At 44.5% G+C, this 288,358-nt stretch overlaps 1 protein-coding gene across 2 annotated transcripts; it reads right to left on the reverse strand.

The window, feature by feature from the left end:
* Positions 1–44,891: 44,891 nt before the first annotated feature.
* PIP4K2A (phosphatidylinositol-5-phosphate 4-kinase type 2 alpha) lies at positions 44,892–217,106 on the reverse strand. Of its 2 annotated transcripts, XM_056114724.1 has the most exons (10): positions 216,740–217,103; positions 108,035–108,132; positions 106,379–106,475; positions 86,730–86,882; positions 76,341–76,487; positions 71,336–71,374; positions 55,046–55,159; positions 50,005–50,248; positions 48,072–48,175; positions 44,892–45,100 (listed from the first exon to the last, which is right to left on the reverse strand). In XM_056114724.1, exons 1-10 carry the CDS (start codon positions 216,881–216,883, stop codon positions 45,020–45,022), a joined length of 1,221 nt encoding a protein of 406 aa, XP_055970699.1. In that variant the 5' UTR covers positions 216,884–217,103; the 3' UTR covers positions 44,892–45,019. The 2 variants fall into 2 exon arrangements, with proteins under 2 accessions (XP_055970699.1, XP_055970700.1); XM_056114725.1 differs by lacking the exon at positions 86,730–86,882 and having other exon boundaries at positions 216,740–217,106.
* Positions 217,107–288,358: the final 71,252 nt, after the last annotated feature.

The following is a 288,358-nucleotide window of genomic DNA, read 5'->3' on the forward strand; positions in this document are numbered from 1 at the left end:
TCTGTTTTCTGTTTTTTTTTTCTGAGGTTTTGTTGTGGGGGTGGGGGTGGGAGGAAGCTGTGGCAATTATTACTAAGAGATAGGACTCTTTTCCATCAAGCTCTTGAATTCCAGGGAAACTTCTCCCTAACAAATCCTTGGTTTGTATTTCTAAGAAATGAAGAAGACCTTGTATTATTCTTTTGAAGTCCTTGGGTGGAGAATATTTACAATGTGAGATTGCTGATCTGATTGTCATACTAAAGCAGCCAGAAGTGACTGTGAGAGTAGTAGTCTTGTTTAGTTCTTTATTGCATGATTCTCAGAGGCGAACCAGTAATTATTTTAGGGGGCTCTCATTCTATCTCTCTCAAGTTCCTGAGCTTCTGTGACTTCCCATTGCTCTTGCTCTTACTCCTTTCCCTCACCTGGGCTTCTTGCTATGCGGGCCACATTTCCTAATAACCAAAATCTGCTCAGGGTGATCCTGTCTTCCCGGTGGAAGCTCACAGGGAGAAATGAGCTTTATTTCTCCTAGCTAGGGCGCTGCAGTCACTAACTGAAGACGTGGTCAATCAATTTATAATTAACATACCATTCAGCCACCTGACAAGCATTAAACAGTCTGAAAACCAATGGCAGGAATGTGGGAGTGGGAGTGGGAAAACAAAACAAAACTTTCAGGACTGTAACCAGTTTTAGCATCTCTACCTGAAGTAATTTAGAAAAATAAAAAAAAAAGTGCAACAAAACAGAAGAAGCCTCATAAAAAAAAACCCAGCCTGTTCCAAACCGCAGATATATTCAAATCCACTCCAGCACAGACTTTCTGTCACTTTAAAATGTTTTGCATCTTTGATGCCAAGTAGGATTGTTGGGGGCTTCTTGTAGTCGGTGCCAAGTGTTGGAAAAACATAAAAGAACAACAACAACAACAACGACGAAAAACCTTCTCCACGTTGACTTAGTCAAAATAAATGTTTTCTGACTCCTGCAAAGAAGAAGTCCTGGTTGGTTGAGCAGATGAAATCCCAGGTAAGTTGCTTTTCAGGTTAGACTGTGTAGGCCATTTTCAAGTTTTTAATTATTATGTAATAATAGCATGCATGAGGAGGTATTGAATTCAGTTGGCTGAAAGGAGACTTCAGTGTTTCAGGTTACACAATAGATGATAAAGCCCAAGGATGAGTGTGTTGTGTTCAGATGCTCAGGAAAATGCCAGAAACGAGTTGCTGAAAATGTGAAATTACTGAATGTTTTTAAAAAGAAAATCACAATCTGGTGAGATAGTATAGTAGGTAAGGTGCTTACTTTGGGTATGGCCACGCCCAATTCAATCCTGACTATGTATATGAACATCACCAGGGGTCACTCCTGAGCACAGAACCAGGAATAATCCCTGAACACTGCCAGGTGAACACCTTCCCTTCTCAGTTTTTTTCCACCCTCACCCCCCCCCCCCACCCATATATACTTCAATTCCAGCTGGTTATGGAAGTTTTTGAAAGAAGAAAAATCAGGGAGGAAGAAAAGGGGGAAGGAGGAAAGAATGGAAGGAGGGATAAGGAGAGAGAGAAGGGAAGGAGAGAGCTAGATTTCAGGAGGGAGCGAGGGAGAAGGAGAGAGGCAGGAAGGAAAAGGAAAGAAAAGCAATATCTTAGAGCTTTGAATTTCCCATCGTAGTCCCAGTCATTCTCAGATTTGGTCTTGTTTCACTCCTATCCTCAGGAATCCATTGAAGTGGGGAACTGAATGTTCAGACGTTAGATGACATCCCCAGGATGATTCAGCAGATGGTTTGAGGGCTGGACAGCCCCGAGGGCCCCGCAGTCCTGTGGAACTAACCCTCACACGGCTTGCTTCGGACGCCTCGGCCCTAAGGCGGCTCGGCCCAACACCATCTGGAACGATTTAGAGAGAATCTCTGAAGGCAGGGCCATGGACTTAATGATGCCCAGAGACCCCTGGCCACTTGATGGTTTTCTTGTGCTTCTAAAAAATAAAAACACACAGTGGGCCTCTTTGGGAAGAGTCCCTCGTACAGGAAGTTGGGCCTGGACTCCGTTTCTCATCATTGATCAGCAGCACATGTTGGGAAAGGACATGAAAGGAGAAAAACAGATGTTGGCCGATATTCTGTCTTCCCGAGTGTGGGGCTGCCTGGCCAGCAGCCCTCACCTGGACTGGAGGGATGTCAGAGGGGATCCTCTAGAAACAGCGAGTGCCCAGAATTTAGGGGGCCTCCTTGAGAGCCTGACCAGAGTCTTCTCATCCACCCCTGATTTCTGGGCTCAAAATTGTCAAAGCCACACCCCTCCAACCCTTGTGGCAGGATATCAGTGGGCGCAGGCTCCATGGGATGGGTTTTTCTCTCATGCTTCGAGCCTCTCCTGAAGCCAGCCTGCTGGCCTTTTGACTCCACCATCTAATGTGGGGAAGAGTTGCCGTAGCAACAAGGTTTCTGCTTCAGGTTGACACAAATGCCTGCTTGCCTGGTTTGCAAATAAAAGCTGGACATTCCGTCCCCATCAGAGCACTTCCCTGTCCGTGCAGACAGTTCCTTCAAAGGCTGACGTTACGATTTTTATTTTTTAGAACTGTCTGGTATGGGTTCCGACATACGGGGAAGAAAGAGTTGTCTCACAAAGCTGTGGGTGCATGTGCCGGCAGCTCCAACAATGAACAACATATGGCCAATCTGGTTCCATTTCCTCACCTCCTCCTCTATCCTCCACCCACTGGGATATTTTTAAACCAGTCCCAATCAGATCATGTCATCCACACATACTTTCTGTCTGAACCTCTGAAAGATAGGGGCTTGAGTTTAACATGATTCTCACATGAGTAACAAAAATAAAGGAAGATGTCAGAATACATAGTCTGCCTTGAGCCCCAATTATTCAAACTGCCTCCATTCCCCTTCTGTTAATATCTGACTTCATACACTTTGTGTTTGACTTGAAATATCATCACATTGTGAGGCAAGCAAGGTTTCAAGCGGTTTACATGAATTATTCCATCTTCACTATAATCCCTTGAGGTAAATACTAATACGATGCCATTTTGTACATGAGGAAAATGAGGTGAGTGGCTTGGTCAATACCAAATGTCTAGAATATGTAGATAAGCAAAGGCATTGTTTCTAGTTCTTAATCAAAACTATTATTACCATTAAAATGGCTTATATTGAGCTTATAATTTGTAGCTTCTTAAGCAATGAACTTGCCTTTCATAGCCTTCACATTCCCTTATCTATTCCTAATACTTGAAGTATTAATGCTTTAAAATCTTTGCTACATTAAAACTTTATTGAGCAGAAACAGATTACTCTAGGAAGCATGCTAGGTGACTTAAGACATCCCATCTTAACCCCGTGGTATATTTTTAGCTGTTACATATATTTTTAGCTGTTACATATATTTTTAGCTATTACATTTACAATAAGACATAACAATGCAGTTGATAAGATTCTTGGAAATTGAACTGAAGCAAAATGATGGATGTTACGATCAATTTAACCCTAGGCTGATGGTTTAAAATAAGAGGGGATTTCCTGTAGTGTATTTCTGGTCACAAACTTCTGGATAAAGACCACAAACACTCCTAACAGTTATCGTTTTATTAAGCCTTACCTGTGCATTCCAGTTCAGGGATTTGGTGGTCAGTCTCTCTCAGGATGCAGGCGAGAGGATCTCAACCCCAGAGAGGAAACCCTTTCATTTCCAGACCACACAGGTTGTGGGTAGATGAAAATCCTCATGGATGTGGGGAGAACAAGTAAACCCCACAAGAACAGCAGCCCTGAAAGAGAACTGATTTTATTTTTCCTTTGTAAATGTTCTTACAAACTGACATTGATCAAAATGTTGAGGATCTATTGACTTCCACTAAATTCTGAGCAATACCTTTTGCTGCAAACTTTAGGATGGTTCTCTCCCTTAACAGCTGTGCCAGAAAGTACCATGCTGTTTGATTTTACCCACAATGGGCTCTGGGATGAGGCCTGGGAGCTTTGGGGGGAATTACCCATGCCTCTTCAAAATGTTGTTACATTTCATTGTGATTACCTCCTCACCAGACTTTCCTTAGAGGCCCCTTGATGCAGGAGCCAATTTGCCAAAAGTGGTTTGTCTCTCTCTCTCTCTCTGTTCTGTTTCTGTATCTGATGCTGAAACTGTACTATAGTACATGCTCTATAAAATAAGAGGTTTTATCATATGTGATTCTCTGAGGTGTTTTTTTCTTCAAATCAAGGAAATAATGATGTGTCTAGCAGTGAATGAACATGCAGAGTAGATAACACAGTCACATAATTTGGAGGTAATATTTTTAAGTTTCTTGGGGAAAAAGATGATTTTGTCTGATTTTTGCCTACTCACATTAACATGGTCTGTCTACAGCTTTCCAGTTCCTGAATCAAGTATTATCTTCCTAGTTTATCTTGAGAAAATGTCCAGTATGTTTCTTGAACTATGATATTTATTATTTTAATATTAAGACTAAATTCAGTCATTATTACCAATACTTCTTTGTGATAGACATATACACTCAACAGTGAAAAGCTGTAATTCAAGTCAATGTGAAAAGAATGTTTAAGAATTCCCTTGTCAGAGTGCCCTGCCACAGAGGCAGGGTGGGATGGGGGGATGAGGGGGGTGGGAGGGATACTGGGATCAGTGGTGGTGGAGAATGGGCACTGGTGGAGGGATGGGTACTCGATCATTGTACGATGGAAACCCAAGCACGAAAATTTGTAAGTCTACATCTGTACCTCATGGTGTTTCACTAATAAAAGAAAAAAAACTCCCTTGTCATCCCAAATAACTTTTTTTACCCTTGCTAGTATAAAGATAGTTCAGACTTTCTGAGATGGCTGTGACTTTCATTATTTGTCCTGTTATTCTCATGAATCATTATCAGTGCCAGGCTTGGTTTAGGAAATTTAATCACTGTATTTAGTGGGCTAATAACACTATTAAACTTTTACATTTGCTTGACATGTATCCTTCTGGAACAGGCTTGTACTTCAGTTCACATAATAGAAAATACTGAAAGTATCTCAGATAATGCCTGCTAGGATTATATTGAAAATTATTTTTTTAAATGTGTAACTGTGGAAGCTGGAGAACTAGCTTAATGGGCTGAGTGCAAGCATGCTCTGCATGAGGAAGGCCTGGGTTTGAACCTGCTCCCTCATTTCCAGGTCCCGTCAGTATCTCCAGGAATTACTCTTACGCATAGCACAGTAGCACTGCAGCACTCTAGCATTGTCCTCCCGTTGTTCATCAGTTTGCTCGAGCGGGCACAAGTAACGGTCTCCATTGTGAGACTTGTTGTTACTGTTTTTGGCGTATCGATTACGCCACAGGGAGCTTGCCAGGTTCTGCCGTGCAGGCGGGATACTCTTGGTAGCTTGCTGGGCTCTCTTGAAAGAGACGGAGGAATCGAACTTGGGTAGGCCACGTGCAAGGCAAATGCCCTACCTGCTTAAGCACAGAAACAGGAGAAAACCTCAGCACCGCTGGATGTGTCTCCCTCCCCTCAAACCAACAACAGAGCTGTGGGAGTTAGTCTTTGTCTTGAGCATTTGATTTCCATTTCCCCAGGGCCCTCAGCGCACCACTAGATGTAGCCCCACGGATAATTATTTTAAAATACAACTATTAGCTATATAGTTAAACCTGAAAGGTAGAAATAAGCCCAAGCAAGTGCTGTGTCCAGGAATTCTTGGAATTTGCTCTACTCTAGGCTCAAGACACAGGAAAACAATTTAATATTAAACATTTATGTCACAAGTCACTTATTTTCTACATTTTCTCTGAGTCTAAAAATGATATTTTGGAGACTGAACAGTGTGTGTTGGTGTTGCTAATAATGAAGGGATCTAAAATTCCAGTCCAGTTACTGGCTTCTTGGCCATGTTGAGGAGTTGCTGGGTTTGGTGTGGCTCACTTTAACCTGCCAAAAGCCGGATAATAAACAGATCTTCCCACGGGCTGGTTGTAAAAGATGGCGAAACATCCCTGTATAAGAACAGGCACGTGTGCGTGTTGTGATCCAACAGCCAACAAATAATTGTTCTTTACTCTGCTGCCTGAAAAAAGCCATGACGGTCACTCCAAGTTCTTCGATCTTCCCTGCCCAACTCCTTACCCTTCTTCATTCATCCCAGAGTTTTTTTCATCACAAGAAAAATATCAGGGCAAATGACAAATATGTCTGCCGAGTGTCTGGGGAACGTTTGGAATTGCAGAAGCCACAGAGCAGGCTCGTACAGGCCCTGCGGGCCGGACTGGTGCCAGAAAACTTGAGAACAAAAGGCAATACAGCTCTTGTACCCCTGTACCCTGACAGCAATCCCCTGATGGAAAGGCTCTGGCTCTCTGAGCAGTGACAGCGCCTTCCTGCCAGCCACCGCCTCTCCTGGCCTCTGTCCCCTGATCTCCGGGATGCCGAGCTGGCTGGGTGCTGGGCAAATGTCATCACTGCCAAGTGCAAACTTGCTGAGTTAAATATGACTGCTTACGAGAAACATTTCAAATGCTGCTTCCTTTTGAAGCAAAGCTTGGCATGCCTGTTTTGTGCTCCGAGAAGCCGCATTTGACACTTGTGTTTAACCAAAGCAGATGGCCAAGGATTGGTTTCCCTTTCTGGTTGGCATGTTATCCTTCAGGCCTCTTTCAAAACACTTGGGAGCACTGAGGGAAAGGTCAACTACACCTCAAATCATTGATATTTTTATCTGAAAGAGAAAGATGTTGCAACTGCCGTTGTCATTGAGAAGCACAGGGCAAATTCACTTAAGCAAGGAAGCTTGAAACTTTGTTTTGTTGTTGTTGTTGTTGTTTACTTGTTTTGGGGGCTACACTCAGTGGTGCCAAGAAGCTACCCTTGGATTCAAGAGAACCATGTGGAATCAGGGATTGAACCCAGCTTCCTGCATTCAAAGGATGGGCTAAGCCTTGAGCCATCTCTCTGGCCCTCTATGTGTTTTTATTGATGCAAAATTACAGGCCAGGGCATTTGATGACCTTGATATGGATAGGTCAGGTATTATTTCTAGCATTGCTTAAATACAATCATAACTCAGCAGAAAATCCTCATCTGATTTCTTAGAAGAACAAGACTTTAACTCACAAGATACCGACTTACTCTGAACAAAATGTTGCCCTAACAGTAACCCTTTCCTGTCATGAATTGCATGGATGCAGCTCGTGGATTTCTGAGAGATGAAAATTCAGAGCTTCTTGGTGGCCAGGTATACACAGGCAGCCTGAACACCATTACCATGCCACAAAATGAATATATTGAATTATATTGTAAGCACTATGGATATCATTTGGATTACTGTGAGAAAAAGAGAAAGAAGGTCTAGAGACTCATGAGCATTTAAGGTAAGCAGAAAGGGGGGCTGGCCTGAAACCTAAGCTCTACCATGAATGGTGTCATGCTGAGAAAATACAAATGAAAAAGACTAAGATGCACAAAAAGAGAAACAGCAAAAAAAGCTGCCGGGGAGGAGGAGGAAAAGACTCCACAAGGAGCAGTACCTGTGTATCTGATGTACAGAGCAAAACAATCCTCAGCTAAAGTACTTTCCAGTATGACCAAACACAAGTGAAAAGAGGAAACAGGAAAATGGGAATTTCCTCTGCCCAAAGTTCATGCCTAGTAAGAAACAGAAGTATTAAAAAGTTATTTGAACAAGAAAGAGAAAGAAGAAAGCATGGAAGATACTGGTTATAAAGTTTACTTTGATAGAGATGATTATACAAAAACCACCTAAAGACTCATTAGACCAATGACTTTATGTTTCAAAAAAGCCCATGAAACACATCCTGAACCGAAAGTCACATTTTGTCTGACAATACATAGAGCTTCATCTTCACTCTCTACAACTTTGGGTGTTATCACCAAAGGTACTGTCACCAATGGTGACATGAACTTGAGCAACTTGGGCTTGTCACATAGGAAGGCAAGATTATTTGGGAAAATATATCCCTAGATATCCCAAATCCTGAAAATGATGGATGCATAAATGAAGTCTTACTGGACTGACAGACGTTTCATATAAGTAGCTCCTTATAATTATGAACTACACTGATCAGGAGAACACCCTTGACTGCCAAGTAACCTAATACATCTGCAGTTTTCAAGAAAGGTGTATATTGTATTGCACAAACATTAAAATGGTCCTGTTTTGCAAAAAAAAAAAAAAAGAGTGGCCTAAGCCAGTTAAGTAGTTTATCAGCAATAGCTAAATGTACAGTAACATATTGTACATATATACATCACACTGTCATACTGTCCTCTCGTTGCTCATCAATTTGCTTGAGTGGGCCCAGTAACGTCTCCATTGTGAGATTTGTTGTTACTGTGTTTGGCATATCGATTAAATCACGGGTAGCTTGCCAGGCTTTGCCCTGCAGGCAGAATACAGTAGCTTGCTGGGCTCTCGGAGAGGGGCAGAGGAATCGAACCCGGCCAGGCCGGCAGTGTGCAAGGCACACACCCTACCACTGTGCTATCGCTCTAGCCCACATTTATGTATCACAGAGTATAGTACAGAATAATATAGTGTAGTATTATTGTAGTTAAATTGAAACTTACTGTGTTATAGGCATAATGCTAAGGATAGTATATGAATTACCTGATGGACTCTTCATAAAAAGGAGAAATATGAACATGGTACATGAATTTTTTCAGGAGAAAATCAGGTCCTGGAAGTATGAGCTTACCCAAGGTTATGCAACTTGCAGGTGGTAAAGCCTGGCAGATTCAAATTTCCCAGTTTCATGCTCAAGCCATGCTTTTATCAGCCACACCATCAGGCTCTCCCTCAACACCCATGTGTCGGGCCATTTGATTCAACAGAGCAATTTCTTTGTCCACAAAGTACTTTCTACTTGGGTCAGGGGCTGCTCAGGCTAAGTAAGCAAGAGAGTAGGCAGGAGTAAAATTTATTACAATCATTTTCATAATGATAAAAAGTCCTTGAGAAATTTTGTAAGACTTAAATATTTTAGACCAACTGACCACAGTATTAGACCATAGTTCTGCAATACGTTGAGGACCAAAATATTGTTCAATGTATTTCTCAAGTAACTTTCTAAAGAGTATATTATGCACTTTGTCCACTGAGTTTTACAATTGATTAAAATAATTAAGCCCCCTTTTTTTTCTAGAAATAATCCTGAGCTAAAAGGACTAAGATAATAGGAATGATCATACTAGACACCCTAAAAAACTTTGCTTTAGACTTTCTTCATGTTTTCAAGCCAGGGGTCTTTCCCTCACCCCCAGGTTCCTGGGATTACATCTTCAACACAGAAACTTCCTGTAGGAGATTGGCTCATACATTTCTCATGAAATTCTTGGCTTTCTTTGGAAAATATTTTCTACCTTCTCCATATGAAAATCACAACTGCTGCCAGTGCCTGTGATTAGCGTGTCTTTTGTTCCATGCCTTTGGGTATACCATCCTTAAATGTATGACTATGGGGCAGGTGCCATCCCCACCCTGCCTTCACCTACATTCATCCACACTTTTAGAACTTTGACTCCAGCTTTAGGAATTGGACCTCTTCACTTACATGTTTCCTGGATGGGATGCCTCAGGCTCTTGAATCTCAGGGCAAATAAGACTTTGCAGTTGATCCTGAGTTCCGTGTTCTGGGGGAAGCTTATGTTAGGGTCTCTCTGTGAATTTTACTTACCTGGGACTCTGGGTGTATTTGTCAGGAGTTGCACTTTCTTTTAGTTTGTAACTCTTTTGTGACAGTGCAATAAGAACATGGGTATGTGGGGGGAATTCGATAGGATTCAACAGACAGGCCAAATAGGGCGCAAATCTGAGGAGTTGAGATTTTCAGTCTCTATCACATAATACTGCATCTGATGTTTCCATTCTATATAATCTACCTTCTGTCTATAGAAGATATTTAAGAACCAATAACGATAAAAATGTGTCCTATAATAAACTCTGTAAACTCTGTACTGTTGCTTCAGAGGATTATGCAAAGAATTATCTCTCTTCATCCTCACCACAATTTTATAAAATTGGTCTTATCCCATTTTTATAGTTGAAAGCCACAGTTATGAGTCCTGCCTAAGGTACCCTGCAAGAGGATAGTGGTGGCACTGAATTTGGAAGCAGGTATTTAGTCCTGAGGCCACATTTGTCCTTCACCACTGTCTAGCCAGCGTACACGGGCATCTCCGTGAGGAGCTCTCAGCCCATGCCCCCATGAGAAGCAACAGCTGCGGCCCGGGATTGCCAGGCACACAGCAAAACAGCGAGATTTGTTTTTGACATCCTGATCATCACACTTCGCTCACCCAAGTACAGGCACATAATTTAAAATATTACACAGGCCAAGTTGCTTCCCATCACTTCTTTCCTTAGTATGCCTTTGATACTTCATGAAAAAGGCACGACTTCACACACGCACAAAACTCATATTCTCATCCTCCAGCTCATTCTGGAAGAGAGTAAGTCATATTATTTGGTGTATGGAGAAACTGACATTTCTTTTTTGATGGAACATATATTTATACTAAATTACACAGTTTTTAAAAAAGCTTCTTTTTCCTGCTGAAGGAATGAAAACCATCTGCTTCCTGCTCCCCACCCCTTTTGGACAGTCCTTTGCCCTGGTCAGCTTGGTTTTTGCTTGTGGTCTGGGAAAGAAAATGGGCCCAGATTGGGTTGGCACAAAAATGGCCTGACTCTAAAGCTATGTGAGCCAAATAATTTCTTCTGGAAGGCAGTTCCTGCAGTTACCACAGAAGTATCCTCTGATTTATTTGTCCAGCTTCAGTGAAACATGGTTTGAAAGTCTAACAGTAAGGAGAAATACAGCCCTTAATTGTTCTCTCCCTCCCCGCTGTCCACTACCCTGTTACCAACCATAAAATCCATTTAGAAGTGAAGGGAAAATTCACTTTATTAAATGATAACTTTAGTCACTTTATTATTATTATTTTTTGCTTATTTGGGGGCCACATCAGGCAGTGTTCAGGGCTTACTCCTGGCTTTTCACTCAGGGATCACTCCTGGCAGGGTCAGGGGATCATATGGTGGAGGAATAGAACCCGAGTTGGCCATGTGCAAGGCAAGTGCCCTATCTGCTGTACTCTCTCTCTCTCTCTCTCTCTAGCCCTCAAAATAAAAATTTGACTGAAACCTAAGCACAAAAGTTTGTAAGTCTACAACTGTACCCCATGATGGTTCACTAATAAAAATTAAATTTAAAAGTACAAATTTGAATTTGTAGGATTCAAATTTGAGGTTACAGTATAATGTATAAGGGACTATGCTTCTTTAATCTTCATTCTTGAATGTCACTTGTTTGAGAATGTCATTTAAGAATACATATTTGAAAATTCAAAAGCATGGCTTTTGGGGGTTATATTTTAAGGACTTAAGGAAATGTGGAATTCTTTTTACAATTGGAAAAATCAGTGATGTGTGACAGATTGCCAAAAATGACCTTAAACTGAAATCTCTGAAAATAATTGCATGAATAAGTATATTAATTATGGGCTTAATGTGAAGAAAATATAAAGAAACTTTAAAAATTTACTGTCACCTTCATAAGGTACCCAGAATGACATGAATTTGCTTGGTTTCTTAAGGGCCATACTTCTCTCCCTAAAGAAAATATGCTAGAATAGAGAGCAATCACTAACTTAAATTGTACTCCAAAAAAGAAATAAACTCCATAACTTTAGGTTAACAGCTCTTCTTTGGAACTGAAAAATTTAAATATTAAGTTGGAAATAAAATGTAGAGAGAAATTTAGGATATTATACATACAACATATACTAAAATATATCCTTAACATTTGTTATACCTTTAAAAGGAGACAATGTTTTCTTTGCCAATGTGCTTTATTTTAGCTAAGTCACTTGTTAAAACTCATACTGCTATAACTTGATAACTTGGTAATTTCACTGTATGTACATTATATCTCAATTTTAAAAGATTCTCAAAACTTTAAAGGTCAGCAGAAAAACTTGGAAAGTGTGAAAAATTGTCAGTTTTCCTAAAGAGAATGTAAAAACTAAAGTGTGGATACCCAGCATGAGATAGAACATAAAAGAAAAAAGTTTCAAAATGAATTTTAATGACATAGAGTTTGGTGAATAGTAATGTATCCGTTGTGCTTGATTAGTTGTGAGTATGAGCCCACAAAGAGGTTAATAACGGGGAAGTGGGACCAGTACAGAAAAACCCTACAACTTTCCTTTAAGTTTAAAACTACTTAAAGAATTAAAAACTCGTTATTCAAGAAAGCATAAATTTGAATATGGGAATCCATGATCTATTTGAAGCAATTAGGATAAAGCAGCCACGAAGAGCAAGTACTCTGCATTTTACTAACTATGAGTAGATGAGTAAGTAGAATAGTAACTCTCGGAATTACTCTTCCAGGATCAAACCCTGAAGATTGTCACCATCCCCACTTTTTTTTTAAGCTAGGCTAATGTTACAAAGGCTTTCCACATGCAAGTACCCGTGGACTGAACAAACGGTAGCGTTCTTATTCCCCAAGGAGCATATTTCTCACTGGAAATCGGTTCACTCGACCGTCCTAGTCCTGCTTATTTGCTCACCTGGGATTTTGCACAGCTTCTTTACCTGGGTAAAGACAAAGTTTCATTTCCTGCTTGCCGGGGATGCTTTCTTCTCGGTTGGCGTATACAGAAGTGTGTAAAGAAAACTCATAATACCACCTAGGTCTCCGTTAAACGAATCTTTTAAGCTACAACCCACGGCCACGTCTTTAAATGCCGGTGACCCGTTCCGACGCGCAGGGCCTCTTCCTGCCCAGGAACGGGAGTGGGAGCCGCGCACCCCGCGCACAGCTGGGCAGCCCCGTCCTGGCTAGGCACAGCGACCGCTCTGCGGCTCGCTGGCAGGACGCGGTGGCGGGATCCTTCCCGAGTTCCGCGACGGACTGTTCCGGCGAGTTCCAGACCCCAAGGGAGACAGGAAAACAGACGAGCGAGATCGGGAGGAGGAGAGAAGCCGGCAGCCGCCGCGGCACCCCCGCGCGCAGCCTGGACGCCCCGAACGGCCATGGGAACCCGCGTCTATGACGCGACAATCAAACTCCGAGCGGGGCGGGGGTTGAAACGCTCTTTGCAAACGCTCGCCAAGCGCAGCTGGGAGCCGGACCCGCTCCCCTCCCGGGGGCCGCTCCCCTGGCCGCGGTGCAGAGAGGCGCAGGGAGATGCAGCGCCCGGGGCAGATGGCACACGCTTTGGAGAAAGTTGGGAACTGCCTTGGATGTCGCTGTACACCAGCCCTCAAGTCAGAGCCGCGGGCATCCAGCCCCCACCCCGCCCCACTTTCCCTCCGGCTCTTAGACGGAGCGCAGGGCTCCCGCAGCCGCTACCGGATGCCAGAAACTCCTTGCGGGGAGGCGAGGTTGCCCTGATCCATGAGGACAGATTAGGGAGGGTGCTGAACGCGGCCTGGCCGGTGGCCGGGTGCACCCACCGCGTCTCCCCAGGGTCGCAGCCCGCCAGGACCCGCTGTCACCCGACGCGAACTCAAGAAGCATGGGAGCCCCGTTTCCCTCCCAGTCCTTGTTCCCCGCGACTGGCGAGGAAGCTGGTCCTAAAAAACTCGTGCCACGGGAGGGAAGGTCTGATAAGAGCCGGGTAGGTCGAACAAGTAAACCGAGAGGCCTCCCCTGAGCTCCCTCTATAGCGACGCATCTAAAAACCAAGCCCCATTCCCACCCGCAGGAGCCCTGACACCCAAGTCAAGGAGAGTTTGAGGTCAGTGGCTGGAGTTTTCGTGGGTGCACGTTCTTACGTTGTATCTACCCTCAACCCATCCCCCACCAACTGGGAAAACTGCTCAGATTCAGTTCGCTTTCTCTTCTCTCCAGGGACGCCTGCACCCCAGAACCCCAGTGTCCTCTGCTGCCCTATCCCCACGTGTCCCCGCCTCTGTTCGTCCCGCCCACCACAAGCCGCAGCAGCCTGCGTTTCTGCAAACAGGCGCAGCCCTTGCCCCTTCCCAGGGGTTTCCCCAAGCCCGGGTGCTGGTCTTGGCCCAGCGGAGTCCCGCCGGCGTTCCAGGGACGAGGTGCCGAGCTTCCGAGTTTCTTGGCTCCCAGTGCTCCCGCCAACGACGCCTCAGGCTCCCTGAGGCCACGTGTGCCTGGTGCTCCTGGTGCGGAAGTCCTCCCTGGGCTCGTGTAGCCTGGTGAGGAGCCCGACTTTCTGCTCAGGACCGCACCCGGCAGTTAGGGTTTCCAGGCCACGTCGTGGGGCATTTCAGTTTAAAATGCCTTCCCAGGGCCAGGCTTACATTGGAAGAGGAGCTCTGTGTTCTTCCAGTGATCAGACCGTTTCTTTGGCCTTAATTGTCTTCTGAAAGGGCCCTGGAAGGCCTGTTTGGGCAGTCGTTCCTGCTCAAACCTGCTGCTTTGTTTTCTTTTTTTCTGACTTGAGAAGAGTTTCCTGAAAACTAAGTAGGCTCAACGCTCTGTTTGTAAATTAGGGATGTGGGGGGGGGGGGGGGTCCATGGCAAGGGTGGAAGGCCACTCAACCCTGTGATTCTGCTCCTATCCCCTCCCTCTCGTGGCATCACTGGGGGGTGGGGGGTGGCAGTAAGGGGGAGGGAGGTGGCAGCAGCAGGCAGAACCAGGGGGTTCTTTATTCTCATCCTTGTACCCAGCAGGTGTTGAGAAATGTGAAAAGATCCGCAGCCATATGAAGACAAAAGTGGGCAGTGCCTGAGCTGCCCTGCTTAGAATTGGGCCCAAAGCCTCCCTCCAATTTCTTTGTATATCTGGGAGGTTGGAGGTGGGGGAGGTGAGCAGCCCTCCCCGCCCCCCCCAGGGGTGCCTGTCCCTTAGAGTACTGGAAGGCATCTGGAAATGTGCTCCTGGGAAGGTTTCTGGAAACTCATCCTTTTTGTTTGTTTGGTTTGGGGGCCACTCCTGGCAGTACTCAAGACTTTCTCCGAGTTCTGTGTTCAGGGATCACTCCTGGCATTGCTCCAGGGACCTAGTGTATGTAGTGCAAGGGACTGAACCCAGGTTGGCCATGTGCAAGGCATGCACCCTACCCACTCTACTATCTTTTCTGCCTTCGAAATTTTTCCCATTCCAAGAAGGGTTATACACAACTAGAGACAGGCATAAAGAAATAATTCTTTGCAAGCTGGAGAGATAGTACAGTGGGGAAGGCATCAGCCTGACCCAAGTTCCATCCCTAGAACTACAGATGGTCTTTTGAGCTTTGTTAGGAGTGATACCTGAGCACAGAGGCAGAAGTGACCCCTGAATACAGAGCCAGAAATTAGCTCTGAGTATCACAGGGTGTGGCTCCAAAACAAGACAAAACAAAACAAAACAAAAAAAAAAAAAGAAAGAAAAGAAAAAAATGGTTCTTTGTGCCCCGTTAGATGTCCACATGCATCCTTACGGATCTGGCCTGTCTGTGTTATGAGTTAAGCCTTTCAGCTCAATAAAGATCAGTCATACACTAACTTGCTTCTTTGAAACCCTGGCACACGATTCTGTGTCTTCTCCTAGCAGTAAAAGTTGATAAAGTTTTTTTTTGCGTTCCTCTAGCTCAGCCTCCCCCCTCCATGTGTCCCGAAAGATGCAAGAGCAGAGCAGGGTCCAGAAAGCCACTGGGCTGTCACCAGCCAGGGAAGTCTGGTCTCCGACAAGAGCCGGGTGGAGAGATGGTTCCAGCACATCTGGAGCTATAGCTTGTCCATGTTTGCAGGACCTCACAGCTGGCAACATTCTTGCTAACTTTTCACAACTCCTTGTCTGCACTGCAGATGAGGACACTGAAGTCTTAGAAGGCCTAAGGGATGAGGCTAAAAGGACCTGGGGGGGGGGGCGGGGGAATGAGGGTCGTGTAAATCTGTCCTTGGTCTCTTGCTTCCTCCCGCCCCTTTGAAGTTAGTGGGAGAAGCCGATGGTGTTGTTCCCCGGGAATTCATTTGGTCCCTCTGCTCAGTTTGGCTGTTGGTGGGCACGAAACATCTCTAGGAGGGACAAGGAGCTGTCTAGCAAGGGACTGAGGACTGTCCAGACATCCAGGCCAAGGATACAGTTGGCATCTGGCTTTTCTTAGGCCAATATATCTCCCTTCCTGTTCAAGGGAGATCTGGGGCTTCACAAACAGAGCAGTGGCTAGAGGCCCCCCTCAGCTCTCCCTGCCTCTCCTCTACCCTCCTGTCTGTCCCTGCTCGCAGGTTCAGGCATCTGGCTTTGATTAGCCACACAGATCAGGAACTGTGACAGGTTTCTTTGTTGTTGTTGGTTTATCTTCAGAAACTTTAGGGTGTGACAGTTATTAGCATCAGATAGCACCTATGTCAGAGCTGACACCCTCCTCATTTGATAGAACATGGACACTCAACACCCCACCCACTTCCTGATGAGGAAACCCAGCTTGGATCTCTACCTCTCATCTACTTCCATCTCCAGAAGAGACTGAGGCACTGAAGTCTGAAAGCACTTTTCTCTCTCACACACACTTGAATTTTTAGATTTTCGCCTTAGTGGTGTTCAGGAGCAGGAAACAGTGGAATGAGGTAGGAAGGTGGAACAATCAGAGGAGAAAAAAATGGCATTTGGAGATAGGTTGGGGGGTGGGTAGGATGGGGGTGGGGTAAATAAGCCAACTGGAGGTTCTGAAGGGTTTTGTGGAATAATATATAAATGTAAATTAGCAGGGTGCCCTGTTGGTGTGAGAGTTGGATTCACACACAGCTGTGTACCTGTCCATGTCAGGCACTTGACGTGTACTGGTTCATCTTGGGGACAACTCTTCAGGTGTAGTGATTCTGACCACACCCATTTACAGATGGCAAAGGAGACCTTGTGGTGCCTGTTATAGTGCTGCTCAGCAGAGTCAGGGGATCTAAGTTTTTTTGGTTTGTTCACTCAGTTAGCACGTGCCTTAGACCAAACAGGTGACGCTGCTCTCACCATTACCCATTCTGGAGGCTTCATCAGGAAAGGCAGTTCCCTGTTTAGTAAGAACACATGGCAGATTGATTTAGTTTTTCCTCCTCTTTTCTTCTCCTTTCTCTCCTCTTTCCAGCTCCTTCCCTTTCCACCTCCCTATCAGCACACACATGCACACACACACACACACACACGCACGCACAAGAGCTAGCATTCCTTTCTTTCTTTTTTTTGTTTTTTGATGGGGGCCAAGGGGTCACACCAGACAGTGCTCCAGGCTTACTCCTGGCTCTGTGCTCAGGGATCACTCCTGATGGGCTTGGAGGACTGTATGGGGTGATGGAAATTGAGTCAACCACGTGCAAGGCCAATGCCCTTCCCTCTGTGCTATCACCCAGCCCTAGAGCTGAGATTTCTGTGGTCACACCTCAAGAAGTTGGTAAGTAGCTAAAAATGGATATGCAACAGTTCAGAGGTCTGGCGTGCACAAGGCCTTGAGTTCAGTCTGGCACTGCATGCTTCCCCTGAGCACCTCAGTGTGGCCCTGGTAATTTCCAGCACTGCTACATCTGAGCAGCAACGCCACTGAACTGTATCTGACCTGGTAACCAAGTATCACTGGGCAGAGCATCTGTCCCTGTCTCCCTGATCACTGCTTGGGAGCCTCCCACCTCAATTGGAATGAATGAATTTCCATCTGGTCCCCTGGGAACCTATGTCCCACACAGCTTGGACTGGGGTGAAGCCACCAGTCTGTGTCTTAGATCACTAATAGTAGTGGCCGCCACAAATATCATCTTCCCCTGCCTGTTCACTCATGCCTCCCTCTCCTTGGAGACGTTTTCTCTCCGTATTCTAGGGCCTTTGTGGGTTGGAAGGTGGGCTGCCTTGTTCAAGAGATTGAAGCCTCCTTCAGCCTGCTCCGAAGGAGTATTTGCTGTGTCAGCCCTCCCCCTCCTCAACTAGGATGATGTAATGTGTAGACCCAGGTACTACAGGGGGCCAATGACCAGCCACTGACCAACAAGGGTCGCATTCCGTTATACCCTAAACCGTGATCATCCCAACCTTCCAAATAAGAGGCTGGAAGGCAGCCTGTTGCATGGCATGGAGCTAGGGGCCTCTCTGGTCCCTTTTGCTCTCAGATGCATCTAGAAATTAGATGAAAATTAATTAAGAGATGGAACCCAGGATGTCAGAGTACTTCCTCCTCCCCAAGAAAGCAGTTGTGTTAAAGGAATTCCAGGCATCATTTTTATCCCCCTCCTTTTTCTCTAGCAAGACAGGAGATGGGGCATCTTCATGTGTGTAGAAGAGTCAATCAGTCTCCACTGCTGTTCATTTTAATTAACCCTTGTAACCCACCTCCCTTTTGGGACCGTGGAGGGGTGCTGGGGGGAGGAGGGGAAGGGAAGGAAGGTATTGCCTTGTGAAAGAGGTGCCCATTTGCTTGGTAATCAAGATAAGAACATTTTATGCTACATTTAAAAAAATCAAAACTAACCACAAAGATTCATGATGAACAAATACAAACTGGAATAAAAACACAGTTTCAGGCATTTTCTTTTGCCTCTTGCTAGCAAGTAGCTCTTGTTGGCATTACTGGCTTATGCAAGTTTTTCTTAAATAGAGGAATGAGAAAGGCAACAGTTATCTGAAATCAGTGAAATATCAGGGAAATTACACGTGAACCCAATAAAACCTAAAGCAAAACAATTCATTGAAAATAAGAGCACAGTGACTCCTTTAATATATAAATCACTTTCATTAATGCCAATTAAAAACATTCAGGGAACTGTTTCACTCTCAAGTTGTTATCTTGTTTTTAGTAGCTATTAAAAACCTTCTATAGTTTAAGGCATTTTTAGATGTGTGAATTTCCTCTAGTTCTCCATATTTTCAGTAACAAATATGGAGTATAGTTCTCCATATTTTCTGTTTTTACAGTGCTGCTTTAGTTGTCAGTGCATTTTCTCCATATTATTTCATTTATTCTAACATCAAAGGAGTTAGGATATGTTATTCTTTCTTGGAAAATGAGTAGGTGGGATTGAGAAAGAAAAAGAAAGGTAGTTTTCTGAATGGCAGGCAATGAGCTTGGTGCTTTTCTAGGTGTTTTCTTATTCCAAATAACCCCAAGTGGTGGATATAATCATCTCCTTTTTATAGCTCAAGGAACTGAAATAGAGGAGGTTGGTTAATTACTGTCAGACAACTTATTTTCTAAAAAATATTGTATCAGACTGAGGAGAAGTTTCAAAGGACGTTAGTGCTTGTGGAAGCCCTGGGTTCAACCTCAAGCACTTCAAGATCTCCTGAGCCATGCCAACGTGTGGCTAGTTCCAGTGCTTTTGAATGTTAGTAAATAAAAGGAAGGAGAGGAGACTAATTAGACCAAGGATCTATATTCTAGCTTTAAAAATGTTTTTTGTTTCATATTTGGTCAAAGTAATTCCAAGGTTTTGGAATACCCTATATGTATCTATGCCAGAATGAATCAACTTCTAAAGTGCTAGCTTAGTGTAGTTCGTTTTTTTAGTGAAGTGGAATAACATCAAAATGATATATAAGCAATTTTAATCCCCTCATTGTGCTAAACATATTTTTTGGGGGGGAGGCCATACTTGGTGGTACTCAGGGTTTATTCCAGGCTCTACACATAGGATTTACTCCATTTGGCGAGACATATGGGATGTTTGGGATCTCACCAAGGGCCACAGGCTGTGCTATCTCTCCAGCCCTGACAATTATTTTTATTTTTAAATAGCATATTCACATAGGTTTAATAAGTATATAATTCTATATTTTAATTCATACATTATTATTTACAGATCACTTGATTCCTATGGACTATGCAAAGTAAATTTGCAAACAGTAAATTTGCAAATCAGTCTTACTGATTTAGCTAAATATACGGAAACAGGCCTCTGAATATTAAAAAAAATGTAAGTTGTTTAGATTCATTTTTAAAATTTGTTATTTTTTTACATGTGTGGTCTTTTATTGAAAATGATAATGTAGCCTCCCACTTAACAAATACCTGCCTGGAATTGTGGTAGGTACTTTAAAATCTCTTTGCTATCCTATCAGATTTACAGAAGTCTTTTGGAGCTGGGCTTTATTCATCCGTTACAGACTTTGACTTGGTTGATGTTGCCTGACAGGAGAGTGATGGATATGCAGCAGGGTCTGAGCTGGGATTCATGGCAGGAGAGGCTGCCCAGCCCTCAGTGCCCACAGCTGTGCCCCTCCCTTTAGTTCTTTATTTATCAATTTCCAGAGAAGAATTTTTTTTCTTTCTGGGTCACACCCAGCGATGCTCAGGAGTTACTCCTGGTTCTGCACTCAAGAATCACTCCTGGTGGTGCTCGGGGTACCATATAGGATGCCGGAGATTGAACCTGGGTCTGCCGCGTGCAAGACAAATGCCCTACCTGCTGTACTATCACTCTGGCAAGAAAAACATTCTTATGGCTCCATCCTTCCACTATGCTTTCTAAAAGAGTTGCAGTGTAGATTCCTTCTCACAAGGGAGAGATATTTTACCTTCCCCTTGGTGGCATTAGTGTAATGTTTAAAAAAGATGCTGCTCTTCTGGAGAGATAAGACAGTAAGGCGTTTGCCTTGCATGCAGCTGACGCAGGTTCAATCCCTGGCACCACACCTGGTCCCCTGAGAAACACCATGAGTGATTCCTGCGAAGTGCTTATCACCCTCCACTCCATCTCTATATCACCTCTGGCCTAACAGTTTAAAGCAATGAATAGGAAGGGTGCTTCATTTGGGTCAACAGAAATAACCAGAAAAAATAGGTAATGGTGCTTACTCAGACTCTGCCTGCTCCTCTTGCTGTACTTTCCAAAATGGAGAAGAAAAATTTTCTGTGATTTTCCTAGTACTGGGGACTGACTATGCCTGATTGTTCTCCCCTAATTATAAAGGTTTTGTGAGTTGGAAATACCATATACATCACAGTTGTTTTTGCCAAATTGAAAGTGTAATACCTGATGGCATGCCTTAATGTATATTTTTTAGCACATACATTATACACAGACCACGCATGCATCCACACATATACACACATCACACACATACATATATCCACACTTTGTACACATATTGTACATGCATCCACACTTACCCAAACACTACACACATGCATATACATTCCCACATTTACACATAAAATTTGACATGTCACAGACATCTCACACATTGAATCTTTTAAAACTCATTCATGTTCTATTGCTGTTGCTGTGGTTTTGGGATCAAACCAGGGTCACACACATGTGTGGCATGTGCTTTGCCACATGAGACACATCCCTGGTCCCTAGTTCTGCTTTTTAAAATATCTTCAGGGGTGGCTCCTAAGGTACAGGAATGATGCACCCCTCATGGACAGAAGGCACATAATTAAAGATGTTACGCTCCCTCAATGGGTTCCCACCCAGCCCACACCGTGCTCCCTGTTTAGTCAATATCACTCTTATGTTGCCCACCCATCTCTAGGCCATCAAGACAAACCATGGAACTCTATCCTGGCCCGGCACCTCCACTGAATCAGTGCTTGCTTCTCAAGTCAAACAGTCCCTCATTTTGTGACTCGATTTTGACGGGGAAGAGAGGGGCCCCCGCACCTGTCAGAGCTCAGGGCCTATTCCTAGCTCCTTGCTCAGCAATCCCTCCTGAGTGCAAGGCAAGCACCTTAACCCCTGTAGTATTTCTCTGGCCCCAACAATTCCTCCCTTTCCACTTTTTTATTAGGAGAAGGTGTTTTCAACCAGCTTGAACTTTCTTTGCTGTGAATACACAGAGAACAATTCTGAGTGTTATAAAAAGAGGTCAGGAGCCCAGAGAGATAGAATGGGGTCAAGGCGCTTACCTTGCACATGGATTGCTCTGGTTTGATCCCTGAACACTGCCAGTAGTGATCCCTGAGTGCAGAGACAGAAATAAGCACTGACACCACTGGAGGTGGCTCAAAAGAAAAAAAAATCAGAAAAAGAAAGACAAGTTGTGCAGAGGGACACCTTAGCTTGTGAAGTGGCCGCCGGCCTGGCGCTGAAGGTCTACTGGCCATGTTAGCCTCTGCATGGCTTCCTCTCTGGAAAGGCAGCCGGAAACAGAGGTCTCTCATTTCTCTTGGTGACCAGAGCTCTGTTACACACTCTTGGAACATCTGAGGAGCTTGCTGGGAACTTTGGAAACAAAGTTCAAAAAAGATAAGTGAGATGGAACAGGTTAAAATTTATTTCCAACTGATGCTAGAGAGTTACTCAAAGCACAGTAGCTTCAGAATACAAGATATTCTTGAATCCTGAGACTAATTTGACCCATGTGGAATCCAAAATACCAATGAATCAGTCCTGAGTCAAGTTCGCTGCCAATGTTCTCTCTTTCCCTCCCTCTTTCTCTGTGTTTCTTGAAAAACCTTTGTAAACAGCTCAGAATTTCCATGTACACGCAGTTTTCAAAGCTCTGTTTTGAGAAGAATTGAAAAGGGTAAAATCTCAAATAATAATGGTGGGTCTGGTGTCAAAATATTGAATGTGATCAAAGTAGAGAGAGAGAGTAATGTGGAAATCATCTGCCCCACAGGTAAGGGGAGGGTGTGGGATGAGGGTATACTGGTGTTGTTGGGGATGGAGAATGGGTACTGGTGAAGGTACGGGTGTTTCATTGTATGACCGAGACTTAGACCCGAAAGCTTTGTAACTGCTCTCACGGTGATTCAATAAATACAATTATAAAAAATGAAAAAAAGAAACCAGCTTCGTCTGCTGGGTGGCACATCTTCCTTTCTGGTTCTGGGGCCACATCTGGTGGTGGCACTCTGGGGTTTCTCCTGGCTCAGTGCTTTGGGATTACTCTTGCTGGTGCTCAGGGGATCTTGTGGTGCTAGGGGTTAAACCTGGGGCTCCTGCATGCAGAGCATGTGCTTGGCCTGATGAGCTCTCCAGCCCTGCTGGACAAAGCCAATTGCTTTTGCACAAATGTATTACATTAAAAAATATTCATTGGTGGTTGGAGCAATAGTACAGCAGGGAGGCCATTTGCCTTGCACGCAGCCGACCTGGGTTCAATGCCCGGCATCCCATATAGTCCCCTGAGCACCTCCAGGAGTAACTCCTGAATGCAAAGCCAGGGGAACCACTAAGCATTGTTGGGTGTCACCCCTCACCCCCCAAAAAAAGAAAATATAAATAAATAAAAATATTCACTGATCTTTTGTTTTGTTTGTTGTCATTCTGATTTTAGCTTTTGAGCCTCACCTAGTGAGCTCAGGACTCCTGCTGGCGCTCAAGGGACCATGTGGGGCACCAGGGATTGAACCTATGTCTGATGCATGCATGGCAAGAGTTGCTTACCTACTCTACTATCTCCTTGCACCCACATCCATTTTCCCTTTCCGCATTTTTAAAAACTCAGACCCAGTAAAATCTGGTTAGAGGGAAAAGGGAGTTAACTGCAAATACCTCAAAATGAGAATTTCATAGCCATTGGGCGCAAATGCAAAGGATGGTGGTGCTGTCTCCATGTTGGTGCCCACATTCGCCGGGGGGAACTCCCTCCCAGCAGTGCTTGGGAAGTTTGGAGGTCCCTCAGTGCCGGGGACTCATCTTCTCCAAGGTTCCAGAGTTAAAAGGTTCATTTCCCCCCGCCCCCCCCCCCCCCCAGGTTTCCTTCAAAACGATCAAGTTCAAGTGTCACTAGAATAGAAGGCGAAATGTCATCTTGACTTAATAGTAGCTTTTAAATGAAGTGGAAGGACCCTTGTTTAATTAATTCAGTCCTTCCATCAGTAAACATTTATTACATGCCTGTCGCATGCCCCGCTGGTCCAAACAGCTGCCTGTCACTCTGAACTGGAGAGCCCAAGGCATCAGACATGTCAGCGCACCTCATGCGCGCGTGAGCAGCCCCAGCATCAGTGCTGTGCAGGACGCCCGATAGCCGCTTCGCAAATCTTCCACACAACTATCCGGGAGGGAGGTTTCAGGAGCAGAGCCTCCCTTGGCTCCTCTCCCACTGGGGACAAGGGGGCTGGGGGAGGGGTTGGACCTTCTGGGCTCTGGCTTTAATTCACATGGTCCCCTGACACACACCCCTTCAAGCACAGAATAGAGATGGGAGGCCTGGCCCGGTGGAAATCATGGACAGCGCCAACAGAAGCCACTTCTGGCCCTTACTGTCCCTCTCCTGATAGATCATGTTATCATGCCCTGATGCTGGTCACAGCCCGCCCTCCTCCCCCCTCCCCCCCACTCTTTACAAAGCGATTCTTCATTTAAAACAGAGTAATCGGGCCAGAGAAACAGTACCGTAGTACTTAAGGTTCTTGCCTTGCACGCAGCTGACCTGGGTTCAATGGCCAGCACTGCATTTGGTCCCCCAGGAATGATTCCTGAACATTCCTGGCCAGCAGAGGCAGGAGTAAGCCCTGAGCATGGCCGGCTGTGGCCCCCAAACCGCAAAACTAAATAAGTGAAATAGAATAAATGATTTCGAAGACAGGTTTTTTTTTGTGGCAATAAATAAATGTATTTGTTAGGCCTCTGTACCTTTCACCCCACTCGGCTCCTGAATTTCCTCTTCTTGCCCAGGACAGAACCACTCCGTTATACTTCTTTGTCTCCTCTCTGGGGACTTACATGTGGCATGTTCCCCCTCCCCGAAATATTTGCTAACTGTCGGGACACCACTTAGTGCTTTTGAGCAATCACAGAGGTGAAAAGGGCTGAATAGTTTCATGATGTGCTAAGTTCCCTGAGAACAGCCAGGCCTTGGCAGGCAGAAAGGCCAACACAAAATCACTGTCACTTTGCTAATCCCCCCAAGAGGCCCGCCTGATAGAATTGAAGTCCATGGCTCATAAAGGCCAGATAAATGTTTTCTATGGAAAATAAATGAGCAAACTCACTGTCAAATTCCAAATGGCGAAGAAGCATGGAAAGTCACAGTTTAACTTCCTTAACAAACCTGTCACTGACAGCAGGTGACAGAGCCTGTCGGAGAAGCCATGTGTTGCTTTGGAAACAGATTGCTCTCTGATGCTCAGCATTGACTCTGGGGTCATCCCTTCAGAGCGAAAGAAGAGAGGGATCACAAACTATTTGACTATTTTTTACTTTAGAAAAGATTGCCTTCGAAGGCAAGGGTATACTGAAGCTATGTAGATTCCATCCTGTGTATGCAATTTGTCATGGGGGGGGGGGGATTAAGGACAGTAGCATCTATTGGAGAAACCTACCCAAGTCACATCCCTGCATTCCATTTAGGATTTTGCTCACAGCAGACACGTCACAAGTAAGCTAAGGTAGACTTAGCTCACTTCTTTATCATAAAGACTCCCTTGGTCTAGCCTGGTTGCTCAGTATATCACTATGTAGCAACCATAGTCAAGGGGAAGTCATAGTTGTGACACTAAAAATAGACCGAACTTTTCTGAGAGGTGGAGACAGCAATGATGAGGTAAGGAAAACACCATGATTATTAAATGAAGAGCTGAGTTGTGGAATAAACATTTACTGGGCACTTGCTGTGTGTCAGGTGCAGGCAGGTGCTAGAGAAGCAACAAAAAGTCCCCACAGCTGCCTCTTCCACAGAAGGTGGTCTGGAAGTGAACACAATCCAAGAAGAGTTCTGCGAACTCACTTCCGGAGAGCCAGCTTCATCATCCTCAGTTCACGGAGCCTAACACAGATCATGCGCAAATAGGCTATTGATTCCCCTTTCTAAAAAAATGCTGAAGAAATGGCTCCTGGTGTATCTGAGTAGCCCATGTACTAAGATTCATTTTGTTTTCGTGCTTAAAGGAAGCATCAGGTTATTGTGGTTCATGGGTGGAAATGAAGGGGCAAAATTCTCCTCTAGAGATAAAGCCTGATCATACAAAAGCAAGTGTGACATTAGGGTATGTATAGAGAATAAAAAAGAGCAAGAGAATAAACAATAGCTGGCAACAACAGGCCCTGATAGTTGGCCCCTGGTACTGAGTTTGTGCAGAGGGGCAGGGAGAAGGGTCAATAGGAAACTTAGAGACAGAGATGGAGGAATAATGAGGGAGCATGGGGGTGGGTTTGTGGTATAGCAATGTTCTGTTCCTGAAACAATCTTAATACTATTGTGAATCATGGTACATATATATATGTATATGTATATATGTACATATATATGTATATATGTATATGTATATATATGTACATATATATATATATCTGTCCTCCCATTGTTCATCAATTTACTCGAGTGGGCACCAATAACATCTCCATTGTGAGACTTGTTGTTACTGTTTTTGGCATATCAAAAACATCATGGGGAGCTTGCCAGGCTTTGCATGATGGGCAAAATACTTGGTAGCTTGCCAGGCTCTCTGAGAGGGGCAGAGGAATTGAACTCAGGTCAGCTGCATGCAAGACAAATGCCCTACCTGCTATGCTATTGCCCCGGCCCAATATATACATATATATACATATATATGTACATAAATTTACATTTGGGCTTTTAATGGTTATATATACAGATGTTGATTTATAATAATGCACACCTGAAACTTACATAATGTTATCATGCAATACGACTTCAATAAAGAATAGGAAGCTGCAGAAAGCACACAGAAAGAAATGCATTAGAGAAATGTCTGCAAGACAGAGGCTCTCAACTCAGATTCTTGCCTTGGCTGTGTGACACTGAATGATTTGAATCAAGGATTTACTCCAGGGAAAAAGTGGCATACTGCTACTGCCTCTCAGCACCAGGAGATCCTGAAGTACTTTGAGGCCATAGGCCTAGCTGTAAGGAAGCAAATCTAGATGCAAACAGGAGAGAGAAGACATCAGATCCTGAATTTTCTCTCACTAACACAACTCCAAGTCACAAGCATCCCACAGAAGGAGCTGGCATTCTTTGCCTGGGATCTTCAGGCCCATCTCATGCAAGATACTTCAGATGGTCACCCTAGGGCAGGAGGTTGTCCTAAAAATGTGTGGCCACATATTGCTCCTCATAAACAAGGAAGACATGAATTATGACGGCAGTTCACTCTCCTGGGTTACAGGGCCTTGAAGAGGGGACAGCAGGTAAGGAAGTTGTGGGACTGTGACTTTCAGATGATCATGACTGCCACTTTGCTTCTGCTTTCTTAATCTAAAGAAATTTCTCCCCAAATACCTCCCAGAGCCATGTGGGAAGGGAATTCTGGGCAACAATTTCATCTTCACTCAGTAGACACGAAGCAAAGCAGATGGGAAAGTTCTATTGCTCTGCAGATGCTGAGCAAGCTCTTTTCCTGTCTTCTCTGGTTTCCTGTCCCTTGTCCCTCAGTCCCATCCCACCCTGACCCTCACACCATCAAAGATCTTGGTGGAGCATGGGCTTTATATTGGACATAAAATTGTAATTTGGGGCATATATAGTGCCCAACACTGACTATAGTCTAATGAGTAGAAGATATGAGTTACATGAATTAAATAAACTTATCTAGACATGTACAGCTATAGTGAGTCCATCAAGAAAGGGTACATGGAACTTGAGAATTTTGAAAAGAAGGATTTATACAATATAATAAAACTCAAAGTTAAGGCATTACTTTTCTAGAACACCTAGATTTATCCAGAAGCACTGATGATACTGTGGGTCCTCCCTGATCATCACTAAGATACAACCATCATAGTGAATATGAAGGAGTGCAAGAACTATATCCAGATCTGGTGAGATTTCTTGGACATGTGTCGTGGGAAGAGTGAGTTATAGGGAATTCCAGTTAATATGCTGAAAGAAAACTGAGAAGAGAAAGTTCTGGAAAAAAATGGAAAGTTCAAGTGACAGATGCCCAAACTACTTACCCAATATCCCAAAAAGACATTCCATGAGTTGGATTATTTTCAACTGTAAAACCTGATACAACTAAGATTACTATACCAATGTAGTACTTCATTTGTTAAATGGGCCACTTAAATAAACTCTAGCTTTTGAAAACAATGAGTTGCTTTTACAAGATAGCCTACATATCATGACTTAATGCAAAGTGCACGAGGACAGAACTTAGTCTTTGTGTACCTTGCGGGACCTGGCCCATTTAAAAATTATTTGGGACTCCCCACAAAAAAAACATTCTCTGTAAGTTAAATGATAGCTAAAAAATAAAGGAAACTTTTTTGATAGCAAACAAATAGCAGATATTGGAGAACATAAGATGCTGAAAGAAGGAACTGGAGAAATAGTAGAGTAAGGAGCTTGCCTTACACATGACCAGCCCTGGCTTTATTCTTGGCATCCCCTATGGTTCCCTGAGCACTTCCAGGAGTGATCCCTGAGTACAGAACCAGGACTAAGCACTGAGAATCACAGGGTATGCCCCCAAACCAAAAGCAAAGCAAAATAAAATTATCATGCTTTTTCCCCTGGATAATTAAGATATCAGTGTCATATGAACCTAGGGACTGCTTCCTTCCCACTCACCTTGTGTTCCTCCTCCAGTCCCATAGCTAGATGCAATCATTCCAGCTCTCACTTTTGTGGGTGTCAGAACATCTTTTGAATATGCACACCTCATCTTGTCACACCCCTGCTAAGGCCACTTTCCAGATTCCCTGCATATTTCAGATAGAGTCCATCTCCTTAGCAGTATGTATGAAACCCCTCTGTGTGAGGGAATCTGCTTTATGAAGGTATAATTTATAGAAAATAAAATTCACTGATAGTGTAGTTCAATGAGCTTTGACAAATGTACTATCTATAGAATCATTTAGGATGGAGAACACTTTTCTCATCTTTTATTCCAACTGTCCTCCTTGTTGTCAGTCACTGGAAACTATCTGTTTTGTGTCAATAGGTTTGCCTTTTTAGAAGGATTTCACATACAAGGAATCTTCGAGTATGAAGCCCCTTAGATTTATCTTCTTTTGGTGGAGAGTGGAGTGTTTGGTGACACCCTGTGATGCTGACTCAGGGTTTACTCTTGGCTCTGTGCTCAGGGGTCACTGTTGGCAGTACTTGGGAGGACAACTGCAGTGCTGGGGTTTAAATGGGGGTCAGCTGCATGCAAGGCAAGAATTTTACCCCATATTATCTCTTTCACCCCATTTCTCACTTGTAATTCTTTCTGTATTTATCTATGAAGCTGTATATATCAGATTTTTTTTTTGCTTTTTGGGTCACACCCAGCAATACACAAGGGTTACTACTGGCTCTGCACTTAGGAATCACCCCTGGCGGTGCTCAGGCTACCATATGGGATGCTGGGAATCGAACCCGGGTCGGCCTGCATGCAAGGCAAACGCCCTACCCATCATGCCATTGCTCCAGCCTCAGATGCTGTTCTTTTTGATGTCTGCTTCATTTTCCATTGGGTGGACAGTCCACTTTACCTACTCACCACTGAGTTACTTTCAGTTCTCTAAAATAGAATAAATAAAGTAAAGCTGCTAGGAATATTTGTGTGTATATCTGTGTGTAGGTATTTTAATTGTTCAGAGATAAATTCCCAGGAGTGTAATCATCATTAACTGTGCATGCACATGCATATGTGAATGCGTGCGTGCGTGAGTGCATGCGTGTGTGTGTGTGTGTGTGTGTGTGTGTGTGTGTGTGTGTTGGGAGGTAGTTGGAGGATTGAACCCAAGGTTTTATTTCTTTTTTTCTGGTGGGGTGGGAGTGGGGGAGGAATACCTGACTTGCTCAAGGATCACTCTTGGCAGGGTTGGGGATTAAACCTGGGTTGGCTGCATGCAAGGCAAGCTCCCTGCCCTCTGTACTATGGTGTTAGCCAGAGTCAGGCAATGTTTAACTGTTAAGTTAAACTTTTCTGTGTTCTGTAGAGTGGCTGTGCCAGATGATGCCCCAGCAGCAACCTTGGAGCCTTGTGACTACTTTGCTTCGTCATCAGCGCTGGCTCTTCATCATTTCCATTTCAGTCATTCCAGTAGATTACACCAGGAGCTTCAGCCCACTCACTGAGGGTGGGGATGGGGGTAGGGGTTCATGCCCCACCACCTGGGCTCAGGCTGTCTCCTTTCACAACACCTCAGTGACCTGCTTTCCTGTCAAGGCCCCTCTCTTGAGATGACCTAACCCGGTCCTTTCTCTGGCACCCACAGTCTTCAGTATAAGTCCATACTCACTGTGTTTTTCTTCTGCTTTCCTCTCTCAACTCAAAGTTGAGTGGGAGAAGAGCTGGAAGAAAAAGTTCCCATCTCTGTGCTCAAATTGTGTACCCCGTAGTAAAGAATCCCTTCTTTATCTCTGGTTTCAGTTACTTGCAGCTGGTCTCTAATCTGAATATTGCGCACAATAAGACATCCTGGGAGGCTGGAGAGAGAGTATAAGGGTTAAGGTGGTTGCCTTGCATCCTGCCCACCTCTTTAGAATCCCTGACAACTGTATATGGTCTTTTGAGGGCCACCAGGAATAAACCTGGAATACTTCTGGGTGTGGCCTAAAAACTAGGAAGGAAAAAGAAATTCATCACATTTTCTCTTCAGGGAGAGAAATTCCAGCTTTCTGCAAGACAGCTAATAAGGCAGCCAACCCCGGACATGAAATGCAAACTTTGCCTCCTGTGCCCATCACAGAAACCTGCTCATTTTGCGCTTCAAACATCCAACACTTGCCAGTACTTTAGCTTGGTCCTGAGGCACAGTGACAGGAAGTCCCTGGATCTGGGGTGGAACATTCAGGCTCTTCCTTGGGGAACAGGTATAAATGGACAGAGCAGCACAAGGCAAGGTCTTTTTTTTAAAATAATTTTTGGGACCCACCCAACGATGCTCAGGGGTTACTCCTGGCTCTGCACTCAGGAATTATTCCTGATGGTGCTCAGGGGACCATATGGGAGCTGGGGATTGAACCCAGGTCGGCTGTTTGCAAGGCAAACACCCTACCCCCTGTGCTATTGTTCCAGTTCCATCCACAAGGTCTCAACAGTGACAGAGTTTTCAGAACTGACTGATGGACAGGACATACCCTGGTGTTCCTGAAGGTGTCCCTGGTCGGACTTTGGGCATAGAGGAGGGTCCTGGAGCAGAGTGGCAGTGCCCGCGCTCACAGCAGGCCTTGACCAACTCGGGGAGACTCAAGAATGCCGTGGAAGGGTTGTACTTTGCTATACAGGCCGGGAACTTGAGGGAACGTGAGGGCAGGCAGGCTTGTCTGTTTATGGTTTTATCTGTGGGAGTTTCTCTCAAGCACTACTCAAGTGGACAGGGGGCCCTCGTGGCAACTCTCGGGCAACTGAGCCGCAATCTGGGTTCAGTGTGAGGCCTTGTGGAAGCTGTGCTGCTAGAACAGAGTGTATTGGGGGTTCCCCGACCACCCCAGTGGTGCCTGGGGGGCTCCACAGCTGCATCAATAAATCTTGAGGCTGGCCATGTGGTGCTGAGGTTTGAACTGTGGACAGCCATGTGAGAGGTATATGCATCACCCCCTGTTAGATACAGTTCAGTAAAAGCATAGAGTGTGCTTTTTGTCTTCGGTCTAGTTTTATTCAAACACACGAATCCATCAGACTAGGATAGGCATGAAGGCAGCATGATACTCGGGTTCCTGGGAGTCCTGGACCCCTGGAGGTGACTGTCCTCCTCACTCTTGGAACCGTGTTCCAACACTGTTCCCTGTGCCTATGTGAGTATTGGTATTGGTATTGGTATTGGTATTTCAGAGGGTGCACTGCACCACATTTTTTTTTTTGCTTTTTGGGTCACACCTGGTGATGCACAGGGGTTACTCCTGGCTCTGAACTCAGGAATTGCCCCTGGTGGTGCTCAGGGGACCATATGGGATTCTGGGAATCGAACCCAGGTCGGCTGCGTGCAAGGCAAATGCCCTACCTGCTGTGCTATTGCTCCAGCCCCTGTGCCACATTTTTTACCTGTCCCCAAAGGGCAGTGGCTTCCTCTCCGAATGCTGGAACCCACTGACTGACCATCTTCAGTACTCACAGCAGAGTGCTCCCCTCCAGACAATGTGACCTGCAGCACATGTTCCCACAGCTACCCCCCAGCCCCCTGCCCCCTCACAGTGACATGAGAAGTGCTGCAGAGTTAGCAATCCGGGTCCTATTGTGGTTCGCTTGTTTTGCTGGTCATGGCCGCTGCCTGTGTTGATAAACTATGGAAGCAAATGCAAAACACTCTTAAATTGCAAATGGAGAGGATGCCCATGGGTGGTTGAGTCTCCTGAGGGGATGAATCAGTCATCTGGGGAGCCGCAGAAGGCCTGTGTTTCTCAGCAAGGACATCTCTCCTGCTCGGCTTCCTTCTCTTCTGTTTGTGTTCCAAATCCAACAGCCAGTTAGTTCCCCTGCCCTCCTCCTTAAAAGTGGCTACTGACTTCTGCTCTTATGCAGTTCCCGCTTGCTTACATCCCTTCTTCACTCACGGGCAGTCAAGGTGCTGAGCACTGGGTCAGAGGGAAAGATCATTACCTGCCATCCTGTTCTGCTCCCTCAGCTCCTGGGTGGAGTGCAGGGAAAGAACAAAAACATTCCTGCTTTGTGGTTGGATCAACTGAGAAGAAACAACGGGGCTCGGTCTCGTTCAGTGAATTCTCAAGCTCACAAAGGAGCTTCACGTGTGGAAATTTCTTCACTAATTGTGAGAGGCAGGATAGGAAAAGTGTGAGTCACAGGGTAAAGTCATTAGCCATCACTTGCTTGCGAAACTGTTTCTCTCCAGGAGTGGAAGAAGTTCCTGATGGTGCAGTGAGGGCCTTTAAGGGACATGCTCCCTCTGGGGAGTTGGTGAGCCTGAAATAGCAACAACTTCATCCCTCAGGAAAAAAAGGGCTTAGCACTCAGAGGTGCCAGGTGAGCTGGGGGGAGGAGGGGAGGGGCACTGTGTGCTTGTGTGTGTGTGTGTGTGTGTGTGTGTGTGTGTGTGTAGGGAGGGGGTGATCCTTCACAATGTGCAGCCCTACAGAGACATCTGTGAAGGTGTGGGCAAGAACATTTCCACACATGGTCCCTAATTTCAATGACTGGATTAATCCATAGCACTTCCCTTAGGTTCCTCTCAAGGCTGGACAGGAAGGGTACGAAGTAAGAATCTAAAAGCAGGGCTGGAGAGATAGAGAGGTTGGTGGAGACCTTGGCTTTGCATGCAGCAGATCTTATTCCAACCCCACACCGCACTGCTGGGGGCTCAGAGCTAGCTGAGCACCTTGTTGGCATGGCCCCACTCTTCCTACCCTCCCTCAGAGAATTTAAGATTTAATTACTTAGGGTTTTTTTTTCTTTTTGGGTCACACCCGGTGATGCTCAGGGGTTACTCCTGGCTCTGCACTCAGGAATTACTCCTGGTAGTGCCCAAGGGACCATATGGGATGCTGGGAATAGAACACGGGTCGGCCGCGTGCAAGGCAAACACCCTACCCACAGTGCTATCACTCCAGCCCCTAATTACTTAGATATTTGTGAATGCAAACGTATTCAGTATGGGGGAGGGGGAGGCTGGCAGTGGGGGCAGATGGAATACCAGTTTGTACCAGGGCATTTGGGTGGCTCAACTGTCACTGGGTAGTTAAGAAAGAGCTGTTTAAATGTTGGCAGCTTGAGAGACCTTTTTGCAAACTTCTTTTGCAAGGTTGATTTTCACATCAGTCTTAGGCAAGCATAACGTGTAAAATATCACTCAGGGCCATTACAGTACGTTAAGGTTTTATTTGCTTTTGCCAGTGGGATTTCTCTCTCCACTGGTATCTTCTGTGCTTGCCAAAATCATGCACAAAACATTCAGGGGAAAAGTTTCCAGCCTCCAGAGCCAATCCAGCTCTCCCTGCAGTGAGGTGGCACACAGGGGCTGGAGGTGGCAGGAAGGAGATGAGGGACAGCAGGCAGAGGGAGGGGACAGCAGCCTGCAGCCTGCCCCGGCCCAGGCCCCAGGCAGACACGTCAATACATCACGCTTAAAGCTGTGAGGGTAGGCTGGTAGGGGCTTTCAACGACATTTTAGCTTCTCAAGTGTCAGGAGTTGCTTTCAGCCAAGTGGGATAAAAGGCTTGATAAAACCCAGCCTGAGCTAAGCCTGAGATTCACAATAATGAAAACATCCATTTGCACTTTTTACACAAATCTGTGCCCACATAGTCATTCTGGCCACCCTCACCTTCTAAAAGGAGAACTTAGAGAGAGGCATTAGAAATTGCTATCCACAGTGGTGCAATCTCTCTCTCTCTCTCTCTCTCTCTCTCTCTCTCTCTCTCTCTCACACACACACACACACACACACACACACACACTTCTCTCGTATATAGATTAGCACAAACCGGTGTTGAACTCATAATCCTGTTTTTATACTGTGCCTGGCTACATATTCAGGACCCAACTGAGATAAGAGCTAGTACAGCAGGGAGGGTGCTGGCCTTGTGTTCTGCTGATCCTGGCATGATCCCGTACACCCCATATGGTCCCCTGAACATCATCAGGAATGATCCCTGAGCACAGAGCCAGGAGTAAGTTCTGAGCATTGCCAGGTGGGGCCTCAAAACAAAGAATTCTGAATTCCCCTGGTGATGTCACTGCTTGGGGTGTCTTTGTTTAGCCCTAGCAGAGTTCCCAGGGTTGGGAGTGATCTATACATATGTGTCCTTCCCCATTGCTGACTGGGACTGTTTTGGATGAGCTTGAGATTAGCCTCAGTTCCTGGGTTAATCTAATCTACAGGCCATGAGAAGGGTAGCAGGTTTTCCAGGCCAGACTGAAACCTCTGTTTTATGCATAGTCTGGCTTGGGGCACACCTTCCAGAAGTGTGAGGTGCCTGTAGTACAAGTTTCATGGGTTTCCCATGAGGATGCCATGGGTGGAGCACATGCTTTGCAGGCGGGAGGCCTGGCTTTGACCCCAGAACCACATAGTCCCCTGAGCACTGCCAGGAGCACCCCCTGAGCACTGAATGGGGAGTAGTCCATGAGTACTAAAGAGTGATTGGGGGGTACTCTTCCATCTCTCACCAAAAGTTTCTTCTCAAAGCCAAAAGGGAGCTGAAATCAGATCACGAACTATCAGATCCCCTCCCAGGTCCTTGGCAGATTAGCTGAAGGCCCAGGGACATGGGTTGATTCAGGCCAGGCTTAGAGACAGGCAGGAGGGTTAAAAACCATCCTGAAGCGGAGTTGAAAGAGTCAGAGTTTAAAATATTTCCCACACCTGCCAAGTACAGAAAGGACAGGGGAAGGCTATGCTCTTGGCCATGGGCTCTGGCCTCCCCCACCCCGCACCTCCCTCTGTGCCAGCACCTGGAGGTTGAGCACTTTCATGGGGGTGGGATGTGGGTTTAGCTGCAACCTAATCTCTTTTTTCCACACTTATCGTGGGCTATTTATTTGCCCTGTGATAACACTTTACATTTTTTAAATGCCTTAAAATAACTTGACCAGTTTGTCCATGTCAGCCTGGATTAAGAATTTAGGGGAAAAGACACACACACACACACACACACACACGCGCGCGCGCGTGCACACACATGCAAATGTATGTGCATGCAAATACGCAGAGAGAGACAGACAGACAGATGGATGGAGGGGGAGAGGGGGAGAGAGGAAGGGAGGAAAGGACGTGGGGGGGGAGAGAGAGAGAGAGAGAGAGAGAGAGAGAGAGAGAGAGAGAGAGAGAGAGAGAGAGAGAGAGCTGCATGTGTCAACAAGTATCTGCCCTCACAACAGGGCAGGCTAAGGTGAAGGTTGTTGCATTTTTTAGCAAGAAAAATTTCAGGGAGGGGGGGGGAAGTAATGTTTAAATTCACAGGGAGCTGCTAGTAGAAGGAGGAGATCCCTGACACTTTTAAACCCCCACCCCACCTCCCCCCAAAAAAGAAAAAGAAAAAGTATAGCACTAAGGAGACAGCTGAGGTCAGGCTGTACTTACTCAAGGCCCCAGATTTCAAACCCTGCTCCTAAGTGGCTCCTTCCACCCTCCAGCAGTTCTGGGGGTGGCTCTGGTGGCCCCAGGTCACAAGGCCAAACTAGAGCAGTCAGCTGGGCCCATCTGGTTGGATGAATATCATCAGGAGTGCCCCAAGACCCCTCGAGCACTGCTTGGGAGCCCCCCCCCCCAAAAAAAAAGTATAGACCAGACTTGGAACAGAGTGAAATGTATACACTTTGTTTTACATCCACTGTTTTAATCTTCTACTGAAGTGTCTGTCCCAAGAACTTGATATCACCTTGTTTACATGCTGTTCTGTATGTAATGGTGGAAAGAGACATTTGGTTGGGTTTCCCAAGCTTTGGGTTAAAGGAATGGTATTTAAGTCATTACATGACTTACTAGAGTTAATTCCCACTATGGAACGTGACCTCTTGTCATGCTATTAGTAAGTCATTCCATTATGTCAGATTTCATGCTGAATCAAGGCTCTCCCCCACCCCTAACTAGAGGGATTATGAAGGGGATGACGGGTTCTCTGGGAAGCTGATTTTTGCACAAGGGCTTGAGGGGGCTGTGGAGGGTGAAGCTTGAGCAGCCTCACTCAGGAGAAGGTGACTTGCAGCAAGCGGGGCAGGGAAAGCCAGGGGGTAAAAACATGGAACCCCATGTAGCAGGTGAATGAGGCGAAGTGTGCCTGTTCTGAGCATGAAATCAGAACAGAAATACGGCTTTGTGAAGGAGGACATAAATGAAGGCTGTTTCATGAGGACCTCAAACATCTCTCCGAAGAAGGCATTCCTTTGTGGCCACAAGGCAGTTGCAGGCCTTCACGGAGAATATGAGAGGTCTTGGGAGAGGGTGGAGGGCCATGCCATCATTTCCCAAATGACTGGACACAAAGGTGTGTGGAAGATGGCCAGGGAGGTGTCAGCTGAATAGAGGAATCGCACCCACCACAGAGGGCCCTGCACCCTACGTAGGCAGGTGCCAACTCAGACTGGTCATTTGGAGCCAGAGCAATAGTACTGAGAGGAAGGTGCCTGCCTTTTAAGAGGTAGACACTGGTCTGGTCCCCAGCACTGCATATGGTCTCCTAAGTCCTACAAGGTGTGACCCCTGAGCACAGAGCCAGGAGTCAGCCCCGAGCGGGGTCAGGTGTGGCTCAACCTTTCCACCTCTGCTACAACAAAATAAAGAAAAAGTAGGTTGTTTGCATGAAGACCGATCAAACAGAGTCAATGCTGCTCCTTGGAGAAACCCCGGGCAAGCTAAAGGCGTGCAGGGTGGGGGTGGGGGTGCAGGAGGGGGGTGTAAGGCTTCTGATAAAGCTGCTGCTTAATATGTCCCAAATGAACTACTGCATTTCAAGAAAGGATTCAGAGTTCTTGCTCGTTATACTGAGTAATGTGTGCATTTGGTGACTTCTAAAGCCCCTTAGGCTGCCTTGGTCATTGTCTAGTCCTCCAAAAGCTTCTGCAGCTCCTGCTGGTGGATGAGGCATTCCTACAGCTGGTGTGGAGCATCAGATCCAATGCACATGCTTCAGAGGCCCTCGCTCTCCACACTCGAGTTCCTGACCCCAGAAAAACTGGTTCTTGACAAATAGAAATTTGTTTGACTTTTATTTTTGTTCTTTAGATCATGAAGCATACGCCTATCTAGCTTGAAAAGTTGAGACTCCCTCCCTGGTGTTCACCTTGGTAGATGCGTCTGACCTTGTGGCTGACATTGGAGTTTGTGGCCTTGAATTTCTGTTGGTGACCTTCAGCTATGTCTTCAATTGAATAGTGTCACTCAATTTTTTCCAGTGTTTCTCCCACCCCTCCCTGTTTGGCGGGGGGGGGGGGGGTCACTCCCAGCGGTGCTCAGAGGCCATTCCTGGCTCAGTGCTCAGGAGTGACCCCCTGTGATGCTCAAGGGACAACATTGGGTGCTAGGGATTTGAGCTGGAGTAAGAGGAATACAAAGCCAATGCCTTAACCCCTTAATCTCTCTCGGGCCCTTCTAATGTCTTTTTGAAAATGTCTTCTTTGCCCTTTTGCATATTTTTAAGGAGGTTTTAATTGGCTTTTTAGATGTAGCAAAACACCTACAGATCAATGAGCTACAACACAGAGAGCACACCATTGGCTCATTAGCAGGGCTCCTCTGGATTTTATATTCCAATCAAGCTTTCTGCTTTTTCCTGAATCATATCATAGATACTTTGAAGAATAACTTGACAGAGGGGCTGCACAGAGGGAAAAATCAGGGTGGAAGCCATTAACCAGGGAGGAAGCTCTGAGGAGCAGTGAACATGTATTTTCCTGACAGGGACGCAAGTCTAGTGAGGGGAAGAACAATATGTAACATGTTGTCACAACACCTTCTGATCAAATTCTAATCCCCACAGAAATGCCATCGAAGCTCCATGACACCAGGCCCTACAAAGCTGGGTGTTGATGGTGGAACGTGTCACTGGAGGTGACAGTCTGTCACATCATCTGGCTGGGAGAAAATTCTGGCTGGGAGGTGTGGGAAAGAGATCTCAATCAGTCCGAGAGCTGTAATTTCCTCTTCTTTTCCCCAGAGCTTGGACCCAGGGAGGTCAGCCTAGTGCTCTTGTCCACACAGGTCTGCTTCCTGGCCCTTCTCAGCACTGCTCTACTGCTTCCTCTGACTTGGGGATGCATCTGATTGGATCTTCAAATTAATTCCTAGCCCCAATGACCTGGAGCCAGATGTTATAGCAGAACTGGCTGACGAGGGCTCAGACAACCTTGGAATGTCCAAGGAAAGAGGTTTGAAGGAAAAGGGGGAAGGCACAGGCAGGCTAACGTGATAATCTGGTTACTCACAAGCAGGAATGAAAATCATGGATGGAGACCAAAGAAGGATGTCTGTTCGTTCTAACCACACAGCATCTGTGATGCTGCACTCAGCTTTTCCCTGAGATGGCTGTGTGGAAACGGATTGCTTTTGCTCTTAATAAGTTAGGATTAGTTTATGGATACTCCAAGAGCTCAGGGATCAGGCACACTTACTGTGAACTGTCATAAAACATAGGCATGGCTATTGTCTCACTCAGGCCACCAAGTGAGCCCACGGCATTAATCCCTTTTTTGGACATGTAAAAAATGCAGCTCCCAGCCTGCCTTAGGGGTTCACATATAGCCTGGGGCTCTACCTCTCCAAGTCTGAAGGACTTTCAAGCCCCTGCTCCTCTCCTAATGCAGCAGGAGAGAAAAGCACGAGGCTTTCTGCTGAGAGGTGCAGTAAGCTTACAAGCCAACACTGAACTCTGTTGTTGGTGCGCTGGTGGTGACCACTTCCTGTAGGACAGCGCAGTTCCAATTGTGCCAGCCCATAGGTCTTCCCTAGTCCACTGGCTTTGACATCACGAGGCTCACACATGCTTCGCCCACAGAAGGTGCTCCAGACAATCTGAGTGTGTAAGATGCAAATTCTGAGTAATCTAGTCCTAATATGCCTCCCCCAAACTTTATCCCTCCCATTGTTTCTTGACAGCATTTTCTAGTCTCCCTGGAACAGCTTTCTGAGAGCCACATAACCCCTCACGCCCCCCCACCCCCTCATCAGGAAGGCTGCTCCCAGCACCCATGCTCCTGACATCTGATTCACACCTTTCAATTGTATCTACTCTCATGGGGGTTTTGCCTGGCGAATTACAAATGAAGAAAAATAAGTGAGGAAAGAAAAATGAAAGAAGAGAAGAGGCAGAGGAAAGATTTTTTTTTTTAATACCAGGAAGGCTGAATAGATGTTCACACAGAGAACCAAGGGGCAGGGAAGTCTCCATGGGGACCATCCCTGCTCCCTTGGTATCCCGCACAGCCAATCGACTGGTGACACCTATTTGGAAATGAGACTGTGTACCTCTGGCATCCTCTGTAAACATGAGGCCTGCTGAGCCCGCTGAGTGCTATTTCGGCTGCTTCTAGCAGTGATTCCTAGTCACACAGCACAGCCACAATAGACAAGGGGGATGCCTCTGTGCTTGGGTGTAAGGTGAACGGTGCCGTGTCTGAGGGCTCTCTCCATCCCAGCATCAGAGAGAGTTACCCTGATGAGGCGACAGAAGCCTGCGGAGCTGGTAGCTTGGAGCAGGGGGCACTGGAAAGCATCTGGAAAGCAGGCAGGAAATGAGGAGGCATCTTGGAGAAGCAGTTTCCAGGGAACGCTCAGCTAGCCAAGGAAGGGTGGGCACTTGGAGATGAGGCAGTGGAGAGAGCCCAAGGGAATCCTTGGAGCTAGATCCCCAGCCCATCCCAGCACACATGATGATGCACAGGGGTTACTCCTGGCTCTGCACTCAAGAATTACTCCTGATGATGCTCAGGGGACCATATGGGATGCTAGGGATTGAACTCCAGTTGGCCGCATGCAAGGCAAACACCCTACCTGCCATTCTATGGCTCTGGCCCCACATTTCCCTTTTCATTGCTTACTCTTTTACTGTATCAACAGGTATCTGGTGTCTTCACTACTTAGCAGTACAAAATCTTGTATTCTACTCTCCTCTCCCTTCCTGTTCCATTCAAAGGTGGTATGTTGCTACCATTTCAGAAGATAGAATGTCTCTATATCAATATTCCTATGCTCATAACCCCATTTTTAAATAAGCCTTAACTGAAATAAACAGAGGAAATGGTGACCATCCACCTTATCACCCAAGTTTTTCCCAAGCATCTCTTACTGGACAAAGCTGTCCTTGGGTGCAAGAGTAGGTGAGTTTTTCCACTAAGGAGCCTATGAGTTGATCTGCTAGGTCTGTCCTAGCTGTTGCCCAGTGCTATGCCAACACAGCCATACACGGGACCCAAGGAATGCGTGTTTGTTTGTGGAGATGATTTTTTCCCCTGTTAATCTGACTGCATCACAGGCTGTGAAGATTGCTTCTTTAAAGTAAAATCATTTGTTGAGGTTTGGCAGGTGGCCTTCCAGGATCTTTTCCTCCTGGTATTCATGCCTTTGTTTAATCCCCTCAAGTTTAGGCTGGAATAGGGACTCACTTCGAACACACAGAATATGGTAGGAGGGAGGAGATAATCATTCCCCAGACTCTGGCTCAGATATTTATCTCCATGTTCTTTCTAGTTGTGTCTATGAGGCATTTCGGGATGATAAAACACTGGAATGGGGAGGGAGGTGTTCAGGAAAACCCTCAGCTATGCAGATGCGCAGCATTTGATCTACAAGGATTCAATTAGAACAGAAAAAGGAAAGAATTGGCTCCTCCCTGCCAGGTCTCCTGAGCTGGGAGCCAGGACATGGATATTCTCTGCCCTGTGTGCTCTTGGTTCTCAGGCCTTCAGATTGGAACAGAATGAACCCCGCAGCTTTCCTGGGTCTCCAGCTTGCAGGTGATGGTCCATTATGGGGCTCCCCAGCTTCTGTAGCTGTGGAAGCCAACTCCAAGTCTCTTCCTAAATATCAATCTTACTGCTCTGCTTCTCCAGACAAAACTAATGCACATGCTTTAACAGATTCCCTGGACAAGGCACCTATAATAGTTGCCAAAATCTTGCACACACAGGACTACTTTTTGATAGCCTTGGTACCTGGCTGAATAATAATTTCTGAGTCAGACTTTCTTAGCTTTACAGAGAATGCTGTTGACTGGTTGCCACGGAATAATTTCTTATCTTTTTGCCTGGAGGCCCTGAAGATTTCTTCTTTAAAGTAAAATCATTTGATGAGGCTTGGCAGGCGTCCTTCCAGGAACTTTTCCTCCTGGTATTCATGCCTTGGCTTAATCCCCTTCATTCAAGTGTAGGCTGGAATAGGGACTCGCTTCTAACACACAGAATATGGTAGGACAGAGGAGATAATCACTTTCCAGATTAGGCTGCCACAAGACTCTGGCTTCCATCTTCCTCACCCTCTTCTCCTTCTTGCACGCGCCATGGAATTCAGTTGTCACACAGTGAGCTGCACTCTGGAGATGCCTACTTGGCAGGGACCTGAGACTGTTGTCAGCCAACAAGGACCAGAGCCTGCCAGCACCCATGTGAGTACCTTCCTCATGCACCTTCCAGGTGAGAGCCATGTCTGGGCAGAGGCACCCTGTGAGCTGCACTGCACTTCTGTTATTTTAAGCTGTTCAACTTGGGGATAATTTGTTACCTCCAGTTGAGAACAAATATACTAGGTTACCACTAGTTGATCGTCAACAGATCCATCTGGTTTGAGTGGTCTAATTGTTCCTTTTTCTAAAAAACTGTGATTAAAAATATACCTGACAAAATTTATCACCTATGGATTGAAGAGAGTACAGCGATTAAGGTGCTTGCCTTGTATGTGGCTGTTTCGGTTGGATCCCAGGCACTGCACTGGGTTCCCTGAGTCCTGCCAGGATTGATCCCTGAACACAGATCCAGGAACGTCCGGAACACCCCCAGGCCCAACACCCAAAGCCAAGATGTTACTGCCTTTAGCCCTCCTTAAGCACATGGTACTGTAGCATTAAGTACTTTCGCACTTGTGCGGTTTCCAAAACTCTTCATCTGACAAAACCCAAAGTCTCCACAAAATAATTGCTATATCCCAGCAGTCACAGCCTCCTAGTCACTGTTTTAATTGATTCGAAGACACACTGTCGATTATTTCAAATAAGCAGAACCATAAAGTATTTGTCTTTTGGTGAGAGCTTATTTCATTTAGTATCATGTAGGCAGGTGTAGTCTGGGGGTGTTTGCTCTGGACTGAGGAAACTATGGCATCTATAGTGTAAACCACTGTCTCTATATGCCTCCCGACCTCCCCACCCCCAGCTGGGTCAACCAAGACTTAAGCCTACTAAGACAGACTAACTTTTGAGGTTGTATTTACTAATGAAATAGGTTGGAGGCACTCTTTAGTATAAAGATTGCATTTTACTTTCACGTTGTCAAGACTCAACCACAGATGCTCAAGCACAAAGGATGGGAACTATGTCAGCAAGAGAGAAAGCAAGGGAAAGAGAGAAAGGACCACAGAGCTCTGCCCAGTGAGTCATCAAAGTGCTTTATTTTGTAAAGCCCGGCTCTTGACTGGAGTGTCTTGTTAGCACAAGGAGATACAAGGCAAACTTCCTCCCTCTGTCCACATGGTTTCTTGACAGAAATGGATGACAGAAACTGTCACAGACAAAAAAGAAAGCATTCTGTAAACTTCTAGAAGCATACAAAGATTGGCCACAGGTTACTCAAATCGTGTCCATGTAACGCGCCTGCTCTTTACCTCAGGGACTTCCTTCTGCTATCTGGGGTGGAAGAAACCACAGAATCACTTCAGAGTACTGCCTGGGACTCCATGCCCGAAGGAATGGCGGGGAAGACACAAGTAAGTCTCGAGGGTGGGGACAGTCACCTCCCAGGCAGGGGTGCGGATAATGAAATGGGACATCAGGAGAGGCAGGTACCAGAGCCTTGCTGCTGGCTTCCAGAGGCAGAGGTGGTACTTCTGTGGGTTTCTGGAACCCGGCAGACATGGGCTATGCAACCCCCAGTACCCGCCTCTATCCCGGTGAGTCAGGCTTGAGCAGCCCTGAAGAGAAGGTATGGGAGGGGCAGCAGGGCAGGAACCCATCTTGTGGTTCCGTCATTCCTGAAGGGCAGGGTTTTGGTTGTTCTTTTTGTTTTTTCCTCTTCTGAAACTGCCTACAAAAATCATCTCCGGTTTTAAACGAAGAATTTCAAAGGCACAGCTTTAGCACAGTGTATGAGTGAATCGCCTAGTCTAAGCAAGTCTAATATCTGAGCTTGACGCCTTTTGGAAAATGCCAGAAAAGTTGGTGAATACTTGATGGATACAGGAAACTTAAAACTTGATTAAAACACAAACAGCACAGTTGAGGGCAATGAACTTACACAATCAGATTTGGGTTAAACATTAAAAAAATAAAACCAGGTTGATAAATGGACACCTGGAGTGAAACAAAACCACCCTTTCCACTGACCATAGAAGACGGCTTGCCCAGTCCGCTGACTAAAGCATTCACCCCAAAACATGACCCGCGGGGCACATTTCAAAGTAAGACGAACATTATTTCACCTACTCTGTAAAATGACTTTACATGTAAACGTCAAAAAATTACATGCTGTACATTAAATTTTTAGATTCAAAAATATCCCTGTTTTCCTAATAATGTAAACAGTAAAATTGGGGGTTTTCCATTCAAGGGATGACAAATGCCACCGTGTCAACAATGGTCCAACATAAACATCAGATAATTCAGAGCCGCCATCGCCAACAGGAGAATGGGGAGGTGGACAGATTTGCTCACCCTCCGTCCAGGGGGAGATGTCCATAGCATTGCCCAAAACTATGCACTTTCCAGGTCAGCTTTATTTTCGACTTTTAGCAGTAACTCCTATATTGCAACATAAGGAACAATGACAAAGAAGCTGGGGGCCAGAAAAGAGAAGGAAGCGCTTTTCCTGGATGTATTCTCTGAGGTGAAAAGGTAGTGTCAGCGAGGGCAGCAGCGTCTGGCCGGAGGAGGGACACCAGGTCCCTGATGTCTGCAGTCCTGGCTCAGGGCGGGCTCAGAGAGAGGACCTGTGCCAGGGGGAGATGGCAGCTGCCCTCTGGCCAGGGCTGGGGGCTATGGACGTAACTAGTAAGGAATATCAGCACGGGTGGCCTGGGGCGACATCTGCAGGACGTTGTTTTCCTTGGGATCACCATCGTTATTATTATCTTCATTATTATTATCTTCATTATTATTATGAATACTGTCTCACATCTTTCTATCCCCACCCCCCCAATAAACCGATCCACAGTTTATTGTGTGAAGCCAACAGGGTTGGCCTGACATGCATGGCCTTCTCCCCCGCCCCCCACCCCCGCAGATCTCATTCACTCATTCATTCCCTTTCATTCATTCACTCGGCCATGGCTGGAGTTACAGCGTCGCTGCCCACCCCCCACCCCCTCCCACCCCGCACTCTGAAGCTGCTCGAGTCTCATCAGTTAATTAATTCATGGTTAGGATCGAACTCGCCGCAGGCCTGCACGCCCGCCTGCCCGCCCGCAGTCAGAAAGAGCTAGAACGCTGCTGCTGGGAATGCTGTTATGCGAGTAGCCGCCCCCCCCCCCCCGCCCCGCCCCCCCGCCAGTCCTCTTGGCCTGAAGATGTAAACGAGGAGGTGTGCTTCGCGGAGTTTGGTTTCTGTCTCTTCTTACACCGAAGCCACCTCTGTCCTTCCCAAGCCCACATCTGTCCATGGCCCGGCAGAAGGTTACGTCAAGATGTGGCCGATAAAGTCCAAAAAGCGCTTGGAATACTGTTCGGGGTTCACGGTGGAGATCTCCGCACCAGCCTGTGCAGTGTGAGAGCAGAGGGAATACAGGTATCGTTACTGTCAATGGAGGCCACACAGAGCAAAGAGCAGCAGGCCCGTGTGGCCTTCTGGCCTGTGACACACAAACCCGGGCCAGGAAGTAGTGCTGAGTAACCAATGATGGCAGCACCTGGATGGCGCATCCACTCCGGCTGCTGTCGCACTAGCCATGTGGGCTGTGGTTAGAAGTCACGAGGACATTTCTCCTTAGGGATTTATCTTTTGTGGGGGGAGGATCCCCAAGTGGTACCAGCAATTATCACCAACCAGGATGGCAACTCAATGCATGCATCCATGACTGTGGTGCTGATCAGGCCCCTCGGTGCCAGGGATTGGCGAGGACCCCCTGGCAGTGCTTGAGGGGCCTCCAGGGCTGCACCCAGTGATGCCTGAGGGACTGTGTGGAGCCAGGGACTGAACCTGGGTTGGGTGTGTGCTTACTGGCAGGTACCCTACTTGCTGTATGATCTCCTGGATGCCTCAAGGATGGACCTTGGACATAGTTTGACATTACTGGCACCATATTTGGTTAATAGGAAACTTGGGGACAGGGACATGGGGGAACAGTCTCAGCTGCCCCAGACATCATAACACGGAGGAATGCATTTTACCCAGGGGAACAAGAGCTGGCTCCTGAGCAAGGGGTTTCGGGGAGTCACTCCCACTTCCTAGGAATCTGCAGGAGCAGGGGGTTGGAGTCAGGGGTGCTGGCGGGAAGGCTGGGAGCTGGTAGGCAGGCCCAGGTGGTTCCGGCTGAGCTGCGAGGCGGAATGCCAGAGCTGCGCCAAGGTACCCAGTGTTACTTACAGCCACTGAGGACGGCCTGGTTTGGGCTGCTCAGATCCCCTTGCAGGCTGAGCAGATCCCAGCAGCAACTAAGCACAAAGACTCCTTTGCTAAGAGTAATACCTGGCAAACCTCACATGACTTTAGGCCATGCAGTGTACTCTGCCCTACTTTAGGTCATGCAGTGTACTCTGCCCAACTCTAGGCCATGCTGTGTACTCTGCCCAACTATAGGCACTGCAGTGTACTCTGCCCTACTTTAGGCCATGCACTGTACTCTGCTCGACTTTAGGCCATGCAGTGTACTCTGCCTGACTTTAGGCCATGCAGTGTACTCTGCCGGACTTTAGGCCATGCAGTGTACTCTGTTGCATCACTGAGCTGCTATCTACAGGGGTGACTGAACCAGATGTTTGCTATGGTACTCTTTGTTCTGAATCTTACAGCAGGAAGAGGGGCCATGGGAACCAAGGCCAGGCAAGGCCCCAGGGTTCAGCCTACACACTTCATGTACCCCCACTCACCCCAACTCTGCTCCCCACCTCTTCCCACCAGCTCTGCCAGTTGAAGGACGTGTTGCTCCCAGGTGGTTTCTCAGGGCCACATCTGGGAGATGTGGACTAGGATTCAAGCTTGGCTCTGTCTCTGCATTCTCCAGTGACTTCAACCAGGCTGTGCCTCATAAAGGCCAGGAATTGTGGAGAGCGCTCTCAGCCTCCAGCACTGCCCAGAAAAGGGTGTGGTATGACCTGATGCGCATATTTCACCAGGATGCTGTGGTGAAAGATCCTCCCTCAAACTCTCCACTCTGGGTGATGCAGAATTTCTAAGGTGCTCCCCAAACTTGGTGAGTGAGGGCTTGGTCTGTGCTCTGCAAGCAGTAGAAATCTACAAAGAGTTGCCGATATTGTCACTGAAATATTTCTATGGCAAATGGGATATGGTTCGAGGCTGATTCCACTGCTGGAAAGACAAGCCTATTTGGTTCAGAAATAAATAGAAATTTTTTTTTTGAACGTGGGTGGGGGACAGGCCATACCCAGCAGTATTAAGGGACTCTTCTTGGCCCTGTACTCAGGAGTGACCCTTGGCGGTGCTTGGGGAGGTGGAGTGGGGGTTGGGGGGGTGGATGTGGTGATGAAAATGGAAGCAGTGACAGTTCCATGAGAGGCAACTGCCTTAACCCCCGTATTATCTCTCTGGCCCCAGAGAAAAAGTCATTAATAGAGTTTTATGCTTCAGTTCACTAAACTCTGCTGGAGAAGCAACTGTCCTTTGTGTGAATGAGCTGGAATGGTGCCCAACAAGACCCATAAGATGGATGCCATGAAGTGGGCTGTTAAGTGTAATTGGTGGGGAAAAGGGGACAGGGCTAACACAGAGTGAGCCCTGCTCCCCACCCCCAACCCTTCCACACCCCTAGGCAAGAAGCTATCGCCACCACCTTCAAGTGTTGGAACCCTGGAAAGCTGCTCTAAGCTCTCCTTCCTTCAATCCATCAGCTGGGACCCATTATTGTGGCTTATGTGGAGGGTGCTGCCTCAGGGATTCCACAATGGGCTGGCCAATTCTGGGTGTGCCCAATGAAGGTGAGAAACTCAACATGATTCAACTTTGATCTAGGGGCCAGAGCGATAGCACAGTGGGATGGGCATTTGCCTTGCACATGACTGACATGGGTTCGACCCCTGGCAGCCCATATGTTTCTCAAGCACCACCAGGAGTAATTCCTGAGTACAGAGCCAGGGGTAACTAACCCCTGAGCATCGCCAGGTGTGACCCCAAAAGCAAAAATACCCCAAAAAATCTCTGATCTGGCCCTCAAGAGTCCTGTAATAGGAAAAAGTACCAGTCACAGTTAGAAAAGAAATATAATCCTGTGTATTTTGGAAGTGTCTGCAGTGCCGGGTCCCAGCGCTCTGGTTCTGAGCATTTTGGAAGATGCTTATCTTTGAAACATTTTCCAACAACAAAAAAGAATTTGCCAAATATCCAACTGATGCCTGCATACTCCCAGGGGAAGTTTAAGTGACTTGCCAAAAGTTCACGGAGCCCGCCTGGAGTCCCACAGAGAATGAGGCCCTCGTGCAAAAGGGTAGAACTGGGCTGGGCCAGGGAGGACCAAGGAGGGAGCAGGGAGGGACCCCACTGGCCAGGCACTTACCCCGTGTTTAACAGTCTTTGCAGCATGCGCAGCTTTCTTTTTTGCATCATAATGAGTCAGGATGTCGATAATTGCCATAAAGTACACCTCCTTCCTGGGCGAGTCTGCAAAGGATAAGAGATGAGTGTGGCTCAAAGGACAGACAACCCTGGAGGGACAGTGTGCTCAGGCTGAGGAGGCCAGGTAGGGGGACGAAAGCCCTGTCATGTGGCAAAAGCAAAGGACATTTTCTCAAAGTCACCCATGCTTATGTTTATGACACTGATGGCTCAGCCCCCCCTTTTTTTTAATCTCTTTGATTGGAGGAAGGACCTCCCAATTAGTTCTTAAGGGTCCTGGGGACCACTCTCGAGTATCACCAGCCAAGCAGACCACCAGAGCAGAGGTCCAGTACTGCTGGGGGCTGGGGCAGCAGGCATGCAGTGCCAGGGTCAACTCACGCAAGGCGTGTATCCCAACTCCACTCTTTGAGCCCAATTTTCTCTCCATTAAAAAAGTCTTAGAAAGGAAAGAACCCAGGGTGTCAACTGCAGAGGTTCAATAATGACATTTCTTATTTTGTGGGTTCATCTGTACTTTCCTTCACAATATGTTTTGCTCTGATAGACAAATGTGCAGTTTAAGAAATACTCTTGGAGCTAGTGTGATAGTACAGAGGATAGGGCATTTGCATGCTGGTGTCCCTGGTTCCATCCCTGGGATTCCAAATGGTCCCCTGTGCACTGCCAGGAGTGATTCCCTTGTGCAGAGCCAGGAGTAACCCCTGACCACCACTGCTCAAACAAATAAAAAATACTCTATATTGGGGCCAGAGCGATAGAACAGTGGGTAGGTTGCTTGCCTTGCATGCAGCCAATCCGGGTTCAATCTCCTGAGCCCTCCAGGAGTGATGCCTGAGTACAGAGCCTGGAATAAGTTCTGAATACTGCTGGATGTTGTTCCCCAAGCCCCAAATAAGTGAACAATAAGCCAAAATACTCTATTATGCTTTGTAATCCCTATTTATTTCATCACTATGTAGAACTGTTCATGATTCTAAATAATTAGAATCTCTCTTCTAAATAATTCCACAACTATGATGATTCAGTAAAGAGCAATAAGAAAGTATATTTGGTCACATCTCATCTCATATTTTGTGTGTTAAGTAAACAACCTGGCAAAATATGAAATTAACTTGGCAGATGGGCCACAGGATTTAAAAAATCATTGATAAATCACTATTTCCTCACTATGAAAACAACAGGTCTGCTTTCATAGTATCTTGATATCCACATATGTTATGTTTGAATATAAAATAAGTAGGTAGGTACAGTAGAATGTGACCGTCTACTGTGCTATCCAGCTGTCCAGATCCTGGTCACTAGCTCCTAGCCCCAAAGAGTGACAAAATAAGACTTGGAATGGAGCAGACAGGCATGTACTTAGTCCTAGGGGTCTGTAACATTTTACTTTTGGGGTCACACTGGCAATGCTCAGGGCTTACTCCTGGCTCTGTGCTAAGGGGCTAACCTGGTAGTGCAATGAGGCCCATAGGTATGCTCAGGAATAAATCAGAGTCAAGGTTAGAGGGCTGAGGTAACCTTTAACCTCTGCACTCTTTTTCTGTCCCCAAAGATCTGTCACATTTTAGTCACCATAAAAGATTGCTAGGGGGTAAAAATTGCTTTAAAGCATTTCTTATATACATTAATGTTATTTCTCTGTCTCCACAAATGCTGCATGTAGAGAAATTTCCCTTGGTATCACAAAACTCAAGGGCCACATTCCTTTACATTTCTGATGCTTTAACATATTCCGGGACCCCACAGTGAACTTCTTGGGACTCTGGAGGACTGAAGCATGCTTGACCGTGTGCTCTGAAGTGGAACGGGGGTGAGAGTGGCAGCTACAAACCCCCTCCCGGGAAGAAAGGGCACTTCAGGGCTCAGCTTACTTTCATGGCATTTAATTCCATACACATCGATGTTGGGATCAAACTCTCCAGGAGCCAAGGGAGGGGAGCTGTTGAGCGTATTTCCGGGACTGTCGGGAGGGGTCCCCACGGGGTGTGTGCTGTCGCTCTCTCCCTCCTCGTCCCCCTCATTCTCCTCGCACTCCACCTCCTCCTGTTCTGCTCGCTCCACGTCATGGATTCCCACCAGCAGGCTGTAGTCCATGAGCTTCAGCTGGGCAAGAAACTGCAGATCAACAGACACCTCAGTTAGGCCTTCCGCTGTCCCCACTGCATGAAAGAAAATGCTTCTGGACAACAATGCACACAGTAGGGGCTGGGCGCAGATGGGGGTCAGAGAGAGAGAGAGAAAACAGTGCCTTGCACACAGCTCATTCTAGTTTGACCCCCAGCACCACATATGGTCCCTGAACTTGCCAGGAATGATCCCGGAGCAGCCAACATTGGACAGTGGGTGAGGCCTAAGTGCAGCTTCTAGAGGGGTCCCACCCAGGAGGGGGTACAGAACAGAGACCCCGAGCGCTGCTCACCCAATGGCTGAGCCCTACCCGGTCCAGCCTGGCAGAGACTTGAGGATGAGAGGCTGTGACTGGACCCTCCCGTGCTGTTTCCCAAATAGCCCGCTAAGGGTTCTGGGGGTCCATCAGCTTCCAAGAGGACACTGGCCTGTGGGGCAGCACCGGGTGATTGGCCGATCCGTGGGGTATGCGGTTCCCCTGGGAACCTGGTGGTCCTCGTGCCTAATTTCACATTTGCATGCATCTAGGGGCTGAAGTTCTGAGAGGCTCCTGTGTTCCCGCTTCTGAGCTTGGCCTCCCCCAGCAAGTCCTTTTCATTCCTGGGCCTGTTTGGGGGTCTCTAAGGGGGTTCAGTGCTGGCCTTGTGCAGCACCTCCAGTTTTTTTTTTGAGGGGGATGGGTTTGGGTCATACCAGGCAGTTCTGGGAGGGGGCCTGCTCCCAGCTTGGCATGGGGGGACCACGCAGTGCCCGGGGTCAGACCAGAGTTGGCACATGCAAGCAAATTTTGAGTCATCATGTGTGACTTGAAATCAGAGCATGTGTCTGAGGACTTGGTGCCACTCGGGCCCTGCCGTGCTTATGAACACCTGGTCACCCTGCTGGGCTCAGGGTCCTCCAGGGCTGCACCCAGCAGTGTCGGAAATTGAACTCATTGAATCACAGCCCTACTTCCTGGCCTCTGTAACCTCGGATTCAGTGAATAGCTTTTTCCTAGCTTGCTTAGCTCTCTGAACAGGCAGCTCTATGGGACTGCATTGCATTTTTTTTTTTTCTGAGCCCGACCATGGGTAGGAGCTGGCAGGGGTGGTGGTGGTAGGGGGGCCTGGGCTGGTGGGAACTGGAGGCCCCAGGGAATGTGCTGGGGCCAGAGTTCGCCTCCTGGCCCTGGAGGAAGCCCCCACATCTCCTGCAGGCTCAGGAGAAAGAGATGCCTCTGTGGGCCTTGGGAAATTGAGCTCATTTTCAGCCAGCACCTTGAGACCCTCAGTTCACATGGTCTGGCCTTTGTGTTCAGAATGATTTCCTCAGTTCTGTGAGAAACTGCTGTAGTCCACCCCATGAGGAGGGTCACCAAGGTCTCTGGGCACACGGGTGTGGACAGGTTGGGCCTTAAGCCTGGAGTCGGGGCAGGGGGGGGCAGCTGGGGCATGGGGATCTGTTTAGGTCTGTCTATGATGGTGGCCGGCCCTTTCTTGACGTCAGTAATACCATCTGCATTTTAATCGACAGATAATATTCTGTTTAGAGTCCTGTGTCAGGGTCCATTTACAGAAAAAAGGAGAAGAGGGAAAATTGTGACCTGAAGAACTCTGAAGAGGGCTAGGCAGATGGGAGGGGTAAACCCACAGCACCTGCCCAGTCGGGTTGGAGGGGGCAGAGGAGGGCGAACAAGCAGGTCAAATGGCCAAAGTGATTTTCCCTCTCCATAAAGAACTGATACTGGAGAAAAGTCTCACATATTGAGTTATAGACAAAGTGATCTGAATGGAAGGTCCCTGCCATGGCAGGCGAATAGGTTAGAAGGGCAATGGAAGGGGAAACGCAGCTAGCCTCTCCAGTGACTACTCTTCCCTTTTGCCCCTAAAAATTAGATGATTTATTCAGATATATTTAACTCCTCTTTTACTTTGGGCATAATACAAAACATAAAATAAATTTTTAAAAAGCCTCAAATTAAAAAAAGAAACAGAACTATATTCAAACAAGCCCGTCAACTAAATTAGAAAAGTATGGACTGATGAAAACATTAAACTCGATTAAATTCTAGCCTCATTATCAAGATCAGATGTCAAGCTACTTCACCATAATTACCTGCTTAGAAACTTAATGATGCTTCTGCATGAATTTAAAAACTAAAGGCACTTTTATCAACCACTGAGAATATTTCTTAATGAAAGAACACTTTATGCCCTGTCTCTATTTCAACAAAACAGCTTTGGCCATGCGTGGGATTAAACTATCCTAATCCTCTAATCATGGGCATTATTAGAGACAACAAAAGGGATAAGAGGATCCTTATGTAATTCAACTGTAAATTTGAACTGCTTCAGTTACATTATTTTTGGAGTCTAAATATCAGAGTGATATATGACTAGCAGAAAAAAAAAGATGAAAACATTTTTTCTGGTAGATCACAGATAACCCTAAGGGTTATTTGCCATAACTGCTAAAACAATATTATTCAGGATCAAAGATTTCCTGATTAATGAATAAAAATTCAAAAGAGACAATGTCTACTTATGCTACTGAGTTACCAGATCAAGTTGACTCCAAAGGAAATGCTTAACTCATATGTATTTTAATAAGGGTGACTGACAACGGAGGAGAAACAAACGCTTCATTAATGAAAGACTAAAGACAAAATGTTAAATGATAAAAGCAAAGACTTATCCACTTAAAAAAAAAGTCAGATTTGTGTCCATCACAAATAACCACCATTTAGGTTCTGAGCCAAGAAAGCAGGATAAAGTAATTGGTGAAAAGGACCAAAAGGCACAAACTTCCCGTGAGAAGTCAGTCATAGGGATTGAATGCGCAGCATGGTGACCATAGCTAATAAAACTATATTGCATATTTAAAAGTTGCGAGGAGATGAGATCTTAAATTTTTATGACAGAAAAAAAAATTTAATGATGAGTATTAACTAGACTAACTGTGGTGAACATTTCATAATCCATGCAACACATAATAAATATAGAATCAAATGAAACTCATGTCTAAATTTTAAAAAGATAAAAAAAATATCTGGGAGTAGCATGGGTCATACCAAGTGAGTTCATGACTATTCCAGGCTCTGTGCCCCAGAGTGACCCCTGGCGGTGCTTTGGGGAACCACATACTATGCTGGGATCAAACTGGGGTTAGTTGCATGTAAGGCACGTTGTTTTGCCTCCTGAACTCTCTCTCCAGACCCCCCCCCCCCGATAAATTTCTTTTTCTTAAAGTCATTTATGAGCTAAAAATAATTATAAACTCACTTGACCCAAGAGTCTCATAATGAAAGTGCCATAAGAATGTCACAAAGGAAATAAGCTTAAAGCTTCAGCCCTTGTGGGGAATACAATCGAAAGCATGACAGTGGTTCTCTGGCTAAAATAAAATTAGTTGTATTTAATGTCATGTAAAAGAGTATCATCCACCAGAACCTCTCCGTAGCAGATCTGTGGGGGGCCACCGGGAATAGCATTGCAAAAGAGGGAAATAAAAGTACACAAAAACAAAACTAACATTGAAGAAAAACTTGGGAACTGCAAATCTGAATTCTTTTTGTACTGTCCTATAATATAGACTTTCACAATAGAATGTTTGGGCCAGAGTGAGAGAAGAAAGAGGTGAAGCGCTTGCCTTGACGCGACTAGAACCATGAGCCTGGTTTGAATCCCTGACTCCAAGAGAAGCCCCTGAGCACTGCTGGGTGTGGCTACCCCCAACTGCCCCCCACCCCAAAGATGAAAATGTTTATTTTCTCAATTTATTTCTCTGAGAACAAAATGGCACCAGAAACAGTAACACCATTCTAATAATCAAAAGGGCAGCATATGGTATATTTGTTATTCGTAAGGCCCTTAAAAATAGAACCCCTTCGATTCTCGGCAGAAAGCCCAGTACTCACAAGCAGTTTCTCTCTGCCCAGCCCCTGCCCTGGGCCCTCACGCTAGCCTCTGTGCTTGCCACCAGGCTTGAGCCGTCCCAGGGGCTCTGCCCACAGTGATGCTCCATTTACTGGTTGAAAGAAAGCAAATAGATTCAAAGTGCTGGGTAACTGAATGAGGATTTAACACCAGATCAAAATTAAAAGGCAGAAAACCCCAAATGAATAGCTGTCTTCTACCTGTATTTGAGCTGCCCGGTTGTTTGACCGACTATTTGGTTCATTCTCTACCCCCCTGACACTGGTTGCTGTGGGCAGTGAGTTTGCATGAAAGTGCTTAGCCACACACAGACAGCAGGTGCTTGCCTAAAGCAGAGGTTCTGGAACTTCCCTTAAATCACCTGCAGAGCACCTAAAATTCCGAACATCTTCTAATATTCCTACTAATGACATGGTAAAGGGCCAGGCCACGAGCAGGGCCATGTGAGCCATCTGTGACGGGTGGTAATTCCAGTGTGCAATCAATCCACTCCAAGCAGCGCTGACAGAGCAGACAGTGGCTGACCTGGTGCTTTTCTTTGTCAGCGCAGGCTACGAGACACAGCTGTTTATAGGGCATATGCTTCTGATAATGCAGCCCAGGTTTCTACAACCTTTTTATACCTGCAAATGGCACCTGTTCTGTGCACCAGCCCATGGCCTGGCAGTTAATCCTTACTGTGGCAGACTGATGTTTTTCAACCTTTCTGTATCTGTGGACCAGGGGTTTGAAGACCACAGGAGCAGAGAGTATCTTTTCGCCTTGGTTGCAGCTTTAGGTAGATGCTTCAAAAAGCTCATCAGAACCAGCAGTGTCGACCCACTTATCCAATACGGCCTTCCTTTATTATTTATTTATTTATTTTTCTTACCTCCACGTCCTTTTTCAGTTTTTCCAAGAACACCTTTTTGTTGTTGTCGTCAATATAGATCTTTTGGCCCTCGTTAATGAAATCATTATCCTTTAAAGTTGGCAGTTCTTTGGCCTACAGCACATAAAAAAAATCAAGACTTTAATTTAAAAAAATTAGACAATCAAACAAAAATACCCATGTGCATATTCCAATCCTGGTATTGAAGTTTTCTATGCCTGGAAACTGGGTTGCCATCCATTTACTACAGGGGTCTTACCCTAGGCAGTAAAGTGTGAGACAGTTTTGGTACCGCCAGGGGGCACCAGTGAGCCATGGTCACTGGCAGTGTTCCCAACAGGAATGGCGGGTTAGAGGGATCATCAGGCTTTGTAATTCACTTCCTGATTTTCTTGGGATTGACCCTGACTGTGTTCTTAGATTCACTTTCTTCCAAGTAAATGGAAGAAATGCCTTCTAAGTATAGATTCTTTCTTCTTGGCAATCTTTATCAGTTTTCTTGATGGTACAATCCATATATAATTTGTGAGTCAGGGAGGAGATCTCAGCAGGGGTGAGCATTCTGTCCTTCTTGGCCTTCCTAGACACCACACCACCAGGAAAATTATTCTGTTCTGACTTGGAAAACGCCATCTTTTAACATAAAACTTGTTAAGTGGAGAAGTCCTACCCTTCAAATGAGCAACAGGATGGTTGGCTGACAGAAAAACTGCTCAACTGCAAAAGGGCAATGACATTCCCACACAGGGCTGAGAAACCTCTATCAGTTCAGGTTGTGGTTTTTAGGATAGTAAAAGCGTATCATTTGGAAATGGTGTGGCTTGTTCTTTGTACTTTGTACAACCTGGATTCTAGGAGAATTCTAGACCTATCAAAGCCTCCTGGCTTCCTTTCAGCTAAGCAGCTAAACATAGCTTATTTCTTCTAGTTGAAAGGATTCAACAGAATATATCACCTTTGTTAGTCAACTAATGGATGCCTGAGTGTTTCCTTTACCCTAAGTGTGAAGCAAACAAACGAAGAAACAAAAACAAAAATCGCCCAATGAAAGAACATCAGGACCAGGATTTGCATACGTTCCTTTCTTGTTCTCACACTGCCTCCCACCCCTCTTAGAATAAAAGAAAATTCACAGGGTCTATCATTGGACCAACTTTTCAAATGCCTGAATGGAAACTGTCTTATCCTATCTTATAACGTCTTCACATGCACGTAAATGACTCACACCTACATGCACACACATATGTGCACATCTATAATGCAGCAGATTCCAAATTAGTAGCAAAACGACTTTTAACTCTGAGAAAAGAACATGTGAAGGTCTGTTATTTTGAGACAGAACCATTGCCACAGCCATTACCCTGACAATGCAGGTAGAGCATAGTTCAGAAATCCAAAGATGGAATCAAATAAGCAGTAACTGAAGGACTGTCAGACACAGTATAGGAAAAAATGATCAGGTAACACTAAAAGAGTTAAAGTGCACATCTAAAAAAGTTTTTGACTCAACCAGATGAAGCTAGTCGGGAAAAAATCATGGCTGCAGGAGTATGTAGATGTAGGAACAAATCGCCCCATTAGGTGTATGAATAAGTCATCCCAATTCCTGGTAGAGCTTTTCTACTTGCAAAGAATCTTGTGTTGAACCATAAAATCTTCAAAAAATATAAATATAAATGCAATACCATTCTTCACAAAAATTAAGGGAGGATCTGGAAGATGCATCGCCTACATTTGACATCAGTAGGAGTCAAATAATCACTGGATGAGAAGAGAGCACAGTAATACTGAATATTTGAGCCAATCACTATCTGGGTTCTATTAGCCCAGAAAATGCAATGAAGTCTCTTGGAGAGGGAAAGGGAAGCACCTGAACACCTTGAAGCTTCGCAAACTCACTTAGAAGGCAGAGAGGGGAAGCCAACAACAGAAAATAAATCTGTTGGAGAAAGGGCATGAAGATGGAAAAGAATTGTAAGCCTCCAAGTAGACAATTTGGGAGTTTATAGTTGTCTGCAGAAGGGTGAAGACTGTGATACCCTTCCTCACCCTACTACGAGTCTCACCCGCTTCTGGAAGGCCAGCAGGGAGAGGCATTTCTTGTTTCCATTCGAGAGAATGTGAAGGCCAGGAGAGCAGGTGGGAAGTGACACATCAGACATGTGTTTGAAATTCAGTCACAATAATGAAGATGGTGGTTATTTTTGGGTCATCCCATCAAAAAGGCCTCACGGGGCAGCAGAGTTGGCCTTATAAAACTTCAAACACCCTGTTGTCCCTCGCTGAACTCCCTTGTGAATTTCACAGGCGCTCGGCAGGTATTTTGTTTGGAATAAGTTCAAAAATGGACCAGTTTGGTTAAAAAAAGTTCAATAAGGGCTCATTGAAAGGATCAAGAGATAAACGTGGAGCCTTTGTAGGGTGGCTTGGGAGGAACTGTCACTGCCCACCAACAGCCCACTGGCTGTGGGAAGCACAGGGTGTGGGGGACAGGGATCTGAGGCTCAGGTCCTGAGTGTCCTCTTATTTGCTTGGGACCTGGGGCTGGTTCCTGGAGTGGTCCCCAGCCTCGGTCCTTATGTGCTTATGTGGGGGATCCCCTGGACCTCAAGGCACTGTGCTAATCATCTATGTGCATCTATTTCTTTGGGGGAGGGAGGATGTCTGATGTCAGTGATCAAACCAGGGTCTCTTGTGAGTGAGGCAGGTGCTCTAATCACTAGGTCACACTGGCACTTTGATTCCACATCGCCTCAATGGCAGTTGTGGTATTATTATTTTTAATAATAATTTAAAACTGTCTTTTAAATTATTATTAAAAATATCTATTTGTCACTGTGCTTTGCAATTTTACAATACTGTAAATGGTAGGGTTTCCTGCATACAACATTCTAACACCCCTCACAGTATATCCATTTTCCTCCACCATTGTCCCCAGAAGTTCCTCCCAGCCCCCCATAACCTTCCCCTCAACCCCCTTCCCCTGCCACAAGTCTTTCAACCATGGTGGGTTCCATTCTAGATCAGTTCTTGGATTTCATTACTTTTGGTAATTTGTTATTCCCTTACTATGCTTCTTTTTATCCCATATATGGGAGAGACTGTTCTGAATCCATCCCTGTTTCTGGTGACATTGCTTAGCCTGATTCCCTCTAGGTCTATCCATGCAGTGGCAAATTGCAAGATTTTGTCTTTTCTTAAAACAAGTAGCATTCCACTGTGTATATGCATCACAGTTTCTTTACCCAGTCATCTGTTCTTGGACATTTAGGTTGTTTGTAGATTTTGGCTATTGTGAATTGTGCTGCAATGGACACAGGAATGCAAAAGTCTTTTCGGAGTACAGTTTTTGTGCCTTTAGGGAAAATTCCCAGGAGTAATGGATTGCTGGGTTATATGGAAGTCAAACTCTTAGTTTTTTGAGAAGTGTCCATATTATTTTCCAGAAGGGTTGAACTGGTATTTACTGATTTTGGCATATCCGATACGCCATGGATAGCTTGCCAGCCTCTACCGTGTGGGCGGGATACTCTCGGTAGCTTGCCAGGCTCTCCGAAAGGGATAGAGGCTTTTAGGGTGGCTTCTAATTGCCCTTGCAGGTGTTCCCATGGTTCAAACCATATTTGAACCCCATCAAATATGGTGCAGTAATCTTGGAAGATGGGTTTTAAATATCTTATGATGTGTCACATGGCTGCAAAGGAAAGCGGCCTGGAGTGTGGTGGCAGCTGGGTTGTGGAGGTGGTGGAGGTAGTGGAGGTCTGCCGATGAGGTATTTATCTGGTACCAGTAGGATGGGGCTTCTGGGTGTAATCCCTGAGTCGCCAGAGATTGGTGGAAGCAGGCAGAGGATCTCTGTTGATCCATGTCAAGAAAGAGTTCGGCAGGGTGATACCATTTCACTGAAACTCTTCAGTGACACCCTCGAGAACATCATGTGATGACTGGAATGGGAATGAATGGGAGTGAAGATAGATGGTGGGCATCTACACCACTTCCACTTTGCTTGATGACATCATTCTAGTAACACCAAACATTAGCCAAGCAGCACAAATGCTGGCTGACTTTGACAGTGATTGTGGAAAGGTCAGACTACAGCTAAATCTCACGAAGACAATGTTTATGAGAAACTGTCTCGTTCCTGATGTTCCATTCGCTCTCAATGGAATGAACATGTCTGAATGCAACAGTTACGTATACCTAGGTCGAGAAGTCAACATGACAAATGACTTGGCACCTGAGTTGCTCAGGAGGAAGAGAGTGGCTTGGAACGCCTTCAAGAGCATCGAAGAAATAGCTAAGAGGACAAAGAACCTCCAGCTCCAGGCACATCTCTTTGATTCCATTGTTATTCCTGCATTAACATATGCCTCAGAGACCTGGGCCCTATGAAAATAGGATGAGAACGCTATTCGGATCTCCCAAAGAGGAGCTATACTTGGAGTATCATTCTTGACTCAATTGAGAAAGAATCTGGAGTTACGACCTCTGTCGATGATGAAGATCAGGGATGCTGTTTAGTTTGCCAAGCTGTCGAAAATCAGATGGGCTGGGCACATAATGAGATTTGGAGATGACTGCTGGACTAGAGAATTACCTACTGGATTCCATGGGATGTCAAAAGATCACGTGGCCGACCACCTACGAGATGGTCAGACTTCTTCATCAAGACCATGAATGATCGGTTTGAGGCTCTTCGTGTTTCTGGAGCCAGCAAATGCATTGGGCTACACTGTCCCGCATCAGGGATGAACGGAGACATTATTGGTACCTGCTCGAGCTAACCGATGAGTAACGGGATGTTAAGTGATCAAGTGAAAGGTTGTACCAAATGACATTCCTACCAGCAGTGGACGAGGGTCTCTTTTTTCCACACCCACACCAACACTGGTTGTTCTTGTGAGCCAGTCTCTCTGGGCACCTTCATTACTATCCACATCTTACAGGCAAGGAGTCTGAGATCAGAGACGTTGTGCTATGTAAGAAAGTTTTCCCAGTCTGGAAGCGGCATGGGTAAGCCCGTTCCGATGCTGGGCTAAGAAGCAGGCAATCTCCCTCTTGACATCTGCTCAGGTTGCTCCTGATAATCTATCCCAGGCCTGTGTGACACACTCACACACAGAATTGCCGGTGCTACCCTCATCAGCGTCTCCCATCGTTGCTTCTTTCAATGTGAATATTCAACATGTTGCATGATATTGAAACTGGCATTTATTATAGGTTGAGCAATTTCTTCAAAGGGAAACAAAAGAATTATAATGAACTAGCTCTAACAAAGCTTCCCCCTCCAGAAAACTTCATTCCTGGGCTTAATTATTCCCCCATTCTATCCTTCTGATAGTGGACAATGCTTATATTAAAACCATACTGTTGTAGTTTATTATGATTATTTTGTCTCTGAACCACACCAGGGCAGATGGCTGGCTGGCCAGTGCTGGGCTCTAAATCAGCAGGGACCTCAGCAGGCTGAGCATACACTGTGGTCCATGGGGCTCTTTCATTTTAAAGGGAGAACTATTAAGCTAGGAAAGAATTGTAAGCAGCCAACGATTTCCCCCCTTTTCTTTGAAAGCCTGGATGATGGGCACCGAGGAGAGAGCTTGAGTCCCGGGGTCAGGTTCTTTAATAACCGGTGACTTTAATCCCTTTTCCGGTCTCACGTAGATACAGCCAGAGAGCAGAGGAAACCACCCGGTTGAAGACTTCAGTGCCCCAAGGCTGAACTGTGGATTCTTGGGGCTGGCTGCCAGCCAGCAGTCAGCAACGTTTTTCAAGTGGTAGTAGGTTAAGTGTTTATTTGCTGGGAATTGAGAGCCCCTGGCCAGTGCACTGTGGAACAGTGACAGGGAATTGTAGTACAGCACTGGGTAGGTGCTGTGTTGCCAAGGATGCAGCCTGGGACAACAGGATCTTCTTCACCACCTATTTGAGAAGGTCCGTGTGTGAATTATACAACAGAGAATGGCAGTTCTTCAAAAAAAAAGGATGAACTACTTCCTAATTTCCTTCTTGTTTCCTTCCACCTTCCAGACTTTTTTTTTAAATAAAGGAAATAGGTTCTCTACTTGGGATATAACTGACAGATCATGTTTGAGATTTCCTTTGTTTTCAGTTTTTCTCCAGGGCCACAAGTGTTGACTCTATTTAGTGTCCTTACATCACACAAGCCTAGCAGATGGAACTCGAGATTATTTCATCCCATCTCTGTGGCAGACATTCGGACATGGAATAAGGTACATTAGATGCTCTGCGCACTCCACACTGGACTGTCAAATCTTGTTAGAAAATTCTCTTCAGTCACAGCAAAACCCTCCCTACCAGGAAAACCCACTGGGGACACCTTTCTCATTGAAAGCCAAATGAGAATAAAGCACTGCTATGAGAATAAAAATGGGGGGAAAGTGAATCCTTGGAGTAATAAATTATCTACATTATATTTAGTAGCATGGAATAAAAATGAATATGTAAAAAATATATGGCCAAAGACAGAAATTTATTGGCTCCTGCCTTACCATAATTTCCCATGAATAAGTGTTTTTAAAGCCATTATGCAATAAAAGTGAGTCATTTAAGCAAGTGCCATTTTGCTGCTCTAAAGCAAAAGTTCACAAACTGTGATCTTTGTAGACAGAACCATGCAATCAAAATACTCCAAGCAATGAACTCCTTGGGAGCATTTAACTTACTCTGAGTTGTAAAAACAATTATTTTTCATATATATATATATTTGTTATAGGGTGAGATGTTTTTCTTTTTTTTTTTCTTTTTGGGTCACACCCGGCAATGCTCAGGGGTGACTTCTAGCTCATGCACTCAGGAATTACTCCTGGTGGTGCTCAGGAGACCATATGGGATGCTGGGAATCAAACCCGGGTTGGCCGTGTGCAAGGCAAATGCCCTACCCGCCATGCTATCACTCCAGCCCTGATCCTTTTAAAGAACAGTATTATAGGTTGTTCCTCATCAGGTCTAAATTCTTCAATAGTAAAGAAACACTATAACAGTACTGGTCACAGTAAAAAATGGTTTATGTGTAGTTAAGTCAACACAAATGAACCTGGAGCCAAAGTGGTCAAGATGTACCAGTGACTATGGACTTTTTATAGAATATAAAAATTTTAAACTATTAAAAGACTTCAAGTTTCTAAGAAAGGCCCCCAGAAAAACAAATGTCTAGCAAAAGGTTTGTTTCACATGGAAGTTAAATCTTTGTGTATGTGTATATTTGCATATATATTTATATACCCTATTTGCATATATATTGCATACATATATTTTTAGTTATATTTATATTTTTAGTTATATTTATATTACTGAGATTTAGTTATATTTATATTACTGAGATCTCCAAGCCTGCTAGGTTCGGGACTGGGCCTCCTCCACCCAGTTCCCCCACCTTCCAGTAGCTAGACAGTTACACCCACCAACTGTTGTGTAACCCCATCAATGGCCAGGATTCAGAGACTCTAAAACTAAGCTCCTGGAAGCGCATGGCCGCATTTGTGGCTGCACAACCTCTTACTCTCTAGTTCTCACTCTCAAAGAACCCAGCAGGCTACTGAGAGTATCATACCCGCCTATATGCTTGACTAGGAACACCTGTAAAGGTGATTAGAGGCTGCCCCAAAAGCTTCCATCCCTCTCAGAGAGCCCAGCAAGCTACCGAGAGCATCCCGCCCACATGGCAGAGCCTGACAAGCTAACTGTCATGTACTCAATATGTCAAAAACAGTAACAATGAATGGTCCTCATTCTTCTGACCCTGAAGGAGCCCCCAATATGTCATTGAGCTACACTAGCATGTGACAGGGACGAATGGAGATGTTACTGGGTCTGCTCGAGTGAATTGGTGAATAATGGGGGGATAGTGACATTTATATTTTTACTTATTTCATTAGTTTCTGTGATCTGATGTAGGTGTTAGTAATATCAGGTATTTTAAAAACAGTAAGGCCAGAAAATTTATTTTAGAAAGACCTAAAGTATATCTGAGATAACTAAAACACACCTTTTTTGGGGGGTGGGTCACACCTGGCAGTGCTTAGGGCTTACTCCTGGCTCTGTGCTCAGGGATCACTCTTTGTGAGGCCCAAGGGACCATTAAGGAGTGGTAGGGATCAAACCAGAGTGCCCTACCCACTATACTAGCTCTCTAGCTTGCTAACTCAAAATAAAAAAATCACAAATTATTTATAGTCAGGATAGAACTGAAAATGCTGGAACAGGGCCTGGCACGCACGGGGCCCTGGGTTGAATCCCCAGCATCATGTGTTCTGCCAAGTGTAGCCACAAGCAGGGCCTCCCCTTAAAATCTTCTTCTAAAATCCAACAAACCACAGATATTTAATATCTGTATTTATAGTCAAAAACATAGCTCTGAATACACAGAACTCAAATGACTATAATATGGGCTTTATCATCATTTTACAATTATACTCAATTGGACAAAGTTTATATTGCACCAAAAAAAACTATTGCCATTAACAATAGGAAAATTAAAAATAGATGTATTTGAAGCACATGGAGCCAAAATCTATATACCACAGAGCCAAGTTCTTATTTTAGTCTGGCTGGAAACCCCAACAGGAAGATGGAATGAAGTCCTGTCACACTTGAGTGTTTAATGCAAACAGGATTTTGGCACCAGAAGGTTTCAATGCAAAGGATAATACAGAGCGTAGCACTCTGTGATTAAAGGACTTGTATTTCAGAAAGAAATAAATTTTTGGTCGATGTGCTCATTGGCAACCCATTTAAAAAAAAAAGTCTAATTGTAAGTCTTGATTCAGTGAGGACTGCCTGATGTCCCTTTGAAGAGCCGTACTGGGACACTCTGAACGAATGCACAGCATTACAAACGATGGACTAATCATTGTCTCATGTGAGACTGCTCAGGGTCACAATTGCCTTGTTAGTTCAAGCTCACCTAAATGAGAAGAAACTTGCAGAAAAACGATCCCAACCCACCTTTAATTGGGCTTGCCAAAAGCTTCGTAAAATCAGTCTAATGGGGCTGAAAATTGACTGCAGAAATCTTTCAGGAGAGAAACTGAGGTCAACCTTAGACTAAGGTGGGGCAAATATGATTTGATCAAACAGCATTATCTGGGTGCTACCAAGGAGGGGGCCATAAGAAATATTTAAGAGATTTCTGATCGAATCAGTTTTTTGTTTTTTGTTTTTTTTGGACACACCTGGCAGTGCTCAGGACTCTGCACTCAGGAATTACTCCTGGTGGTGCTCGAAGGACCACATTGCATGCTGGAGATCAAACCCAGGTCAGCCGTGTGCAAAGACAAGCACCCTAACCTGCTGGAATATAGCTTCAGCACCCCTGATCACATCAGTTGTGCTCTTCAATGCATTCAAGTCATATAAGAGATCCACGAGGAGGCAAATGATGGCAGAGGGATCGAGTTCAGATAGAAGAGGTGCTGATCACAGGTGTCTGCTCACAGAAGAAACATTTCTGGGGAGAGAGGTGGCGGTTTGGGGCCACACCTGGTGTTGCTCAGGGATTACTCCTGGCTCTGTGCTTAGGGATCACCCCTGGTGGGCCTACGGGGACCATTCAGGCCCTTTCAGAAAGTATTCCTCAAAGCAAGCGGCCCATTCAGAAAGTATTCCTCAAAGCAAGCGGCTTACCCACTGTGTTCTCTCTCTCTGGCCCTTCATATGGATAACCTTAGCAGCCCAGCAGGCCTGTGTGTTCAACTTCAGGGCTTGGGATATGACCTCACAGGTCCTTGCTAACTTATCTGTGTCCCAGACCCCCTGAAAATGTGCACATTTGTGGTCAGCACCAGTATGTGGACATTTCAGAATTCTTTTTTTTTCTTCTTGGGTCACACCCGGCGATGCACAGGGCTTTCTCCTGGCTCTGCACTTAGGAATTACTCCTGGGAGTGTTTGGGGGACCATATGGGATGCTGGGAGTTGAACCTGGTTCAGCTGTGTGCAAGGCAAACACCCTCCCCGCTGTACTATAGCTCTAGCCCTGACATTTCACAATTTTTACTTTGAACTTGTTCCTATCTATGTACAAGTGGATGGGAAGCAGCAGCGAGACAGCGGAGAGCCGGAAAGGCTTTGTTTCCAATGAGTCCCGGCTGCGGGTGGATGCTTTCCCCTAGATTCTCAGGCTAACCCTTCTGAAGTAACACGTCCTTTTCTTCTAATGTTGTCGGGCTCCAAAGACACAATGACCCTCTAGCCTCAGGGATAACGTCCATGGTGACAGAAAGGCCAGCATGCAGCTGCGCTGCAGAGAAGGCAAAGCCAGCAGGTTTGTGGCCCCCTGACGGGAGTGTCCAGAACACGGTCTACGAAATGTCAGAGTGGGAGACCCAAGCAAGCTCACCCCTACACAGCCCTGTTGAAGGCTAACTCAGCCAACACCATCATTTTTATCATCTTAATGAAATACACCTGCAGCAACTTGGCTTACATTCAGGACACATACTGCAATTTGGAAAGTTTCTTTTCCCCCATCCCGTCTCTTTCCGACACCAGGAGATTAAGAATTGTCAGCTTAAAACATCTGACAGGCACTGCTCCATATGTCTGGCCAGTGACATAAAAACTCATCTGGGCCAGAGAGAAAGTGCGGTTGGTAGGGGCTTGCCTTGCATGGGGCCAACCTGGGTTCAATCCCCAGCATCCCAATGGTGCCCTGAACCCACACCAGGAGTAATTCCTAGTGCAGAGCCAGGAGTAAGCCCTGAGAGGGAATGTATCCTGATGGAATGAACTGGCGGAGAGGGTGGGGAGCAGCAGTCTTGGATAAATTTAGGAAGTACATTCTATTTGCTTCAAGAAGGAAGACTTCCACACGGCACTGTTTGTTTTTTTTTCTCCTGAAAAGGGGGAAGTTCATCAAATTCGTCTGGAAACCTCTGATCTCAGGCACCTCCACCACCACAGGCCAGACTGGTGGAGGATTTGCATAGGGCAGCTGGGAAATGCTCACACAAATCTACAGCAGGGATAACTCCTCTCCACACGTGACACTAGCCAGCCAGGACACATGAAATTCACTTTCAAAATGCCCATCATCTCCCCAGGGCCTGGCATGTGGCGCAGTGGCTTGAACACATGCTTTTCTGGGTTTAACATCATACCTCGCACACATATGCCATGAGAGCTCCAAGCGCCCTAGGTGTAGTCCCAACAACAGCAGCAAATGCAACATCCCTGCCCCCAACTCTACCTTCCCAATACCCGCTCCCCTCCCAGGTACTGGACAGGGACACCCGCCCCCCACCCCCACTCGCAGGCACTGGAAACGGACACCCTCCTCCTCCTGGGTTACAGGACAGGGACAACTACCCCTCTTGGAGATAATGGACACGGACACCTGCTCCCTCCTGGGTTACTGAACACAGACACCGGCCCCCTCCTGGGTACTGGACAGGGACACCCGCCCCCATCCCAGGTATTGGACAGATACCCGCCCCCTCCTAGATTATAGGACAGGGACAACCACCCCTTGCAGGTACTAGACACGGACACCTTCCCCTCCTGGGTTACTGGACACGGACACCCGCCCCCTCCCAAGTTCCAGGATAGGGACCCAGAACCCAGAATCCAGAATAGCCTCTCTCCCGAACAGCAAGCAAGCACCTGACCCCACCATTGAGCAGGAGGAGCAAGGACCCAAGTTAGCACTGAAACAGAGAGAAAAGCGAACACTTCAATTTTATAAATAAGGACAGACTTGTCCCCAGATCTCAACTCTCACTGACGGCAGGCGGGCGGCTGGCAACTGGCTTCCCTAACACCACGGTCTGGCTCCCGCTCTCCACAAGCCCTCCCGTCTGAAGCATCTCCAGGCCAAGAGGCAGAGGCTACTGGAGTTGCCTTTAATTCCAGGTTTGAGAAACAGGCACCAAGAAATGGTCCCCAGCATTCGGGACCTGAGACAAGTGGCCCTAACAAAGGCCGGCAGGGGTAGGAGTCACTTCTGTCTTGGGATGAAGAATTTTATAAAAGTCGGTGAAAGCATGAGTAGGTTTAGGGCCTGAAACCTTGACACTCTCCCTTTCACGCCTCTGTGCTGACAGTGGCAAAGGAAGCGCTTATTATTAACTTTGAGCCGAGGAAGAAAGATTCCCAGGACACACCGCTGTGCTTTTGTACCTTTGGCTCCGGTCCTGCCATCTGTGTTACCTTGTCTCCAACTGCAGCCCCAATAACTAGTGGAGAGGTAGCAATTAATTATAATTTGTTACAATTTAAAGATCACAAAAGAAATGCTGCAAACTGGTTTAGGAAAGCATTTTTCCGATGTGAATGGATGATGAATTCTCCCCAACCCTTAGTGCCTGTAATAGGTAAAATGTCAGAGATGGTGACAGTCACTTAATTGCTTGTGCAATTCACAATGCCCACGAATCGACAAGGCGGCTTTTTGTAGCCCATTATCCAAGTGTCAACAATGATCATCGCCAATATAGTTATACAAATGCCAATTGCAGGGCAGCTGTTTTCTTTCAAATGGGTTCTAGGGAGAAGGGTTATATGTTAAAAGGAATCTTCTGATTGTGACCCTGTGACTCCATTAAACAGGCTTGGCTTTTACCTAATAAAATCAGACATGAGTTTTGAGGAGCACACGGCAGAATCTACAAAACAAAATGCATATTTGTGTCAATCCCCAGGATCCTCTCTCTCAGGAACACGGGCTTTTGAAAGAGTCAGGTCAAATCCCTCAGAAATCAAGTGAGTCCAGTTATGTTTTCTTTTACTTCCCAGCGTCCCCGCTGAGGAGCTGGCTTGCTGGCAGCATGCTAAGACTGTCATTTGTAAAAAGCAGCCCGCTTGGCTATAATTACTAATTTGATGTCTCACTGGAATTGCAGCGCAGCTGTGAAAAGATCGACCACCAGGGAGATACGCATTTCTCTGTCTCATTTACAGGAGGTGAAACTGCTGGAGCCGTGAATGGAAGATGTCCTTCCATTAAAAAGGAAAGAATTAAAGAATAAAACAAGTCAAAGCCGCTGTCAGAATTTGACAACAGCGTTTTTTTTTTTTAAATTTAAAGCACTACTCTGTTCTTGAGGGGGGGGATTAAAGACATCTGTACATGCGTGTTCTGATACTTGTTGCCATGAAAGTGATTCCATTATTGTTAGAATATAACTTCTTTATTTCCTTCAGTTCCATCTTCATTATTATGCTAATGCAAATCACACTAATTATGTGTCAAGCTGAAATCTCAGGGATGGGACTTGTCTGCGCCTATAACAGCAAATATTTGAAATGACAGTTTTAAAACTTGTCATCAACAAGTTAAAAGTACGGAAAATTAAAACAGTTATAATGACTCAAATGAAAGGAAAATGAAGAATTCCAGTGACTAATTAAGCCACATCAATGGAAAGTCTTCTGTGAAAATTGTTCTCTGCACCGTGACAATCATTTAGTAGAGAATATGGTTCCACATGATAGCACTGAAAATAATGCTCTTCCAATACATTTGGTTTCTTTCCCAAAGACTAAAATAGACAATAGTTTTGACCTTCTCCAAATTATCTCTAACCAGAGCTAGGAACGACTGTCTTGCTAACAAGCATGATTTTATTTTGGAAGACAAAGAGTTGCATGCTTCTTGGGAGTGAAATATATAATTTGAAAATTGGGAGAAAAGAAAAACTGACATTTTTTAGATACTAATGTCCCAATGCCATGGCCATGTAAGCTCATCTACCGGCTTTGTTCCAGAGACTCAAAAATAAACCTTGAAAGAGATCAACTAGCTGCAAGAATTTCTGAGATATCTGTTTCCAGCTGAGACCCCCAGGGTGATCTTGGAACGGGGGATGGGCCAGCTTCCACCCTACCAAAGCCCTGGCAGCCACACCCATACCCCAAAGCCACTGCCACACCTCTTACAGGACAGCCCAGTTAAATCTTCAACATCTCCACTCTACAACCTGGACATCCCAGTAAGAGCACACCACACTGGATGGGATGTAATGCAGGAGCATTCTAACAAAATTCCTAACAAAAACATTAACACAGAAGGCTTAATTTGCAACAACAGCTCAGTAAATCCTCAGACAAGGACTTAATTTTCTTCTATGGAAACATATTTTGATCATTTTATTAGCCATTTAGTGGCAACAAGCAATATAAAATAAATTATTGTGGGCCTAGCTTGAGGGGTGGGAAAATGAAGACAATGGTGGAGGGAAGGTGACAGTGAGGGTGGGGTTGGTATTGGAATATTGAATGCCTGTAACAAGTAATTATGAACAACTTTGTAAACCACAGTGTTTAAATAAAGTGGGAAACAAACCAAAACAAACTCTGTTTTTTTTAAGAGTGCAGCTCCATGAATACCTCTTATTTATTTGTTTTGAGAGTTTAGTGAATGCTACTTGAGTTGTAGCCAGATTATAAACAAACAGCTCTATCAGAAACATAATACCCTATTGCCAAGTCAGGCACTAATTACTGATTTTAATTATGTTCGCATTCCATATCTTCAAAATATTCCCCATCACCCAGTTCCAGTGTGAGTGCTTGTAATCCAGAATCCTTCAGAGCTGCTCCTTTCTGAAGAAGCAGAACTAAAGACTAAGCCCGCAAGAGGCCGAGAGCACAGGATTCTGCTTGGGAATCTGCAGTTTTCCCACGAATATAGTGTGAGAGACAATCACATAGACCAGTGGCTTTGGACCTCTGGACCCTGGCTGTATGCTGCACTCAGAAAAACACCTAAGCTCTTCAAGTGGAGGAAACAGGTTGTTTTGCAAAGAGTATAAAAGAAGAGAATTCCACAACTTTCAAATTTTGATGACAAGATTCAGAATGAACTGCTTTGGTACCACGTAATTCAGAAAAAAAAATGGTTTCACTGTGGTGAATGAGTCCAATCTTCCTGACTTGGGGGAGGGGAGAGAGAGAGAGAGAGAGAGAGAAAGAGAGAGAGAGAGAGAGAGCTAGTTTCTAAGCATGGAACCTTCAAACTGGCTATTAAGGGAGCTTGTGCTGAGGAAGTCCCAATAGGACACACATCCTAACGTGGCTACAAGGATCACAGAACCATATTCATGCAGAAATTTGAGGTATCCACATATAAGGGTTATACACATAACAGATGACACTATCAATTTGGACAAACATCGAGACTGATTTGAACCCGACTCCAATCAAGGTAAGTTTTGTCTCTGCCCCTTGTGGTGCAATACTCTGTGGATCTGGAGCCTCTGGATCTTAGAGGGGAGTCCAGGAGAGGTGGGGAAAGCAGAATGGTTTCTCAGGGCCCCTCACACCTCCTGGAAGAGGCTTGGAGAAACAGCTGTCATGTAGAAGGACATCTCAGCTGAACCCCCAATCCATGAGAGGGAGTTTCTAGGAAACAGCTTTTTAATCTCATCTCTTTTTCACAGACACCACACTATGGGGAATAAGGGCATTGGGTATGGTGGACAGTGGTCCTGTGGCCATGGCACTGGGTTTCTAGAAAGTGAGTGGTGTACTCCAGTGCCTCTGAGGAGACAGTGCAGTGACAGGGATGGCTAGAGCTGAAGGTTCCTCCGTACATGCTTTGGTTTTATAGCCAAGGCAACAGTAGGCAGGGGTACTGTGAGTCTGTCTTTCCTGGTGTGAGTGAGAGTGGACCTTGCCCTTGGTGACTGAACCTGAAGAGACAAATGGGTGCAACGGCTTCAGGGGACTTGAGAAGCAAAGGAGAACCCAGCAACCAACATGGAACAGGCTCTGATCCACATGTCCTGGCTTCCGGTTCGGAGACTGCAAGGTCTGTGAAACTCTGAATAATCCAGAGAGTCCTACAGGGGGCCTAGCCCAGTACTGAGAAGCCTCTGCATGAGAAATGGTTAGAGCAACACCAAAATCATTTATGCTTAGAGCTGGTAACCTGGGGAGGCTTGTAAGGAAGTTGGAAGCGTAAAGAACATTTGCCAGGGACCCATGAGGTTCACAGAGGGTTGGAGCGAGTACAGCGGGTAAGACACTTGCACAGGAATGACACTTGCACAGGTTTGATCTCCGGCATCCCATATGCTCTCCGCACAGAGAGCTCTTACTGCAGAGCCAAGAGTAAGCACTGCTGGGTGTGGCCCTCAAGACAAATAAAAACCCACAAACCAAATACACACTGACTTATAACAATGCATATCTGCCATTATAACCAATGTGAGATTGCAGTGTGACTCCATAAAAAATAATTAAAGAATGAGGGGTTTTCCTTTTTCTTGAAGGCACTGTTTGTTTCTGGCCCAGGGTCCCAGTGGATAAGACACAGGGCAAAGCACTTACCTTTTCTTTGTCACTCGCCTCTCTTGCCACCGTGGAACCCTGAAACACAAAGGCACAGTAAGAATCTTGTGGGTGCAACACGCGAGCACTTCTGCTTGAGTACAAGGCTTTGACGCCTGGTCCTGGGGGAAGGTAGAATCTCAACAGCGACTCTTTGTTCGTCTGCAGGATTTTCTGACCACCATCCAGAGTCCCTTCCCTTCTGTGTCCCTGAGCTCCCTGGTTCTCATTCCCCTCCTGCAAGTCAGGAAAACTGCCCATGGCTAGTGACTTAGTAAATGCATGGGCCGACTGTTTTCTGCTTCTTGCCCATGGCCATTGGGCCTGAAGGCCTCCCCCGCCCAACGCCTGGGGAACGTAGCCCGTCCTCACTCTCTGCTTGCCTTTCTGGAATTGCAGGTGAGCAGAGTTTCCTTGAGAACAGAATACACTTGTCCTGTTTCCTTTGGGTGCTCCTGACACACCTTTATGAGCAGTGCTCTTACCTTCTCCATGAGCCAGGCCAAGCACAGAGGTATAAAATGGAAGCAAATCTGCTCTTGGCCTCGGCTACTTCTCTTGTGTGCTGGTTCTCAAGACCTCAGGGCTCACTGGAAGTGCCCATCATACCCAGAGTCTTTTGTGGGCTTTTGAGGTGAGTTTAAGCAGCAACATTTTCCTTGATTAATGATAGATTTTTTAAAAACAGGCTTTTTAAAAAACAACAGCAACAACAACAATAACTTTGTTTTGGAGCTACACCTGATGGTACCCTAAGCTTACTCCTGGTTCAGGGATCACCTACGGCTGGGCTCAGAGGACCAAATGGTGTGCTAGGGATCAAACCCGGGTTGGCCACTGCTGCAGTAACCTTGGTGGTCCCAAGCCTCCTGAGCACCATTGGAAGTCTCCCCCCACATATGTCCAGGATGAAGCAATAAAATTAATTTAATTCAATCTTGACCCTAAATTGTAAATCTTTTCAATATGGCAAATATTCAATATTGAATGTGGGAAACATGTATAAAGCTCTTTCTGTTTTTATTTTTGCTTATTTATTTATTTTTATGGGGGTGGGTACATACTCAGCTGTTCTCAGGGTGTACTCCTATCTCTGCACCCAAGGATCATTCCTGACACTGCAGGGGGACCATATAGGGTGTTGGGGTTGGAACCAGGTTGTTTGGGTACAAGGCAAACACCTTACTCATTGTACTATAACTCAGGCTCTCGAGAATAATTTTTTCTTTTTGGGTCACATCCAGTGATGCACAGGGTTTACTCCTGGCTTTGCACTCAAGGAATACTCCTGGTGGTGCTTGGGGGACCATATGGGATGCTGGGAATTGAACCCGGGTCAGCTGTGTGCAAGGTAAATGCCCTACCCGCTGTACTATGGCTCCAGCCCCTCCCAAGAATAATTTCTTAACAGTTCTATTTATGATGCTTTCAGCTATGGGCTGAACTAGCCACTTATTTTTCCCATGAAAGTACATTTTTACTTAAAAGCATCACTGACAACCTATTCCAATCCTTGTCTGTGGAAGGTACTTGCTCCAGAGCAAAGTGGTTCTGTGCCAGGGGCTACAAGACTTCCCTGCTCAAGCAACTCAATATTTGCTGCGAAGAATAAAGTTTGGGTTTCAAGTACAAATTTAAAACACTTTTACCATGGCCCTGAGCTCAAGCATCCTCCCTTTACCAAAAGACTTCTCTGTTGAGGGTAGTGATATGAATATGACTTTGTGATACTGTAGGAAAAAAATGTATCAGTACTGGAGGAGCGGCTCATTCAGTGAACTCAAAGTTCTGAAGCGCCTCGACATGATGCATTCAAAGGAATGCTGGCAAACAGACCATAGTACATGAATAAGAAGCTGAAGAGTCCACCGACGATGTGAATTCAGATTCCACGTGGCCACGAAGCTCTCTGCAATTAATTACCGCCTGTCAGGTTTCAATGTAGCATCAAAAGAGAATGCCCACAATGTTCTGAAGAAGTAATTAGGATACCCTTTCTCTTTTATTCCAAATAACTAGGTAGTCAGATTTTCTTCCTATACTTCCATCAACTTATATTGCACAAGACCCAGAGCTGACTCAGTCATGACATGATCTTGCACTATCAGGTATTACAGAGATTTCCCTCCAAAAGTGGTAAAACAATGCCACTGGTCTCACTCTATGATTTCTTGTTTGTGAAAAGTTGTCCCCCTTTATTTCCCTAAAAATAGCTAACATGTCATCATATTGTTCCATAAAGTAAGCTAATACTTAAAAACTTCTCCCATTAACCTCAAATGAAAATATCAATAGAGATAATGTAAATAAGCAAAAACTTTTTTTTTTGGGGGGGTGGAGGTGGGATGGAGTTGGGTCGTATTCTCTTTTAATAATGTGAAGAAATACAAGATTTGAAAAAACAAATTCCTGGTGATTACCAGAACTTCGGCAATGAACACAGTGTGAAGCCATGTTTCTAAATATTATATAGTATTGGTTAAGTAACTAAAAAACTTTGGGGAACTACTGATTAAGACAAATGGTTGATCCAAAAACTGGTTTGTTGGGTCTGAAGTCACATTCATATTTGCCTCCCTTTAGAAGAGGATGCTGATTCCCCTCCCACCCCCCATTTACCTTCATACCAACAAGAATCTAGTTTCCACCAACTCACAGTCTCCCCAGCACTGTGGCTATGAACCTCTCTATCTGTCCATTCAATGGCAAGAGAAGAAAGAAAAAGAAAGCTCATAACTAATGTGCATTTTCCTAATTACTAATGAAAAAAAAAAGCTAAAGGTCATTCCCATTCCCTCTGCCATTGTCTTTGGCCCTTCTTCTCTAAGGGGCTGCAAAAATTTTCCTTAGTGAGAGGGAAGAATTCTTATCCATTCTGACTATTACTCACTGTATGTGCTGTGATTTATTTTCTACCAGCTAGTGAGCCACATTTTAAGTTTCCTTCTGATGTTCTTAATTTTAATAAAGGCAAGTGTATTCATCTTTAAACAAACAAACAAAAAGACCAATGGTTGGCACACTTTGCTGAAAAGGGTGCAGAGGTAAACACTGTGTGCTCTGGGGTCCATCAGAACTCCGTGGCAAGTACTCGCCTGCCGTTTTGGTGCAGAAGCAGTCCCACATGGTACAGAAATCACAGGCACGGTGCAGGGCAGGGCTCCAGAGAAAAATGCCAAGTGGAACCAGACAGGGAGCCAGGGCCTAGCCTGCAGACCCCTAACTTGGAACATTCTCCTCTATGTCAGGGATCCCAGAAATCAGATCACCTCCTCCACCCTCAGGGTTTCCAGTGGTTTCCTCTCTCTGCTCCTTCAATGTCTCTGAGATGGATCATCTCAGGGCCTTTATTCTGGCTGTTCTCTGGCAGGAATGTTCTTCTCTTGGCTAATTCCCTCACCTCCTTCAGGCATGCTCCTATGTCTTGTTTGTAGTGAAACCTTTCCTGGCACCTTATTTATTACAGTTTAGGTCACATGTTTACTACTGTTAATATTTATGGCTTTGTGACACATAGTACCATACCCCAGCCCTACCAACACATCCAAGCCTTCCCCCAACGTCCCCAGTTTCTAGCCCCTACTTCACCCTCCTCTGTCAGTTGTGTAATGTAAGGCCAAGGGCTTATCATCAATTGACACTGCCCATTCCCTTGTTTTGCTTCCTTATAAGCCACAGATGAGTGAGATCATCTGGTATTTGTCCTCTCTCTGACTTATTTCACTGAACACGATGTCCTCCAGTTCCATCCAATTAGCAGTGAACTGCATGATTTCTTAGTTTTTCATGGCTGTGTATTATTCCATTGTGACTATAGACCATAATTTCTCTATCCATTCACCCAGCACTGTTAGTTTTGGGTGAATCTTACCCTAGGTATTGTACAAGGCTGGAGCGATAGCACAGTGGGTAGGCATTGGCCTTGTACGCGGCTGACATAGCCGACCTGAGTTCCATTCCTCCACCCCTCTAGGAGAGCCTGGCAAGCTACTGAGAGTATCTCACCCATACGGCAAAGCCTGGCAAGCTACCTGCGACGTATTCGATATGCGAAACACATTAACAAGACTCACAATGTTACTGGGCCTGCTCAAGCAAATCAATGAACAACGGGAGGACAGTGGCAGGTAGTGACAGGTATTGTACAATCCTTGCCACAAATACAGGTGCACACATATCTTTTAGAATTAATGTTTTTGTGTTTGGGGCGGGGGGAGATGCCAAGAACTGGAACCACTGAGTTCTATGGAAACAGCATTCTTACTTCATGGAGAAATCTTCATGCTGCTCTCCACAGAGGTGGATCCAGACAGCACCCAATGTAAGTGAGGGCTCCTTTCTCATCACCTTCTTGCCACTGTTGGCTGTTTCCCATCTTCTTGATATGTGCCATTCCCACTGCCTCCTGCCCTACTTAAAACAGTGTCTCTTCCCTACCCCTCTACCCACAGTGTATAAGTGTATTATCACTTCTTGATAATGTAGTTACACATGGCTCAGCCATGGGTTCCGTCCAGAAAGGCACTGATGGCAACTTTCTCATCATGTCACAACAGTGTCCTCACACACTGAGATTGGGCAGCCTCTGGCACACCTAAGCTGGCTGACTCAGTCACTGGTGTGTGGGGACGAGGCCCATCATCACCAAAAATGTCTACATTGTGAGGACTGCACAGCAGGACTTATTTCTTTTTGTCATCTCCTATCTGTTTTGACCTCCTCCCCAAAGCTTATTTTTTTTTTGTTACTGCACTATTACCAGCACCCCAAAAAGTTCCTGGTGTGTAGCTGTTGTTCACCAAACACTTGTTGAGTAAATGACAGTCTTTCCGACAAAGCCCAAGGGTCTCTCGGTAACTACCAGCTCTCTGCCTGGTAACTTCAAAGGCTGGGCACCTCCACAACACTCAGCATCATCCATGCCAACATTTGCCCACTTGGATGAGAAAGCTTCATCACACTGAGTAAGCAATGTAAAGAGAAACAACCGACAAACAACTCTCACCTTTAGGTCGTACTTCCTATATACAGACAACCGGTGGCTGAACACGTTTCTTGTTACGATCACATATATTTCAACGCCGTCCACATTCAGTCGGTACATGCCCAAGAACTGGGGGAGAAGTGTGACTCCATGGCACTCCACTACGTACTGCAGGGGAGAGAAAGAAAAAGGAAAAACATCATCCAGTAACTGAAATAGACTCCTCTTGAGGCGACTCTTCCACTTGGACACAAAGTGAAAGCTTCCAGCTAGGAAGGCCTATTTGCAGACAAGGACAGCGCCTGCAGAAGGATATGGGATTCATGTCTGTCATGTAGACACAGATAAGAAAACTCAAACTTTGTTTCTAAAGGGGTTCAGTGACAGACAAGAGAACAGAAAAGTGGCTCTTTCCAAGATTGCTTTTAAAAGTTAATAGGGCCTGCCACCAAAGTCTTTCACCTTCCTGCCAGGAAGGGCCCCCGGTGATCTCACAACTTGGAAACTGAGACACTTGGCCATTAGGGTCTGCTTGGACAGAGTGAAGACCGAGATCAAAGAGGAGATTGTGGCCAGAGCTCAGTAATTGGGGTTGGCGGGGTCGGCTCAAGTCCTGGCATTATTTGTTTCTCATGGATTGCGAGAAGCTCTAGCTATGGCACGGCGAGTACGGGCCAAACCAGGACCAAGAGCCCACCTGCCCCACAGACCCCCGGAGATTCCTTGGGGCTGGAGAAGCACGAGAGGTCCCTATTGTGATGTGGGAGATTCCATTTCATCAAAGTTCTCTTTCTTGGAGCAGTAACGGTGGGTCCCATTCCTGTTGGGTAGAGACTGATGCTGGATTTCATCTGGTCCCTTGGGCAAGTCCCAGTTTGGATCCCATTTCAAAGGAGAGTTACCAAAACACAACTCAAGTTGACAAGTCTTTAATGACCGTCCTCTACAAGGCCACCAGGTGGAGACATCTCTCCTTGCAAGCAGACCTTATAAAACAGGGGGCTGGGGTCCTTCCAAAGTGTGTTAGGTTTTTCTTAATTGCCAATCGGGTTGGGGGTGGGGGTAGTTGATACTTTTGAAGAGCTCCTTTGGATATGTGTTCCAGCTCTAAGCTTCTGAGCACAAATAGTTTGGTTTCAAACGCAGAAAGACTGTGGGCACTGTGCTTATATATCAAATGATGCCCCAAAGATGGGAAGCCCAGTGGTAATGGCAATACTAGGGAAGACTGTGCTTGCTTGCTTCCTTTTATTAAAATACACTACTTGAAATTTTCTTTTTTTGTAAAGGAGTTTCATTTTAGAAAAAAGGTGGTTAGGTCTTTTAAAAAATTTTAGTAGTAAACACTCAAAACTGAATCTCATATGTATATCATATCTTTGTAGCAAAAATAAAAAAAAAACCCAAAACACCTCCCCCCGCCCCCCAAAAAAACAGAAAAAAAACCAAATTTTTTGGTAAAGACTAGATGAAGTGCATCAGTCTGCAAGTTTGATTTTTTCTATCCCAAATGTTGGCAAATTTAAAGAAGATTTGCCCACCCATCACACACACTTTTCTTACTAACCATTCCTGAGTAATACATTTTAACTTGGGATACTGACTTGTTATAGTTTTACCTTGACTTGCTCAATCACATGAGGACATTTTCTATCTCTCTAAAAACAAAACAAAACAAAACAAACAAACAAAAAAACCCAAACCACAAAACATTGGCTAACACAAAGTTGGCAGTAAATAGCCCTTGGCTGAAAAGAAAATCTTGTACTTTAAAGAAATCAAATGCTATGAGTGCTTGCCTTGAGAGAAAGGCAGCTGACTGAGAATAAAAACCATGGTGGCTCCAGAGTCCTTACTGTACAGTTGGCAACAAATGATGGAGATTTCCCAGCTGAAAGGATGGGCCGTGGCTCCTCCATTCACCAGCGTAGGAGTCTTGAGCATGTTTGATACATTTGCTTTTCGCCTGTGCTTCATTTGGCAGAAAACGAGCATCACGGTTCCTATCACTAAGGGTGTTCAGAGGATTACAGAGAGTAGGATATCAGAAACTCACTGATGAGGGCCTGGAGAGATACTACAGTGGGTAGAGTGTTTGCCTTGCATGTGGCTGACCTGGGTTTGATCCCTGACTTCCCATATGGTCCCCAGAGCCTGTCAGGAGTGATTCCTGGTGTAGAACCAGGAATAACCCCTGCACATCACCAAGTGTAGTCCACAATAAAACAAAACAAAACAAACAAACAAAGCAAAACAAAATACTATCACCCCTCCCCCCAAATGTCACTGATGAATGAGAAAATGGGGGGGGGGTTGTGGAAAGAGGGAGGGAGAGAGAGTGAGAGATAATATAGGGGTTAAGGCACTGGCCTTGCATGCAACTGACCCAGATTCAACCCCTGGCACTGTACCTGGTTCCCTAAGCCACACCAGGAGTGATGCTGAGCAAACACCCAGGAGTAAGCCCTGAGTACCTCTGGGTGTCTTCTCACACACAAAAAAAGCCCACAACAAACAAACAACCATCCCGGAACACACATGAGTACTATAACGCAATGAAACACTGACCCAGTGAAACTGGAATTTTAAAACCCCCAAATGCCACCCGCTCCAGATCTGTTTCCTTAGCTCTGGGGCACTCAGCAAGAATAATAGTATTATGGCTCCCTGATTTGTTGCTCTCCTCATGTAAAATGAAATGCCATTAGAAGATTCACAGCTGACTGCAGGGCTAGGCAGAGAGGAATGTAAGTGATGTACTGCAACAGATAAATATTTATATCTCCACAGGATAGTGTGAACCTGGGCTCTGGCTTTGGGAAATTGCTGTTATTATCATGTTTCACTCATTTTTTAAGAGGCTTGAAGTGACAATTTAATATAGCGGCAAATTAATGCTTCAATGTAGTCTTGTCTCATTTAATGCTTTTGAAAGGTTAAATTATCTGTAATCCTTATTGTGCCTCTATGTTTATAGATCACTTTAACAACATGCTTTACACAAAAGAGGAAAGGCAGGCCTCCAGTTAAGGATTTGTTTTAGAATGACCAACTATGTAAATAATCCAAATTTCCCTTGAAGGGAAGTTCCCTGATAATGGTCTGTGAAGTGTTCATTAACACAGATTTCCCCCCCCCCATCCCAGTCCAGAAGAATGAAAGGATGACTCCATTTAGGTGAAAATAAATATAAAACTTTTCCCGCTTTTCTTAAACTGAGAAAAATCAGGCTTCAAGGAACAAATATTTCTCTGGAGTGTTTACAAACATTTTAGTACTGAGATCACGCAGAATAGACACAAACACTGACACTCTATTTTATTTTATTTTTGCTTTTTAGGTCATACCAGGGGTTACTCCTGGCTCATATACTCAGAAATTACTACTGGTGGTACTTGGGGTACCATATGGGATGCTGGGAATTGAACCCATGTTGACCGCATGCAGGGCAAACGCCCTACCAGCTGTGCTATTGCTCTAGCCCCAACAATGGTATTCTTAATTGCTTTTGTTACACTAAAATAGTGTTACACTAAAATTCCGGAAGGAATAGGATGAACACAGACCAAAGGACCTGGCAAAATATACCTGATTACAAGTATAGGTGACGTTCACCAAGTGACAGCAGGAAGAGAGCATTGTGACTGGCCCAAACATAGCTGTATGTGGGACTCTGAGACGGGCACTCGCTTCCAGCCTGGCTGCCCAGACGTCATGTGGCTCATGGCCTCTGGTTGGTTGGCAGCGGTTTCTGTGTCAGCCTCCTAATGGCTTTGGCATGGGGGTTTCTGGGCAGAGTGTTCTAGAAAGCTGGCAGCGTGGCCAGGCTGTTGAACTCCACCTGCCTTTCCCCTCGGTCCTCCTCCCCGGATCTGCCCCCATAGTTCTGCTCCCTTATCACCTGGACTCCACACAGGGTCTGGGCAGACCCCCAAGTCTCATGAAAAACAGCAATAATGCCTAAAGAATTTCAGAGAGCAGGACTGTGGGAGATAAAATTTGTACGGTAGTTTTATTTATTTTTTTATATCTATTTTTTTCTTTTTCATTGTTTTTTGGGCCATACCCTAAGCCTCTGGTGCTCAGGGTTTATTTCTGGCTCTGTGCTCACAGATCATCCCAGTGGGACTCAGGGGACCATATGTGGTGCTGGGGTTCAAACCGGGGTTGGCTGCATACGAGGCAAGCGCCTTACCTGCTGTACTGTCTCTCGGACCCTTGGATGTTATGTTTAAAGAGGAAAAAAAATACATTTTTTTTAGAGGGCACCTAACAAGAAACTATCAGAAATGAACCTGGACTATTCTTAAGAATGGAATATCTCCAAGGACAAATAGAAGTACTGAGAAAAACATCGCTGGGCTGGCACAATGGTAGATGACGAAGATTTAAGAGGGAAGATGGGATGAAGAGCTGAGGAGGAATTTACCCAGAATTTAGCAAGTCACTGGGGATGGAAAACGAGAAAGTTAAGAGAGGTGGAGGCCAGAATAAGCACAGCTGATATATTAATCACACATATGCAGGGAGAAAGGAGAGGATAGGATAGAGGTGATGTTGAAAGAAAGAAAGAAAGAAAGAGAGAGAGAGAGAGAGAGAGAGAGAGAGAGAGAAAGAGAGAAAGGATGACAGAATTCCTAGAAGCTGTCAGAAAAACTTGTTATAGGCAGCATCTTGGCGCATGCACCTGGCAGTCCTTCTCATCCTGGGGAACACAGCTTTAAATGTCCCATGGGCAGGTGCTGACTCTGGATCTGCAAAGTGGAGCTCAGAGGGGCCGTATGAGCAGGCAGAAGGAAACGCCATCCAAGACAGATGCTCCCGGATACAGTGCGGGGCTGTGCAGGGTGGGCAGGTCCCTTTGCTGACCCCCAGTCCTAGGGCATTAGCTCGCATGACATAGAATTTGTTTGGTTTTGGTTTGGAGGGAGCACACCTGGAGGGACTCACGGATTACCCCCTAGCTCTGTGCCCCGGAGCATCTCTGGGGTGCCCGAGATCAAACTGCGGCCAGCAAGTTCCTTGACCCCTGCACTAGCTCTCCGGTCCCAGAACTTAGAATTTTAACTCACTTTTCACATTTCCATTGACCTCTCTGGTCGATACTGGGGTGGGGGGGGGGGGGGGACCAAAAACTGAAGCTAAAGATCTGACTTGGAATGTTTCTCCTGTTCTAGAAAGTAGGGGCCCAATTACCTGCTCTGCATACTGCCCCCGACTATCCCACCCCTCCCAAGCTGGCAAAGGCCCTGACTTGGGAAATCCCGCCCCCCCGCCCCCCCACAATACCCGGGAAGAATTCATCCAAACACCCAGCCATGTCTCCCTTCTCCAGAGATGGGCCTTTATATAGCAATTTTAACCTTCTAGAACATTGCCACAACTCCGGCTATATTTTGAAGAAAACAATAATGTAAGAAAAGGAAAGAGAGGAAAGGAAAAAATCAAAGGCCCTCGAGTAGCCCAAAGGGTCCATCAAATGTTCTCTGTGGAGATGTGCTCAACTGGCCAAGCCATCAGAACCAGGGCCGCCCCAGTCCCTTATCCCTGGGGCCACTGGAGAAGCAGAGCAAGCAGATGGTGGGAGAAGAAAGGCAAATCAGAGGGTTAGAGCAAGGAAAAGCAAATCAGAGAGAGAGAAAAGCAAATAGAGGCAAAGAGACAGGAAAGGCAAGCCAGAGGGTGAGAGCACAAAAGTCAGAGGGTGAGAGCAAGAAAAAGCAAATCTGACGGTGAGAGCAAGGAAAGGCAAATCAGATGGTGAGAGTAAGAAAAGGCAAATCAGCCCGTGAGAGCAAGGAAAGGCAAATGAGAGGGTGAGTGCAAAAAACAAATCAGACAGTGAGCACAAGGAAAAGAAGGAGAAACAGAAGTGATCACTACCTCGGAAACAGCAGATGGAACATTACCAAGAGTGCAACTAAAACAAGTCTGGGCCTACCTCCGAAAGATGCAAAGGCCTAACCCTAGGACCAGGGACAGGACACTTGCTTTGCATGTGGCCCACCCTGGTTTGGCCCCTGCACGGTCCCATCAACACCCAGGAATGACCCTGAGCACAGAGCCAGGTGCAGTCCCAGCACACAATTTTGTGTGACCCCACTCCCCAACCTCAAAGAAAAGATCTCCCAACCATCTCAGGGGCTTCTAAGAAAAGGGAAGGATGATGCGGCAGAGTTGACCTGTGCCTGATCGCAGGGGCTGGGGCCGAGCTGGCCACCAAGAAGACTCCGGACCCAGCAACCTGAAAGCAGCCTTGGAGGGAAAGTGAGAACATTCGGGTCCTGCCCACGAGGGTGGGGGCTTGGCTCCTGCCTCTGTGCCCTCGGCTGCAGGTGCTAACTGGAGAGTCTCTCTGGTGTGGTCTCAGGCGCCCCTTTATCTGAGGGTTCAGGGCCAAGTGCCAAGCCTGCCCCCTCACGGCCGGAAGCCACTGCAGTACCATCCCTACAGACACCATTTCCCCCTCCACGTATACATCCACAGATGTGGCCGGACCCATGCACAAGACCCAGGGCCAGATGAGTAACAGCGACAGACAGTCACATGTGACTGGGAGAGCAACCTGTGAAAGTGGCTCCTCTCGCTTTCTCAAAATGTCTCCTGTGCCTCATGCATTCTGTCTAACCATGCCTGGGGGTATGTGTGCACTGAGGATGCTCTTTCTGATGCCTCCAGACCCCACCCAAGGCTGAGTCTCATCTGGTGCACCCTGGAGGGTGTGGGTGAACCTACCACCCGCCCCAACAGAGCCCCGGCAGCTGAAAATCCCCGGCAGCTGAAAATCTCCAGAACCCAGCCGCCAGGCTCACGGCCGATCCCCACAGGGTGGAGATGAGCCTTATCCATGAGTGAATCTGTTGAAAAAAACTCAGGCATGCAGGTCTTGTGACCAAAAACTCCAGGCTTTCACAGAGTTGGGAATGAGCGACCTCCCTGCATCTCCCTGCTCTTTGGAGAGCCTGGCAGTCACCATCAGGTTAAAAAAAACTTAACTCTAGCTCTAACATTCTTATTTAAGATTATGGCCATGCAAAACCTCATTCTCTATACCACTGATGTACCTACCAGGAGTAGCAGAGCACACACCACATTGGATGGAGTATAAAGTAGAAGGCAACTGATCTCTATCAAATATATAGAGAGATATATAGATAAATATCGATATAAAATTTGATATTACACAAATATTTGTGTATATATGTGTATATATATATATATATATATAGAGAGAGAGAGAGAGAGAGAGAGAGAGCACAAGGCTCAACCTGTAACAACATGTTAGTAATCTCTTATACAAGGATTTAATGGCTCCAGGGTAAGATAATCTTCACACACTTTCTTCTAAGGAAACTTTCTTTTTTTCCTTTTTGGGTTAACACCCAGCAATGCACAGGGGTTACACCTGGCTCTGAACTCAGGAATTACTCCTGGTGGTGCTCATGGGACCATATGGGATGCTGGGAATAGAACCTGGGTTGGCCGTGTGCAACGCAAACACCCTGCTCCAGTCCCTAAGGAAACTTTTTTTGATCATTTTTAGCAGATTATTCATAACAAGCAATATAAAGAAAATTATTTAGGGCCTGCTACTGAGGCAAGCTTGGGTGGTGCTCAGAAAAATTCGAAATAAAGGTACTGGGAAGATGTTACAATGGTGGAATTGGTGTTGGAATACTGAATGTAATAAATTAATGTGAGCAACTTTATACAAATAAAATTTAAAAAACTAACACAAAAAGATTCTCTTTCAAGGTTGTGAGGTTTGGGTGCGGGTGCTGTGTGATGGCCCGCAGGGATGTTCTTGGGGCCAAGGGTCCTCTCCAGGGGAAGACTTCTACCCAAGCCTATCTCATCTCAGCACCAAGAACCGTCACATTCCTCCTTAACAGGTCCAGCCGCATTTTACCAAGGGGACACTTGGATGGCCACCCCAGGAGCCAGCCTGCTGGCCCCCAACCTGAGGTCAGGTTCACTCTCTGCAGTATGTTCTGTGTCTTGGCTCTCCCAGCTTCTTTACTCCTTACTCTATAACGTATTTCAAACTGAAAACCACCTAACATTCTTTCTGGAATTACAACAAGAGCAAATGTATAACTGAAGGAAGGGAGGAATGGATGAGTGAGTGAAAGACATGGCAGGGGGAGAGGTCTGGGTGGGGGGACTGCCGTTCAGAGAATCCCTAAGCATGCAGTTCATACCACGCAAGGGTCTGCATCTCCTGACTTTCGACACTGGATCCTTTACATTCGCATTTCTCAAACAGTCCCCTTGAGGGTACCCAGGCTATTCCAAGGGGTGGGGGCGCTCAGGTTAAAACTGCGAAAATGGGGGTGGGGAGGGCAGAGGAGACAAGGTCAGAAGGGGAGCATGGTCAGAAAAAGGTTGAGGAAAAAGTGCTTAACAAATAGTACAAATAATAAAGTTTCTCAATCATTAAGACCCTTCAAATTGTACTTAAAATCTTCTTTCTAAGAATAAAGACAAACAGATATGTTGGATAAATGAGACTTTTCTGACTAAAGACAAATCCAAGCAAATAAATGTTTTGGAGGAGAGAAGAAAGTAAATCTTGAGTGCCTGAAAACCTCCAGAGCTTGTCAATCGACTCCTTTGGCTCCCCAGTGTATTTGGGTAATACCAAGGCTCTGTCAAACCGCCTATCTGGTTACAGTAACTACCCCAGAGAACACATTTCAAACTGATTTCTGTAAAGTCAAAAAATCCTGAACTCAAAGTTGTCATCAAAATAGTTGATACCTGAGTCGTGTCATATTGTATTAGAGTGTTATCACAGTCACTTACCAGAAAAATGTTTTTATCAGTCACTGAGCATATTACTTTGCTTTGAATGTTCTGAGACAGTTTAAAGAAAGCATAAAAGAATGCCTAAGTATAAAATTAAGTTCCAGAGGGGAAAAATAAATGAAAGAGTTGACAGTTTAAAAGGTGAAGTGTTAAAAGCTGTAAGCGTTCAGAAGCCTTGTGTTTTAACATCATGGGACTCAGTCGACATTCTGCAATGCCCCTTACCACAGGCAAGAGCATAAGCACTGTGGGGGGTGTTTCAGAAGAAAAAAAAGTGATAAAAGATTTATTAGATGCTCAATGAATGCAGAAACTGACTAATGCTTTTAGGGAACAAATTAGGTGCAGCCCCAAGTTTCCAGAAGCAGGATGGAGCTCAAAGGTTGGGACAGCCCTCACTGCCAGCAACCTGAGATTGATCACATTTGCAAAGACGGGAAGACCAAGCCAATGCCAATAATCCATGGGGGCATAAAGCATGGCCAAAAAGGAAGGAAGCTGACTTGTCAACAGATGTCTCCACACTCACACATCTAAATGCATGGTGCATTCAAAGCTGTCCCTGGGAGAGGTCACACAAAATAATGTGACTGTGACTGTTCAAATGTCCTGAGGACCACCTGATTAATGCTGGGGTTGCAGAACTTTATTTTGAATGCATTATGATAGCTCATCTTTAGCTCTGGTGGGAATTTGCTCATTTAGATGAAAGGCCAAAATTGGAGGGGGAGGACAAATGAGAGAAGATTGGAGAGGGAAATGGGCAGGGTATGACAAGGATGGGGAGTGGGAAGAAGAGAGAAAGGGGAGAGAGAGAGGAGAGGGAGGGAAGGGAAGGAGAAGAGAAAAGGAGGGAGAGAAGGTAATACCCATCCCCACCATACAGTGAGCGCTTCATGCACGGCACACAGTGTGCTAGGTGTACATTCTCTCGTTTAATCAAGGGCTCCTGTAGTTAGGTGTTATTTTCTCCATCAAATGAAGCCATTGAGGCTTCAAAGCCTGGAAGCCACATGGTTCGCAGGTTTTGGGCAAGACTGAGATTAAAACATGGGTTCTTTCAACTTCACCAGAAGGGAGGCAACAGCCAGCTAAGACTGGGAGCAGGGAGCAGGTGCTCTGCACGCTGCAGTGAGGGGTGGAGATTCTGCACGGGGGAGAGAGACCTGTTCTCAAGGGTCATTCAATGCCAAGAGGAAGAAGGTGGGGATGGGAAATAGGCATACATCCATTCCACAGAATTTTCTTAGCACTGGAAGGGGAACAGATGGAAAGTGATCAAAAGAAAGCAGGGTAAGATTTGGAGGTGTGGGTGGATAAATACTCAGAGGTCAGCACCTAACTTTCATCATGGCTAAACACTGCTAACACTTAAGAGGAGTGGTTTATTATCAAGGAAACTGTGGTAGAGATGAATGTTTATTGTGTTATACAAATGACTAACGACTTTCATAGAATAAGCATTCCTAAGCGAGTCGGTAATGAAATGGTTTTTAGGTTCAATGTGTTTTCACCATTTTATAACCATCGTTGGCCTCAGTGATTAAAATTAGTTATGGATGTTAATCTTCTCGGCCGCATATAAAGATAAAGAAAATTTACCTGGTGGTACTTCTTCAGGATGTTGTGCATTTCGGCCACATCTTCACTAGTAATGGTCTTGATGATGTACCTTTTGTCGTAGGAAGTGTGGAATCGAGCCCCGCTCCGAGCCTGGGAGTCGTTGGGAAGGGGTGCGCTCCTGGTCAGGGAATTCTTCCCCGTGGGAAGGAGGGAAGAGAGCCAGTTAGCCATGTGGCTTTCTGCTTTCTGGATAATTTCTTTGCTTGTGGCTAGTTTTCAAAAGCATTTGTGCTTGGAAGGCACTAGTAAGCAAGATGGCAACATTTTATGCACAGCAGAACCCAATTAGACCATCTTTGAAAAGAAATGAAAATAGCTAGGGCCTGATGGATAATAGTTCCAGTGTCCTGAAAGTAGGTCAGTGCCTAGGACCATCATCAAAGCCACAAGCTGGGTGAGAGTGCAAGGATCACTCCGAGGGGCAGTCAGGTTCGGTTCTGGAAACGTTTTGCTGTCACTGAATGCTTCTCTAGATGACAGGGATTTTTCCAGGCATTATGCTCATCGTATAACCCCAATAATCCTCCTAATGATCCCCCCAAAGTGTTAGAATTCATTCTATCATTTTAGAGAAGATGAGGATTAAAGAGGTTGAATAATGGAGTGAAGCTCATACAGAAGGGAGGAGATAAATCTCCATTTCAAGTGTGATTACATAGAACCAAATTCTCAATTGATAAATTAATTCACTGAATACCATATTTTTACTGCAAAACACCTCAGATTTGATGGTGATTTCTATTTGTTTGCTTTGTTTTCTGCTTGGGGGCCTCACCCAGTGGTGACCAAGCCTTACTCCTGGCTCTAAACTCAGGGATCACTCCTGGAAGTGCAAAGGGGACTATAATGTGCTGGATATCAAACTTGGCTCAGCTGCAGACCACGCAAGTATCAGGCAAGAGGAGCCTGGACTATCGCTCCACTCTGATAATTTATTTTTTGGCAAAGAATTGAGGTGTGACTGTTAACTTGAGTTTTTTTAAAACGATGGAATTATTTAAAAATCAGGTGTGATGATGATGCAATAACAATTATGCAACAAAATATAGGAAACTCTGTTGCCCGTGTGTGCCTGGGGGAGAACCTCTGGTGGAAATCTTTGTAAATGCCCTCAGGCGAGTGGAAAAGCACAAGGACCCTCCCCAGCCCCAAGCTGCTTGAACTGGCAGCCGGCACTCGTCAGAGATGGGGTGTTCTCTGAAAGACAGCGGCTCACAGCACCCGCACACCCCACTTTGGTGCAATGGTACGAAAGTTACTCAAACAATGGATTCAGGAAGAACTCCCTTCCCTCAGTCACTCTGAAAGCAGGAAGGGGGTCCCCTTCTCCCAAAACAGGCACCTCACACACAGCATTGACCGGGTGTGGAGATGTGTGCAAACAAACTTGTCTCCGCCTCCCACATGCCCCCCACTCCCACCCCCACCTTCTTTGTCTGGTCAGTTCCGCACCAAGTTCTTCCCTAAGATTCATTTTCTGTCTAAAGGTGTGTCTTCCTTGGCAACTGCTTTGTACCTCATCTTTGGGGCTACCAAAGGGAGGAAAGAAAATGTTTCCTGTCTGTGAATTCAGCTGATCCCAGAGGGACCAGGAGAAGGGCCAAGAACCTGAAAGCAAAGGCGGGAATTGCCCCTAGTACCCAGCTGAGCTCACTTCTCAGGACCCCGACTCCTCCCTGCCTGGTCCCAGGGGGCTAAGGATGAAAAGGCGACCTTCCCTCCCCAAATGCCTCTCAAAACATGGGGACCAAAGGCCAAAGCAGTCCAGGAAGGGGACTTGTGGCTTTTACTGGGCAGGGGACATGCCTCTTTATAGATGGTCCAGCTAATGAAAGCTGCGAGGGGAGGGAGGTGCAATCACATTCAGGGTGTGATAGCTGGCGTGTGCTCATGACTGCACCCTCCTTCCCCAGGATGGCTCTTGGTCCAACTGCAGTGAACTACATCACTCCAAAGGGCCACATTTTGATTTGAATGTGGCAGACCCAAGTCACATGCAGAGCCAATGCTACCAATTAACTGACTTTGCTCTTCTTTAGCTCATTAGAAAACTCGAGAGGAGTAAATAAAAAAATCAATGTGACCACTCCACCCCCCTCAAAGCTTTAATGAGCCAGATTTGGCAGTGTTAAATTATTCTTAAGACAACTAAAATTTCTTAGGCCGAGAATGATGATGAAAATGATTTCCAGAATGAAATGGCCATATGAGCTGAATTCTCAATGACATTATTTTTTCTCCGCCCCGCCCCAATCCGTTATGTTACTTCCTCCTAAGAATGAAAAGGAAGAAAATCAATGTGAATGGCCACCTTTGGGGTTTGAAACTTGAGCACAGAAAAGCAATCACTGCTTTTTCCTAGCAGTCTTGTTTCCTTTAAACACTGATTTGTAAAAGGATATTTCAAATAAAACCAGAACAAGAGGAATCATAAGATTACCAATTATTTTCAGGCCTAAAAATCAAGGCAGGAACAATCAACTTTATGAGAGCCAGGTGGGACAAACTATATGTTAGGAATCTGCAGAAGAATTGGGGGCAGAGGGTGTACAGGATGAACTGCATTCCGCAAAGGACAGGATGACAGCGGCTGTCAGTTGCCTCAGGATGCTAGATGCAGAAGCAGACACAGGACATCCTACGACCCACCCAAAGGACACAATCCAACAGGAAGCTGTGCAATTAGTGCATCTCAAACTGGAATGGGCAACTGAATCACCCACGGACCATGTGACCACGCAGAGTCTGGCCCTATAGGTGCGGGGTTGGGGCCACCAAATTAAGAGGTTTCTCTGACCTCTGCGAGACCACAGGTCAGATACAGAAATCAAGAGCCTTGTGCAATTGAGGCTGTGGTATACGCTGCTTGGGACACAGCGTGTGCTTCCTGCAGGGACCCCATTATATTCTGTCCAACTCCAGTTTGGTTAAAACGGGACCCCTTTATGGTGAACAGAGATTCACTGCATCTGCTGCATTAATTCCCTTGAGAATTGTCAGATCATCCTTTGTTCAAGTGGAATCCCAGAATACATAGTCAATTCAATGAACTTCTTTAGCCAGATGCAACCTCCTTCCAAATTCTTTGTCCTTTTCTTCAGTTTTAAACAATGACGGAATTAATCATCAATTAGTATTAGGACATTGGTTATGTCTTAATTACAAATTCTAAACCAGATTCTAACTTTAAAATCAATTCTACTCAATTTATAATAATCACCCGGGTATTACCAACCCACCACATCTACTTTTAGGACATGTAACACATACACAGTTCCCCTCCCCTCCTTCCCGGGTGCAACTCGGGGATCACACTTGACAGTGCTTAGGGCTATTCTTGGTTCTACACTCAGGGGTCACCCATGGTTCCCCATGATCTGACTTGGGGAACCATATGCTGTCCTGGAATGGAACTAGGATCAGCTGCATATAAGGTAAGTACTTTACTTCCTCTGCTGTCTTTTTGGCCCCAGGAAAATAGTTTAAGTCTCTTAACTAAACTGTGAAGTAAGAATAGAACCTTGGTCAAAATTTAAGAAATACTTTTCAAAATCACTAAAATAGTATTAAAAACATTAATGGAAGGCCATTGCCAAGCAGAAAATGGAAGAACAAAATGTAATAACAAAATGTAACACAAAAATATATGATCCAGGGGCTGGAGCGATAGCACAGTGTGTTAGGCATTTGCCTTGCACTCAGCCGACCCAGGTTTGATTCCTGGCATCCCATATGGTCCCCTGAGCACTGCCAGGGGTAATTCCTGAGTGCAGAGACAGGAGTGAACCCTGTGCATTGCTGGGTATTACCCAAAAGGCAAAAAAAAATCCTTGGGATGACTGTAAGGTCTGGGGAAAACCCCCAACTCACTAGTTCATATTTAATTTCATGACATTCTTGGGAAAATATCCAGGGAGGTAGTTTCCCATTTCAGAATAATAGCTCAAGTTCCCAGGGAGTCCAGTTCTAGGCTGATACCCCTGCCTCAGGCTTCCTCTGCTGAACAAAGATAACACTAAGCTTTTGCTGTTGTTTTCCTGTCTCATTAATGGCTGTTTTGGGGTGCCTTGTGAAGTAAGGTTTGCTTGCATGTTTGTCTGCTGGCTGGGTGCTGGTCTGGTGTCTGGAAGGATGCTGGGGAGCTCTTCCATACTTGGATGCATTTCTTAGCTTCACAGAGGTACAGTTTCTGGGACTGTGAATGGGGGGTGCATGGGTGCAGAATAAGTAAGCCCAGGGAAACTAAGGAGTGGAGTGAGATCTTTGCCTCAGACTCTGGAGAGCTAACACAGCTCTACTCGAAGACACAGCATGTGCTCTGAGAGCTGCTAGCTGCAGGGAATCCAGATGTTGACTGGACATGTTTCCTGACAAAAACTCCAGTCAGAGGAGAATACAACTATCATGTCCAGGGATTGGGGGTGGGCTAGGGATGGCTCAGGAAAACGATTCTCAATCTTTCTCTATTTGCAGAGCAGTGAAAACATAATATTTCAAGGAACACTAAAACAGAAATAAAACCCACTTTTTAAAAGAAGGATATTTCTATGTCAAGATTTCTCATGGTACCCTACGTGATCCAGGAGTCCTATACATTCACTGGCAATAGCTATTTTGTGGATGGCAAGTCAGTGGGTGAAAACCACCCAAAGGACAAGTGGGTCACTAGGAAGGACGAGATGGCGGCTATTCTCAGACCAGCATGAAGCACACCGCAGGCGTCCCACAGGGACTGAGGGCAGCAGGAAGTACCGTGTTTGCCACACACTGAGAGAAGCGCTTGAGTAACCTGGAATGGTCCCATAACAGGCAGCACTGGTGCGACCTTGTGAGTACTGCTTGTAACAAAGTACATAAGGCTCTCCCACTCTGTGAATGCACATCCACGTAGACTCAAGTTGGAGCCTCCCTGGTAGAGCATATCTGGTCACTCAGCTTACAGAGAAGCCAGTGGAGCCTCTGAGAGGGGAGATGGCACATTCCACGAGGGACTTTAACCTCCGAGAGGGATGGAGGGTCTGTCTGGCCTCCCAGGCGCACTACCTGGAACACCCAGACTCCACTCCTGCAGACTCTCAGCCTCCTTGCTGGGGCTAACCATGGGGGGTATTTTGATGGGATCCATGACACACTTTCCAAAGGTGACAAACACCATCCACACACAGTCTGGAATGTAAGCCAGCTGGCACCCAAACCAAACCCATCTGCCTGCTTTTAACTGTCCCAAGTGTAACATGTAAAATCATCATCAAGAACAGCCTCAGTCCTAATGCAATCCAGAGATGTTATTTATGTGTTCTGTAACATGTGGACCTGTCTCTCCTGACTCATTTGGGAGTTTATTACATGGCTTCAGCTAAGGAGTGGTTGTCTTCTCGTGAGACGAAAGCAGAGACAGATGAGCGTAGGGCAGGTGAGAGCAGAGACAGATGAGTTGGAGGAGCGAGCTTTTAGGCAGGAAGGCCTCGTGCAGCTGAACCCTGGGCTTCTAGCAACAGAGTACTTTTTTTTTTTTTTAGTGAAACACCATGAGGTACAGCTGTAGACTTACACGTTTTTGTGCTTGGGTTTCAGTTACACAATGATCGAGTACCCATCCCTCCATCAGTGCCCATTCTCCACCACCAATGATCCCAGTATCCCTCCCTCCCCTTATCCCCCTATTCCCCCATTCCCCCCCCCCCCCACCTTTGTGGCAGGGCATTCTCTTTTGTTCTCTCTATCCTTTTGGGTGCTGTGGTTTGCAAAAGAGGCACTGAGTGGCAATCATGTTCGGTCTATAGTCTACTTTCAGCATGCATCTCTCATCCTGGGAGGATCCTCCCAACACCCTTTACTTGGTGCTCCCTTCTCTATCTGATCTGCCTTGTCCTCTAGCAAGTGCGGCTGGCCTCCAAGCCATGGAGTGAACCTCCTGGTACTTATCTCGGCTATTCTTGGGTGTTAGTCTCCTACTTTGTTACTTTATATTTCCCAGATGAATGCAATCTTTCTATGTCTGTCCCTCTCTTTCTGACTCATTTCACTTAGCATGATACTTTCCATGTAGTACCACTTGTATGTAAATTTCATGACTTCATCTTTTCTAATAGCTGCATAGTACACCATTGTGTTGATGTAACAAAGTTTCTTTAACCAGTCATCTGTTTCCGGGCACTTGGGTTTTTTTCCAGATTTTGGCTATTGTGAACAGTGCAGCAATGAAGTGCATATGTCATTTCGACTGTACTTTTTTGCCTCTCCAGGATATATTCCCATGAGTGGTATTGCTGGGTCAAATGGGAGCTCAATTTCTAATTTTTTGAGAATCATCCATACTGTTTTCCAAAAGGGCTGAATCAGTCGGCATTCCCACTAGCAGTGAAGGAGAGTCCCTTTCTCGCCACATCCACGCCAACACCAGTTGCTCTTGTTCTTCTGGATGTGGGCCAGTCTCTGTGGTGTGAGTTTTCTCATTGTTGTTTTGATCTGCATCTCCCTGATGATTAGTGATGTAGAGCATTTTCTCATGTGCCTTTTAGGGACATTTGGATTACTTCTTTGGGAAAGTTTCTGTTCATCACCCCATTTTTTTGATGGGGTTAGATGTTTCCTTCTTGTGCTTTGTATATCCTTGATATCAACCCCTTATCGGATGGGTATTAGGTGAATATGCTTTCCCATTCTGTAGATTGTCTTTGTATTTTGGTCACTGTATCTTTTGCAGTGCAGAAGCTTCTTAGTTTAAGATAGTCCCATTTGTTTATCTCTGTTTCCACTTGGTTAGTCAGTGGAGTGTCGTCTTTGAAGATACCATTAGCCTCAATATTGTGGAGGATTTTACCTGGTCTTCAATGTACCTTATGGATTTTGGTCTGAGGTTGAGATCTTTAATCCATTTTGATCTGACTTTTGTGCATAGTGTTAGGTCAAGGTCTGAGCCCACTTTTTTTGCATGTGGTTGTCCAGTTATGCCAGCACCATTTGTTGAAGAGGCTTTCCTTGCTCCAGTTCACATTTCTTGCTCCCTCATCAAAGATTAGATGTTCATACATTTGGTGTTGTGTGTAGGGATATTCCACCCTGTTCCATTGGTCTGTGGCCCTGCCTTTCTTCCAGTACCATGCTGTTTTAATTATTACTGCTTTGTAGTAGAGTTTGAGGTTGGGGAGGGTAATGTCTCCCCACGTCTTTTTCCTAATCAAAAGTCTTCCCAAAACCAAAAGCCCAGGGCCGGATGGATTCACTAGCAAATTCTTCCAAACATTTAAAGAAGACCTGTTGCCAGTTCTCCTCAAGCTTGACCAGAAAATTGTAAAAACAGGAACTCTCCCAAACAGCTTCTATGAGGCACATATATCCCTAATACCAAAAGCAAACAAAGACACCACCAACAAAGAAAACTATAGGCAATATCTCTGATGAACACGGATGCGAAGATCCTCAACAAAATACTAGCAAATAGAATCCAACAACTTATCAAAAAATCATAAGCCACGACCAAGTGAGATTCATCCCAAGGATGCAAGGATGGCTTAACATTCGGAAATCAATCAACATAATCCATCATATCAACAAAAGTAAAGATAAAAACCATATGGTCATATCAATAGATGCAGAGAAAGCTTTTGACAAGACCCAGCACCCATTTATGATGAAAACTCTCACCAAAATGGGTTTTGAAGAAACTTTCCTCAAGATAGTCAAAGCCATCTATGACAAACCCATGGCAAGCATTATCCTCAATGGGGAAAAACTAAGGGCCTTTCCTCTAAGATCAGGGACAAGACAAGGATGCCCACTATCACCACTTCTGTTCAATATAGTACTGGAAGTACTTGCAATAGTGACTAGGCAAGAAAAAGACATTAAAGGCATCCAGGTAGGAAAGGAAGAAATTAAGCTCTCACTATTTGCAGATGATATGATACTATATCTCGATAATTCTAAATCCTCTACCAAGAAACTCCTCTACCTAGAAACAATAGACTTGTACAGTAAAGTTGCAGGCTATAAAATTAATGCCCAAAAATCCATGGCCTTCCTATACGCAAATAATGAGAGAGAGGAAAGTGACAGGAAAAAAACAGTCCTGTTCACAATTGTGCCCCAGAAAATCAAATACCTCGAAATCAGCCTAACTAAAGAAGTAAAGGACCTCTACAATGAAAACTACAAAACGCTACTCCATGAAATAAAAGAGGACACAAGGAAATGGAAACATATCCCCTGCTCATGGGTAGGAAGAATTAACATTGTCAAAATAGCAATACTCCCCCAAAGCATTATACAGATTCAATGCGATCCCTATAAGGATACCCATGAAATTCTTCAAAGAAATTGTATCGAACACTCCTAAAATTCATAAGGAACGACAGAGTACTTTGTACAGAGAACTTTCTACAGAGTACAAAGCCAGGGCTGAAGAAGGCCTGGCTATTTGTGTCCCCTGAAATCCTGAGGAGGGCAGTGCTGCCAACCCAGAGACCTTGTCACACTCTGACCATGTGCTACAGTTCATTGAGTTTCTTTTAACCAATTCCTCAGTTTGGAGAACTGTTGGAAATCTTCATTTTCCTTCGCTCACTGACTTTTGTCTTTCGCAGCTAATTCCAAACGGCTTTTCCCTGACTGAAACTGTCTGGGTTTTTTTCTTGAGCATACATGCCAAAGCTGAGAGCTGGAGAGAGAGTAGAGGGTTAAGGTACTTATCTTTCCTAGGACTGACCCTGGTTCGAATCTCCAGCACCACAAACAGTCCCTTGAGCAGGCCAGGAGTCACCCTGAGCACAGAGTGCCTTTGAGCACCACCAGGTGTGGCCCCAATGTGCCCTCCCAAGAAAAACGAATAATGGCTTCAGGCTGGGGACCCTGCCAACTTCCAGCAGTATCTCCAAGAAACTGTCTTCCATAGAGGAAAGAGGGATAGTGAGAACTTTCCAGTGGAAGCAGGAACCTCAGGGCAAGGCAGCTTGAGAGGTGAGGGTGACTCATTCCTAAGAGGGATACAAAGTTTGGCAAAAGAGATTTCTGGAGTGTGGCTTTGGACACCTCAGGGCAGCAGCAGGAAGTGCGGGTCACCTCCATTTTTCATCCCAACTCCCACTAGGAAACGACTTATGTACTTCCCGTCTCATAGCCATGCCTGTCTGGGTCTCTCCTAAAAAACAGCAGGAGACACATTCCAGTGTATATGGCTGTTACCCTCACTCTCAGGAAAGTCCCCAAACACATACATCACTCTGAGGTCAGCCACTGGGCCAGCCAGTGACTGGGCCAGTTAAGAGACACGTGGACATGTCTATCGGTATGTGACAACCAGCACATGTTGCTTCTTTCGGGGGATCTTAGGTTCATGGAGGAGTTTGTTGGGGAGAAAATGTACAGTGTGATGTAAGACTTCAGCTTTAGGCTGAAGCTATCTAATTGCAGATAGGTAAGAACACCATCACAGAGCCCTTTACCAAAGTTGTGTGAGGGGAATGGGGAGGGGGGGCTGGGCCACACAGGTGAAGAAGTGCTCAGGGGCTACCCAGGCTTTGTGTGAAAAGAGCACCCTGGCGGTGCTCAGGAAATCATCTACGGTGCTGGGACTCAGACCTATATCGACCATATACCAGGCAAGCGTATTAACCCTGCAACTATCTCTCTGGTGCCCTGGAATTTCTTTATTCCAAACCATCTGGCAACCTGCTCCATAAATATATTTCTCACCAACTTCCATTCTGCAGAAGTCCATTACCCTGGGTCAAACCTCTCCAGGGTGAGTCAGCCTGCAACAGGAAATAAAGTTCGGGAGAGACAAGGCCCCAACTTCATGGCCTTCTTCCATCTCTAATTGCAAATTTATTGTCCTTCCCTTTAAGAAAAGGATTAATGGCCACCCTCCTTTCTCCCCACTCCTCTAAAGATTTGCCTTGAAGACTTTTATTTCCACAGTGGGAGGTTGAGGATTGGAGGGGGGGCACCTCCAGAAAGTAGGAGGGAAGGTGGAGAGAGAGAGAGTATAAAGGTCAATTTCATTAGCTCACGCTTACCAGCAATCTTCTCTACCGCTCATAAAAATGTCACACCACCATTACAGTCCCCTGGACACTTTGTAAATAGCCAAGCATTTTGCTCATTTAAATCTCTGTAGTGGTTCCTACAGCCCATGGATACACCTCTCCATGCCCTATTTTAGGATAAATTTGTAAATTCTATTGCTAGCACTCAGGTGGCCTATTTACTCAATCCTGCCATGCTCAACTGTGAAACCGCCACCCCTAATCCAAGGGTCACATCAGCACCTGAACAAGGGCCTCAGTGACAGTTGTCTACTGGGGTGGCTCAGATGCTTGGCAGGGTGTCAGAAAGCACAGGGTCCTGCTTCCCTGCTCATGCCACCAAGGAGAAACCGGAGCCCAACCAGGGTGGGGTGTCACTGAGTCACCGTGTCCTCAGACTGAAACCAGCCTCTAACACTCCCAGGAAAATGGTATTTCTTTCCCACTCAGGCTAGTTGCTTCATTGACTTATGTCCCAGAAGCCGTCCGCTGCCCTGCTGACAACTTGGGATGGTGAAGACATGCCTCAGGTCCCTCAGCCCCAGACCAGGCTGTGTTCCTGGTTCTCACCTGGCACATCTGGGAGAGCACAGATGGTCCTTTGACCCCATCAGAGTTAAAGACCAACAACGTTAGCTGGAACATCACCATCAAGGATTTATTAAGGGCCCACTGCGTTCAAAGCCCTCTGCCTGGCTTTCGGGGAATTTCAAAGATAGGCTCTGTGCTCTGATCCCAGCTGTGGAATGACTTTTCATTATGAAAAGGAGTAAGACATGAGGCAATTTAGCACTTATCAATAATAAAACAGCTCATCAGAGAAGAATCTAGAAACAGAAGGAAACGGCCAGAGGAGAAAGAAGTTGACTGCTTTCTAAGGAGCTTTACGGATCTTCTTTAAGGAATCTCACTTGGGTGGAGATGGAGGAGGTGGCTCAAGGTGATGATGGGGACCTTGCATGTGGGAGACCCTGGGTTCGAGCCCTGGCACTGTAAAAGCCTCAAGCTGGAATCTGACTGAGATGAAACATTCGGGGACTTGGAAACAAACATGGTGTCTGGCGACAAACAGTGGGGCCTGAGACAGGTGTCACTGACCACCGACTCTGGCATCACTGGTTCAATTCCCAAATGGGAGCAGGAGAAAAAGGCCAAGTATGATGATGCTGATGGGCTTTGAGGGAGTTTTCCTGAAGATATGTCAAGAGACAAGTCGGTGTGAGGGGCACACATATGGCAGTTAATCTGGGTGGCCAGCACATGTAGAGACACATTTTAAGAGCAGGCCAACCAAACCCATAATGAGCAGTTACACAGGAAACCAAGTACTTAGTTGGTTCCCGGAAAAACAAACACCTTTGTAACTGGCAGCACATGTACAACTGGCCACCACAATGTCCCCCCACTTGCCCACCTGGATTTGCCTTTCACATCCAATCTGACTCCCTCCCAATGCCCAATCCATGCCAGCCCATCACACAAGCCACCTGGAGATCACCTCTACCTTCAACAGGTTAAAGACTTACGTGCATTTCTTCTCTCCTCCATCCCAACCTTCCTGCCCAATCTCCAACACTTCCAGCTTCTGGGGCCACTGACGGAAGCTCCTGCCACCTGGTTCTCACCCTTGTCCTGTCAGGCACTCTCTGCTCTTCCCAGTCAGTGCCACGGGCACTCCTGTCTCTCTTTGACTCACTGAAATACAACATACCACCCTGATTTCTTGATCTTTGATGTCACTCTATACATAATCACCTCGATTAGATAAAAAAATGTTTTAAGAACACTTAGGCTCTGTGCTTTATAGACTGTTCATAGACTGTTTTAGGCAGGCCATGATGTTACCCCACACCCACCTTCAGGGCCAGTATGTGCTTCCGCCCTCCCCCTGTGTTCCCTCTTCTCCTTTCATCTATCTTAGCAAACTCGGTTCTGCAGTTCAACTCTTGGGGCCTGTTACCACTCGTTGTCTTCCATTCCCTTACTTTTCCTTTTGTACCCCACACTCAGGCAAAATCATTTGGTAGTTTTCCTTGACTTCTGGACTCACTTCACTCAGTTGTGATGCCCTCTAGTTCCAAATATGCATCAGTGAACATGAAATTTCAGCTTTTTGTGTAGCTGAGTGGTATTCATTGGGTCTCAGACCACATCTTCTCATGCATCTGTTCTTAGGCATTTGGGTTGTTTCCAATTTTGGCTTGTGGATAGTGCCAGAATGAACACCAGAGTGCAAACAAACAATTTTCAAACAAAAAATTTTGGGCTCTTCGGGGCAGAGGCCAAGAAATAGAATTGCTGAGTCATCTGGGTGTTTAGTTAAAACATTTTTTTTTAATTTTTATTTTTTGGGGGAGGGTCACACCCAGCAATCCTCAGGGGTTACTCCTGGCTCTGTATTTAGGAATCACTCCTGGCAGTGCTCTGGGGACCATATGGGATGCCGGGAATTGAACCTGGGTCATCTGTGTGCAAGGCAAACGCTCTACCTGCTGTACTATTGCTCCAGCCCCTCAGTTTAAAATTTTTTGAGAAACCTCCATACTGCTTTCCATAGAGGCAGAATCAGAAGATACTTGCACCAATGGTGAGTAAGGGTTTTCTTTTTTCTACATCCTACATCCCTGCTGGCACTAATTATTTCTACTCTTTTTGACGTACACATATCCTGGTGTGAGGTGATCACTCACTGCCCATTTTGTTTGCATTTCCCTAGTGATATGTGAAAAGCACTTTTTCATAGACTGGTACCCATTTGCGCATCTTCTCTGAGGAAGTGTCTATTCAGTTTTTCTTTCTATTTTCTCTTCACTTATCATAAGAAAAATCCAGAGTTTTAGCCCACCCCTTCCCTGTGATAAATATGCAAGGTTACTCTTGACTTGAGAAGTTGGATCGGGGTCTTCAGCTGGGTTCACCTTCTCTACTTCCCATCTTTCTCCCTCATCTATACAGGTTCAGATTGCCTCAGCTCTTTTGATGCCATGCTTTAGTCCAGATAGGGGACTTATTTATGCCCCGATGATGCCCCCATTTCTTCCCTCAACCTTTTAAGTGCCTGTCTAAGACTGGTGCAAAACTCTGAGCAGAAGTCATAGAGACAGGCTTCATTTCTGCTCTCAGTCAGATTAAAGTTTACAGGGGCAATTAGAGAGAGTGTGTGTGTGTGTGTGTGTGTGTGTGTGTGTGTGTGTGTGTGCGCGCGCGCGCGCATGTGTTAGTGATGTTCAGCTTCCCTGGTCTGCTGTTCAATGCAAGGGCCCAAAAGACAGTGCTGCTCAGTTCCTGCAGTGCAGGGATTATATGGGCTTCCCTGAGTACCCAGTGAAGCTCAGGAAACCATGTGCTTCCAGGATCATATTCAGCTGGCCACATGCACGGCATGTGCCTTAACCCCTGTACTGGCATTGAAAACAGAGAGGTAGACTCTCTTCCAGAGACAGGAGCAGAATAACTTTTCCTCTAACTTTAGTAAACCCCTAAGGTTTTACCAGTTTAGAATTTTATTTTTAAGTGTGAAACAAAGGCATCAAAAGTTGAAAACATTAACTTTTAAAATGGATTATTTTAAATTAGGATGCTCTGTTACAAACACAAAGAAGAAAGTACATACAGTGCAAATAATGAGGGATTCTAATTCAGGAGATGTAGCCGAGGACAAGGAAACCTGGTATTATCCTCCCGGGAACATGCAGCTCCGTTCCGTGATGTGCTCGTGGGGAGCAGCCACCACCCCACCTCAGTGGGGTCCCAGGGGACTTGGCCCTCCCACAGCTCAGACTGTCAATGATACTCCTCCAAATCACGACTGCTACAAGAGTTCTGACTCTCTGGGAGGGGAAGGCAGGTTTTCTTGAGAGTGTAAATATCTGGGTGTCTATATGCTTGTTGTTTTTAGTTTTGTTTTGGGGCCACACCCAGTGATGTTCTTCATGATTTACTCCTGACTCTGTGCTCAGCAACCACTCCTGATGGGCTTGGGGGACTTGATGGGGTGTGAGGGATTGAATCCCAGTCTGCTATATGCCAGACAAGCACTTTACCCCTGTACTACCTCTCTGGCCCCACTGTTTGGATATCTGAAAATCCCATTAGCATCTATACAGAATCAGGTATATAACAACAAAAGTACACTAACTCCTCAATCCAACCCTCCCAGTTCATGGGTCTCTGAAACCTCGATAGAACCAAGCTACTCATCTCTACTGTACTTCCCGCACTACACACAAACTCCCATGATCAACTTAGAAATTAGGTAAGATATTAACAGTAACCACTAATACAACAGATTAATAAGGCAATATATTGGACAGTGATGTGCAGAGTATCTTGGTGTGGAGACATGGATGAGGTGATGGTGGGGCAGCTGTAGTTCCTTCACCCTTTTTTCTCTCCTGTGAGATCTGGCACTCATGCTCCCTAGCACAAAGCCCAGCACCCAGTAGATGCAAATAAATTACACTGAGGCAATAACATGGCAAGAAATGACTGGGATGGGCTTGGGGCAGATGTGACTCAGGCCAGCGCTGTAGCCATTGGGGAGCCTGCACAGGGTCATTCATCTCAAAAGATGTCTTCTTGATACCCAAACAAGGGCCAGGAGAACTGGCTCATGGCAGGAAGTTTGCCCTAAGGGAGGGTGGGGTAGAGAGTGAGGTTAGGGCAGAGAAGGGGCCACTATGAAATGATAGTTGTAAATGATTACTCTAGACAAAAATTGGGTGCTGGGGGAAATAAAGTGATATGCAGGATACCCTTTCAGTAACAGTACTGCAAACCGCTGTGCCTAAAAGGGAAAAGGGTGGGGTAGAGGAGAGAGGAAAAGAGAGAGGAGAAAATTGTATGGCATAGAGGCAAGCTGGTAGGAAAACTGGGGATACTGGTGGTGGAGAAATGTACCTTTGTAAAGAAATGGATGTTTGAAGATTGTATAACTGAAACTCAATCATGAACAACTTTGTAACTGTGTATCACATGGTGTCTCAATGAAAAAAATTAGTAATAGTTTTAAAAAGCCTTCTTTCTTTGCCCCAACCCTGATTAGAAGCACACTATCCCATTCTGAGTATCTTAGAAACCCAGGGAGTCATTTTACTGAGCAATGATGAACTGGAGAAAGTTCTGGATCTGGAAGTGGAGAGAGAACACATGCACATCTACACACACTTGCATACGGGTTTGCCTGTGTATGACAGATGCTGCTGCTGTTAGATCTGAAGAATATTCTAGAATGGTCCCTTGACTACATCACTAATGGCAAGGAAAGGAATTTATTTGTTAAAAGACACTGATAAGAGCCAAACCAAGGAAAGGAGCACACGTTCGCGGGGTGCTCGGAGAAGCTGACATCCATTGAGAGGTCAGTGAGCTGGGGGCACACCTGTGTGACTTCTCTCATGGAGGTCATGGCGGTCCCCCCAGGTTTCTCTCTAGTGCCATGCAAGGCAGGCTGAAAGCCTGCATGCTGGGTTTCTTGGAGCTCATGATGGAGTTCCTTACAGCCCTGGAGACTGAAGGTGGCTTGTCCAACATGCAAATGCTTCGGAAAAGAAACCCATCAAGACACAGCAAGCAGTGGGAGCCTGGGACCCATTAGCAACCCAGGGTCCCCGAGAAATACCCACCCCCCAGCCACCGCCTAGCGTAAGGAAAAGCATAGGCAGAGGCTGCCTGTCCCTGCCATGGTGATGGAGAGCTAGGCACATGCCAGGAGCCAAGATTATGCTTCTCGGCCCTTGCTGCCAGGTTCACAGTTTATCCTTCAGTTGAAACTTGGGGGTTCCCCAGGCAAGGACCCAGAGCAGGGACCAACACAACACCCCTTACCACCCACAACAAGAAGCCAACAAAGTGGATCTTGACCCATATCCATGATCTTTTATTCATTTATTTTTATTGTTGGGGCCACACCTGGTGATCCTCAGGGCTTACCCCTGGATCTTTGTTCAGGGATCACTCCAGGCAGTGATGGGGTAGGAAGGAGGGGCCATGTGCATGAAGCACTTGGGGGTCGAGCTGGAGTCAGCCATGTACAAAGCAAGTGCCTTAATCCCTATATGATTCATGATCTGCTCTTCAGTTTCAATTCAGAGGTCTTGCCCTCGCGGCAAAAATTTTAAGGGGTGCAGGCTATGGAGAAAAGCACAGCACAGTAGAGGAAGCCAGTTTCGCTCTGGTTTATTAAAGTTACTGTGAACAGCCCCTTTACCCCCAGCCTTTTTTGAAAAATAGAAATACAGTTGCTGAAGAGAAAGCAGTCATTTAAATGCCAAAAGCACCAGGCTAGCTAAGGAAAGGAGTGGTGTGCAAATGATTAATTACACTCACACTGCTCTCTCCTAGTCTGATCGCTCACGCTAAGAGTTTAACAGACTTGCCAATTAGTTCCTTGTGAATCATCCTCCACTCGCTTAATGTGCCTTCAAAGTTTGTACTCAGCAATTTGCACTTACTTAAATATCAACTTACACAGCCTTCACTTTCAGTAGGGGGGAAAGGGGCTTGGGGAAGAAGCCCTCCTTAGGCCGCAGCAGTCCTGCAACAGAACTGGTCATTTTAGGAAATTTCGAAAATGACTGTTGCCTTCTGAAATGGAGAAGGCTGAGATTGCTGAGATCTCATTGAACAGCACTGACTCTGGGAAGAAACGTGAGGACTTCATGACAGTACTAAAAGTGGAGTGGGGGGCGGGCATCCCTAAAAGTCCTAGGAAATAACAGGGGACTGTTTGATTTATTTTTTAAACAAGGGACAGAAAGGAAGGAATCCACTTGAGTTCTACATGAGTTAGACAAAGGACACTTTCTTTTAGGGTGGTAAAGTTATCAACTGTTTAATAATGTACTGATGTCTAAATGTAATGTGAGTTTTTTGTTTGGGGGTCACACCTGGCTGTGTTCAGGGCTTGCTCCTGACTCTGCACTCAGGGAATACTCTGGTAGGACTCAAGGGACCACGAGGGGTGCCAGAGATTGAACACAGGTCAGCTCTTCGCAAGGGCAAACGTGCTACTCACTGTACTCTCTCTCTGATTCTCTGGTTCCCCAATTGATTTTTAGGGCTGTGGAGTGGCATGGGGAGATAGTACATGCCTCTCAGGTGTGAGGCCCTGGGTTCAAGTCCTGACACTGTCACTGTCCTTCCGTTGTTCATGGATTTTCTCAAGCGGGCCCAGTAACGTCTACATCATGAGACTTGTTGTTACTGTGTTTGGCATATTGAATACGTCACGGGTAGCTTGCCAGGCTCTGCCTGTACAGGCGAGATATTCTCGGTAGCTTGCCGGGCTCTCCGAGAGGGGCGGAGGAATAGAACTCGGGTCGGCCATGTTGGCTGTGTGCAAGGCAAACACCCTACCCGCTATGCTATCGCTCCAGCCCAAGTCCTGACACTGCAATAACAATTTTTAATTAATTTTTTTAAAAAATTAAATGCTGGAGCAATAGCACAGTGGGTAAGATGTTTGCCTTGCATGCAGCTGACCCGGGTTCAATTCCTCTGCCCCTCTCGGAGAGCCCGGCAAGCTACTGAGAGTATCTCACCCACACAGCAAAGCCTAGAAAGCTACCTGTGATGTATTTGATATGCCAAAAACAGTAACAACAAGTCTCACTATGGAGATGTTACCGGTGCCCGCTCGAGGAAATCGATGAACAATGGGAGGACAATGCTATAGTGCTTTTAATTAAACAAACAAACAAAACCACCTAAATTTCTTCCAGAAGTAAATGCTACATTTGTTAAGTTTGAATGAAATTCTTTCTCTCTTGACATGAAGCCCAGATACCTAACCACTGGCACCACTGAAGTTTACAGAGTAAACTTGAGTGCACACATCCTCTGTGACACCCCCCCCCCCCCCCTAAGTAACAACTCAGCACTTGGCAACCTCACCATGGTCCCTGCGGAGGGAAGGCCGACTGCACCCTGGCCAGTACTGTTTCTGGAGTCTTCTGCCTATCTGAGAAAGTGAGAAATTCTTAGAAACTTTCCGCAAGGTTAGGGTAATGGCTGGGAGGTCCGCAAATCTTTAGGGATCTGTCCTAATCTCTATTTGCACAGGGAACCTTGTTCTTTAAAGTAAACCACAGGCTGAAGGAACAGTTCAACGGACAGAGTGTTTGCAAAGTGTGCTTTGTATGCATGAGGGCCAGAATCCATCCCTGGTACCACATGGTCCTGCAAACACTGAAGCAACCCCGGAGAACAGCAGTGAGGGCGGGACTCTGCTAAGCACCATGACTCCAAAACAAAATAGAAAGTCTATCCTTTGGTGGGACAGAAAGAGAATACAGAGGTTAAGGCACTGCAGGTGGCTGACCCTGATGGAACCCCCGCACTCATGGTTTCTCCCAAACACAGGGCTAGAATACTTCCAGCTGTGGCCCCAAAACTAAAAAAGAAAACAGAGAGGCAACTGTGCCAAGATTTAATTTGCCAGGTCACCCAGTATAGCTAAATGGCACTTAATGCCCGATAAACAAGGATTTCCCATTTAGGGCAAATGAGAGGAAGTGCAGACCTGGAAGCATTTTAGAGTAAATAAGTTGGCCATAAAATGAATAGATGGGGTTGAAGATCAGAAAGGGACCCTTGCATTTCCTGACTAAGATTTCCACTGATTACTAAGAAGACAGTTCAAAGGATTGGAACATGTACTTCACAAGCAAGAACGCCAGGTTTGACCTCGAGTATCACATGGACCCCCCAAGCACCAAAGCAGAAATATTCACTAAGCATTACTGGCTTCCCTTCCCACTTCTGGGTTCTTTAAAAACTAGGTGCTTGGGGCTGGAGTGATAGCACAGCGGGTAGGGCATTTGCCTTGTATGCGGCCAATCCGGGTTTGATTCCCAGCATCCCATATGGTCTCCTGAGCACTGCCAGGAGTAATTCCTGAGTGCATGAGCCAGGAGTAACCCCTGTGCTTTGCCGGGTGAGGCGTCATATGACAGCTCCACCAGGCTTCAGAGCCAAAGCCAAGAGTCAGGACAATATGAGGGCACATTAGCCAGTGCCCCTGATAGTGATATGCACCATGAGCATCATCCCAGAATGGGGGCTCTAATGCAGATGTGAGAGCTGGGGTCTCCAGGCCACTTGCACTGCACTGACCCACATGTGGCGTTTGACTAAAATTCTGTGGGTATGAGTTGGGGGGGTTGGGTTGGGGGCTGGGTGCCAGACAGAGAAAAAGCAGCAAATCAGCAGGAGCACAAAATACATTTTTGAGATTCCTAAGTGACTCCACAAACACAGAGAGCATGAATTCGACACATGTATTTCCTAAGGCCCTGTGGTCAGCGGGAATTAGGAAAGCCGGCTGTGGGACACTTTCACCCAAAGAGGAGGGGGTGAGGCAGAACTGGGTGTCTCCTTCACAACACTATTTTCCCCACTGAATGCCTGGCTGAAATCACAGCACCAGGAGGTCCCAGTGAGAGATGACCAGAGAGAACCCGGCATGTCAGAAAGAATGTTGGGACATTCTCAGGACATGAAAGCCACTATTCAGTAATTCATGCGTGGTGACCCAAAAATATAAATCCCACTTTATGGAGCACATGGGACTCATGTGGGGCAAATATTATGAAAGCAACTCACCTGGAAATCTTGATCATCGATTCCAAATCTCTCCCGCAGGTTACGAAAAACCATTGGGCAGTATTCCTTAAACTTGAAATGGCTCGGCATGTTTTCTCTGAAACAGTCACAATGTGGAACAAAGATCAGACATACAGAGTGAAATCATCCTGAAGCAGAAAGCAACTACTAAAACACCTGCAGCCAAAGAGGAACCTGTATTCCAAGCCCCCCGTATGTTGCTTAGGACCCCGCAGGGCAGAGTTCTTTAACAGTCTGGGAACACCACCAGTTCACAGGTGTACAAAGGGTAAAAACCTTGGTTCTAACAGCCAGTTTATGGACCCCCATGCAACACAGATCTGATCTGCTGGCGTAAAAAGGTTGCAGAACATTGCACTAGAGGCCAACATACACACATAGAGCAGGGGCCAGGCAGATACCAGAAGATGCCTCTACCTAGGAACATTTGGTCCAAGGATCTTCTTATTCCTGACCATATATGGTAGCTGTTTGGCCAGTAAAACAGAGGTGGGAAGAGGCGAAGTGGAAGGTAATGGTGGAAGATGTAAAGAACTTAGAAAGTTCTGGAAGGGCAGCAGAGGGAGCCGCATGGCCATACATCCCGTGACTTGATGATGAAGGCTTACAGTCAAAGTTTCTCTCCCACTCCCTGAATGACCTATTTCTTTTTCTTATTTTTTAATTTTTTTTTATTTTTACAGAAATAGATGCAAAACTCACACAGAAACAATCTCCCCCCAAAGGTCAGCTTCTAATTAGGATCATAAGGTGAATTTTTGAGAGCATCGGCTCCTAGAACAATCAATGACTCTATCCCTGAGTTCTGTAATGGATCCTCTAGCAGAAAGGACCTCTTGCTCTTCTCACCCACTTAGAACCGTTTCCTCCCTTGTATTCCTGAAGAAACACAGATACCCATACACAAAAGTGCACACACACACACACACACACACACACACACATGCACACACGCCTACCTCAACTGTGGTACCTTGTCCACCAGATTCTAATTTGTATGATATATGTTCGTTTCCAACCACCTGCATGACAGTAAGCCCCCTGAGGACAGGCCCTGTCTCATACATTACTTTCTTTCTGGCTCTTTAAAACTACCTAGCACCAGGTTTGTCATAATGTTTCCCAGACAAAATAAATATGGAGAAATAGTCTCCAAGTGCAACATGGCATTCAATTGCTTTAATTAAAACAAACAAACAAACAAACAAAAAATCCTTTCAATTCTTTTTGTCCCTTTCTTGTTCTACAGGCTACTTCAAATGACCAAGGAGCAGTCATTTCTGTTCATGAACCAATGATTATCAGAGGTCTGGATGCCACAGCAGAGGTCCAGAGCTGCTTCCAAGCCCAGTCAATTTACAGCTTCAAACATTTAAATTGTAACAAGAATATCACTTTTAACATATAAGATATTCATCGAGAATAATATGCCATATGGCTAAGGGATATTACCCAGGAGAGCTGCTGCTGCTTTTCTGAAAATGACAGATGGTTATGTTTATCACAGGATTAACTTCATCAGCAAAACTTTACTCCTACCCATTGAAAAATAATGTGATTATAGATTCTCGCACACACAAAAATCATACTTCTGGCAGTCTCGCCAGTACTATAAAAGGTGGTGCTTGTACTTACTTGTTAAAGAGGTGATTGTCCACTTTTATCTTTGAATAGGCTTTGAAGTCATCTGGCATCAACATAACAGGGATCTGAACATGGCTCAGTTCATTGATCTGGAAAGACACGAAATAAACAGCACGGGTTACTCTGAGGTAGGTGAGAAGGGCTTAACTTGAGCACAACCTTAGGAAGAAAACTGGGAAGCCTCACAACTTCTTGGCCCATCTTTCTCTTTAACCTTAACTTAAAAAATGGTGACCTTTCAACCAGGCAGAGGTGTGTGATTGTAAGTGGTACAAGGTCTGAAAAGCTGCTGTCCTTAAACAGATGTCCTGCTTTTTCCTCATTCCCTGTTCAGATGGCAAACCTGTCCCCCCCTCTTCTGGCCCTTTCCACTTGCTCCACTGTGGTTGGGAGTGCAGGGGAGCAGGGGTGGGGCCCTCCAGGATGGCAGCAGGCAAGGGGAGAATTCAGGAGGTTAACACTCATGGCCCACTGGCTTCTCCAGCTGCTCCCCTGACTTCCCTCTTTTGGGTGCCACAGGTTCCCACATGCATCCTCAAAAAAGAAAATGCCGGGGCTGGAGTGAGAGCACAGTGGGCAGGGTGTTTGCCTTGCATGCGGCCGACCTGGATTTGATTCCCTGCATCCCATATGGTCCCCTGAGCACTGCCAGGAGTAATTCCTGAGTGTAGAGCCAGGAATAACTCCTGTGTGTCGCCAAGTATGACCTAAAAAGCAAAAAAAAAAAAAAAATGATGAAAATGTTATCTGAGAATGGGTGTTTTTCATATTGGCTGAATTCATGGATAGGACTGTTTCTTTACATGCCCGAAAACTCAGAAGCATTATTCTTCTTGTGTGGCCTTTATCTTTTATAGAGGAACCAAATTAATACATGTGGGGTGGGGCAGGAATTTTCCAAAAGAAAATGTCATCCGAGAATGGGTGTTTTTCAATTTTTCATATTGAAATTAGCCCGTGAGACCTTGGGCCCTCGGGTTAACACAACCATAACATTGAGTCTGTGGTCAAAAATCTAAGGGTTTGTTTTTATTGGCCATTGTCTCTTTTATTTCATTCATAAAGCACAGTTTTAAAATAGATATTCATGGAAAAAAGGAGAACTCTTCAAAATATTGTCCTTCCCCGAAAGTGAATTTAATTCACAATGGAGTGGTGGGGAGGATCATCACAGAAGACCGTAAGGAGGGATTTCTTCGAAGAAAGCCGCCAACTTCAACACGCTGTTGGGTCAAAGGAAAACGGAAGAACCGAACCAAAGGCATCCTATTAAACCAGGACCCCAGGTGGAGGTGGAGGGAGCTCTCAATCTGCTGGACATAAATACAAATTGTGTCTGGAGGGAAAAAATGAAGAACTAAAACTAAAAGAACTAAACTAAAAATAACCCAGGGTTTATGCAGCCAATTGGATGATGCAGGCTTCCTAGATGCCCACAGATAAACATCAACCAAATGCGGGCTCACAAAAATCACATGAATAGGCATCAGCAGAAACAAAAAATGGTGATTATTTTTTTTTCTTTTTGGGTCACACCCGGTGATGCACATGGATTACTCCTGGCTTTACACTCAGGAATTACTCCTGGTAGTGGTCAGGGGACCATATAGGATGCTGGGAATCAAACCTGGGTTGGCCACATGAAAGGCAAACGCCCTACCCTCTGTACTATCACTTCAGCCCCTGGTGATTATTTTCAAGATACCCACTATTAGAACAACTGAATAAAGAAAGCAAAAACTGTCAAATACATAAAGAATTAAAAGATGCATGCTGAAAGTAGACTATAGATCGAACATGATTGCCACTCAATGCCTCTTTTGCAAACCACAGCACCCAAAAGGAGAGAGAGAACAAAAGGGAATGCCCTGCCACAGAGACAGGGTGTGATGAGAGGGATGGGGGGTGGGAGGGATACTGGGATCACTGGTGGTGGAGAATGGGCACTGGTGGAGGGATGGGTACTCGATCATTGTATAATCAAAACCCAAGCACAAAAATTTGTAAGTCTACAACTGTACCTCATGGTGTTTTACTAATATAAATTAAAAAAAAAAAGATGAACTCACAGAAGTGGACTATGAGACGTTGACAATGACCAACTGGATTTGAAAATGATTGACTAAACTTTAAAATAGGAAAACAACTTGAAAAGGTTGGTTGTTATTATACTTTGTGTGTGTGTGTGCGCACGTATGTGTGTCTGTGTGTGTGTGGGGGGGGAGGGTTACACCTGGTTGTGCTTAGGCTACCTCCTAGCTATGTTTGGGGATCACTCTTTGTGGTACTCAGAAGACCACAAGCAGTACCAGCGATCAAACCAGAGTTGGCTGCAAGCAAAGTAAAGTAAAGGCCCTCCCGTTGATCATCGATTTGCTCAAGTGGGCCCAGTAACGTCTCCATTGGAGACTTTGTTGTTACTGTGTCTGGCATATCGAATACTCTCGGTAGCTTGCCGGGCTCTCCGAGAGGGGTGGAGGAATCGAACTCAGGTCGGCCATGTTGGCTGCGTGCAAGGCAGACGCCCTACCCGCTGTGCTATCGCTCCAGCCAAGAATCTAAATCCACTCAATGCCTCTTTTGCAAACCACAACAACCAAAAGGAGAGAGAGAACAAAAGAGAATGCCCTGCCACAGAGGCAGGATGGGTGGGGGGAATGGGGGGTGGGAGGGATACTGGGACCTGTGGTGGTGGAAAATGGGCACTAGTGGAGGTATGGGTATTTGATTATTGTATAATTGAAATCCAAGCACAAAAATTTGTAAGTCTACAACTGTACTTCATGGTGTTTCACTAATAAAATTTTTTTTAAAAAAAGAATCTAAATCCCTGTACTATCTTCTGGCCTACAAAATTCAATCGTTAAACTAAAGACAAAATGCCTCCATCCCAGGGTTTATGCAGCCAATTAGATAAATGGTATACTGAAGTGGAAGTCTGAGGAAGTTACTTGAAGAGAGAATAGGAATGTAATATAATAGAAGATAATTTTAAAAAGTGAGAGAAAGAATAGTTACAACAGGGAATGTGAGATTAGAATCTTAAAGGAAAAGAAAGAATAGAGAGAAGGCAACAGTTGAAGGTATAATGACTAAGAATCTAAACAAAGTAAAGTAATAAGATATCTACACCTAGACGTTGCAATGAAACTGAAGAATATCCAAAGCAAAGAGAAGAAAAGGTGTCCAAGAGAAAAGACAGAACACACAAAAGAAAGAAAGTCTGATTGACAATGTCTCAACCACAAAACCAGAGCCTGTTGCTGTAAGAAATATATTTAGTCATTACCAGGTCCCCTTGCATGCAGCCAACATGGCCAAACAGAGTTCGATTTCTCCACCCCTCTCGGAGAGCCCGGCATGCTACTGAGAGTATCTCGCCCACATGGCAAAGCCTGGCAAGCTACCCATGACATATCTGATATGCCAAACACAGTAACAAGTCTCACAATGTTACTGGGCCCGCTCGAGCAAATCGATGAACGGGAGGACAGTGACAGTGACAGTGACCAGGTCCCCGGGACAAATCTTCTAAAACCCTTAGAATTTTCAGTATGAAAGCAATGTTATTTGTGTTTCAGAAGAAGCTTTAATTTTGACTCTCCAAGTTTATCCTATTGAGGTGACTTAAAATGGGATCCTTACATAGGCTGGAATGAGGCAAGTCACCACATTATTTGAGGGCCGCAACCTTCAGTCTCACCCACCCATCTGGCGGGGTCAGGTGCTGGGATGTGGCCCAGCTGTTGAGAATTTACTTTGCATGTGTGAGGCCCTGGGCTCGATTATGGCATCAAAACTTCAAGTCAAACAAAACTCTTAAGCAACTAAAGCTGCTGAGCTTTTAGGTTAGGAAGGTTTTGGGTTAGTTGCCCAGAAGTTCTGCCTAGTTCTAGAGAAGTAGAACTCACCCTTCTATGCCTCACTCCCACAACGTTCATCTCCTCCTCCATGATGAACTCGTAAATGGATATAAGTCCTGTGAATTGCCCTAGCCCCAAATTCACCAAACCCAAGAAAGATGCTGTGGTAACCTCCAATTTACTGTCAAGCAATAATCTGGACTGGTGTTGGCACCAGAAATGGGGAGCATTAACTCATGGGAGCAGATATGGTCTCCCTAGGTGGGGCCAGAATGCAGTGGACTGCTTGGCTTTGGTGAAAACACACAAGGAATGTAAACCGTCAAAACTACCTCTCAAAATATGAAAGCAAAACAAAAGCTTTTCCACATAAACAAAAACTGTGAAACAAATCTACAACAGACTCACGAAAGGAATGAACAAGCTTTAGGCGGATATTGTTTACACTATAAGGATATAGTTTAAAAACACAATAGCAAATGTTATGTGTGGACGGTCTGGGATATGGAAAAGAATTATAAGCAAACAAAATAAGTAAATACGAGGATACACATAAGCAAACATCACCAACCTCAAGTAATAAAATTTAGTTCCTGGGATTGAAAAGACAGAAGTAAACGCTTGCTAGCAATGGCATGAAAATCAGGAAGCAGATGGTCAAAGGAGACTTGTTCAAAAATCGTTTAGGGAAACTTCACTTATGATAAAATTTCAAGAGCAAATATTTAAAGAACAGAAACAGTGTATACAACTTTCAAACTACTAGAAGAGAGGGAAACAACTCAAATAAAACTCAATGCTTTAATAAAAGAAAGCAAAAAAAAAAAAAAGACGAGTACCGCAAAAGTGGGACAAATAGAAAACACATGTTAGAGATAAAGCTTTATTTATAATCAACTGCAATGGGCATACGCTGGATGGTAGTTAAAAACTCCAAGAAAATGGGGTTGGGAGATGGTTCAGAGGTCTGGAACATACGCTTTTTAAATGAAAGTTCTGGTTTAATCCTCATTACCACATGGTGCCCTAAGCACTGCTGGGAGCACTGACTTGGGAGAAGCTCCTGAGCAATGCTGAATGTGGCCCTACCCCTCAAAAAAAAACCGATAAACTAAATGCAAGTGACTCATATGTTGAAAAGGCTCAACAGGCTGACAGTTAAAGAACTAAAATGTATACATTTAGTACTTCTCAAAACTACTGAAAAGAAAGCTAGCTTCTTTTATTAATATGATAAATGAACTAATGTTGAGATAAAAGCAGTATCAAGGATAAAGAGGGTCGGTGTGTGATGATGGAAGACTGATTTAGCCAGAAGACTGAATATATATATTATTTTTTAATCTAATTTTTTTGTTTTTTTGTTTTGGGGCCACACCTGCCAGTTCTCAGGCTCTGTGCCCAGGGATCATCACTCCTGCTGAGCTCAGGGGATTATATGTGGTGCTGAGGATTGAACTGGGGTGAAGCTGTGTGCAAGCAAGCACCCTCCCTGCTGTACTATCTCTCCAGCCCAGGATCTATATTTTTATAAATATCTAATAAATTAGAAAGAAAAAATTCTTATCTCCTAAAGAAAAAAGGAAAGCATGTCATTATAAAGGAAGATTTCAACAGACCTTCATTGATATTTCAAATAAAAACTAGAGAGATTTTTAGACAACATACTGGATGTCATTTATTTGCTATTCATTATATATGCATATATATAATTATAGTTACAGTATGTTGGCCACTGGACACATTTCAAACCTTAAGACAAGCTGAGACAACAACATTCTAATTTTCAAATCCATTTGTATACAACTCTGAGAATATCCACCTTCCCCACAAACACAGAGTCCTTGCAAGTAACGCAGCACCATCTAGGTGGACGCTGGGATGGTCCTCATGCTCTCACTGTTTGTGTCTTATCTCACCTGCCTCCTTGGCCATTTGCTTTATTTGGTGAACTGGTCAGATAAAATGGCTAGATTTAATGACCTAAAAACAAACCCTTAAAAATGGCTTTGAATTAATGCGCAGTATGCTCAACCATCTGCCAGGAGTCTGTATATTAATTTTTCTCTGCTGGAGCGATAGCACAGCGGTAGGGCGTTCGCCTTACAACCGGCCAACATGGCCGACCCGAGTTCGATTCCTCTGCCCCTCTCGGAGAGCCCGGCAAGCTACCGAGAGTATTTGATATGCCAGACACAGTAACAACAAAGTCTCCAATGGAGATGTTACTGGGCCCGCTCGAGCAAATCGACGATCAACAGGAGGGCCTTTACCTTTACCTTACCTTATTTAAAAAAATTGTATGTGGGGTTCAGCACTCATCAGTTTTATCAGAACGTATTACTCACACACTACCTGGTAGTGAAGAGACCCTTTAACTTCTGGCCTGGTGCTCTCCGTTTGCTCTCCTTTTAACCTTGTCATCACAATCCAGGTCAATCCAGATATATCCTAATTTTTGATTCACACTCATGAGCTGATGAATAATGACCATGAATTAGCCTCCTAGTCGAGGTTAAGCTAGTCCTAAGTGTTAATTTCTGTATTCCACAGAAGGCTATTTATTGGCTGTTACTTCTCAGAGTTCAGGAAAAACTTCTTGGGCTTCTGAGTCTTCCATTTGAGAAAACTTCATTAGTTTGGCATTCTATCTAGCTCAACCCTTCTGTATGACCCATGATGAAAATGTAGCAAAACTATTCAAGAGCTTACATTTTTATCTATACTGTCAGGATTTTATGATAAATGTGCCACATCAAGCATTATTTGGGGCTAAGATTATTCCCTTAGTTGCCTGGGGGCCTATACCTGGTGGTTCTGGGGATCGAACCCAGGGCTTTCCTGTGCTCTACCATTTGAATCACACCCTCAATACTTTTAATGTAGCAATATACTTTTATTCTGTCTGTCGTTATAGATATTTACATATGACATAAACTTAAACACACCCACACACACTATACTGTCCATGTGCAGAAACAAAACTATTTGCACTCACAATTTTGGTGGCACAAACTTATGGCGAAGGAATAACTATGCATTACAAAACACAAATAATTTTTTAATTCATAAAAAATGGCTTGGAGTTTATAAAAAAACCTGTGTGTCTTGAGTGTGAGCCCAAAAGCAAAGCAAAACAAAACAAAACAAAACAAAATAAACAGAAAAAATGAGTAAGGATTTGGGTGTGGTTCAGGGGCAGAGTACACACCTGACAGATCGGAGGCCCTGGGTTCATTCCCCACACCACAGCCCCCTATCCTCAGCCTTGCGGCAAACAGCCCCCCTAGACCTCTATCACCTGGTGTGTGTGTATGTGTGTGTGTGTATGTGTGCGCGTGTGCAGCCATGCACACACAAACAACAGCAAATAAACACCCAAACCAAAAACTACAGAGGAGAGATTAAGTAGATGTTTAGAATGAATGATAAAATACATATTTAGTTGAGTAGGAGCTACAGTCTACTACAATATCATCTGTGACTTCAGTAAGTCTTATGAACTTGGAAATACCTGTATCACTGAAAAGATACCATTCCCCTGGGGCATTATGTGCCATTTCTAAAAAAGGGAGAAAGAATGGTGCACCCCTGACTTGTAAAAAATGTTATAGATATGTTATAAATGAACGTTACTTCAACAACAAAAAAATTAGCTGAGAAAAGAGGTGGTGGAGGAACTAGTCCTCAAGTTCCATGAAATCTTTATGAGCCATACACAGTCTTCTGTTTCATCCTGTCTTACATTAAGGACACAAAAATCAACTATTTATTAAAGCAATGGAATTTTCCTTTATGAAAAATATGGCCAATGCAATGAAAAATAAAATGTACTCATTTGAAAATGGGCTGGAGCGATAGCACAGCGGTAGGGCATTTGCCTTGTGTGCGGCCGGACCTCTGCCCCTCTCAGAGAGCCTGACAAGCTACCGAGAGTATCTCACCCGCACGGCAAAGCCTGGCAAGCTCCCTGTGACGTATTCGATATGCCAAACACAGTAACGAGTCTCGCAATGGAGACATTACCAGGCCCGCTCGAGCAAATCAATGAACAATGGGAGGACAGTGCAGTGCAGAGCATTGAAAATACTGTCTTTAGGGCCCAACTCAGAAGAGGCTTCCAGAATTTTCTCTTTACCAAAATATTCAAATTTCTCTCCCTTTCAAGTATCCACTAACAAGACTAAATGGTTGGTCGTTTTGTGAGTTACAGCCTCTCCCTGGAGTGAGTGTAACTCCTACAGGCAGAGTACTGAGGAAAGAGGTTGCATCTGAACTGCAAAATGGAGGTAATAACTACTGGAGATGGAATAAATAAGACTCAGTTAGTAATGGTTCTGAAATTAAGGCATACAGAAGTGGCCCCACAAAGCCATTATAGGGAAACTTTTTTTTAAAAAAAAAGTTCACCAATTTATATGTTATTTATGGCGAGTGAAGGAACGATCATAAAATCTGAGACATTACCAATGAAACGTAATGAATTCAAATGCATTCACCTTAAACACTAATTCTCAGGCTAATCATGCATTGGCAAAAAAGATTGAAAAGAAGGAAGAAAAGAAAACCTCTTCTATGTAGGAGACACTGAGACACTTAATCTCATTATAACAGCTAATTCATGACAAATCATGCCACACTGAGAAGGAACGGGAAGCACCCAGCACAAAAGCTGGTGGTTCCACTGCTGGGTGCCAGGTCATGCCGCTGCCCGACAGCAGCAGGCTTCAATTTGCTATGATTTGGAAGTGCCTTGGGGGGTCTGGGAATGATGCTATTACCCTTAATTTATATTGAAATATTTTTTAACCCAGACACGAAAAATAACCTACAAATCATACAAAATAGGAATATTCTATTTTTAGTTATGGGGAAAACCAGTAAAAGCTGGCAGCTGGAAGCTGATGGGCAAAACTATTGTCAGGTCAGTGCGTCCATTTGATTGATACTAGGACAAGAAAAGAGATAGCAAGAGTGGGAATTATCTTACAAGAGCAATCTACCCTGCCTCAAAAATCTCAAGATATAGATTAAAGTGAACTGATTTTATCTCCTCAATAACATTCCTGCTACTTACATAGGAGTATACGTTATAAAATATAATTTGATAATAAAAATAAGTGGGTAAACTGCATAATGATAAACCTGACCAAGATAAGCAGAGAAGATTCAAGAACAATGAGGACCCAATGGGAAAAATAACTGTAATGCATAACTCAACATGACGTTCTGGATGCTATTTTAACCTTAATTAATTTCTCAGGGAAATCAAATCATAAATATGTCATGCCAGATTCCCTAGACTTCCTGAGGATTTCAATTGCTTCTGGCTGCTACAAAAGGATCGTGACTTCATAATTAAAAATGTGCTACAAGTTCACCATTAACATTAAAAATCTCTTTATTTTCTTCCTCCATTTTCCTTCTTATGGGGTCTAAAAAGTAAATACTTTCCAAATACAAATGCATCCTAAAACACAGTATATTTTGGGGTCACTGTAGTTAATAAGCAAAAAGGATTTCTTTCATCAAATACTTTGACTATTTTTACCCTAGGGTTTGTTGAATTAAGAAAGTGAATGAGCAGAGGATCAAATGAACTAGTAATAGGTGAAAAGGGCTGTGTTTGTGGGGGTTATTCCTGAAGAAAGAGGGACTGAGCACAGCTGAAGTTCTGCCGTTCTCTGTCCTGGTCTCTCCCCAAGTATGCAAAGTTTCTTAGCAAACTTGGGGGAAGGGTTTATGTAAAATTTTAACCTGATTTTTATAACGTAATTTTTATGTGCAAAGTCTTAGTCTATATTATAGAAATCAATAGCCTGAGCATTAATCTTCATTTGGAAATAATTTTTATAATCGTATAATGAAATTAACTGAAATAATTACGATTCTGGAAAATGTAATTCCCCATGACTCCAGTATGCTGCCCTTGCTTGGAAAAACATTACTCTTTCTATAACTTCCACTGGGTAGCACTGTAGCACTGCCCTTCTGTTGTTCATCTATTTGCTCGAGCGGGTACCAGTAACATCTCCATTGTGAGACTTGTTGTTACTTTTTTTGGCATATCAAATACGGGTAGCTTGCCAGGCTCTGCCATGCAGGTGGGATACTCTCGGTAGCTTGCCGGGCTCTCTGAGGGGGATGGAGGAATTGAATCTGGGTTGGCCGCATGCAAGGCAAACGCCCTACCCACTGTGCTATTGCTCCAGCCACTGCCAAGCGGAAAAAAAAAAAATTGCAAGTCTTGAGGTTGCTGAAGGGCATGCTGAGCAATTAGAATCAATCAGAGATGTAGGGAAAACAGGCAACTAAAAGTGTTTTTGAAACATATTTTGATTTGTTTTGAGGCCAGAGGTCAATTTTCTACAGCTGCTCTATTACTATTCAATTTTGTACGATCATTTTTAAAAAGTCAATACCTTTGCATTGTGCAGATAAGAAAAAATGAAAAGTGCATGCAGATTTTAATTATAGTCTTCTTCTGTAACATGGACTACTTAGAAAACAAATGCATTATTTTGACAAGGTGGCTAAGACTATTCTGAGAATAAAACTGAGTCTAGAACTGAATGTAAGTACAAAGGTCTGACATCCTGCATCTGTCAACTCAGAACTCCAAATTAATGAAGGGGACTTATCTGTTGAACAGAACCATTAAGATAATCTTCCAATTAATGACCACTTGACTAAAATTAAATGTTATTGGAAATATTCAAAATCTTGCTTAAATCTTTCTTCCATCTTTCCCTTGCAAAATCTACCATCTTGATGTCTGCGAATTCATCAGAGACTTTGGAAGGGAGGTTCCTGGCAGGTAGGCCCACTGCCAATTTTGTCCAAAACAATAAAGTCAAGTTAAAATTTCACTTCTGGTAAACCAACAAGTTGAAAAGGCTCCCACGCGTATATGCTATTATAGAGGTAACTAAAAGTTTTTTAAAAATTCAAGAGACATTTTGCCTATGAAAGGAAGGTCTTATAAGGAGAATGTCTGTCCATAGGAATGGGGCCCTAGGCAGGAAATATGGGCTGAGACCTGAGTTTCCCACTTTATCTCTGCCAAATCCTGAGCAAGTCTCTTGGGGTGACCATAGATATTTTAAAAAATGAGTTTGAGGAGGTTAAGAATAGCACAGCGGGTAGGGCGTTTGCCTTGCACGCAGCCAACATGGCCAACCGGAGTTCGATTCCTCCGCCCCTCTCGGAGAGCCCGGCAAGCTACTGAGAGTATTCGATATGCCAGACACAGTAACAACAAAGTCTCCAATGGAGATGTTACTGGGCCCGCTCGAGCAAATCGATGATCAACGGGAGGGCCTTTACTTTACTCACTTACTTTGGTTCTTGAGACTTGAGAATATTTACATACAGACTAGGATCTTTGGCTTCTTAGTGTCACCTATTGGGGATGAGAATACACATCCCATTGGACATGGGCCCTGTTATTACTTTGATGACTTGGCTCATTCCAGGGTTTCATGGGGCTCCACAACCTGCACTCTCAAGGCAGTCCTTGTCACCCCCCACCCCCCGTCACCCAACCACATGCACACACACATACACACACACACACACACACACACACACACACACACACAAAGAAATCTCCAAATCATTTCCCAGAGAGTCTAAAGATCCCAGAAGAAAAAAGATGCATTTATGCATATGTGTGTCTATGTTGGTGGAGCAAAGACAAAGGTAGAAAAAGAAGCCCCATCTCCTGTATTGAGGGCACTGCACCATCTTGGTCTTCCACAGAAATTGACATGAGCATATGGAGAGGGATACTGATCTGCAGGTCACCATGTCTTCCTGTCTCCAACAGGGCAGGGGGGCCGACACATGGGAATATTGGAATGCAAGAATCCAGGTGGAGAAAGACATATTTGGAACCTCAAACCCAGAGCATCATGATTCAACCTCCCCAGACATGAAGACCAATCAATTCTTGGAGCATGTGGAGGTACCTAGTGATGGAAGACAACCAACTGCAATTCGTTATTTACTGGAGGAGACCGAGCGACTATGAGCCTAATTCAACTGGGTGGGTTGGCATAACTATCATCCAAACCCAGCATTACAGGAATTTAACCTTGATCATGTCAAATGAGTACCTTTGACTTCCACAAACAGCCAGCCCTCGGAAAGCTGTTCCTGCTTTCTGGTGTCTTCCTGCATACACATCATGCGATAAGGAGACCCCAGAAATCTAGTGGACCCTAAAGGTTGGGAAGAGTAAAGCAGACAGTAACTGGTCAAAGGCCCTAACTCTAAGAGCCCTCTGGGAGTGGGGCATGGCTGGCTCTGGAAAAGATGGGTGAGTTTGGTATGTACGAAGTTGTCCCATCCACAGACCCCAAGAAGAAGAAACATGTTAGCTGGAAAAGTAAGCAAGGGAAGACAGAGAGAGAGGAAAGAAGAGAGAGAGGAGAGAAAGAGAAGGGAGAGGAAAGAGAGAGAAGAAGAGAGAGAGGAGAGAGAGAAGGGAGCGAGAGGAAAGAGGAGAGAGGAGAGAGAAGAGGGGAGAAGGGAGAGAGAGGACAGAGAGAGGAGAGAGAGGAGAGAGGGGAGAGAGTGGAGAGAGGAGAAGGGGGAGAGAAATGGTAAGAGGAGAAAGGAGGGGTTATGAAGGCTGGTAGAAGGGGGGCACCTATATCTAGATTCTGGGACAGACTCCTGATTTGGGTTCGAGCTGGACTTTTGTTTTTCTTTCCATGAAAGGAACAGAGTTGAACCTGCTTGAGAGCACAAGAAAGAACAATGTGAGGAAGGTTACCAAGGCTCAGTTTAGGTGGCTTTCCTGGAATCTCCTTTTAAGTGATGAATTCACTAAGCATTTCCCTCTCCTTCCCGTTCAGAAACTCGCTTGAATAGACAATTGAGGAAGTGAGAGGTGGACTGAACAATTGGGACAAAGAAATCCCGAGTGTGGGCAATGGAAGAGGCGAAATGTCAGAGAAACTTCCAGAGAGGAAATGAGATTGCTGACAGGGACCGGAGGAGAGAAAGTGGTCTCTGGGGTTCAGGCAGCAAAAAGGGTCTTCCTGCTGCCACCCTCACCCCACTCCACAGGACGCTGATGAAATCCTTGGAGAGGAAACCCCCCAGGTTCCGGAGGCGGGGACAGTAGGCAGAGAGCCGGGGAAGGGAGAGTGTCAATCTCTACTACCACCTGGGAACCCTTTGGGCCATCACCCCTGGTGCCTGGGGACCCTTCCTCAGGGGACACCCCAGCATCTTTGCTGGAGAAAGGAGCCCAGAGAAGGCTTTGTGCAAAATTTATTACAGCTAACCCTTGAATAACATGGGGCCAACCTCCCACCCCATGTATTTTAAAATCTACATATAATTTTTGGGGCTGGAGCAATAGCACAGCAGGTAGGGCATTTGCCTTGCATGTGGCCGACCCGGGTTCGATTCCCAGCATCCCATATGGTCCCCTGAGTACCTCCAGGAGTAATTCCTGAGTGCATGATCCAGGAGTAACCCCTGTGCATCGCTGGGTGTGACCCAAAAGCAAAAAAATAAAATAAAATAAAATAAAATCTACATATAATTTTGGACTCTCCCCACCACACAGCTTAATACTACGGTCGACCAGAAGCCTTACCAAGAACATGAAACAGTCATTACACAACATCTCGTATGTTATAGGTACTACTTAAATTACCTCTGCCCCTCTCGGGGAGCCCGGCAAGCTACCGAGAGTATCTCGCCCACACGGCAAAGCCTGGCAAGCTACCCGTGATGTATTTGATATGCCAAACACAGTAACAATAAGTCTTACAATGGAGACGTTACTGGGCCCTCTCCAGCAAATCGATGAACAATGGGAGGACAGTGCTACAGTGCTACAATGCTACTATTACAGGAAAGTAACTTAGAGAAAGAAAAATGTGACAAGAAAAATCTTAAGAGAAAGTGCTTGTGTAGTAGTCCATTGGGAGATTTATCCATCTCCTAAATTCACATTATCTGAGAATGAAAACTCATGTGTATGTAAACCCACATGATTGAAACTAATGTTTCAAGCCCATTTTGGGGGAGGGGGATAAACTGGATATGAGGCCTCATCCACCCTTCTATCAAGCAGTGGTGCACTGGAGATTGTAGGGCTGACCCCTGGAGGAGTCACAGCAGCCCTGCCCCATGGTGGGGTCAGCAGAACAAACCTCATGGCCGTGGGCTGCAATGTACTACTGTATACATGTGCCCAGCTGTGTAGCTATCATCTGTTTTTTAAGAAAAAAATTGGGGGCGAGGGGGTTGGGCCTCACACAGCAATGCTCAGGGGTTATTCCTGGCTCTACATTCAGAATTATTTCTGGCAGTGCTCAGGGGAATTTTATGGAACACCGGGGAGCAAACCTACATGGGCCAGGTGAAGTTGCAACAAAGTGAAGTTCACCTCACAACACACTCAGTGCTTACAAGGAGAAAAGGAGCATAACATGAAGTCCCCAAAGACATGCCTCCGGACTCTGGGTCAGGATGTTCCACTCGGGGTGCCACAGAGGGGGGCGGATGAGAGCCCTCCCCTCTCCAAGGGACCCAGCCCCAGCAGCCGAAAAACTCCACAACCCAACTGCTGCTATGCTCAAGGCCACTCCCCACATGCTCAGGTCGAGCTTCACATATGAGTGAACGAACATATTCCTGGACCTCCCATCATAAGACACTCCCTACACATTCTACATAATTACCATACCACATTTGATGGGGTTCAGACAGTAGGCAACAAATAATAGAGGGAAATATATATATAAAAAACATATATGCATATATACATATCTTCAGATATATATACCAAAGCTCACAACACCCAAACTTTAAAAACATGTTAGTGATCTCCAAAGAATGTCTAATGGCTCCTGCCAAAATAGAACTATCCTCACATTGCTTCCTACATGAACACTTTTTTATCAGTTCAGCAGTTCTTCATAACAGACAATACAAAATACATTATTTCGTTTGTGTTTTGGGACAGGGATTGGGGCTTGGGATGGAAACATCCCGAACTTGGTGGTGGGAAAGTGTAATGGTGGTGGGATTGGTGTTTGAATATTAAATGTAATCAAATATTGTGAACTAACTTATACAATAAAAAAAATTTTTTTTAAAGGAGAAGGGGCTGGAGTGATAGCACAGCAGGGAGGGCATTTGCCTTGCATGCAGCTGACCCGGGTTCAATTCCCAGCATCCCATATTGTCCCCTGAGCACTGCCAGGAGTAACCCCTGTGCATTGCTGGGTGTGACCCAAAAAGCAAAAAATAAAATAATGAAAAAAATAATAAAATAAAGGAGAAAGGGAGGCCTGAGGAGGAAGCTGCAGTTGGCGTGGACTCTAGGACAAGCACTGGCGGGCAGCACCAGCCACTCTCCCCGAGCTGGGTTCTTCCTGGGTTCCCTGCTGACATTATCAGGCCAGGCCACTGGGGAGTTACTGGCTACAAGAGTAGTTCTAAACCAACCAGAATTACTGATAAGACTATTGAAAATGTGCACTCCCATCCATTTTTGTTAAACGGTGTAACTGCACTTCCCAAAGGAGAGGTTGGGCTTTGACATATTTACTGATGATAGAATGCAGCTAGGAGAAAGGGCAAGTTGTTTGAAACCCGAGCAATCAACCCTCAAGACAAAAGCTCTATCATTTTCCCCAGAGATGTTTAACATCAGGTAATAGCACTTTACCATATTTTAGTGCTCCACAAAATTGGGGAGCAATTTGATGATCAACTCCCAATTTGATGATCAATGTACAGATACTTCTTTCTAGGTCCCTTTAAGAGCAGAAGAGAAAAAAAATGAACTAAAACAAAACGAAAAACCACATACCACTCATGTTTTCCAAAGTATAAGTGGCTGAAAATATATGAAAACCAATATGGCATCAAATTCAAATGAATTCCTTTGTCAGCAAATACCGGTTGCAGATACATCAAATAAACAGGTCAATATTTGAAGACACGAGGGATTAGAACAAATGGCACAGCCTGGGAAGTTTGCTTTATGGTTGCATTAAGTAGAGATGATCATGATAATTTGCTTCTGGTGTTTGCTCAATTAGTCCACAGAGTCAAAAAAACCAAAATAACAAAAACCCAAAATACCCTACTCTGTATAGGTTTAAAAGGCGAAAGAATCCCAATAACTAATGGAAGTTGTGAAGTGTAAGAGGTAAGTCATTCATAAAACAAGTGTTTCAACTTCAGGGATCTTTTCGAGGGTGAGAGGGGCCTGTCATAACATATGGAGCATCAAAGAAATAAACAGAAGCAAAGAAATAAACAAACCTGAAGCTTCCTTTCAAGGTAAAGGTGAGACTTGGTGATGAGGAAACAAGGTTTTTCCAAAGGAAAAAAACACACTGGGATGAGAGGGCTCTGGAAACAGATGTTAGGAACCATTTCAATTGTTTTGTCATCTTGTGACCAAAACAATGTAACCACCACCTTTAAAAACTCACAATTGCACACTTGAAACCAGACCTAACTCCAGCCAGAGTTTGGGGCCCACCTGTGAAAACTACCAACAACAATACCTTCCAATGCTCCAGGAGTTTTCAAGGAAAATGAAATTGAACATCTTGAACTCAACTCAGGTTGTACCAACTAAACCAGGTAGAATGTGCTGAGACCAGGTATGACGATGTGAGAAAAATGGTTAGGAAATATAGCTCTTCATGCTTATTCAGCATGAAAACTTCCAAATATAGAGAATCTCATAGGTAGGCTGAGCAATCAAAACAAAACAAAACTGGGACCAGGGAGATTGTGGAAACAGCAAAGCACACGCCTAACTAACTACTAGAACCCAGTACTAATGGGAATAGCTTTATATTTGGGATTTTATTATTTTGGGTTTTTGTCTTATTGGGTCACACACCACATATGGTCCCCTGAGCCCTGCAGGATGACATCCAAAAACTATATAAATAAAAATTCCACTATTTTTTATTTTCCAAAAATATACCACTCTCATTATGGAATAAATCATTTTTAATAAAGAAAAATATTTTAGTGTTAAAATTATTTTAAAAGATAAAACTTTTTTTTAAATTTTGGATTTTTTTGGTTGTTTCTGGGTCATACCCAGCGATACTCAGGGCTTACTCTGGCTCTGCACTCAGGAATCACTCCTGGGGGTGCTTGGGGGATGATAAGGGGTGCCAGGGATCAAATCCTGGTCAACCACATGCTAGGCAAATGTCCTATCTGCTGTACCATCACTCCGGCCCCTAAAAGGGAAATTTCTGAGGCTGGAACAATAGCAAAAGCGGGTAGGGCATTTGCCTTGCACGCAGTCGATCCAGGATCGATTCCCAGCATCCTATATGGTCCCCCAAGCACCACCAGGAGTAATTCCTGAGTGCATGAGCCAGGAGTAACCCCTGTGCATCGCTGGGGGAGACCCCCCCCCCAAAAAAAAAGAAAAAAAGGGAAACTTCTAGCATGGGTCTGTAGCTCAGCAGTGGAACACTTACCTTATATGTCTAAGATCCTGGGTTTGATCACCAGTGAAAACCAAAACCCCCCAAAACTTCAAATATAACATTTAATTTTATCTTTCGTTAGTGTTAGATTTGAAGGAAACAAAATCAGCACACGAACAATACTTGACTATTATAAGTTCGGCTTAGATTCCAACACATGATATGTGACTCAAAGTACTGGGAATCTATTGTTCTAGTGGAGATTTTTCAAAACACACCATCTCTATCTATCAGCCCTATGATAGCTATGTTTTGGAGAATAAAATGTTTTCAGTTATTTCTGACTCACTCCTCCTCTTTTGTACCTCCAAGGCCCCACCATCCTCTACATGAGCATTTAGAAGGCACCAGAGAGCAAGAATCATGGTACCATTATCTCTCGACTTGCCAGAGCCCAGTCAGCTACCCCGTGTTCCCAGTGTGCCATGAAAACAGCACCTTTAAAAAACTGTAAAAAAAAAACACCTTTCAAAGATACCTGTTTTTCCCTTAACAATGTGGTAAGATTATTCTCACTAAGCAGATGAGAAATGTCCAACACCTAAGCAGAAAGCACAAATGCCTCCCTTGGATCACGAGAAGTAAAAGGCAGAATGACTCGCCTCTGCCCTCTACTGATGTTCCAACCTCAGAAGCACACTTCTGACCCTGAACCCTAGAATTCTGGAGAATGTGCCCCACGGGAGAGATGGCAGGATTGTACCTCTGTGGGCCAGGAAGCAGAGCCAGGCTGAGTGTCCCTCACTGGGTTCCGGGGGGAGGGGTGCACCTGGTAATTACAATGTGGGAGGGTAAAGCCAGGGATTTGCTAAAATGGTGGAAGTCTGGGCTAAACTTTCCAGCAAGGGCATGGAGTAAATGCGACTTTAGATTTCCACTGTATTTTGCTGCATGATCATCATTGCCTTACTGTCATAGTTGCTTTTTCAGTAATACCAGCACAATTTGGTGGTGGTGGTGGTGGTGGTGGTGGTGGTGGGGTGCTCACAAGGTCCAGGGTTCCCACTGGCTATTCTGGACCAGCCAGCAGATGGTTTAGAGTAAGGGACAGAGGATGCAATGATTCTCAAGACTTTGTAGTGTGGGGTAACATCTGGGTTATCAGGGTTGCACCCTGAGATGCTCAGGGGACCCTGCAGTGCCAGCAATGGAACCCGGGTCATGTGCATGTGCTCTAACTGCTGTTCTATCTCCTGACCTCACTGGCACAATGAAAAAAAAAAACAAAGAATTTCATATAATACATAATAGTATTATAAGTGGGTAGGGCATTTTCCTTGCACGCAGCCAACCCGGTTGACTGGGGTTCGATTCCTCCACCCCTCTCAAAGAGCCTGGCAAGCTACCGAGAGTATCTCGCCTGCATGGCAAAGCCTGGCAAGCTCCCTGTGATGTAGTCAATATGCCAAAGACAGTAATAACAAGTCTCACAATGGGCCCGCTCGAGCAAATTGATGAACAACAGGAGGATAGTGACAGTGACAGTGACTATTAGAAGTTAGTAATTCCCTTATTTTTTGTGTTCAAAGTCATAATACTTGTGATGATTATGTGGTCAATCTTGATATTCTAGGTTAATTATTTCTTCTCTACAGTTTGTAAAATATATTTATCTTATTCTAAAACTTTCGTCCAACTTGCCTCTGAACTCCAAGCTAAGCCAAAGGCCGAGAAGCAAATAAGCTCCAAACTTTTCTATCTGGTAGGCTAAATCTATCCTGTTACATTCTTTAGCCTAAGAGACTATTTCAAGCATGTGTAAGTGCATTTTTCTGAAAAAAAAAAAAAAATGAAAGCCAGCAGGCAACTTAAAAAAGAAAGAATTGTTTGGCAAACAATAGTGTGAGGCTATTTTATTCACAACAAGAGGATATTGTTTCTGACACATACCAGACCATAGTTCTTGTATAATTTTCTTTTGTCACTGAAAATGCTTCTTAAAGTTTGGAACAAATTTGTTTTGGGTTTTGAGTTCAGGTTTACCATGCTTGCTTTCACACTGAATTGTAGACAATATTTTATACAGCTATGAATTAATAGGGGTACAACCTAAAAATATCTGCACATAAGCTCATGTCTTTGTTACGGTTGAAAATAAGGTATTTTAACTTTTCATTTATGCATACATACTCATAAATAAATTTACTGAAGTGTTTTACAAATAAAAAGAGCAAGCACTTTTTCTTAAACCTGGTTTAAAAAAAAACACCCATTTCACAAGCCATAAGTTTTCTAAAAACACATCTTATTAATGACTAACGTGCTCCTCTCCACAAATACTCATCTGCAAACTTCCAAAAGAACAAAAATTCCACTGTTTGTGTTTCTTTTCATTATTTTAGGGAAAAGAGCATTTGTGACCACGTGAGTTTTACATAAATCACTCTCTTTCCCACCTCCTCCTAACACATTCTATGTAGACAACAAAGTTAAAAATAGAAAAGCAAGCAAAGAAAGAAAGAAGGAAAGAAGGAAAAAATAAGCAAACCCAGAAAATAAAATGGCAGCAAATTGTAATTCCCCTTTAGACCGATGAACATTAATGTCTCATTCTCCGTGCTGAAACAAGAACTAAGGGTGTCACCCACCGGATTTAATTCCTGACAGTTTGCACTCATTGGATTTAAACATGTGGCCAGCTTGGTCTTGGTGGCTCAACTGTCAGGGACCCCACTGCCATCTGCCACAGTTCCTGAACCCCATTGTGTGATTTCTGGCACACCACAGTCAGTTCTGTGCCAGTACATGTGCCACCTTGATGAGCATCACAACCAAACATGGTTTAACAGTGATTTCCATGAGCACCACAACCAGGATATGCTGAGCAAGTAAAGGGCAACCAAACACCTACACCAGATGTGTGGTCCCCAGTGAGCACCAGAGCCAGATATGAAAACACCCCAACTAAGCATGTGCACCCCTAAGCCCACACCGCCCAGTCACTGGAACCACCACAGCCAAAGGCAGGGCAGAAATAAGGAGATCAATGTGACTACTAAGCCAAAATTCATTGTTGACTCTGAGTAAGTTCAATTCTGGGGATCTTTTCTGTCTCTCCCTACTCAAAGTCAAAGGAGGAGAATGTCTGAAAGCTAGGAATATTTCCAAAAATTCCACAGAAATCACACTTACAAAAAATTCCTAGCAAAGCAAAATTGAAGATTTCTTTCATTTAAAATATCAAATTAGTTCATGTTCTCTTTCCTCCTTTTGTTATGGCTTTTTTTTTATTCCTATTCTTTGTTTGTTTTTCTTTGTTTTTGGGCCACACCCTGTTGTGCTGAGCTTCCTCCTAGTTCTATGCTCAGGGATCATTCCTGGTAAAGCTCAGGGACCATACCCAGGTCAGCCATTTGCAAGGCTGTACTTGTCTCTCCGGTCCTGTCACATTTTGTACTGTGTATCTCGGGAAAGATCAGAGACTTGAGTTTCTTTAAGTCCCTCAAAAACAGGAAAGGAAGTGGGGCACAGTTTGTATCACTGCCGCCAGTTGAAATGCTCTGCGTTGGCCTTGGGGAACTGCTAATAACACCCTGGACCATGAAGCAGGAGAGCACTGGGTGCTGCCACTGAAAATAAAAACCAAACCAAAACAAAACAAAAAAAACCAAAAAGCACAAATCACTTGGGAAGACATAAAAAGGAAGGCAACCAGAGCTGGGGCACTTTCAGTCTCATCAAGAAGGCAAAGACGAAGTAAAGTTTTCAATGAGCCTGCGTTCATGAAACTAAAATCTCCCATAGAGGTAAGGATAGTCACCTGCATCTGGCAGGGATGCTTGCCAAATATCCTGACCACTGGTGATGTCTAAGTACTGAGCTCAGAACTGTATTTGGAGCCACAGCCCTTCAGTGCTAAACATAAGGTTCCCCAGAACAGTCAGTAACGACGATGATCCCAGACCCTTACCCATGTGTTATCTACTGATAATCTAAGGACATGGAGATGGAAGTGTGTGTTCTCTCAGCAAGCTAAAATCCAAATTTCTCTAATTAAAAGGAAAAAAAAAAAGGTCGTTAGAGGCCTTCCTTTCTGTGCCCAATTTTAAGCACCTTAAGAGTGCTAGATCTTACTGAGCTAATTCATATTTTTCTGCCCATTTCTAGGAAACAAACACAAAAAACAGAGCTTGAACAAATTATAAACTGAATCCTCCACTTATGAACTTTAATACTAACTGAACTTTTATCCAGCAGAGACAAGTCCTGAATTTTCTACTGATGACTCAGGAAGTCAAGGTCTCTAGTACCAATGGTTACATTCAAATTTCCAGAAGCCTGGACTGGCAGAATGCCAGACAAATAATAAAATATTATTTTGCTGGTACTTTAAAAATCCAATAAAAGTCTCTAAGCTTTATCAGCTGAACAATTCTTGAGGAAGATCATGGGATCTTTTCTGTCCATTTTATGGGCATTTTAAATTTGCAAAGAATGTTCATATCCATTACTCTGATCATCTTTGCAATACATAACCTCTTGTTGTCATTCAAAGGCCCAGGAATCACAGGAAAAAATGGTGCCATAAGTGTTTTAAAGTTTAAGTATATACTAAGGAAATAGTGGTTCTTCATATTAAAGCATAAAACAACAACAAAAAAACAACTTCCCCTCTGACTCTCATCCCATATAATTTACTGAGTGCAAACAAACAATACAGAACACTTATCCAGCACTCAGGACAATAATGCTTAAAGTCATAATCAGTTTTTGGAGTGGAGGCACAGCTGGCTGTACTCAGGGCTTACTCCTGGCTATGTGCTCAGGGGTCACTCATGGCAGTGCTTGGGAGACCATCTGGGGGTGCTGGGGATTGAACCTGGCATGGGCCTTACCCACTGTACTAACCCTCTACACCCCCAAAGATATATTCATTTTTAATATATAAGTATCCTTAAGGCAGAATCTCCTGATCCTGCGCCAGACTGTCTTCACTGGGGCACCCTCCCCGTCCCAAACAGAGCCCCGTCAGCTGAAAACCTCCAGAATCCAGCCATAGCCATGCTCAAGGTCACTCTACATATGCTTGAACAAGTCTCACCCATGAAGGAACCAGCAGAGGAACCCAGGTATGCGGGGCCAGGGGCTGATATCTCCAAGCCTGCTCAGACCAGGACTGGGCCTCCTCCACCCAGACCCACATTTTCCAGTAGCTTGGCAGTCACACCCACAAATTGCCCACAGTGCCATGTAATCTCATCGAAGGCCAATGGCCATAAAGCTCCCGTACAAGTAGTCAGTCGACCAAAAGCTTACATTTGGTAGACTGGGAACACCTGTAAAACTCCATCCCTCTTGGAGGGCCCAGCAAGCTACCGAGAGTATCCCGCCTGCATGGCAGAGCATGGCAAACTACCCATGGTGTATTCGATATGTCAAAAACAGTAACAATAATGTTACTGACCCTGAAAGAGTCCCCAATACAGCAGAGTTGGTAAGGACGAGAGGAGAGGCTGTTAAAATCTCAGGGCTGGGACAAATGGAGACTTTACTGGTGCCCACTCAAGCAAGTGATGAACAACTGGATGACAGTGCTACCATGCTAAGCATCCTTAAACTCACCAGCTATAGGGGTTAAAGAGACAGTACATACCTTACATGCAGCGAGCCCTGGTTTATCCTCAGTACCACACAATCCCCAAAGCACTACCAGGGTATACAGTCTTAGAGGCCTCCAAACACCAGCTGTCATGGCTCTGGAGGCCTTGAGCACTGCATCTGGTCCTAGGACTGAATCAGTTGGCTGAGAATCACCTGGAGTTGCCCCTAGAACCCCCTGAGCACCATCTCAGAGGTCGAAAGAAAAACAATAAACTCATTGTCTCTAAATTTATTTTGCTGAAATTCTGCATAATGAAAGTTATTATATTTACTTAATATCATACTTACAAGTGAGTAATTGTCTACCTGCTTGAACTCTTCAAAACCGTGGATAAATGTAGACAGGTTCAAGACTATATCTCTGAGACAAATTCATGGGTATACCAGTCTTCTGGCTGAAAACTCTGGGGTGCCCTTGGGAGAAGGCGGGCCCAGTCCCTGCCCTGCCCACAGCCCACAGCTGCCACAATCCCAACAGCCCAAAGGCCCAACTTCACTGCTACATGATTAATCTCTGCAGAGACACCAAACCAACAAAACTTCCACGTATGCCGATTTTCAGGCTGAAACTCCGGGTAATTTTCGGAGTTGGGGCAGACAGTCTCTCCCCCACGATCCCAATTCCATACATCCGGAAGCCCTGGAAGCCTTACCTACATCCCATAGCTGCTGCCATGTAACCTCATCATTTCTACAGATCCCGGAGTTTTAGAGCATGTGGCCACATATATGGCCACTATACACCTCCAAATTCCACAATTTTGTCATTCAAGTAGGTACATACCAAATCAGATGGGAAAGTAACATAGAAGCCAATGAAGCTCAAAAAATAATAACTGGGGCTGGAGCGATAGCATTGCAGGTAGGGCATTTGCTTTCCATGTGGCCAACCCAGGTTTGATCTCTGGCATCCCATATGGTCCCCCAAGCACCACCAGGAGTGATTCCTTAGTACAGAGCCAGAAGTAACCCCTGAGCATCACCAGGTATGACCCAAAAAACTAAAAAAACACCCAGAAGGCTCAATAGCAATGAGCAACTTTGTAAACCCTCAGACAAGAACTTCCTGATCCCATGGTGAGATACAATAATTGTCAAAATTTTTCTTTTACTGAAGTATTTTTTAATAATTTATTTAGTTGAAACAAGCAATATAAAATAACTTTTTTTGTGTGCCTGCTACGGGGGGTAGGCTTAGGGCTGGCTGGGAAAATAGGGACAATGGTGGAAGGAAGGTTACACTGATGGTGAGATTGATGTTGTTACAGTCGAATGCCTGTAACAACAGCATTATGAACTGTATTGTGAACATGGTGTTTAAATAAAGTTTTAAAAAGTAAATAAACTGTGGAAGTATAAGTATAAACTGAATCCAAGGTTTACTTGGGTAAGAAAGAGCAATAGTAGTTAACCCAATGTAGTGAATTAGGGATAGATGATAATTTTGATTTCAAGCAAGTAAACAAAATGGTGTTAGCAACAAAATGGGCTGTCCTTAAAAAAATACACTGTATTTTGGAAAGCAAGAGTCCTAGCTAATATACAAACAGAACCAAAGATAAACTACAAATAGTAAAATAGCTAAACATAAATTTCGAGTGGTCTGCAATTTTTACAGAGGCTTAACTTCAGCAAAGCTTTAGGAAATAAAATTTTCCTAATTTGTTGATTTGTTAACTCAGACTATTTGCTCCAATTTTTGTTTGTGTGTTTGTTTTTAAACATTCCAGGAATAGTGTTCCTATAGAAAGCACTACTTCACAAAGACAACTACAAAGCCTATAATTACTGAGGGCAATAAATGTATTCAACTCTAATGGAGGAACCTTCTTGCTGTCACTGTATCACTGTCATCCTGTTGTTCATCGATTTCCTGGAGCAGGCACCAGTAATGTCGCCTTCGTTCTAGCCCTGAGATTTTAGAAAATGCCGCATTCGAGGCTCTTTCAGGGTCAGGAGAATGAGACCCATCATTGTTATTGGTTTTTGGTATAGTGAATATGCCACGGGGAGTTTGTCAGACTCTGCCGTATTATCTAGGAACCTTCCTACAGTCTAAAATTTGCTTTTAATTGTGATTAAATATTTTTTCTTACATATTTATCCTTATTAAGTGATAAGAAAAGGTAGATTTATCAGATGTTGCTATGGTCTGAAAAATCTGTGTTCCCCCAAATTTCATATGCTGATATCTTAACCCCAAAAGGTGCTGGCATTTGACAGTAGGTCTGTGGGAGGTGTGATATTCTTCTGAGTGGAATCTCTAGGAATAAGTTTACTGCCTCTAAGAGACCCCTGCTCTGGAGACCTCCAACCCTTTCTCACCTGTGTGAGGACACAAATAGGGTCTAGAGCAGGGTATTCAAAAAACAGGCTAGTGCCTGGAACCTGGGTTTCCTCTGCCTCAGTAACCATGAGAAGTAATTCGTTTCTCAGAATACCAGCTAGGGTGTTGAAGTTTGATACAGCAGTCTAAAGAGAGTAAGTTAGGTGTTGTTCCTAAAAAGCCTGGTTCTTCAGCTGGGCTGTCAGCAGGACCCTCTGAATACTCTGAAGTGGGCAAATGCCACCTAACTCCAACGGTGCCTTCCCAAGAATTCCCAACCACAGATCACACACACACGCACACACAAAGGGCACACAGGACAGCAGCCCTCGTGTTTGGTGTGTAGCTATTCATGATACCGTTTCCTCGAGCCAGTTTTAATCTTGATAATGACTTACAGCGCCCCTGCTGTTTAATTGTGTGGTTTACACACTTTCCTCTAAACCGATGGCACAGAACATTAAAAGCATGAAAGCTGAAAGTCCTGACAGAGACTATTATATACTGTGATGTGATAAAGATGGCTTAAATACCCTGCTATGGAGCTACTCGGGATATATTCCCTGTTGCTACTTCCATGTTGAAATACAGAATTACTAAAAGGCTTACTCCAGTCACTGGAGAGAAATGATCTATGTAACATATGAAATGGAGATCTGGCAATGAGCCGATCAAGTTAGCAGTTTCTAGAACTGTTGTATTTGCTTTGCAGCAATGATCTTAATGTGCTGGTGTTCTGTTTTTAGACATTAGCAGATATATGTTTGTCAGCAAAACACAGAAATGAGCCAGAAAGAACAGCATAAAGCAAAACAAGCAACCACAAAATGCTGTTCTACAAGTCCTGACTTCAGGACTGACAGCCCTACCTAGAGTTCAGATAAGCTGCTGCGAGTTAACGTCTGACTCATGGTCTCTCAAAGCCTGGACCTGAGCTCTGAGTCCTCTCACCTCCCCTTTCTTCCACCCCAGTGATCTCGGCTGCCTAAAGTAAATCTGACACTGACATGCCACTATTCTTATTCTTCTTACAAAAGCAAATACTAGTGGCCAGTAAGGTGGGAAGAGCGAGGAGAGAATGTAGCCGGGGACTCAAAAGGGAGTAACTAATGCAGCTGACTCAGGAAGCAGCACACGATCACAAAGCCCCGCATAGGGTACATACTTGCATTTGATTTTAGTAGACAATAAAATGTCTTTGTTTTAGTAATAACCCATCTTACAAGTGATTTTTAAATGACCTTGTTTAGTAAATAATAGAGTATGTAGCACTGTAGCACTGTCCTCCTGTTCATCAATTTGCTCAAGCGGGCACCAGTAACATCTCACAACAAACTGTGAGACTTGTTACTGTGTTTCGCATACTGAATACATCACCGTAGCTTGCCAGGCTCTGTCCTGTGAATGGGATACTCTTGGCAGCTTGCTGGGCTCTCCTAGAGGGGCCGAGGAATTATAAACCCAGATCGACTGCATGCAAGGCAAACACCTTACCTGCTATGCTATTTGCTCCAGCCCAAACAATAGCATATAACTCACAGAATCTACGATTATACTAATATTGACTGGGATTATATATATATGTACCTATATATGGGACAAAAGGAAGTTATTCCTTATAAATGTAGAAGGCATGATGAAAAATTTAAAATAAACAAGGGATAAATACAACTGTAATTTTTCAGGCAAGAATTTGTGATGGCTCGCAAAAAGAATAAGCAAAAGAAGTCTGAGAAAAAGGATATTTTCAACTATTTCCTTGCATTATAATTAACTCAGACAAAGGGCCAAACAGTCACTTGGCAGTGGAGAAAGCACTAGAATGCAATAGCCTATTATGCATCCTCACTAAAGAGATCAATCAGCTTCACTCATCTGCCCATGCAATACCTGGAGTAGACACTGCATCCAGCTGGCATTTGGACGGAAAATGTACAGTCTCTCCAATCTCTAGCCCAACCCCAACTCAGAGGTAAAGGTAAAGGTAAAGGCCCTCCCGTTGATCGTCGATTTGCTCGAGCGGGCCCAGTAACATCTCCATTGGAGACTTTGTTGTTACTGTGTCTGGCATATCAAATACTCTCGGTAGCTTGCCGGGCTCTCCGAGAGGGGCGGAGGAATCGAACTCGGGTCGGCCATGTTGGCCGCTTGTAAGGCGAACGCCCTACCCGCTGTGCTATCGCTCCAGCCCAACTCAGAGGCATTCTACAAAATAAGTGTTCTTCATCAGAAGTGTGAAAAATCCAGGTAAAGACTAGGAAACTGGACTAGAATAAAGGGGGCTCGGGAGATGTGACAATGAAGTCTGCATACATTCTGAGCCAAGAAGCAAAAGAAATAAAGGTTGTAAAAGAGGAAGTATAAGAAGAGAGTTCATTCATAAATCCAAGGTCAGAATCTAGATACAGGGTATATGGAATTTTCTATATTTGTAGGGTGATATTTATGAAATTATTTCAAAATAAAAAGCGAACACCCCTGAAGCCCCATTACATTTTTTTTACTATAGCACATACTCCATTACTTTCCTCCTTCATCATCTTTCTCTAGCTTACGAAAGTGACAGCTTGATTCAATTTCATTTTCAGTTCTTAAACCACATAAGAATTTTATACCATATCAACTGAGGATGTCTGCCTTCCCCACGAGATTAGTAGAAACATCTGTTCTATTCCATGAGCAAAAAGTATGTAATGCGTGTCCATACTGATATCCTTAGCACTTAGTACTGTTTTGGGGATGAATGAATAACTCACTGAGGCATAAGTTTAAATAAAAATTACAGGGGAGGAAAGGAAACTATAGTGCATAAGATATTCCTTTTTTTTTTTTTTTTTTGCTTTTTTAGTCACACCTGGAGATGCATAGGGGTTACTCCTGGCTCTGTCCTAAGGAATTACTCCTGGCGGTGCTCAGGGGACCATATGGTATGCTGGGAATAGAACCCGGGTCATCTGCTTGGAAGACAAATGCCCTACCCCTTGTGCTATCACTCCAGCCCCCATAAGATATTCTTACTCTGGGACTGGAGAGATAGTACAGCAGGTACTTGCCTTACCTGGCTGGGAGTGATCCCTGAGTAAGCCAGAAGTAAAGCCTAAGTACCTCTGGATGTGGTCCAAAACCAACCAAACAAACAAAAACAATCATTCTTCCTTAATATATTGTACTTAATCATACATACCATTACCAAGTATTATAAATACTTCCTAGTCAGAAAGAAAAATAAAAGTTACTTGAGTAAATAAAAATAACAGTTCATTTTAAAATTTTCTATTCTTTGGTTTTATTTCAGTATACCAATTTTTCATCTTCAGCATTCACCACTTCTGAAAATTAACAGTGGCAACCTATCTGTCATTGTTTTACAATCTTTCTCATGGAAATATCTTCAACTGCCCTGTGTGAGCCTGGGGTTGGAGCTCAGTGACACCGCACAAGCTTTGCACGGATGAGGTCTGGGTTCAATTCCCAGCACAGCAGCTGACCAAACCAACTCTGGGAGGTGGACAGCAACTATTACCCATCCTGTTCTTCTATGCCAAAGAAAATTGGGGTCAAGATGACTCACTTGGTCAGTGCGACTCAAGAACCTGGGTGCTCTGACCTGCCACTCAGCTGCCTCTCACCTTATACCCACATCAATAAATGAAAAGGACACATATTTTTAAAAGACTTAAAAAAAAACCTTACTCAAGTACGTAAAGTAATGGGGAGGAAAATTCTCTCTCTTTATTTTTTTTATGGGATGCTGGGAATCGAACCTGGATCAGCCACGTGCAAGGCAAACACTCTACCCGCTGTGCTATCACTCCAGCCCTGATGGGAGGTAAATTTTTTTTAAATTTCATTGAATCACCGTGAGATAGTTACAAGCTTTCATGTTTGGTTTACAATCACACAATGATCAAACACCCATCCCTCCACCAGTGCACATTGCCCACCACCAATATCCCCGGTATATCTCCCCTTTCCCAACCTTCCCCTACCTCTATGGCAGACAATTTTCCCCATAATCTCTCTCTACTTTGGGCATTATGGTTTGTATAATGACACTGAGAGGTTATCATGTTTGGTCCTTTATCTACTTTCTGTACACATCTCCTATCCCAACCGATTCCTCCAGCCATCATTTTCTTAGTGATCCCTTCTCTATTCCAGCTGCTTTCTCCCCTTTGCTCAAGAGGCAGGCTTCCAGCCATGGAGTAATCTACCTGTCCTGTGTATCTACTATCCTTAGGTGTCAGCCTCATGTTATATTGTTTTATACTCCACAAATGAGTGCAGTACTTCTATTTCTGTTCCTTTCTGACTCATTTCCCTTAGCATGATACTATCCATGTCTATCCATTTATAAGCAAAGTTCATGACTTCATCTCTTCTGACAGCTGCATAGTACTCCATTGTGTAGATGTGCCAAAGTTTCTTTAACCAGTCATCTGTCCTAGGGCACTTGGGGGAGGAAAATTCTTAAGGAACTGATGGCTACTTGATAAAACACATGGTCTACTTTCTTTACATGGATTCAATTTTCTGCTTCTTTTATGTCACCCACAATAAAACTTCTTCCTAGGGTGGGGTACAAAAAGAGATCGAGCTCTGCCTCACGAGTGAGTTAAGCCAGAAAAACGTTCTCCATCTCATTCAGCACAGGCTGGTGCTTTAGACACTGATGTGCTGGCCTCCGGCAGGAAGGAGGAATCAGGTAGTGGCCTGGAGAGAGGGGCATGGAGAGAGAACCCCAAGAAAGATGGGGTCTGCTCCAGGAGGGTGGGTGGAGGAGAGTTCCTGAGTCCTCACCCCAAACCATCCACCACTGCATATTCTGCAAACATTTTATGAAACTGGCACTGAAGCTGAAGCTTCAAGACAAAAGCTCTTTACAGCCATATCATATTCTGCCACATGCCTAAAACTACCACGGACCTGTTTGGTGCTAGCTGGCCTGTTTATAATGATTAAATACCCTCTTTGCAAAGTCCACATTTAGAAAACCACCTAGGTGGTTATCACATATTTCCTTCTCTTTTTTATACATTCCCAAATGAGGCTCAGGAGTGGGGTCTGGGGGCCTTCCCCAGAGTTCTCAGGCAAGCAGGTGAGGGCCCAGTACGAGAGCCAGCAGCTGTGGTACTGCTCAGGCCCTGAGGTGCTGGGGATTATGTGACCACAGGAGCTGTGCTGAAGGGCCTCCAGGCCTACACGTGACACTTATCATGGGCGTCAATGCTCGTGTGTGCTCTTGGGGATTTAACCGGGGTTAACCACAAGCAAGGCAATCACCTGAATCCCTGAACATCTCTCTGGCTTGAATACTGCATCTAATATATGACTTCTTTAAGGATTCGCTGAAGCCTTGCTTTCTGACACTTCAATCTGTAGACTTCGCTCTTGCAGACTACAGTTTTGCCTTTATTTCTTTTTAGGAAGCATACAGATTTTTGTTTGAATTTATGGACAAACCATATAGGAAGGAGCACATACACCTATTACATAAAGAAAGAAAGTTACCTCTAATTTCAACACATGCTGACTGACTTGACCTCAGCTGGAGAATGAGGAGGCCTTCTTTATTTTTTATTTATTTATTTTTTAAATTTATTATTATTATTATTATTTTGCTTTTCACACCCAGCAATACACAGGGACTCCTGGCTCTGCTCTCAGGAATTACTCCTCAGGGGACCATATGGGATGCTGGGAATTGAACCCGGGTTGGCCACGTGCAAGGCAAATGCCCTACCCACTGAGCTATCGCTCCAGCTCCAATTTTTTTTAATATTTTTATTTTCTTTCTTTCTTTTTTTTTAAATTTTATTGAATCGCCGTGAGGTAGTTACAAGCTTTCATGTTTCGGTTACAGTCACACAATGATCAAACACCCATCCCTCCACTAGTGCACATCCCCCCACCAATATCCCCGGTATATCCCCCCCTTTTCCACCCTCCCCCTGCCTCCATGGCAGACAATCACTGTATCATTGTCATCCTGTTGTTCATCAATTTCCTCGAGCAGGCACCAGTAACGTCTCCTTCGTCCTAGCCCTGAGATTTTAGAAAGTGCCACATTCGAGGCTCTTTCAGGGTCAGGGGAATGAGACCCATCATTGTTACAAGGTTTTGGCATATGAAATATGCCACAGGGAGTTTGCCAGACTCTGCCGTATGGGCAGGATACTCTCGGTAGTCTGCCGGGTTCTCCAAGAGTAAGAACTAGATAATAAGTTTCCAGGAGCTGGGTTTTATAGTCTCTGGATCTTGGCCGTTGATGGGATAACACAGTGCCAGGGGCAGTTGGTAGGTATAATGCCTACCTACTGGCAGACAATATTCCCCATAATCTCTCTCTACTTTTGGGCATTATGGTTTACAATACAGACACCGAGAGGTTATCATGTTTGGTCCTTTATCTACTTTCTGCACACATCTCCCATCCCGACCGATTCCTCCGGCCATCATTTTCTTAGTGATCCCTTCTCTATTCCAGCTGCCTTCTCCCCTTTGCTCATGAGGCAGGCTTCCAGCTATGGAGCAATCTACCTGTCCCGTGTATCTACTATCCTTAGGGATCAGCAGAGGAGGCCTTCTTTAAACATCGAAAGCAACCTCCAAACAGAGTGCTGTGGAGGCCCCCGCAAATGTCTGATTTATGGAAGAACTTTAATTGGGCCTGTAAAGATCGATGTACCCAGACAGTCCAAAGATCTACAGTGTTAAAGGGAGACTAAAGCCAGGGCAGACAAAGACATGTTTCACATGAGTGAAAGTGCCAGCGGCCTTTGGCTTGGCAGCAGAGAGGGAGGGCAGAGAGAGGGAGGCAGGGGCAATGCTCTCTGTGAGACGCCATATTGGTGGCATATCTGTATATACTTGTCAAAGGCCATAAAATACACAGAACAGGGTGAACCTGTTATAGACACACAACAGAGTCTGCATGGGACCGATGTGTCAGTCTGGGGCCCTCAGTCATAATAGGAACCGCAGGTGCAGTTTGTGGGAACACCAGTATATGAGTGCAGTGTGTGGGTGGAACATGTGGGTACAGTACGTGGGTGTGGTATGTGAGTGCAGAATGTGGGTGCACCAGTATAGCAGTGCAGTGTGTGGGTGCAGCGGGTCGGGTGAAACACGGGGGTTAAGTGGGTGGGTGCAGTATGCGGGTGCAGTAACTGTGTATGGATGGTGGGGAGGTGGGGGGGGGCTGGGTGGGCCCCTTTCCTTCAAGTTTGTTCTGAGTCTAAAATACTTCTTTAAAAATAAAGCCTATTCATTAAAAACGAAACCAGAAACCTCACAGCATGAAATGTGTAATCGTCTAAGAGACTGTTCATCACTGAGTCTGTCTGGGATGGTGGAGCCAGACCCTGGAGGAGGGAAATGGCTTGGACCTGGATAAAAGGATGTGCCATTAAACACGGGAAATGACAGAGAAGGATTTCAAGGGATGAGCTGCCAGGCCTGGTGCCAAGTAAAGGCCGCCTCTATTGCACAGAGAGGATGGGGGGCGGAGGGCGTCTCAGTTCCCTCGCATGGAGGACAGGATCTGGAGCAAGGACAGAGACTGGGGCACAGGAATCACAGACCTGGTATGTGGCAACATGCTGGGGCACAGGATGTGGGGCTGGGGACTCCGGGTTAGGGGTGCAGAATACTGATGAGACTTGGAGCCTCTGTGACTAGCACCGTGAAGCCACACTGAAATGGGAAAACAGAGAAAGGGGAGTGGGTCTGGGTCATGTTGAACATGAATTATTTGCAGGTATGTGCACAGGTTACTCACACTGAAGTCTAACAGGAAGTTACAAAAACATTTTGGGGGCAAAAAATCTCGAGCAGCGATTATGGATTCCTGAAAGCGTTTGGAAGAGCAGCAACTACAGGAAGTGATCCTGTGGTGGAGGAAGAGAAGAGCCTGGATTCAGGAAGACCATGTGGCTGGAGAGTCTGAAGAGGACAAGTAAGAGAGAAAAAGAGCAAACAGGAAAAAGTAAGAAACGTTCCTGGCTGGGGTGACAGTACAGAGGATAAGGTGTTCTCCTTGTGTGCAGCCAACTCTCAATGCATCCCCGGCATCATATATGGTCCATGGAGTCCCACTAGGAGTGATCCCTGACTGCAGAGCCAGGAGTAAGCCCTAAGTATAGTCCAAAACAACAGAAAAAGAAATGTTCAGCAAGATAGGCAATTATCTCTCTCATCATAAATAATATGTCCCTCCCCTTCAAGGCAGTCCAAAAGCTATTGTTGTTACTTTCTAAAAATGTAAAACCAAGCACAGGGATTGCTGACCAGTTCTCCCCACTGTAGGACAGGTTTCAAAAAACATACGATTAGTGGTGTGCAGTAAGTCACATCCCTCTGAGCTGTCTCCTCACATAGCTCCTTCCACACTGGCTCTGCTCTTTGTCATGAGGCCGGTGGGCCACAGGCTTAACCCAACAGCAGCTGTGTGCCTGGGGCTGGTCCTTCTGGAATGTCGCTGTTGCTGTTACTATGACAGTCCCATGACAACCAGAACTACTAGGAGGTCCTTGGTGGAAGGAAGGGAAGTGGGGGTGGGGTAGGCACGGAATGATGTGTCCAGGCCCTGGGAAGTCCCAGGCCAAAGCTGTCACCTGAGTGAGGACAGGAGCACTGCTGGGCAGGGCCAACTTCAAGCTGCAGAATCAGGACCGAAGAAAAAAGTGGTTAAGTCACCAAGTCTATAAGACTTGTTCAGCAATAAATAAATGCTGTGGAATACTCTGAATTATTAGGGGCAGAGCACTTCTATTTGGGGAGACAAGGAAGAATCAATGTGTGGGAGTCAGAGACTCACCATGGAGGGATGGGTATCACAGCAGACAGCACACAAGCCTGAGACCCGAGACCTGGATTGCCCCCTCTGCACTCAGCATCTTCTCAGGTTGGCTGACTTTCAACCTTAAATATGCTCACCTGCCAATTCCATCTATACTGATCTACAAATACAGAGTTCAAAACTATAGAGCAGAAAGGACCTAGCACTGACCAACAGATCATAGATAAAAACCAAGGAACTCCTTCCAAAATGAATTACTTCTCATATGTCTGCAATTAATTACTGTTAGTGTCAAGACCAGAGTCCAGAGGTGGGAGAGTTAGCTCAACAGGTATGGTGTTTGCATGTGGCCAACCTGGATTCAATACCTGGCACCACATAATGGTCCGTCCCCTGAGATCCACCAGCTGAGATCCCTGAGCACAGAGCCAGGAGTAACCTCTGAGCACCATAGGGTGTGCCCCCATTCCCTATGACCACCCCAAAACAAACACACAAGAACAAAGAATCTAGAACTGCTACCATTCAGCCAATACAACTCACTCACTAGTATCCACACGCTCTGCATAACTGAGTCTAGCTCACTTCCTGTCATAGAAAGCCTCATCCTTCCCCTGCTCTCACGCTGTGGCTGAAGGGAACCAACCACATGATCCAAGAAGCACCTCAGAGCAAGGCAAGGAGCACACTGGCTACAAGTTCACACAGTGACTGAGCTGCTGAGAGGGAACCAGAAGTCAGATCATTCCGGCCAAAGCCTCAGCAATCAAGAGCTGCCTCCTTAAGACCGCACAAAACGTGTCCACACAATGTGGAGCCCTGAGGCACACACCAAGTCTCTCAGGAAGTACACTGCTTGTTTATTGAAGTGCTCACAAAGAATCCTTTGAAACATTTCTGGTTCACAGAATCATCTGAGTGGATTGTTGGAAATGTGAAGACAGTTCTGTAATGCATCTGTAAATAAAATGCATCTCTGGGAAATGTGTCCTTTGGAGAGCCAGTGCTCTGAAATTTGGTTGGCTCATTCTCTCATCTTCCCTCTTCCAAAAGTGTCCTCCGGGACCAGGACTACAGTGTAATTCACACTAATGATGCCCAGTGGGGCTCCATGAGGGGTTTGTGACGGGTAGAGATCCACATTTTGAAGCAGATTTCCACTTTCTGGATAACTGTTCTTGCTAAAAATAGATATAACTAAAACAAAATGCATTAGGTTTTAATATGTTTTTTTAAAAAAAACACCACTATTTAATGTAAAATTAGGGTTAGGGACATTAAAAGTAACATTGTATCAGATGATCTCCATTCATCTCTAACACACTGTCCCTTTTCTTTGAATAATCTCTTCTTTACGGATCCCTATTAAGTTCTGATATACCCATGTTCAAAATCTTTGGTTAATGTGACCTAAGGGGCTGGAACGATAGCACAGAGGTAGGGTGTTTGCCTTGCGCGCAGCCAGCCCGGCCAAGCGGGGTTCGATTCCTCCACCCCTCTCAGAGAGCCCGGCAAGCTACCGAGAGTATCTCGCCCTTACGGCAAAGCCTGGCAAGCTACCTGTAATGTATTCAATATGCCAAACACAGAAACAATAAGTCTCAAAATGGAGATGCTACTGGGCCCATTCAAGCAAATCGACGAAGAACGGGAGGACAGACAGACAGACAGACAGACAATGTGACCTAAACTTTAACCCTCTTTTAATAATTCCTCTCTTCCCCGCCCTCTGCACAGAATCAGCCTTCTTACTTCCTGTTTTTATTATTTTTAAAGTGTGCCTAAAGGGTTCCAAACTGAGCCTTGGAAATGAAAAGCAGGGTCAGGAGCTGGCTGGCACAGTTCCTCACATCCTATCTCCCTCTTCATTTTCTACTTCCTCTTGGTACCATCTGCACATTTTTCAACATAAACACTTTAGTAATTGTTAATTACCAAACTCCTGGGATTTAGGGTTCAAGTTATTTATTTATGGGTTTGGGGGTGACATACGGCAGTGTTCAGGGGCCATTCCTGGCTATGTGCCCAGGAGGGACCCGTGGAGGTGCTCTGGGGACCATATCCAGTGCCAGGGATTTGAATGGAATTAGCAGCAAGCAAGGCAAGTGCCTTACCCACTCTACTGTCTCTCACCTCTCAGGATCAACTTCTAACAGAGAAAAAGAAAACTAAAATTTTATATTGCGATAGCACAGCGGGTAGGGCGTTTGCCTTGCACGCAGCCAACATGGCCGACCCGAGTTCGATTCCTCCACGCCTCTCGGATAGCCCGGCAAGCTACCGAGAGTATCTCGCCCGCACGGCAGAGCCTGGCAAGCTCCCCGTGACGAAGTCGATATGCCAGACACAGTAACAATAAAGTCTCCAATGGAGACGTTACTGGGCCCGCTCGAGCAAATCGATGATCAACGGGAGGGCCTTTTGGGCTGGAGCGATAGCACAGCGGGTAGGGCATTTCCCTTACAAGTGGCCAACATGGCCGACCCGAGTTCGATTCCTCCGCCCCTCTCGGAGAGCCTGGCAAGCTACCGAGAGTATTCGATATGCCAGACACAGTAACAACAAAGTCTCCAATGGAGATGTTACTGGGCCCGCTCGAGCAAATCGACGATCAACGGGAGGGCCTTTACTTTTACCTTTACCCAGCATTCAACCACAAGAAATTTCTGATATGTTTCTGCTGGGGGTAGAGGTTGTTTTAAAATGGATTTGGTAGAATCTTGAAGTCCAGTGAAAGAGAAGATGTAAAAGTTGTGGTGGCTTGAAAAATTATTGCAGTTTTTCTAAAATATGCAAAGTAATCTACCCAAATAAGACATTCTAGAACTACCTGTATTTCATTTACTTTTATTTTTATTTTTTAAATGATTATTCATTATATTTTTAATAGTTTTGAGCACATAGCTCTGTGCTTAGGGATCACTCCTGACATGGGTCAAAGGGCCATATGTGATGCCAGGGATAGAACTGGAGTTGACAACATAAAAGGCAAGTGTCTGTCTTCTGTACTGTACCATCACTATGGGCCCAACATATAGATCTCCGGGATTTTGAAAAATGCACGTGTGTGTGAGTGTGTGTGTGTATCTTATCACCATGCAGCTATCAGAAAGCTATAAGAAAAAAATCATGCAATTTGCCATTACATGGATGGAACTAGAGGATATCATGCTGAGTAAAGTCAGTCAGAAGAGACAGATACAGAATCATCTCTCTCATGTATGGGATTTAAAGGCACATTAAATGAGGGAGTAACAAATGGCCAATGGCAACAGAACTGGAGGATTGGTCCACAAAACTGAGCTTCCATGTGGGTCTGGGGAGGGCGAAAGGGAGGAGAGGAGCAGGCAGCCTGGTGGTGGGTGTACAGCCGAAATGATGCAAATGTGAAACTACCATTAACAGCACTGCAAATAATAGTCCCTCAAGAAAACTTAAATAAATGAAGTCTTCTTGTCAACGCCCACTGAAAGATACATAGAAAGCTGGATAAAAGATACATACGAAAGCTGGATAAAAGATACATTTTTGAGTAAAAAGTGCCTCCCATAGATCTGGGGATGAGGGAATGGGGTGTTAGGGGATGGTGGGAGGGAAACGAGGACATTTGTGATGGGAAAAGTACACTGATGGAGGGATGGGTGCTGGATCATTGTGTGACTGAAACCCAACTATGAACAGCTTTGTGATGTCTATCACATGGATATTTAATTAGAAATTAAAAAATAAATAATAAAACTAATGTGGAGTTCATGCCCAATTCAATCAGCTTAATCAATGGCTGGATAAATAGCAGTACTCCTACATAAGGTAATTAAAAATGAATAAAATTAAATATACTAATCTTGAAAAAGAAAGATATATTCTTGAGACTATCTCATATATGGCTAGAATTGACAAACTATATGTTCAGCCATTCAGCCAAGGACAGGAAAATCAAACTAGCTAGTGTCTACTGAAAGGAAAAACAAATACTCTCGTCTAGACAGCCAGGAGAGCAGGTCCCACAAGACAGAACATTCAGCAAATGAAAGACATCAGAGATAAAAGTGTAAAGCATATAGATTAGATGATAAGTGGCAAATACAGATCAATTAATGGGACCAAAAAAAGAAGACCCTGGCTAGAAAGATAGTACAGTAAGTAGGGTCCTTGCCTTACAGGCTGCAGACACTAGTTTGATTCCTGGCTCCATATATGGGCCCCCAAACACTACCAGGAGTGATAAGTCCTAAGCTCAGCCAGATGTTAACCAAAAAAAAAAAAATAAAAGAAAAAAGAAGAAGCAGACCTAAAGGACAATAGGATCTTCAGCAGCCTTTACATCAAAGTAGGTAAACCAGAGATACCCCGAATTGGGGCTGGGGAGACACCTCAAGATTACACATGTGCCCTGAGTTATTTTCAGTATTTTTATAGAGGTAACACCCAGTAGTCCTTAGGGGTTCATACAGAAAAATTAAATAAAGCAGCGTCTCCACTTGATTCCTCCAGTAACTTTCTACTTAAGAAAAATGACAGATAGGTTCTTAAATTAGCATTTTTAATTCAGGTGAAGATACAAAATAAATGAGTTTCTCTTCATTTCTCCATCCAAGAGTCAGGATGAAAAGCTTTAAAACACAGGTGAGGATATTCTCAATATTCGATCAGATCCTCGTTGACTTGGAAATAAGAAACTAAGGTAGATCATATGCCAACGGACACAAAAACTGGCAAAAACACGGGTTGTGCCACCTCACATAAGGCAAAGAGAATACCTTACGCTAACATGTTTTTAAAATTAGAGTGCAGGGGACTGGAGCGATAGCACAGTGGTTAGGGCATTTGCCTTGCAGGCAGCCAACCTGGGTTCGATTCCCAGCATCCCATATGGTCCCCTGAGCACTGCCAGGAATGATTCCTGAGTGAGGAGCCAGGAGTAACCCCTGTGCATCGCCGGGTGTGACCCCCCAAAAAAAAGCAAAAAATAAATAAATAAAATTAGGGTGCAGAACTGGAGAGAGAGCTCAAAGGGCCAAAGAGTATGCTTTGTATGCCAACGTGCTGTCAGGGGTGGTCCCCCCCCCAAAAAAAAAAAAAAAACAAAAATCAGAGAGCAATTTTCCCAACACAAAATGCCTTTAATTTTCCTAATTGAACACTTTTAATGGATAATTTGCACTAGTCAGTATAAATATAGCCATAACTTTAAAATGACCACTTTAGTGCTCACCTCCCTTTAATAAGCATAAAAGGATTTTTATGCACACCAACCCAGCTAAAAAGTTGCATTTAATTCACAGAAGTAGTAACAATTAGTCATGTAATGTCTTTATCTGTACAAATTCCCAGTCCTGTCTTCAGAACACGCAGCGCACGTGAAGGAAATTACTCTGCTAAATTTCCTCCAACTTCCAGCCATATTTTAATTCTCAAACTTAATTAAAACTGGCAGTTTCGCTAAGAAGAATCAAATTTCAATCCAACTGGTGGGTGGCTTATTTTTTCTTTAATAGAAAAAGCGAAGAAGAGAACATCAGAGACGTCCCAACCAAAGAATTAACAGGGCTTTGATTAGAATTGAAAGCCACTAGTTAAACAGGTGTTTTGAATTACCACTTTTATTAAAACACAATCCAAGACACGAAGGCTTGCTGGGTTTTTCATTAGCTCTAGAATATTGGGAAGAAAAATGTTTTGCTGGGCTTAACTGATTGAGACTCTTAAGTCAGGGAAGAAGGCTGAGGGCGTTGCACCTGGAAATGCGCTTCTTTAGTTGGTACCGGGCATTTTAGAACCAACAGAAATGGACAAAGCAATCAACTGCACCTTCTAGAAAGAGGAGCACTCCCAGTTTAAGAGGGGGAGGGCAGAACCATAAGGATCGATTCATCCCTTAGAAGTATCAGCCACTTGACCCACACAAGCAATTTTTTTTTCACGTGAATGCTGCACCAAAAGGTTTCGGGAGAATAGGCTAGAAGGGTCTATTATAGCTGTGGAGGGAGTCAGCCTGGTGGACCCCAATACCCTCCAGGGAGCCAGGGGTGTTGCTGTAATGGGGACCAGGCAGAGGTCCCCGTAACCTGGTAATGCAAGGGGAATTCTCCTGCCCCTTCCTGAAGCTGGGCAGAAAGACAGCAGTAGAGGAACATCCCGGAGAGTCAGGCCTCTTCTGGGATCTAATTGATTGACTTTCTCATGGGGTGGGGAGTGGTGAAGAGAGCACAGAATCCAGTGACTGACAAGAAGTTGCTTCAATGCACCCTCTGAATTGAAGCCCCTGTGGCAAAGTGAAAATAAATTGAGGCAGGGAAAGAGGCAGAGTCGTTGCCCTCAGATGAAAGGCAATGCACAGTACTTAAGGCAGCAAGAATGGAGGCGATGGAGAAGTTAAGAAAAGAGAGCAGTAAAGAGCTCAAAGAGTTCTAAGGAGGAGAGAGAACGCGACAAATATATGCAATTACATATATACATATATGTATATGGACACACATACACAATGGTATTCAGGAGCCACTTTGGAAACAGAAAACCTTTTCATGTCTCTAATATGTAGCACAGCAGCACTCTCCTCCTGATGTTCATCAATTTGCTCGAGTGGGCCCAGTAACATCTCCATCGTGAGACTTGTTACTGTGTTTGGCATATTGAATATGTCATGGGTAGCTTACCAGGCTGCACCGTGCAGGTGAGATACTCTCGGTAGCTTGCTGGGCTCTCCGAGAGGGGTGGAGGAATCGAACCTGGCTCAGCCGGGCCGGCTGTGCACAAGGCAAATGCCCTACCAATGTGCTATCGCTCCAAAACTAAGCAAAACTAGCTTAAAAAATAATAATAAAGTGACAGTTTTTTTTTTATGGCAGTAAGGATAGGCCTCTGAAAATTCATAAGGAATACTTCACATTTCTTTGCACTACTGAGTCTCTAATATGATCAAGCATTATCAACTGGACAGAGGTCAACCTCCAGGTGTCCATGATGCAGCAGAGGTTTAAATGGGTAAGCGTAAATCTTGTGAAGCTACTATATTCCCAGTCAGATGAGGATGTGAACAGAGACAGCAGGCTGACACTTGGTGGCTCCTCTACAGTGAACTCTCTATTTCCTAAATGAAAGAGGTCATTTGAGAAAACGGGGGCAAAACCCCAGGGCCCAGGGCTGGGGATGGAGCTCAGCGGGAGAGCACACTTGTTTTCCAAATGTGAGGTCCTGGATTTGGTTCCCAGAATTGCAAAAACTACACCAAGTGAAACGCAGGAGCCAGCCAGAAGTCCTGGGTCTTACCTACAGCCTACACAGCCCTGCCACGACAATTGGTCTTTGAAAACGGTTCCCAGCAGATCCAGGTAAGAGTTTGTCTTTGATTAGTATTATTAGATACCAGTAAGACTTTGACCACAGAAGTGAATTGTGTGCTCTTTGAGAACCCCATTTTCTAAATGAATGCAGACCCAGTTCATACATCCCTCCTTACCTCCCCTACCAGGTCACAGTGGTGGGGTGCTATATCCTTTTCCTAGCCTGTTTCCCCCCAGTGTCCCACGACAACACCCTCCTTTGACTGCCTGAATTGGGTTTCAGTCACAATCACAGTCTGGGAGATGATGTCCAGTGGATGGTTTGAGATGAAACTATCTTGTTAAGTCAAACTATATGGGAGGAAAGGGAGAGAGGGAGAGAGGAAGAGAGGGAGAGAGGAAGAGGGAGGGAGGGAGAGAGAAAGAGACAGAGAGAGAGGGGAGAGAGAGAGAGAGAGAGAGAGAGAGAGAGAGAGAGAGAGAGAGAACCAGAATCAACCATGTCACTTAAAATCTAATCAGGATGGAATTGAACAAGGTAACCAATCACAGATTTGAGAAGTTCTATCGTCGTAAGGTCTCCAGTTAATATTTACAACACTGCTGGGGCCCACGGAGAGCTCAATTGCTGGGGTGAGCTCAGACCTTGGTGCAGGAAGTCTCATTCCCTCCCAGCACCACAAGCAACATGACATCCCCCGGCCCAAGCACTGAGCCGACATTCAACTTGTCTAAGTTTTCTCAGGAGAGGACTGAGGCTGAGCACTTGCCAGACCTCCAAATAAAAATAAAAGTAGGAGAATATTTATGGGCCCAAGAGATAGTTCAAGGGGTAAGGCGATTGTCCTACATGCAGTTTGACTCAGGTTCACTCCCTGACATTATATACGATCCTCACCATGAGTAAGACCACCAGGAGTAAGACCAGAGCACTGCTGGGTGTGACCCAAACACCAGAAAGAGAATTTATAACTTCGCTCAACAAACCTGCCTCTTCCAAATTAAACTTTCTCTCTCTCTCTCTCTCTCTCTCTCATCTATGAGAAGGAAGTAGGTTCTGTTCATGAAAACTCCCAATAACCTTGACATTTCCCTAGAGAATTAATTCCTATCTCTTATCATTACTGCTGCCAAGAAAGGTTTTTCTCTTCCACATACAGCAGAGTAAATGCCGCCCATTTGCAGCCAAGTCTGCTTCCTCCAGGCTGGCTGCTGTGAGGATGAGGAGGGCCCGACCATCTCCAGAAGGGCAGGCTGAGGTGAACTTCCTCCTTTGTTAGACAGATTTCCCAGGATGCCGCACAGTGGAGGCCTGGGAAGGGCCGTTCTCCCTGACGGGCTCCTGAGTACCTCCTGCACTGAGTCTAGTTCTGCTCAGTCCAAGTCAGCAGCCCCATAGCACTCTCTCATCATGACTCCCTCAGTTGCTAATGGACAGCCAGATGGGGCTCCCGCGTCTGTGGATGGCTTGGCTGGACTACAGCTGCGTGGTCCACTTCTGGGGTCTCTATGGCTGTGTTCCCCCCAGTGACCAAGCTGAGTACGTGTGGGAAGACCCTAAGGCCTTGCAATGCTAACATATTCCTTTCCCAGACAAGGTCGGCTTTGCCTGTGAATCTGGCCCAGGAAGTAGAGACTAGATATTTTTTTAATTAAAAAAATTTTTTTTTAATTTTTCTACTTTTTCATTTTAATGAATCACTGTGAGGTACAGTTACAGACTTACAAACTTTCATGATTGTGTTTCAGTCCAACCATGTTTGACTAGGCCTTTTACCCCTGTTTAACTCCATTCAGAGGAATCCCAACTCTCAGTGCAATAGCCCCTACACCGACCTAGTAAACTTATTCTTGACCCCCAGATCCTTCGAAGGGCTCCTAGGAAGTCAAAAATTATTAGCAGAAATTATCCTCAGTCCTGAGCCTTTCAGCTGCTCGCACTGGCCAGACTCAGACTGTCCCCAAGACCAGGCGTCCCTCTCAGCCTTTCCTCTAGTGGCCTGAGGCCTGGGGCAGTGGGCACTGCAGATGGATGCTCTGCTCGTCCCCCCTGCCCCTCTCTCCTCCCTGAAATCGCCAGCACCTTTGAAGCACCTTCTACCAGAGGGCACCACATAGATGCCTGTGGCACAGCACTGCTGCCTTCCTTCCCCTTCCCTGGAGGAGCGAACACCCCTGAGTACCCAGCCCGCCCACCATCCTTAATGCAGGGGTCCACCTTTTCACTTCCGGCCCCTCCTCTCTCCTCTGAACTCTAAACTCTTCTCCCAGCTTCATCAGTATCCCCAACTGGGTAGCTCAGACAGCATCTCAGACAAACCCCAACAGACCCACTCATCTGATTTCTTACTCCCTCTGCACCCCCGAATAGGCCCTACTCATGCACTCTTGTCTCAAGTGACTGGTGCCCCAAGCACAAGATATCCCCCTTTACTCTGTCATGCAATTTCTCAGCAACTCTGGGGCTCCTTATTGAAGCCATGTCCCAGATGAACTCCTCACTCCCACAGGCCTGTCTCCTCAGAGACACCAACCAATGCTGCCCCTGGCTGCAAAGCCTGCTGGGAAGCTCCTGTCAGCTCTCTACTTTGCAGGCCCAGCTGTCCCTGACAAACAGAAAGTTGATGCCTTCATCTGCTGGCCAGACCTTGGGGTCTCCTCATCCCTGCTCTGCTCTTCACTGGGTGTTTAAGAAAAGGTGACGAAGGCCAGTGAGGTGACTGGTAGGAAGGAATAGGTTCTGTCTCTGGTGCCTCAAAACAGAGAAAGAAAAGGGCAATCAAAGCTCAAAGTAGTAGGTAGAGTCTAAGTAATCAGACTTTATTCTTTATTTTTAAAATCTCAAATCTCCCCCTTTCATCCATACCCCAACAATTATCTATTACTTTCTATGGCATAGTAACCACACAGGCTAACAAGGGTCATTTGGAAAACACTCTATTTTTCAGTACATGGGTAAGAATCACAAAAAGAAAGCAATTTGTTTTATGTCACAGGAACTGGGGATGTAGCTCAGGGGTGAGGAAGTACATTCCTAACATGTGCAAGGCCCAGAGTTTGATCCCTAGGATCTGATGGTTCCCCCAAGTATGGTCCAGATTAGCCTCCAGGGCCCCCAGGCATCAGAAACCAAACAAAAAGGATGAAAACTGACCATGCTATAAACTCAACAGGCCCAGGATGTTTTCTCTTGTGACAATAAATCAACCACACAGCTTACTTATATTACAAAGTTATTTCAAACAAGAAATGAAATCCACATTCTGAAAAAGGCTTTATTGCTCATTGGCAAAAACCAAATAGGAAATACAAGGCCTCATAACTCCTATGATCACCACTGTTCTCCTTATTGCCTGGGCTCAGGGAGCCTTTTAAAGGTTCTCAGCTTTCCTTGTAATTCAGTGTTCAAATAACTAGAGGAATAGAAGGGAGGGCAGAAAGGAGGAAGAGGACTCGAGATGGATTTCCTGCTTTGTCTTAAGTAGGCGTGTGTCATGATTTGGTTCTTTCGTGAAAGGGTGTGGGGGATACTGATAGGAAAATAAGGGAGCTTTAGGAGGCAGGAGTAGGCAATAAATACACTCCTAGGTTTGATGGTTAAGGACTCCACCTTAAACACCAGGAGACCCACCTTCTCTGCTCGAAGTCAAGGGCAGTCATGAAGGAAGGAAAAAGACAGTGACTTGGAGTGCTTCAAAAGACACCGCAAGGATATGGGGGTGGGGTGAGGGTCCCCAGAAAGGACCCCTCTGCTGCTCAAGGAGCCATCTCACTTTGGTTCCAAGAAAGCAGGGAATTACCCCTGCAAGGTCAGAGCACATGTGGCCTTCTGAAGAAGCTGACACAGTTAAGTGACCACAGAGAAATGATCCAGTGAAAACACCACACTGACAGGTCCATGCAAAGTGCCCCTTTGGGATTCCATGCAAGCATCTCCAGTCAGTCCCAGGAGAAGCCCTGGAAGCAGAGGGCCAGGACAAACTCAATAAAAACAATAAAACTCAATAACTCAATAAAAACAGTAAAAAATAGTGTTCTCAGAAAAAAAGCATGAGTATATGCGTGTGTATGGTGGAGGGGAATTGACCCACACCTAGCAGTGCTCACGGAACAGGAGACCATATAGGATGCTGGGGATTGAATGTGGGTTGGGAAGCGCCCTACCCACTGTACTATCCTCCACTTCCCCGCCTAGAAAAAAGCATTTCAAAGATAAATCTAAAGTATTAACAGTTCAGCCATATTCTTATTCTACTCAAAGGGATTGTCCTGATCTCAAAAAGGAAAACAAACAAAAGACATCCCTTTTCAATCCCCTCCTACATCTAACCATTGTTCCAGACTATTACAATTTGAACTTTTCCCCTTCAAAGTCATCCTGAGATACCCTTGTTCTGACTGATTGTCCCTCCACTTCTGCAGGCCACCAACCAAACCATTGGAAATGCTTCCATGTGTGACTTTTGTTCCTTTTTTTTCTTGCAAAAGTCATATATTATAATACACCGCTCAATTCACACAGAAAAATAAGAACTTAATGAGTGACATGAGGTACAAAAAATATTTGGACAACTATAAGAACAAGCTCTCACTTAAACAGAGGAGGAAATTGGATAGTCTCGTCTTTCCGTTAACACTCAGTCTGCTGCTAACATCGGATGCTCCTCAGGTTATTGCCATATCAAAAAGAGTGAAAGTCGTGGCAGGCAAATGTCTTCTGTGGAAAGCTTCTTTTCATTATTCTGCCTGTTCAAATTTTTATGAATGTCTTTGAAAATCTTTAACCACTTGTTCCAGACAATGTACTTTCTGCTCCTACTAAGGATTTTCCCCTCTGACTGCATATCACTCATTAATATTTGACTCCTTCCTGTCATTACACAGCATTGCTCTGATTTTATGAGAGGAACCTTGAAACACTTGATTATTTTTTTTAAATGCAGTTCATCTCCAGGAAGAATATAAAAGTGATAAACCACAAACATTAGAAAATTCCCTTGCTCTTGTGGTCTGACATAGGCACATTTTTTTAGAACAGGCACTGAGGCAACAAATATAATTGAATGTCACTATTTAAAACATACCCTTAAGCCTAAGGAGCAAGAAGTGGTTTCGCTAGACCACAAAGTGTCTAAGAGATCAATTTGGCCAAGAGAGGCTGGAGACTGCTACACATTCCTGAAAGAAAAAAAAAGAAAAGAAAGCAAAGAGATGCTTGTGATCATCCAAATGTAGCCCAGAGACATCCTCTTAGGAGCAGGAAGCACAATCTACCAAACCATAACTACTAAATTGAATTCTCAGGACCCTCAGAACTGTTGTGGGGAATGGAAATTGGTCCTACCTCTAAGGAGAACAGAACAGAGGTTTCTCAAAAATTAAATACACATATATCATAGGATCCAACAACTCCACTCCTAGGGATCTACCTAAAGAACTCAAGATCACTAATTGAAAACAATAGATTCATACCTCTGTTCACTGCAACATTATTTACAACAGCCCAAATGTGGAAACAATCCAAGTGCTCTAGGATAGGAGGGGACAGAAAAGATGGGAGTATATGGATAGGCACCAGGGAATGCTTGGAAATGATAAGAAATGATAAAACCTTGCTATATGTGGCAACATGAACAGAACACAGAGAGTTGTGCTATGTGAAATCAGAAGAAGAGCATAATCCTACCCAGAGGTAAAATATCAGAAAACAAGGAAATGAAGAGTCAAGAATCAAGGAAATGAAACCAGATGAAAATAAAGCCAGATGAAAAACCTCACAGAATTTAGGTTCCCTGAGAGAAGGGGGGATGGGCCATAAGCTGGTATTTGGGCAATGGCACAGTATAGTGTCACAGCTCTGCCGAGGTGTAAAACTGTAACCCTATGACATACAGTCCTAGAAGCCATCACCTCAGTAAGACATGACTTAATCCTCTGACTTCCTTCAAAATCTCATTTTTACAAGTCAGAAAATTCTGGTATCATCATATAGGCAGTGGAATATTTCCACTAGTTCTAATTGGAATTTAGTTTGATGTCATTCCTTTTTTTTCTTTTAAGAATGAAAATAGCTCCAGAAATTCTTGCAGATGTAAGACTGAGACTGCATTTGTTTAATGGATTCTCTAGAAGGTGCTGCCAAATCTAAACATTCCATCATGCATTTATTCACCGGTTATCAAGCCACTTATGAATGATTTAACATTTTCCCGTATTCCACTCTCAGATGGGTCTGTAACATCTCTGGGTTTCTTTCTCCTTGGACTATCACTTTTCTCTTCAAAAAAGAACTTCCTTTATTAAGTCCCCATTTTTTAATGATTACCATGGCTATCAAGTGAATTATCTTCCACTGAAAAAGGGGGGCAGAATGACCAGTCACCATGACAGAGAAAGAGCCCCAAACACAACAGAAGCAGCCATTTCCTGTTGCCTTCCTGTGTTGGTGCCATGTGCCATTGGCCATCTTGGGGAAAATGGATTCCATGTGCTCTAGGAGGAGAGAGGGGAAACCACAAGCTCAGGGATACAAGGTGCTTGAAAGCTTGGGGGTGGACCTCTAAAGAAAGCACCTGGAAGGTGACAGCGACAGATGGTGCATGAGGAGAAGACGGGCATTGGGTCCATAGGGCAGAGTTCAGAGGGGGACTCTGGAGAGCCCTTATACACAAGAAGGAAGGTTCTGTGGGCCCAAACCAAAATGTGTCGACTGCTCTGCCATGTATGTCCAAGCTCCCTTTGGTGTCCTGCTCTCGTCACTTCCTCCCTCTGCCCTCCCAGCTTGCCACAGAGGTCCCACAGACACACTACGGGAATTGACCAGAGTCTCCTGCCCCCCACGCCTGGCTGTCCTCGCTGGGGCCCCTTGAAGGGGAGCAGGTTGAGTTTTCTTCCCCGCCCCGACCAGGGCTCCAGCAGCCGGAGACCTCCAGAACCAGCCACCACCATGCTGAGACCACTCTCCACACGCATGAAGGTACCGGCAGAGGAACAAAGGCATGCGGGTTCCGGGGCTGAGATCTTCAAGCCTGCTCGGATCGGGGCTGAGCATCCTCCACCCAGATCCTCCATATTCCAGTAGGCAGGGGTCACACCCACCAACTGGCCCCCTGGTGCCGTGTAATCCCATCAACGGCCAAGACCCAGAGACTATAAAACCCAGATCCTGGACATCTTATTATCTCATTCTTGCTTTGGACAACCCGGCAGGTTACTGAATGTAACCTGCCCATACGGCAGAGTCTGGCAAACTCCCCGTGGCATACCCAATATGCCAAATACCAGTAACAATGGTGGGTCTTATTCTCCTAACCCTGAAAGAGCCTTGAATCTCAGGGCTAGGATGAAGAAGACGTTACTGGGGCCTGCTCGAGGCAATCGATGAACAACAGGATAGTCGTGATCGTGACCTCCAGTCTTACCATTTCTATCTGACCTGTTCTCTCCCCCCCCCTCTCTTTCTCTCTCTCTCTCCCTCTCCCTCTCTCTCTCTTTATCTGTAAACTTCTTAGGCACAGAGACAGTCTTACCCCAGAACCCATTAAACCCATTAGAGGCCCTGGATCAACTAGCTGTGACTCCAGCTTTCTCCCTACCAACTGACCCACACCCTATCGGTGTCTTCTCTGGTGACAGCTTCCCTCTAGCCTCAGCACTGGGGGGCTGGGAGAGAAGAAAAAAGGTTCTGCAAAACCAAGCTCCTTCCTACTCAGCGCTCTCCACCTGGTCACCTTCCTCAGTTTAGTTACAGTTACGTGGGTCCCAAAAGTCTTTGGGCCAAGACAATAAAATCTCTTTCTTTTCACATCTCAGTCCTTTGGTCTTCCTTCCAGGGCAGGTTTCAATGGGGATGTGAATGGTTAAACCTCAGGTTCCCTCTCTACACCTCCACTGTCTCTTCATGACTCACTGTGGCAGATATCCAAGACAATGCCAGGGCAGATATCCAAGAAACAGCACAGAGCAGGGAGTACCCACCTCTGAGGAGCTTGGAACTTGAGGCTAGAGACTTAAGGGTTGGGCTGGGCTCAATAAGGAGCTGGGAGACACTTGTCTGGTGGCTTGGGAGCTCTCCTTGTAAACTGGTGCTGGCGTATTTCTTTACAGTTGTCACTTGGACACTCCAAAAAAGTGCAGAATTTAGCCAAGATAAACAACAAGAAGGTTAGTCTCAATACCAACAGGAAGAAGCTGTTACTGTTACTGTTGAACTGACCCCATGGGGTCGGGGAGAGGGCATGAGTGTTACAGGAACTTGCCTTGCATGGCTAAGAGTCCAAGAGTTACAGGAACTTGTCTGGCATAGCCGAGGCCCTGAGTTTGATCCCCAGTGGCACATGCCACCACTAAGTATGGCGCTGGTGGCCCCTTAAAAAAAGAAAAAGATTACCTCTGCATTTTTATCAACAGTGATTTTGGAGAAAGAAAACCCCTTCACACAAACCACTTCCCAGGGGTTGGGAGAGTGAATGACAAATGCCACAGGTCACTCCGAATCCAGCTTCATTTTGTAAAACAGATGTTTCAGTAAAAACTTCAGAAAAACTTGGTCTCATAATTGTTTCCAGAAATGCTCTGAAAACCTTCCTGAAGGATGAATTATTTTATTTCCTTCAGGTCGGATGGTCAGCAACTCAGCACTTATTGAGCATCCCCCAAGAGGAAGATCAACCCTGGAGGAAATAGGAAACAGCTCTCCTTTTCCCAGAAGTTATGGTGTGAGGCGGAAAAGGGAGTAGAAAAGGCAGCAGACTTAGAGTCGACAAATGAGTCAAATCACAAAGTATAAAAAATCTGACACCAGATCAAGGCCTCTTAAACAGCTTCCACGCATGACCCCTTTCACCCAAGAAATGTCACACAAGCAGGCGCTGCCAGCAACATCTCGGATTCATGGTATATGTGTTTTCTGACTAATTTTTGGTCATTGCACATTCAGAAAATTTTTACCATGGGCAAATTTTTCGGGATCCTCTTCTCCCACTACACACACACACACACACACACACACACACACACACACACACTGAATTATGTGGCCCATGATATAAATAGTCAGGAACCAGAGTGTTTGAGTCCTACTCACAACAACCTTAGGAGAGGCTCACATAGGTGGAGTTCAGAATTAAAAGCAAAAGATGGCAGGAGGCAGGCCAGAGATAGTACCAGGGTAAGGCACTTGCCTTGCACGTGGCTGACCTTGGTTCAATCCTAAGCACTGGAGTAGGCACCTAAGTTCTGCTGGGAGTAACCTCTGAGCTCTCCTGAGCACCACTGGGCTTAGTCCAACCCCTCCTTATTGGTCCCAAGACTTCCATTTCTTTGAAGGGAGCACTTTCCCCGCAAGACTTGTGGGTGATCCTGAGGGTGCAAAAATCACAGTAGAAATAACAACTGCACCTGTATGTTCAATGCAGGACTGTAAACAATAGTCAGAATCTAGAAACAACCCAAGTGCCCAAGAACAGATGACTGATTAAAGAAACATTGGTACATCTACACAATGGAATATTATGCAGCTATCAGAAAAGATAAAGTCATGAAACTTGCTTATAAGTAGATGGTCATGGAGAGTATCATGCTAAGTGAAATGAGTCAGAAAGAGAGGAACAGACATAGAATGACTGCACTCATTTGTGGTATATAAAATAACATAATATGAGACTGACACCCAAGGACAGTTGTCACAAGGGCCAGGAATATTGCTCCATAGTTGGAAGCCTGCCTCATGAGCTGGGGGAGAAGGCAGCTGGAATAGAGAAGGGATCACTAAGTCAATGATGGTTGAAGAGATCGTTCAGGATGGACATGTGTGTTGAAAAGTAGATAAAGGACCAAACGTGAAAGCCTCTCAGTATCTGTATTGCAAATGATAATACCCAAAAGTAGAAAGAGAGTATGGGGGAAAGAGAAGTGTGACAGGGGAGGGGGGTAACAGGGACATTGCTGGTGGGAAATATGCACTGGTGGAGGGATGAGTGTTCAATCATTGTATGTCTGAAACTCAAACATGAAAGCTTTGTAACTGTATCTCACAGTGATTTAATTAAAAAAAAAAGACTTGTGGGTGAAAAATGCAGAGCTGTTGAGGTAATCCTGCAATGCCCAAAGTGAAGATAAAAACAAAGTGGACTGTGATGAAAACAAAAGAACTGAGGAGAGCAAAACTATATGAATCTCAACTGCACTTGGGTGGTTGTGTACCTGGGCCAGGAGGGGCCCTTCTTGATTAAGCCAGCTTGAGACATTTTCTGTCATTTGCAAGATCAAGCCTAGCAACAGAGCCCCCTCCACGATCTGCCAATGAGGTTTTTATATTTGGAGCCTCAATCCTCTTGGGCATCACCAAGAAGAGTGCTCAATTTAACATTCATCCTGGGTCCAGGGCTGCTACACTTGCTCTGAGTCAGTCTCAACAAGTCATTGCTGATGGTCACATGAGCCGTCACTTTGTTACTTCTCAGAACTCAAGCCTTCTGCTGGAATAAAACATTCTCTCAAGCATCAACCAATGGCAGCCCGTTGGTGGAGGTGACCACGTGGCTTCCTACCCTCGGTAATAGGAGCTGAATTCATTAACACCAAAGAAAGGAGCTGGGGAAAATCCCTGATCATTGAGGGTAACAAATGGGCTTAAGGAAAAAAGCAGCAATCTTCTGTCAACAACCCACATTTCAAGGCATTTCTTACACTTTATTTGACTTGGGGAGGGCAGTCTGAGCAATGCCCAGAAGTTCTTGGGAACACTCCTGGCAACAGTCCATCTACCTGGATGATTCAGTGGTGCTGCTTGGGTCAATGGTGCTAATGGGCTACTGAGGATCAAACAAGGTCTCAGGTCCATTGAGCTATCTTCCCCAACCTTCAGCATTATTTTTTTTAACTTTTGTGGAAATCTAACAATTCCCCCAAGAGCAATTTTGGCTTCTTCTGTTTAGCTGCAGGATCTCCAAAAGAATGTCACTAATTCCCCTACTCTCCCAAGCAACGGATGTGACCTGTTTCACTGTAAGACAGTTTTGACCCCCGCCCACCACACCCCCAATACTAAAACTCATTTAGAACCTGCTGTAGTAAATGTTAATCATTTATTGTTCCAGTTATGGCTGCTGCTAGAATCACTGCAAGAACACACCTTGAGATGGACCCTCTTAAACGTTTCACTATAAAATTTGTTATTGTTAGCAATCGGCACAAAGTAAGACTGCCTCACCTGACAATTGCTTCTTAATATAAATATCTCCTAAAAGAGTATGCCCAGGGCATTAGACAGATAATCCAATGGATGGGGTGCTTTCCTTGTACTCAGCTCACCTGGGTTCAATTCCCTGCACATCCTATGGCCCCAAATCCCACCAGGAGTGATCCCAGAATGCAGAGGCTGGTGCAATCCCTGAGTGCCACAAGATTGGTCTTGAAACAAAACAAAAAATATTCCCAGGAGAGAAATCAAGCCCCTAATGGCAGTTGGAGTTTCGAATGGGCTCTCTATGACACATGATTCTAAGAGGCAGAAGCCCAACTGGTCTGTCTATTTGAGAAGCTGAGAGTAGAGGCCAAGAAGAGGCTAGATGGAAATCTTACTATTAATAGTCTTAACTTACAAAATGGGTGCAATAATGCTGAGTTTCCCATCTTCACTGTTTGATGGCTAGCATTCTTGCAAAAAAAGTTTTCGATTGGTTGTCTAAATAGAACCCACCTATAATTGGAGTTCCGAACCCTACTAATGTCACAACTTCAGAAATACACGGTGCCAAAAGTACTAACAGGAAGAGAACCGTGTAAAATTTTTCCTTCAGCAATCAGCTATGAATAAAATGCAAAAAAAAAATTACTTGACCGCAGGGAAATGGTTTTCTAAAATCTTCTTTGGTTTATATTTTCAGAATTAGGCTTCTGAGGGTTGGCCTCAATTTTGAATACAGGGCTGAAAAATTCCAGGCCCCAAAAGAAAGAGAATCATCTTAGAAAAATATTGCCCACTAGAAAACCAAACAGTTGTGGGAAACTGACTCTAAGTGTTCAGTGTGACATAAGCTGTAAGGAGAGAGATTTATTCCAGGACATAACAGAAACACTGCCAATCAATACTATCCACAACATCTAAACTACACACAGAGGGGAAAATGGACCAGGGGACAATAATGTTGTATATGGATAAAGATTCTGAGAATTTCAAGAGTAAAAATCCCACATTCACATGATGCAAACTCAAAAGATAATCAAGAAGGATAAAAGGTTCAAACAATTATAAGAGTCAAACAATGAAAATAAGAACTTGGATTCAAGAATCACAAAGAGAAAAATATCAAATACCCCTTCTTAAAAATTTGAAATAAATGAGGAGGTTCTTTGACTTTGGGGGGGTTTGTTGCTGCTATTACTGTGGGGACCACACACATGTTAGTGCTGAAAGGTGGGGGTGGGAGGGCACACAATCACTCCAGGTGCTGCTTGGGGTCATGTTGGGCTGGGGATCAAACCCAGAGCCTTGAGCGTTACCCTTTAGAATGACCCTTCTGGTTCCTCCGGGACTTTTTACCAAAACTCTTCTTCACTCCACTGGGATTAGGCAGTTGATAAGCAGTTTAAGAATCCCAAAGAATGAGAATTGAGGGCACCCTCCTTTTTAATAGACTAAGCAGCATCCCAAATCCAGTAATAGGATATCTCTCTCTCTCGCTCGCTCTCTCTCCCCCCTCTCTCTTTCTCCCTTTCTCTCTCCCATCCCTCTCCCCCTGCTCTCTCACCCTCTCTCTGCACTAGGATCAAGCCCAGAGTCTCACACATGCAAAGCACGTAAAGTATGTACTCTACCACTGAGCTATGTCCCCAGCGAGATCTACACTTTTCATCTTTATTTCATTTTATTTGTGCAATATACCCAGAAGTGCACAGATCTTATTCCTGGATCTGTGGTCAAGGATCACTCCCGATGCTCTCAGGTGATCATATGGGGTACCTAGGATCAAACTAGGTCAACTACATGCAAGGCAAACACCCAACCCGCTGTACTATTTCTTCAGCCCTTAATGTCCATTAAAAAAAAAAAAAGAGAGATCAGCCAGGTTCCTAACTTGCAGTTGAGCACAATATGGTGATTTGTTCATGCTAACAGACCCATCACTTTCCCTGTCCTTTGCTAAGGGCTCCTGGTCAGCAGATCTCTGGGTCCCTGATGCTGAGTACTGCAAAAGGTGCACAGATCAGAATCCAGGGGACAAGGACCTGGCTGGCTCCCCTACTCTGGATGGGATAGGACCTGGGGCCCTCTTTTGGATTCAGTGACCAAAACGTAACTTTCATCAAGTTTGAATGATTTTCAACATTTACTGAGCATAAACTACCCAAATATCCATAATACACAACCCCTGAGTCCCTTTTTAAATGTGGGGACCTCCCCAGCAGGGTAGAGAAGTCTGTGTGAAACTCAGCTGGTACAGGTCTGAAGAATCTAGAAGCAAGAACTGTCTAGAGGCTGGTAATATGGCACTGTCTGAGAGAAGCCTAGAGACCACCAGGGCATACCAGGTGGTAAATGGGGAGATGGTGAGGAAGCAGCATGGCAGAGATCAAACTTGTGATGCATTTCAGCCCTGTGCTCTCTCCTTGGTCCCTACTTTAGCTTCTTTCAACCATAAATGATTCCATTACCATGAGAATTCACTAGAAAAATGGATTCCACTTAATAGCCATAAAGGACAGATCCCGTTAAGGTTCTTAGGAAATCCCCAGGAGGGGCTATTTGCCAGGAGCTCCAGTGGTGGCGGAGTTGGTTAACTCTAATGCAGCTGAGAGGTCAGGACACCTTCCTTCCCAGTCACAGTGAATACAAAGTCTCTTCCAGCTCAAGACACAGTCACTGAGCCCTGGAACTATGTGTTCTATTTTCTTAGATGGGAGCTCCTTGCACGTATGACCCCCAACTTACTTATCCTGCATCACCCACAGAACATGTCCAATAAATATGAACGTGAAATACTTAGCTTGCATTTAAAAAAAATTTTTTTAAGGCAGGCAAAAAGGCAGAGAGGTGATCTGTGAGCCTGATGACTCAGACAATCCCATTAAACATATTAAACACATACCAAGTCCTTGCCAGTTTTTTTGGCAACAATACATGCTCCTGAAAGGCGCACAGCTGTGTAAGTCTATTTCTCTCCTTAATCATTTCCATTTAACCTTAATGGAAAAAAGGGGGCATTTCTGTACTTCTTCAGTAATCTGCACATCCCCACCCCCCCTTTCCTGACATCAACAAATGCTAAAATATGCTAAGGAGCCTCTAGAACTCAAGGACATTTGCAGGAATTTTTTAAAGGATGTCACAGACTCTGAACACTGTCTTTACCTACCTTGGTAAAGACTTGAAGGTTTGGGAGCTGGAGTCCTGAGCACCACCAGAAGTAATTCCTGAGTGCAAAGCCAGGAGTAGCCCTGAGCTTCACTGGGAAAAAGAGGCTGCAAAGCTGGAAGTAAGGCCTAAAAAGAGGAAACCAGCAAGCAGCCCCCAAGCCGCAGAAAGGATGGGTGCTCCAGCTGCCCCGGTGGGGGTGCGGGGCACCACTCGGCTTGGGCCAATGCACCTCATTCTCCGCTTTCTGCCTCTCACATATCTTCATTTTGTAAAGTCACTAACATCATTTCATTCTCACTTTTCTTTCCCAAGTCCTTTGCTAACCCCTCCCAACCCTCCCCCAACCCCGCCCCCCCCCCCTTCCTAAATATAACTTCGAGAACCAAGAGCCTTTTGTAAGACCAAGCAGTTCTCTCTCTGGGCTGGGGCCAAGCACTCCATGGGATTCTGCTGAACACCAAAGAGGGTTTCTGAAGTGTTAGGCTGTGAGGTTTCCAGAGAACCACCTCCATTTGCTATCTGTGAGGATGCCAAGGGACTACACTGAAGCCAGTTTGCAGAGAGGAAGGCGTCCTGCCCCGGGGGCTCAGCTTCACCCATTTCATATGCGGGACGCCACACTGACAATCTGGGGGTGGAAGGGGGATACTCTGGAACTAGACAGAAAATTCAACTGACAAGAGGCGTGAAGTTCTATGAAAGTAAACTTTAGGCTAGAGGAGTGCTCAGACATTTCAGAAGCAGGAAATGGAGAAATTAGACCAGCCAGCAGCGTAGCTGGGCACAGAGGGATCTGCAACTCAGGGATCACTACTAGTGGGGCTAGTGGTGGGGACATGGCTAAGGATTCTGGTCTCAGTAGAGTGTGATCCCTGGCCAGCCCAGGAGGGGAGGAAACTGCAGGGCCTAGTTGGGGTGGGGTAGACCTTGCAGCAGACAGGGAGCTGGGCCACCCTCGGATCACGCAGGCCCCGGAGAACAGGCACTGGGGGTGGAGAGACCACAAGTCTGGAATCAGCCTGGAATGCGGGGGCGCAGCGCATGTTCCCTGGGACCTCTGGGCGGATCCGCCCTTCAAGCCTCCAGTCAAAAATGGAGATGATTCCGACTATGTGAACTGGATTTTATTTTAATTTGAGGGAGAGGGGTTGGGACCTCACCTGGCTATGCTCAGGGCTTCCCAGCTCTGCAACTCAGGGATCATCCTAGTGGGGCTCCAGGACTTGATGGAGTGTCAGGGAACGAACCCAGGTCGGCTGCATGCAAGGCAAGCACCCTAACTGCTGTACTATCTCTCGGGCCCACGGAGCTGGATTTTAATCTTTTTAAGTAGCTGGCTGGTTTCAAAGTACACTTTTTTCTGAGCCCATATCCTCTTCTGGAAAAGGGTCTGTTTGCTGTGAGTGTACCGGCAGGGGTGTCTAGATGTATTTCTAAACACACAAATTAAAGAAGACTCCATGGAAATAACAAATGCCAAGAACTAGCAGACAGTAGTGCTTAATAAATATTCACTGCTCTGACTCTCCTCTTCCCTCTGAACTTGGAAGAAACCAAAGTTTGAGTGTTATTTTCATGTATTTTGAGTTTGGGCTTTTTCTTCTTGTATCAAATTGTTATTTTCTTTAACCCTAAGAGTAAGGCATGTAGATTGCTGAAAGTTTATATTTATATTTATACATTATACTTAAAAGTGAGAAATTTATTTGTATGTATGTAGAGATCACATTTTGTTAAACATGAAGCTTATATAAGTTTGTGCTTAAAAAATACAAATCACTCATTCTATCACAGAGGGCTATTAGTCACTATGCCTTAATACAATATCCCTCCAGACATTTTTCCTATGAAATGTTCTACAAATATGTGGCAAATGGGAATCATACATTTATCATTTTGATAATAATGAATCATAAGCTGTTTTGCAAATTCTTTCTTTACAAATATAATTACATCATAATCAGCAATCACAGAGGACACAACCACTAGCCTTATTACAATTTAACCATTCTCTTATTATTGTGCATTTATTATAATCCCGGCCCATTTTTGGGATTCTAAAACAAAACTTTTTTTTTTGAAAAGACTGTTTGGGGGGAAGATGTTTCAAATTAGCTAAATAATGATAAATTCCTGGAAGAGAAATTACTGGGTTAGAGGTATGCATATCTTAAGCCACTGGGGAATAACCCCCTGAAACTGTCAGAACTTATTTACAAATGTTCTCATTAGAGTTTCATCACCAATGTAGACCTGTTGTTTTACTTTAAATAATACAGTGGTTGGACAAATTTTCATGTTTATTGGTATTTTTTTCTCTCCATGTTTCTTCTAATTTCTACTATTTCTTTTCTTGATCACAGGCATACAAAATCATAAGCCTTTCTATTTGCAAAATATTTTCCATTTTCCTTTTGCTTTTATTTATGATGTGCCAAAAAATTTATTTTTATGTATATAAAGCTATCACAAAGTAACTACTGAGCTGGAGCGATAGCACAGCGGTAAGGCATTTGCCTTGCATGCGGCCAACATGGCCGACCCGGGTTCAATTTCTCTGCCCCTCTCGGAGAGCCCAGCAAGCTACTGAGAGTATCTCGCCCGAAGGACAAAGCACAAACAACCGGAGGACAGTGACAGTGACAGTGATGTATATGAAGGCAAATCTATCCAATTTTCCCTTAGGTTTTCAGTTGGGTGCTCGCGTCCTTTGAAAAAAAAAATTCCCACCATTTTGCAGCGTTTTATTTTTATATTTTAATACTAATGTTTATTAGTTTTACAAATTAAACACAAAAGAAAACATTAGCTGTATGCTAAAAACACAAGTCACTCTCTATGAGGCACAACTATTTTTCCAGGTCGTAAAATGTACCTATTAGTAAATAAGAATGGGTTGAAAGCACTTTCCATGGAGATTTAGGATTTATATATTAGAACACTAAAATGACAAAATTGAGTATTAAACACCATGGGTTTTTGTTTCTAATATATAAATTCTTTTTGTTTACATTATAAAGACAAAGAGTTTTTGAAAAATAATCAGAGAAAAAACTTAAGGAAAAAATATCTAACTGTTAAAACAACAAAGACAATCACTATTAATATTTTGAACATTTTAATATACCTTCTGCAGGTATTCTACATACCCAGACAGACATATATGTTTATAGACATTTATGAACACATATGTACTTCTCTATACTTTCACGTGAACAATTGGCACTCTGCTGTCTTACTGCTACATTTCTTTCCCTTAACCTTCCTGCCACTCCTAAACCTCACAAGGAGGGCTAACAATGTGAAGGGTATTTTTGCCTTGCACGCAGCCAACATTGCCGACCTGAGTTCGATAGACAAAGTAACAGAAAAAAACAGTATGTGGGGTCTTCGGGGACTCGAGGGCCATATCTGACAGAGATTTGAGACTTCCTCCCACGTCTGTGCTTGGAGACTGCTTGGGGGGAAACCATTGGGGTGTGGAAGATTGAACCCAGGCCAGCAGCATGCAAGGCAAGTGCCGTCCCCGTTCTCACACCTCTCCAGACCCCATCCCGTGCTTTTAATATATGGAATTGTATTACTTACACTTCTTTGAACTTCTATCTCCATATACTACATCATACACTAGATCATGGAGTACTTTCTCACAACTACATCACTGCTTTACACAATTGGTCTAACAGTTACTACATACTCCAGAGCATGATCGTACTACATTTTAGGGAGCCTTTTTCTGCAGAAGATCATTCACCTTGTTCTCAGTGTGTTGGCCCTATAAAATGATCCAGTAACTGTAAAAGTATTCATCTAGCCTCAGTAACCAGTGCTTCAATTTCTAGGAGACAGATTCTCAGGAGTGGAGCTGTAGAATCACAAACTATACATAATTTTTCATTTGAGAGATATTTCCAGAAGGCTTTCCAGGAAAAGTATAAACATCTCAGAGTCTACAATACTTGATTTAGGTTTCTAACGCACTTGGGCCAGCTGACTTATCAGCAATGTTCTCAGAGGAAGAAAAACTATCTTCTGAACACATTTTATGTATTCATCCCAAATTCCAGTGATTGCATTGATGTGACTTTTATTATCCTCTTTGTTTCTCCAATTTACACTCTTATCTAAGTACTACTACTACATATATAAGGAAACACAGAACCGAGCTTGTGTAAATTTTTCCACCATAAATTCCTAAAGTAAACATCTAAACAAATTAAGAGCTATAATCATTTTTTAAAAATTGGATGACTTACTGATTACCTACTATTAACCATCTAAACTATTGGGGGAAATTATGTACGAAAGTGACAGGGAAAACTGGATCTTTCCCAGTTTACCAAAGAGCAGCAATTTACACAGCAGAAAAGTATTAATTTCATTGTCTGTCTGGGAACATTATCAACCCCCAAAGAGATCATCAAATACCTAGGGAGAAACGGGGAGGATCTCTAACACTCTACTTGGAGGGCAATCCCTCACCAGGCAAACACAGCAATTCCTCCCCGAGCAAGCAATGGCTGATCAATAGCTGGTGCCTGTAGGAACCCCAATGCAGTTCTCCTGGCGCACAACTATTCAGTTTGCTTGAAGGGTAGTTTCACCAGTCTACCACAGTGCTCCCCTTAAAATATACCTTCCCACTACATTTGTTAAAGGATTTGTGAGCAGTTCTGAGAGGATAAGTGCTACAGGTGAATATGGCATCAGAATAACCATTTGCTCTCAGCAAGAACATGAATAGTCGGAGGGATATCATTCTATGGGCCAAATATAAAAGGCACCAAACCCATTTGCCACTGGCCTTAAAAACTTGGAGCAAAATATTTGACAATACTAATACTTATATGCCCATCAGAATGAAAAGAAAAACCACCACTGTTTCTAACCCATAGGCTATAACTTTGTACAAGTAGGAACAGTGGCAGAGAAAACCTCCATCAGATTAAAAGTAACATTTTTCAGGGCTGGAGTGATAGTACAGCGGGTAGGGCATTTTTGCCTTGCATACGGCCAACCCGGGTTCGATTCCCAGCATCCCATATGGTCCCCCAAGCACTGCTAGGAGTAATTCCCGAGTGCAGAGCCAGGAGTAACCCCTGAGCATCGCCGGGTGTGACCCAATAAAAGCAAAAAATAAAATAAAGTAAGAAAGATCCACTTGAGGGGGCTGGAGTGATAGCACAGTGGGTAGGGCATTTGCCTTGCACGAGGCCGACCTGGGTTTGATTCCCAGCATCTCATATGGTCCCGTGACCACCGCCATGAGTAACTCCTGATGAACGAGCCAGGAGTAACCCCTGTGCATCGCCGGGCGTGACCCAAAAAGGAAAATAAATAAATAAATAAAAGTAACATTTTTCACCACATGCTTCACTTCACCACGTAAAAGTGGATTCTGATGATTTCATGTATCACTTAAATGAGCAAGATCTCAAGCCAGGGAGATAGCTCAAGTAGTAGAGCACACCTACTGGATGCAAAGCCCTCAGTGTGATCCCCAGAGCTGCATGGTCTCCTGAACATCAATGGGTGTGGCCTTTTGGCCTCCTAGCATCCCCCAGCATCCCTCAGACTGACCCCACACTCTCTATACTGAGCACTGCTGAGACTGACCACAGGCTCATAGAGACGAACTGGGTATGGATCACTGTCCCTAAAATTTTGCTTTTGGGTCACACCCAGCGATGCACAAGGATTACTCCTGGCTCATGCACTCAGGAATTACTTCTGGTGGTGCTCAGGGATGCTGGGATGCCAGAATATTGGGAATTTAACCAAGGTCTGCCGTGTGCAAGGCAAATGCCCTACCCGCTGTACTATCACTCCAGCTCCCCAAAAATATTTGGACAACTACCCCCAGAATTTCATGGGGAATATTCCTTGCAATGTGGTCCACAGTCACTCCCAGAGGTGTTCAGGGCGGAATTGTGTGAGCTCACTCTCAAACTTGGGTCTCCTGCGTGCAAAAAAGTTCCCAGTCCTTTGTGCTACCTTGCCTAAAGTTAAAGGAAAAAACTCAAAACAAAAAAAAACATATAATTTGAGTTCAATTACATCTCACTCAATAGCATTAAATTACTTTTTCACGGAGGAAAAAGAAAGTTACCTGCAAATTTGGGTAATGTGAGATTATTTTGCAAAATATCAAATAATTATGGCTTTAAATGTGTTGGTTTTTAATTTTTAAATTTTTTAATAAATTTTTTTAATAAAAATAAAATTTTTTAAATAATGTAGGAGTATTACTATTTGTTAAGCCATTCATTAACATTCAAGTATTTAAAGTGGAAAAGTCATATTTATATGGCTTTAGGGTTTTAGTCCTTCCTCAACAAAAGATGATTTATGAAATTAATGATCATAAAAACAATTAACATGTAAGATATCCTTATATTTCATGAATGTTCATTTTTACACCATTAGTATGAGAGATTATAAAATTGAAATTCTATTGAAAAGTGAATCTTAAGCTTTTATTTCTTAGCAAAAAAATGTTTTCAGACAGCTTTCCCCACTAACACCTGTCCAAAATTTTTTTAATTAAAAAATAAAAACCAAAAAAAAGTAAATAAAAAAATAAAAACTTTGCATAGTAGTTTTTAAAAGCCATCTAAAATATTTTGGAAGATACTCATGTTTTCATGATTGATGGACTTTTAGCCATTGAAAATCCTGAAGTGTTCCATGTGCTTTGAATGTGTTTTCATTGGTCTTAAAAAATCTCTGCATATAACTGTTTTTTAATATGTTCTGAAAGTTTCTCATTAGACATCTATTCTATCAAGTAGCAACAACCAAAACACAATCAGTAGATTTCAGAGCAACACCTGAATATTGTAAAATAATCAGCAGAATTTTGTTTTCTTCTTTCATGGTGTGCTAGATGAATTAGAGGCTTCATCACATTTCAATATGGCACAAGGAAAGCCTTTTGTGAATTTACAAAGTAGTTCGCAATCCAAATAGCAGTTCCCTAAAATATCAATGTCATAATAGTTTTCAAGATTTTCTAAGCTAGTCCAGATAATTCTATGTGACACATCTTAAAGAGCCGTGCTTCACAGTAGAATCTGAAAATAATTTTGAAAATAATTTTCTTTGCAATATCCATTATATCACTAGCATAAGATATTAAACAAAAACCAAAATACTACTAAAAATCATATTTAAAAAAAAAAGCATTTACTTCTCTTGAACCCTGCAGCTCAGAGCAAAACATGACTTGGTTTGTTTTATTAAAAATATCAAATGATGACCTTTAGCTTGCTGCTCAACCACCCCAAGTGAGGCTCACCTCTGCCTGACATCTGGACCTACTCTGGAACGGGAGGCAGAGCCCCTCCCTACCAGCCAGGTCCCGGAGCCTCTGCACCCAACTGTACCACAGGTCCACACCACAGTTCTCGAAGGTCTACTGAACAAATTACACACTGCTCACAGATATGCTGCCTGTCATTTGATGGGCAGAGAAGGTAGAAAGCAACCCCCAGCATACTCCCTTAGCATCTTCCAGGGGGTCGATAAAGACTGACCCCCAGCACTGCAAGAACACTTGAAAACCAACAGGGAAAATATGTAGAATCCCACCAAGTTCAATTAGCAAATGAACATCACCAATGACATAAACACCAACCTGCTCAGTAAATTCTCAGATTTATTTCAATGACATCATGATGAGGAAGTTCAATGAACTCAAAGTTCAATGAGCAAAATGAACATCACCAAAGACATAAACACCAAACTGCTCAGTAAATCCTCAGATTTACTTCAGTGACATGATGAGGAATTTCAATGAACTCAAAGAAATGATGGCATAGATAATCAGCAAAGCACAAGAAATTATAAGGTCAAAATAAAAAAAAAACCCTACAGTCAAAGATGACAGAAATAAAGAGCATGGTAGGTAATATTCAAGAGAAGCTCCAAACAGCAAAATAACAGCAGATAAGCAAAAGAACAAAGGGCTTCAAGAGGAAAAGGAGGAAATGGTTAGGTGAAAAAGAGTCTGAAAAGAAATGACAGCATATTAGAGAACTAAAGGATGAATTTAAAAGGAACAACATAGGACTCACTGAAGTCCTTGAATGCAAATGTGATGAAGAAACAATAGTTTAAGAAACCATCGATAAGAATTTTCCTGAGTTGAGGAATACAGGCACCAAGATCCAAAAGGCCCAAAGGGCCCAGTGAAAACAGAACCAAGCAGGGAAACTCCAAGACACATTTTACTCAAAATAACAAATTCTAAAGATAGAGACAGAACTGAAAGCAGCCAGATCCAAAAAGGAACTTATGTACAAGGGGAAAATCCCTAAGATGGATTGCAGATCAAATGGGACTCTATGAGCCAGAGGAGAATGAAGAGATAGATAAAATACAAAAAATTAACGAAATGAACACAACACCAAGGATACTCTACCCAGCTAGATTATCATACAGATTTGAAGAAATAATACAGAGCATCATAGACAGGCAGCAGTGTAAGGAATTCATAACCCTAAAGCCAGTTTTGCAAGAAGCATTAAAAGAGCTTCTTTAAAAGACAGGAAAAACTTCCAACATGTGGCACTGGGCATAGCACTCATGTAGCTCTAGATATAGCACTCATTTGGTTGCCCTCTACTAGATTTAGAAGTGTTAAAATCTTGTAGAGATCAAATATAACAAAATGACTTCTATTGGTTTATTTCTTAATAATTTCATCTGTCATTCCTTTAAGTTTTGTTGGAGCAATGAATATGAAGTAAGATTCACATATGTCAGTCAATGGAGCAGGCTGGGGGCTGGGAAGGACCCTGGGGACTCTGGTGCTGAGAGTGGTGTTGGATCACCGTCTGTCTGCCTAAAACAACTCTATAATGAACAACTTCGTAAATCATGGTCTCTTAATAAAAATCAAAAGAATAAAACCCTAAAGGACATCACTTAATAATCAACTTGAGAGCACACCTTTGTATCTTCATTAACTCAATCATCTATTTTAGTATATTTTATTTTTAACCAAGCACTCCTGATTTCACAGCCAATCTTTTGGTGCCAGTAGAGAATATGATCCCGTTATTACATAGAAAAATGCTTAAATTTTATTTGGAAAACCATGTTGAACTGGGGAGGAGAGGGGTTTGAGCTTTTTTGTATGTTTGTGGACCACACCCAGCAGAGCTCAGGGATTTATTCCTGGCTCTGTCTTCTAGGATCACTCCTGGTGGTGCTTGGGGAATCATATATGGTGCTGAGGATTGAACCTGGGTCTACTGCAGGCAAGGCAAATGCCCTACCACTGTCATATTGCTCTGGACCATTTGAGCATATTTCTGGGCCAACTGAGCTCTCAAGTGATGGGGAGGACACTCAATCCCAGCCTCTTTTTACTTTGAAAAGCCTGGCTCTGAAATCCTTCCCAGGCTGTGCTAACCAAGTGGCTTTTAACCTACCTAGGGAGAGGTTTTATTCCAGACACAAAAGGAAAAAAAGAGTGAACAGAGAAACAAGAAGGCCTGGGATGGAGCTGGGCAGGAGAGCACCAGCCATGTGTGTGTGAGGTCCTGGGTCCCCTCCCCAAAGAAAGGGAAGGAGAGGCTAAACTAAAGAGGGAAAGTAAGTTATGCAAATGTAGTTGGGTGGGGGGAGCTATCTGAAGTGGAAACTAAGCTAGGGAAGGAGGAGGGAGGAGGAAGGGGGACTCAGGATGCATGATTCATCTTTAGAGAGTGAGAAACACAGACACAGCCTGTGGTGGAAAGAGGCCAAAGCTGGGGCCCCACAGGGCCCTGTCTGGGGAGACTACTGGAGGGTGTGGGACCCCAGCAAGCAGATGGCTCTCAGCAGCACATTCGAGGTGCAGGTGTTAGGGGACCCCTGGTTCAGAAGACTTGACACACTGTGTATTTGGAGCGGGGGGGGGGGGGGGGGGGGGAGGGGAGGGCGTCCTGAAACTCATCCCTTGTGAGAACTGTGAGCATTTTGCTGAAGGCGCATGATCACTGTCTACGCAGAAGCATGACCTGAAGTCTCATCCAGACAGATGTGCTCCCATCCACTCTCTTTCCCGGAGAGTGACCATCACCCAAGGAACACACAACTTCATCTGACAACTAAAAGGCAAGCTCGCATACTGATTCTCCAGATTGGGAGCCAGTGCTGCCTCCTCCGGCCCAGTGCCCACCATGCCTGCTTCTTGAGTCCATCCTCAGTTACAGACATGTACTACATGGGGGCTGAGCACCAGGAGCCAATAAATAACAACTGCAGTTCTTCTTTCTTTAAATAATATATATATATATATATTTATAAAGTTGTTCACAATAGTTTATTACAGATAATATTCAAACACTAATTCCACCATCGTGCACCTTCCCGGCACCATAAGAGGAAAGTGTGTGAAGATTATAGTATTTCATCCTGGAGCCATTTAAGCCCTTATCCATGAGATTACATGCATGTATGTTAAACCCAAACAAATGTGTGCTGCTGTTGGTACACTAGTGGGCTAGAGTATAAGAGGTGGCTCCAGGACGTTCTGTGTTGCTCTCTTCAGGGAGCTTCATGTCATAGTCTCTGGATCTTGGCCGTTGGTGAGATTATATGGCACCAAGGGCAGTTTATAGCTGTGACTGCCAAGTTATTGGAAAACTGCGGAGCTGGGGGGGAGGCCCAGTCCCATTCTGAGCCAGCTTGGCGATCTCAATCACAGGTCCCACATTTTCTGCAGGTTTCCTCATAGTTGAGGTTTGTCCGAGTGTGTGGAGAGCAGCCTTGAGCATGGCTGTGGCTAGGTTCTGGAGGTTTTCAGATGCCTGAATGCTGCTGGAGCGGGGAGGGAAACTCCACCCACCCTACTCCGAGTTGCCCTGATGAGGACAGCCTAGTGCAGAGTCAGGACGTTCTGTCCAACTGCAGTTCTTAAACTTTTTGTTCTTCCATATATTCTGTTTTTTTCCCCCCATGAGAAAATATGATTTCCCTAACTGCTATTCTTGGATTTTGTTTTGGTTTCGTTAGGTTTGGTTTGGGAGCCACAGTGCTCAGGGGTAACTCCAGGCTTGCTGCTGACAGTGCTCAGAGTCAGGGACTCTGCATGCAAAGCATGAGCTTTCACTCACTGAACTCTCAAGAGCCCTTTCTAATTCTTTTGTTTTGGGGGCCGCACCCACTAGTGCTTAGGGACTACTCATGGCTTGGTGCCATGAAGAAATAATAGGAAAGGGAAGGAAGGGGAGAGATAAAAATAATAGCAATGAGAAATACTATCGACAAGTTAACCTGCACAACAAACTTATCTAGCACCACACCTCCCTCCCCATGAGAGTTTCCCCTTGCCTCCACCATTGTCCCAGTGTCCCTTCCCCATCTGTGTTCAACTACCCCACTCCCAACCCCCACCCAACTGTGGTAAGCTTTTGGTTACCTCTTTTCAACAACAAAAACTTTTCACAAGGTAAGAGAACGCTAACCATTAAAAACCTGGCCAAAAAATGACTGATCGGGTTCACTTCTCACATTAGTATGGGGCATTGGAAACTCGTGTCTGACCGCAGTGGCCATCGTGGCTGCTGGGGGCACAAAGTCCCTGAAATACGTTGGTTCAAAGGGACTGGCACCCCCTCACTGGGCCACCTCAGGCCTACTGTCAGCCTGTGAACGCTGCATCCTTTATGGACTATCCCACTGGCACTGTGCCCCTTATAACTATGGCTTAGAGAGCTGCATCATGGAGAAGATGGTCCGCAGTCACATACACACATATGCTGCATCTGTATATTATGTGTGTATACACACATGTAAAACAAAAACAGGTCAGTCTAAAATAGTAAAAGGTAAAGGTAAAGGCCCTCCCGTTGATCGTCGATTTGCTCGAGCGGGCCCAGTAACGTCTCCATTGGAGACTTTGTTGTTACTGTGTCTGGCATATCGAATACTCTCGGTAGCTTGCCGGGCTCTCCGAGAGGGGCGGAGGAATCGAACTCGGGTCGGCCATGTTGGCCGCTTGTAAGGCAAACGCCCTACCCGCTGTGCTATTGCTCCAGCAGTCTAAAATAGTATCAAAGAATTTGTTCTCTACGTGGATCTACTTAGCGCTAAGCAAACAAGCAAATAGATGAAAATGCTAAGAAACATAAAGATTACTTTGGGATGAGAGCTGCTGAATATTGACTGCTGACCATGGCTGGCTACACTGGAGGCATCTGCCATCTCATTCAGTCCCCAAGTCCACGTGATCGGGACCAGCAGCTGGAAGGTGGTTAGAAGTCAGAGACCTGCCAGCAGCAGGGCCCGCCATGCTGAGTGGGACAGGAAGTAAGTAATTGCCCACCAGGTGTGGGAGGCAAAGGTGTTCAGCCAAATCTTAGGCCGGGCAGACCTTCCTGAGATGTCACTTAACTTGAGCCTTGCGGGGGGAGGGGGGAGTGAAAAACGGTCACCAAGAAGAGACAGGTCTTACTTTGAATTGCCTTAATGTTCCAATTTAGTTCATTATAGATAACACACATGAGGGCATGCACATGCGCACAAACACATACATGCACACATGCACACGCGCGCGCGCGCACACACACACACACACACACACACACACACAGGTCAGCCCACAGGACTCTCCTCCAGAAAGATTTTTCTAGTTAACTGTAGAGGAAGCTGATATTTCATGAAAGAGACTGGCGCCGTGCCAGAAAGAAACATCAACAACATTTGGTTTAGCACCTACTGGGTAGGTGAAATCATCAAAACAACGGATAGTGTGTTCGAATGAACTAATTTCATTTGGCAACCAAGGTTTCAATATGCATGGAGACGATTACAAACACATGCGGTATGTTTTACACGTCCTCTCTAGCAACAAAACTATGGAAGATGTATCCCAGCCTTAAGCAATGGCTCTTTCTTCCTCCAGAAACACTCCACGTAATTCTCACTCTTGAGAAAGACCAATCAGCATTATGCAGCTATTGTTAAAAAGGAGAAAAGAAGTCTAATCATCTAACACCTTTAATGGCACTGAACTATAAATAATATTACAGCACCGGAGCTGGGAGAGAAAGCTCTCCTAGGAGTCCCAGCAGCTCTCAGGGGGATACAGCTAAAAACACAGTCAGAATCCAATGTACTGCCCTTGAACGCTGAATCCATTTACACCTTCACATCTGCTTCCAGACAATTTCAAACCTGGGTAGCGATTCCTCATCGGGGTAGATTTAACCTGTCAAATGCACTCACTCCAGTGTCTTAAACAGTCACAGATCTCACAAACACCAAAGTTTTGAAAATCCAAAGCTTGACGACCAGGAGTACATCTGAACAGGTGTGAATCTGTACAGGGACAAATTCCATAAACAGTGTTTCACATCTGCATGGGGAAAGCCCAGAGGAACCAGAATCACATGGAAATTGCAAGATGCAGAGGTAAATTCCAAGAGAGATTCAAAAGTGGGAGAGAGAGAATTCCACAAATCATCTAGGAGGCATGGCTCTACATGTACAGAAAAAGAAGCATAAGGCAGGCTGACAACCCAAAATAAGAGACATGTCAACCCTGATTCAAAACGCAGTCAAACCCAAGACAGTTCATACTCGGCCCTTAATGTCCTAAAGAAGGTGGGCTGGCAGGTCAGACTATTAAACAAGGAGCAGTGAAGGGGATGCCAGCCCAGACATGAAAATTACTGTAAGTAGAAGGCAAAAGGCAGCAGTGTTCCTGAAACCCCGTATCTGCTCCCAAAGCAGAGCCTCCCTACAGAACCCTGCTCATTGTAACCTGTCCCCTGGAGCAGCTTGGACCTCAGAGAGAAGCCCACATCCAGACCGACCTCCACAAAAGCAATGCCCTCATCTCCCCAGAGGCTCCATTTAGAGCTCCAAGAGGTCATTTGCTTTTCCAGAAGTTCCCATTTTTGCCTTCTCTTTCTTTCACTAAGTTAGGTACCTAGGTAAGAACCCATATTGTAACCAAGGGGTCTTTGTGCTACATATTACATCCAGGTATGGTGCACTACATGCTAATCAACTTGTGTTCTTCTCCCGCTAGTCTGTCTTTTGTCAGAAGTGACTGGGCCCACTCAATAAGCTTAAAATAGGTGAAAGGGGAAACAAGTGTCTCTAAGACAATCAGCAAATTTCTCAAGGCTCTTCCAATATAAGCACAACTCCCTCCCCAAGAGCAGGAATGGAGATGAAAAGAGCTCATGCTTGTCACCTCATCCCTGGCCTCTGCGTCAATGGCACCTCCTGGATCTCTTCTGAACATACCTGGTTATTATTTGACTTACCAAGAACATGCTTTGGGCTCAATACTTGATAGAGCCCTGAACCATGGGGTGGTTAATTCGACCAAGTTCAGATGCCACCACTTCAAGTAAGTCTTCCCCACTGCTCTCCAGTAAGGATATGTTGAATTCCTTTGCTTATATCACATACACATTATCATGACACTGGTAAAGATGACTCTACAGCTAAACTGATCCCCGAAGGGCAGGAAGCAGGTTTCTTTCCCTTCTGTTTGCCTTGATGTAGGAAAACATAGCACAGCTTAAGAATGAGCTAACTAAGAAGACCTCAACAGTCAACATGAGATGTAGGAGAGTCATATGACTCAGCTCTAGTCCAGGGTTCTGGCTTCAAGCAGAAAGAGAGGACCATATGGAGTACCCAGGATCGAACCCAGGTCAGTACAGGAAAGAAAAACAACCTACCCACTGTACTATTTCTCCAGCCGCCCACAGCCCCATTCCTAATTGCATGTAAACGTGTAACAAATACAATTCCAAACAACCACAACTACCTTTTCTGTTCCTTTAATATCTCACACCAGACTCTTCTGAGAGAAGGGAGGGGGGAAAAATCCTGCTATTCAGCTAATTGTGGACTATTATGCAATAGGGAGAGAGAAAGCATGTTCCCAGCCCAGGCAATAATAAACTAGACCCCTGAGCTGGGTGACTGACAGTCCTTATAATTTTATCCCAGGGAGAACAATAATAGATACTATTTTTATTCATACCAGTATTTAATCCTTTTTCCTTAGTAATATACTGGATGGCACTAATTTCTAAGGGTTAATTACATATTCCTTTCAACAGAATAGGCTCTTCTTTAGCTTTGTTTTACTGAGTTCACAGAGCCGTCCTAAAGGAATCATACAGCAACTGAAAAGTTGTTTCACCATGAGAAAGACCAACTTATTTTCTTCAGAATGCACCACACCCAACCCACCTGGCCACACACAGAACCTTTGCTTTGCTACTACCTTTCCTGTTTCTTACGTGGCATCAGCTCCGTGCACGCTGACAGCCAAACATTTAACCACAAGAACACAGACTCCCACTTCCCTTAACATCTGATGCTTCAGAACAAATAGACACTGCCTTGAGCGAGGTGGCTATTTACAAAACATTAGCTAGCCTTGACATCAATAACAATACCATTCACTTCTATTAACGCCCTTTGGTCTTATATCACTTTCTCTGGGTAAATCCTCTCTTCAAAAGTACTGTTAGAGAGTACTGGGGTCAGAGAGATAGCACAGTGGATAAGATGCTTGCCTTGCTCGGGGTTCAACCCCATTTGGTCCCCAGCTCTGCACACAGTTCCCTTGAGCACTGAGCCAGGGGTAAGCCCTGAGCATCGCTGGGCAGAAAACCAGCTGATCCCATACTTTCCAGATATTGCCTAAGAATCATGCTACAGAAAGAAGAGGTACTTACAGGCAGATGGTCAGTCTCAGGAGAAAAAGAGAAGAGATTTTGCTTAAACTTCTCAAAGCCATCCAGCCAAGCAGCCAACAAATATTTACTATGCATCTGCTTTCTGTCCATCACTAAGGTACAGTTCTTTAGCCTCAGCTGACAATGGGTACAAATAGCTTCTTTGATGGACTTTTATAATGAAATATGTCTGATAATATGAAAAAGGGCTGAAGCAATAGCACAGGGGGTAGGGCGTTTGCCTTGCATGCGACCAACATGGCTGACCTGAGTTTGATTCTTCCGCCCCTCTCAGAGAGCCCGGCAAACTACTGAGAGTATCTCGCCCACATGGCAAAGCCTGGCAAACTACCCGTGATGTATTCGATGTGCCAAACACAGTAATAAGTATCACAATGGAGACATTACTGGGCCCACTCGAGCAAATCGATGAACAATGGGAGGACAATGACAGTGAATATGAAAAAAATTTAATTTGGTCTACTAACCAGATTCACTATGACATTTCCAATAAAACTTTTCAGACAGTTAAAAGATAGCCAGAGTCACCATTAATCCAAGAGAAGGTCTAATCGCCTTCAGAGTGAACATGGCTCAGGATGACGAGCTGGTATGTGAGGGCTGGTCCTTCATTCTTACCTTTTACATGGATTCGTAGGCATGCCATGCTTCTGCAGTATTGAAAACAAAATCTGTATTAAAATAAGCTAGAGAAAGGAGCAAGCAAATGAAATTCTTCACTGACAGCCATGTTTATAAGGAAGTATCACTGACATCTGGGCATGAACGCTTAGAATGCTGCTGAGAAAAAGAAGAGTAGGTAAGAGAAATTAACAAATGAGCCTGGACAGTAAGGAAAAGAATTTTAATAACAAGTGTGTGTGTGTGTGTGTGTGTGTGTGTAAGGGAGGGGGGCCTCCCCAAAAGTATCACACGACACGCCATGTTCAGTGGAGAAAAAGAGGGAGACTATGTTAGCATCTTCGTCATACAATAGCACCATCTTAGAATACTATTTCTTTGCCAATTCCTAACTTGGAAGGAAGAAACTGACATTATGTTCTGATTATAAAAGTTGTTCCATATTATCTGTTCCTTAAACACCTTGGGAACACCGCACTGTGTTTCCCAGCTCCCAGGCCTGGGCTATCTTGCCCCGCCCTCCAGCACCTCCGCCAATACACACACAACCAACTTTGCCATCTCTCCCCAACACCAAGGTAGTGAGCAACTCGGCTTTTTCTCCAGCTCATGCCTCTCCTCCTTTGCTTTCCTCCTAAGATCAAAGTAGAGTAGATTCAAATATATTCCATTGACATAGGCTCAAAGACCACGATCCAGATAAACATGGTCTTCCATTTTACACAAAGCGGCTTCTGCCTAATAAGGGACTTTAACAAGTTGTCTTCAATAGCAGATACAGTTAAGAGTGCACATAGGTGCCAGAGCGATAGTAGAGCAGGTAGGGTGTTTGCCTTGGATGCGGCTGACCCAAGTTCAATCCCCGGCATCCCAAATGGTCCCCCACGCACCGCCAGGAGTAGTTCCTGAGTGCAGAGCCAGGAATAACCCTGATCGTTGCTGGGTGTGACCCAAAAAGAAAAAAAAAAGAGTGCATATAAATGAATCAGAACACATTTCTGGTTTCCAAGAACCCTCATTCACTGTGGGTTGGGTGTTGTCTGGTACAGCCCCTGTAGAAAACAGTAGTATGGAAATTTTTCCAAAAACTTGAGAATATAACTTCTATTTGACCCAATAATTCTACTTCTTGGCACCTACCTCTCCCCCAAAAAAACCCACAAAAACATTAATTCAAAATATATATATATATATGTACACCTATGTATATTGTCACACTTAGTACAAAAGCCAGGATATGAAAACAACCCAAATATTCAACAAGTTGAGTGCATAAAGAAGTCATGGTGTATCTATACACGAGGGAGTAATATGCAACTATAAGAAAAGATGAAATCTTGTATTTCACTGCAACAGGGATGAAATGGAGTGCATAATATTTAGCGAAGTCAGAGGGAGGACAAATACAGGATGGTCGCACTCATTTGTGGTATACAAAGAAATAAAACAAGGCAAAAGACAGTAGCACTGTAGCACTGTCCTCCGGTTGTTCATCAATTTGCTCGAGCGGGCCCAGTAACGTCTCCATTGTGAGACTTACTGTTACTGTGTTTGACATATCAAATACATCACGGGTAGCTTGCCAGTATTCAATGACAAATTATTAATTTTGGATTACAAAACCCAGATTAGCAAGCAGCAAGGGATGTGAAGAGGTGGGAATGAAGAGAAGGTCTAGAGGTGGCATAAGGCACAGTGGTCAAAGACGTTAGGCACTTGGGTAGCACTTTGGTGGGTTATAGAACTTTGTACACCAATAACATATAAATTTATGCTATACTAACCATGCCACCTAACCTATAATGAAGAAGTCAATAATTAAAAACACACAAAAAGAACTAAACCAACTGAGTCTTTCTCTGTTGTATGGCCCCTCACTGTGAAGGACCAGTCAGTTCTGAATCACCTTCACACCGTGAAGTTTAGAGTCGACCTTCACAGCAATCAGCACTCAGCCTCAGACCAGAACAAAATGCAATCAATGGCTGTGGCCAGATCTCAACTCTGAGACAGAGAAAAGCGACAGGCGGTCCAGCCTGTCTCCTTGAGTTCCTCAATTCCCTCTAATAGGATTCCCGCTAAAAAAGAACTAGGAGAGATGCTAATCTGAAGGAATGTCTGCTCTCTGGGGTGTGGTGAGGGCCGGTGGGTGTTCTTGACAGATGCCCACAATTCAGCCATTAACAGGCCCTTTCACTGTAGCATCGTGGAGCAAGAAGAACAACTTGCTTGCTCAGTGGGAATGTCCTGAGCACTTACCACACTCCTGGCATGGGCAGCCAGAGGTGCTGACACCACAGTCATGAACTTGAGAGAACCATCCTCTTTACCATGAGGAGAGGGATGAAGGGAAAAGCACAAAGGGTACAGGTGGCATGAGGACTATGGGGGAAGGACTGTGTGATAAAGAGGGGAAAGGCCAGCTGCAGGTAGAGGTGCGCCCTAAAGGCCTCCAGAAACTCCTCAAGGGAAAACCAAAGTAAAGCAGTTCAAGACTGTTAGTGCATGTGTGCATGTGAACACAAGTGTGTGTGTGTGTGTGAGAGAGAGAGAGAGAGAGAGAGAGAAAGAGAAAGAAAGAGAGAGATTTAGAAGTTTAGTCTGATAATAGCCAATACTTAAAACAGAAAAAAAAACCTATTTTCCTGCAAATTATTTACAATTCTCCTTGGTGTTACAGGGTGGGGCTGGAGCAACAGCACAGCAGTAGGGCATTTGCCCGACCCAGGTTCAATTCTTCCGCCCCTCTCGGAGAGCCTGGCTAGCTACCAAGAGTATCTCGCCCGCACAGCAAAGCCTGGCAAGCTCCCCGTGACGTATTCAATATGCCAAACACAGTAACAAATGTCACAATGGAGACGTTACTGGGCCCACTCGAGCAAATGAATGAACAACGGGAGGATAGTGACAGTTACAGGGTAGGCAATATACTTGCTTTTTGTTTGGAAGTTGATGATTTTTTTAATGTGTTTAATTTTTTCAAATGTGATTAATTTCTACAATACTTAAATTATACATCAAAAACATGCAGGAGATGACAACAGGTGACAGGTCTTGCAGCAAAGGAGGTGATGGCTGTACCCAGGTTGGACCTTCCCTTTCTACTGTGCCCATGCACCTGGCATGACAGGGACACCCCCCCCCACCCTGTATACCCCTGGCTGCCACCTCCCCACCCCCAGCAGGTGAGGTGAACATGAGTCAGACTGAAGCTCAAGGGACACGTGAAAACCGTCACCAGGTGGCAAGTGCTAGAAAGGAAACAAGCGAGAAGACCGTTTGGGAAGACTTCTCTGCCCCCCGTGGGGAGAGCCGGGGTGCGAGAAGGCAGTTAGGGGATGGTGCTACAGCCACCACCTCTCCCCCAGGACCAGCCACAGCTCAGGTGCACAGCCACAGGTGCAGGGCCCTGCCTGGTGGGACCATCAGAGCTTTGGGCCTTGAGGGACTCCAGCAACTGCCTGAGGAAGCTGAGAAGCCTAAAAATGAATCATCGGTTTGTGGGAGTTTCAGCAAGGTCTTCTCTTTATTCTGACATGCCTGAAGTTTCCACAGATACAGAAAGTTCAAAGAGGGCAAGGAAGAAAGTAAGGCCTCTCTTCTTTCAGTTTCTTACAAATCGTTTACCTAGTTTAAATTCAGACCAAGCAACAACCATTCCAGAATAAAACCACCAGAATAAAACATCACTTAGGATCTCAGAAAGACCTGGCCCAGACCCCAGTGATCCTGTAAAACAGCAAGGCCCGAAGGTTTCTTACAGGGAGGCAGAGAGGTTCCAATGAAGAGCCATTCCACTAGGACACTAAGGACTCATAACAGAATCGAGAAATGCCAAAATGTAATGTATCAGTCACCTTGACTCACCTGAGTTCCTTTAGACAAAAAGTTACACCGGAATGATTTTACAGGGCCAATTAACACGCCTCTAAGTTTCTCACTCCCTTTAACCATGGCAAATAAAGGGTAGGAAAAAGTATGCAATTCTAATGACAGGGAGTGGGGTGGGGGCAAAATATAGCAAAACTCAGGAGCTATTCCTGACTCTATGCTCAGGGACCACTCCCGGGGGTCCGAGGATTGAACTGAGGTCTCCCACATAGAGAGCATGACCTCCAGTCTTTGTTCTACATTCTCTCTCTGTCTTCATTTGATAGTTTTTGTTAGTTTGTTTTTGTTTTTAAGAAAAACTGCCACAATTGCCAGGAAAACATCAGATCCATTAGTCTTAGCTGTGGCAATCTCCCTTCAACAACTGTAAGAAATGAAATACCACCTCTGGATCTTTGCAAAGAAATCTACTGCGTGGAGTATTACTACCACATTTATACATCAACACTGTGTACCTGTGTGTATATACGCATGCACGTAGGGGAGGGGAGTGTCCCAAATTTCCTTCAGGTAGTATATGGGAAAGAACACAATCAATACAATCAATGCCAGAGGAACATGGGGCACAGTGGCATACTTCTCTTAGTAGCTGTTTTAAGTATTTGTTCTATGAAAATGATCCATTCTCTCACTGTAAAGAAGGAAAAATAAAAACAAACAAAAAAAACCAAGATGCCCCCCCACCATCATATTGAAAGAACAACAGATAGGAGTATTTCCAGAATGAATTTTCTGTAACAAACAAAACAACTCATCTGCAGCAGGTTCAGCACCTTTCTTTCACCTTTTTTTCTAATCAATTCACTAGAAAATCCCAGCAACTTAGATTTTAAGAAAAATGTCCTATTCCAGCCTCACTAGTGAATCTTGCAGGAATAAAGGCACTAGAACAAGACCAAAATTTTTCCCACATAATATACAGTCTTAAATACCAATGACTTGATTTAAAAACGGGCAAAATATGCAGGTAGCTATTTCTCCAAAGGAGATACCTAAATGGCCAATAGGCACCTGCAAAGATGCTCCCCATCAAGGGGCTGCAGCGATACACAGCAGGTAGGACATTTGCATTGCACACTACCAACCCAGGTTCGATTCCCAGCATCCCATATGGTCCCCCGAGCACTGCCAGGAGTAATTCCTGAGTGCATGAGTCAGGAGTAACCCCTGCGCATCACCGGGTATGACCCAAAAAGCAAAAAATAAAAACAAAAAAACCCAAGATGCTCCCCATCATTAGGGCTGTGGGATATGCAAACCAAACTTACAGCACAATGCACTGCACCTCCACTAGAAGTGGCTAGCATCACCACAACCAAATCCGGCTCTTGGCAGGGAAAAATTGGACTTCAAACCCTCCTACACTGGTAACAGAGATATAAGACAGTAGGATATCATTAGAGAATACTTTGAAAATTCTTCCAAAAGTAAGACAGTGACCCAATGACTCAAGAATTTCAATCTTAGGTACGTATGTACCCAATAAAATAAATATTTTAAACCACCCCAAAACTGGTGCGTGTTCTTATCAACATTATTCTTAATGGCCAAGAAGTCAAATACCCATCAATTGATGAATGGCTAAATTTGACTTATCCATGCAAGGGGATATTATTTGACCATTAGGAAGGAACACAATGTCCCTATAGGACACAATGCAGCTAAACTTTGAAAACATGATACTAAGTGGGAAAAGGCTGCCACTGAAACAAAATATAAATCCATAGAGAGGAGGAGGGGGAACTGTGGCTTCCTAAATCCAGGAGTGGGCAGCTGGGAGGGAAATGAAGTTTGGCTTCTCCAGAGGGAATAAAAATGTTCCAGCACCTGATATGGTCCCCTGAGCCCTGCCAGGAGTGATTTCTGAGTGCAGAGCCAGGAGTCCTGAGCACTGCTGGATGTTGCCCCAAAACAAAAACAAACAACAACCAAAAAACCCCATAAACATTCTAAAATTATATTAAAATCACTGTTACAGAGTCCTGTGAAATCCAAACCAAACATTAAACTTTATACTTTAAATACCATGTGAATATGCATGTAGTGATGTGGTATGTGAATTATAGTTCAATAAAGAAGTTTAGGAAAACGCTGGTCTTTAAAAAATATTCTCTAAATAATAAACCTGAAAAAATAAATACCTTGCAATAACTCTGAATTGTAAATTTTTCATAATCCACTCAGTTTACTATAGTAATTCAAATATTTAATGTTATATGACACAAATAAAGCAGAGCACAAAATTTTATATATATATATAATTACAATTTTATTAAACAAGGATATAATTGCAAAGGAAAAAGAGGAACTGATAGTAATTCTCTTTAGAAGGGTAGAATTGGAGTAATCCAAATAATGGGCTTTTGAATTCTCTCGGCTTTTCTAAATTTTCCCCAATAACCATACATTATTTTTATATTTACCAAAATGTCTTTGTTTTCAGAGGAGCCCCATATACCACACTCATGCAGCAATTGTAGTATTATTAACTTCACCTCTCATCATAAAAAGTTGCATCTATCCCCAAACTTTTCTAATCGATAACACTATATAACAAACTGTTACACACCGGAGTGACTGAAAACCACCCCCATTCTATTTACTGACTTACAATTATGAGGGTCAGAAATTTGAGCAGACAGGGTAAAGGGTCTGAGGCACTCTGGAGGCACTGAAAGGCCAATAACTTAATACATCCAAACTGCACATGTTTATACTATTGAAATCATGGTACCCAAACTATAATGATATTTTTGTAATTTAAAAAGTCATCATCATCATTCATGCGGGGCTCAGCCCCATGGTGTCCCCATGCCAGCTCCTCTGTCGCCATCACCCTTCCAGCTGAATCTAGTGCTCTTGGCTGGGGTGTACTTTCCTTCTCCTTCGAACACTTCTCATCACTGGCTTCCAGTTCAACCCTCTTTCACTCGGTTGCCAAAAGCCAAACCCTAGTGACCACGCTGCTAAAGGCTGGACTTGAAGTCACACACGCATCACAATCAGATACGCTCCAGGTCACAGGAAACCACAGGAGGAAAGTCATGTATGAGGTGGAATCAGGCTCTAGACTTGGGGGTCCCAAGTTTGCAGAGTGGGCACTTTTGCCTCTGAGGATCCCTTTGGGGCCCTCGGCTATTAGTTTTCTTTGAACTTGTTTTGTTACTAATAACTCTTAAGTCCGTTTCTTTCCTTTGCCAAGGGGCAATAAATTAATGACCATGGAGTCTCCTGTCTGCACATTTTGTCCTTGTTTACTAAGAAATGCCAGTAACCTACAGATGAGGAAGTGAACCATGTACTGATCATTTTATTCCTAATTTAGTGTTTAATTCAAGTGATGAGGAAGAGGATGGATCATATTTTTAATGGTGTTCATGAACCTAAGAAAAAATTGCTGACAAGCAACGCTGTGGTTGGTTTAGCTGAACAGGGGAGAAAGGGACCATCAGTGGGGGAAACAGGAACCAGAGCCCAGCACTGTGCCAGCTGCAGGGATCCTGAATGCCCAGTGCCTCATTTCCCTGGAGCTGCCTCGCCTGTGGATTTGTGGATTCCTCCAGTTCTGCCCTTGGTTCCTGGAGTATCTATTCAGGGAGCGTGTGATGCCTCAAACCCAACATCCAGGAGGGTTAATAAACCATATTACCCACTCCGTGTTCTCACCAGGCATCTGAAGAGACAGATGGTCCAGTAATCTTTACATAGACTTCGTCTGCATAGGAAAATTCTGGCATGTTGATCTGGCCGGGGCACAGATAATGTGCTGCCATGTACCGGACTTGGGGTCCTTTTTACACACAAGACTGATCTTTTTACCCCACAGAGGTCACCTCCAATAAACACTCCCCCTCCGAAGAAAAGGTCCTGTTGAAACTAATGGTGAATCAATCAAAGAGTTATCATTAAAATGTTTAAAGCCATGTTACATTATAGTATGGTACGAACTTTTGTTTGGAAACTTGGGTAGGAGAGAAAGCTCACCCCTATGAGCACAGGCCTTTGCTGGCCGGGTGCCTGAATCTGATCCCCAGCACTATATGGCCCCCAGACAGCATGAGGGGCCCCACGCATGAGTTAAGAGTAGCCCCTGACCATGGCAGGGGGTAGCCAGGGAAAAAAGAGAAAAATTTATATGGATCAAGTCCATATAAACTGACACTTCCAACCAACCACCTGTCAGCAGGGGAGCCAGAAAGGAGAGATCTCTCTGGGATCTCAGCTCTACTACAGGATGTCAGCTCCATCACTCCAGGATCTCAGCTCCAGCACTCCTGAGTTGGCAGCTCCATCACTCCCAGGATGTAAGTTTCATCACTCCAGGATCTCAGCTCCATCACTCCCGGGATGTCAGCTCCATCATTCCAGGATCTGAGCTCCATCACTCCCGGGATGTAAGCTCTATCCCTCAGGATCTCAGCATCATCTTTCCAGAATCTCAGCTCCATAACTTCAGGATCTCAGCTCTATCTCTCTCAGAGTTCAGCTCCATCACTCCTGGATCTCAGCTTCATCTTTTCAGAATCTCAGCTCCATCACTTCACGATCCCAGTTCCACCTGTCTCAGAGCTCAGTTCCGTCACTCCAGGATCTCAGCTCCATCTTTCCAGAATCTCAGCTCCATCCTTCCAGAAATTCAGCTTCATCACTCCTGGATCTGAGTTCCATCACTCCTGGATCTCAGCTCCATCACTCAGAAATCTCAACTCTTAGGAGTTGTGCTAGCACTGCTGCCAGCATGCTCCCCGCAGGGCTGCAATGGTCTACATGCTGTTCACTGTCTCCTCATTATATGGAGCTACCAGTGGCATTTTAAGTCACTGTGGAAAGAGACTCCACATGGGGAGTATTCAGGGACCCCGAGTCTGCCACCCTGCCCCATAGTGTGGACCCAGGGGTGGTACCTGAGTCTGTTTTCCCTAGATGTGCCAGGTCAACTTGGTCATTCCTCTCTCCCAGCAAGTCTTCTCCCCATCAACTGGGTCAGTGAGGTACATGCAGTGGTGTGAAGATTGCGTGAACAGCAATGAGGCAGCTGCTTTGTCTGTGTGGCACTGAGGTTGTTATCATGTACAATGGACCTTCCTCCTCAAGTCCAGCCAGTTTTCTTCTTTTCAATGCTTAGTCAATGAAGGGAGGTCTGCAGAGTCTTGGTTTCATTTCATCCTTCAGTCACAGCTTGGACATTCAAGCTGCTTCAATTTCTTCACAAGGTTTGGTAACTCTTTCTAAAAAAATATTAATTTACTTGGGGGTTTTCCCAGAGATCCTTGGCCAAATTAGTTCAATGTAAGGGCCCACAGATGTGGTGTTGCTTGGGGCCTGCAATGCCAGGATTACCCAGGTTACCCTGGCAATGTTCAGGGGACTCTAGTGCTGCCCCCAGTGATACTCAGGGGACCACATGGTACCAGCGACTAAACCACAATCAGCCACATGAAGGCACAAGTCTTAACCCCTGGACTATCTCTCTGGCCCTTGCTAGCTTTGTTAGGTATATCCCTCTTTAACTATTTACAGTTTTCATAAACTTCCCACCAAACCCTAAATGAACACACACAAACACACACACACACACACACACATATACACACACATTACACACAGCCCTCACAGTATATACATGCAATACATACAATTCAAGCTGCAAAACCTTAAAACTATGGAGGTAAAGACCTGCCCAGCTTTCAATAGTCACTGGCTATAAAAATCAGTCTGTTGACCAAATAAACATTGGAAGCCATCGGAATGGTCCTGTGATCCTGTTCCAAAATAAAAAACAAAGAGCTTGGGGCCCGAAGAGATGATTCAAAGGGTTGGAGTGTATACTTTGCATGTGGGAAGCCTGGGTTTGATCCCCAGCACCACATGGTCCCCTCAGCACTGCCAGGACTGACTCCTAAGCACTTTGCTTGGTAAGAGCCTCTGAGCAACACCAGGTGAGATCTAAAACAAGCAAAAAAGTACTCTGGAGCCTCATATTTACTTAAGTGTGTGTGTGTGTGTGTGTGTGTGTGTGTGTGTGTGTGTGTGTGTGTGTGTTCTAGGAATCAAACCCAGGGCCTCATACTTGCAAAACATATAGGCTCTACCACTGAGCCACATGCTTGGCCTTTGGAACTGAATACTGCCTACAAATAATTTTTTTTTTTACTAAAACTGGCCACATTTTTCTACATATAACTGAATCACAACTGACTTCTTGGCTCCCAGTTTCAGATCCGTGCACATGACCTTCCTGTTTCTCCCCACCTCCCCCCAGCCCCACTGCTGTGCCATTTACTATCTAGACACATGTGAGGCCAAAGTGCAAATGCACACAGTCTCCAAGATGCTACCAACTAGGTGTAGCTACTGACCCCCTCGAGCTTCCTTTGTGGCCTTGACTGGGATTTTCTTATGGAAGCAGCTTCCAAGTGTCCAGTGATGACAGTTAACAACTAGTCTCCTAGTTACCAACAAGTCCTGAGGCTGACCTTTCTGTCTCTCACATGAACTATCTTAAAATATCATTTCTTAATGGTGGTGGCCAGGACTGGTGTTGGAATACTGAAAGTTATAAATCATCGCAAACAACTTCATAAAATTAAAAATTATTTTAAAAATCATTTCTGGAGGGGCCACATCTAATGGCTCTTGAGGGCCCCGGGAACCTCCCAGCAGAGCTCAGGGGCTATTTGGTGCCAGGGATCAAACCCAGGGTCTCCCCTCTAACAAACATGTGCTCTGTCACTCACCACATCCCCAGACCAAACTTTTCCAGCTAATTTCTTGCACCCAAGGAGCTTATCTCAAAGGTGTTCACCATAATTTTCTGAACCCTGCTTGCATCGGTCATGAGATTCTGTGGCACAGCATATACACATATAATTTAAAAATGCGTACTAGCTCTGCTTGTTCTCTTAAATTTCCTGCCTAAAATTGGACAGGCAAAAAAGACTATGCAGCAAGCATCATCCTGATCTACCATAAACCTGATGCGTGGATTCCTGGTTCTGCACACATCCCTGACCTGTGGCATGAGTCTTCTTGGACATCCCTCTGCTAAGCAAAATCTCTCTTCACAGGGAGTCCTGTGTTCTGACCACTCAGTGAGGCGACCGTTTGGGATGTCCCCAGGAGTCCTGTGAAAACTGTAGCCAGGAAGATACCCATCTATGTCTCTGACCACTATCCCCCAGCACCATGCTGCTCCCCCGCCCAGACCCCCTCAAGATGTACCCAATGGGTTCCGGGAATGTGTCTCAGGCCCAGCTTCCTCAGACTTTATTAAAGAATTCTAAATTTTCTCTTTCCAGTAGGATTTAATTCTTTTCTTTTCATTTTTTTTTAAGTTTTGGGATCATACAGGGTGATACTCAGGGGTTACTCCTAGCTCTGCACTCAGATATTGCTCAGGGGACTATATGGGGTCAGAGATTGAACTTGGGTCAGGCACACGCAAGGCAAGCACCCTACCCACTGTACTATCCAACCCAGGATTCTAATTCTTGAAGCGGTTCTACTTTGAGGGTTCTTAAATTATGGAATCAGGGTCGGGGGATGGCTCAGAGGTAGTATCCTGACTTCTGGCTTTGCAGGTCTGAGGCCACTAGTCCGATCCCCAGCATCACCCAAATACCATTTGTAGCCCCAGTGACAATGTCATTTGAAATCTGGAGCCACAACAAAGTGACCTACAGGGGCAACCCGACTTGAAGTATGTATGAGCACCACAATACACACAAAATACACACAGCCCCAGTAGGCACCACAACTGAAGTATGTGAGCATCATAGTCACGTGTGTGACCAAGTATGGGAGACACCCCCACCTCCCTACCACTATCACTGCAATGGCAGTAACAAGGACTCGGGGGGAGGGGGAATAAAATGAAATAAGAAAAGTTTAAAAGAAGAAAATTACAGAATGAAAAATATTATACACAATCACATAAGAGATTATAGTGTATCCTTTTATTTATTTTCAGTTTCGGGGCCACATTTGACTATGCTCAGGGCTTACTCCTGGCTCTGTACTCAGAGAATCACTCCTAACGGAACCATCTGGGGTGTTGGGGATCAAACCTGGGTCAGCTGTGTACAAGTCCAGTGCCTTATCCACTGTACTATCTCTCCAGCCCCATATATGTATAGCATTTTAAAGAGTTTAACAATGTGCCAAACACACTTGGCAACTGATTTTCTTCCCCCCCCCCAATATTTTTGATGCATAAGGTCAAGTACTTACTGCCAAGCAGGCAGTAAGGGAGAGGCCAAAAATCTCTCCTTCTCTGAACTACCAACTGTAATAAGCTCCAGAAGAAAAGAATCATTCAAGATAAAATTTGCTTGTGAAAGTCACAGAATGACTTCCTGACACAGCATCAGAATTTCAAGGTCAAAAAAGCCAGTTGCTAGATAGACAGGACAGGGGAGAAGGCACTCGCTGCATCCTGCCCCACCTATGGTCCCCCAAGCCCCAGAGCACAGACCAAGAATAAGCCCTGAGCACTGGTGACTAATCACTCTCAGTTCTCAACTCTGCACTTGGTCATTTGCTACCAGAATTATGATGTTCTAATAACTGACATTTTATTTATGACCCAGACATTCAACACCAAGCACCCTTTGCCCTCTTGTTTCAATATTCACTTCCCTTTTTTTTTTCCGGGGAAGGCACAGTGCAGGGGATTCAGGCCAGGCCTTGAGCATGTAAGGCTGGTGCTTTCCCAGAATCCCATCCAGAGTCACACAATCATCCCGGAGGGATGTTTGGACGGTGCCTTCTTGGGGTGCTAAACCCGGATCAGCCACCAGTGAAATGTGCTGAGCCACTAGTGCAAAGTCAGATCATTTCAGGAACAGGAAACTCATTATTCCCAGAGGCATCTGACTGCATCCTTGAGTAGCTGGAACTCCTAGATAGTTGTTCACATCTCCTCAAGGAAATCCAACCTCCCAACAGCTTCCGCATACTTCTTTTGTTTGTCTGGAGGCAACACCCAATAGTGTTCAGTAATGACTCCCAATTCAGTGCTTAGGGGACTGTGCAGTGCAGGAAATCCAACCCAGGGTCTCATCCATACAAAGCAAGTACTTGTACCATGCCTCATCTCTGGCCTGCCAACTACTGCAAAGTAATTAACCCTCGCAGTAAATAAGTGGGGGGATTTTAAACTTCCTTTTAGAAGTCTGGAAAAGTATCGGTAAGTGTCAAAAGATGACTTGCTTCCTGCTGGATGCTTGAGATTTGTGAAGCTAATCAATAACTGAGCCAAGCAAAACTTTTCTACTTCAGTCTATGTTGGATGTTCAAGATTGTGAAGCTAATCAATAACTGAGTCAAGCAAAACTTTTCTACCTTAGTCTATGAATAGAGAATGTGGTACATGTCAGTATTAGCTTTTTAAAAATTCTAAATCTGAAAATGAGCAAGTTCAGGTTTAATGAGCAATGAATAAAGGGCCCACCTGCGTGCCAATAACCTGAAAGAAAGATTCTTGAAAAGAAAACCTCAGGACAAGGCTTGCAACCAAGCTTAGCCCAGCGCGGACAGTGAACAGAGACCACCATATCAAAAAACTGTGAATGACCTGCTCATCCCTGGCATGAATAACTTAAGACAGAGCACACACTTGCCTCTTTTTGAGAACAATGCTAACAGAAAATGTGTCTTTGATTTGGAAAAATAAACAATGCATTCAAAGATAGAATCTTGGAAAAGGTGAAGAGCACATCCCAACAACGGCTGCACCCCAACTGCACCCCAAGGGTGCGGCTGCAACACCCACGGAGTCTACAGTGACCGTGAACTTGCCTTGAGCAATACCCGCATGTGTGCCAAAGAAAAAGACAATGCCTGCCAGCACAGCGCCAACACCAGCATCGACTACTCTCAAACACCGGGGCCCTGCGGAAAGGGAAAACAAAGCCTGGTAATTACTTATCTCAGGAAAATATTTTATTCTAATTAAGTGTTTCTTTAAGCTCTCATGAATCTTAACCTTATTAGAAGTGGTGGCAGTGGCAAAATGATAACAACGAACAGCAGCAAACATGCCAAGCTCTGTTTGAGGGGGCTTCAGGTATACTGGCATATGTAGTCTTCAGTACAATTTGAGGATCTGAGTGGGGAACGCTAATCCCACTGTGCCAATGTGGGGAAACTGAGGCATTGAGTATTAATTATCTTGCCCAAGTGGAGCAAGGATCTGAATCCAGTTGGTATCACTGCTAAGTCTGAAGTTTCAGATACGGTGGGGACTCTCAGATCCTCTGGACATCTTCAAGCCACCCCTGAATCATCAGGGTGCACCCCTCCATCTTGGAAATCAGTAAACTCCATTGGTTTCTCTGAAATTATTTTACCACCTTCATCAACTTAATGCATGTGTATTAATTAGAAGACTTTTTTAAATTCAAAATACTAAGATTTCCCAAGACTCCTCTTGTAGAAGACACAAGAACTGAAGTAGCTTTTCATTCAAGAGACTTTCTCTTCCAGGAGCAGGACTCTGGGAGAAAGGGGAACTGAATCCTTACAAGAGTGCCCCCCTCAAACTATGAATGCACTGATGCTTTTTATTCCTTGCCTCGCTCTGCCCTCATAATATAGCAAGATGGACCACCCCAATCAGCAGATGAGAAAACCAAGTCTGAAAGGATCAATAACTAAAGGAAATGGAGGGCTAGAACTGAAAAAAGCCTAGCTCTGACACCAATGCTCAAAGTGTCAAAGTCTCTTCAATATACACAAGTTTAGGGGCTCCGGGCTGATAGCTAAATGGAGACCCAGGAAACTGACACTAAACCTTGATTGTCTTAGAAAACAGCTTTGCTAGAAATGAGATCTATCAATGAGCACTCTTCACAATTCAGAAACATCACAATTCAGAAACAACAAGAGAGATAGTATGCCTTGCATGCAGCTGACCTAGGTTTAAACCCTGTACCACAAATAGTCCCCTGAGCCTATCAGAAGCAAGCCCTAGCGTAGCTGGGTGGGGCCCAAAACCAAAAATTTTATCTGATAAAGTATATATCTATGAGTTTAAAAAGAAAGATGATTTCGAGGCCATACACATGGGAAGCAAAAGAAGAGTGAGAGCCGGGAGAAGGGAACGCATGTCCCGAAGTCAGCCCTGAGTGGGGCTGCATTGGTTCGAATCTGGGTGGTCACATACACAACAGGGAGTGATGAGCACCTCCCCCCCCCCCCAGCCCAGGAGCCGGGCTCAGCTGCAGGGTACACGCTGGCCACTTCCCTGTCTGTTTCCTTATCTACAAAATGAAGACCTTAGGAGACCAGTCACAAGGACAGCTCATGCTAATCAGTTAGGACATCTGAGATGGCATCTAAGACTCTGATGCATGTGAAGTCACGAGTCCTTTACATGCGCTTTGCAGCATGTCCTAAGGGGTTGAGGTATGGGGATGTGGAAGGCAACCCACTACAGCCCAAGAAGAAACTCAAGCATCTGCTTACAGGCATGTGACCTACTGGAGCTTTTTTTTTTTTTCCCAACTGTCACAGAAAACTTTCACACAAAAGAATAAGGTACTTTCTGGAAAACTAAAAGTATGTAAAAAGTGAGAGTCATAATTCTAAAAACTCTTAGTTTGAAATTAGCGGGAGGAACGGGAGCATGAATCGCATGGGGTTTAATCATGCTGAAGTCCTTCTGAGTCCAGTCTCAATCAACGCCCTTCCCTGCACCTGTGTGGCGTGGTCTGAGGTTCATGAAGCACAAATTAGAGAGCATGCTTGAACAAAGGAGAATATTTTCTGCTTTTCGTGTCAAACATTTAATATTTCAAAATAATATGAGGGTAGAAATAGTTACTCTATTAGATAATTACCTAAGTTAAATATCTATTACCATCTTTTACAAAAGACCCTTCATTTTCTACTTAATTCGAGCTGTAAAAAAATAAAAATCAATTAAGGTTCAATTTAAAAAGAAATGCATTATCTAGGGCTAATTCAAAGCTGCATCCATCTAAAATAGTAATTTAGCCTCCTGGCAACTGGCAACTGTAGTTAGTCCTGTCACAATAAAACATCCACAGAAGGTGGGAATCACAGCTTGTCTGATGGCTCTGGGCTATAGGCATGACCTTTTCTTTCTTTCTAAAAGAGCTACCATTCTCTTTAATGGTCCCAGGGTCCCTTCTCTTCAGGAAAAAAAAAGACTAAAAAGTTAAATATCAAAATAGGAAGAGTGTATGCATTCACTTCTGCAGAAAGGAAAAACTATGCATCTTTCTTCTTTCTCAACAACAGAAGGAACCAGACACTCACCACTGTTTGGCGAAGCCTCAACCTCCCCTCCCTGGCCCAGAAGGCCTCCAAATGTAAGGTCAGCACTGGGGAATGAGCTGCTGACATCAGACCACCCGGAGCAGAGGTGACACAACTACACTCAAGCTCCAGCTCACTGCAGACCACAAAAGGGCCAACACGTCAACCTCTACACATAAAAACACACCCAAGAATGAATTCAAGCAGACGTTTCATCCCAGCTTCTGAAGAGCAGCTCCTGAGCTACCCAGAGATGAGGTCCGATGAGAACTAGAAAGGTCATTCCACCAACCACCAATTCCAAGTCACCAGCAATTGGAGGAATCTTTCCCGCCAGTAAAGGCCTAAGGTTGGGTGTGACTTAAGTCACGGGTGGTCTGGCCTGTTGGAGTGAACCAACCACCACTGGCTGTGAGTGTGGAACTATTCTCGGGATTCAGGTCTACCCTTCCGAAGCAATCACTGCCAATGAAACACATACACACACACACACACACACACACACACACACACACACACTTACATACACAGAGCTAGTGTCAAAGCAGATCTCCTCAGATGCTCACATCCTCAAAACCTGGTTCTCCAACCAGACAGGCCCACCCCAACACTCCCCTCATACATATGTATCCCTTCTTTTTAGACTGCCTAAAAAATTCCTCCAAACAAGAGTTTATCCTTGATGATTTTTTTTTAATGATAACATTAGAAAGAAAAGCATCCCAGTTTCATAGAGAAACAACTGACACACCAGAATCCTTTATATTCCAGTTCTACCATTCAAATTAGAAGCACCGGGAGCAGGAGTGGGCCAGGGCTCACACCCCACAATGCTGGGAGGACAAAGGGATGTGGCCACCTCACAACAACCACGCCCAGTCACCTTCACAGACTTTCTGCTTCTGGCCAAGATATCTCTGCAGAGGGGACTCTATTCCAAGGAAATCAATGGAAGTAAGAAAAAGTGACAGAGAGATGTCGATGGCAACAACATTTATGGTAGCAAAACAGGGAACAACATATAGACTCTTGAAATGTCACTAAATGATTAGGAAGCCATTAAAAATATCAACTCTGACAACAACAAATGGAAATGAAGTGTAGCTATAGGCAGTATGCTCTCAATCAGATTTTTAAAATGATATTGAAGAGATACACATAGAAGCACTAACACTGGCTGCTTTGAGAGGGGAATAATTACGGTAATTTTCCACCATATTTTTCAAGTTTTTCATATGTAAATATAGATGGCAATTTTCCCCTCAGCACTTCCTAAAATGTAAACTCACTGAAATTATAAATGCTCCTAATTTACCTTAATAAAAAGAAAGTAAGTCTCTTCTTATTATTTATTTATTTTGGCTTTGGGTGGGGCCACACCCAGCAGTGCTCATGGCTTAGTCCTGGCTCTGCACACAGGAATCATTCCTGGCAGGACTTGGGAGATCATATATGCTGCCAGAGATCAAATTCAGGTCTGGTTGTGTGTAAGATGAGTGCACTATCCACTATACTATCTCTTTAGCCCCCAAAGAAAGAAATATTATATAACATTAAATTAAAATGTTCAATATTAAATCACTTAATAGTATGCTTTAGAAGATTATAATGTTTTATATGTAATGAGATGTTTCAATTAAACTTAAAAGACTCAAATTAGAATAAAATGTTCAATATTAGCTATTGACTGAATTTTAAGAAAAACACTAGCGTGTTTTAAATTTGTGAATATCCACTGCCTAAACTCTAAATTAAAACTTTCAGTACTGGATATTGACTGAATTACTACTAAAATGTTGACACGTTTTAAATTTGTAAATATCCAATGCCTCAGGTGCAAAAGAAAAATGAGTAAGACAAAATCATACCAAACTTCCCCCATCCCCACCCCCCTGCCAAACACACCCAATTTAAAATGTTTCTTAGAATTTGCTTCAGGCCTCTGCTCAGCTCCACGTGCCAAAAGAAAGTCAAGCCTTCTGGGTTCACCGAAATTGTTTCTGAACAGTTCTTTCTATGCCAATGCATTCGAACTTTTCATCTGCACACAGACAGAATCCAATTTATGAATGGGTTGTGTTCCAAACACTCATTTGTAAGCAGGCTTGTTTCTTTCTATGCAGAGGCCTGCTCTAGGTTAACCCTAAGGCTGCAGTTTCACTTTCAGCCAGGGGTCTTGGTTCGAAAAGGGAGGTGTCCGTTGAAAGAAAGTTTTTTCTCAAAAGATGCTTTGGCACAGGAGTTAAGTTCCAACAGAAGTTTTCAAAACGGTCAAATGGACTAGTGGCCTAGTGAGATTTTGGGGGCACAGAAACCAAAGGCGTCAGGGCTGACTCCAAAAATACAGAAGAACCCACCGGGCACTTGGGAGGCACGCATGGTCAGAAAGAAGCTGGTGCCAAGGAAATTCACAAGGGGCCACCAAAACAACAACCACACATGTTTCTGTGATACTATACTCTGTGAGTACCCTAAAACCTTCGGCTCATATGCATAGGAAGAAATGAATCAAATGACTCAAACACTACAGAGTCAAAACAAAACATGTGACAAGTATTCTTATCCGTCTTCATAGCTTTAATTCCAATTAAATGCAAAATGGCACTTAGCCTTAAGAAGTGAATTGGGACTGCTTGGTGTACGGAATATAAGGAATAACTGTGCTTCAGAATAACCTAGAAGGGGCCGGAGTGATAGAACTGTGGGCAGGGTGCTTGTCTTGCACGCAGCTAACCTGGGTTCAATTCCCTGCGCCCTATATGGTACTATGTGCCCTGCCAGAAGTACTCCTTGAGCACAGAGCCAGGAATAAGTCCTGAGTACTGCTGGGTATGTCCCCTCCCCCAAATGACACAGCACAAAGATGGAGAGTGTGATAAACATGTACTTCTCTTTATTTTTCTCTGCTTTTCTAGATCATGCTGGGTGCCATTCAGGTGCCACAGCTGGCTTGGTGTTTGGGCATCACTCACAGCTGTGCCCAGGGGCCCCCTTGGTGCCTGGAACCAGGCTGGGGTTATCGCTCAGACCCAAATTCATATGGCTAAGATGGGGCCCTGGCTACCTGGGCGAGTGGGGAGAATGGGGAGGAGGGAACTGGGGGAGGTGAGGCAGGTGGGGGAGGAGGTTGCTGGTTTGCAGCATCTCTAAACCCTGCAGCCAGCCATGGATTCCTGGAATCGTGACCTTGTGGTGGGCTTAAAGAAAATCGTGTCTGGGCCAACTCTGGCATCACCCACATTCTTTTCCTCCATACCGCTCCTTGCCAACAAATTCACAGGGTCAAACCATGCCAGCAATTTTCCCATGGAGGAGACCAGAGTGCAACTGTCTTCAGAAGTCCCAGATCTGGCTTCACCTGACACCAGCCACCCCATCATGGTACCATGGCCCAACAGGTTCAATGCCCTACACTAGAGGTGCACAGGGGGAAAAGGTCAGTATCAAGTCTTCCCAGGTCCCCAAGATTTTCGGTCCAGTCTGTCTCCCAAAAGATGGCATCGCCAAGGCAAGCAGGATGGACAGGGTCTGGAGTGACCAAGCACGGCAGAGACACCTGCTCCCCCTCAGCATCAAAGCCCTCAGGGTGGCGGCAAGAGACAGAAGCAGAAAAACATCAAGCAGGAAATAGGCTTTTGTTTCTTAAGCTTTCTTCATTTTCCTTTTTTCTGCAGCTCTGGGGGCACACCCCAGGGCCCCATATGTTAGGCATGTGGTCTCTGGCTGAGCCATGTCCTGGGCCAGAAATATCTCTGTTGGTAAGACTGTTAACAAGGCCCTCCACCCAGAGCCTGGCGAACTTTCTAGAAGCAATAGAGAGATCCTGGGGACTTCTAGACATGTGGGCTGCTATGCTGATGGCCAGAACCCACAGAGCCATCACAGATGACCCCATAGCAGTGGGGTGGGATGCCGCAGCTACGTAAGAATTAAAAGGCTGCAAAGCATTTCAATGACAGAACACTGGAGCACTGAGAAAGAACAGGAACATGAGGGCAGCAGGAAAGTCCATAAAATCATGCCCTTCCTCATTGTGCAGATTCGTTAAACACTCTGCTTCCTCTTCTCTGGGCCAGACTGCACCCCACCTGCTAGCTTGCTCAGGGAGCTCCACACTTGGGAATCTGACAAGAGCAATGTTGGACCCCCAAAGAGTGGGGCAGGGCAGGTAGTAGCACCCAGGACCCCGCTGAGCATGTGGGCAATTGGGTACATGGTGAGGAGGGTGCCAGTGTCTGACTGCCACAGCCCTGTGCCAGAGTACACAGGTGGCAATGGTGATTTCTCCCCCACACCCCATTTTACCCACATCTCTGAATGTCACACCACAGAAGTCATTCTTGGCTTGATTAATATAAGGTAACTTCCTCAAAGGGCAAGTCAAGAAACCCAAACAAAATGTTTCTTAAAATTATGAGGAATACTAAGCCCCAGACTTTGGAGGCAGGAATGGTATCTGGTACTGTTGGTCCAATTCGAAGCCCAAATAACCAAGTTTCAAGAAATGAATGCAGGAGGGTCTGGCGAGATAGTATAGCAGGTATGGTGCTTGTCTTGTATGTGACCAAACCCAGTTCGATTCTGACACCTAACATGGTATGCTGAGTAATACCAGGAGTGATCCCCGAACACAAAAAATGAGTACAGGCCTGCAGAGACAGCTCAAGGGTTGAGTCTACGCTTTGCATTCAGGACGATAAAGTTTGATCCCTAGTAGCTCATGGTCCTCTGAGTACTACAAAGGATCACTAAACTCCCACCCTCACCCCTACCCCCCATCACCAAGCAAAGAGCTAGGAGAAGCCCAGTGCACTGCCAAGTATAGCCCAAAATATCCCCAACCAAAAACCGGGGACTGGAGAGTTTAGACAATTGCATACATGGTGAGGAGGGTATCAGCATCTGGCTGCCACAGCCCCATGCCAGAGTACACAGGTGGCAATGGCGATTTCTACCCCACACCCTGTTTCACCCTCATCTCTGGATGACACCACAGAAATCACTCTTTACTTGATTAATATGAGGTCTTGTGTCTTGGTGCCTGCACACAAAGCATGTGTCTTGTGTACACCTGCCCCTGATTTGATCCCTGGCACCACATGGTCCCTGAAATATCACTAGATACAGTCCTGAAGGTCCCCAAGCACCAGGTCCAAGCGGCACCGAATCCTCAGGTCCTAGCACTGAACCCCTCGCCCAGTTAACAGAGGACTGCTGGGAAGAACCCTAAGTCTCCTGAGCACTTTTGGGAGATCCCAAAATAAATTTACAGATAAAGAAAAGTGAATGCAGCAACAGGAATATGTGCATGAGAACAAGAAACGAGTAACGCCCATAAAAAACAAAATCTCAGATTAGATGAGGGGGCAAGAGAAGAAAGGCCCAACATTCCCTGAAAGCACCAGGGGCCTTCATGCATCAATAAATGCTTCTTCCAGTGCCTAACGGCCCATCTGCAACCTCTCCACCCAGTTCACTTCAGCTTGTGCTTCCACATTCAACACAGCTCTTAGCAGCTCTTAGCCCCAGAGCAATGCATGTCCCACAGTTACTGTGTTGCATCTGGAGCAATGGGGCTGCCCAGGACTGTGGCTTGAGCCCCACCCACCCCTGTTCCCTGCACATGGGATGCGGCCTTCCTCCTGGGGCACGCATGGTGAGCCATCTCACGATGCCCTATTCTTTCTGGCTTTGCCCCCTTTTCACTCACTGGCGCAACCCCACAAGAATGGATGCAGAGGGGTCAGCGGTCACCTCAAAGTGCTTCCATCTAGGAGAAAATAAACCTTGGAGCAGTGTGGCATCTGTGTGCACAGCAGGGGAAGAATCAACGTATCTTTGGATGAAGATTCATGAAAAGTTAATGCGAAGACTGCAGAGATATTTTAAGTCTCGCTTAATTCTCGCTTAATCTAAAATGGTCTTTTTCCGATTAGCTTTGGCAGTGTTGTGCTAAGATGTGGCTGGTTTAAGGCAAGGGAATAGCATCCAGAAATATGATGGTACAAAGACAAGTGAGAAAGAGAGCGGGCATGGAAGACGGCTGCCCTTGGCTTCCGATAACCCTGCCTGTCTTTCCCATATTAATCGGATTTATGTGGCTGTTATTGATAAGCAAATGAAGTTCAAATAAAGCATTTCAGCTAATTCATTCATTTACCATCTTGTTTATCCATAATTACCGGCCTGCCTTCCCAGGCAGGCTATGTGCCCCCTCCAAGCAAAAACTGTCTTTTTCAAGTGTCTCTCTCTAAGGCCTTCCTTAGAGAAAAGATCTCCCAAAAGCCAACCCGAATCCAGCGGCTGAAGACAGGGAGCAATTAGCAATTTCTGATCTGAAGAGGAGCTTTTTACAAAATTACTTACTCACTGAATCAGGGCCATGAGTACACGTCTCGGAAATCTACTAAGACCAGGGACATTAAATGCTGAGTTTACTCAGAACATGGTGAAAACTTCAGCCTAGGAACTAGACTCCTGGGTCTGAATAAGTAATACTGGTGCTATAATAAAGACTTTGTGGCTGATAACCTGGAAGATGGCAGTAATGTACCAGTCAGTAAGAAAACGATCTCCAAAGCAGAGGCTGGCACTTCCTCAACTCTGCCCACCGCATCCCTCATGCAGTGATCAAGCCAGTGGACTCCTACTTCCGAAACACGTTGCAGGGGACCTCTTCCTCATACCTGGCATTCTCCCCCATCACAGCTGCTCACTGAACCCCAACTCCTGCGGTGGCCCCGAGAGCCCGCACCTGTCCTTCCCGCGATGGCCCTGAGTGGACATTAGCACTGAGCCACTGTTCCCGGCTTCTTGTCCTTTATTCCCTCTCTGAGAAAGCACGAAGATACCTTCCATATCCATAGAGACAGTGGGATCAGGGGACTCAAAATAACTGTACTCTGGAAACAACACCTGAAATAGAAAGGATTCCTCCCCACCCCCCGTGGTTCTGTGGGTTGCACTCAGTAATGCTTGGGAGCTACTCCTAATTCACTGCTCCCTGGGGGTGTTAGGGGCACCATGCAGGGCTGAGGAGGGAAGAGGGGGTTTCCACATGCAAAGCATGCCCATCAGCCCTTGCCATCTCGCCAGCCCTAACCGCTTTCTTAAAGGCATACCAAAGATGCTGGCATTACCCTGTCAAAATCTGAAAAAGTGGGGGTACAAGAGCAGTATACCTCCCCCCCCAACCTCGACCCCCGAGTTAGGAGAGCCCACTGCAGTTGGGAGGGTTTGGGTAGAAACAAAGAGACAGATCCCAGAGTCCACCCATAAAATAGAGTACAGAATAAGCCACCCCCAGGCCAGGGACACAATCTGTAAGAGATCTAAGCTGGAAGTTGAGTGTCATTAGCCTGGATTTGGAATACTCCTCTCCCCCTGGCAAAAATGCACTCTAGAGAGAATGCACATTTTCACTGCAGACACAAAGAATTCTCCCCCCAAATAATTGTGTACAAGGAAGGCACAGCTCGGGTTAAAAATGAAGAAGAGGGGCTTGGTCTTCAATCCATGTTCTCCCTTAAACAGGTGTCTCACTTGCATGCCTCTTTGCTTGCTTATTTCACTTTGGAGAAGCCTGTGTTCTCTTTTGATCATGTACTTCTCTCTTCCTCTCCCCTCACATCTTTCCAAATTAGCTTTAGCCAAAAAACTATCTTCCTATACCAAAAAAAAAAAAAGAAAAAGAAAGAAGAGGAGCAGCCAAATATAGCTCCATGAAGAAGCACCAGCAGAACCATGCTGCCCCAGAGAGACACCCCCCCACACCTACCCCCCAACAAAGACATAAGATGCTTGAACCACCATCCTTCTTGGCCCTGTTCAACTTGGAATACTAATGTGGAGAGCAGGTCGCAAAGGTCACAAAGCTACTCCAAGTCCTGAGCTTGAAGGGCTACTTCAGAGACACTGCACCCACCCACCCCTGCCTCCAGCAGTGCCTCCAGCTGCCTAGACGCATCATCTGCACTCCCAGGACCTTCACGGTGCTCCCTGGACCTCAGAGGCTCTGCAAGTTGACTCTGGGCCTTCTGTGCTATGCTCACAAGGCAGAGTTCCAGCGGGTTGCTGTAAACACAAGCCCTCTCTTTGGCTCCAGCTTGTGGTTACCCCACACCTCTTATCGCTGCTGCCCGACTTGCACCAAGCTTCTTGCACACCCCCCCGCCCTCCCCCATCCTCTCCCCTCCCCCAGGCATTGCACAACCAGAACAGCACAAGGCTCCAGAGACTGTGCTCAATCATAGCAAAAACAAACTTCACGCCCTGATGAAAACGCACCCTGATGAAAATAGGCCATGGAGGGGCTTGAGTGCTCCCTTTGAAGGCTAATGGTCTGTGGTGTCTAGAGGCTTAGCGGCGGGCAGCCGTGCAACCGCACCCAGTGGGTGCCTGCTGCATACAGGCACGGCTCTAAGTGCAGTACCACTGAGCTACAGCTGCTCCTCGCCTTCATAACCTTGTCCGGGGAAGAGAGAGAGTAAGCATGCAGCCAACTCAGTTTCCACTGGTGTTAAGTGTCATGTCAAAAAGACAAGAGTAACACGAGAGTAGAGGGGTTACTTTAGATGAGAGGGAGGGCGAGGTGGAAGGTCTGCAAAGGGCTCAGGGAAGAAGAAGCTTCGAGATGAAGAGGAAAGTAAATGCAGAAGCACTATGGCCTCAGTGGCTAGAAGGAAGAAGCCCTGAAGAGAGCGATAAGACTTGGGGGCCAAGAGGGGAGCAGGGAGCTGGCTCATGAGCTCTTGAGTGCAGGAACTAAGAGGGGGGGAGGTGCTATATACCCTGGTGTTATTTGCAATGCAATGGGGGAGATGGGCCCTGATATTCAACATCTGCATTTCAGAGAGACCTGGGCTGCCACAGCTACTGAGAATCTGGATGCAAACAAGACTGGGGTGAGAGGAGGAGACTGATTAGCAGGCAACTGAGAGGAGGCTGAATTGGGGCTCCCCAAATGGGCTGAGAACCAGGAGGAATGAAGCCAAGCGGCCAAGAAGAATCAAGCTGGTTCCTAGGTTTTAAGCTGGAGCAGCTGAGTAGATGGCGGCCCAGTTACTGGAGTGGGAAAGAGATGGGCCAAAGGGAGTGCAGGAGGTGGGGGTGGATGCGAGTGGGGGAGTCTGGGAGCACCTCTGAGATACCATCAGATGTTCAAGTAAAGATACCTGCTGAGAAACTGAGTATGGAGCCAGGGAGTGAGGCGTGATGAGTGCATTTCCCAATCAGCAGCAGGAAATGGTATCAAAAGCCACAGGACTAAATAAGGTCATGAAGAAAAAAAGATATATGCAGTTCTAGAAAACCCTGGACAGAGTCCTGGGACATTCCACCACTGAGAGGCTGAATAAAGGAGGAGGAGCCCCGTGAGGCACCCAAGAAATAGTTGATGAGTAGGAAGTAAGGGAAAAAAAACAGGGGAGCTTCTGGAGAGATAGTTTAGAGGTGAAGGCACTTGCTTTGTGTGTGGCTGACCCTAGTTCGAATCCTGGCACCTCACAGGGTCCCCTGAGAAGAGTCAGGAGTAAGTGCTGAGCATTACCGGATGTGATCCAACCTCCTCATCCCCATCCCTGCCGCTCCCTCTCCCTCCCCGACACCCCCCCACCCCACACACATAGAGCAGTTCCAGGAAGGAGGGATCAGGGGACACAGGCATGAGATACAACTGGGGATATGTGACACAGTCATTTCAATTCTGGCTGTGACAGGAAGAGAGAAGCAGAGTGGACACAAAAGGGCAGGATCTGCCATTGAGGGGCCACTTAGTGTTTAAAGCAGGGCATGGGGCCGGGAGCTGGTCCCTCAAAATCCAACAGTGACGAAAACTCTCTCACCCCCCTGTCCAGTTCTGTAGGCACTCACCACAGGTGGCTGTTGAGCATGACATGAAAAAGAGAACCATAGACCAAATATGAATTAAACGCAATTGAAATAGCCCTATTTGGGGGCTGGAGTGATAGCACAGTGGGTAGGGCATTTGCCTTGCACATGGCCGACCCAGGTTCGATTCCCAGCATCCCATCTGGTCCCCTGATCACTGAGCACCACCAGGGGTAATTCTTGAGTGCATGAAGCAGGAGTAACCCCTGTGCATTGCCTGGTGTGACGCAAGAAAGAAAGAAAGAAAGAAAGAAAGAAAGGAAGGAAGGAAGGAAGGAAGGAAGAAAGAAAAAGAAATAGCCCTGTGTCACTGTCAGGCCCATGGAACAGCCCTCCCAGACCCACTGGGTGTGGCAAGAATGGCCACCGCTGGCTCAGGCTCAGCCAGGTCCCTGTGTGTCGGATGCTTTCTTGGCAGGTGAGGGCAGAGGGGCGGGGCTATATGAAGAGTAAAACCTTAAAGAGAAAAAGACACTGGATCATCTCAATGAGCAGAAAACATACTAAATGCTGCGTCCCACCCAGGAGAAGTGGTCTGAGCCACAACGACAGTGTTTGAGGGGACGGTGTGGGATTGAACCCTGGGGCTCCCACAGGCAAAGCATGTGCTGTGTACCCTGAGCCATCTCCCTGGCCCTTTTGATAATTCTTTTTTTTTTTTTTTGGATGGTTAAAACTTTTGATTTTTCCTGGGGAGACACTGGTTTGCATTATGGTGTGTGTTTCGGGTGGACTTTCTCACAACTCAAGACCGAGCCATGGCATCCCGCTCAAGGGTAAACTTGAAAGGGACCCGCCAGAAGCTTGTTAGGTTTCTCTCTGGCAAACACTGCAGCATGGCTCATTAAAACCCAGTCAGCGAGCGATCTCAGTGGTCTGGCACAGGTCAGGTGTGGGCCCAGCCCCAGGTAATCGCAGGCACAACACGCATGCATACAAACATACACACACACTCACACACGGAAACACCACGCTGCATTCAAACCTCTGCTCCACGCAGCTCCGAACACTCCCATCAGCAGGCCCTGTGGCTCTCGGTCTCTCGTTTTTCTTTTTAACTGTACCTGAGGTGAACGGTGACATCACTGACGATCTGGGGGTATAAAGTTATTTTATTCACCATCCCCAATCGGCCCAAGCTTTCTCACCACTGCCCTGGTGCGGCTTGCAGTCTACTCTCTACTCGCTTACAGATTCTCTCCTGCCCCCTTACTTCCTTTCTCTGGTCACACACAGCACATCTACAGTGACCATCTGCATTCACCCTCCACCGCCCAAACTGAAGCTATGAAGCCGTCCAGCTGACTGATCTTCAGGGACCTCAGGCAGAGGCCAGACTCTCCGCTGGCCCAGACACCCTGGGATTTGCGAGCAGAGCCTTCTCCAGCCCGAAGCTGCTCACACATCACCAGGTGTGTGATCTCTGTGGGAGGGGCCTGCAGCCAGCAGGGATCTGCTTCTCTCCCTGCATGGGGACAGCCAAGCCTCACCCTGGGCACCACCCTGAGTGTCACACCGTGCCGCATCGGGCTGCTGACTGCAGCCAAGTGTCCTGGCTTCTCCAGCAAAGAGAGTCCCCACTAGGTCCTGAACCCGTTGTATCAGTTCCCAGGGTCTGGGCCCCCAGTTGCAAGCCCTGCCCCATCTCCATCTCTCCCTCTCAGGCTCTCTCTGCTTCAGCCAAACAGCTTCCTAAGGTTTCCTAGCTATCAAGCCCGCAGTTGCCTCAGGGTCTCTGCACCAGTTGTTCCCATGGGGGACTGAGGGGGAGGGTGGGAATGTCCCACCTGTGTGCCTGGCCATTCCATCAATCTCCTTCACCCTCAGATTCAAATGTGCTGGTGCAGTATATACTCTGACCCATACTGGTGCCCCAGTGCTGTTATTCACATGCCTGTGTGCTGAGAGAGGTCTGCTTCCTCTACAGCTGCCAGCACTGGACAGTGGGGACTGTCACCAAAAATGGTCTTCAGGCATGAGACGCGAACAGCAAAAGGCCCAAAGCAAACAGGATCTGTGAGCTGGTCTATAGAACTAAGCTTACCATGGTGAGTAGAGAGGATAGAGAGGGAGTCTGGCTGGGCTAGAGGTAAGGGTGACCCTGACACCCTGAATGAAATCTTGTCATTGATAGTATTATAAATCACAGTAACTAAAATAAAACTTAAGAAATAAAGCAAAATAGTTGTAAAATAAGGACAGCTAACATTTATTGATAATGAACCATGTGCCAATGATTTAGGTAGCGTATGAATCCCATCTTATTTATATATTACAGCCTCCAGGCAGTGGTGGGCACTGAACTCAGGGTGTCCCACATGGAAGGCATGCATACTAGCTCTCTGAGCTGTCTGCCAGTCCCCCCAAACTAATTTAATCCACACTTGTATGCTCCCCTGCCACCGAGAGAGCTATCATTACCTTTTTGTATAAAGAAGCACTTATAAGAGCAAGAGGTTGGCAGGGCTAGCTCAAGGTCACAGGCCAACCAAGCTGTGATCTCCTGTGCTTCCCTCCTGCATGCAGATGCAGAACCAGCAAGCAGGACTGTGCAACTTCCAGATTGCCTTTGAGGTAGGCGACTATTTTCAATCCCTCTACAATGCTCTACACGAACAAATTATACACAGATAATCTGTCTCACACACACACACACACACACACACACACACACACCCTCTTTCTACATGTTTGAAACATAAACAATGATTTTATTTCTACTAAGAAACAAACAAACAAAAACACCTTCACCCTCAGATTCAAATGTAAATGTGCTGGTGCAGTGTATATTTGCTAACAGGTTTCCTCCAGGTTAATAGCTTAAATTCTGCCTATTCAAGTATAGCTCTTAAGAGTAAAGAAAGAAAAAGCTAAAGAAAGGGAGAGAGGTACTACAGCAGAAAAGGTACTTGCATGAGGCTGACCCAGATTCGATTCCCAGCACCCCAGATGGTCTCCCAAGCCTGCCAGGAATGATCCCTGAACACAGACCCAGAAGTAAGCCCTGAGCACTGGCCAACTTGACAAAAAAGAACAAGGAGGATGAGGGGGGTGAGGAAGAGGGGAGGAGGAGGAGGAGGAGGAGGAGGAGGAGGAGGAAGAGGAGGAGGAGGAGGAGGAGGAGGAGGAGGGAAGGAGGGAAGAGAAGGAGGAAGAGGAGGAGGAGGAGGAGTAAACAAAAAAGGGGGGAAGGGATGAAAATTCTGAGCCCATCCAGGCAGCAGAATTAGGGTCTCCACAGTAAGTGTGGGTGAGAGATAACCCACCTCACTCTGTCATTATAACTTCAGTTCCCCCAAGCCATTGTTCTCCTGGTCCAAGGATGTTCTGTGTCCCACCCACACGACCCCATCTGACCCCACCTGACTCTTGAAAGGGCCCCTAACTGGGTCTCCTGGTTCCACTAGCAGAGTTCGGGAACCCCAGGGATACAGTGGGCAGCACCTGCCTTCTCAAAGGAGTCCTGAGCCTTCACTAGACCATCACAGGGCTCTAGGGCCCCCCAACAGGACAAAAGGAGTCCCAGGGAAATAAATCTGGGGAGGGAGGGGAATAGAAGTAACAGTAACCGGACTGGCTATACAGTTAGGCCACATGGAGCGGAGAACTGGAAAGCTGAGGGTCCTAGATGAAATGGTGGCTGTCATTCTCAGCATCTCGCCTGCTGTTAAGCTGACTCTGCTTCCATCCCTCCCTCCCTCCCTCCATCAGTCCACACATGCACCCCTTCCCACACTGAATAAGCACTGGCCCCCAAAACACGGTGAATGTCAGGCTCACCAGAACATCTCTTTCTGCTGGCCCTCCTCCTGCCCTTCCTCCATCCTTCCCTTAACGCCAGAGTTCCCCTGTGACTTCCACTCCCAGTTCCCCATGAACACCACCCCCATCCCTACCCCGCTGCCCAGCCTCTATCAAAGCCCAAAGCTTGCCCTGAGCTCTAATGCCCTTACCTGTCCCCATCACAGAGCTGGTACCTGACACTCCACTTGCCACCACCTGCAGTTCAACATTTCATAAATAAACAAAGGTAACAAAGTTCCTTCTCCTTTGTGCCCTACTTTGTTCTTCCCCACTCTCTGCTCATAGTTAGGAGGCAAAGTTGGAGCATTTCCCCCTGTTTAAAGTCTTTCTTCGAAGAGAGGGACAGACATAGGACTGCACACATTTGTGGAGTATAAAACAACATAACATGAGGCTGACACTTAAGGATAGTAGATACACAGGACAGATAGATTGCTCCATAGCTGGAAGCCTGCCTCATGAGCAAAGGGGAGAAGGCAGCTGGAATTGAGAAGGGATCACTAAGAAAAGGATGGCTGGAAGAATCGGTCAGGATGGGAGATGTGTGCAGAAAGTGGATAAAGGATCAAACATGATAACCTCTCAGGGTCTGTATTGCAAACCATAATGCCCCAAAGTAGAGAGAGACTATGGGGAATCATGTCTGCCATGGAGGCAGGGGGAGAGTGGGAAAGGGGTGGTTTACCGGGGATATTGGTGGTGGGGAATGTGCACTAGTGGAGGGATGGGTGTTTGATCATCCTGTGATTGTAACCCAAATGTGAAATCTTATAACTATCTCATGGTGATTCAATAATTTTTTTTAAAAAATTAAATTAAAAAAATAAAGTCTTTCTTCTCTCTTGTATGCAAAGGATCCACCCTTTGACCACCAGCATCAGCATGATCCAAGGAGCTGAGAAACACAGACTCACAGCCCAGACCCCAGACCTGCTGAGTCACAATCTTATTTGCACTTGTTAATATACCCAAGCAGTTCCTCTACACATTGAACGCTTGTCTACTTGTTAATAAAGTAGGCGTCATTTGTAGGTTATTAGTTACTGAATCTTGGTTATGTGCTAATTACAGGCTGGGGGTTTAAATACATTATTTTATCCCTGCAAATAATCCTATGTGGCCATCAGCATCATCTTTTCACTTTAGGTACAAGTCTGTTGACACTGGAGCAGCTGGGCCATCTACTCAGAGCCCAGAAAAGACAGGAGCCAGCTGGAGCTGAGATGACCACAAAACATTTTACCAAACTGCATCAATTCCCCCAAATCCAAATCCCCATACTCGTATCCCAAAGGGTAAACTGGTAAGTTAATGACTCTGGTCCACTGCATTTCCTAATCAATTTAAGATTCCGTTAGTTTATTACAATTGTTGCTTTCTGTTTGTTAGTTTTTTACAAACGTAGTCTTTCTAAAAGCAGAACAGACCATCCAGCCAAAAATGGGAAAATTATTGGCCTGCCTCAGGCGTCAATCTAAATACTCCAGGCCAAGGTACCTGGAGAAGAAAATGCCTTCTATTCTTAGGACACACTCCCAAACTTTGAGAATATAAAATTATTTTCCAACTAAACGATGTGGTGTGTTGCCTGCTTATCATTTGATCGAGTAAATGGTAAAGAGAAGAAAAAAATTCAACACAAGAGCTGAGTTTGGTGAGTTGAATTTCATTCAATTACATTCATCTAATGCCGAGCTTATTATCATCTTAACTTCACTGCCTCGGTGTATTTTACCCCATTCATATTTCCTAGTCAGTCATTTCATTTTTCCATCTGGTTTCCTTCTCTTGCTTTTTTGAGTGCACAAGCACAAACCCACAGCCCTGAGAAGCATTAATTCTTCAAGATGCTATTCTACCTTGTTAAAAAGTCTTTGGCTGTGCTGAGAATTCAACAAAAGTAATTGATGGTCTATCCAAAAAACCACATCATCTGGTAGAACTAACAAACATGGAGTGCACACACCAAGAACTGCACCCAGCTCAACTGTGCAGTTCACTCCAGGCCTTTGGCCGAGCCTCAGCCCCCCTTCCTTTGGGAACTAACTGTCCCTCCCCAAATTCTGCCACCTTTAATAATGCTCCAGTCCAGAATGGGGGATACTGCTGCTGACCCAGCTGGACCAACAGGAATACTTTCAGGGCCATTTCAAAACTGAATCAGAGACATGAGTCCCTTTGTGAATGCCCTGTCCCATGCAGAGAAATCAGAGACATGAGTCCCTTTGTGAGAAAAAAGCTAGAAGAGAAAAATACGCCCAATCCAGGAGCCACTAGTGATTCTCTGACCCACGCAGAGAAAGCAGTCAAGAAGAAGCAAGAAAAAAATCCGAAAAGCGACAGAAAGTCCAACAACTTCCAGACACAGGGCTCCAATCAGTCATCCCTGCTGTTCCTTTATCCAATACTGCTTCCCCTGGGGAATGTCCCAAACCTCTCTAAGATGTTAAATGATCCCCTAAAGTTGCTTTCTTAAGACCGACAATCAAAAGACTTAGCAACTTGGAAATACTTTATTTGACTCCAACAAGTTCCATATCTTTTACATTTTTCCCCCTACTCAGATATCTTCCTTCACGTGAATGGTTCAAGCACTAATTTCTAAGAGGGTCACATAGCACTCTGCCTAAAAAGCTTTTGAAACACCACTGTAAGACAATTTTGGATTGTGGATTTGGTTTGTTTCACATACTGTTAAAATATAATCCCAAGGAGCTAACTGCCTGAACATTTTTTAGTCTTATTCCAAATATAACAAGACAAATTTCCTTCTGAAACCATCTTTTCCTTTATGTGCTCAATTATATCCCCTGCTTAAACTACTTGAAATACAAATTGGCAGTGATCCATACACTGATGGGTATTTTAAGTTAGAAAGCAATAACACAAAATAACACCAACAAACCATACAAAGTCAGGCTTTAGCTCCTCATTGAGAATCACCACGATAATGGACATGAAAATTTCTACCTTAATTACATGCTTTTGCATCGCAATCAAATAGACTTTGACTTAATAGACTACACTGCAGTCCAACTAAAATCAATCCAGCAAACTCTAGTTCTCACATCTCTTACAATCACCAGAGACTCCACCCTTACTACAGACCCTCCTTTTAGTTATGATTCTGAAAATTCTGGCATGTTACTAAAGGCAGATGCTAATAATAATGCAACTTTTTTCATATAGTTGTTCTTGCCCCAGAGTATTTCTGGGTATCCAAGGAAGACTGGATCTAAGACCGAGGCAAATAGCAAACCTCCAGATGCTTTATTCTTTGCATATTATAAACATGGGATTTTCCTATAATCCATACAACCTTACTATACACTTTAAGTCATCTCTGAGTTACTTATAACACCTAGTACAGTGGAAATACCAAGTTACAAGCATCTTATATTTATTGTTTGTGGGAAAGTGAGTAGAATGTGTACAAGTTCTATACAGAAGCAGCCATCACAGATCCAGCACAGAACACAAGTTTTTGATGAGCAGTTTACTTGACCACAGCTGCAGAATCGCTGAACGGCAGGCAGTCTGTAAACTAGAATTATTCCTCATCTGCACATCCCTGCATCATGCGTGTCCAAAAGTCTGTAAAATTAGTCTTGAATTTTGAAGTTAGGGAAAGAACATGCCCAAGGTCAACATAAGTAGAAAAAGAATTGGCACACAGATCCAAAGAGTTCTTACGACGGTATGTAGATTTCCAAACACTGAGAAGATGCTAACAGAACCAAATCATCAACCCCAAAAGTATGGTTATTTCTAATTGTCCTTAAAACAAATGAATTTTAACAGCAATAAATATTGAAAGTATTTCCCACTTAAGTCTGATCATATTAGACAAGTGGGGCAAGAGTAGAAAGTTCTCTGTCCTTGCTCACTTTCTCCAAGGTTCCCATTTGCACACAACACTATGCTTGCTTGCTAATATTGCTGACATATTTATTCTCATGTTATATTATAGACTTTGGTGCACACTAGATCATATAAAACACTTATCTGATATGAGATTTGGTCATTTAAAATGAAATAGACCAGAAATATATGGCACCTAAGTTCTTACATTTCATCTTTATATACATTTCCTTTCATTTAAAATATTTATTTAATTAAAGAACTATGACTTACAATAGTTCTGTTTTAGACATATAATGTTCTAGCATCAATCTTGTGTTGTTGATAGTTGTGTTTTAGACAAATAATGTTCTAGCACCAATCTTACCACCAGTTTCAACTTCCCTCCACTAGTGTTTTCAAGTTCCCTCCCCCACCTCACCTTAACTGGCACATTTTAAAGTTTGGTGGCTGTAGTTTGGATCTCATGTTTCCTTTAATTTTCAGAAAATAATAAAATTAATATTTTGGAAAAGGCTGCAAGATACACCTCACTTATGATGACTCGGGGCCCTCAAAATGTAAAGGTATTTATACAAAAATATGAGAAGCAGTTTAAGCAATCCTTTGCAGTTGAGCAAAATATGTGTTGGGTGAAAAGATGGGTGTGTGACAAACTATGAAAACTTGACTACTCTGGATACTTAAATTTAGAATTGCAAGCTTTTCTTGAAAGCAAAGGAAAAGTAACACAAAACCTCACTGTTTACAAATAAAACATCATTACATAAGTCTTAGGTAGGTTGAAATATTTCTAATTAGCAAGAAACTCTCAAGCAAATGTAGCAATTCACAAATAAAAGGTAGCAACATTAAGTGGTTACAGTAAAACATGCATAATTACATGAGTTGCTAAAGTAAGCTGGAATTCTGACTCATTCCCAGTCAGCTCACTTTTCCAGGGGTTTATTGTTGACACTACTTTACCCGATTAAACCCTCAGGCACAAACTCCTGGAAACTCCAGAACTCCAAAGGAGAAGAAAGCACAAATAGAATTTTTAAAAAAAGCAATTAACATTAATTAGAAGAGGAAAAGAAAAGGTTAAAAGAATTACATAAACTGTAGGCTTATCACAAAGGAAAAAATTGTATTTTTCTTACTGCAATAAAACTTAGGAAGAGTTGGCTGCTGTGATGTGTGCATTTGTCAGAAGTGACATCCCTAAATTGCTAAAGAAGTTGAAAGGAAGTTCAAATGCACTTCAGTGAGACCAGGTATGAAGAGGAGAGGAGAAGAGAGGAGAAGAGAGGAGAAGAGAGGAGAAGAGAGGAGAAGAGAGGAGAGGAGAGGAGAGGAGAGGAGAAGAGAAGAGAAGAGAAGAGAAGAGAAGAGAAGAGAAGAGAAGAGAAGAGAAGAGAAGAGAAGAGAAGAGAAGAGAAGAGAAGAGAAAGTCATTTTCCTCCAACCTCCTTTAGAAACACTCACTTCAACGAAACACAATGCGTCCAGATTCCAGATTCCGGCTGACTCTTTCTCCCCAGCTCAAAAACTTAAGAAGGAAAAAGCCAAAGACCAAACGCGCTGCTTGAGGGGGGGTTGGAGGGGGATGGTGTCATTTTAAACAACTTCATCAAATTGAGTGTTCTCTAAACACCTCCCAAGGTTCCATCGGTCATTTCGTTCACGCTGGCAAAAAGGCCCAGGGACGCGGTCGATACCCCAAGTCCAGGAGGCAGCTTCCCTCTCCCGCGGATGCTGCCAGACTGCAGTGGATAAGGTCACGCTCGTGCTCCCCAGGATCCTGCAACTTTCAGGGCTTGGCCAGCAGTTCCTAGCGCGTTCCACACACCCCCTCCCCCATCCCCCCCAACACACACACACACACACACACACACACACACACACAGCGATGAGGAAAAGAGTTCCTCGCCTGGGGCCCGGGGGCCCGGCCACGGGCGGTTTCCAGACCCTCCCACCGCAGTCCGCAGAGCCCGCAGAGCGCGTTCTGCAGGCGGGAGCCTGCGGTGCTCACCTTTCCAGGCTTTCCCCGAGCCCCAGCGTCCCGGACCCGCCCGCTGAGACCCCCGCATCCTGCCGTCACCCCGCCGGCCGCCCTTCCGCAGCTGGACTCGGGCCTGGCTCCCCAAGGTGGGGGAGGAGGGGTGCGAAAAGACGCCCCGCGGCGCGCCTCTCCAGCCCCGCACAGCGGCCCCGGCGCTGCGGGAGAGGGTGCGGGGCACCATGCCAAAGGCCCACGCGATGTTTACCGGCGTTATCTTTGCCCAAAGGATTCCTTGGGGTCCACTAATGTCGCCTTTAAAGGAGAGGGGGGCGGAGGGGGAGCACCGAGCATGTCAGCCGCAGCTCAGCTCTCCGCGATCGCCCGTAGTGTATCCGCGGAGAGGTCCGGGATGCTCCGGACGCTGCCAGTCGCGGACAGGTACACCTGTCCCCCCATCCCCCGCTACCCCAACAGTCCATGCAAGAAGGCAGCGATCCCTGCGACTACTAGCCCAGCAGCCCCCGCCGTGGCTGACGCCCGAGCCGCAGCCGTGCCCCGCACAAACTTCCCGGGAGCCCGCCGGACTGAACTGGGGAGGGGGGGGGTGCATCGGTCCCGGGGTTCAGATGCAAACGGAACTCCGGCATCTTGCACTCGGCCCTAGCTCCAGAGTCGGTCTAGGTGGCCCCCGGGTGGCCCCGAGGGGTGCGCGCGCGCCACCGGGCAGGGGGCACCAAGACGCTCGCGGCCGGGGAACTGGCAGCCCCAGAGGACGTGCAGCCCAGGGCCGGGGCCCCGCTCAGACTGCCCGGCCCGCAGCTGCAGCAGCTGCAGCAGCAGCAGAGCAGCAGAAGGTGGAGGAGGAAGAGGAGGAAGAAGAAAAGGACCGCGCGCCGCAGCCCGAGCCCTTACCGAGTGGTTTACTCCCCACATCAGGACGCTGAGCAGCGGATCGCTGGCCCGAAAGAGCTTCACTTTCTGCGCCACGAAGTGCTTCTTCTTAGTCTTGGTCTTGCTCGCGAGGACGGAGGACCCCAGGTTGCCGGGGGTCGCCATGACTGCCGCCTCTGTCCCCCTCCACCGCCGCGTTCCCGAGGCCGGGGACCCGCCCTCTACACGCCGGCCCGGGGAGGCAGCCGCATCCCCCTGGCGGCAGCCCCGGCGCGCCGTGCCCCGCTCCGGCCGCCCGTGCGCTCCGCCTGGCTCCGCCCGCCGCGCCCGCGCAGCCCGCGGGGAGGGACGCTGCGCTCGGCTCGAGCCGGGCCCGGATCCCGCCGCCGCCGCTCGGCGCTCAGCCCGCGGCTGGACCAGGCGCGCCCGGGCGGCTTCCGCGTTGGGCGCCGGCGTCATGACGCAGGGGGGGCGGGCGGGCAGCAGCTGCGGCGCGGCAGGCGGGGCGCGGGGCGCGGTCGCGGGACCGTTAAGCTGCGCCCCGGTGTCCCGGGTGCTGCCCGGGTTGCGCCGCGCTCCGGCCGACCCCCCTCCCGCCCCCGGCGTGCGCCGCGGGGAGCTCCGGGACTCCATCGTGCCGGGCACCCCCCCTGCTACTCCTCTCCGAAACGAGAGCCCGGGATGGGGGTCGCGGGGAGACCTGAGCGGAGGCGCCCAGAAACGCGACGATCGGGCGGAGGAAGGCGGTGCTGAGAAGCGCCGCTTATCGAGCTGAGGAGAGGCGCGGCGCGGCGTGCAGACCTGCGCGTCCCCGGCTGCAGCTCGCGGGGACAGGACGCGGGGCGCTTCACTGGCCGCGTCCTGAAATGGATTTTTCTTACTCCCGTTGAGCCTCGGGCCTGCCCGCACGCGGAAGAGGTGACCCACCTTCACAGGCTGTCACCCACCGCCGCCCGCATCCCCGCCCCTCCTCACCCACAGCCCTGGAATCCTCGTCTTGGAACTTCTGCTTTAGCCTGGAGCATCCTGCCCCGGACAGCACCTTCCTTCCCCTTCAAACCCTCAGCGATGTTGTTGCCTTCCCTGCAAGAACGTCCACTCACCTTCTCCCACGGAGACCCGTTCAGCAGTTTTACCCACGTACTCCTAAGCTCAGTCTGAGAGGACCTGAGCACTACAGGAAGCTTCCCTTCCACGTGTGTCTTCCGTCTGTCCCTGTAACGTCCCCCCAGTAATTATCAGTCTGTCCTTTGTACCTACCCTGCCAGCCCTCTTACCAAGCGCGTTGGCTGTCTAAGGGGTTAAGAGACCCCCCCCAGGAGCTCAAGTTTCATGCGGACTGGAGTAGGCATCCTTAGGGTCACCTTCGTTTGTTCCTTTGTTTTCTTTGCTCGGACCTCATCTAGTTCTTCACATTTCAGGAGGAGATGCGGGGAGGCCCACTTTGGATATTTGGATATTTTTCTAACCCTGTGTTCAGGGGACTGCGGTCCAAGGTTGGAACCAGAAAGCACTTAAGCCTGAGTCCCATCTCTGCTTCATACTCCCCCGCCCCCCCCCCACACACACCCTCCAGCTGATACCTGCTTGGCCAGCATCCGTCTAAACGTGTAATGAGAAGTCACAGGATTGTCTCTTTCTTACACTTATTTGAGTAAATCAGTTAACCTCTAAGCTTCTGGTTCTTTGTGTTAATAAGTGACAAAGATGACTCTGGGCCTGATCATAAACTTCTGCGCTGCCTCCTTCACTTGGTTCAAATGGAAATCAGCTGGAGACAGGAGAAATGAGAAGCCCTCTCCATTCAGCACCACACACACACACACACACACACACACACACACACACACATACACACACAGACACACACACGCCGTAAAATGCAGGTGACCGCTAAAAGTCTCCTTTGACCTCAGAGAAGTGCTTCAGTGAACTGCTGTGCAACGAAATAATCTCTACATCAATAATTCACAGGCACCTCAAGCAAAGTTCAACGGCTTCTCCCCACATGTTGCTTATTTTTCTATTACACTGGAAATGAAATTCATATCACTCAGCTACCCCAGCTAGAAGCCCATTTGTTTAACAAAATGTCTTTGACCTTAGCTTGGAACGCTTGAAATTGGAGTCATCCCTGATTACTGCTTCCCAGCCTCACTCCACATCCACCCCTTCCATCCGTCCCCACCTTGAAACAATTGTTCTCGAATGTCATCTCCTCCCTCTCACTCTCACAGACCTCTTTGCTGAAATGAGTCCATCCACCTCAGTGCTTCCATAGTACTTGATTTGCTCCATAACTGCTCTTATGTTTAACTGAATGTTAATAATGCAAGGCAATCACTAAGAATGCTTAAAAATTGAATTTGGTCATGATGCATGCTGAACGAATTTCTAGGAAGGGGAGCTCCTAATACCTCAGGGACTGTATTAGGAGAGGCTTTTTGTAAAGGATTATCGCTAATAGGAGCCACCAGAGACACAACTTGGAAAAAATCTACGTGGGGCCTGAGAGGTAACACACTGGGGTTGAGCACATGCGTTGCACACAAGAGGCCTGTGTTCCATCAATGGCACCATATGGTCCCCCGAACACCACACCAGGAGAAACTCCCAAGCACAAAACTGAGAGTAGCTTTTGAGCTCTCCTGGGAGTGTGGCTCAAACCCTCTCCCCCAATAAAAGTATAATTAGAAAGCTAACACAAAAACTAAGATTCCTGCCTTGCATGCACTCAGCTGTTTCCAGACCCAGTGCTGGGCCTCTGAGCACTGCTGGAAGTGACTTCTAAGCACTGCACGTTGAACCCCAAACAAATCCCCCTTCAGAAAAAATCCCTGTGCTATTTTCAAATAGTAATGAGGAGATGTGTAGTTTCTCTTTGGTTTTGTTTTTAGGCCATATCCAGTCATATTCAGGGGCCCTTCACTCAGGTGTTTTAACAGGTGATGCTCAGAGGACCATAGGATTACACAGGTAAAGCATATGCACTGCTCCCTCAAGCTATCTCCCTGGTACCAGGACTTATAGGTTTTTTAGATGTTTTCTTTTTTTCTTTTTAGTCTTTTTAATTTTATTTTTGGGTCACATCTAGTGATACTCAGGGGTTACTCCTGGCTCTCAGTAAGGAATTATTTTTGGTCGTGCTCAGGGAAACATATGGGATGCTGGGGATCAAACCCAGGTAGCCCACATGCAAGGCAAGTGCCCCACCTGCTATACTAACTCTCAAGCTCCTTAAAGTATTTTTTTAAGGAGAGTCATGTCATCCTACCCTGGCTTCCCATTCACTCTTGAGGCCGGATGTCACGCCCACAACCCAAATCTGGATGCCATCTTAGTGCACCAACAGCCTGGGTCCAGAAGCTGCCAGTTGAATCCCAAAATGGATTAGCTCCCTACAGAGATGTCTCTGAAACCAAAACGTTTACAATCCTAAAATTCCAGAAGCGTGTGGCCACTTTTGTGGCCATACAACCTCTCATGATATACAGATGAGCAATGGAAAATAAATGATCTAGTGTCTACCCCTGGTAGGCAGGCTTGAATGGTAGTGGGAAAATTTGAGAAAATACAATGTCCAAAAGTAGAGAGTATCAGGGAAATTGTCTGCCATAGAGGCACGGTGAGGACTGGGCTGGGGGAGGGGAGGATAATGGGGACATTGGTGGTGGGAAAATTTGCACTGATGGAGAAATGGGTGTTCAATCTTTGTATGGCTGAATCTCAAACATGAAAGCTTTGTAAATGTATCTCACAGTGATTCAATTAAAAATATTTTAAGGGTACTTTTCCCCAGCTATATTAAGATATAATTGCTATCTAACATTGTATCAGTTTAAGGTTATGGCATGAAAATTTAATACACCTGTATAATGTGAAATGATTCCCACAATAGGATTAACACCTCGATCCCACATAATTTGTGTGTGTGTGTGTGTGTGTAAGTAGCAGTTAACTTCTACTTTCTTAGCAACTTTTCAAATATAAAATACAGAATCATTAAGGAACAGAACTTGAAGTGATTTTGCATGGTTCAAATGCCATTTAATATGATGCCATGAGTAAATAAGAGATAGTAAAATGATTTTGTCAGTGACCTTCCACATTAGCTGCAGTATTTCTACAGTCACAGAACTAACCTCAGAAAGTAAACAAGGCAGTTCTCAAATTCTATCCATTAGACAACTGAGTTCTCCTAAGATGAAAGTGATTTCCTGACTGTTGAGGAACACTGAGCTCGGAGTCAGAGGTGGACAGTCCCAAAAAGACCTGAAGTCCTCCTTTCCCTGTTGCATTCACTTCAAACTTTTAGTGAATAAATGAGAAGGAAACATTGTTACTGTTTTTGAGGGGGAGTGAAGTGTGTCGGGGCTTATCCCAGCTCCAGGATCTTTACTGGCAGTGCTCAGGGGACTATGCAGTAAGTGTCAGGGATCAAGTCGCAGGCTTTCTCACAGGCATTGTAGTCCTTTGAGCTATCTCTCGAACCCATTCCTGGCATTTTATTTATTTATTTATTTTTCACTTGTGGGGATTGAACCCAAGCATATCTCAAAACAAAGTTATATATGTAGCACTGTAGCACTGTCCTCCCTTTGTTCATCTATTTGCCACAGCTGGCACGAGTAACATCTCCATTGTGAGACTTGTTACTGTTTTTGGCTTATCGAATTCACCAGTGTGAGATTGCCAGGCTCTGCCATGCGGGCAGGACACTCTCAATAGCTTGCCCGCTCCCCTAGAAGGACGGAGGAATCGAACCTGGGCCAGCCGCGTGCAAGGCTATACACACATATATATATGTGTGTGTGTGTGTGTGTATATATATATATATGCATGAAATAGCTAAGAGGATGAACGAACGAAGAACCTCCGGCTCCAGGCACATCTCTTTGATTCCACTGTTCTTCCTGCAGTAACATACACCTCAGAGGCCTGGGCCCTATGAAAACAGGATGAGACTGCTATTCGGGTCTCCCAAAGAGGAATCAAAAGAGCTATGCTTGGAGTATCACATTTCACTCAAATGAGAGAAAGAATCCAGAGTTCCAACCTCCGTCGACAGTCAAGAATCAGGGACCCTGTCTTGTTTGCCATCAAAAATCAGATGGGCTGGACACGTAATGAGATTTGGAGACGACCGTTGGAAAAAGAGCAGTTACCGACTGGATTCTATGGGATGTCAAAAGACTGCTTGGCCGCCCACCTACAAGATGGTCAGACTTCTTCGTCAAGACCCTGAAGGATTGGTTTGAGGCTCTTCATATTCCTAGAATGAAAAGACGCCATTGGGCTACGCTAGCATGCCACAGGGACGAATGAAGACGTTACTGGTGCCTGCTCGAGCAAACCGATGAATAACGGGTTGTCAAATGATCAAGTGATATACATATCTTCCTTACCCAGGAAACTCAAGGCTCTAATGAGAAACACTTTATTTTTAAAAATTAGGTTAGTTTAGACAATATATTTAAACAAGGGTTAGATGCTAGGATTGAGCAACTGCTTCCTATTTCCCTTTAGAGTTTGTGGGGTAGGGAAAGAATGTGTATCTTAAATAGGCTGGTCAGACTGGCAGGACCCAAAGAGCCCAAACCACCGTCATTCCACAAAAGCCTCCAGGAGAGACAGGACAAGAGAGAAAATAAGGGGGACATTCTGGCCCATGAGGTCCTTGTGGTCATGGGTAGGGCCAGCAAGGAGAACCCATGCTCCAGTCTTTGTATTTGGCATGTCGGGGGTCTTTCATCAAGGATGCAAGAAATGCTCCCATGACCAAGATCACTCACGGTAGCTTGCTGGGCTCTCTGAGAGGGAGGGAGGAATCAAACCCAGGTTGAGCTGCGGGTAGGGCATTTGCCTTGCACGCGGCCAACCTGGGTTCAATTCCCAGCAACCCATATGATTCCCCTAGTACCACCAAGATCACTCAGAAGAAAGGAAATTGTTGGAAAGGTTGAAAGGGTCCCTGATTTTGGCTTGATACTATGGCTTTTCACTTTATTTTTCTAATGACAATATTCATGAACAGTTAGGTGGAAGCGTGTTCTTGTTGGCTGAAGTGTGCATTACTAAAAGTCGAAATAGGATTGAGGTTGTGTGTGTGTGTATGTGTTTGTGTTTAATCTTTTCATTTAGGGGTCAAAGAGATAGTGGAGGGCACTTGCCTTGCACATGACAGATCTGTTCTTTGGCAGATATTTTGCTGGCCTAACTTGGGAGACTGGATGTGAAGAAAACTGCATGTAAATGAGAAGGGATGACTCCCAGCCAGGCTCATCCTCCCACCCATTTTGTGCTCCTCAAGCAGAGGCTGGGGGGAAAGGCGACATTTCATTTTTATCATAGACACCTTTAGAAAGGAAACAGAAATCCCCAGTGCTGAGAGAACAATTAAATGAATGACTCAGTTTGCATGGAAAAACTGTATTTGCGCAGAAAATGTAATAGCATAAAATCACCATGATATTAAATATGAGTGAAATAAAAACAGGATACAACATGTGAATTGTATAATTTTCATGTTTTAAAATGTGTATGTGTGTATAAAGAGGCCAAAGGAAGACGCATCATCCACTAACAGTAATACTTAATGGTGCAGTTTGGATTAGGGGTGATTTTAAAAAATACTTTTGCGTATTTTTGTTACTTTTGTAATAGGTCATTTAAAACTTTAAACTACTTTCCCTGGTTAAATAACCACATAATAGTGACTTTTAACATATTGCCTCAATTCCAATCTAAAAACTACCTTTTAAGTTGTTCCATGCTGTTGATTTCTTTCTTTTTTTCTTTTTTGCATAATTTAAACAGCATAAAGCAAAGTCTATAGCAGAAAAGTTCATTTTCCTGTGTGCCAGAGAAGGGGCAGTACCTCTAAATTCACCAGAAGCCCTCAAGAAAAAGGAATCTGGGTCAAGAGGTTGTACATAGATTAAGGGGGCATGTAGCAGGACCCTGGTCCTGAATCAAATTTCAGCACTACATTTGGTCCCCAAGCAGAGAGCCAGAAATGACCCCTGAGCACAGACCCAAGTGATTGTCCACCCCATAAAGGGAAAAAAATCCTACAAATATGAGAAAAATTGTTGTGCTCCTTTCTCTATTACACTCACATTCCCAAATCAGAGAGCTTCTGATTTGTTTTTCCTGTTTTGTTTAAGAAAAAGTTTGAAAATAGAAAAAAAAAACCCAGAAGAAAGCTACAAAATTAGTACTATTAATAAACATTATATTAACTGCCTAAAAAATAATCTAGCTTTGAAGTTTTGCTCATTGGACTACTAACAGGTTCACTGAATTTAAGTTTGGTATGAAAATGTCATTGCATTTCTATCTAATTTATGAATTAGCCTTTATTATATAAGTAAATATGGAGATTATAAAGATACCGAAGAACCCTTCAAAAATTAAATGCTAATCATAGCTGAAAGTTCAATTGCAAAATTATAAAAATATTTTCTGGTATATATTAAAACAAGTAGCAGTAGAAGGCCCCGGCTCAGCTATAGAGAGCATATATACCTCAGTGTATAAAGCCTTAAGTTTAATTCCTGACCTCTTCCAATAGCACTTTATTAAATGCATATAAAAGGCAATAAAATGAACTCATTGTAATATGTTCAATAAATTGAGGATGTAGAATTTCTAATGATAATAGTAATAATAACGTGCAGCCCTAGAGAGTCTTTCAGATGTACCAGGAAAGGGCAGGAGATAGTTACTGGGTAGGAAACACTTTTCCTGCTGTGACTGTCACTGTCAGTTCAAATCCTGGCACCACCTACAATCCCTGGAACTTCATCGCTCCTGAGCACAGAGCCATGAATAGCCCCTCAGCACCAAGGCGTGTGGCTCCAAAACAAAATCAAAAAGAATGGATGGCCCATTCCTAGCTGAAAACAATGCCGGTGATGATCTGGTATGATCTTCGGAAGCTGGCACTCAGCCAGCCTGCTGCCAGGAGAATCCGGCTCTTGGTCCTATCTCTGGGCACACTCTGAATGAGAAGCAAGGGACCCCAGCTGTGTGTGGTGATGGCAAAGACCCTAGGAAAAAGGAGGGCCCAGCTGAAGAGTGGTTGAAGTCTGGCTCTTCTTTCTAGAGTGAAGCCCAGTACTCTGGATGGGGATGAGAATCCAGAGGTTCTAGTGGCACAGTAATGGCAACAGTGTCAGTGGAAACTGCTCTGAGATCTAGACTCCTCATTCAAGAATGAGAAGTAGTCAGACGATAGGGCATTAGACCCCAGGAGCCTGAACTGGCAAGGTAGGGAGGACTCCTGTGGCTGAGTTTCTGGCACAAATTTGGACTTTATTCTAAGCACCCGTGAAGTCTTGGGTAAGCTAAGAATTTGTTTATAGAAAGATATGAGGGGCAGGGGGTAAGGGTGGGTGCTGATATGAAGAAACTGATTAAAAGCACATCAACATGGGACCAGAACGATGGTACAATGGGTAGGTTGTATGCCTTGCATGTGGTCGACCCAGGTTCAATTTCCCAGCATCCCATATGGCCTCCTGAGCACTGCCAGGAGTAATTCCTGAGTGCATCGCCGGGTGTGACCCAAAAAGCTAAAAATAAATAAATAAACCAATAACTCCTTTAGCCCATCCTGTCCCTTAAAAAAATAGCAAAAAAAGGAAAAACACATCAAAGAAGCCCAAGATAAAGTATAGCAAGTAAGGTACTTCTCTAACATATGACAGACCTGGGTTTGAGCCCTGGCACCTCTAAAGAGTGACCTTAGAGCACAGATCCAGGAGTAATCCCTGTGTAGTGCTGGATGTGGCCCCCAAACCCTAGAGAGTTAGAGAGATATATAAAGCAACCAATACCAAATACTCAGAGGAATTCAGGTGCAAGGTGAAAGTGGCCTGAACTTAAGCATAACTACAGAGAAAAGAGGGAGGAAATGGACCTGTTCTTTGGGGTCAGGTATGCTGGAGGTGGAGAAAGTGCAAGTGACCTCCACAAGGTGGATACATCAGGGCACTCATTTGAACCTTGCACGTGCCTGTAATCAAGGGTCACCCTGACTCAGGCACCCTCTTATACAAGAATGCCCCTAAAGAGAAACCTACTTTATCAAAGGAATTTGACAATTAGAACGTAGCCTTGGCTGCTTTGGGTGCTATACTTAAAAAAAAAAAAAAGTAAATTTTGAGATCAGCATTGGGAAAGGGGTCAGGGATCAAAAGAAGGTTCCCAGGTTCTCTGCTGCTACCCTCTGGCATGAACTAGAACAGGCAAAACACTAGCAAATCACAAGAGCCCTCTGACATTGTAGATGTCAAAGGCTGGTTAACTGTCTGCAGGGGCCCATTCATGCAGGGGGAAGATTTGAAGTGGGGAAAGAAACAAGAGGTCCTAGGGAAATTCCCATCCCTTCCCAACCTTTTGTACTTCTCAGTTCCAGAAATTCACTGTTTCGACAGCCTGCCGACAACCCCGTGTCTCAGACTAGTGTTGGGGTGTGCTATAATGATACTCCTTAAGCACACCTGTGTTCACAGCACTCCTCCCAAACCAGGGGCGCTGACATTTCAGCACCCTTCTTTCAGCCTGATGTTAAATTATAGTAGAGTCTGTACATCTGAACTGTGACACCTATATGTACTAAGACCTCAAAATTCTATGTGGCCCATTGTCACAGCATAAAGATACAAACTTGAGAGGACTGTCACTTGCAAGTCTGGGTTACAGAACTGAAAATGGCAAACCAGAGAGAGGACTGAAGGGTTAAAGTGATAGCCTTGCACACAGCTGACCCCAGTTCAACCCCTGGCACCCTATAGGACACCACAAGTCCTGCCAGGAGTAAGCACGAAAAAGACAAAAGAAAGCATCAAGCTAGGCTTGAATTTTACAGGCAGGAGAGACTCAATCAGAATATTCATGTGTCTTGTGCTTTCATCTTCAGCGCACTGGGTTTCTTCCTTAGAGAGTTGGCAGAAGACTGACTTCCAATAAAGAATTCTGCTTTCCCCCTAATTAATGTAGGCTTTTTCTGTTTTGGCTTTCATATTTAAATTTTTAAGACAAGCATAATAGTGATATTTAAAAACTTTATAAAATAGAACTAGGGGACAAATCGAAAGTCAGAAATAGTTTCATTATCTTATGCCCTCCTCCACCCCATGTGCACATAAAATAGGTGTTGAGGACCTAGAAGATTCTGAATACACGAAGATGAAAAAGACACAGCCCTTGGCCTAGGAAGTTCATGATTTAGTGACATCAAGCCTTTTCAGCTCTGTCTGGTATGTCTGTGATAACAAGATTAGAGGCATGCCTGTAGAAGGTCACTTGACCATCCGTGGGCTGGGGGAAGGAAGGGAAAGTGGGTAGTGAGAGCATAAAGGGTGGACTGGAAATTATGGGACTCGGATAAGCATTCAACACACTGTAGCACTATAGCACTGTCCTCCCACTGTTCATCTATTTGCTCGAGCAGGCACCAGTAACATCTCCATTGTGAAACTTGTTACTGTTTTGGGCATATCAAATACACTATGGGGAGCTTGCCAGGCTCTGTCTTGTGGGCAGGATACTCTTGGTAGCTTGCCGGGCTCTCTGAGAGGGGCAGAGGAATTGTATCCAGGTCAGCCGCATGCAAGGCAAACACTCTGCCTGCTGTGTTATCACTCGAGCCCCATTCAACACAATCACCAAATAATCAGATTAATGTATTCCTTTCAAAAGTTCAAACAAGAAGTGCTGGAGCCATGGTACAGCAGGAAGGACACTTGCCTTGCACTTGGCTGACCTGGGTTCAATCCCCCACGTTATATATGGTCCCCTGGTGCACTGCCAGGAATGAGTCTTAAGTGCAAAGCTGGAATTGACCCCTGAGCACTGCCCAGAGTGGCCCCTAAAACAAAGAAACAAAAAAGTTTAAATGAAAAGTGCGTAGCTCTCAGAGGTCCCAGTGCCAGATGGTGAGCACCACAGAGCTTCCACCAACCATGATCAAAATAACAGCAAAAGGGAAAGGGTAAATAAAATAAAAGCTTAAAGAGTATGAGTAGAAAGGAAAACTCTCCCCTCCACTCCTCCACTCCACCTCACTCTCTCCGTCCCAGCCTGCCTCTCCCTGCCCTACCTCCCTACCCCACCCCATTCCCTCTGTTGCCACATTAGTAGGAATATGGATCACTGTCACTGTCCTCCCCTTGTTCATCGATTTGCTCAAGTAGGCATCAGTAACATTGTGAGACTCGTTACTGTGTTTGGCATATCAAATATGTCACAGGTAGCTTGCCAGGCTTTGCCATGTGGGCGAGATACTCTCGGTAGCTTGCCGGGCTCTCCAAGAGGGGTCGAGGAATCGAACTTGGGTTGGCTGTGTGGGCCACGTGCAAGGCAAATGCCCTACCCCTGAGTTATTGCTCCAACCCAGCAATATGGGTATCTCCAGTTTTCTTAAAGTTTCAGTTACTCTATTACCTTTTCACAAAAGGCCACATTAGTGCCTATTTCTGCTCTTGAAAAACAATTTAAAGAGGATCTTTGCTTTTAAGACAAAATGTGAGAAGCAAAAATAACTTTCAGCATTTATTTTATAGCAGCTGTTCCCCGGCACCCCATATGGTCCCCTGAGCATCACCAGGACTAATCCCTGAGCACAGAGCCAGGAGTAAGCTCTGAACACCACCAGGTCTAGCCTCCAAACCAAATATGTATGACCACTGTGTTAGAAGCCATAGAAGAACATCTCTTTTTAGCAATCTTGAAATATTATTTGCTATACCATTAGTATTTGCTCTACTATTGTGCGATATAGCAAACTATAGATTGGCAATCTGAGAGACAAATCTAGGTTTTTAAATTGAGTTTTAGGGAACAGAGTCAGACTCATTCATTTACATCTCATCTCTGGCTGCTTTGGGCAATAACAGCAGAGTTGAATGACTGCCATGCAGACCAAATGACCTGCAAAGTCCCAAATAATTACTCTCTGGCTCCTTACTGAAAGAAGTATGCCAACTCATACTTTATAGGTACTGTAACTTGTTTAACTAGTCAATCTGCAAATTATGTTGGTATTCTTTTGGTTGCAAGATTTACAAGGTTAATTTTAGCTTATTTCAGCAAAATCAGGGAAAGAGTGAACTTATGGAGATAAAAGATTGGAGCATAGCTAGCTGGAGATGGAGACTGCATGATCAGTTTGAAGATCACTGTTGCCATCTCTTCATCAACCTCTTTGTGCATGAGTTGGTTTCACTCCACCAACAGACTCTTTATATTCTTTATATTAAGCAAGAGAAGAGAGCCCCTGTCAACCGCAAGATTTAAAACCCCTCTGCAAAGAGCTTCTCTGTACAGTCTCTGAGCTCTCGGGAAGGACTTGGGATGGCTCTGTTGGAAGCAGGGGCCATGCCTCTGGATCTATCACTAGATCCAAAGGTAAAATGCTATAGGTAACTAGGTGTCTGGATGGAGGAAGGCGCTTTTATTAACAGGAGTTCCCCAGAAAAATGAGTCGATAGAGCACACCGAGATATAAAGACATAGACGTTATGAGGGTCTGGTTTCGAAGACAATGAGGCTAAGAAGTTCCATGACTGCACATGAAAGCTAAATGTGTGTTGCAAGTCTACAATTACAGGTCAGAGAACTCAGGAAACTCAGTTAAAGACACACAGAATGAGTTCAAAGTCCTAACAGCCAGGCTTACAGCTGTCCAGGGCAGGAGAAGATAGCTGATTTAGCTCAAGAGCAGAGACATTCACCCCACTCTGCTTTTTTATTCTATTCAGCCTCTCCACAGGTTGAATGATGCCCGTCAACACTTGGGAAGGAGCTCTTCTCTCCGATTCAAATGCTGACCTTTTCAAGGAACATCTTCAAAACACTCCCAGAAATAATCCTTTACTGGCTATCTGGGCAACCCTGAGTCCAGTTAGGGTGACATGTGAAATAAACCATCAAACTGCAGGCTTGTGATTGGCAGCTTCATCGCACTAAATCACAGGAAGTGGTGGCTTATGATGGCTTTCTATTTGCCTTTTTATACAATTGCAGGAGTATTTCTTGTAATTTAAGGCAAATTGCTTTCCAAGAGTAATTTATTAATTTACTTGCTTAGTATATGAAATAGTCTCTTCTCTACACACAAACAAACCCTAAGTATCCTTAAGAGTCTCAGAAAATGTTGCCAAAGAGCTAGTGCAAAGGACTTGTGTGCATGCATTGCAGGCAGAAGCTGGAGCCCCTCACTGCACAGTTCTCTAAGTACCTCCAGGAATGATCTCCAATTGTCCAGCAACTTCTAAGCACCAACGGGCCGTGGGCCCAAAACAAAACCTAAAGTGTTGTCCAAGCTAATGAAGATAAAAGGACTTTAAAAATTATTTTGAGAAGGGTGGTAGTTATAGTTTAGTTGGCAGGGTGCTTGCTAAGCCCGCAGACAGCCCTGGTTCAACTACTGGCACTGGCACCCTATAAAGTCCCTTGAGATGACCAGGAGTGATCCCTGAGCAGAGGCAGGGTTCAATCCTTGAACACTGCTGGGTGTGGGCCCAAAACAAAACAAAACAAAACAAAATTTTGAGAGAATTCCTCTATTAACCTAAAGAGGTAAACCAAGGCAAGCTTGAATGACCAGAAATTGGTTTGTTCAGGAATAGCATAGCAATCACTGTTCTAGACATTCAAGTTACAGGAAGGCCAGTTAAAGTTTGGAAAGAGTATGAAAACTGGGGCTTTCAGCTAAGCCCAAGCAGAAAGTTCACTGGTTTGGGGCTGAAGCTATAGTACAGTGAGTAGGACGTTTGCCTTGCACACAGCTGACCTGGATTCGATTTCCAGCATCCCATATGGTCCCCTGAGCACCACCAGGAATAATTTCTGAGTGTAGATCCAGGAATAACCCCTGTGCATTGCCAGGTGTGACCCAAAAAGAAAAAAAAAGTTTATTGGCTTCAGATGGGGAGAGATTCTTGGCAGGTGTTTATAGGTCAGGATCCGAGTCTCCATTTTCTGTCACTCAGGTCACTGTCACTGTCACTGTTATCCCGTTGTTCATTGATTTGCTTGAGTGGGCCCAGTAACATTGTGAGACTTTTTGTTATGGTGTTTGGCGTAACCAATACATCACAGGTAGCTTGCCAGGTTCTGCTGTGTCGGCAAGATACTCTCGGTAGCTTGCTGGGCTCTCCAAGAGGGGAGGAGGAATCCAAGGCAGAGGAACCTCAGGTTGACAGGGTTGGCCACGTGCAAGACAAATGCCCTACACGCCCTACCCACTGTGCTATCACTCCAGTCCATCACTCAGGTATTCACAGGAAATCAGTCTCTGCTCTCAAGTTCAATTCCCGAGAGGGTGGGGTATGTATGGGAGCCTTGGCTTCTGGCTCTCCGTTTCAGGTTTAGATTGTCATCCTTTCACATTCCTATTAGGAGGGTGTGCAAATTTTCTGATTGTTGCACACAAGATGCTGAAGAAGAGGGACAGGAAGTAATTGGGTTCACACCCCTGGAGGAAGGCAAGAAAGCAGATAGGGTAGAGCGGTGGGTTGAGCTTTGCAACTAAGGCTTCTGTGATTCTGAAAGCGAGATGGCCCATGGGAATTGTTCTCCAGTATCCTAACTATGTGTGTGTAGGGAAAAGTAGAATGTATGGGGCTTGGTACTACCCATACTTCCAGACTTTCCCCTGGACACCCTGAAATGGATCCCTGTGGATAAGGGCGAGTGCTCTGTCTCTGTCCCTGGCTCCTCATTGGATGAGGGACATGTCCTTGTGTGAGATGACAGTTTTCCATTAAGGGGACTTTCCAGAAAGAGTTCTGAGCTGAGGGCAGCGGGTCAGGAACTGAGTCCAGAGGCATAAACCCTTCAGCACTGGGCATAGCTTGCACTGCTCTGTTTATTTTTTTAACTTGTAAATTGCTTGTTTATAGCCTTAATGTTTGATTTCTTTTAAATTGATTTGTAGTGACTTGAGTCTGTATATGAATCCTTTGTATCCTACCATATGTGTGGCAAGTATTTTATCTCAAGTACTTTCTGGTCCTGAATGTTTGTAAGAGGTATGTTTATTCGAAAGATCTACTCCACTTTTAGATATAAAATTTGCCTGTTTCCCAGGAATAATAGTAGTGTAGCACTGTAGCACTTTCCTCCCATTGTTCATCGATTTGCTCGAGCGGGCACCAGCAACATCTCCATTGTGAGACTTGTTCTTACTGTTTTTGGCATATCGAATATGTCATGGGTAGCTTGCCGGGCTTTGCCGTGCAGGTGAGATACTCTTGGTAGCTTGGCGGGCTCTCCGAGAGGGGTGGAGGAATCAAACCTGGGTCGACTGGGTTGGCCGCATGCAAGGCAAACAGCCTACCCGCTGTTTTATCGCTCCAGCCCCAATAATCAATAATCAACAAGATAATTAAAATGTTTTATGTGTTTTTCGACTACTTTCTTTTATTTTGGGGGTGGGGGTCGGAGCCACACCCAGCTGTGCTGAGGGCTTACTCCTGGTTTTGGGCTCAGGGATCACTGCTGGCAGTGCTTGGGGATAGAACCCAGGGTTGGCAGTGTGCAAAGCAAATGCCTTACTGGTTATGTTATCTCCCCAGCCCTGACTACTTTCACTTTCTTTTTTAATTTAGTTCCTCTGGAGTTTATCTTTTGTTTATGATAAGAGGTCAAGCCCAAACACGACACATTTAATAGGTCCTTCTCTATAGTGTCATGTGAAAGGGTATCCATACCAGAATTTAATTGTTCACTTAGATGAAAATATTTTGGTTTTGGTTTTTGGTTTTGTTTTGGAACCACATGTAGCATTGCTCAGGGCTTACTCCTGGGTCTGCTTTCAGGGATCAATTCTGGTGGGTTTTGGAGGACCATATGTGGTGCCAGGGATTTGAACTGGAATCAGCTGCACGCAAGGCAAGCACCGTAGTCCCTGTATTATCTCTCAGGCCCAAACACGGGAATATTTATTGTCTTTGCAATTCCAGTCATCTTTTTCTGTTTCTCCTAGCACTTTTGGGGGGGAGGAGGGGAACAGGTTCACAAGTGGTGCTAGAGGTGGGGTGTGGATATTCTCCCTGCATTAATGCTTCATTTTAAAATCACTGCATTTGTATATTTTAATATCTGGTTGGTCAAAGCTCTCCACGGTAATTAATTTTTAAAGTTTTATATTGATATTACATTAACTTCAAAGGCTAAGTTGAAATGTAACATGACAACATTGAGACTTATCTAAATGTATGTATTTTTGCAAATATATATTTCAGCTTTTCTTTTATCAATTTCCTCAAAACTTTGTAATTTTCTTCACTTGGGCTTCCCATTGCTTGTTAAGTTTCCTTCTAGTCTTATGCTCTTCCCACGTTCCCTTGTGTCAATGGACTCTTTTCCATTCTTCAATAATATAATAGTGGATGCATGTCACTATCTGTCAACTTGGGTGCTAGCATTTTATTATATCTATGTGAGATTGATCATAAGTGAGATTGGTTTATAATGAATGCTCTCTCTTTGTACGTTAGGGAAAGCAATCAGAGACCAGAGGCACTAGAAAAGTGCTTGTTGATCCCTAAAGGCCCAGAATCTGAAAGAAGCCAAACAGAGCAAAGGGTTAGTCTAGAAGAAGGACTTTCCCCTAATGATGACATTGTACGAGGGTGAACTAGAAAAGAAACAGCTCGATAAAGGATTGCCCATTTTGGCCTTGGCTCTGACTGGAGTAATAAGAGAGGGCCAAAAGTCCCTTGAGTATTTGTAGCCACAAGTAGGCATTGACCCAGCTTGGGGGGGACAGTTACAATCTTTGACAAATGAAAATAAGGTCAGTTGGAATTTTTTCTGAAAGAGCATATTTTAAACCTGGGTCTCGAAGAATTGCAGGATATCGAGTTGCAAGGATCATTCTCTCACAATAAAAAATGAATGAGGAAAGAAACCACAGTGAATGAGAGTTGTAGTAAAAATAAAATTCCAAACATCACTGGCATGGCCCTGGGGACATATAGCACCACTGGGCCCACACTTTGACCAATCCAGCCCATTTGACTAAATGGCCAGGAATGGCCCCCAGGTCCCTCTCTGTGCTTGAGAGACTCCCTAAAGGAAACATGGAACAAGGAAATTGGACCCACAAAGAGCCCAGAAACTGAGTGCCGTATAACCATAAATGAACATGTGGGCAAAGACTTGATGTGCTCAGGGGACCCCGTGTGGAGCTGGGGATTCGAACCAGGGTTGTAGTTGCCCACGTGCCTGCATACAAGGTAAGTGCCCCACCTCCTGAACTATCTCTCTGTCCCCCCAAAATAATGAGCACATAAGTCAGAGAGCCATTACACGTCTGCATGGTGGAGACCTGGACTCTATCCCTGGCACAGCAAGTTCAGCAGTGCGCTCTAGGAGTGAATCTTAAGCACTGAGCTCAAAGCAGCCACCGCACACTGCCAGGTGTTGTTACCGAATTGTAAATAATTAAAAAGGATATATATTTGTTTGTTTTGGAGGGGGTTATGGCACGCCTGGTGTTTCCCAGGGCTCTTCCTGGCTCAGTCATCAGGAGACCACATGTGGTGCTGAGAATTCAAACCAGGGCTGCAAATCAATGAGGCCACATGCAAGCCATGTGGGCAACCTCCTGCACTTTTTCTCTCACCCCTAAAATAATAACAATAATTAATAATCTAAATATCAATCATATTGTAGCAAACTACATCGTGTCAAGACAGGGAAACCAGTCATCTAAGAGCACACCTGTGACCCTGTGTCTTTCACCTGCAGAACGCTGCCAGGTGACAGGGGCCTGAGGGAAATAACTCTCAGCCCTGGGGTCTGTTCCCAATTAAAGTGCATCAGATCCCTTTCATCAAAATGGCACCAATTATGAAAAATCTAACGATATAAAGTTTTGGTCAAGATGTGGGGAGATCAGAAATCTTGAGCCTTGACTGGTAAAGGATAAATTGGTGCAACTTCTTAGAACAATTGGCAATGTCTAATGAAATCGAAGATATAGATTATGTATGGCTCAGCAACTTCACTGTGCCAGAACAATTTTACACAAGGTGAACAAAGGTGTACATAGCAAAATCGTTGTGAGGGCAAAAGATTGGTAAGTGATTTCATTATTCATTCATGGAATGACGGCTCACTGAATTGAAAGTTTCTCGACAGCTAAAATGAATGAACTTGACTTTAGGAATTTAAATGAATATCTTATATGTCAACTACATTTCAATAAAGTTGGAAAAATAAAAACAGAAATGGATGTAGCTTTCCGGTAACTTAATGTTGAATTTTTAAAATGTCACAGGAAGGAACCAGGGATGTGGCTCAGGGATAGAGCACAGGTCTTGCTTTTATGAGGTCTTGTGTTCAATTCCCAACACAAATACACACACAGAGAGAGAAAGACACACATTTATTTCAATTAAGATACAAGGAAAAACAGAAAAAAAGCAAAACAAAACCTCTCAGCCTTCCCCGCAAAACAAAACCTCTCAGCCTTCCTGGTATCAGACTGAAACCAGAATAAACATCACCATTTGTAAAGGTCACTCTCCCAGTACTTGGAAGTAGAGATCAAATGTGTCATTTTGCTGTTTTGTTGGTGGTGGTGCTTGACTTTAAAAATGTTGCCCAAGCCACCAGGAATGATCCCAGAGCACCAAGACTGGGGAGTAAGCCTTGAGCACAGCAAGTAATGGCCCCTAAACCAAAAATTAAAGTTGGTAATACTATTAAAATGTAATTGATATTTTACTCTTGAGTTTAAGGTATACAACATAATGATTGGTATGTGTCTATATTCTAAAACGACTATCATAAATTTAGCTAATATTCATCACTGCATTTTAGTTACAGTTTGGGTGGGTGGGTGGTTGGGGGGTCACACTTCGGAGTGCTCAGGGTTTACTCCTGGCTTTATGCTCAGGGTGACTCCTGGTGGAGCTTGGGGGACCGTATGAGGTATTTGAGATCGAACCAGGGTCAACTGTAGGCAAGACAAATGTCCAATATGCTTTACTATCTTTCTCAATCATAGAATCATATTTTCTAGACTCTTTAACCCCAGAGAAATCATGAAACAGCCCTTATCACCCCAAATATGTACACTAAAGTTGGCTGCCCCTAACACCTGAACCCATTTCTCTCTCTACATGTGTATTTTTAATCAAGGTATCCTAGTTTACAACGATGTTAAAGTTGTTGTTTTATAGTTGTGGGGCTCTGCAACAATCCCTCCTACAGTGATCCCACCTGCCCCCACCATTATCACATGGTCCTCTCCCCACCCCACCTAGTTTCAGCTTCCTTTGATTATATCTCAGACTTTGTTTCTATTGGAGATTGTCTCATCCCTTTATTTGTTTCTCTACACTCAGCATTTGTAAACTCATTTACTTTTGTTTTGTCATTTCTCTACAAGTGTATTTTTTGTTAGGATGCTATTTTAGACCTAATTCTTAACCTCCTTTGAGTTACTCATTATTGACTTTCTACCCTGCATGTTTTCATCTCTTTGGAAGGGGGAGGGGGCTGCTGGAGAAATAGTACTGTGATTAAAGCATTTGTCGTGCATGCTAGAATTACCCCATAATCCCCTGAGCGCAGAGCCACGAATTCCTTGAGCACTGTTGGGTATAGGCCATACCTCCAAAATAAAGGCCCTCAATTCTTCTCTTGACATATCTTTCAACTATTTAATTCACAGCACTCCAGTTTAAAGGGCAGATTTAGGAAGATAAAGGAAAAGACTTTTCTTCTTCACACATATGTACATATATGATAATAGATAATATATATCAATATATTAAATATATATAAGAGCCACATAAAATAATTCTATATATTATTTTATGGTAACAATATACATAATAAAACAAAAAGCATAGGCTGACAAATAAACCAGTTTATTAAGAACATTTGTTACCTCTGGGTAGGAACATAGGTCAATGATATAAGAACAAACTTCCAAACCTAGAGAATTTTATTTCTTAAAAACAGAGTGGCTTAAATATTTTTGAAAGGTAACCTTTAAAAAGATCTTATTAATGATTTTCAATAAAGCTTGACAGGTACATGCTGCTCTATTATTCTCTGTACTTTTCAGCCTGGTAATAATACACACAACTTTGGAAACGTAAAGCCATCTCAGACTACTGTATGTTCGATGCAGATTTTCTTAGACATTAAAACCTCAATTAAGTTTATTAATTATTAAAGTTTAATATTCCAGCTTTACATTCCTTTGAAATCTACTTTTGAACTGTTTTGCCAGATTTCTTCTTTTTCTTTCCTTTCTTTTTGTTTTTTGGGAGGAGCACAGGACCTACCCCCATGCTACTCATCATTTGAAAAGGTCAGTTCAGTGCTCACCTGACCCTGCAATGCTGGGGCCCACCAGGACCACCTCAGAGGCACTCTTGCGGCCTCTAGGACTGCACCTGGTAGTGGCACTGAAGCACCAACTTGGACCCTGTGCATACCTGACAGCCCCCACCCCCACCCCCCAACAGCTGAAGAATCAGTCCCACATTTTTTTTTTTTGGTACAGAACATTTCTCTTAGGGTCAGATAGTGCAGTGGGTAGGGCGCTTGTATTGCACACAACTGACCTAGGTTGATCCCCAGCACTTCATATGGTCCCCTGAACCCTGCTAGGAATGATCCTCAAACGCAGCTGGGACAATCACTGAGTGTGGCCCCAAAACCAAAATGAAAATAAAACAGTTCTTATTTTCTATGATGATCTATCATTAGGTTTATAAAGGTTCATGACTTCTCCATATCTCTGGTAAAATCCTGTTTATCAATAAACAATTCCTTTTTTGTTATTTTTAAAGCAGTTTTGGCCTTATCTATTTTTTCATAATAGTTATACTAGTTTTGGTTAGCTGGTAATTACCGGTCTCTGTTTTTGAACTATTGCTAGCATTTGGTTTGATTGGTGGCCTCTGTAAATAGCTCTGCTAGATTTGTTTTCTGCTTGTCTTTCAAAACATTTCGCTTTATTCATTAGTTACATATGACTACCCTAGAAATCACAGCCCAAATCTCAAAATACTGCCATTTGATTGGGATACTAGTTCAGTGGGTCAGCATTGGAGCTGGGCTCAGCTGAGAGGTTCTTAGGCTGGTGCCATGTATACAAGTGTGACCTCTGGCTGTGCACTGGACCCTCAGACGCATGTCTGCTTGTGATGCTGTCTACTCGCCATTGAAACTTTCTCTCTACATGGTCTTGGGGTGGAGAGGGAGTTTCTTTACCCCTCTGGATTCTCCTTACACTAGTTGGGCAATCAGATTAACATCAGACAGATTAGTAGGGAAGAACAGTACATTGCATCTGAGTCTGTCCACATAGAGAGACCACAACAAATGGGACAAAATCAGAATATTTATTCCTGATTGTGGCATAAGATAGGGACATGAGGCTTCAAGAAGGGAAGAGGGAACTCAAATGACAAGGAGACAATGACTCAGGTGATAAAGGAAGATCAGGTGCTCTGTTATTAGATGTTTGCCCTGCCTTTTAGACAGGTTTCTCTGACAGGTTATTTTGGGTTAAAAAAAAATCCTAACACTGGCTAATACTCTGGATGTTCATGTTTCTGGTTGTTAAGGGAGTGTTCTAAGTTTCTCCAGAATCTGCAGGGCTTCATGGATCTCAGCACAAAATAAGCTACTTGTCAAAGTGGCATGTCTCTTTGGGGCGAGACAGTGCTTTTTGGGTCACACCCAGTGATGCTCAGGGGTTACTCCTGGCTCTGCACTCAGAAATCACTCCCGGCATTGCTCAGGGGACCATATGAGATGCTGGGGAAGGAATCTAGGCTGGCCACGTGCAAGGTTCTACTCAATGTACTATTGCTCTGGTGCCCAGAGTGTCATGTCTCTGGAAGGCCCTTTCTGGAGCTCTTGGGGAGAGCTATTCTTTATTCTCTCAGCTTCAGGGAGGTGGACCTGTGCTGCTTCACCTACAGCTAAGCTTATACCACCGATTACCTGACTTGTTCGTTTTTCTACTAAGCAAGAGCCAACTGGAACTGGGGACAGGTAGAAAAGTACAGCACTGATGGGAGGAATTCCAGAGTCCCATTGTACAGGGCTTGTGTCCACCTTGAAGGCAGGGATTCTTCCAACAGCATCGTATTGGATTAATTAAGTGTGTGGTTACTTTTGGCTTTTAGTCCTTGTGGTCTGGAAACTATTTCTCTTTTACAATGTCATAATTAAAATTATGACCTCTACAATTGAACCCTTTGCTCTATCCACAATCTCCCTTTGCCTTACTCCCTGGGTTCTTTCCTTGAAAGGCTCTCTGGACCCTCGTTGGGGTCCCTTGCCCTCTAACTGATGCTTAGGTTTGGCAAGTTGTGAGCCTTAGCTGCAGACCAGAAAGGAACGCAGGAGAGTTGAAGCATTCTTTTCAGTAGGTCCCTCACTTCCTAAGCTGATCATTCATTTGTTATGTCCATCTAGGCTAGTTTTGCAGGTAGAAGTTCTGTCTCCTGAAACCATATGAGATTGCAGGAAGTGTATGGGCAATTTACTAAATGGGGAAGGGGTTTCCTTGGTCCTCACGAGTGCACAATTTATCTTGGGGTGCTTCTCTGCCCTCAGAACCAGCAGACACATTTCCCACTCTAACCCAGGTTCAAGATCACATTGCTCATTGCTAAGCGAAATAAGTAGTGGGCAAGGGAGAAGCTTAATTATAAGGACTCTCCCCACTGCAATTTTCCAATTAAGCATCCTAATGGGTAATTTAGGCCTCTCTTTTTTCCCACTGATTTCCTCTAAGCTGATGTGCCTTTGTAATCACCCTTTTGTGACAATATGGCCTCACACCTGGAAGACTCTCAACTCAGGGAGAAGTACCCTGACAACTGCCTGTCCGGGTGAAGGCTGATTCTGGCTTTGACTGAGATAGCTGCTCAACTTGCAGAAAAATGGCCAGGAGTTTTGCATTGCTGCTTGTGTGAAGAGAGGCCCTTTGTGGAAAATAGAGGATCAAAATTCAATATGCAAACTATTTCCAAACCGGGGAGAGAAAGGACATATGTGACTCAGAGATGGGGCTGTGTGCCTCACTTGTGGGAAGCGCCCCCAGTACTGGCTAGACTGGATATTTTACTGCTAAATTCTTGCAAATTCACATCTCACCAACTTGATAATAATGACTTTGTTTAGGAGGGTGGAAAGTCATGCCATTTATATTTTCATGAGCTCCTTAAAAGTAAGACGATGAAACTTAAAAGAAAAATGGAACTAGGGTCCCTGACTCCCTTGTACATCGGTTACTTGAAGAACCCATTGTTCCACTGTTTAGCCACTAACACCAGTTCCTTGCTCAGTGCTCCCAGAGCTCTTTCTTCCCTTCAAGATAAGTGTACTAGGAACATCTTTTGTTGTGGTATTTGACTTTTGTCTCTGGACTGATACAGGGCTGCTCCTGACTTTAGTACTAACAAGGAGCTCCAGAATCTTCTATCTGGAATATCCTGGGAGAGAACAGTATAATTCCTTGGAATGAGATACTGGTTTCTGGATGGGGATTTCTCCCACAAAGACCAAGTCATGATTGGAAGTTTGACTTTCTCAGTTCCTCTGAAGAAAGGAGAGGAACTAGAAAGAGAGTCAGTAATCAATCTCATTGGTATGAGGAAGCCTCCATAAAAATTCAAACACATGGGGGTGTGGGAGAGCTTCTGGGTGAGTGAATCCATCTGCTTCCCAGGTGGGGACACACCCCTATCCACAGAGACAGAAGCTTCTGTGCTCTGCTCAGGCCCCTCTCAGCCCAGACCCTGTGGATTGCTTCATCTAGATGTTCCTCTCCATCCATTACCATGCTGCTTCAGCTGGTCAACCTACAAATGCATTTCTTTGAGTTCAGAGAGCTGTTGGAGCAAGTAATTAAATCCAAGGAATGGTGAAGGGTGGGGAAAAACATTATTTTGGGTCATCTGGAGTAGTTGCAGAATAGCAATTAGAATGCAGCTGTGATATAAGCTATTTAGATTTTTTTGTGGGGAGTACAAAATTACTGTATTTTGAGGGCCCTCTGAAGCAGTCAGTCTCAAGGGATACTCTGTCAAACTCACCTGTGAATTCATTGCCCAGGCCTGAAAAATAATGGCCAGCAGTGTTAGGGTCACTGGGACCATACCAGCAGTGATAGCTGACCTCCAGGCCACATCCAGTGGTGCTCACAGGGCCTTAGGTTACTGAAGATTGAACATGGGGTATCACACATGCAAGGCATGTGGTCCAGACCTTTGATGTTTAAAATGTGAGCCTTGAGAAAGTTTTAGGACTTCCTTGTAAGAAGAAAATGGGAATTTAGTCAGGGGTTATCTTATCAAATGCACATCAAAGTGGATAATATGTGAGTTACAGTGCTCATACATTGCATTCTTGCATCTTATGTATTGCTAAATGTAAGAATTTTATTTATTTATTTTTCTGGGGGTGGGGGTAGAGCACACCCAGTTGTGCCCAGGGATTACTCCTGCTTCTACACTCAAGGATCACTTCTCACCATGTTGTGGATCCAACTCCAGGTCAGCCATGTGTAAGGCCAGTGCCCTACCCGCTGTATTATCACTCTAGCCCCTAAATTTAAGAATTTTATATATGTACAACAGTGGAAATAATCCTTTCAGAAAAAAATTTATGACATTGGCAGCACGTATAATTTGGAAACGAGTCTCTACTTCTTCTTGACCTTTCTGCTGCTTTCAGAGCTATTGGCCACTTCCTCCTCTAGATTCTTTCCCCCTTAAATTTCTGAGAGTAGCTCTTTCTCACTTCTGCTTTCATTTCTCTTAGCTTTCCCCACAGCTTCTCACCTCTCCTGTTCTTCTTGCCTCTTTAACATTATTTTTGCCTGGCTTCCACCCTCACCCAGCCCTTTTTTCCCTGCTGACTCTCTTCTACTTCCACGGTTTAAAGAGCTATCACTATCTCTATTGCTAACTCTCAAATCTTGATCTCTACCCTGCAGCTCTCTCCCAAGTGTTAAACGCATGCACACACTCAGCACCTTAAATCCCACAAGTTGTAATGAACTCATTTCTTACCATTAGAAAAACCTAGTTTGTCCTCTGTGTGTGTGTGTGTGTGTGTGTGTGTGTTTTCTGAGACTTTGTATATTAAGTTCTAAAGTCACTTTCCATCCCCCAATTGCTCTCCCATTTAATTCTTTTCTTCATTGCCACTTTTCCTAAAGAGGTGATAATACTTGCTTTATCACTTGGGGACTTTGCTGTGGCTAGGATTCAATATTCTCTGGCTGTTGTCTCCTAATAAGGAAAAGGTCATTTCTTTAAAAAAAAAATTTATTAGAAGAGAGGGAGTAGACTCTGAAAACAGCACAATGGGAAATAAAATGATTCATTAAACAAGTATTTATTGAGTACCTACTCTGTGCCAGACACTGAGAGTACCATGGGGAGCGCAAATGGACATTGGCCTTTTATTGACCTCTTAAGTCTGGGGCGAGGGGGTATGTAGAAGGGGACAACAGATCTTAAGCAAATAATCACACAAATAACACATGAAATTCCAGCTGTGACAAGTGCAATGAAGAAGTGGTTCCTGGAGCGTCTCTCTAACAGTGTGATTTAATCTAAGCAGGGGGGACTCTGAAAAGCTTTCCCCGAGGAAGTTTATCTGGAACCAATACCTCAAAGATAATGTGGTAGACTGAAAAAATTGTCCTCATCATTGTGGCCCCTTAGAAGGTGACCTGTGACTCTTCCTGTCAGAAGCATCTGTTTCCTAGCCCCTCTTATCTGGGTTGACTTTGATTTTTAGCCAGCGGAATGTGCAAGAAGTGATGTTGAGTCAGTTTGGAGCTCTGGCCTTAAAAAGTTGTGTGTGTTACCATTCACACTCTGTAAATCCTGACACTGCCATGGCCCAGTGAGTTCTGAGACTTTAAATAACAACCAGCTGACTGGCAGATGTGTGTGTGTGTGTGTGTGTGTGTGTGTGTGTGTGTGTGTGTATGTTAATACAAGACCAGCCTGGCCCCAGTTGTCCTGTAAGATGACAACAGACCCATGAATAAGGCAGCCAAGATCAACCAAGCCTGGCATGGAGCAGCTGAATAATCTCCTGACCCATCCTCTGGCCCACCTCACCAGGCCATCCAACTGAGCCTGTGGATCTGCAAGCCCAAATTAGCATTTATTGCTTTACAGACTGAGGAAATCCCTACATTAGGGAGTGAAACTTAGCAGGTTCACAAGGCTTAAAAAAGTGTTTGGGTGGGCTGGGGCTATATAATACAGTGGATAGGGCATTTGTCTTGCACGTGGCCAACCCAGGTTCAACATCCCATAGGGTCCCCTAAGTACCACCAGGAGTAATTCCTGAGTGCAGAGCCAGGAATAACGCCTGTACATCACCAGGTGTGATAAAAAAAAAAAGAAAGAAAGAAAGAAAGAAAGAAAGAAAGAAAGAAAGGAAGGAAGGAAGGAAAGAAATAGCTGGGCATTGATGGGGTGAGATGGAGGATGAACAGCGAGGAATAGGACTCTGTAGAGCCTAGTAGCCCACAATAGAGACTTGACTCTTGATTCTAAGAGTGCTGAGAGTGCACAGACGGGTTTTAAAGCAGCAAGGATGCTTAGATAAGTTTGGATCATGGATTTTCTTATTACTATTAAGAAAATGAATACCATACTTAGTGATATATGAGGACCGCTAAGGTTTTACCGTAAACTGCTGGAGCCTCCACATGCCAGGTACTCTCAAACTACCTCAATTTGAGCTCTTCAATTTGTCAGAAGAGTGAGGACTTATTCAGCAGGGCCCAGATGGAGAGATGCTGAATAATGCTGTTCTGTCTGACTGTAGCCAGTCAGTGTATCTGGGCCTGGTGGGGCAGTGCTGCCTATATCACACCAGAGAGGAGGCTCTGCCACTGTGAAGACGGTCATCCCTGGGTTGTGTGAGCACCTCTGGGAGCTGGGAGTGGAGAGAACTGGATGGATTCAAGAGAAGCTGAGTGGAAGGTAACTGATGTTGGTGATAGATTCACAACCATGGCAAGTTTCTGGGGCACAGAGTACATTTCTTTCTAGGTGGATGATACCAAGCACTGAGAAAGAGCAATGAGAGAAGATGAAGTTTGGGGAGCATAAGCATACATGAGGCATAAATGCCTTTATGCTTTTCAGTGCCTTTAAAGATTCCTCAGATGGGTTGGAGCGCAGATGAGTCAGTGACCAGGCTGCCATTATAGCTTTCAGTCCCAGGTGGATTGGAATCCTCACAGGACACATCTCCAGGAGACAATTTCAGCAGGTGTAGGTGACTGCTTCAACACGATGACTTCATAGATAGTCTCTGAGCTCTGGGGACTTTTGGTTTTGGATGTGAGGTACACCCTTTATCGCTTATTTCTTTCACCAGTACTGAGCTCTTATGTCCTTTGCAAATTGTTTAATCCCAAACAAAGAAGGAAAAAACATGGATATTATATTTTGAAGCCATCTAACTGAGAGCCAGTAATCTAAGTAGAATTCTGGGGTACCCAAAAGAATCATATATATATATGTATATATATATCTTTTTGGGTCATATCCGGCAATGCTCAGGGGTTACTCCTGGCTCTACACTCAGGAATCACTCCTGGTAATGCTCAGGGGACCATATGTGATGCCGGAGATTGAACCCAGGTCGGCTGCACTCAAGGCAAATGCTCTCCCTGCTGTGCTATCACTTTGACCCCAAATCAAAACCTTAGGGTTTCTTCTCCAGCTTGTATCTCCAGTCAAGGCATAATACGTCAGTTTTGTATTTTTTTTTTTGCTTTTTTTGGGGGGGTCACACTCTGCGAGGCACAGGGGTTACTCCTTGCTTTGCACTTGGGAATTAGCGGTGCTTGGGGGACCATATGGTATGCTGGGAATCCAACCTGGGTAGGCCACATGCAAGGCAAACACCCTACATGCTGTAGTATTGCTCCAGCCTCCATAATACGTCTTTACAGTTGTACTTCTCCTGAATCTGTCCCAGTCTCTCAATATAAGTCTGGGTCTATTTCCTATCTCCTTATTTTCCTCTCTGCTTCTAATTTTATTTCCATTCAATACATTTTTTAGACAGCTGCCAGAGTATTTTTTCAAAAATGCCAATCTGAGCAGATCACTACCCTCAAGCACTCTCAGGGATAAAGGTCAGACTTCTGGGGATAGCTCTCAAAGCTTTCAGGCTCAAAGCGATGGACTTTTTCAACATGTTTCTTGCTACTCACTTTCTCACCTCTGCCCAACTCAATTGTTTTCATTTCCTTGACTGCAATGATGCTTTAAATCTAAAGATGTTTTGGAAGAAAAGCCTCCAATGAAGCCTATACTTTGCTTTAGTGATCGTCTTCTTCAAAGCAGGGCAAGCTCCTTTAGAGCTCTGGGCAGGCACAAAGGCACACTAGAAAATCTTGTTAAATAAATAAGTAGGGCTGCTCAGGTTGATGTTAAGGGTAGACTCAATTGAACTTGCCCTAGTGGCATTCAAGTAGAAACTTGAGATTCACATTTGCCTCATTGTTATAAAAATTATTACACATGTTGGGCTTCTTCTTAAGTGGTTCTTCATTCACTGTGGTGAACTCAGGATTTGTTTTCTGCTGCTGGAGTCCTGTTCTAAAAATACCTTAATTTCACACCGTTCTCCCCCTATTTATATCAGTTTTGTCCCATTCTCCTTATTAAGTATAGAATACATTTTATACAAATAGACCCTGATTATTTTTGCTTGGAATTTTCCTTTTCCGTTGAAAGGAACCATTTTTTTTTGAACTGTGAAACTTCTGCAGATTATTTTGGCATTATTCATCTGTTCCCTTCCAAATGATTTTAAAATATTCAATTTTTTTTCAGACAGTAAATAATAGAATAGAGTTTTAAGTTTAGAAGACACAAAGATATCTCTGACTTCTTTTGAAGGTCTTTAGAAAGATTTCTGTATGAGTACATAATAAAAACTTGGCACCAAAGGAAAAATCCATATCTGGAAGGCAATTATCAGCAAACCACTGGATTCACTGTGCACAACGGTGAATTGCAAATTGTGAAGAATGACCACATACAATTCCCAGCGTTTTAATAATCTTCAGAAGCTCATCAGTGACAGCTAATAAAGCAAAAATGGTATCGGTCCAATATGTTTTTGCTAAAGCACGTCATACCTAAAGGTCACATATGATCTTCTTAAAAACACGGTCATTTCTTTGTAGATGGTTGATACTATTTTCTATGGTATAAGTAATATTGAAAGTCTTCTTAAATTGTAAAATATTCTCACAGGTCCTTGTGATCATTACATCCAAAGTATGTGCTTGACAACGTTCACTTGAAATTCTTGGCTCTTCTTCTTTGCACTTAATTCTTGAAATGTTCCCTCCTTGGCACTGCTTTCATTAAGCTGGCCATCTGTTGTAATTCCAATCAAGTCTGAATTGCTGTGGGCTACTTACAGCTCTGTAAGGCAAGTCAAATTGGAATGCACCTTAGGACCAGGCTTTATCAAACATGGGGGAGGGGGGTAGGATGGAAGGGGGGAGTACTTTCTGGATGTGTATTACCGGAGGGATGACTCTTCTTCCCTCTATTGTTCTCTGTCAACACATTTCTCAGAATGAGTTCCAGAGTATTGAGTTCATCAATAATGTCCTGCCATTTCTTTTTCATCTTTGTTATTCCAAACATTTGATTTCAAGAATTTATGTTTTAATAATACATGTTTCTCTCCTGGTTATTTTCCCATCTCCAACCTATTTTGCTTGCTTGAAACAGTCAGATGATGTTTTAAAATATAAATTCCCATTTAGTTTCTGGTACTCAAAGTTTTCAAATGTGTCAGTCATGCTTTTTCTCCATCATCTGGCAAACACTGCGGTAACTGCAAATGAAATTCACTCTTTCATGGTCATTGTTTTTTGTCTCTTTCTTTTGTGTTATAAAGTCAAAATCTGTAAACACTGTCATGGTAAAGAAGATGGGCTTAGGGATCCAGATGCCCAGGTTTCAGCCCCACCTTTCTCTTTCTTAACTGTGGACCCTTGGGCTGGTCAGTTAACCTCTCTGGACATCAGTGTACCTCATATGTAAAATGAGGATAAAAAAATAATTTGCAGCTGAGGATCCATTCTTATCATTTGCCTGGAGGACAAAGTGAGAAAAACACTTAAGAGAATTCTTGGCATAAGAACCATCATGTAAGTGTGGTTTTATTTGTAATTTATTGTTTCAAACATATAAAATGGTCTAAATACTAAAGCTTTAGATGTTTCTGAGTTGTTGAAATTATTCTGTGTCTTGAAGATAATTTTTGTTTGCTGTTAAATCATCCCCATTTCTAATTTTATTTATTTATTGTTTTTTTGGGTCACACCTGCCAATGTACAGGGCTTACTCCTGGCTCATGCACTCAGGAATTACTCCTGGTGGTGCTTGGGGAACCCTATGGGATGCTGAGAATCGAACCTGGGTCAGCCCCATGCAAGGCAAATGCCCTACCCACTGTGCTATCGCTCCAGCCCCCCCATCCCTAATTTAAATTAACTTCAAAGCATGCACAGGACTCTGGCTTTAAGCTGCACAATTCTCTAATACACAATGATGGGAAAAGGAGATGGAATTCAAGACTATTCTATTCTTCTACTATTTAGAACTCCACATGACAGACAATTGGGTGGTACTGAGAAATAAAGGTCAAGATTTTTGCATTTGTTGGTTTATTTTGGCTTTTGGGTCACACCCAGCATTGCTCAGGGCTTACTCTTGGCTCATGCTCAGAAGTCATTCTTGGTGAAGCTTGGTAGATAGTATATGGTACCAGGGATCAAACTCAGGTAAGCTGTATGTGCCCTCCCCTCTGTACTGTCTCTCTAGCACAAACATTTAGATCGTTTTGGGGAGAAGAATGGTTAGGATGATTTGTTTCCAGTTACTTTTTTTTTTTTTGCGTATTGGGGCCACATCTGCCATTGCTTAAGACTTACTCCGGGCCTCTGTGCTCAGGCATCATTCCTGGGGGTGCGTCAGGGACCATGTGTGCTGCTGGAGTCAAAACCGGGTCAGCTGCTTAAAAGATAAGTACCTTAGTCACTGTACTATCACTTTGGCTTCAAAAAGGCTTTTTTAGTATGATATAATAAGGGTTATAAATTTTTGTTTGATTGTGTTTGGGTCACACCTAGCTGTGTTCAGGGCTTACTCCTGGCTGTGTGTTCAGGATCACTCCTGGTGGAGTTGGGGGAGGGGGCCATATGGAATGCCGAGGATTAAACCTGGTATGCATGGCAAGTGCCCTACCCACTCGACTATCTTTCCATCCCCAGGTCAGAATAATTTTTATCTCTAGTAGAACACTCTGTTGCTTTTAGAATTGAGGGGCCTTTTATGTTCAAGAATACTCTTTTTAAAATTTTTGGTTCCAGAGATCGAACCCAGGGCTTCATTGCACTATCTATATGCCTAGCTCTCAAAATATGTATAAAGACAATCACTATCACTGTCACTGTCCTCCCGTTGTTCATCGATTTACTCGAGCAGGCCCAGTAACATTGTGATACTCTCAGTAGCTTGCCGGGCTCTCCAAGAGGGGCGGAGGAATTGAACTCTGGTTGGCCATGTCGGCAGCATGCAAGGTTAACGCCCTATCTGCTGTGCTATCACTCCAGCCCATAAAAACAATCACTGTTATGTAATATGAAAAGCCAAGTTTCTGTGTCTCCAAATCTCTCTCTCTCTCTCTCTCTCTCTCTCTCTCTCTCTCTCTCTCTCTCTGATCAATACATATGCTTTGTTTCGAGACCATACCTGTCAGTGCTCCGGGGTTACTCATGGCTCGGTGGTGGGGCTGAGTCTCAGTAGTGCTCAGAGGACCATGTGCCTCCAGGAATCAAACCCAGGGTCTTGCACATGATAGGCAAGTGGTCTATCACAGGCCCAGTCCTACATATGCTTTAAACAACTTCTTGATAATGCATACCACAACAGTTTCATATGATTGTTTAATATTTCACAGGCTACTTTACCACCATAGTGCAAAAATCCCAGCATGATTGTCCAGAGATCCTTTCTCCTTACCCTTCTTTATTTCACAGATCACATTTCTGTTGGTGCTAGCTCAGAGATTGTTTTCTTTGGAGACTGTCTTATCCCTTCTTTTTTCCTTTTTTAAAAAAAATTTATTTTATTTTTATAAAGTTGTTCACAATAGTTCATTACAGATAATATTCAAACACCAATCCCACCAACATGCACTTTACCACCACCATAAGAGGAAAGTGTGTGAAGATGGTTGTATTTTATCCTGGAGCCATTTAAGCCCTAGTACAAGAGATTACAAGCATATATGTTAAGCCCAAACAAATGTGCGCTTTTGGTACATCAGTGGGCTCCAGGATGTTCTGTGTTACTCCCTTCTGGGAGCTTTTTTCATAGTCTCTGGATCTTGGCTGTTGATGAAATTATATGGCGCTGGGGGCAGTTTGTGGATGTGACTGCCAAGCTACTGGAAAACTGGGGAGCTGGGGGGAGGAGGCCCGGTCCCATTCTGAGTGAGCTTGGAGGTCTCTCTCAGTCATGGGCCTCGCAAACCTGGGTTTTCTGCAGGTTCCCTCATAGGTGAGGCTTGTCCGAGCCTGTGGAGAGTGGCCTTGAGCATGCCTATGGAGGGTGGCCTTGAGCATGGCAGTGGTTGGGTTCTGGAGGTTTTTGGCCTCTGGTGTTCTGCTGAGGTGGGGAGGGAAACAACCTGAGCCCTGTAAGTTGCCCCGGTGAGGACAGCTTGGTGCGGTGTCAGGACGTTCTATTTTTTTTTTTTTCTTTATAGTCCACAGTGGAGTAGGGCATTTAGAGTGATAGCACAGCGGGTAGGGCATTTCCCTTGCACGTGGCCGACCTGGCCGACCCAGTTTCGATCCCTCTGCCCCTCTCGGAGAGTCCGGCAAGCTACCGAGGATATCTCGCCTGCACAACAAAGCCTGGCAAGCTACCTGTGACATATTTGATATGCCAAATACAGTAACAAGTGTCACAATGGAGACGTTACTGGGCCCGCTCGAGCAAATCTATGAACACAGGTGTGATAGTGACAGTGATAGTCCACAGATATTTGGTGACTGTCTTTTTCCTTTTGGACTCATTTTACTTAGCATGATATCCTCCAACTCCATCCAGATTGTAGCAAACTGCAGTTTCCCATCTTCTTTACCACTGAGTAGTATTCCATTGTGCACATAGACCATAATTCCATGATCCACTCATCTGTCATTGCACGCTTGGGTTATTTTCAAATGGTGGCTGCTGTGAAAAGTGATGTGATGAACAAATGTGCATACATCATTACAGATTAATGTTTTAGCATTCTCGGAGTAGATGCCAGGGAGAGTAATCACTGGGTCATGTGGAAGTTCTATTCTTAATTTTCTTCAGTGTCTCTACACCTTCTGTAAGGGCTAGTCCAGGCAATAGTTCCACCAACAGTCACATCCTTTTTCATTGCTTCTCCGCCATCACTGGTTGTTTTCATTCTTTCTGCTGAAGGCCATTCTCACTGATTTGAGGTGATATTTCACTGTCATTTTGATCTATATTTATTTCCCAGATAATCCGTAAGAATGAGCACTTGTTCATATGCCTATTGGCCATCTGTATGTCTTCAAGAAGTGTGGTCAGCAAGTTTTTCTTATTTTGGGTTTTGTTGTTGGATGGGCTGGAGCGATAGCACAGTGGTAGGGCGTTTGCCTCTAGTGCAGCCGGCCCAGCCAAGCTGGGTTCAATTCCTCTGCCCCTCTCGGAGAGCCCTGCAAGCTACTGAGAGTATCTAGCCTGCATGGCAAAGCCTGGCAAGCTACCTGTGATGTATTCAATATGCCAAACACAGTAACAACAAGTCTCAAAATGGAGACGTTACTGGGCCCGCTGGAGCAAATTGATGAACAATGGGAGGACAGTGCTACAGTGCTACAGTTGTTGACTAGGCTGTTTATTTTATTTATTTTGTCATTGAACTTTGTAAAGCCTTGTTTCTCTTGGATATTAGCCCTTTACCCATGTATGTTGTATAAATGTTTTATCCTCCATATACTTTTTGAAATGAGAAATAAAACATTTTTTATAAAGCGTTCAGAGGCCAGAGCACTTACCTTACATGTGGCTAATCCTGGTTTGCTCCCTGGCACGACATGGTTCCCTGGCACTAGTAATTCCTGAACACAGAGGCAGGAATGATCCCTAAGCACTGCCAGATGAGGTCTCAAAACCATAAGTAAATAGCACTGTCACTGGCTCCTGCTGTTCATCGATTTGCTGGAGGGGGCACCAGTCTCTCTCCATTGAGAGACTTGTTGTTGCTGTTTTTGGCACATTGAATATGCCACAGAGAGCTTGCCAGGCTCTGCCATGTGGGCGGGATACTCTTGGTAGTTTGCCAGGACGGAGGAATTGAACCAGGTCAGCTGCGTGCAAGGCAAATGCCCTACCTGCTGTGCTATCACTTCAGCAATAGATATTCATTTAATTAAATAGATATTCATTTAATTAATCAATTGCTTTTTGGGGTCGCACCTGGTGATGCTTAGGGGTTACCCCTGGCTCTGCATTCAGGAGTAATTCTCAGGGGACCATATGGGATGTTGGGGATTGAGCCCATGTCAGCTGCATGCAAGGCAAATGCCCTCCCCTCTGTACTATGACTCTGACCCAGATACTCATTTTAATAAACAGTCACATTTATTACATTATTAAGATTATAAGTGCTTTTTGCAAAACCAGGGATTGAACTCAGGGCTTGACATATGTAAGATATGAAGTCCATCGTTGAATTATATGCTGAGTCTTGGTTGGTTTTACTTTTATAATGCAGACATAAAATACTTTTTTGACATGACACAGCCAGAAGTTGGGAGCCTTTCTATACAAAAGGTTCGTATCCAATATATTGGTCTGTACCCAATAGCCCACATTTTCTTAAAATAGGGTCAATCAGATATTTATGTAAATTATATCTTTGGTGAGTTCTGAAAAAGATCTGTTTCCCATAAATTTCTGTGATTAGGAAGTAATTTTATTTTAAGGTTTGAATGTCAGTGCTAAAGGACTTTAATTTTTATAGCAAATGTAATAAAATTGGTCTAGAATTGTAGAATTTCTGTAGCCCTTTCACATACACTACCTTATTTTAGTGTTCACAGGAACCCTGAAATAAGAGTAAGGTGTTTTTTTTTTTAACTTCTGAGGAGGCTAAAGTTTCAAAACGCAAGCGAATTTGTTCAAGGTCACATAGCCAATAGCTCGAGAACTGGATTTCACCTAGATCTACTGTGTGGCAATCAGAAGGAACACAAACTCATCCACCACATCGTTTTTTGCAAATGTTTAAAAATATTAACCTATGTGGCTCAGGGATGTGGCTCACTGGCAAGCACCTGCCTTGCTTTATGAGGTGAAGAGTTTGATCCCTGATACCACCCCACATGCTGAGTTTGGAATCTCTGGCACTATGCCAAAGTATGTGATTTCCAGTGTACCATAGTCAAGTTCAAACGCCACAACTAGTACATGTGACATTTGGTTATAACAACAACAATGATATAGTAACAGAAGCAAAGGAAAGAGAAAGGAGAAAAACAAATTAGATAAGAGTTTGAACCATGTATCTCATTACCCCATCCTAAGCAGAACCCTGTGTATTTGAGGAGCCCATGAAGATCACCCCAGTTATTCTGTCATGTGATACTTTATCCAGAAGAGAAATTCTAAATTCAAAAGTTATGAAACCTAGCTAGATTACAAAGAGTAGACCAGAGCACATTAGAACTCTTAAGGCATGCCATCATGGCCAAACCTTCTGGCTCTTAACCCAAGGGGTCACATTCATGAATTTACCAACAACTCACGAGAAAGGCTCATTTTCCCCATGATGCAGATGAGAGAAAGAGACGCAAAAATGTTCCTTTGATGGCATGCCAATGAATGGCAAAGTGAGACTGGAACTCAGCTCCGATTGGCTCCAGACTCTTTCTGCCTCCTAACTCCCCCTGCTTGGTTCAGTTCATGTTTGGATTGTGCCGAGTAAATAGGTATCTTAGTGCACATGGATCGAACCTTGGAGTGTGTGGCTTTGCGGGAGGCAAGACCTGTAACTCATCTTGCCCAACGTGGGAAAGAAGACATGACTAGAGAAAGACACAGTCAAAGACCAAGGGAAGCCTTGGCATCTTTTTATTCTCCTTTCCCTTTGTGCACTTGGCCTCCTGTAACACTTTCCTAAATCTCTTTAAAGTAGCGTCTAATATTGAGGAGGAAGGTTAAGAAAGAAAGAAAGAAAGAAAGAAAGAAAGAAAGAAAGAAAGAAGAAAGACCAGTAGAGGAAAAACGCAGGTTTCTCTTGCTATTCATAATAGATTGTTACTATTTGTTAGGATCTAGTCAGTAACTTTTGTGGTCTAAGAATCTGTAACTTGTTTTTCTCTTTTCCCCAAATAAATGACAGCACTTTGTCTTAAAGGCAAAAGCGATATTCTCTCTTCTCCAGTTTATGGTGAGGCCCATACCACCTATAGTTTCCAGCTGACCTTCACTGATAGTAGAAAAAGACCCTCTGATAGTTCAGCTTAGGGTAATTTCAAAGTTTTGGAAATATAAATATGGGCTTAGAAGTTTGGTCATTGCTCTCTCATAGATTTTTTGTCACTTTTCCCTTTCTCTCTTCCCTCTGACAATTTAGAAGGACTCTCTGGGGCTGGGAAAAGCTGGAACAGACAGGCCTGGGCCTGCAGTTGGGAGGGTAAGCAGACCTCACCCTAGGGGGGAAAGCTGCCCCTCTGCATTCTCTGGACTCTGATTGGGCCATGGCTGACCCTTCAGGGCACTTTTGCATTGATATGCAGCCTACGCCATGCCCTGACAGGACAATGTAGACCCTGGGGTTTTTGTTTGTTTTGTTTTGGGGCCTCTGCAGCCAGCCGGGCAGACCCAGGTTTGATTCCTACACCCATCTCAGAGAGCCCTGCAAGAGTATCTCACCCCCATGGCAAAGCCTGGCAAGCTACCCGTGAAGTATTCAATATGCCAAACACAGTAACAAGTCTCAAAAAGGAGACGTTACTGGGCCCGCTAGAACAAATCGATGAACAACGGGAGGACAGTTACAGTGTTTTGGGGCCACACCTGGTGATCCTCAGGGGCTATTCCTTGCTCTGCACTCCAGGATCACTCCTGGCAGTGCTCAGAGCACCCTATGAGATGTTGGGAAGTCTGAGATCAAACCCAGGTCAGCCACATGTAAGTCGCTGTACTATCTCTGGGGCCCCTTGGAGACTGCCAGGGGAGCCCTCCTCAACTTCTAGTCTCCATGCTCTTCGTGACCATACGAACAAACACATCTGATGATGTTCGCCTCCATTCTCTGTACATACAATGTATGCTTGTTACCGAGCCTCCTCCATTGCGCATGCTCACAATTCTCCCTCGTAAGCTTCCTGGGAGGAAAAAAGGAAAAACAACAGCGAGAAGTCATGTCCCTTGCCTGGACATGACCCCAGAATCCTTATTCTCTCTCTGAAGCTTGTTCTCCAGCCTGTGCTGCTACCAATGCTGCACGTCATTTATTGTTATGCCAGTAAAGCTCCATTTGTTTTTTTTTTGTTTGTTTGTTTCTTTTTTTTTTTTTGGAAGACAGCTCCTGTGGCTTATATAGAAATCACCTTTGTTAAACCACAGTTAAGTCAACTCTCAAAGCAAACCATGAGAAACAGCAACTGCATATTTATTTCTGTTGACAGCTTATTTACATAAGACTATAAAAGTTCTGGTGTTAATAGAACTCTGGAACAGGATGGAAACTCTTGCTTTCAGCTTCAAAACTGTGTGGACTATGTTTGCTGCTTTTGATCTTCTCAAACCATCATATTAAACATTATTAATAACGCCAGTGATCACAAATGACCTTATCCATTAATATAAGGTTACAGGTTGATGGTTTACAGATTGAAAATAAATGCAAACTGTATATGTACATTTTACACGTGTGTGTTCTTGAATATATATACATCCAAACATTATTTTTCTATATTGAGCAACTATTAGAACATTCCATATCCTGTTTCATTGGTTTCTAAAACATTTCTAAGAAAACTTAAAAGGTCATTTGAAACACAGGGTGAGTTCCCAAATTATGTATTTGTTATTAACTTAGCAGGTGTTCGGAATCTCTTATAATTTTTGTATTTCTTCCTCCTCCGCCATTTAGAAGAGCAAAGACCCTATAGGAGGAAAAAGGTTCAAAGAGGGATGCTTTCCATTCTTGATTTGCTTTTCAAACATGAACATGTTGTTTGAGATGGGAGTCATTAGTCACAATTTTAGAAATGGAATTTTAGAATCCTTGTAAATATAAACAGTTCCTGACTTATAAATAACAGACAATTGCAAATGTTTATCTCTTATCTCCTGGGCTGGAGCCTCAGCTATTCCCGTGAAAGCCAGGCCATGGCAGGGAGGGGGCAGGAAGGAGCAGTTAGAGCTTCTCCAGATTTCGAAAAGCAGGAAGGAAGGGAATTGTGCAAAACTGGTACAAGGAATCTGACTCTGGCAGATTTGGGTCATCTCTCTGCCCAGAGATCTTTGACTAAAGGGTGTGTTGTTCTTTTGTAAATTTTAGTTTACTTCCGTCAATATCTGACCAGTTAAAAAGCTCCCTCTCCCCTTCACTGCTGGAACTTGTTTAAATAAGCACAGACCCTTGGGATGTTCAAGGCTTCTTAGGGACTTAGATCTTAGGGGAAACTGGCTCATTAAGGTTGCTTGTCTTAAAGTCCATGAAAGAAATGAAGGGTACCAAGTTTGCTGAGGTTACTGAAAAATTATGAGATGGTAGGCAGCGCAGACAGAGGATGGAGAAACCGAACCTGCAAAGGTGTCGCTCTATGTCCACGGGGACAGAATTGGAGCATCAACACAGACTTCAAAAGGCAGAAAGACAGTTCAGTCAAGTGAAGAGTAATCTGCCCACTTTTTTAAAAAATTTTTATTAGTGAAACACCATGAGGTACAGTTGTAGACTTACAAATTTTTGTGCTTGGGTTTCAGTTATACAATGATCAAGTACCCATCCCTCCACCAGTAGCCATTTTCCATCACCATGGATCCCAGTATCCTTCCTACCCCCCATTTCCCCCCGCCCCCATCCCACCCTGGCTCTGTGGCAGGGCATTCCCTTTTGTTCTCTCTCTCCTTTTGGGTGTTGTGGTTTGCAAAAGAGGCATTGAGTGGCAATCATGTTTGGTCTATAGTCTACTTTCTAATCTGCCCACTTTATGAAATTTTCTATCTTTGCCCATGCCACAAGTCTTCCATTTTCAGTTTGGAAGGGGGAAAAGAATCATCCATTTAAACATCCAGTCATCCATTCCCCCCAACACACACACCTCCCCACAAATAAACTTCTAGTTAGCCCTTTAGTTCAGCCAGGAGGGACCAAGAATAATCTTCATCTTAATTGGTGCAGAAGTTTCCTATTTCCTGTTTTTGTTGTACCACTGGAAAATTTTCCATATGTATCGGCAGTGCATTTCTTACCCTGAAGAACCCTGTTTGAGTCCTTCATGTTCCAATCCAAGAGAGATATTCTTGGGTTTTCAAAGCAGAAACAAACGTGGCTAAACTAAGTGTGAAAACCTGGGTCTATGTATTAAACAGTAAGTGTGGTTGTCTAACAACACGCGGAGCTAAGTCATGAGAATGGGCAAAAAGAAAGCGATTTAAGCTCCTGAACGCCTACACTATCTCACTGGCCCTCACAACCCTTTCAGGACATTCTTTTGGTTGATGTTTTACTCTTTTAGGGTGCTGCCTCCCTTTTGTCCCACCAATGCAAGGATTGGCATTGTTTGTATATACTTCTCACTTTCAAGGAAGGAAGAAAATTAAGTGGTGGTGGTGGGGGGGTGGAGGCGGGGTGGGGTGGGGGAACTCCTGTTCCTCTTTCTTCTTTAGGAGGAGACCCACTAGTGTATTCAGTTCAGGGGGCAAACAGATGTGGGTCAGGTCTGCCCTATCGAGTACCAGTTCACATGGGATAATTAGGATGTCATTTCATCTACCAGGTGAAAATGAAATGAACAGCTGTGTTTGCATTCCCAGTAGGATATTGTCCCCTGGAATTTAGAAGGGTGTGACACTGTTACTGTTTTTATATGCCAGTAGTAACCTTTTCTGTCTGCCTTCTAATGTGGTTGCCTTAAGGTAGTACTGTAGCACTGCCCTCCCATTGTTCGTTGATTTGCTCGAGCAGGCTCAGTAACGTCTCCATTGCGAGACTTGTTGTTACCGTTTTGGATATATCAAATACGTCATGGGTAGCTTGCTAGGCTTTGCCATTCAGGCAGGATACTCTTGCTGCTTGCCAGGATCTCTGAAAGGGGCGGAGGAATCAACCCGGGAGGAATTGAACCCGGGTCCACCCTCTGTGCCATCGCCTTAAGAAGTAAGGATGGATATAGTTTGAGTCCCTGGTGCCCTTGACATTGATGGGGTCATTCAGAAGTTATGCAGTCCCAAAGTTAAATTCAAACAATTTAATTTCACTGAGTCCATAAAGTTATCCAAAATTTTCTTAATTAATGCGTAAAGTATTTTTCATATCTACCCACAGTTTGAATGGTAGGGCATAGGGCTTGCTAACCCAAACACACTTTAAGTGATGGTCCTTAAGTCCTCTGAATAGATGTGCAGTTTCAGAGTTATCACTAGTATCTCAAAGGATCCTCTGATGCAAACAGAATTAAGGAAACATGAATTCAGATGATCAATGGCTCATTTAAAACATCTCACCAAATGTACTGATTTTTATCTCTGTCCTTTTTGGATGCATTTCCTCATTGATTTTCTTTAATTTATGCCTGAAAAGACTTCAATTTACAGGATTTTCTTACGGAAGTTTCTTTACTTGCTGTTGATTGATTTAGGACCATAATTCAGTAAAGAACAAGCCATAGAGAGCAGAGCTTTGATGTTGCAAGAAGAATTTCTGTTGTGGGAGAACCATGAGCTTTAGAATGAACAGATGGGAGTTCAGCGGAGCCACAAAAGTCACTGAAGATTTATTTTAGAATTTCTTTGAGTCTCATTGGGAAAGTGAGATCTATTTCACGGGGTTGCTATGAGGGTGATGCCAGATAAAGCTTAACCACAATAGTTCATGACGCTTAAGGGAAATCTGTCAATATGACTTCTTCCTTCTCTAGTATGGTTTAACATTTTATTTTATAGGGACCACCTGGCCATCCTTAAGGTGCCATGTGGTAGCCTGGGATTGAGCTCAGGACCTCACACATGCTAGGCATGTGCTCTACCACTTGAGGTATCTCTTCAACTCTTTCTAGTACAAAACACTCTTGGGCTTGATTTGATTTGCTGAAGCTATGCTACACTCCAGGATCATACACATATCATATTTATATTTATCTAGATGTTGCTCTTCTAGCAAGCCTTTTACACTACAATTACCAACTAGGAAAATCTTTATTCAGTAACTTTTGCTTCCTCTTTCCCTTTTTTTGGTCTCTTTGCTCACCCTTCAGTTGCCATGATTTCCACAAATCCTGTCCCCTTCACAGGAAGAGTCATTTCATTGTGATCTCAGTGTTCCCAAGAACCTTGGAAGAGGAAAAAAAAGTATCAAAGGGAGAAAAAAATATAACATGTTTAAAGCATGACAATAAATTACACAACTTCATCACAAATTTTGCTTTGGGGAGAGGTTGATGTGACACGTCTGAAGGAACATGAAACAGATTCTAAAGACAGATGAGTTTTGTTTTTTTTTAACATTGAAAGGCAATTTTTTTTTTAAGCTTCAAAGCATGGGTCCCTTTTGTCATCTGCTTGATAGATTTTTTTTGACAGGATTTAACTTATGAAATTGTTCCAATGCCCTTTAAAAGTGTCTGGGTCTTGTGTGTGTTAGTGAAAATGATGGATGTTAGCTCTTAATTGAAAATTGTAAAGTAGCCTCATAGCGAAGCACAGTGGATTCACTGGCTCTTTTATAGAAGTTTCCAATATGAAGACCTTCTATAAAATCATACTTACATTCAATAATCAACAATAGAATGATTTGAGAACTAAGATATGGAACTGTGGATTAGGGTTCTTAAAATGTTCTTTGCAGGGGCTGGAGCAATAGCACAGCGGGAAGGACGTTTGCCTTGGATGCGGCCAACCCGGGTTCGAATCCCAGCATCCCATATGGTCCCCTGAGCACCGCCAGGAGTAATTTCTGAGTGCAGAGCCAGGAGTAACCCCTGAGCATCGCTGGGTGTGACCCAAAAAGCAAAAAAGAAAAAACTTAAAAAAATGTTCTTTGCAGCGATGACTCATTAAATCCTTCAAGGAGTTTTTCTCTAATTTTGAAATAATCCTCTATCAATTAATTAAAAATCACATTATACCAATAAAAAGAATGACTTCCTATGGAAATTGTTTATAACTGTATATAGTAAAACAGAAAACTATCTTTTGGGGCTATGGGGAAGTTGTGTTAAATTTTTAGTATCTCTTAATTTCAAAGTTTCATTTTCATTAAATTAAGAAGAAATTGAGGACACTTAATTATGATATAGATGAGGATTTTGCTAGTGTGAGACAAGACTCTATAATAGCATGAACATTAGTTAATGAAATAGAATAATTATACATTTTTAACTAAAATTCTTTGGAAGAGTTATTTTCTAAACACTTCATGAGCAGCGCTTTTATTAATGATGTCAAACTGTCATTTCCTTTTCCAACCGTATCTTACTTTACACAAACCATGTTTCTGAAAATTTGTCTTTAAGTCTTATTGCTGTGAATGGAATACTTTAGTGAAATTTACTATATTTTTTTAAGACTGTGGCATTGTGTCTGGTAAGATTTACTGTCTAAATATCATCTACAATTCTGAATATGCACATAATATTGGAAGAGAGAGAAAAGTTGGAGGAAAGGACTCAAATGGATTCAATATCTCTTAGGGGCCAGGCACTTCATTTAATTAGATGTTTCTCATTTTATAGAAGAGAAAACTTCTCAAGTCCACATTGTTTATTAATCTGTACTTGATAAAATAATTTAATTATTACATAGGATTTTGTATATCCTTATTATTAAAATTTTTAAATAACAGCAAAAGTAATATACATCTTTTTCACCCAGATTAAAAATTATCAAGATGATATCATTGTTTCTTCTCTCCATTTTTCACTTCCTTCATATAATCACCGAAATATTTTCCAAGCAATCCCCCAGACTTGGGAGAAGTCACTATATCATTAATTTCCTTTATCACCCTAGAAGCATCATCTCTTTTCATCTTGTCTATTCAAGTCAGTCCTGAGCATGCATTTGAACAAGATGGCTGAGCTAGTTCTAGTGATTCCAGAAAACAAAGCAATGATGATTGAGAAGAGCTTCCGTCTCAATAACGAGCAGAGATTCTGCAAAGTAGACTGCAGTGTTTTTTATTTGAATTTCAGAGTCCATCAACTAAAAAACTAATTTGTCAGATTCGTAAGAGTTCCTAAGGTGACTTGGATTTTGTTCTTTATTGTATGATTATTATCAAAACAATTTTTTGTTTTGCTTTTCTTTGGCCATACCTCACAGTGCTCAGGGAACCCATACAGGGTGGGGATTGAACCCAGGCATCTTGAATGCAGAGCATGTGCTCTGGCCTGTTGTGCTGTTTCTCCAGCCTAGTTCTGTTCTTTAAAAAGGAAGGAAAAAATTTCCATCTACTAGTACTGTATTATGAACAGAACGTGACCTTTACAAATTTCCATAGTGAGGTCAGAGAGATAGCTCAACAGGCTGAGTGCACACTTTCTATGTCCCATGTTCAAGTCCTGGTACCACATTTTCCCCCTCAGCACCACCAGGAGCAACCCCCGAGCACTGTCAGATGTACTCTGACCCAGTGCCCAAAAAAGAAAGAAAATTTTATATTGAAACCTAACTCACGGGGTGATGGTAGGTGGGTGAGCAGATCCTGAGCAAGGGGCCGTGGCGAGTGGATTGTAAATTGTTACGGCATCATCCCATTTGATTTGTTCAGGCTGCTGCCACACGGTACCAAAGACGGGGGAGACACAAAAGAAATTCATTTCTCAGAGCCTAGGAGGATGGAAATCCCAGTTTAAGGCAACAATTTATCCAGGGGTTGGCAAGATTTCTCTTTCTGGTTCTGAGAGACAACTTCCAGCCAGGTCCTCAGCAGGCTGAAGAGCTGACTGAGCTCCCAGCGGTGCTTTGTAACAAATCCATTGCCGCCTGAGGGCTCCCTTCTCGGGTCTTAACCACCCCCACACCATATCTCCTAAAACACCAGTGAGGGGTGGGCATGAGGATTTCAACCTGAGGACGTGGGCATCAGGATTCTGGTTCTAAGCTAGGACGCACAGTCACTTTGGATTTCTGGAGAGTAGGGCCGTTTGCCTTGCGCGCAGCAGGCCTGGTCGAGCCGAGTTCGTTTCCTCGGCCCCTCTTGGAGAGCCCGGCAAGCTACCGAGAGTATCTTGCTTTGCACACCGCCAACCGGGCCGGCCTGAGTTTGATTGCTCCGCCCCTCTCGGAGAGCCTGGCAAGCTACCGAGAGTATCTCGCCCGCACAGCAAAGCTGGCAAGCTACCCATGACATATTCAATATGCTAAACGCAGTAACAGAAGTCTCACAATGGAGACGTTACTGGGCCCGCTTGAGCAGATCGATGAACAACGGGAGGACAGTGCTACAGGCAATGTTTTACTGGGTTTCAGAATTATCAGTCTGAAAGATAAATCAGATCAATTAGATGAAAAATTTTCACCCCCACTCCCCCCCCCCCCAAATATGGACAATGTCATTCCAGAATGCCAAAACTTTCCAGGAAAGGATGCTTAGTAAATCTGCAGGTGTTTCTTAGATTATGGGTTGACAATGAAGGCTGCTTCAACATCAATAATAGCAAGCCAGAGAGATAGCTCCAAGGATGGCTGTATATGCTGCGCAGGCAGCAGGCCTGGTTTCGACCCTTGGCACTGCATGGTCCCCTGAACCTAGAACTAGGAGTAACCCCCAACCACCAGCGAGTTCATTCCCAAACAAAAACTTGGTCTCAAGACTAGCTACATCAAATGTTGTGTTTAAAAGGGGAACGCCCTGCCACAAAGGCAGGGAGTCATGGGGGGTGTGAGGCGAGGGTGGGAGGGATACTGGGATCAGTGGTGGTGGAGAACAGGCACTGGTGGAAGGATGGGTACCTGATCATTGTATAACTGAAACCCAAACACAAAAATTTGTAAATCTACAACTGTACCTCATGGTGTTTCACTAATAAAAATCTAAAAAAAAAATGTTGGTTTAAATATAAACAGTAGCATTCAGTGCTCTTAGGATCAAGAGCAACTACATAATATAGCCACTGAGCTCTCTGTATCTGTGCTCATACAGACTCGATCACCTCTCTGGCTTCACCTGAGTCTTCTTTTCTGCAAAATGGAGTAACAGTGGTTGTTCTCATAAAGTTCCTGTCAGTCAGCATGGGAAGTATCTAATGCACAGGATATGGCCCTAACAAATACGAGGTCATTAGTAACTTCTAATTTTCTGGCAGTTTGCCTAAGAGGACATAAACTTGGCCCCTTATCAAGACTTGGTTTGCTTGGGAACTCAGGGGAAAGTCCATTTTTATCTCCTCAAGGCAGATGGCTGTTTTCTCTCTGCCTGCCGATGTGTGGACCAGTCAGAATTAATGATATGTCCAGAGGGATGTGTCTGAGAGAAGAAAGATTAAGTATGGACAGGGTTATTTCTTCCCTTTTTTGTCAAATGCTTTGGTGTCTATCAAGTCTTAAACTGACTTGCAGGTTAATGAAGCTTTTACATAACATCACCCTAATTTTTCTCATGGCTGGTCAGTAAACAAAGAAAAAAAGGCTAGGCCCACTTAAAAAAACTTTTTCCCCTTGCATTCTTGAGATTTAATCCTCTGAGAGTGCTTCATATTTACCATTACTTGCGAGTCTTAATGCAATTCCTGGAGGTCAGTGCAATTTCATGTCCATTTTAAAGACAGGGAAACTGAGGTCCAGAGGAGTGAAGAAACTTGGGGGATCCCTTAGCCTGTGGTCTCAGAACCACGAAGACTCCAGGTTGCTTTGCAGCATCAGCTTATGTTCAAAGAACCACCATCACCATGGGCTGGCACCTGGGGGTGACAGGGTACAGTGGGCAGTTCTCTAACACCTACACTGTCACCTCTTTCCTCCCTTTGTGCCACCGCCCCATGGGGAATGCAAGTCCGAGGCATCTCTGCCCGGCTCCTCCCACGGCACCCCACTGTGCCCTTTTGTTTCCTCTTTGTTGTTTCACAAAGATCTGTTTGTTTGATCTTTCCATCCCTCTTTGTTTCCGGCTAAATTGAGAGATGGGGTGAGGACAGAGGAGAGATGGCAACCAAAGCCTTCTGAGGGTGAGAGTGGAAAGTGCCAGGGTTATCTACCACTCTATGCTTGTCAAACAGCCATTTCCTCAAAATATCTCTTGGCTTCACACTTTCTTTTTCTCCCCGTGCCCTTCAATTAGATTAATTGCCTGGGTATCAATTGCTTGTATCTCTGGGGAAAGATGATCCTAGCCACATACAGGAAACTCAGGTTGATTAGGACAGAATAATAATTTTTTAAAGAGCAACTTACACATTGTTATCTCTGGTCATTAGGGGCCTGGAGAGGTGCTTCAGGAGAAGGAGCCTGAATATAGAAGATGTTTATTGGAGGAGAAAAAAAAGAGTATTATTGAGGCCAGAATGAAAACAAGATAAAGTGCTCTTTGAAAACATTGCTTTTGTTCTCATGTCAAATACTAATATAATCTTTTTCTGATTAGGAGTTGATGGAGCCTTGTCAGTTTTCCTCAGAATTTCTGAAGTTTTATCAGCTCCCCCAGGCTCCCATTTTGCTATTTCACCTTTATTTCTTGGCTCTGTACTCACCCTGTGCTGGGGCACACAACAGACCAGGAAGGCTTCCCCGAGGAAGAGAACTGTGACCGACTCGGTTCGATTCCCAGGATCCCATATGGTCCCCTGAGCACTGCCAGGAGTAATTCCTGAGTGCATGAGCCAGGAGTAACCCCTGTGCATCGCCAGGTGTGACCCAAAAAAGCAAAAAAAATATAGCTGTACATAGGAGGAGATGGAGAATGTAGTTAGGGGTATTCTCGGAAGAACCCCCCACAGGAGAACATGCCTGGAGTGGGTCAAAGAGGACCTATGACAGTTACCTAGTTAAGTACAGGCCATCCGCTGTAAGGGGAGGTGGTGGTGAATGTAGAGCCCAGTGGACAGACTTCACAATTGTGGTGGACAGAGAACTGAGGGAGAGAGAAATAAACTAGATGTGACAGGCGAGTAAAAGAAGGGGTCAAGGGTCACTTGTATAATTAAATTTGGCTTTTAGGATTTGCCATGCTATGCCCAGCTATGATCTACTTAGCAAATTATAATAATAGCCTGGACAAATCAGCCTGAGGAAGTCCAAGGCTGAGTCAGTGATCCTGGACAGGCAGGAGCTGGGTTCTGAGTGGAGGGAATCTGGGAAAACAACTAAGTTTCCGGAATCAGGTGACCAGGCTGCCTAGGTGGGGTTCTGACCCATCCTGCCAACCTCTGTCAAGTGTGCCCACCTGTTTCTTAAGGTGACTCTATACTCTTTGGTGTAAAAGGTTCTTAGGGTTCTAGAGCACTGCAGGAGCTTGTGAAAAATGAGAAAAAGTCAACTGTAGTGCTATGGAGAGGGGAACTAACATCATTAAGTCCCATTAAAGAACACCCCCCACAACCCACACACACTCATGAAATCAACTGGTAGAAAAGAAAATGTGTAAAACTTCAAAAAAAATTTTTTTCTTTTTCAGACCACTTCAGTTGGGTTTAGAAACTACTCCTGGCATTTATGCCAAGAGTGACCCCTAGCAGTGCTCAGGGATCATATGCAGTCCTGGGATCAAACTGAGTTCAGTAGCATACAAGGCAAGGTCCTTAACTCTTGTAGTACGTATATAGTGTGTGTGTGTGTGTGTGTGTGTGTGTGTGTGTGTGTGTGTGAGGGGAGGCAGTTTTAATAGTGACCACTTCCTGTGGTTGCTTCCATGCTGTACTTGGTAGTTCTGGGCATATGGTATGAGAGAGTCACACTCAGCACCTCCCATAGGCCAGGGATGCATTCGTGTCCTTGGATTATCTATTCTCTCACACCCATATGACCTTTCTTATTAGATGTTGATGGTCTCTCTTGCTGCACTAGGATGTTTCTCTTTCTGTTGTCAATTCCATCATGTCCTCAGTCTATTCTAGATAAGAAAGAAAGAAAGAAAGAAAGAAAGAAAGAAAGAAAGAAAGGAAGGAGGAAGGAAGGAAGGAAGGAAGGAAGGAAGGAGGGAGAAAGAAAGAAAGAAAGAAAGAAAGAAAGAAAGAAAGAAAGAAAAACACCAAGACCCTTTTAGCAGGAGGGAAAAAAACTCAGGCTAATTTTCATTCTGGACTCTAGGTTTCCTCCTTTGAACAGATAACAAGTATTTACTTTGTTCTGACCAGTCCAGAGAACTGCCTCACTCTTGTCAAAGCATTAGAATCTTCAGGTCTATTACTATAAACTGGGCAGCATTTTGGTACACAGCCCTTTCAAAGAGCAACCTAGAGTCACTGCAAAATAGATGAGTAAATAAGCTAAATTTTAAAAATAAATATGTCAGTGATGGCACAATGGTTTTGAAATGCAAATGTCTTTCAGGCCAAAATTACCAGTGTCTCTAGAGTATGATATAAATAATCTGTGCTCACTTTTCTACTCAAGAAAAAGATGCAAAAGTAATGCGTCTTTACTAGTTTCATAAATACATGATCTGAAAATAATTCATGAGCATGTGTTATCTCGGGAAAAGTAGACATTTTGTTAGGTGTGTTACTTGCAAAGAATCAAATCAATGGTGAGATTAAGAAGTCAATAATTTGGACGGTCATAAATTTCAGTAGGAGAGTTTCCCTCACATATTAAAGATGCATCTCTCTGGGAAGAACGGAGAATGAGAACTAGTCGAGGGTGCATGAGGGTGATAAAGGATCTCACGGCAAAGGCCAGTATTATGTATAAACTGAAGGTCCTCTGGGTGAACCTATACCTGGTTACGTCGGAAGGTGAAGTTATTCTTTCCTTTTCGCTTCCAAAAGTGTCCTCAGAAAACAGCCTGAGTGTGCAGCTTTGGAGGAAGTGCATATTTACTACGTTTACTGTGTTCAGTGGTCCAACTATACTGGAACAAGTCTGATACTTTGGGTGGAAGCCAAGGAGGAAGTAACGTCAGAGTTTAAGGTGACTCTTCTTTGAAGTCAGTGTGGGTGAGGAGTTCTACAGTTACTAAAATATATTTATCACATAAAACAATTCAGTGCCTATAAAAATTCATCCTTCGTAAAAGTTGATAATTTGTCTCAATTCTGGTCCTACGTAGCTGTTGTATTTGCCAAACCAAATAATATCAATGTTTCAACCATTTTGATCTGGGTTAGTAATATGCTAGATATTACTATTATGCTAAATAGCTTAAAGTAGCCAAGAAAGATACTGTACTCTTTGAATTTTCCATCTAAATGAATATTTCCTGAAAGGTCTGCCAAAAAGTGCAGAGAGGACAGGACAGTTTTAAGTGGAAAAAAAAGAAAAAAGCTTTTCCTCTTTCTGTTCAAGCTTAGGGCATATAATCAGCCAAATTTATTCCGGGCGTTCCTTCACTAGAAACAGACAGGCTGGAAACTCATGGCCCAGGCGGAAGGAACTTGAAATCTAAAAGCTGCCCCACTACAGGGTGAGAAGAGGGAGGGAAGGATTCCAACCCCTGAATTCACAATACTTGTTTCTAGAACTGACTTCCCCTCCAGATAACTCCCTTTCTGGCCTCCTAAGGTGTTTCTAGAAGTGTTCTCAGAGGCCAATGATGGAAACATCAGCACTGTACCCCCATTCTCTCGCCCTGCTCCCAAATCTCTGCTCTTGACATCCTTTTTGAAGGATGCCCAAAAGGATGACGCGACAATGAAGCCTGCGCGCTCATGAGCAGCTGAATCCTCACAGGAGCTTCGGCAGTGCGTCACAGCAGTGGCCCTTGCGTCACCGGGTTTCATATTGGACGTTGTCATAGTTGTAGAACCATGCTCTTCATCTTTCTTCCTGTTTTTTTTTGTTGTTGTTGTTTGTTTGTTTCTGGGGCACACCAGCCATGCTCAGGGCTCACTCCTGGCTCTGTGGTCAGGGATCACTCCTGTCGGGTTCCTTGTGGGGTGCCAGGGATTAGACAAGAGGGTATAGAGCGAGCGCTCTGCCTGTTATACCATCTTTTTCGGGCTCCCATGTTCTTCACCTTCCTGGGACCTCGCTCCTCTGTGGACTTTCCTCCCGTGGCCAGGAGGCTGCCGTGGAGAGAGCATGCTTGGTGCTCAGCCGAGCCACCGTGAGCCTTGGAAGCGTTCAGCCACGCTGGGCTAGAATGAGCCAACGCGGCCTTTTGATAAACAACATATTTTTTACTCTATCAAGAGACCAAAGACTTCTGATCTCAGGTCGCCTCCAGAGCGGTTGGTCAGTGAGGGGGACTCAAGTTGACTGAGTGCTGCGGAGCCAGCAGTGTGGTTTGAAGTGGCTGTCCTCACCCCTCCCCCCCCCCCCTCCTTCTGGCTTTAAAGGGAGCCCAGGAAAAAAGAAGTGTGGTCTGGTGCTGAGGAAAACCAGGTCAGGCTTTGTTTCCCATTCAGACGTCCTGTGTATAAATGCATATCGTGATCCCCAGAATTCCTTCAGTTAATGGGCGAAGAGGATTCTCTCAGGCCAGGCTCGCACAGATCTGTCACAGAAAAGAAAGCCAAATAATTCCTATTTTGGGCCTTGTGCTTAGAAAAAGGGGACAAACGGCTTGTTTTAAAAGAATTTCTGGAACATTAAACAAGTTTTTCCTCCCCTTTAAAGGGGAGGAGATCATTTTAAAAGAAAAGAGTCCAAGAGGTTCTCCAGATATTCTTTCTCTTAGGATAGCAAGCTTTTTTCCCCCCATGCTCATTCTAAGATATTATTTTCTTAAGCCTTTGGGTTTGCCTCCTATAATATATAAGGAACCAAGTTGTGGATAGAAGTGTAAGTATGCCGGCTCTTTCCACTTCACCTCTCCACTGTGATCTGAAGGACTGAGGTGGCTGGTGGCTGTACTGGCTGGGATTTCCCTTGGCAAGGAGAGAGAGGGAGGGGAGAGAGGGAGAGAGACAGAAAGAGAGAGAGAGAGAGAGAGAGAGAGAGAAGGAGGGAGGGAGAGAGAGAGAAGGAGGGAGGAAGGAAGGGAGGGAGGGAGGGAAGAAGAGAAGGAGGGAGAGAAGGGAGAGGGAGGGAGAGAAAGAGAGGAGGCAGAGACAGTGTGTCATTCCAGAACTCATGGTCTCAAGGTTGTCTTGTCTCTTCCTCCAACATCTTTTGATCCTCTTCATTGTCAAGCCAATGTGCTTAGACTTGCTAGAAGACAGCTCTGTGTCTATGCTTCTGAAAATGTGCTCAGGGAAAGTTCTCCTTCCAGCCTCAGTCTGTGCTCTGGGGGCTGAGGACTGGGGGAGATCAATTTTAGGTTCTCTTGATTTGCCTCACCTTCAGCATTCCCCCTCTTATGTGAAGATTTTTACTTGTCAATTGACAAATAGAAGATATTAAATCATAGATATTTCCCTGTATCTATGATTTTCTTCATATTCCTTGAGAATTTCTCAATGATCACAATGCTTGTCTCATTTCTTCAGTTGCAGGAAGCCCCTTCAACTTATTTCTACACTGAGGGCCTCTGATTTGAAGACCTATGTAAAAAATCTATTTTCTCCTGGAGCTTTAGCAAGAAACAAAGGAACAGTGTTGGACAGAACCATCTGTTTGATCCCCCTAAGATGCAAATAAATAAAGGACATCATCTAATAGAAGTTACATACACAAAACCATAAAGAATTAGCTCCACTCGCATCTCTAGAGCCACCGTGGTATTGTACAACAAACATTTCAAGAATTCTAGCAAGTGCTGAGGAAACTGGGAGTAAAGCATTATGTTCCTCTTTTAACATTAATTTTTAAAAATGTAGTTTTGTTGTTAATTGTGGGCGTCACTCACAGTGGTACTCAGGAGTCGTCCGGGCCACATCTGGTAAAATTGGAGGGTGAGTATTGGTACTTGTGTTGCCCAGGATAGAACCCAAGCCTCACCATGCAAGGCAGATGAGCTACCACTGGAAGACCATCTGTGGAGCTGGAAAGACAGAGCAGGAGTTAAGGCACTTTCCCTGCATGCTCCCAATGTTAGTTCAAATCCTTGACACAACATATACTCCCCTGAGTTCCTCCAGGGGTCACTCCTGAACACAGTGTCAGAATTAGCCTGAACATTGCTGGATATGGCCCCCCAAACCAAATAACACTGTAGCACTGTCCTCCCGTTGTTCATCGATTTGCTCGAGCGGGCACCAGTAACGTCTTCATTGTGAGACTTGTTACTGTGTTTGGCATATCGAATATGCCACGGGGAGCTTGCCAGGCTCTGCCGTGCAGGCGGGATATTCTCGGTAGCTTGCCGGGCTCTCTGAGAGGGGCGGAGGAATCGAACCTGGGTCAATAAAACTCTTGGGGCTGGAGAGACAGTACAGTGGGCAGGGCATTTGCCTTGCCAGGTTTGATCCCCAGCATTGCATCTGGTCCCTAAGCCTGCCAGGAATGCTCCCTGAGTACTGAGTCAGGAGTGCTCCCTGAGCACCTCTGGGTGTGTGGCCCCGAAACAAACCAAAAGCTCAGCAGATGGACTCTCGGTGATGCAGTTGAACTGAGTGACCTACACTGGAGGGTCAGTCCTGACTGTGGCCCCCACCTGCACCCTGCTGTGCAGCGCCCACAGCACGGCTGATGGCTAGGGATTTTCCAAGACTCCACAAACTAGGTCACCTGCTACAAATGCACGCCCAGCTGGGACTCTCTGCTCTGGCTTTTGAGTCACACCTGGCAACACTTGGGACTTACAGAACCAAGTAGATAAATAAATTGATTAATGATCAAATAATTAAATAAATAAATAAATGTCAGTTGTTGGTGTTCAACCAATCTTGATTAAACTCTTGTCTAGGCTACCTTTTTGCAGCATCAATTTTTAATATTTTATTTTGTTTTTATAAAGTTGTTCTCAATAATTTATTACATTTAATATTCCAACACCAATCTCACCACCATTACACCCTCACCACCATTACTTTGAATATTCCTATCATCACCCAAAGCCTGCCCCCAAAGCAGGATCTAAATATGCTTATTATCTAGGTATTGTTTATTATGAATAATCTGCTAAAAATGATCCAAAAGTTTCCTTAGAGGAAAGTGTGTGAAGATTGTTGTATCTCACCTCTAGCATCAATTTTTATTAGTTGCTTAACTTTCCAAAGCTTAGCTTCCTAGTCTCTGAGTGCTCAACCATAAATGAATCTTTGATTTATGATATGTAGCTATGTATAGATGCATATACAGCTGGTCTTCATCCAATTCCTAGCACTAGGTACAAACCCTTGGAATTTCCTGTGATAAGGTGAACCAACAGGCTGGAGAGTAACTTGAAGGATTAAGTGCTTCCTTCATAGGCAGGAACCCTGATTCTTCCTCAGTATATGATCCCCAAGAACGGCCAGAATAACCTCTGAGCACAGAATTGGGAGTAGCCCCTGAGCACCAAGAGTGTGTCCCCAAGTCTCAAAATAGAGTAGTGAAGCATCTTTTATAACATGAGTGCGGCAGCCTCCATAAAATAGCTGTGGGACGGAAGGTGCTAGAAGAATGGAGGCTGGCTAGTTGTCAGTGGAGCCAATGACAGGATTGGATCCATAAGGAAAATCAATGGCAAGACCCACGGTTTAATTAATCTTGGGGAGTAATGAAGACTCCTTCCAGATAAAGAGGGGATTAGGAAAATTTCTGAGTTTGGACTAGAAAATGCATGCAGAAATCACTCAGAACCCCACATTTCTTCCCCGACATCTTTCCCAGCAACAGTTCCTGAGTTGTACCTTTTTTTTTTTTTGGTAGGGAGGACTGGATCATATACCCAGTGGTGCTCAGGGCTTATTACTGACTCTGTGCTCAAGGATCTTGGCAGAACTTGGAGGACCATATTCTGTGCCAGGGGTTGAACCTGGGTCTAACATGTGCAAGGCAAGTGTCTTAACCTGCTGTACTATCTCTCCAGCCACATTGGATGATTTTAAATGTTTGAGATGCAGAAAAAAGAGAATGACTGAGGGAACTATTTCCCACCTTGGGTGAAACAAAGGTTTATTTTGGGAAAGAGTCTGCATTATTGGGGCAATTGGTTCAATTCCCCACTGCATAATCCTCTGAGCAAATGAGCTCGGAATAGCACCTGAGCACTGTTAGGTATGCCCCCCAAAAAACAAGCAAACAAAAACGTAAAAAAGGAGAAAGAAAAAGGAAAAAGGATTCTGAAATAATCTGGCACTTTGGTTTGTACCCCCTGCCTTGTCTGCGTATCCCCAGGAAGCTTTTCTCAGCTAAGTGCTAGAACAGTCGTTGATTAAAGGAATCGATACTTAGATATAAAAGATCATTAACTCTTCCAGAAGAAACTGCAGTTGTGAAAAGAGGCTTCCTGCTGAGGATGCAGCAGCATGCATTCCTTGAGATTTGGGTTCACTCTGCACTGCAGAAAGGGATGGTAAAAAGAAGCGAAACTAAAACAAAGGTTCCTGCTAACCCCTCACTTTTTCTTTTGTGCAGCCTAGCAAAGTGAACTGAGACAATTCAGACAGTGCCTGACAGGATAATCCGGGGCAGAGGTGGTAAAACGGACCAACTTTCTGGAATGTGAGCTGAGTTCCTGCTCTCTAAGTAGGGACTGGTTTTCAGAACTTCGTTTTTTTTTTTTTTTTTTATCCCCACCTTCAGACTTTCTGGAAGCTCCACATGCTTTCTCACAGTGTGCTGTGTGCTGGGAACATGAGGAGTGGGAAACAGAAGTGGAATCACTCAGTGTGAGAATCAGGTGTTCAAGGTGTCTTGAGTTACCCCACCCCACCCCACCCCCAATTAGCTCCCCTGGCAGAACCTTAAGTAAGAGTAGCTGCCAGCCCAGCTAGGTGTAAGCCCCACCCCAAAACTATTGTGTATATGTCATCACAGACTAGGCCAATTATTCTCTTTAGTGAGAAAAATTTAGTAACAAATTAGTTGTTTGTGTTCAGATTCAGTTTTCTGTTTGAAAGCAATTTGACTTCATTAATGCCTCTTGTCTTGCTAAAGGCCCTTTTTACATTCGGACCCTGTTGTCCTGGTCTCTGAAGAATTTCTGTCACTGAACTGTGCTATTTGCTTCTATCAGTGGGTCAATAATCCACAATCCTGTGAAGTCTACCGTCACATTTACTATGCGGCTACGGTTGAAATGGGCTTCATCACATCACATAGCATGCTATTTATGAGGATTATTTCAAGACTGTCTTTCTAAATTATTCTGTTTGTTGTTGGTGGGGGCACACCCAGTTGTGCTGGGGATACTCCCAGCTCCATGCTTCTGGTGTCTCTTGGGGTCTCTTCTCACTTTATGCCAGAGACAGAAAGTGGGTTTCCTGTGTAAAAAGAGATAGCTCAGCCCATTGAGCTATATCTCCATATCAGGTGTTTTTATATATTTTCATATATAAACTGTTGTATTTTTCCTTCTGATTGGGTGGTTTGTATAATAAGGCATTTGTAGTTGTGAATCAAACTCAGAAAAGCAATACTTTTTATGCCCTTTCCTCTAGATAGTCCCTGGTTGCTTTTTAAAAAAACTCTCTCAGAGAGAAAAGAGTGCCTGCCGTAGAGGCAGGCTGGGGTAGGGTTGGGGTGACTTGAAGTGGTGGGAGGGAAACTGGGGACACTGGCGCTGGAAAATCATACCAGTGAAGGGATGTGTATTGGAACATTGTATGACTGAAACATAATCATGAACAATTTTGTAATGCTCTATCTCAGGGTGATTCAATAAAATAAACAAATAATCTCTCTCTCTCTCTCTTTCTCTCTCTCTCTCTTCCACCCCCACCCTCTCTCCTTCTCACAAAGATTCTTAAAAGATGTCATTTCAAGATAAAGTCTAAGTCTGACTCCATCCAATCTCCCTTCAGTTCTCTTTTTTCTCTCCAGTTCCATTGAGTATAAGTATGAACATCCATGGTTGGGTGCTTTAAGGGAGATGGTACAATGGTTTGATATCATATATATGAAACCATGACGAGGACAGACTCCACTCACATCCATCTTTTTTTTATATATTTTTTTGCTTTTTGGGTCACACCCGGCGATGCTCAGGGGTTACTCCTGGCTCATGCACTCAGGAATCACTTCTGGCCGTGCTCGGGGGACCATATGGGATGCTGGGAATCGAACCTGTGTCGGCCATGTTGGCTGCGTGCAAGGCAAACACCCTACCCGCTGTGCTATGGCTCCAGCCCCTACATTCATCTTTTTATATAAGTGGATTGAATTGAAGGAAAATAAGGGGGGGAAGAAAAGAAAAAAGTTTTTCTTGTGGTGAGCACTTTCATCCTTCTCACCAACATCCAATTATGATGAAGGAGAAATTGGGAAGTTCTACACGGAGCCGGAGAAGTTCTATAAAGAAGACCACACCTTCTACAAGATCATTGTCGGTGATTTTAATGCCAAGATAGGACCGAGAAGATCAGCCGAAGAATTCCACATTGGCACCCATGGCCTAGAATGGAACGAACAGGGTGAGAGACTGTCTGAGTTCATCATGTCGACCAAGACCATCCATGGTAACTCACAGTTCCAAAAGGCCGAATCTAAACGCTGGACATGGGAGTCTCCTGGTGGACGGTTCTACAACGAAATAGACCACATCATATTCAATCGACAATTTTGCCTGACCGATGTCACTGTTGTCCCAAAGTTCCACACGGGATTGGACCACTGTCTCCTTCGTGCAAAATTCTACTTCACAGAGCAGGGAGAAAAGGCTGCCAAGTTTAAGAAGAGAACTCCCAGAACGACCATCAACTGGGAGCTCTTTGGCACTATTGCTGCAACATGGGAAGATGCCGTTGTTGACAACATTGACGAGGAACACAATTGACTGGTTCAGCACCTCCATGATTGTGCGAGGAACGCCAAGAGAGAGATAGCCACAAAAAAATGCCTGTCTTTCAGTCTTTGTTTCCTCATCTAGAACCCCCCTAATAAGTCTGTAGCCTTTAATATTTCTTTTTCTTTATTTTTCTTAAATTTTTCTCCCAGTTTTAGGGAGACACTCATTGCAGGTGCTCAGGGCTCACTGCTGACTAGGCTCAGAGTACCATATAGGATGCTAGGGATTGAACCCAAGTTGGCCTAGCAAGGCACACACCCTATCCACTGTACATCTCTTCAGATCCAACACCTCCTTTTCTTTTATTATTGTTGGGCCACACCCGATGATTCTCAGAGCTTACTCCTGGCTCTACACTCAGGGATCATTCCTGGTGGTGCTGGGGGATCACAGAGGGTTCTGTGGATTGAATCTGGGTTGACTGAATGAAATGCAAGTCCCTTACTCTCTGTACTACTCCTCTGGCCCTGTTTGTTGTTTGTTTGTTTTAATGAATAAGTTTGGGCTTTACTGGCAGTGCTGGGTGGCTATTCCTGTCTCTACGCTCAAGTATCACTCCTGGTGGTGCTCTGAGATCACCTGCAGTTATAAAGTGTTGAAGATCCACATGGGGTGAACCACATTCAAGGCAAATGCCTTAATCTCTGTACTATCAATGCCCAAAAAAAGCTGAGGGAGCTGTGAAGAGACAGTGCAGTGAGTAGGAAGTTTGCCTTGCATGCTGTTAACCCAGGTTAGATTCATTGTATCCCATATTGTCCCCTGAGCACGGACAGGTGTGCCCCCCAAAAACAAAAAAAGTGGAAGGAGTGGGGGGGATGAGTGAAGGGCTTGGAGAAGCATTTAATGACACATCAACTGAAGTTATGAATTTAGGCTGATAACCATCCTGCATTTTTTAGGGGATTCCTAGTTTCAGGACTGATGGTTATGCATTTGACTCCCCCAAACCACCACTTTTTTTGAGACACACCAAACAGTGCTCAGGGCTTACTCCTGGATGCTCACTCAGGTATTACTCCTGGCAGTGCTTAAGAGACCATATGAGATTGAACTTGGGTTGGCCACATGCACACAAAATGTCCTACCTACTGTACTATTTCTCTGGCCACAGATTAAACTTATGTACTCCAGGCCAAGGTCATTGGAGAATATTCATGTTTTACCTTTCCCAAGAGCTATTCAAAACTCTCATAAATGTGTCTCTCCTCAAAAAAAAAAAGCCTGTCTTTGAAAACTCTTGAGCTTATTCGTCAACGTGGCTTGGCGCATGCCACAGGTGAGCACAAGCAAACGTCCAAGCTTACAAAGCAGTGCAGAGATGCGATCAAGGAAGACCTCAAAGAGAGAAGAGCAGAAGTGCTGGTAGATGCGGCAGAAGCTGGGAAAAGCATTCGTAACGCCCGCCTGTCCTTCGTCAACTACAAGACCAAGATGACTGCCCTCCAACGTCCTGATGGATCTACCACATCTTCCAGAAGGGCAATGGAGAAGATTATCCATGACTTCTACTCAGATCTCTTCGATAGCCGAGTCCACCTGCCAACATACCAAATTCCGCAGGATGGATGTGTCGTTCCCAATGTGCTCCCTTCCGAAATCTGACATGCCATTTTGTCAGTAAAGAAATGAACAGCACTTGGCCCAGACAAGGTCAGACATGAACACCTTAAGAACCTGCCGTCAGTACTCATCAATACGCTGGCTCAGCTCTTCACATGCTACCTGTCTGAATGTAAGGTTCCGTCAGGATCATACATACATCAGGATCCTCTGTGAGCTGTATTACGAATTCACTACCAGGATTTCACCATTCTACAAAGAAGTGATCATTGATGTCAAGAGAGAGGGGTTCGGCAGGGTGATACCATTTCACCAAAACTCTTCAGTGCCAACCTCGAGAACATCATGCAACAACTGGAATGGGAAGGAATGGGAGTGCAGATAGATGGTCAGCAACTACACCACCTCCACTTTGCTGATGACATTGTTCTGATAACACCAAACATTAGCCAAGCAGCACAAATGCTGGCCAGCTTCGACCGTGAGTGTGGAAAGCTCAGACTACAGCTGAATCTCACAAAGACAATGTTTATGAGAAACAGCCTCATTCCTGACGCTCCATTTGTTCTCAACGGAACGACCATCTCCGAATGCGACAGTTATGTGTACCTAGGTCGAGAAGTCAACATGATGAATGACCTGGCACCTGAGTTGCTCAGGAGGAAGAGTGGCTTGGAACGCCTTCAAGAGTGTGGAAGAAATAGCTAAGAGGACAAAGAACCTCTGGCTCCAGGCACATCTCTTTGATTCCACTGTTCTTTCTGCATTAACATATGCTTCAGAGACCTGGGCCCTACACAAACAGGATGAGAACACTATTTGGGTCTCCCAAAGAGGAATCAAAAGAGCCATGCTTGGAGTATCACGTTTCACTCATATGCGAGAAAGAATTCGGAGTTCCGACCTCCATTGACAGTCAAGAATCAGGGATGCTGTCTCGTTTGCCAAGGCATCAAAAATCAGATGGGCTGGACACCTAATGAGATTTAGCGACGACCGCTGGACTAGAGCCGTTACCAACTGGATTCCATGAGATGTCAAAAGACCACGTGGCTGCCCACCTACCAGATCATCAGACTTCTTTTTTTTTTTCTTTTTTATTAGTGAAACGACATGAGGTACAGTTGTAAATTTACAAATTTTTGTGCTTGGATCTCGGTCATACCACGATCAAATACCCATCCTTCCACCAGTGCCCATTTTCCACCACCAGGATAATATCCCTCCCCCCCCCCCCATCCTCCCATCCCCCCATCCCCCCCTGCCACTGTGGCAGGGCATTCCCCCCTGTTCTCTCTCTCCTCCTGGGCGCTGTGATCAGCCAAAGAGGCATTGAGTGGTGAACATGTTCAGTCCAGTCTACTTTCAACCTGCATCTCCCCTCCTGGGAGGATCCTCCAAACACCCTCCACTTGGTGTTCCCCTTTCTATCTGAATTGTCCTTTCCCCTAGAATACCCAGCTGGCCTCTACGTTATGGAGTAATTCTCCTGGTGTTGCTCTCAGCTATTCTTGGGTATTAATCTCATATTTTATTATTTTATATCCCCCAGATGAATGCTATCTTTCTATGTCTATCCCTCTCTTTCTGACTCATTTCGCTTAGCATGATACTTTCCATATTGTACCACTTGTATGTAAAGTTCATGACTTCATCTTTTCTAAGAGCCACATAGTACTCCATTGTGTAGATGTACCAAAGTTTCTTTAACCAGTCATCTGTTCTTGGGCACTCAGGTCTCTTCCAGTTTCTGGCTACTGTAAAGAGTGCTGCAATGAACAAGCAAGTGCAGATGTCACTTCGGCTACACGTTTTTGCCTCTCTGGGATATATTCCCAGGAGTGGTATCGCTGGGTCAAATGGGAGCTCAATTTCTAAATATTTGAGGAACGTCCATACTGTTTTCCAGAAGGGCTGAACCAGTGGACATTCCCACCAACAGTGAAGGAGTGTCCCTTTCTCGCCACATCCGCGCCAGCAACGGTTGCTTTTGTTCTTTTGAATGTGGGCCAGTCTCTGAGGTGTGAGATGGTATCTCATTGTGGTTTTGATCTGCATCTCCCTGATGATTAATGATGTAGAGCATTTTCTCATGTGCTTTTTTGCCATTCGGATTTCTTCTTTGAGAAAGTTTCTGTTCATTTCATTGCCCCATTTTTTGATGGGGTTGGATGTTTTCTTCTTGTGGAGTTCAACCAGTATTTTGTATATCCTTGATATCAACCCCTTGTCAGATGTGTATTCGGCGAATATTCTTTCCCATTCTGTAGGCTGTCTTTGTATTTTGGTCACTGTTTCTTTGGAGGTACAGAAGCTTCTTAGTTTAAGATAGTCCCATTTGTCAATCATCAGACTTCTTCATCAAGATCCTGAACAATCGGTTTGAGGCTCTTCGTGTTCCTAGAACAAACAGACTCCACTGAGCTACACTAGCACGCGACAGGGACAAATGGAGATGTTACTGGCGCCCGCTTGAGCAAATTGATGATTAACAGGAAGTCAAGTGATCAAGTGAACACTTTTCAGTAGTTACTCCTGACAACCTTTTCTCAATATCACAGAGGAGTGTTGGCTGTGAGGGTTAGCAATAGACAACCTACGTCCTGAGAGAGAACCTGAGTTCTGGAGTCATAATGTCTCATTTCAAATCTCATTCACACTTGTTGGATTTATGTGCAACTTTGGTCAAATTGTTTACTGACATGAAACCTTGGTTTTTCCATCTGCAAAATGGGGATATGAATATTTTCTAGAGCAGGAGTGGAAAATATCAAATCCATAAAAAGGCCCATGAAATTTCTTGGCTTTGGTCCATGATAGAATAGACATAAATGCTCCACCTTGACTGCTCAGTGCCTATATGTCTGTATTGTTTGATTCATAAGTGATGTTATAAAGATTCATATAGCCCTCCACCCCTGTCCTAGAGTTTTGTGAGGATTAAAAGGATAAAATATGTAAAGCGTGGAGTATAATTGGCATGTGGAAGGTACTGAATAAATTCATGTCAGCATTGTCTCGTTTTTGTATTTTGTACCACACCCAGCAGTACCCAGGACTTACTCCTGGTCCTGCATTCAGGGATCACTTCTGGTGGTACTATATGTGGTGTATGTGGTGCTGAGATCAAAACCAGGTTAGTTGCATACAAGATAAGTACCCTAACTGATTTACGGTCTCTTTCATGCTATCATTATTGTTATCATTAATATTATTTCATGTTACTATATTAACAAGCATTATATAAACAAGCACCAATATAAAAGAACCTGATTACAACTTTTAGGAAATACAAGTAGTTCTTCCACATCTATATTTATTTAAAATCATGATGTCTTGTTATTCATAACAACAAGCCAATTTCAGGAAGATTTTCAAGTGATTTTCAAGTGTTAAGTCAAATCAAGGCGAAAGTTTCTGCTCTATAATAAGCATCAGCTATAAAAGGCTAAGTGGAATATAATGCTCTTTCTGCTTCTATATGTTTATCTCTTACTGAACTTATAACTAGTGTTTTATCTGAAAGTTTATGTGTCTTTTTACATGGTAGTTCTAGACATGGTGGTAAAAAATGCAGATTATCTTTTCTTGCAATGGAAATGAAATATCATCCAGATAATTGCAGAAGGAAATTTTCCAGACATTAAAAAAAAGTTCTAAATGGCATGAACAACCAGAAACAAAACTAGGTTCAATTCTGTAAGGTATAGCCCTGTGCTGAATATATCATTTTATTTTTAAGGACATAGATTTAACTTCATTGAACAATCAAGCATCAAAGTTTACCTCTGACCTTTCCCTCGAAGCCTAATAAACACGAGAATACAATCTAATAAGGAGCAATTTGTAATATTCTGCTTACAGGGTGTGGTGATCATAATAAAGGTAGCATATGAACAAAATAGATGGAAGAAATTGCTAATGATAGATATAGGATATATACACATCTAATATAGCAAATGAGAATCTTACGCACAACAAAATGCACCTGAATATCTAATTTTAAGATCTATGCAATTTCTATCAGGCTTATCAAAGAAATATAATATTTCTTCAGGATTTTATAGGACACTTAGGCATTTTTGTTCTTATCAAGGAAAGGGTTGGAATTTTTACATACATTAGTCATAGGGTTTTATGTGTTCAATGCTGTCAATCAAAACCTCCTGTAATATTTCTTTATTTAAATGGTTAAAGTTGTCAAGCTTACTTTTAAAGGACTGTGGTAATAAAAATTACTCTTAGTGACTTATACCTAATATTTATAATTTATTTTGTTGTTTATAAGGAAATAATAATACATTGGGGATTTTACTACACAGAAAATTTAACCTGAAATTTTATATCATTCATATTTGTAATGCTTAGGGCTGGAGCAATAGCACAGCGGTAGGGCGTTTGCCTTACAAGTGGCCAACATGGCCGACCGGAGTTCAATTCCTCCACCCCTCTCAGAGAGCCCGGCAAGCTACCGAGAGTATCTCGCCCACATGGCAGAGCCTGGCAAGCTCTCCGTGACGTATTCGATATGCCAAACACAGTAACAACAAGTCTCATAATGGAGACGTTACTGGGCCCGCTCGAGCAAAATATTTGTAATGAATTACTTGCCTTCCATAGCTCACATGAATTCTTATTGTGCTTTTTTAAACCTAAAAACTTTCTGACTAAACGCTTTTTTTATTTAATAATTTACCTGTTTCTATAGCATTTGATTACTGATTCTCTCACTTAAATGTCGTCTGATGACACAGAATTCCATTTTGTGACTTAAAAACCCTAAATTATAGATGTGAGGACCAATGACAATTTTCTCCTTTTCTTCCTTCAATCTTTGGCAAAATAATTTTTTTAAGGCACTTAGGGAGTCTTTGATCATATATTCTAAATTACCAGCCTAACACTGGCTAGCAAAATGCTTTATAGATGCACTCGGTCTCTGTAATGTGTGGAAGGCAGGGGCATTAGTTTTTTATTTTGACCGACTCATGTTATGCTGTCCTCTTGGAGCAGTCTGCTCATTCCTTTCCCTTCATATTTCCATCCATTCCTGCAAGAATAACTCTTAATCTATCAGAATGGCACGCATCACACTTCTGTAATGCACTTAGAAAACTATGGGCAAGAATGATGCACAGAGAAGTCACTGATGTGTTTTTAAGTATCTTTATTCCATTTCTTTTATTTCCATCATGTTTCTCTGGCACCTTTTCGATAGAAAGATCACTACATGGACAGGATTATTTAATTTCTAAACTCAACAGAACGGTCACCGTCATGGTCCTCGTGTTGTTCATTGATTTTCTCGAGCGGGCCCAGTAATGTCTCCATCATGAGACTTGTTGTTACTGTGTCTGGCATATCGAATATGTCACGGGGAGCTTGCCAGGCTCTGCCATACGGGCGAGATACTCTCGGTAGCTTGCCGGGCTCTCCGAGAGGGGCGGAGGAATCGAACTCGGGTCGGCCATGTTGGCCGCTTGTAAGGCAAATGCCCTACCGCTGTGCTATCGCTTCAGCCCAAACTCAACAGAAAAATTGAAAATAAAAGTTAAAGTTCCAGAACCTTAATCATCTGCTTTAAACTTTAAATATTTTGACCGAGAGTATCTCGCCCGCACGGCAGAGCCTGGCAAGCTCCCCGTGACGTATTCGATATGCCAAACACAGTAACAACAAAGTCTCCAATGGAGACGTTACTGGGCCCGCTCGAGCAAATCGACGAACAACGGGAGGGCCTTTACCTTTACCTTTACCTTCATATAATTCTGTGAACAATTCTGAAGTCACAGAATTATTTAGAAGAACAATTTAGAAGAAGAGTATTTTTCTTTGTAGGTTGTTCAAACTGCACTGAAATGCACTTACTGGAAAGGAGCATTTGTTTCTTTGGCTTAGTTTTTGTTTTTTTTTTCCTGGGGATAGGGCAGTGCTCAGGGGCTACTTCCAGTTCTGTGCTTGGGGTTCACTCATGATGGCACCCAAAAAACCACGTGGTGCCAGGAATTGAAATAGAAATCCTTTTATACAAAGCATATGCTCTAACCTTTGTACTATCTCAGTCTGAACAATAAATATATGTGTTATATATGTGTATGTGTGTGTGTGTGTGTGTGTGTGTTTGTGTGTGTGTGTTTTAGGGCCATATCCAGTGATGCTCAGGATCACCCCTGGTGAGACTTGAGGGACCAGGTAGGATGCTGGTGATTAAACCTAAGTCAGTCACATGCAAGGCAAATGATTTGTCTGCTGTACTGTTGCTCCAGACCCAGGAAATTTTATGTATTTTAATGTAGCATTCATTTTATCAATACTTTACATACATCAATTCAACTTAGTTCTCATAGCATCTCTCTGAGGGAAATTGCTTGACCCCACTTTTTGTTTAAAACAGTAACTAAAAAGGCTAATGTGTAATGAAAAAGAGTAAAAAGAATTTTTTTTTGCCCTGGGGTATCAGCCTGTTCATTTTCCTGGAGCGTCAACCACTCAAAAATTTGGAAGCAAGATGCTATTTTCATTTTAAACCATCTCTGATATATTACAGAGTTCACATAAAATTCATTTGTGTTCATCTAATGCTTGAATATAAAACAAAAACTTCAAAGAAATTTATGTGAGTGTGTCTCCATGTTCCAGACTTTCTAGGGGCAGGGCTTAATTCTCCTTTGGTGTTGGAGGACTTGATGAAAAGTTGGAGAAGCCCCGAGGTTCTCTTTAATGGCTGCTGCATTTGCTCCCTTGGTTTTTGCCAAGTCACTTCATGGTAGTCTTTCTATGCCAACGAGAATTTACGTCTTAGAATAATCAGCTTTGGAAAATGAGAGGATGCAGTCAATATATGAAATAAAACTCATGTTTGAGGAGAAAAAAAAGAAACAGTAAAGACTGGATGTAATCAAGCATCTCTAGATCAAAGTCAGTTAACAGTGTGGTTGACATTAGCAATGAGAATAAGAAATGTTTTAGCTTGGTGTGCCGGCCAGCAGAAACATCAGAATCCCGAAACTCTGCAGCATCTTTTTCTGGCAGCACCCCAAAGGCTTACACTATTTCTTTGATGGTCTCTAAAAATGTCCCGGGCCAGGTATTCAGATGAGGCTGACTGCCCAACCACACAGCGAACTCAATAATATTATGGGCCCACACTTTCAAGGGGAAAAAGAAAATCAGCTTTATTACAGATGGGAGGCAGGAAGCAAAGTACCAAATCTGTCTTCCTGATTCTGGGGACTTAAAATTCTAGGGGATTTTATAATGTTAGAGTTGGAGGCAAATAGGGAAGGAAAGGGTGATGTGGATAAAGCTGATGTGTGGGCCTAGAGCCAATCCATGGATGCTAACTTAACCAGTGCTTCCTCCAAGTGGAACTCTTGACTTTTGAACATTCATGATAATGATCTGAATGATAGCTAGGGGTTGGCCTTCAACTTTATGCCCTGATCCATCTCACATTGTGGAGATAAATGCAAGTTCTGATGTGGATTGAAGAGGTCCAAAACCAGCTCCTTCGTGGCCAGAAGTGTGAGTTAGGCTGACCTTGAGGAAACTCAGGTCCGTCCTCTGTGAAGCTGAACCAATAGGGCTGACTTCACTAATCATCCTAAGGAAAAGGGGAGTTTTAGTTAGTATTTAACACTGTTCCTGACACATAATTTGTACCAGTCATAGGAATAGATGTATTCTAGTATTATTTCACTATAGCCAGTGGGAAGTCCTCCAGCTAGAACTTCCTGGCGGTGAGACACCTAGTGTATGCACATGTAAGTACGCATGTGTTCGTGCATGCGTGTGTGTGTGTGTGTGTGTGTGTGAGAGAGAGAGAGAGAGAGAGAGAGAGAGAGAGAGAGAGAGAGAGAGTTAATGAAACCAGACAAGGCGCTCCAGAGCTTAATCTGGAAAATGGATCAGCTGAATTAAGGAAAGCAAAGGCAGACATTTATGGAATTGGGATGGGTGGGGAAGAAACGATAATCACTCCCCCAAAAAACAGTGTCCTGACCTGGTGCCCTGCTGAGCTGTGATGACCTCTGTCCCCATGCTCGGAACTCTCAGCTGCTGTCATGCTGGTCCTGGGAACACTTTTTTTCTTTTTTTTTAAGAGAATGGAAACTGCTCAGAGTCCACAGGCGGTGAAAACTTAATGTTTTCCAGGCTGCCATGAGCTTCTGGGTACTCATCTCCAGACACCAAATACACAAATCTCAAGGTTGGACAGTCTATTCCTTCAAGAAGAAAAATAAAGGAATCCCCGGAGAAGCCTGGGGACTCTTCTCAGTTGGGCATTGCCACGGAGAGCCCAGGAAGGGCCTCTTTTCCCCGCTGAGACAGCCCCCAAACTCATGAATATGAATGAATCCCAACTGCAAACTCTGAAAGAGCCAGAACATAGTGCAACAGCCAAATTGCAAGTTGGCTCCAAAAACTTGGCCAGAGGGACTATGTCATTTGAATACTGGGCTGGCCGTATACCAGAACCTAGAGGAGGGAGAGATGAAATCTCAGCTCAAACCTCTCAAGGATTGCAAGGGTGGGAGGAGGGAAACGGGAGGAGGGAAGAGAGGAGTTTTCCTGACTGTCCAATCAGTTCTGAGTCATCCACAAGATGAAAGAAAGGGCATCCTTCACCAAAACACAGTGCTTGAGAGAAAAACCCAATGCCCCAGAAAATGCAAGCTGAGTTAGCATAAATACATCCGAATGCTGGAAAGCAATGAAATTCTATCATCCAACAAATCATTACTGGGCATGCACTGTGAGTCAGGTTCTGGGCAGAGCCTGGTATCATTTACAGGGGCCAATTTGAGGTGGGCTGGGAGTTGGAAAATCTAAGTGAGGGGGAGGGAGAAACAATAAGCAAAATCTTAATAAACAGAATAAGACTAAATAAAAAATAGCATAACTCTGAGTATAAATAATTATGGGCTGGAGCGATAGCACAGCGGGTAAGGCATTTACCTTGCACGCAGCAGCATGGCCGACCGGAGTTCAATTCCTCCACCCCTCTCGGAGAGTCCGGCAAGCTGCCGAGAGTATCTCGCGGCACGGCAGAGCCTGGCAAGCTCCCCGTGACGTATTCAATATGCCAAACACAGTAACAATTAAGTCTCACAATGGAGACGTTACTGGTGCCCACTTGAGCAAATCGATGAACAATGGGAGAATCGTGACCATGATAAATAATTATATAAAACAAGTATAGCACTGTAGCACTGTCCTCCCGTTGTTCATTGATTTGCTAGACTGGGCACCAGTAACATCTTGATTGTGAGACTTGTTGCGTTTTTGGAATATCAAATATGCCATGGGGAGCTTACCAGGCTCTGCCATGCAGGCGGGATACTCTCGGTAGCTTGCGGGGCTCTCCAAGAGGGTGAGGAATCGAACCCAGGTCGGCCATGTGCAAGGCAAACACCCTACCTACTGTGCTATTGCTCCAGTTCAAAACAAGTATAAACAAAAATAAATAGAATAAGAATGCATAGAATAAGATTTTCAAAAATACTTGAATGACAAATATGGTGTGTCTTCTTATTTATTTATTTATTTTGGGCCACACTCTGCAGTGCTCAGGACTTACTCTGAACTTTCGGTGGCACTCAGATTAAACTCAAAATCCTGCACTTGCAATGTAGGTTCTGAGAGCCAAGGGGACTCTCCCCTGTGTTCTGCTTCACGTCATTTGAAGCTCTGTGAGCATTCTATCGTGATGAATTGTCCCTTTATCGTTTTGTTCCCTTGTTCCGAAGTCTACTTTGTCTGATCCCAAGAGCCTCAGTTCCTTTCTTTTACCTAACGTTTGCATGGCATAGATTGATCTGCTCCTTTTTATCCTGTTTTTGTTTTGTTTCATTTGGGGACCACATCTGGTAGTACTTGGGACTTCTGGCTTTGTGTTTGGGCATCGCTGCAGGTGGTTCTCAGGGACCAATTGTGTGGTGCTGGGAATCAAACCTGAGATCCAGCATGCAGAGCATGGTCCAGCCCTTTGAGCTCTGCTTCTTCCCCTTGTTTATTTTACAATTGTAGTTGGTGATTTTATGATTCTTTTATGTTTAATCTATCAGTTCATGTCGTTATATTCTTTTTTATTTTTGGCCACCTCTAGTGCTGGTTCAGGACTACTTCGGACTCATAGTGGGAGGCTGTTACTCCCTGGGACAGACCCAGGATTCCTCCCTGCAAACTCTTTGCTCTAGCCCTTTGCACTCTTGCCCACATCCTAATCTTTTTTTTTTCTTTTTGACTTTTTGGGGGAAAGGGGTCACACCTGGCGATGCTCAGGGGCTAATCCTGGCTCTGCACTCAGGAATTACTCTTAGCATTGCTTGGAGGACCATATGGGATACCGAGGATCGAACCCAGGTCAGCTGTGTGCAAGGCAAACACCCTCCTCGCTGTACTATCTCTCTGGCCTGTTAATCATATTTTTAAATTTTATTTTCTCTCCACCATTGGTTTGTTAGCCATCCTTCCTTTAGAATGTTTTTAGTGGTTACTTAGCATTTACACTATTTAGCAATCATAATTAGTCATAATCTATGTTTAAATAATATGACGCCCTGTTGTGTGACATACGAGCAGCACTTACAACATGTACTTCTCTTGTTATTGTCCTACTTTCACTTCTACACACCACACACTTATTATGATAGATGCCACACACTTACGTTGGCTTTCAATAGCCAATTCTCCTTGAACATCATTAAAGGGGAGAAGGAATGTTTTGTATTTATCCACATACTTACCAGTTCTGCCATTCTTTATTCCTTTGTGTGAATTAGAGTTTCCATCTGTTATTTTTTTCCTTCTCCCTGCATTACATCTTGAATGTGCCTAGACACACTAGTTTCTGTTTCTGTTTTATTAGAAAATTCTATCCTTTGCCTTCCCCCGTCCCTTCCTTGGTGTGGTGTGATGGCATTGATGACACTGGCCCATGTGTGTTTTAAAGGTCTCAGCATTCACTTGAGCTGCACAAGCACTAAATTCCAGAGGAGATTCAGAAGTACCCCATCTTTGGTCCTTCATGTCCTGAGCCAGACCTTAAAAATGTAAAAAACAAACAAACAGACAAACAAACAAACAAAAAAGAAAAACCAGCAGTTTGGAGTTGGCATGTATATTTTGCCACAAAACAAAGGCAAATAAATGGATCTAGAAATACATGCCAATCCTATGTATAATACGGGACTCCTGCCTGGAAGAAGAGTTGGGGGTGAGGGGAAGTTTCAGGATTTCCCTTTAACGCCATTTTACTGACTTGAGACTCATTTCAAACATGACAAAGTTTCTAGAATAAGAGGAGATTTCCAAGCGTACCTTCTCCAAGTTCATGTGGTATTCTCACTGTCCCTTTGCTTCTGCATTGTCTCTTTCCCTGTGTATGTATATTCATGTCCATACTCTGTTAGCAGCTGGCTCTGTGTCTCTGGTCATGTCTCTGCTATGCATAGTGCTTCCTTAGTGTCAGGCCTAGAAGAATTTCTCAGGCTTTGTTTGACCTAACACTAAGACCTGCCCTTTCTCCGAAGAGCTCTAGTTGCTTTGAATTAGAAAGAAATTATAAACCAAGATGTAGGGCCAGAGAGATGGCACAGGAGTCAGGGCACTTGCCTTGCACGTGGCCAACGCAGGTTCGATCCCTAGGACTGGGTCCTGAGCATGGCCAGCGTGACCCCTAAATGCACAAACAAAAACAAAGAATCAAGATCTGGTACAAAGTATGCTTTAGACTCAAGAGGACTTTGCTTCTAGCACCTTTCTATCGTGTAAACTAGAAAATCAATGGATATTTATGCAGTAAATATACACACAGCATTCCAATATACACATGTATACATAAAGATACCTACATGTGCATAGATCAATGAAGACACATGTGAACATAAATATATTTTAAAAACCATCAATTCAGAGCACTAATTTCCATCCACCCTCCTCATATTGTTTTCCCTTCCTTCTTCTATCCTTCTTTTATTTGTCTCTCATTTATTTTTTTCAGTGAGAAACTTGAATCCCCAGACAACATATTTATTTGCTCCATGGCATAATAATCTAAAATAGTTTCACAATTTTGTGCTTGCAAACAAACCTACTGAAAAGAGCCCAGGACTGATTTGGGATTCTCTCCTTGTCCTGTCAGTACAAAACCAACAAAGGGCATATAATAAAATACTGTCTCCCGCATTGCCCTGATTGTCCTCTCTTTTTCTGTTTTCTGTGTGGTTACACTGTTTATTAGAAATTATATTCAAACAAATGTCAGTCCCTCCCATGCCCCCACTACTACCACATTCCTTCTATAGATAACCACCTTCACAGCTTCATTTGTTTGTTTATCTTCCTGGGTTTCTATTTGTAAAGTTTGAGGAGTAATAAAGCTTTGATTTTCATCTTCTTGTTGTTCCCCTGCCCCTGGTATGCTCTTTAAAAGACAGTTTTATTGAGGCATAATTTGCATAGTTTTGAAATGTGCTCCATTTCTTCCCTTTGCCTTCCCTTTATTTTTGTCCTTGTTGTGATGTCCATGATCCACGCTTGTTTATGACACTTGAATTATATGTTTGAGGTGCTTACTGGTGCTCCTACACACTTGATTGCAGTTGGTACTTGAGTATGTGGTTAAAATGCTTGCTGGTGTTCCTACATACTTGGTGACAGTGCTCAGTGGGGTTTGCAGGTTTGCACACCTTGTGGTGTTTACACCAATTAGTGGTTGGGATGTGCTGGAGATTGCACACTTACACCACTGGAAAATGCAAGATGGCACTTAGTCATGTAGAGTAATGTGGTGTTGTGGGTTCAAACTCATGGTATCATGCCTGTGAG

This window comes from Sorex fumeus, unplaced genomic scaffold (assembly GCF_029834395.1).
Source record: "Sorex fumeus unplaced genomic scaffold, SorFum_2.1 ptg000026l, whole genome shotgun sequence".
Classification (NCBI taxonomy): Eukaryota; Metazoa; Chordata; class Mammalia; order Eulipotyphla; family Soricidae; genus Sorex; species Sorex fumeus.

What these genes read in the sequence shown, in the direction of transcription:
- PIP4K2A (XM_056114724.1), bottom strand. Translation starts at nt 216,883, where the DNA reads ATGGCGACCCCCGGCAACCTGGGGTCCTCCGTCCTCGCGAGCAAGACC. An exon ending in TCGATGATCAAGATTTCCAG is followed by an intron (nt 86,883 to 106,378) that starts GTGAGTTGCTTT and finishes CCCACGGGGAAG; the next exon opens with AATTCCCTGACCAGGAGCGC. An exon ending in TCCTGAAGAAGTACCACCAG is followed by an intron (nt 76,488 to 86,729) that starts GTAAATTTTCTT and finishes TCTCCCCTGCAG; the next exon opens with TACGTAGTGGAGTGCCATGG.